The sequence below is a fragment of the Nannizzia gypsea genome, genomic scaffold, assembly GCF_000150975.2.
Source record: "Nannizzia gypsea CBS 118893 supercont1.3 genomic scaffold, whole genome shotgun sequence".
In the NCBI taxonomy this organism is placed as follows: Eukaryota; Fungi; Ascomycota; class Eurotiomycetes; order Onygenales; family Arthrodermataceae; genus Nannizzia; species Nannizzia gypsea.
The window spans coordinates 1-270268 of NW_003345199.1; the positions used below are offsets into that span (position 1 = coordinate 1).

Genomic DNA, 270268 nt, shown 5'->3' on the forward strand with positions numbered 1-270268 from the left:
ATCAATGAGTGAAAAGGAACCTTCCCAGTGGATGACGTTGTTGATATGGCCAAAGTCAAGGCCTGTTCCAAGACCCGACGTGGCAACCACCACTTGAATCTCTCCTTTACCTAGTCCATCGATTATACTCCGACAACGATCAGAGGCAATTCCAGTATGGAAAACAGGGCAGTCGAGTAATGTCCCAATCTCGTCCGCCACGGATTTGTTCATGGTATATACGATAGTGCCCTGGCGAACCAGTGGCAACAAGGCATTCCGTGCGTCGGTTGTTGTTTTGGAAACGATAACAGCCCGCCGAATATTGTCGCGCCGGCAAGACATCCTCAAGATGCTCATATCCGTGTACCTCAAGACATTCTTTAATCTAGGCTCGTCGTTTGGCGGCAGTGAGCCGGATAGCAATAGGAGGGGCGCCCCCAAGACCGACATCCATGCCATTTCCGCAAGCTGCTCACGCCATTTGATATCATAGAGATATACATGAGCTTCGTCTAAAACAACCCGGGCCAAATGACCCTTTGACGCCAAGGCCTTTGCCCATGCCTTAAATGAGAATTGCAGTGCAGCCTCGGGTGTAATAAATATAACACCCGCCCTTGCCGCGTCATGAGGATTAGTCCAAATAGCAGAGGCAATACCAGAGCCCTTTGCGCGAGACAATTGCTCCTGCCGCAGTGCAACAAAGGGGGAGATGACAATAGTAGTCTTCCCGGTATTAAATATTGCACTGACAAAAATGATGACGCTTTTGCCAATGCCCGTTGGCATCACCACCAGGAGACTACCAGTGCCAATAGCATGAATTGTAGCCTCGCGTTGTAATTCACAGCGCCACTCCGCCTTTGGTCCATATAGCCGTTTAAGACCTTCATCAGCCATGTCCGCGGCTGTTACATCACGTGACGTGTCAATATTTATTGGGTCTTGTAAATTTTGTGGTATCACCTCCATGATCCCTTCGCGTGCAGGCGAAATTGGCTGCATCTTGTGATTGTTACTGCTTGGTGTAGGAAGGTTCCAGCCTGGGCTGGAATGAGCGAGGTTTGCAGCGATATCTGAGTGGCTTGAATTGGGTGCAAGAGTGTGTATATCTGGTGTGTGTGCCCGACGTTTACTTGGTGGCGGAGTAGGTGCGGGTCCAGGATTGTGAAATGTTTTTGGACGTGGCCGAGATGGGTTGAGGTCGAAGAAGGTGTGGTAGGTTTGACTGGCCGTTTTGAATTCGGACAGGGACTCGTCGCTTAGGGAAGCAAGAGACTCGAAACTAAGGGCATAGTGGCGGGCTTCAGTGTCTGGGGTATGCCCGGCCTGTAGAATGTGGGATATATCTTTTATATCATTGCGCCGTAGATGCCGTTTGTCGATTGCAATGGCGATATGTCGCCATTGCGATAGTGTAATATTGCCAATGTAGTTGCTGGCCACGTTAGACATAGTCTTGGAGATGGCGGACGTGAAGAGGGGGAGATTTTTTGTTGGTACGTTGAATAGCAGTGCCTCTCTGCCTTCGTATTCGAGGGGGGACGGACCGGATTGTAATGCGCGGATGAAACTGATAAATGGTCGTACCCGGGCGAGGTAATAAATAACCATAGCTCCTAGGGAATGTGGTAGAGTCCGCAGGATAATAACCGGGTGCCCAGAGACACTCTCTGTCTTGTTGTAATCACAAATGACAGCCAGGGTTCCGTCATGGATGAATAGCCCGCGGCTAAGGTTGCCAGTATTTTGAGAGTTAATGGCGGACAGCTCGGTGCCTCTCATTGGCATTCCACAGGTAACGACCATCGCCAGGGCGAGGTGGTTGATAAAGACGTCACATTTATTCAGGTATAAGTCTACCTTCTTTGATTGGATAGTGGTTCCCTCGAAAAGCTCGGCATATGCTTGCTTAATTGTTTTAGCAACGCCATCACACAGGTACCGCCTAGGAATTGAGGTATCCTGCTTGGGACAACAAGCCTCGATAAGTCCATGATCTCTCACCATATATGACCAATTATCAGTATATCGAGTGGGGCAATGGAGGGTTAAGTCCATTGCGAATTGACCTTCATCTTGAAAGCTAACCGCCAATAGCGCGTCTCGACAACGTTCAATGGTATTATGTATGAATCGTTTGATATCGGTGATTGCCATATCCATACCATCAAAGGTTAGGCTCATTGAATCGTCAGCCCACAATACATTAGGCTTATTATAATAACTCTTGGCAAATGTCCGGGCGAGTTGTTTAAGGGAGAGTAACTCTCCAAAGACTGTTGGTTCGTCACACGCCAACCACTTCTTGCATTCTCTCTTTATAACCGCAATACTTTCGTTGCGGGAGAGATCATGGCATCCAGTTAGAGAGGTATAGAGAATAAAAGCCCGTATGGTATACACAAGGGCCGACATTAGTGGTGTAATATGTGAGGGCGGATGCCAGCGCTGAGCCTTAAAGTCCCAGCTTCGTATACCCAATAGCAGTATAATTGGCGACTGTGAAAATTCTGCATCCATCTTAAAGATGCTAGAGAAAAGCACATGGACTGCCTGGGTATCCATGTGGGATATTCCAGCCTGGGCTGGAATGAGGACCGAGTCATGCAAGGAAAGGGTAGGAATGATGTTGGGAATCTTGGCCCATGCCAAAGTTACGCGGATGAGGTCTCGGGCGGCAGAGATATACTTGGCCTTGGTTGCAGCAGAGAGGATTTTCAGGGGCTTTGTTTCCAGTTTTGGTGTTGTGGAATAGACGACACGGCGGATATATACTTCCTGGGTAGCCACCACGGCAAAGACCTGATCTAGGATGGAGTTGACGTATATGTCTGAAGATCCTGGGTCTAGAAAAGGCTGGAGACTTGCCATATTAATACCTTGAAATATCTGGGGCCAGGGGGCGCGTTTATCCCATTCAGTCATGCGATCCATTATTGGCGCAATTGTGATATTTTTGGCTCTATTTGCCTGGTGCTGGTTGTATTGATCCATAAGATACTGGATATTGGGGGATATGGGTGTAGGAGTATGGATGGGGAAGAAGCGCATCCGGGACGGGAAAATATTGCAGATTTTACTCTCAATAATTTTGGTGGTGTTACCAGACCATTGGTGTTTGCTTATATGTTTAAGCATTGTTGTATGTTTAGTACCAGCATAAGTACAGCCGGGAAAGGTGCATCGAAAACCATCCATAATATTTAGAAAAGGGCTTTCGCCCTTTTCCTCAGCTGCTATAATATCATCGAGATTATTACCAATAGCTGGAAATTTAGCAAAGCCTGCGGCTATGATATTGGCTTCTTTAGTATTTAAATTATGGTGTTCTCGTAAATGATTTGCGACAGATGTAGCAATCACACCTGATTTACATTCTTTGCAAATCAGAAGCTTACGTGGCTCATCGAAAAAAATGACCTGATACCATTAGTTGTTGAGAAAAGAAAAAGGAATCCAAGTCCAAAATTTATTTGGACTCACGGATTCCATGTCAAGTGTAGAGAAATAGTCTTGTATATAGCAAGTATATAGTTCACATTAAAACGGCAGTATTATTATAGTATTAAGCTTATGTTGATTCTAGCCTAGGCTGAAATGTATGAAGGTCAACTAGCCTGTAGCGGCTTATGGTATAGCAGGTTATCTAGGGTAGAAGTTTGGTAAGGAGTAAATAATGCAGTATGGAGGAGATTTCAGCCTGGGTTGGAAACCAGTCTAACCGTTTTTAGAAGGAGGGTTGACAAGGTGAGAAGAATAAGAAGATAGAAAGGTGAAAAGGGTCCTTTTATATTAAAACTAGGGAAATGGATCACCCAGATCACCTAGCTTACTCATCACCTAGATCACCCAGATCACTCATCACCCAGATCACTCATCACCCAGATCACTCATCATCCAGATCACTCATTACCCAGATCACTTATCTCCCAGATCACTCACCCAGATCACTCATCACCCAGATTATATAAGCAGTTGGTATAGCTGACGTAATATGAACGGGCCCAATTCTTAAGGCCCCATTCCAAGTGGGTCTTATAAGAGGGGCCACCTCTAAATATGGTAATGATCGACCAAATGATTGGCTGAGAGTGTTCTGGAATTGGGAGCCCAGTCGGGAATAGGGCCCCATTCCCATTTCTATGGGGACAGGAGCTTGGCAGTGCTGATCAATTGATTGGACGAACCATTTAGCTTTCTCCAATGGAAGTAATCATTCGCTTAAAAAGGGCCGCTAAATGCGGATTAATATTGTTATAGATCACGTGATGCATAAAAGGCCGGGGCCGATTAACTCATGCATGCCACTTCCCTGAGGCACAGGACGGAAGCTTAGCACTTTTGCCTAGAGAGCTTATCTCCTCGTCTATGTAAGCTTGTTGATTTTAACGTTCTCCGTACGCAGGTTCTAGAATTTGCTATCCTTTTCCACTAGCTATATATTAGGACGAATTATCCATTTTCATACAACTCATCATTGTCTTGCTCATGTTCCCAGAGGACATGGGGCACATAGGCCTTTTTTGTCCCATGGTTCATGTTCCATTAGGTTTCTCCTGAGCCTCACTTCGTATTATTAGTTTAACTTAACTATGAGTTACACATAACAGGGAGGGTGCCGATCCCGAATCAACCCACATGTTTGACTTCCAGGCGGTTAAATCTTCGACTTAACCGACCTCTTAACAAACGTTTCTTCCTTGATAGGCACTACAGAGTAGTTAGCATATGCTAGGTAGTCACTGGTTAGTTATCAAAGCCACCAAGCCGAGTTCCTTCACTCAACTAACTAACCTAACATCTTATTTTACAAGCACCATCCAAACAGCGTGAAGCGGCCATTATCTAATATCAAAACAGGTTACAAAATCCGCATATTTCTAGTCCTCCAGCCATCTATCACATCGCGAACTCTAGGTTTGAATTGAAAACACTTAACCGAGTTGTCTATACCTTATAGATAAGGGATGCCACATCCGATTGTCATGGATCCTAATATTTCTGAACGCATAGCTATATTGAGACATATTGAGATAAAGGAATGCTCCTGGTTTTGCGAAAGCGAGAGCGAGCGGGCTTGGAAAGAGAAGTTAACACTGTTAAGTCCAGGAAGTCGGCAAAGGTATAGGGTTTAGGGCACTCAGGGGCTAGCCTGCTGCGCGGAGAGCAGGGCCGGGTTTGGTGGTGGAAGCGGGGATTTTACAGCAGTGAGGTGGCTCAACCATTGGTTCCTTCTGAATTGGAAATCGCTCAATTCAGCGTTTGGTTATAATTATGCACGATTGTACTAGTGGTGCGTCCGATCCCTCTCTTCTTCCCCCAGGCGATGAAATTCTATGAAGGTCTACAGGTTGGGACAGAAAGCTATCAACTGGTCGATTTTGCTTTCATTTGCTTTATGCTAGAGCGGCTTCATAAAGATGGAATTTTGCCGTAATGCCTTAGCTTAGCACGTCGTAACGGGCGCTAGTCCCAAGTCTGACAGACGTAAAATTCAGCTCACTAGATCTCATTGATGCAATAAAACGTCGCCGTTTGGAGGTGTGACTTGATCACAATGCCCGAGAGGCGGTGGAAGGTTCAAATAGTTATAATACTCCGAACGCTAACCAGTACGGAGTACAGTCCCACTTTCCGCCTTGCCGCCACGGATGGTTTCCACCAATGCCTCAAACCGCGGCAGCCATTGCAGCATTTACCTATCTGGCTGAATTTATATCCAAGACTCGGGGGCTGTTCGAAGGTTAGCCCACCCAAGGCCCTAACTGTCTTATCAGGCACTACTTAATCAGGCTTCCTCCGCAACGAGTCAGGTAATATTAAAACAATCCATTGCATGCATATGTGCGAGGGCATAATGGGATGACCGCCGTGTGGGGGATTAATGACCTAAACGTACACATATGCGTTCAAATGTACAGGGATCCTTTTGGCCTTGAGGCCGGCGTATGAGCGGAGAATGTCTTGCTTCACAAGTATTTGATCTGATGTAACGGGCCCTAGATTCTCGTTGACCTTATATTTTATGTTTAACAAAAATTGATTGAAATCGGCTGAGGGTCGCCCAAAAATCGAAGATGTTCGGCACTATCCGATATGACAAGGACACGAATAGTCGTGAGCACGTAGAGCTCCAAAGGGCCAGTGGACTTGAGGCCAGAGGCTATACCCCAATTGCCTGTGACCGCTGTCGATCGCGAAAGGTCAGTTGATCTAGTTACACTACTACAACCTCAGTCAATCATTAGTCATGAAAAATTCTATGATTTCTCATCGCAGGAGAATACGGAAGAATAAAGAAGCTGACATATCTCCAGCTAAAATGCAGCGGCGAGAAAGACGGTTGTGAGAAATGCCAAACCGCCTCGGTTACTTGCACGTATCGCGATATCTCGTCAATTAAAGACAGTAGAAGGTTGTCAAAACGGGTGCGCCCTTGCAACAACCAGCTGCCCACTCCGAGCTCATGTCAGGCTTCCTACCGCAGTCAACGACAGCCCTTGGACACAGAGATGGACCAAGAGCCTGCTCAAAGCACATCTGACTCTGAGCCGCTAAATTGGCCAAACTCATCTTCCGAGGAATTCACCGAACTGCCTAATACGTGGGAGAGCTCGATCTTGCCTTTTCAGCCTACCTTCCCTACAATGATGGATGATCATGCAACCCTCGGGCTTGATATATCGAACGGGATGCACGGGGTTCTGGAGAGCAATCAGTCGTCGACAGACCCCGAGAATATATTCGACGCAGTCCTCGATACTCAGGCGGCCTACCACCACACAACCGCCCCATCTCAACCAGCCCGTCCGAACGACAATACTCAAGAGAGACGGACAGGATGGAGCTCTTTACTAGGAGGTAATCTACCAACCACTCATAGCGCTAACAAGAGTGCTTCCCCTCCCTCAAGATGCGATTGTTTGCGTGACGTGGCTCGTTTCTTGGAGGTCATTGGGGTGGAATCAATAGAGACGAGAGCTGATATGCTTCTAAAATGCGTTGATCGAGGAATGCAGGTCTGTAGGGAGGCACTCAGTTGCTCAGGCTGTAGTGTCCGTGGTGACAACGGCATGTTTCTAGCTGTCGTCTTACAGCAGCTCGTCACTCTGACTCGTACCGCATCAGACAAGCTTCTGGCTTGGAACCACGAAAATAGGAACTGCCAAGGGTCTTCTTCCGGGGCCCACATTCCCATCGTCTGCATTGACCAGTATAGAATCGAAGTACCAGATTTCAAGGTATCGCTTATTCTCCACGTGGCGTTGTTGCACTTTTTCGGTTTGCAAGGCCTAGCGAACAGAATTAAGGATAAGCTTAGACCCAACAGTTTCGCAGGGCGGCTAATTACAGATTGCGAAAGAATTATTGTTAATACCATCGAGATGATTCGTGACAAGGCATCACATTCGATGCCTATGAGTTCTGCGTTTTAGATCTATTTGTTACGGGAGAGAAGTTTTAAGAAGAAAAGATACATGATACATTCTCGGTTATCTAACGCTAGAGTAACTAACTATGCCCTCAGGAGTTGAGCGATGCCATTTTTAAATAGTACCTTATTATTAATAACTTACAATATATTCCAAACAAAAGAGCTCAAATAAATATACCGATTATTGTAGCTCTAGAATGGCGCAAGTCATTAGGATATAACCACATCTTTGTGATACGCCTGAGCAAAAAACCGAAGATTATTCGACACGTTGACAACTCTTCGATAACTAGATACATGGGTAACTAGTTAGTTACCTAAGTACTAGTTATTTAGTGTATCGCTACGAGTTTGTTGCCGCCAGCGACGAGGCGATCGAGTACGACCCAGAACTCATCGTGATTTGCCCGGCGAACTTCTATGTACGAAGTATGCGATGGTCGACCTGACCACCGCGATCCTAGTAGGCCTGGATAGTAATTACAGTCTTACGAAGTCCTTATTAAGAGCTGAGCCAACCCTGGCTCGTAGTTGAACCGCATTTGTCGATTAGTCAACTGGAACTAACTAGTTATCATGATATTGACCAGTTATTAGAATACCGCTGGCATCTCATTTTCACCGAGAGTACTGTTGTTTGCAGAATTAAACTATGCTTATTATCCTTTTTGATACGTTATAACATGCTTTCTTCAACAAGTTATACCTTATAGTTTGCAGGTTTGTCATCTCGGCTGGTTTCTTTATAAGCCATCGGGAGGTTTTCGGCTGGTTATGAGTGCTGTAACTAACTAAGGGGGTTCAAACCTAATTTCTCAGATGGCTGCGATCTCACTAGCAGGAGCTGAGCTGCTGAGTGACTGGGCAAGGTGAAGTTGGCTTCTACGCTCATTTGTAATGGTTGTCGGTGCATACCGTATCCATACAGTTGGTGAATTTATATATTAGTATCCGTAGTTAGCCAGGATAACTCACCATATTTGATCATGCTTCATACCTCCATCCCTTCCTTTTCCTTTCCTATAGCTGATCGAGCTTTTTTCCTCTTATTGAATATGGCTTTCAACCCGGATACGACAGCCCCAAAGGGTCCTGACAGTGCTGAAAAGCAAGCAAGCAGTTGTTCGGATACTCACCAAGCGAACGAGAGTGGTAGCCCACGAGATATCCACGGCGCTTTATGGCTGCTTGTGGTCCTCGGCATCTTTAGCTCCACCTTCCTCTTCGGACTTGATAATACCATCGTCGCTAATATCCAGCCCGCTATCGTCAAGTCTTTGGACGGTGTTGAGAAACTAGCCTGGTCGGGCGTGGCCTTTATCATGGCCTCTAGTGCCACGGTACTTACCTGGCTGCAAATCTTCAACCAGTTCAATATCAAGTGGATGTACATCTTCTCTATCACCGTATTCTTGGCTGGTTCTGCTGTTTGTGGAGCTGCCCAGACGATGGATATCCTGATTGGTGGGCGAGTCATCTGTGGTATCGGCGGTGTCGGCCAGTACGTGGGAGTGATGAACTTTCTCCCTCGTCTGACCTCCTTACAAGAACGGCCAATATACGTTAGCGCAATTGGTCTTACCTGGGGTGCAGGTACCGTGTTGGGTCCAATCATTGGTGGAGCCTTTACCGATAGCTCAGCTGGATGGAGATGGTCCTTTTATATCAACCTAGTTGTTGGTGGTCTTTGTATGCCTGTCTATTTATTCCTTCTCCCCTCTCTTCAGCCTCAGCCTGGTTCTGAAATTTCCGTCATGGATAAGCTGAAGAAATTGGATATCGTTGGATCATTGATCCTTGTAGGGGCATTTGTGGCAGGTGTCATTGGCCTCAACTTCGCTGGAGCACTATACCCCTGGAATGTACCCGGTATCATCACTGCGCTCGTTCTAGGGGCTGTCGGCTTTATTGTGTTTGGGATACAGCAGAGTTATTGTATCTTCACCACTGAAGAAACGCGCCTCTTCCCTGTGGAGCTGGTATCGTGGCGTAAACCACTACTCAGCCTACTTTTTCTATGTGGCTGCTGTACCAGTGTCTGCGTGACAGTTCCGGCATATATTATTCCGCTATACTTCCAATTCACGGCGGGGGATAAATCACTGGAGTCTGGGGTTCGGTTACTGCCATTTGTCTGCCTTCTTGTGTTTAGCTGTGTTGGAGGCGGAATCCTTGCTTCCCGCACTGGATACTACCTCCCCTGGTATCTTGCCGGGGGCGCGCTTTGCCTTGTTGGGTCAGCACTGATGTACACAGTAAACTCTGGAACAAGCCCAGGAGCTATATACGGGTTCAGTGCCCTTATTGGCCTAGGCTCGGGAATGTATCTTCAGCTTGGTCATTCCATAGCTCAGGCTAAGGTGAGCCTCGATAAGATACCGGCCGCCATTGCCTTTACGACAACGGCCCAGCTAAATGGGATGACTATTGCGTTGGTTATTGCTCAATGTGTATTTGTTAATATGGCTGCTACGGGTAAGCAGTCATCCCAGCAATCCACCTGATGAAATGTATAACCTGGCTTACCGGCTTAATCAATCTAGGAATCGCGAAGGTACTCCCACATGAGTCCCATTCTACTATCATCGATGCTATCACTGGAACTGGTTCAACATTTGTACACGATTTGGACCCATATACAAAGGCTGCAGTTTTGGCTGCAATTGTATCCGCAATTGATAAAACTTACATATTGTGTATAGTTGCCGGGACTGCTACAGTCCTAGCAGCCTTTGGCATGAAGTGGGAAAAGCTGTTCATCTCTACGGTGGCTGCTTGAAAGCGCGTAGAAAGGATATGAGAGTTAAAGGGAGGCACTCTTCGGCGGTCGGTGAGAAACGTGGCAATTTAACCTTCCGAGGCCAACGGGGAAGCGGAACGGTGTATTGTTTATCCGATACGCCGGCTCCAACCTTCAAGATTGGAAGGCATAAATTGTTGGTATCCTAGCTACTCCGTACTACGTATATTAATAAATATAAGGGGGATATACTCCGTACATAACTACTCTAAGCATTATTCTTACCACAATTGCTTAATTAGTCCCTAACCTTGGTCCACGGCTAGTTAGTTACCTAGTTATTCATCCAAAAGAGCGCTGTTATCAGAACATGGTCGCTTTTGAGGATGTCATGTATTTTATTCATGTATTCTATTAGTAAGCATAATACTTAGTCAGCTCAGAGCATATCTGAGCTGGGTTCCTCGTTTGAACCTAAGAAATACAATTCTCTTATACACACTCTTACAAAGCAGAACTATTGATCTACGATGCATTCCTCATGCTCGCCCTCAGAAGTTTCGAGCTGGGGACGGATGCGTAGAACATGCGATGCCTGCCAGGAATCCAAAGTCAAATGCAGCCAAACGAAGCCATCCTGCCACCGCTGCATTCGACACAGCCAACCGTGTATCTACAGCCCTCACCGTCGTACTGGCCGACCGCGCAAGAGGGCCTGCAGGAGTACTGCAGACGCGGAAGGCCCTGTAGCAGAGCAGGCAACACAGGAAACCAGGACGCTCGGAATTCTTGGTCCTACCAACAGAGTGCAACTGCCCAACACCCCGAATGTTCTGTCGGCCAGGACAGGGGAAGATGGAAATAACCTCAATCATGATGTCTTTCCGTCATTAGATTCCCTCCTGGATATTTCATTATGCGAAAAAGGGTCCTATCAACTAAATAATAGTTGGCAAGAAAGTCAGCAAACTAGCTATCCTCCAGGATCATCTCTCGATACCCTAAACGACGACTTCACCTTGGATCATGATGTCTCCTTTCCTCTGCCTTCCCAGGCTCTAGATATTGATGAGTCTCCGCAATTCAGTACCCGAGCCCCTAGCACCACCAATAGTAATGCAGACAGAGATTGTAGGGGCAGGTGCTACATGATGCTACTTCAGCGGCTATCATTCTTACATCGGTCGCTACCTGAATCCAGCCGGCCTTCTGTCGATGCTATTCTCCTAGTGCAACGCAGTATATCCAGAAATGTCTCAGACAAGCTCCTACAATGCACTACTTGTGTTAGCAACCGCTCAACCATCCTTCTACTATCTACTATCATCGAACGAGTCGTCCTGATGTTTAACTGGATTATTGAGAAGAAGACTTTAATGGACTCCAAGAATGCACGCTTAAGTCGGCTGGCATTATGTTCCTGGGCACTAAATCCGTCAGTGCCACCCCCAGCAGACAGCTTCCAAAGAACTTTCTGCCATGTCCCGCTGATGGTGGGAGACGTGGAACTAGATGCAAAGACCAAACATGCGTTTATGAAACCTTTGATAATTCTTAGGATCAAGAAACTGGCAGTGATGCTACAAGAGTTAAGCCGAATTACCGCAAGCCGCTCCCAGGACTGCCTTTACCGTGCTTCAGGGCTGATATTGGTGGACTGCCAACAACGGTTAGACTATCTTCGAGGCCAGGTTCAGATATGGGAGTGACTATCCTACTATTTCGCCCTTGGGTATTTATCAATGTGTATTCTCTAACGTAAACTAGTCGTAGAGTTTCCCTCAGTCTAAGCTAATTAACCAAGTTACATCTAAAGAAACAAGCGGTGCGACGTTTAGTATCGTATCACCAGTATCCACCATGCGAGGTAGATGTAAAGTTGCGTATGCTTCTACTCAGATGACACCTTGCCCAAGAGCGATAAAATGCTCGAGAGTATGCGACCGACTTGTCCATCCTCGCGGCCACACAAGCTGGGTGAGCCAGATGTCTTATCACGGGAACCCATCTCGCGCAGCAGACTACTCAGATTCGTCAACACCCCACAGATAATCTGTCGAGCTAAGAGACTTTCTTCTTCTCCTTGGAGGGCAAATTTACCCAGCAACATGGGGATTTTAGAACACTTCCAGGATAGAGAAGTGCTACCGTCGTCGTTCGAGCATACCGCCATCGATATTTTGTCATTATCGATACTGGCTGTAACACCGCCCTCGAAGAGGCCGTAGGAGGCACATGCAGCATCGCATAGGGAAAAGATGGTCTCGGATATATGGATAGCAGCAGAGACAAGAGCGTGACTATGGATAGGATGTTTGCAAGCCTCGACAAGCTTCCAGTAATCGTTTAGTGGTTGATTGATAGATGCGAGGATACTGAAGTCGAAGGTGCCTTTAGATGGAAGACAAGATGCAAGAGAACTTGCAGAATTTTCACAACCACAGATGTTTGTGGATGGGCCCGACATGTTCGATGTTGTCCGCCGGATGGCCATACGGAGTTTTCCTTGCTTGAGAAGCAATTGTGGCATGGAAATATAATAACATACGGTTAAGACTCATAAATACCTACACACCGTCAAAGGCGAGAAGTCACGGAAAATATAGAGAGCAAGATACCAATAAAGAGCTGCATGGCACTAGTTACGATCCATGTTAAATCTCAACGATATAACAACTAGGTCACTTCCGTAGCAAGCTTATGCTCAAGCAGTCTTTACCTTGACAGATTAATGTTAGAAGCAAGAATGGCCATATCCGCTGGGTTCAGAATCCCCAACTTGCCATGGGCCTGTGATCCACCATCCCCATCTCGGCTTCTATGAATCGAGTTATTTCGCGCCGCGATCCACGTCTGGTAGTGTTAGCATCTGGAAAGGAAGTGAAAGAGTCTTCTTAAATGGCAACAAAGCTATATAGTCAAAGAATCATCAAATGGCTATTTGGTAAGTTATCGGTTAGTTTATCACAATACAAGTTTTAATCATTTCTGGGTTCATAGCTGTTGACTGACGAACCTGGTCCCCTAGCCGGTGCGCAAGTGAGTTGACGCAGAAGGTTGCTTGTTGGACAAACAACCATCGAAGAATACCAGCATATACCAGGCCGCCAACCCAATCGCCCCAGCCACTGGGAATATAACTCCAAAAATAAGAATGAACTTTCCATAATGACGATGCTATCATGCAACGATAGAGACAGCATTTAGATCAGATATGTCGGCGCGGCTAGTGTTCTTCAGGTTTTGCTTTAGAATCATCCACATAAAACGCGAGTACCAGATCCCCTTGAGAACATTATATGGATCCTTCTCGGTATCCGTCCATCTGTGATGTGCCCTATGCTTGCTGCTCCAGAAACGTATGGAACCTTATACGGCACCACCACCAGCACAAGCAAGGAAAATCTTCAAAGGGAACGTCCTAATAAAGGGCACGTATGTTAGCCGAGTTCTACTAACTAGTGGATAAAATAGATATTCGGAAGATGGCTCGATAGCAACTCACGCCTCATATGACAGATGTGCCCATAGTCTATGGTATCCAGCAGTAATACCTAGACCAGTCCAGAAGTAGTACGTAATGGCCCAGAAGACAGTCTTGATTTGCAGAAGGGTAAAAAAAGCAACAATACAGCCAGATATTGGCACAAGTAATATGAGTATCGTATTGATCCAGTTCACTGATATGCGGACTATTTCTACCCAGTTTTGTATCCATCGCTGATTAACAAGCAACTACTTAAATATGAAGATAGCCGGATATATAACTAGTCGAGATGACATATAAATGAGCAGAGAGGATAAAAAAATAACAATCGAAATTGGACAGATACTTACTACAGGTAGAACTGAAAGTATTCAGTGATCTATTCAATAGAAAATGTTGGATTGTTGGATATGCAAGCACGCCAGGGGTATTTTGATCCTTATACTATTCATGAACCCCTGCACAAAAGTAACCAACATGTAGGTATAGAAGTGCTCAAAGCGGTAAATATGAGACAAAACCAGGAAAGTAATACTAGAATTAGAAGCAGAAATATTACGGCCGTGAATAAGTCGTATTTTCATAGTAACAAACTTGAGGTATACTCTTGTGATAACTATTTTCATACACCTCGTTCGGTGACTGTCCAGCGTCTTTTTGAGACAGGTTCACGGCTCCTCGAATTCCAGAGGCCATGCTGAGATCTCGCGCGTTGTGGCGCGCCATCAGAGGTATTATTGCGCGTACTTGCAGGGTTAGATGCATTGCCAGTACCTCTCAAGCTACCGGCGGATCCTTCGAAGTTAGGCATCATATCGTCAACACGCTCGCTGGCAGGAGTAGAACCCCACAGGCCTGGAGCAGCGTGTCTGTCGCCAGAAAATGACCGTGAGGGGTTATGTAGCTCTCCAGTGGTGCCGTTGAAGCTGGAACTGCGCGACGGGCCAATAGAAAACCCATTCTCCGGGGAGTCAGGAACAGAGGATAGAGACGTAAACCGGTGTCGATACGATGATATCGAGCTTGGGAATACCCTAGGGGACGGTGACTGCGCTGAGCTGTTATTGTTGACGCGAAGGTGCTCCGTTGAGTTCACTAAAATTACTTCGTATTCTTCGGATACCTCACTCGGGCCTAGCTTTCTCAATATAGATGTAGGTTGGGCCGCCGCCTCATCATCCGCCGTAGGACTCTTATGAGCGGCGAGAGTCAAGGACGCCATTCCAACGTCGAGAAGAGCAGGCCGGTTGGTCAAAGCACCAATAATAGCATTGCAACCAGCGCCGTGGGTAATGATTATGAGGACTGTATCCGTGCCGTCACCTTCTTCGTGGTCCTCTGTGGCCTGGGGTTCATTCGATACTAGTTGACATTCCTCTCGGTGCGACAGCCTCCTTTTGCTCTTCCCACAGTCCGCAGTCTTGTACCAGCTAATCATTCTCTCCAAGCCGTTGCGGAATCTGCGGTGCATGGAACTCCACTCCTCGCCATACTCGCCGCCGCTTCCCCAGCCGAGGGGAGCCCTCATGCTGTCCCACTGATAGTCCACGTCAACACAAGCATCCCTCGCATGCGCTACATACCCCGCCGGGATGGGGTCTGAGGGGGAAATAGCATAGGTTGGCGTTGGAGGAATATACTCGGTGTCTGTATGTGGTTCAGGAGCGGTCGACAGTTTCGGTAAACCCTGAAGACTGGCAGGTCTATCAGTTGCAGTGCTTTCAGTACCCGTCTTGTCTCCAGGGGTAGTAGCAGCTGAAGCCGACGCAGATGGGGGAATATTCTCAGCTTTCGCTTGGTCCGGCGCCGCAACACTGGCGGAAGCGAATCCGTTCCAACCTCCGGGAAAGTTTCCACGAGCAGACCGAGTAGATACACCAGAAGGCACAGAGTCCTCCTCACGCAGTAAGCTTGCCTTTGCACCAGCCAGCATCATGACAGACCCAGGCGGCGGGGTAATTTGATCAAAATAATCCGGCGTCAGCCATTCACCTAGCCAAGCGTCCAGGCGTAGCAAGCACAGCTTTTCATCCGGCAAGCTTGTCTTTGGCTGTTGGGCGTTGACTTTACCAGCTGGCACCTGGGGTTCCTGCGACTCTTGAGGCTCCTGAATAGGGGTCAGCTGGGGCGAACCCTGACGCTGTGGCCGTGGGGACGAAGGACGCCAGCGGTGATGACTCTTTGGAGGAGCGGTACTAGACTGGGGCCGCTGGTGAGGTGATGAGTCCGCTGATGTACGCTTCGACTGGCTGATTCCCGCGCTGAGCGATATTCCGGTCTGGACGCAGCGCAAAAACGGGGATGAGTGGATGATGATTCGATGCTTCCGCTGCTCCTGTTCTGGCAGGCCACTGGGAGGCTGGCCACTCTCCTGTGAAGGGTCGGAAGACGACAGGGTGGAAGGGAGGCGCCCATGGAGTTCGCGGTAGTGAAGAAGGGATCCGATGCGAACCCCCAGGGCCCGGGACTGCTTCCAGCCGCCGTATGTTAGTGGGGGGTCATAGGGCGTGGGCGAGGTAAGATGCCACTGTTTATCGGCCGCATCTAGTCGAGCGCCATGCCTAAAGCCGTCAAATCAGTACAGGCAGTCTCGCTAAGGAGATGGGAAGAAGATATGACTCTACCTAACGACGATAATGACGCTTGGCGGTTTTCCCATGATTCCACAGGGTCTGTTGGTCAACTAGACAACTAGACAACAGACAATGAGGTGGCTGGCCGCGCAGGGTAGCGAGGAGCGACGCAAGGACGGCAGACGAGGTCGAGTAGGGCTGGGGTTTCAACGACTGACTTTGAGAGTGTCGAGTACGTATCCGTGAAGTGCTTGCATGGTGCTTTAGTTACTTATAGCAGTTGGTGATTAGAGGTTAATGCAACAGCGCTGCAGGCTGTTCAAGGGCGACCGGGCTGGAGAGTTGTTGTCGTTTGACAAGATGACGGTTGAGGCCAAACATCACACGGCGGGGAGAACGGCGCATATCATGCAGCGGATGGCCGCGATCACCACGCAACCATGGCTTCAAGAGAGGAGGAGGGAAGAGGTGCGCGCTTCTTCGTCCTTCCTGCTTTCTTATTCGTCTTGCTTCTCTTTCTTCCTCTTCTTTTCTTTTCTGCTTCTTCTTCTTCGTCTTCTTCTGCTTGTTTGTCTTGTCTTCGTTTCGTCTTTTCGTTCGTTTTTCCTAGAGTCGCTAACTAAAAAGCATGTGATCATAGTCACGTGTTGTGTTGTATTAATAAGCAATACTTGGAGACTACAGGGACGCTGAAGCAGAGATGAAGCAGAGATAACGAAAAAGAGCTAAAGAAGGGAGGAAAGATCTTAAGGCCAGGAGATGAGGATGCCATTATGTATTATAGTCACCTCAATATAAGCTCTTCGTCGCGGCTGCCAACTGAACCAAGGCTTGCCTTGTTATTTTTATACATCCTTTTTATTAATCACCCAATGGAAATGCGATAAATTACATCCAATAGTATATCTTTCAGTTTGTTGATTATATAAGCCCAGATGAGTCAACTACTTATGTTATTTTTCACTTTAAACATGCATACCTAGGTACGGAGTACTTATATATCTATCTAGGACTGCATCCAACTTCGGCATTCCGTCCCGGACTGTCCTTTCATCTGGCTATACCCTTGAGCTGGCCGGAAAAACTCATACTGAGCAGTCTACTCTCGCCAAGTATGCCAATGTACAGGGGGCCAGCGACCCTGCGGCCTGTCTGAAGCGTTTCCGCCACCCCAGCCTGGTGCCTCTGATACTAAACTCGTTATCTACTGTTCTATGGAGCTATGCGCAAAGCGGTTGAGCGAGAATAAGTCATGCGCACAACGCATTATAGAGACGCGGGGCTAGGGCTGAGGAGTGAAGAAGGTCTATTATGGAGTGAAGGAGCCCGGGACGTTTGTGTGGGAGAGCGAGTGCGCGAGGCTCTTGCTAGAGGCGGGCGTGGAGCTGGGGTAAGTACGTTGCTGGAAGAGGAAATCCTACGAGTTGCGGCAGTTGGACCTTCACAGACAAGTAATTAGTTAGCTTACTAACTAAGTACGGAGTACAGAGTAGTCAAGACAGATAAGCGGAGCTAAACGGGGTGGCTCTCGTTGGCCCCCTGCTTATAATAACCAAGGCTGTGACCATGGATGGCGCGTGTTTGGTACGGAGTATACCACATTGCTACCTTATATACGGAGTACCTATCGCCTTGGTTTCCCAGATGTACCCCAGCTGGTTAATTTGTCAGCTATAACTAGATAGTTAGGTATCTCACCGCTGGCTAAACCAGTAATTTGGCTAATTACTCCGCCCCGTGCAGAGAAATACGTGAGAGAAAGAGTAGTGAAGGTGGCTCACACTTTATCCTCTGAGGTATCGCTTCAGAGAGATATTTGACCCCTTATCTGCTTATTTAAAGCCCTCTTACAGTGTACTTGTTCTACATAATAAGTTAACTACCCATGCCGTCAACCAAGCTTTCACTTGTACGCTGAATTACCGTTCCCCCGGAGCATCGGCGGTGAGCTTGCCGGCTGACCGCAGTCAACGGCAACCATCCTCCTACATGCCATGCACTGCACAGGGGTTGCCACTAGTATAGTCGGTTATTAACTACGCTTCGAACTAGTTAGTTGAGTGGTAATCCATTGAAAGGGCAAGAAGTAGTCAGAGGCATTACAAAATGCCGAGGCCGGCGTATATAGCTCCCTCAGGGGCTGAGCAGCCTATCTAACAAGTAGAGTTAAATAGCTATCACGATCATACTGCGATCGTTTCTCTCCTGGCCCATCTTTTACTATTATCTACACATCCATGGCTCACAAAATGGGTGACATGGATCCGTCTCTGATGCAGCAGTACTCTTTCGAAACCCAGTCAATTCCTATCTTGATACCGACCGTCGAAGACCCAAAGCGGATAAGAAACCGGCTGGCCCAGCGGAAATTCAGATCAAGTAGGTTTCAATAGTTGATTCTTCTGTTAAGTAGCATGCATTAGCAATTTTTCATGGAAGCTGTACTGATGCATAGAAACAGAAAGTAAAAAACGGCCAGCTGCGTCAAAGGAGAGAGACCGGACTCCCTCTGCTGGAGGAACTGAACCGTACGGAGCTTCCAATGTGCAATACGGCAACGGCCATGTATCGAGCTTGGAAGAGAGCAATTTGAGGTACGCCCATTTACCAGATTTTAGTCATGCTCCTACTCCCCCCTGACTAGGCGTGTTATCCAGGCTGACCGCTGCAGTGACAGTATCAACGCGTTACTATTTAGTAACGGCTGGAAATACCCTTCATCGGTGGAATTGCCATCTCCTACTCTTCGCGCTAGTACTGTAGTGATTAGATCCGTGCATAATCTAGCAGGACACCTTGAGCCGATAGCCCTATCACCATTGTTCTCGGATAAGCCAATAAATCACGGAAAAAAAATGCGCAACTAAATCCCTCGTTGTCCCCTTCACAACGACGACCACCGGATTCCTTCGGCTCAAATTCCACTTCCAATCACTGCAGTGAAAATTGGACTCAGCCGTACCATCCAGCTGCCCAGGACAGCGGGGGGCAAGGGGAACATGAATCACAAATAGGAGCCTACTCATCCGACAAAGGCTTTGACTCCTCATTCATGTTGGTTTCGGATACACAGCGGTGGCCCCCAGTTCGACATCTCACTCTAGAACAGCGTATTCGGCATGTGATTGATGCAAAAGAGGAAGTGGGGTTTGAAAGCATTGACGCAGCCGTAACATTATACTACACAGCCAAATTCCCCGAGAACTCATTGCTGCGCTATGCTCAGTCAGCAAGCCGCAGCCATCGCCTAGGGAAGTTCTTGACCAGCCTTCACGAGAGCTCCGATCACTGGGTCGGCCGTGAAGCCCGTGGGTATCATGATGGGCAGATGTCATGTATCGAGCGTACATGCTTGTCTGAATTGGGGGGTTTGCAACAGCGCGACCCCCCACTGGGTATTACGCAGAATAGCAATAAGCGTGCATTTATTACAGATATAATTGGCAGGCTTGTGGCTGAGGAAATAACAGACACGTTGTTACGAAGTGACGGACATTATCTAAAAGAAAAGGTAAAGTTAGCCCTCTCGCGCTGAAAAGACACTTGTATGCCATACGGATGAATGAAGGCCACGAACCTCAAACTGACGCACGGACAGCTTCCTACTCTCTGGTTGCTCCTATCACAGGTCGCTCTTTATGTTAAGACACCAGAACCATATTTTTTCCAGGCTATAGTAGTTTTTCTGTACATGTTGAGACTAATATAAGGAAAATTAACTTAATCCTGTGGCCTTTGTCCACAGCCGGTTGCAAATAACATTATTTCTGGAATCAAGCCTCCGTGGCCAAGATAGTTCGTGCCTTTGGATTCTTAAAGGCTGGATCAAGCAACTACGTTAGTTTAGAGATGTATAGACTACGTAGTTAGGAAATCTCAGGTATTATAGCACTTACAAGATTTAAACACGGATATTTTATGCTATAACAGCCACTAGCTTCCATACGCTAGACACGGGTGAAAAATTCAAATGCGTGTAATATCAGGAATCGAGCCAAGGGCGTTGTTAGAAACCATATTGTAGTTAATGTCAAGTAATGGTCTTCCGTACATACATATACCTCAACCCCCCAAGGGAGTGTCTTCCTCAGGCCGTGATCGACATCGTCTATACCAAGAGTCTAATTGCGCGTATCGGTTAACTCGACCCCATCATCTCACTGATAGATCTGGCGCCACTCAGGTTAATTACCCGTGATCCGCCTCCTAAGAGCATTGCTGAAGCTCCGCGGGCGCCACCAGAAGCCAGGGGTTTGACCCATCCGGGGATCTGCTCATCTTCACGTTCCCGTGCATAGATTGTCTGCCACACGTTCGGGAAACCGGTAGGGAGAGCCCCCTTCAGCCGAGCCCCAGGTATAGCATATCGTGGATTCTTGTGGGTGAGATAGCCTCGCATTAGGTCCTGGGTAAGCAGGGAGGCAAGGACATTCTCCAGCTCTTGCATAAGTGGGGAAGCAGCAAGCTCTACTCCTTTATTCCCGTTAACAGTAGGCTGCGGGTGGTTATCACCATCCTCCGTGATTAAAGTCGAGTACGGATCTGAAATTCTGGTCAAATCTTCGGCCAATCCATCAATGGGAAGATCATTGGAGCCGTTGACATTAACATGCTGCCCGCTGTGGCCAAAATACCATTCAGGATTGTTATAGTCGTCAAAAATAGAATCATCTGCAGGCTCAGGTGAGGGCAAAAAGTCTGGATCCGATGGAAAAGAGGTGATTTGCAGATCAACTTGATCCTGTTGACTTGATGTCGGCAGTCGATGTGAATAGGGTGGTGTGCGGCTGTCGAGCCAGCGAACAGCGGCTTCAAGTTTTTGTAGATATAGAAATGGCGGTGGCCCTCGCTGCGCCTGCATTTTCTGGTCACCGTGGAATCCAGCTAAAATAAACACTTTCCGAGTGAGAGATCGCCAAACGAGAATTTCACATCTATTGCGAAGTGGTAGTAGAAGTCCCTTTTTGGCAAACCATTCTGCGTGCGGTGAGCTGACGGACAGATAATTTCTAAAGAAATGAATTTCTCCTTTAGCAATATACCGGCAGAGAGGTATGAACCTATCTCCTAAACCTTCAGCTTCTGACCTCTGGAGCAGTTTCTGGGATGGGAACCGGCCGAGAATGATGTTGCATGGTATTAAATATGTGAGGATTAGACTTCGATGTTTCAAGGCTTGCCGATGGCACTGGTTATATGCTGCCTCAAGTACAATCATGGCGGGATAGAATAAGTTATTTGAAAAGAGATATCTCCCAAGATAATATAGGTAGGTTACCCTTTGTGAAGCAGGGAAGTATTCGAGTGGTGGTGATTGAGAGTTGATACTAGCAAACATTTGCTCCGCATTGCGCAGTTTTCCGCACTTCCAATGTTAGCAAATAGAAAGCTCAAACAAGTTGTGCTGGGATATATATACCTTAAAAAGGAGCTTTAGACACAGGTTAGCCATCAAGTATATTCCTGCTCTTTTCCCTTCCGGTTTTGCGTGGGTTCCTGAGGTACCGCTTCTATCAGTCAGGCACTTGATAAACGCCTCTCTAACAATATTTGTCGACTTTTCCACCAGCGTGACTTTCTCCCCAGTCCCGCTTTGTCCGGACTCTCCCCCTTCGTCTCTAAGGAGATGTGCAATCAGCTCCGGTTGGCGGTCAAGTCCGATCGCAAGCTTTGAAAGCAGCTTGCTAAGGTAGAAGACGGTTGGCAGGATAACGATACCCATCTGGCTGTCACCAAGAGCAATCACACTCTGGCTGGATTACATTGTCAGAGTATGCTAAAAAAAAAATTAAAAGGAAGAAGAAAAGATAAAAGCCGTAGAGCTAGTAAAAGTGCATTATATAACTTACTTTAGCAAGGCTTTCAGCATGTTGTATGTTTCCAATAGGTTATCCACGTTAACGTCTCGCAAAAAGGTCAAGTATAGGCGCATGAAGGGAGCAAATGCCGGCCAGGGGCTGCCTAGCTGCCCTCCGGACATCTGTTTTTCACATCTAGAGAGCAATTCAGCGTCTTTACCACCGTCGGCCGGGTACGCTCGCTGCAATTCCGTGGTCATCTGGTTGTAAATGGCGGACAGGGGAGGCTCAAGTTGCAGGAAATCCTGGAGCTTTACGCCATCACGGCTCTGCACAAGACCCCCAATACTGTCGAGGAAGTTATTGAGGACGGGTGTGTCGGAAGAGGTGTTATTCCACATTATTGCGGCAGCGTCTGCTTGGTATTCTGGCTTCCAACTTCGTCAAAGATTCTGGTAAGTAGGGAGTGTTATAACTGAGAGTTTTGGGCAGCGCAAATATCATCTTGGGAGTGCCATCGTCTCATCCGCAGCCGTCCGTCCGTTGATCGTTAGTAAATCCAAAGCTGTTGAATGTGTTCTGTAGACTTACTCTTTTGGAATCCAGTGGTGAAGTAATAAATATACAGGGGCATCCAGTTTAGGAATTCATGATCGATCGCGACTTGATTATTCGCTGGGGGACGAATTGATACCAGAGTTGTTGAAATCTGACTAAGCAAAATGGACGGTTTGATTGGCTAAAAGTCTGCAGTCTTTGCCTTAACTAGCAGTCAGCTAATAAAAATGAGTTAATTTTAGCCAACGCTTGATTTCATCCAATCATTCCGGTTTAACATTAAGTGGTCGATTTTACCTTACCACAACGTCTGTCTGCCAACAACACTTCTTCTATTCATGCAACCAGCTGGTGAAGTCCTAGTCAAACAATCTCTTCAAGAAGCCTTTGTTGTTGTCCAACTGCCAGCCTGGCATCTGGTGAAGCGCTCGTCGGTACAGCGAGTCATGTCAATGACCTAGCCCTCGTACAACTCCCTGGCGGTGGCACTCACTCAAATAATCAACACCCTAACTCAGGCGGCCTCGACTCCATTACCCGAAAACCGGTCAGGGTTGAACGGGTAAACCGAATCCCAGCCACCTGTGATCCAGCTGCAGGAACGGGATCGTCAGTGTCATTTCCTTGACGGCAGCTTGAGAAGGTGTATTGCAACTCCATCTTTACTCAACACCTAGCCAAATGGCCCTCAAGACGACTATTGCCAGTATGGATCCCATCTTGAGTCCATTGAGGTACTAATATAGCAATGCTGTCATGGATGCTATGCTGGGCGGCAATGTCTATTGGGCCCGCAAAGGACCAGTAATTTCCTTCCAAGAATATGCAATAAAATTTGTATAAAGAGCTGCTTTCCACTACCAATTACCATGTTGTCAGATCTCCGCTAGACCTGACAGAAAAACAAAGAAGGTATACTTTGATTTTGTAAGATTCTCTTAGACTGATGCCTGGAAATCAATATGTTGCTTCTATACTCACAGTGAACTGACCTAGGGCCGCAGAAGATAAAGCACAAAAAAGATCCATCCCCAAAATGGCCTCAAACGTCTCTAGATGGCCGCAGTATTGTACTCTCACTCGGAATTTGAACCGTAACGAAGCAATGGCCAGAAAACCACTGGGTTACTGAGGTATCCGATCGCGTTGGCGAGAGGACCCACTTCCCGCATGGATTGCGGCTCCCCTCGATCACGGGCCAATTACACGTCAGCAACCACATCTTAAAGCCAGATCCCCATTGGAGTTCTGCAAAGGCAACGCGAGGTATTCGAACGGTGACATTTGAGAAATGAGGCACTGAAAATCGCCCCCTTCATAACGATCCCCTGCGCAATATCCCGAAATGTGAGAGACAACTCATTAGCCGCTAACATCTTATTGGCTAGTTACGGAGCGAGAAACACTTGGTACTCCGTAGAGGGGGCCGAATCCTTCGCTTGGCTTCCCAGCTAAGTCAGTTATTAAAGAGCCAACCCATCCCCTCACCAAACATCGTCTTCGAAACAACCTATAGAGACTGCCATCAAATATCATTGAAAATGTCGCGCATTATCACCATTATTGGCGCAACCGGCAACCAAGGCGGTTCTACTGCTCGCTCACTTCTTCAGAACCCCTCTTTCAAAATTCGTGCAGTTACTCGGAATCCTTCTTCGGACGCCAGCAAGGCATTGGAGTCAGCTGGGGCAGAAGTGGTGCAAGGGAATGGCTTTAACCATGAGGAAATGCTTCGCGCCTTTAATGGTGCATGGGGTCTCTACCTTAACCTAAACTCAGACGATGAGATATGGAGCGACCCTAACGGTCCTACTGAGTTTGACCTTAGTAAATCAATCATCGACGCAGCAGCTCAGGCAGGTGTTGCACATTTGGTTTACAGTTCTGGTCCTCCATGCGTTGAAATGACGGGTGGAGTCGTTAGGATGAAGGCCATGGAGAGTAAGTATAGAACAGAATAGTTTCAGTCCTTCTACACCCTTGCTAGCCAAAGTATTTAGCTAACAGATCCTCTCAGTGAAATATAAGACCGAACAATATGCGAAACAGAGCGGGAAGTTCCAGACTATCACCCCTATTAACGCTGCATGGTACCTTGAGAACTTCCTTGCAAAGGAGATAGCCCCCGCTTTTGGTGGTTTTCCTTTCTTCCCTGATAATGAGGGCTATCTAAGCTACAAGGTTCCTCACTGGGGTGGGGATAATAGGGTTCCATACTTAAGCATTACTGATGACTATGGTGACATCGTTCACGGCATCTTTCTGGACCCTACTCGGTGGAATGGCCAAGTTGTTCAGGCCATGAGCGACATGATTACTTTTGACGAATTGGCAGCTAACTTTGAAGAGAGTGAGTAATTAAACATGCTATTGGCACTTTCTTTGTCTTATAAGAGAAGCGAAGGGCTAATGAGTGATAGTCACCGGTAAAAAATCTAGGTTCCAGCCAGTTCTCCCTTCATGGGAGGCGTATGACACCCACGGCGTGCCTGAATTGGAGGATGTTAAGCTCATGTTTGGTTTTACCCAAATAACTGGAGGCCGTTATTTTGGCCCTGAGCCCTCTGATATAAGGGTATCTACCGAGTTGAAGCGTGCAACCGCTAATGCTCTAGGCAAGCCGGAAGACCAAGGCAAACTGAAGCCTTCGAAGGACTGGTTTCGGTCTCGGTTTACTTGACGGGAAAAGAGAAAGAAAAAGAAGAGGAGATATGGTTGCGCGGAAATGTCAACCATTGCTCTGGTCGTGTATTAAAAACCGTTTTTAATAACCTTTGCCTGCTGTTGACACTTTAATTTACTCCTGCCCCTTCATTGTGATTGACTCCATCCTGGAATCGACATTAACGAGGCAGTCCTGTTAAACAGTCGAAAATCTAACGTTTAGGTGGCCACATCCATCCACCCTCCTAACTTCAAAGCTTCCCAGTTCTGCTGAACCATCACTTCGAACCCATATCTCTTCCATATCTCGGATGATCTTGTCAACGTATGCCCCTGCAGCACCGGGTTCCATGATGCGGGCAATAGTGCGATGTAAAGCGAGCAACTTTGCTGATGGTGGATCTATTGTTCGGTCAGGTGAGAGAAACAGGGTCTGTGTTATTGGAAGGTTGTAAGAGCTCCGGATCAGGCTGCTTGACGAATTGATTACATAGGTATAGTCATCAGAGGTTGTTGAGTCAACAGCTTCAAATGTTACTTCCTTCCATCACCTCTCTACCTTCCTTCTCTCACCAGGCGTTCCTCTTTCTCAAGCTCGATCCCTCCGTGCGACGTCCTGCTTCACGATGGCTTCTGCTAACGCCACCGCTGCTGCTTTACCATGTGTTCACTGTCTTGGTAACGTTTACGCGGCGACCAATCTAGCCAGCGACCGCGTCCTCGAGTTTAACTGTATCCATCAGGAAAGCATCACCTGCGACCGCTGCAGCCGCTTGAACCGCCCGTGTCAGCCTGTGAGTCGACCATCCCTTCCTCCTTTGATGCATTTATTCTAGCTATTCCTTCCTAACGCGTAGAGCAGGCTCAGTGGTCGCGGTAGCAGGCTTAAGGGGGGCGGCAGTGGTGGCTCGACGTGCCAGCCCGCTTCGCTTGTTCCGGAACGACTGCTGAGCAGTCTTAAGCGTCGCGTAGGCCCCCTGGACGATCTCATCCTCGTCCTCGTCGTTGGTAGCCATGGTGTACGCTTGATGGGCTTGAACGAGAGCATTGGCGAGGGGCAAGCGTTACTTGGGCGGTCAATATACAATCCCTAGATTAGATGAACCACACCAGGATCAAACATATTTAAAATTGAAAGGGCAATTTTCTTAGAGGCACTCTAGTAGAATCATTAGCAGAGACCATGAGAATATACGACGTTTGTCAAACTCACCAACTCCGGATTATTGTCCCCAGCCTTCGTTGACATTATGGAACGAGGCATTATGTGAGCAACCTCTATTCGTGTAAGTGGGCCAGTCAGCGGGAGGCCATCATCATCCTTTGGTTCAACATCGCTTTCCTCTCGTTTGATAGCCTCTGTCATGTCGAAATTCCGCGTAGCAACGCACCTGTGGCGGTCCCTTAGGAGACAGTCACGACGTAGTACGGACAGTCGTGTGGGCGTTCAGACGATATTTTCAACTGCGGGGCCGGAAAGATTTGCAGCTGATGTTTGGGGTGTCTTAGACCCCGATGCTTTCACTATATATAACAGGTTAGCTTGAGAAATAGGAAACTAAAGCAGCTGAGCAGGTACACGGGCTGTCACCCAAGCGTAACCCAATCAAGCAAAGACAATTAGAGTCTACGTACTTGGCAGGAAAAGATTCCGGAACAGGTACTCGGCAAAGGAATTCACGGCGCTCATTGCCTCCTGTTTCCGGGTCGGTGAAGAATCAGGGCTGAAGCCCACAAATTGAGTTACTCCGCGGTCAAAGGATGGTTGAAGATCTGAGTTATCTCTAGAATTCTGGAACTTATCAAGGTAAGTAAAAAATTGCAGGAGAAAAGGGTCAACCGAATGGCACTGCTCGTACGTTAACCTCACGAGAGTCACTCGTTTGAATGGCAGAACGTCCTGGTTTGGCTCGCAGTAACTGAGCAGAGCACGTATCATTGTCTGTACTTGTTCCTGTTCTACCGCGGAAAGAGAGCGGCCAGAAAAATCGATGGCTCACTCAAGTGATGCCTGATGCCGGTGATGGGGTAAAGGCCCTTGTCCAGAAGGCTTTGAGAAAGAACGGCCAGCCATGGTATAGGAAGAGGCAGTCCAGTAACTGGGAAAGCAGCGTAGCCAAAGGACTTGTAGCTTGATTAACTTGGTATTAGGTCGCAGAAACTAACTGAAATATTGATGAAGGAATGAATGTCCAAGGGCTTAGATCAAGTGCCTGGGTTGAAGGCTGTTTTGATATCGCGTCTCCGTGGGGCTGAAGTTGTCAGATATATAACTAGGGCACCATAGTTAACAAATTAGTCACCTAGGTACCTAGTTACCTAGACCTACGTATAGAAGGTCGCAGTTAAGGTTGGTTATAACCTATTGGGCCACAATGGTCAAAAAGGCCTAATTCCCCAAGATATCTTTGGGTGATGAGTGCGAGTCGTAGCTAATGGAATATTCCAAGATAACCTCCGCTACAGATAACTCAGTTATATGTAGCTAAGGTACCTACCTAAGGTAGTTAAATAATAAATAATTGGGGTTAACTAACCATATTGGAAATAAGTGAATTAAAAAAACCGTACTCCGTAGAGTCCCAAAATTACGCGTGAAGAACTGTAATTTTGGGACTTGACGGTTTATTTAATTCACTTAACTATTTCCCATTAGGTAACTGGTTACCTAGTTAGCTAACTTAGTAGTTATCTAGGTCCATACCGGAATTCACCATGATTTGAATACCAAAAATAGGCGTAACAACACGGTTGAGCCACTAAATTTGGTAATATTACGGTAATATTACTAATTTTGGTTGCTCAACCGTGTTGTTACGCCCACTTTTGGTATTCAAATCATGGTGAATTCCGGTATGGCCGCGGCCTACCATCCATCCCGGCAATTATCTTCTGTAGAGGAAGACATTCGCCACGGAGAAACCCTATATAACGCCTGTAGGGCTGTCAGACGGATGCAAGGACCACCTGTCTCTCAGCCTTTTGGTGCTGGACGCTGTGCCTGCGATAAAACCGGGTTAACAATCTCCATAAGCAGCCGAACCAACCTTGCTCGCTTGAATGGCGTCATAACATGCCAGGCGATACCAGGTATAATATATTGGCTATAAATGGCCTAGGAGGGACATAAGTGGTAGACAGGTTGCAGCATGACACCTGTCGAACTATCAAACTGCGCAACTGTGCTTCCTGATAGCTGAATAACTGCATGGTATATCCGGGCTAACAAAAGATGACCGTCATAAGCAGTGTTGCCTACTCTGTGGCACATATCTACTCCCAATGCTTTGTTATGCTGTATAGCTTGATGCAAGACATACTGGTTTACGTCTTTGCTTCCAATGCCCCCCCTCCATCTAGTCGTAACAAACGATTACGCCGTCCTCGAATCGCCATCATCGGCTCCGGATTGACTGGTGTTTCGGCGGCGGCTCATTGTGTTGGCCATGGGTTTGACGTGAAGATATTCGAGGCCCGGCCTAAAGACAAAGGCCTAGGTGGTATTTGGAGCGTATGCATTATCCCAAATACCACTTTCTCCCCCCTCCCCGTATCTTTGTGATGTGTACGAATGTTGTTGGTATTAACTGTGCGATTAGAGAGTGAACTCCACATCTTCATTGCAGATACATAGTATCATGTTCAGATTCCACCCTTCAGTTAAGTGGAAAAATGCCTATCCGAAACAACAGCAAATAAAGGACCAGATCGTTGAGCTTTGGGAAGCCTATCATCTAGATGATAAGACTGCCTTTGATACCCCTGTTAAATCGACCCGGAAGAACGACAAAGGAAGATGGGTTATAAACGAGGACGAAGATACCCATGGCACCTTTGACGGTATTATCGCTGCTGTTGGGAGCTGTGGTGACCCAAAGATGCCCACCCTCCCGCATCAAGCTAATTTCACTGGGAAAGTGTGCCATTCCTCCGAAATGGATGGACTGGATGCCAAAGGAAAGCGCGTTATTGTTGTTGGAGGAGGTGCCAGCGCCGTTGAAGCCTTGGAATTTGCCGTTAATGCCGGTGCTGCAAACATAGACGTTCTCTCCCGGTCGGACAAATGGGTCATACCACGGAATGTGGTCGTGGATATCCTCCTTGCCTGCAACATCTTTGGCCAAGAGACTCTTCTATCCTTCATCCCAGAGACATTGTTACGCAAGCTTTTTTATCGGGACTTAGAAGACATCGCTCCATCCGGCAAGGGATTATTTACGGACACTCCCATGGTGAACTCAGACCTTTTTGAATTGATCCGTGCAGGTAAGGCCCGCTGGCTACGCGGAGACATTCTCTCCATCAAAGAGGATGGCATCTCCTTCAATCACCGCGCTCAAGGTGTCCCTAAATCCGGGCCAGGCCACGAAATATTCGTCAAAGCCGATATCATCGTTATGGCAACGGGATTTATCCGACCCTCCCTCTCCTTTCTCCCTCAGGAGATATTTGAACCCCCTTATGATCCGCCAAATTGGTACCTCCAGATCTTCCCACCAGAATACCCGAGCATCTGCACGAATAACAGCACCTTTGTCAATGCGATTGGTACTGTAGGAAATTACCACATCGGAATCTACACTCGTCTTTTGCTCATGTTCTTGATCGACCCACTGAGCCGTCCACGGGAATACATGATGAAAAGATGGATTGACATGACACGAATGATGAAGAGATTCGCACCAACTAGCGCATTCGACTTTTTCACTTACGCTGAATTGCTATATTGGTTTATTTTTGTGATGGTTTTCAACCCTTTCCGCTGGAAGTGGGCCGCCTTTGTGTTCTTTGGGCTTGGAGGAGTGCTCCCAATGGCTGTGGTGGATAAGGAGGATAATGCAAGGGAACTTTTAGGAGCTGATTCACGGTCCTCTATCAGTGATAACTAAACTGCATGCTGCTGTGGTAGTTTACGTTGGTGTATGGCTTTATATTTACAGATTGATAGACTGGAACTTTTTGGTTTATCAAATCGATACTTGCGCATACATACACCCTCAAATAAACTAACGATAGGTTTATATATTGGCTCAATTTGTCTTCGTCTTACCAAGCGTGCTGTCAAATCTAGTAATGTGTAGTATACCATTCTCCTCCGCCCACGCAATCGGCCAAAAGAAATAGGAAGCCAGCACGCAAAATATGGTAGCAAAGGCGTGCCAGAACAGCACAAGGACCTCCCCAATCCCATAGGGCATGATAAATTTTATATACTCGTTCGTTTGGTACAGGTCATTCTGCGAAGCGATGTAGTATAGCGGCTTTGTAGAACTGCATAGCTTGACTGTAGTGCTAGAGTACTCCCCGACTAAAGTCGATGTAGAGGAAGCTAGAAGGTCTGTATTCGAGTTCGTAAGTTCGACAACCGGCACTTTAAGGCGTTGCTGGGTTGGACTATCTTGTTCTGCGCCCTCAATAAGCTGTAGCACCGTGGTGAGAGTTACTGGCGCAGTGTATAAGGGGACAATGAATATGCGGAAAACTTGCGACACGGTGACGTATAACAGCAAATTTTCGCGGTCAAACGCTAGTTATCAAGCATATTAGTCATTGAGCAACTCTCTGTGTATGTACGACAGCAGCGGTGGTGGTATGCTTACCTACTGATTTGACGTGCAGATCAACATGTGGTGACATGATTTTGTAGAAAAGAAATATCCGACTGATCAGCCATCGGCTGCCTTGAAATGAGCCAGAATGTAAAAATGGATGTGTAATTGAAGCGGAGGGTGTGAAGTATTTCTCAATTGTTTGTTGCTGCACCGAGGGAATAGACTGGGTGAGCAGATGGATTACCTGCGGAATTTCGGCGACTATGATTTATCCCAGTTAGAGAGAGAAATTTAGCGTCAGAATAGTGAAGAGAGATGTACCTGGGTTTTCCATCTTGTCTGAAAGGCCAATGGCTTGTCTGTCTGTCTGTCTGTTGTTTACTCCGTTCTCAAAGCTGCTCCTTCATCCAACTTTTATGCCGTTAGCTTCCACTTGACGGCTATGACGTCACTTGCCAACCCCGCTTAGTCAGATGTCAAGGTAGAAAGTTAATTTAAGTATGGAGTACTCCGTAGGATTGAATTTATGTGTAAGTTGTAAGGCAGGCAGAAGCAAACTATCGTTTCCAACCGGCAATTGTCTTTTGCCGCTTCTCAAATTTCTCACCAATATTAAACCCATCACCTCTCGGGCCATCCTCGGTAGCTCTCTTCCGACTTCTCTGTAGCGCACTGCCGGTTCCATCCTTTCTCCTCTGCGTAAGCCGATGGATGCGATCAACTCCTTCGCCGAGACCCTGCCATTCCTCTCCACCATACCCTCCACGACGATTTCCTCCCCTCTTTGCTCTATCTTTTTTGCTCTCCTTAGGTAGTCGAGTCAGGTTGGTCTCTTCGTAGACTCTGCGCTCCTCTTCTCTAGCCCTATCCTGTTGCGTGCTGACGTGTCGTCCGCCTGCGCGGATGGTGCTGCCTATACTAGGCTCGATCATTGGCGCAGTAGACATCTCCGCATTGACGAATTCATCGATCGCTTTAGACTTCTTGGATCGCTGGGCTTCACGTTCTGCGCGGCGGCTGGGCTTGTGCTCAACTAGAGCGGTAGGCTTTATTCTGGGGGGTCGATAGATACCGTCGCTAGTAGTATCTTTCTTTTGTGCGGCGGCTTTTTGTTTCTGCTCCTGGGCTTCTGCTGCGCGAGAGAAGGCAGCTACATTCGGTCGATACGTCAATTCGTCGATATCTTCTTCGTCTTCTTCATTCTTGTCGTCGTCACTATCGCTACCGCTACCGCTCTGATCACTGTCATCCTCATTCCCTGTATCCACATCAGAATCAGCGCTCTTTGCAGACTTGCGCCGCTCAACGCTTTTGGTGGTCTGCGCCTTGGTTCGCTCAAGATCGTCCGCGGCCTTCAGGACTTTATCAATTTGGTATTTGAGTCGCCCTTCAAGTGGTCTGACACCACGTTCAAGGTATACTCGAAGCTCCGTCAGTTTCTTCACTACATCTTCCTGATTTGGGTCGGTAGTCGGTCGTGAGCTGTCTGTCGATGAGGAAGATAGCTGACGAACTTGCAGGAGGACAAGATACACCAGGTTCTGCAAGTAGGATAGGAGAATCTCGCTTTTGGTGTCGAGCAGCGAAATACCATCGGCTGGAGGTAAAATCGAGGCCCCCGTACGGGCTTCAGGCGTGTCGATGGCGGGCAGAGATGATGCCGCGCTCGACAAGGACTGTTGGAGAGACTCAAGCATGGTTTTTATAGGCATCCGAGATATTTCCATCCCGTCGACAGCCATTGCGCCTTGCCTGGTTTATCCCAAATTAATCGACTTTTCTCTCGTATCCTTTTCGCTATTATCTGACCACCCTATGAGTCGTGTCTTATTTTTTGATAACTTTTCGAAATTTTTAGAGTTTCGATACAATTGTCCAATAGATCTGGATTAGTCATTAATTCACGTGTCCTTCATTAACTAACTATTATGATTTGCCAAGCCGGAGCTGGAGCCTTTTTACTTTAAATGCACGCTTAACTACTTTTAGTATATAAAGGTTTGTTTGAGTCACGGCAGATCGACGAGACGAAGATGATGATGATGACATTATTTGATATTTGATAGGAAAGGAAGCATAATATAAGCATAAACCCGTCCGCTACCTACTGCCAATTGGTATAAATTCGCTAATTCCCCGACAGATACCCTACGCCATACATCGTCACAAGAAGAGGGAAAGCAAATGGATGGTAGATCGAAGCATGTAGCCGCGTTAAGTCAGGAACAACATTAAAATAAAAGGAAATAAGTAGAAACAGGAGAAAAGGAAACCACAGTGAGAGAGTATCTAGACAGTCTGTTTCTCCGGGTGGCCGGTGGGAAGGACATCTGCGATGGTCTCGTCGGAGCACTTGAGATCTTCCTCGATGTCGACGTGGTCCTTAATTCTGAGAACCAAAGGAGCAGCAACGACTAGAGAGCCTGCGAGAAGGGCCCAATTGCTGGCGAAGATGGAGAGGAAGGCAATTTTCTTCAGATCAATGGCCCAGGAGACGGCTGCACCAGCGGACTGGATGCCCTTGTAGAAACCGACGTAGTTTGCAGTCTTGCGGCCAGAGTTGGACAGAGCACCCATGTACCTATAGACGTGTGTTAGAAGGTTACAATTAAAGTCAGAAAATTGAATAAAAATTTGAATATAGCGGGGCTTTACCAGTAAGCGGAGGCTTGGAAGGCAGCGTCGTAGAAACCGTAGAACATAAACAGGAACATGGGACCAACGAAGCCGCTGTCACCCCAGTCCTTGCCCTTGTACCCGGCCTCAGGATCGACAGACTCGCGTGTGTATCCCTTGGCGAAGGCGTAACCACCACCCCAGATGGCCATGGTAAGCACGAACATGACTGCGAGGTTGATGCGGGCTCTGAGCGAGCGGCTGACGGCAGTAGAATCAAGACAGACACCAAAGATGCCTGCACCAATGATCTGCGAGGTCCAATAGAGGACGGAGTTGAGGGCCTTGGTGCGGGTAGTGAAGTATGCACCGTTGATGGCATTGAACTGGTATGCAGTGAACCAGTTAGAGGACCAGAAGAGCGGGAAGAGCAGGACGATGTAAGGTTCGCTGCGGATGGTTTCCCACAGACCAATGAACTCTGTCTTGAAGGTAGGGTTCTTCATGATGACAACTCGGCTGCCGTCACGGCGGTAGATGTCACCTGCATTGCAGAGGAGCAGGGCGAGCACAGCTCCGGTAGCCATGAGGACAATGAAGGCGATGTAGGTGCCATCGGTAACGTTGACGTTACCCTTGACATTGATGTTTTCTCCAAGTGGGATCTACATATATTAGTTAGTACAGAGCATAGAATAAGAATCCGTGACAAAGGAAGGGAGAGAAAACTGACCAAAGAGCCGATGACACCGCCGAGGTTGAAGATGGCCCAAAAGACGGCAAAGGCGCGTCCCTTGGCAGACTCACCCGGGTATGAGAGCATGATGGTGCCCTGCGCGGTCCAGAGCAGGCCGGCACAGAGACCAAGGAAGGCACCCGCAAAGATGTTGAACCCAGCTACATGCGTCGAGTGGACAGAAACGAGCAGCGAGATAGCGTAGAGACAGTATCCGATGCCACCAAAGGCAAGTGTCAGGCGGACTCCGAGACGGTTGACGAACGAGCCGCCAAAGAAGCCAAATACAGCAAAGCAGCTGTACAGCGCAATGTTCTAGCAGTATGTCAGCATGACCTTTTCCTACCAATTTGATAAAGAGAGCACTGGAGAAGTGGAGAGAGAGAGAGAGAGAGAGAGAGAGAGAGAGAAGCGTCGTTCGTACCATGTTATCAGCGGTCGTCTTGTCTGTCTTGCCGCCACCACCCAAGCTGCTGAGGGCGTTGAACATGCCCGGACACATGAAGCACACGAAGGAGACGAGAACGAGCTGGAAGCTGGGCGAGGCATACCAGGAGAGGCCGATGCCCCCAATCTTGAGCTCCTTGTACTTCCATCCTTTGGGCCTGTTGAGCTCGGCGACCTGCTGCTGCTCGTGATCGTCGCTGTCACTGACCCGGACGGCGGGCGCAGAGTCGGCTTTCTCGTCAGCCATGGCTCACACTGCAGGTAACGGTGCTTGATGGTGTCCTAGAATCAGAGTAGAGGAGTCGAAGAGGCAGAGAGGCAGAAGAGGAAGAAGCAGAGGAAGAAGAAGAAGAAGTTATATAAAAAAGAGAGCAGTAGCGCGGGCGACAGAAAAGTGCCGGGATGCTGACAAAGCGGGCCAGAGTTGAAGGGTCTTTTCCTCCCTCTTTTTTCACTGACTTTTGTTCGACTCTTTTCTTATATCTCCCAAAAACCCTTGCTGGTTATCTGGTTATCTGGTTATCCCTCGTCTTACTACTGCGCCGTCGACGACGTGATGCGATGCGAGTCTTTATGCTACGAAGCAAAGGCCTGGCGAAATCCCCGAGACACGCCTTTTTCTTTTTTTTTCTTTTCTTTTTCGATGTTTGGTTACATCTCTCTTAGCTTGATGCGACGGTGAAGATACCACACTGTGAGTTTGGCAGAGATGGAGAGACAGACACACAGATACCTAGGTACTCCGTAGAGATGGAGATGTCGGCTATTAATATCCCCAGTGCGACAGCAGACAAAGAGCGACGAGGTGAACTCCAGCTAACAGGTAGGTAACCAACCCATGGCCGACGGCAGACGGCAGACGTACGGCGTAACTTGGACGTAACTACTTGAGTGCGATTTGAGCGACTTTAGGCCACGACGGCTGCTCCGTACTCTCGTAACCAGTTGCTAACTACCTATTTATACGGAGTAAGAGATGGGGTCGTCGTTTGCCAGAGAGAACAGAAAAACAAGGCAAAGAAGAGATGCGACGATGGTGACGGGTAGCATCGACAGTCCAATGCCTCCCTCCATCTCTTTGGCGGCCTGCCATCAACGGTCGTCTTAGCTTAGGCACTCGCTTTCTCTTGGACTTACAGTCAGTCACCTAGTTAACTTGCAGACGGCCTGAGCTGCTGAAACATCGACCGGCCAGCCAGCAAGCCAGTCAACCTATCTCGTCTGGGCTCAGCTTCTTCCCGATCTCTCACGCGACCTTGACCCCATGGGGTTACATGGCCGCCGCCCGCATTTTCGGATTAAAGTTAACACAGCTAAGTACTACTATACGCGCCGTTAGGCGAAGAGAGAGGGTGATATAAAAGTGTCAACAACGGCCTTTACTACCATAGCATTTTCTAGTGAGTTGTTGACTACGAACTAGTTGCTCTGTACTGATATCCTTGTGATGCAAAAGAAGCACCCTCGTCTCCATCTATTAAGTTATTTAACTAACTAGTAGACTGTTTCTGCTGCTTTTGCTCGGCGTGCCCGACATGCCAGCCCAAAAAAAGTTGCTGGGCATGTGGGCGTACCATGGCCGTTGCAGTGGCCTTTCTAGTAATGCATGTTGATGAAAATGGACGGCATGTTTACTAGTCAGCTAAACAAGCCGGTAAATGTCCATTATGTATCCTTATAGAAAATATCGAAGCTCAAGATGGAGAATAAATGAAAAAAGATGAATAAATAGTCCAAGATGACCCGACTCCGGATGTACAAATAGTTACAGCTGGTTAAATGGCCGCAGCGGTAACTAACTTGCGTAGTGTGCCGTATGGAAGTCGGTTGCACTAGTTGTACATGACTGGAGGTCAGTAGGTAAGAAAATAAAGCAAAGAAAGGCAAGCTGATAGAGTAAAAGACGTACGGAGTACCCATAGACGAGCCCAGTGCAGCGGCCTAACCGGTGTATTAAGTGTGGAAGATGTGCCCGCCTCTTTTTTTGCCGTCGATGAGAAGAGTCGTTTCTCTGACCTGGTACTTTTCTTTAAGCCTAAAGTATCCATACCCTGCCACCATGCAGTACTGTACAGTTTCCAGCTTGTCTGCTGGGTGGAGGAGAGTGTCCGTAACTGTCTGGGCAGACTGCACCTCGGGTCGCTCAGACAGGCCGGCATGCTCTTGGATCTTTTCGGGGGTGTCAAGAGATCCCCTCAGCAGTACGGGCTCCAGCCAGGGGCTTTCGGGCAGCGGCCCTCTTTTTCTTGCTTCCTGCCACTGCTTTGGCTTGTATCGGTCGGGCTTCCCTGACTTCAGCCGGGTCATTTCCCGCCTCCATTGCGGGCTGTCAACGGGATACTCAACCGGGTCAAGGTCCATGTTAGGCAGGCAGGCAGGTAGATAACTAACCGCGTAATAGAGTGACGGCAAGGGTTGCTTGAGGACAGGCAATTTTATTAGTTACTCTGCCTAGGCTGTGACTGGTGTGTTTTCTTTGTCTATGATTTGTCGCTAGTTAGGTAAAGTAGTACTCCGTAGTAAGTAACTAGATATAGAAGAGTGATGACTGTCTCTCTGCTTTAAAGGCATGGATGAGCCAGTGATGACATCACTGATTAACTACCTAGTAGTTAAGGTGGTTTACTAATAACTCTTGGGTAACTAGGTAACTAGTTAGCTATCTTGCTAGTTAACTAGTTAGTTGGTTAGTTAGTTATCTGACCAATAGGACAAAAAGCTCCCTTTGCTAAATCAACTATTAACATTTGTTTGCCATCGCTGAGGCTCATTTCATATTTAACCTAATCTCATGAATAAAGAACACATCGCTTTTTTTTAATGTGTTTTGTATTCTTCTAATTTCTATTAATCAATCTATACTCTATAGCAATGTTTAAATCAATTAAATTCTTCAAAGAAAGCTTTCATATTTTGCTTGTGTTTACCCAACGCTATTCATAATGTAGGTAAACACGCACACATCCATGATTGACACAACTTTCTTATATTGCCTTTCTTTGCCCGTCTTATTGTACATACCTGGATAAGTAGATAGCATATTGAATAGAGGAGCTTGATGGATATAAGAAGCCATTACTTACCCGGTCACTGTAGCTACGTACCAACTATTGCCCTCCAGTTATTGCTCTACTATCTCAATTTCAATATCAAGTCACCAAATCATCCAGACATTTGTGATCCTAGACAATGGCATCTTTCGGCATAGAGATGGAGCTATTGATAAAGCCACTGGCTGAAACGTTGCCTTTGGTCACCAAACATGGCTATAGGCCAGAAAATATTCCAAGGCTGAATATGATTGCGGTGCACAAGGCGCTAGTGGAAGTTCTTTTGGAACGGAACTTCCCGGCTGAGCTATACGACGAAGACAGCGGCTATCAAAGTAAATGGCAAGTGGCCGCGGACGCTTCAATTCGGAGCAATGGTGATTTCGGTATGCGCTTCTTTGCCTTCTCCCAATTTGGTCATGCTGAATCGCTAACGGCGAGGATTGATAGTTGGCGTGGAGATAATTAGCAAAATTTTGTACATCAATTCTGAATGGACCACCGAAGTGGACAGATTTTGGGGTATACTCATAGACAACTTCGAAGTCCGGGGTGACTCTTCCTGTGGAACTCATATACATTTTTCACCTAACGGTGGTTTCACACTTCTCCAATTAAAGGCCTTGGCCAAGTTCACGACTATATTCCAACCAGCTGTGACGGCTTTAATCCCTGCCGCTCGACGGGACACAGATTGGTGCCATCCAAATGCTGAAGTCGTGGAGGGGCTTAAGGCCAGATACGCCGCGGGGCGACCTGTACTATTTCCATGGATTGAAAATTTTCCGAGCAAGGAAGTGTGCTCTGGGGTGAAATATCCCCGAGTAAAATAGTGTCCTGGAATTTTAGAAACGCCCGCGAAGGCGGGTGCGGAACGGTCGAGTTCCGCCAGCCACCGGGAGTCGTAAGCAGCGCAGCTACCAAAAAATGGGTGGCCATTGCTCTCTCCTTGTTTTATGCTGGGATTGATCCCTGGATTGCCTTTCCGCTTACTGCTCCAACAGTGCACCGTTTAAAAACCGTGCTCAGCATGAGCGCCGCTGAGATAGGTGTGTCGAGCTTGCTTAATTTTGACGGAGCCACGGAACACACCATCCCCGTCCAAAACTTAACGAATGAGGAGAGAGAATACCTCTCTCTCCTAAAGGCTCAAAAGCCGAGCATTTTTGCGGCGAACCTAGAGCGGCAAGGAAGGCCCAGGGCCTCCTCGTGATAAGGGAACATGAAGGTGTGGGATAGCAGAGTGCTCCAGCCAATCAAACCAGTGATTTCGAATTTGTCAGAGACGAATATAGCCTTGGGTTGGAGATCTGGGTGTCGCATGACAGGACGTGCCAGGGTTGGATCATGGTGTGGTATCAAACGTGGTGCGATTTGCAGGTACTGTCTCAAATTCATCAAGTGATCCAAATGTGAACGGGGCTTATAGTCGTAGATCTCCCTGCGAAGACGCTGGAAAGGTTGAATAGGGTGTCCATACTTTGTCAGATATGAAATCTCCTTTTTTTCGCCTGCATTCAACGCAGCTAAACAATCCTTGTCTTGTAGATGTGTCATTTGTTAACTAAACAGGTTGCTGATACTCTAAGTAGGGATAACAAAATAATCTTTAGAGGAAGATAGCACTTACAGGGACCACGGTCAACGGGCAGCGTGAATCGTTTGCCGAACCACAATCGGAGCGTTGTGTCGGGTCTGATGCAAAAACGACTGTCATCGGACAAATGGTCCGTAGTGGGAACGACGATTCCGGCCTCTTCGCTCTGAATATCGTCACGGTAGTAAAGACTTCCGCTTGCGGGAAACTGCAAAGCAAAGATTCAGGACTCCAATTCCACAATTTTGGAAATAACGGTAATCCTCTGTCTTTCCGACGAGTCAAACCAGACACCTCCCAAATTTCTACCACGCATAAGTTCCATAAAGATGTACTCCATGCCAGCGGGATTCGTTGACGCTGTCGAGTAGCCGTAAACTTTTGGAACAGGTATACCGTGGGAGCGAAGGAAATCCATGGCGGCCACCTCACTCGCGACGAGAAGATCCCCTGGTGCCGTCACTAGATAGGGAATGCGAGCAACCAGCTGAGAGCCATCATGCATGGTTATGAGAAAGGCTCGATTGAAGCCTCCTTCTGCGAGCTTCTCAAACTTGGCAACATCTTCCGTTCGCTGCTGTATCGAGGGGACAGCGAGCCGTTTAAGCTCCGAAATATCGAAGCAGCGCCGTCTCTCAGAGTGTCTTAGGGTATCGTGGTAGTTTGAAGGAAGACAGACGAATCAGCCTCGTACACTTTGCAGTCGGAAGGCATGGATGGTGGTCTCAACACACATCCATCTCCCTGACGAATAGTCGAACAAATCATGGGACTCCTCCCCCACCCTGGTGCGTGCCGAATAATGGGCGACAGTCTTCAACAGTGGCTTTCTAGCTGTTACTCGTGGTAGGAGTCGACAGAGCTCCATATTAAATTCGAGAGCGACGATGAGACCCTAAATTTCTAATATGCCCATTCTAAGCTGTTTCAATGCAAGTAGCCTACAACAGAGTGTCTGACAAGAAAAAGACCATCACAACAAGCGGGCGAGCTAGCTCGACGGGGTATTGAGTACAACGGCGCTCAACGCAACATGCCGTTAGGTATCAGATAAGGTATTATTCTCTGTAAGTGCTCCTTAACAAGTAATATGTCAGTTAAGGATGGGTGTACTCCGTACATTGGCATCACTAATAGCCACCACCAGCCTATGGATAACCTGTGTATCACTTAGGTAGGGGTGAAAAATGAACACACAGATGGTGATAGTAATGTTGAGGACCAGGCGGTGATGGCCAACTATTAAGGTCTCGGAGCATCTTTTATCCATTGGAGACATGGATTACTAATATATTTGGTTACCTAAGCAGTCCATCGACCAAGCAACTCGAAATCAAGTTTCTCTGTTTAACCTGTCCAGCCAGAGAAGCCAAGTTGAAAGAGCCGAAGAGAAGAGAAGAGAAGACGGCTGGCCAGTTGAATGGACTAACTCAAGCTGAAGCTGCTCCCCGAGGAAATGAGTATTCCCGTGCTCCGACATATACGATTGACAGTGGCAAACTCGACCCGCGCAACCGTCGCTGACCGACAGAACGAGAAGAGGCCCATAAAATGGTATTTTATTATTATCCGTACGTACATATGCACTCCGTAAAAAATGTGGCTCGACACTCACCTTTTCTTCTTTTTGATGGGCTGTCAAAAGAAAGAGCTTCTAACCAGCTCTGGTAACTAGCTTGCAGCGTGTGCGCTTGTACTCCCGTATATATGTATAGATATATGCACGCCAGGTGTGCAAGTGAGCTTTAACCGATCGGCCAGAAGGGGTCGAGCACGATCCGAACCTGTCGGACGGACCAGACCAGGCTGGAATTGAGGACTAAGAGAGGCGGGATATGTTCTTTCTCTGTTCTGTATGGAGTACTGGAGGGAGTATTCATGCATGGCGGTGGCACTCTTGCTGTCTTTCGTACCCAGCTTGCTTTTTCCGACACATATATGTATACGGAGTACAAAGAATTCCGATAACTCAGCGGTTACCTGGGTGACGAGGGCGATGACGGCGATGACGGTGACGGTGAGATGCATGCTGGGAGGTTTGTCCGGCCTGACAGCCGACAGCCGACAGGTAGTGAGGACGGAAAACCGACAAGCCCTACCGCTGACACGCTGGACAACAACTGCCGTCAGCCGAGAGCTTCACCGACAGAGATCTCCTCGACCCTCTCAGTTCCCTTCCCCCATCGTCCCCAGCAACGGCCGTTTCAGGTATACAAGTACTCCGTAGCATGGCCGAAGAAGAAGCGAGGGAAAGAATGGCAAATGAGGCGGGTACTGAGAAAAGTGGCTGGTGGGTGAGTGGGCAAGGAAAGCAAAACAAAAAAAAAAAAAAGGAAGAAGAATGGCTGCCTAGGTTGCTTCCTTGGGTGTCGGGATGACTTCATCGCCCAACCCTCAGCCACCGCTGCCTGGCCCTGGTCCTGGCTGGCTAGTTTAGTACGCTGTAAGAGTGAGCCCATGTCCATGCATGCTGATATGCCCATCATCACTCGCCAGCAGCAAACAAACAAACACCGCGAAAAAAAGAACAAAGTAGAGAAATCCACAGGAGAGCACTGAGGGCATGCCTGAGCGGAGCCTTGCTTTGCTCTACCTCCGAAAAATGACGATGACATAATAATAACAGCCAAGTATATACTCCGTATCCTCCGTAGTGATAACAAGAGGCAGTGCCAGTCACTTAACGCCACCCAACTCCACCAACAGTTCAAAGTGTTATTATTATTGCAGGGTCAACTTCCTTTCTTCCCTTTTTTTTATACTTTTCTCTGCTGGCTCCATCTCGCAGCTCTTCTTTATTCTTCTCCTGCGCTATCCATCCCTTTTAACTATGGCTGTCTCTGCATCTTCCCTTCCCGTCGGCTTATCTTCCGCCCTCCCTCATCTTCTGCCTCCGCTTCTTCTGCTTCTCCTTCTTAACTCTCCCTCCTCCTCCCGTCTTTTAAGCCCAAGAAGTACGAGCCGGAGATCGATCAGCTTCCCCAAGCGGCTAGCGTCTTCCGAAGAGATCTTGATTTGACGTCGATCGCTAATCCCGAAAGGGGAAGAAGCCTAAGGGCTAGTCTCCTTCTAGTCTCCTTCTGGCCTAGTCAGGGTTATTTCCAGGGAAAAGAAAAAGGTGGAAGTTTGTACCCCGCAGCAAGAAAAGCCTAACTAACTGCTTGACTCCTGACTCTTTGACTCGCTTGACCTTTAGTTTAGGGAAGAGAAAGTAGGAGAGAAGTAGGAAATAGGAGTAGGAGTAGAAGTAGGGGAGGAATAGGAATGAGGAGTAGACTCTCACCTGTACCCCGTATACGCTGCAACTTCGCTGCATCTACTGCTTTGCTACCTGCAGCTTGCTGTGTGATGGAGTAACGATGGAGCAGACGGTAGGACGGTTGGCAACACAACCAGCGGCTGGACATCTCACAGGCCACTTTCTTTCACTAGTAAACAAGTTGAAAGTCGATGAAGAAAGAAGAATAAGAAAAAAAAAAGGGCCGCTGCGAGGATGCGCTGGCCTTTGCTCACTCACACTCTCTCTTATTTGATTGCTCGTTTTTCTTCCTTTTTTTTTATTATTATTAGTTATCCTACTTATCAACAACACCATCGTCATCGTCATGTTAACATCACTGTCTGCGCTTCTTCTGTCTTCTTCCTTGCTTTTTCTTGCCCCTTTTTTTTGCAAAGTCCAATCAAACAGCTAAACAAGCTAAACAGACTCCTTAACTTACAGTCAGCTAACTCTCTCTCTCTCTTCCTTGTTACCTAGCTTAGCTTGTCCCCCGGTCCACGATGGCAAGTCCCCTGCGCGATCTCTCGATGCTCGACGACTTCACTTTGTTCCATGGGATCCGTCTTAACTTCTTCCTCGTCTTCTCTTTACTTCCCTTTTGCCTCCCGGTTTTTTCTTTTCTTTCCTCGTCCTTTTATTACTTTTTGCTTTTTCCTTCCCTTCTTTTATTATTATTTTGCCTCTTTGCGACCCTGGTCCTGAGCGGCTGGTTGGCTGGCTTGCCTGCTTTTTTGCTGTGCTGCTGTTCGACCCTCTCTTCCCCTATTTCCGCGCACCCTTTATCTAGCTCTTCCTCTCCCACCTTCGTCTCGTCCTTTCTCTCTCTCTTTTCTTCCTCTTCTTCTCCAGACAAGTTCAATTGATATCCCTCCATACTCAATTCCTCTTCAAAAGAGTCGACTTGCTTGTTCACAGCTGTACTTCACTCCCACAAAGTACCTCAAATCTATATACCTCAGTCAACATGAAGGCCGCTCTTGCTCTCTCCGTCGTCCTTGGCGCCTCCATGGGCCTCGCCGCCACCCTGGCAGACCTCCCCCAGTGCTCTGTACGTACTATTGAAATCACCAGGAGACACAAAAGCGCGCGCCTATCATATGTAAAGGATCAATGGCTAACATTTGATACCCGTTGAACAGCAAGCCTGCCTTCAGAGCATGCTCCAGAAGGGCCCTGAGCTCGGATGCAGCCCCGGCGATGCCAACTGCCTCTGCAACCACCCTGACTTCAAGAATGGCCTGCAGGACTGTACCACCGAGGCCTGCCCCGGTGAGAACGTCGGCGCCGTCGTCCAGCAGGGCCTCGACGCCTGCAAGACCATTGGTGGTGGTAACGGCAGCTGTACGTTTTTATAAACCCCCCCCCCCCCCCCCCCCCATCCACATTGATCCCTTTTTCTTATTCTATGCATCAATTGATATGATATACTGACATCGTCTTCTCTCTAGCCACTGGAGCTCCCTCTGGAACTGCTACCTCTGGCTCTGGAACCGCCACTTCCGGCTCTGGCTCTGCTACCGAGACCAACGCTCCCTCCACCAGCGGCTCTGGCTCTCAGACACCAACTGCTGTAAGTTCCAACCCTCCTGTCTACTCGTGCCCTGTTCTATCAATCAGCTGTATTCCATTGATGGCAATGTGTGCTGACGAGAATAAATAGACTGGTGAACAATCTACTCCTTACACCACCATCCCCGCTGGCCCAACCGTGATCACCTCTGGATCCGAGACCATCACCACCACCCGCCCTGCCACCACTCTCTACACCCAGGTCTCTGGCTCTGGCTCCGAGTCCGGCTCTGCTACTCAGACCGGCTCCCCATCTGGCTCCGGCACCGAGTCCGGCTCTCCCACCGAGACTGGCGCTCCATCCACCACCGAGGGCGGTAACGGCGGTGAGACCCAGAGCCCATCCCCAACTGAGGGTGGCAACGGCGGTGAGACCACCGGCAACGGCCCATCCCCAACTCCCTCCCAGGGTGTTGCCCCTGCCAGAGCTACTGGCCTCGGTGTTGCCGGTGCCATCGGTCTCGTCGCCCTCCTCGCCTTGTAAATATCGTCCTGATGGACCTCCCCTGGTGATGAGTGTGATGTCTCCTTTTTTTCTTACTATCTCCTTTGTCTAGTTATGAGTTGATGGATGAGGTAACTAAAGCACGGATATCCTACAAAGCAGTGTAATGTTGTATTAACCCCCTCACATATATGTAATAAACGCTGCGAAAAGCTCATGATAATAATATTAATGCCAACAACAGTTCAGAGTCATGTCTCTTGGTTCTCACTCTTGCTACAATTCCTGTTCGTATAGTCTTTTACTCTCCTTCTCTCTCTACCTAATTCAAATGGCCACGTGGTGATACTTTCAAGTTTGCCCGTATCAGGAATACTCCATCACAACAGCCATCGACAAATAATAATATAATGTAACGATATGAAATAACAAACAACTCCTGCACAATTGTTTTGGTATGGACCGATTAATCCTCCCCCAGGCTCTCACGCACACACTGCCTGACGCGCTTCTTGAACTCCTTTGGGTCTTCCCGCCACAGCCTGGCCGCCTCCACGTTCGCCGGTGACTCGTCGTTTGGACTCGACAGCATGCTAATCACGCTTAGCAGTATCGTCTCTGGCGTCTGCACGGGTGACCACCGCTCGGCCGCTGACTCGTACCCGTACTTGTCTTCCTCTGGCGGATGCAGAATCGATATGCATACCTCGCCGTTAGGATATACTATCGCATAACTCACGGTTAGTCAAATATCACCACCAACCGCAAGAAAGGAAAGGAAAAAACAAGACTATCTAGACCAAAAGTCCTAGCCTGTCTAAAGCAAGGTTGTCTCACTGTTGGGATGGAACATGGGCGTCTCGAACTTCATCTTCGGCGGGAGAAGAGGGTATTCGGGCGGGAACGTGAGCTTTGCGCGAAAGAAGCCTCCTGTTGTTGTCTCGCAGTCAGTATCTCAGGTCAGCTAACTACCTAGCCAGTTAACTTGCTAGTAAGTCTAGGGTGTACGGAGTAGTATGTTACCTCCGTAGAACTTGCAGTCGTCCGATATCATGAGCATCACCTCCCACTCAAACACGTTATTATCGTCCGCCAATCCGCAGCTGATCCCCGGAATGTCCTTGTCCGTCTGCATCTGCTTGAGCTGGCGGCTCAGCAAGCCTCCTGCCGCCGACGCCGCCATCCTCGCTCTGCTTCTTTTGTTCTTTTTTGAGCCGATATCCTTCCTCAGGGATTATTGCCAGGCTGTTTTCCTATTAAAAAAAAAAAAGGGCACTGCGTCTAATGTGCTCGAGTGGAGGGCGGGAACTTGGTGTTTCTGGCACTCTGGCGCGCTGTGGCCGAGAGGACTTTGGTTTCCTTTTCCTCGCTTGATTCTTGCCGAGAGAGACGAGTACACTGTATACTCTGTAGACTGTATGTAGACCCGTACTCCGTAGTCTGGCGTAGATCTCCGGTTGGCCTGGAGAGCAGGAACAAACTGATCTGATCTCTTACGAGGGAACAGGCATAGGTGGGGGTTTTGCAAGTCGATGCTGTGGTGTGGGGGAAGCGGATAACTAGTTGACTACCTGCCTGCTAGCTAGTTTATTTTGGTTGGTGCTGGTGGTTGGTGGGAAGCCACAGAGCGCCATCGACACGGTGACCAGGTGCATACCTAGGTATGTATGCAACTACTCCGTACAAGCCTACTTTTCAACACTGCTGAAGTAGTTACCTAGGTTAGTTACTGGGTACTCCGTGCAGCAGTTGGCACCGCTTGGCCATGGCTTAAACGACGATCTTCTTATTAGGAACGGTCGGTACATTTGTGCTAGTAGCGCCATAAAACGAGCGGGATGAGGTAGTACAAATGTGATACGTGGGTAATACAAGAGGAATATAAAAGATATATAATAACTAGCTGTTTACATCCACCAAAAAAGAGAAAAAAGGGTTTTTTTTGTCGCTGTGGGAGTGGTCGAGCCAACCTGGCTTATCGCTGGGTTATCTTAGCATTCTCGGACATCATAACATCAGACTGCATAGCCCATGGAAGCGAGGAAGGCCTTGGACCCATCAGACGCGAAAATGGCGAAAGCAATGCCAACAACGATACCATAAACCAGACATGCGGCTACGATCAGACCGGTAACCTTGACTAGAGCCATGATCAGACGGCGGTAGGAGGCCCAGCTGAAGGTCTTCCAGGCATCAAGAATACCGACATAGCCAGCTCCATCAGCGTTCATGGAGGTCACTTTGCCGTTAAAGGTTCGGTCGAAGGGGACGATGGTCTCATCGTCGGCAGGCAACAGAGAGGCTGCAACCCGAACCATGATCACGAAGGCAGGAATTTCAAGGGCCAGGCTCAGAACCAGTGACAGGATCACAGCACCCCCGGCATGCAGAAGGTAGATGGGACGGGGCTCAGTCAGAGAATACATGTTGTGCCCATCATAACGGAAGCCACCGAGTGCCACTCCAATGGCAACCGGAATGTGGAAGCTCAGGTAAGAGGCTGCTGTCGACAGGAAAACGGCCGGTGCCATCTTGATCCAGTTGTTACGGATTGGCGGGAAGCGTTGGTACCAGGTCTTGGAGCTGGGTGCAGAGATAACAGCGTGGATCCAGGCGAGAATCATGGTCGAAACAGCAACATCCGCAACCACTGGAGCAAGGCCTCCCATGAAACCCACCAGGCCAGTCAGTATACCGCGGACAAGACTCAGGGCCGAAAAGTAAGAAAAACCGCGTAATCCAGCCCGGGGGCCAGCACGAGAACGAAGATGCTTGATTGTTGAACGGAGCCCGCTAGTGATGGGCTTATAGCTCGTGGGAAGCGCCTCAATCTCAGTCTGGCCGAAGGTCTGCTGCTGCTGCTTCTTATCGATAGTGGCGTCTTCCACCGCATCGCTGTAGCTGGGCAGAGGTGCAGCTGTCTCGGGGTTAGGATCCTCGACGATGGTCAGCGTGGTCACAACTAGACCGTAGGTATATTGGATCTAACAACTGCTGCGTTAGCATGCGCTGGAATAAAAGCAGTCTTGGGCGCTTACCGCGATAATACCGGCGACGCAGAGTACAGTGACTACGGCAAAAGCAGCAAATTCCCAAGTGAAGACCATACGGCCGACATCTACTCGCTTTGCCAGATGATGGGGAGCAGTCTCCAGGCCTCTGCGGACGACTGCACCGATGAGGTGCGAGGAAGACATCATGACAACCTCGGGCGGGAAGTTGTTGGTGAACAGCTACAAAACAAAATATCGTATCCTTTTAAACTAATACACACAAGAGAGACACAATTAAGTAAATGAATGAAAGAAGAGAAATGAGTGAGAGACAGGAAAGGTATACAGTTATATAGAAGCGATGAAGTGGTTGAAGTTGCTGGTTTTGTCCGTGTTCGTCGGCTTCGTCCGCGTCCAAGGTTGGGGAGTTCCAGGCAGCAGCGCGTCACGTGAATACTCAGCCTCGCTCACGATGGATGCAGAGGGCGACAGATGAGACACACCAATATACCCCTTGCGCGAGCATGGATTTCATGCCCTGTCAGCCAACCAGACGATGTTGGAAGCCCAATGAGAATTGAAAGTATTAACTAGCTTGTTATATAGTTCTAGGAGGGGATTATACACTGTAAGTATAATTGTAGTGATAACCTGTTAACCGCTGCAAACAAACAAAAAGGCCCCCAAAACTCCCAGGAATCAGTTCCCCAAAAATAACTAGGCATCCAGAGTTCACTTCGTCCATGCCCAAACCCATGCAAAGAAGGTCTCCCAGTTTCTTCGAGTCGGCCCGTGGTCGGGAAATATCAGTCTTCCCTTCCTGTGGCTTCCACTCGTTGTTTGGACGCAGTTTTGCAGGTCATTCGAGCACTCGGCACCCCAGCATGAGAAGTGAAGCCCGTGTCTCCGTATCTTGTAGCCAACAAGGAGCAGGATGAAGACCGGCAGCTATTTGTCACAAACCCCTGTAGTATCAGCTTTTGATCTGCATGTACACAGTCTCACTATACATGCGTTAGTACGGAGTACGTGCTGGGCGCTTCAACTTACACTAATATATGAAACAATAAAAGCCCGGACGTCAAACGGGTCCTTGAGGAACGCTGGTATCCCGTTGAAAAGGAGCAGTATAAAACATGACACCGTCCCATAGCAGGCCTTCAACCACTGTCCATGCGATTTATATGGATATCGTGGATTTTGGCGATCATATACGCCATTTTGTGACTCGGCGGTGTTACCAAGTGAATTGGCCTCCTGGAGACTGCATTGTGTAAATAAGTCGATCTTTTGTCAGGTCTAAAATCAAGGAAAGGGATTTAACGCTTACGTTTGGTAGAAGCGGAGGTATGTCGCGCATATAATCCCATATACAATGAGAAATGAGACCGTGCAGTTAGATGAAAGCTCACGTAGCCGCTACATGCCATAACGTTAGTCAGAGTACATTCTTGCAGCATCCATCTGGGCGTAGGAGTAGAGGTTTGTGAGTATAGAGAGAATATATGAAGGCACACGTACGTCGCCTGGACCAGTGCCGGGTCCCAGGTACCCCAAAGCCAGTATGGCTACTGTCGCCAGTACAGCTCTCGTTGGTACTCCAGCATGACATTGCTGCAGCCGCTTGGTTATGAACTCAGGCCCCGTTTGATCTCTGAGAGCTAAAGTATGCAACACCCGTGACGCAACATATACAGAGTTTACAGCGCAGGTGAAAGAGGAAAACAGGTACATCCCGTTGAAAAACTCTCCTGCGGCTGGAAGACCTGCTTCAACGACTGCAATCACAAATGGCGACTCGGTTGCTAGTGAGCCCACTTTTCCATTGAGGAACGGATGGTCGTAGGGGACGAGAAAGGAGCATGTCAGCATTGCTAGTACGTATAAAACGATAATTCGGAGTGTTATCTTTCTGGCGGCCATCTTCATGCACTCCGAGTCAGCCAGGGATTTACTTTCTGCTGCCGTCGCCGCAAATATATCCACAGCCACATATGAGTATATGACGTTTACGGATGCATTCCTGGAACAAAAGCAGACAGTACATAGTATAGTTAGCAAACTGGAACAGATAGCTTAGTACGGATTAGGGTACACACCAAACTCCCAGAAACCTCCCCAAACCTCCATCTATGACTCGGACGGAGCCATCTTTGTTTTTTACATGGTATTCTGGGTTGAAGAACGAGTACGGGGAGTCCCAATCTTCCAATTCGCCGTCGTTAGCCCTCATGCATTATATGCAGAATAGAGCAACTGGAATGAACCTACACTTTGTTCCGAGTGGCTTCTGATAGTACGCAGACTTCCTTGCTGTTTGACCGTTAGTATTAGTTGGAGTACGGGACCGCAAATAACCAGTAGTGTAGAAGAGGGGGAAGGTTTAACGTACGACTCATTGCACTGAGAATAACCATCATTACAATGAGAAGGATGATGAATATCATTTTGACGCTCCCAACAACGTACTCGAGCATACCAAAATACTAATTGATTCGAACTATGTGTCAGCCAGTTGAAGCCCCTTTTGTTCATGGTATTGGCTGTTCACCTTAACGGGAAATAGATTTATCAATGCGATAAGAACGATGAAAACGGTGATCCACACTGCAGTATCGACCCTCTCCCCTACTTCCCAAGTGACATTTGTCTTTGCGTCCATATAGCGATATTGGGCTGTTTCTGCAGCACCCACCATATTGTGGGTAGCTACAACCGCATAGGCGAACCTAGATACGATGTCAGAAACGATTCACCAGATACATTTGTTGAACGTATGAATTTGTGAAACATACCAATATGTCCAGCCAACAGCAAAGCCCACCCCACGATCGAGAAACCTCCGTGGGAATTCCATTACCGGTGCATTGACTGGCATCAAGGCGGTCATTTCTCCCAGGCACGATATTACAGCGCCGACCACCGTCCCCATAAGCAAGTATGCAACAACAGCACCGCCTGGCCCAGCAAGAGCTAGAATCATACCACTGCCCAGGAATAGTCCTAAAGCATCCAAGTTAGGAATAGGATCCCAAATTTAATTTCTAAAGATTCTCTCACCATTTCCAATGGTGCTGATATGTGTTCGGCAAAGGTCAGCGGGTGCGGCGTATTTAAGAGTTCAAGGGATAGCATACCCAGAGAAAGCGATCATCTGTCAATAGTTAGCCACACTGTCGGTCGAATATAGAAAAGCTCGTATCATTGATCTCACATTAATTTGAACCTCTGGTAATACCCTCCTATTTGCTGAGTTAGTATGAGAGCCCTGATAGATTTAATGAACCGGTATAGCTGTCCAAGGATATCAATTCCGATGACTGACCATAGGCTGTTCCCTCGAGTCTCAAATACTTCCTCTGTGTATACCGGCTCTGCTAGAAGTAGACCACATTCTGGATGGGAGTCCCGCGGAGTTATGGGCCCTTGGACTATGGTCGTGTTGGAATCTTTAATGCTTGACGCAGAGTTCTCCATGATGGATGCGTCACCCATGCATGGTGCTCAGGAAATGTGAGTACCCGAGCAGTACAGTGATGATGAGCCTTTATACGTGTGAGGATGCAATGTGTATAGTTATAATATTCTATATCGTTAGTTCTGGATGTGCCCAGATAATATATAAGGGGCGACTGTATATTCCCTGCCACGATTGTCGACGGGGGTATGTTTGGAAATAACCACGATAGCAGGCCTTTTAAGAGTGAGAGACTATAATGAGAGGGGGAAATGGACGCGTAAAGTGACAAGAGAACGTCTTTGCCTGTCGATGAGGCTGAAGCCAGGACATTTATATTTTTCCGTATGGGGACCGATAAATGCGCGGAGATCTTCCAGCTGCATTGACCTCGCCCCTTGGACGGGTTACACGGCCGGCCCAGAGAGACAATCCTTGGGCTAGTTATCTTTTGATGAACAGAGATATGCAATCGCGTAATTCACAAACGTGGTTGGTTATCTAGAGTCCTCGTGAGAGCTTCAGAGAGGGAGTGATACACACAGGCTAGGCGAAGCAATCAACCAGGAAGCCGTTACGTCTTCCAATCGAGAAACAACTGCGAAGGCTGATTTTGATTCCGCGCAATGTAACTCCCATGCTGGGCAATCTGTATCCCTGCCACCACCATGTCTTGAGGGAAGGAATTGTTGCAGACATGCATATGACCCCTACACCCCTTCGGTAAGAAAACCTATCCATGTTACAACGCAGCCATTATCGACACAAGAACAAATTCTTGGTTATAGATAAATCTGAATGCTCCAATTTCGAAAGCAGGCCCTCGAGCTTGGTGGACGGAGCACTAACTAAAAGCCACGCATTACTCCATACTCCGTACAATGTAATGCTGGAGGCCATAGCATGTACGCCCGAACCAAGGAATGCGCTTTGTGAAATGAGCTGCTCAACTGTGACAGAGAGGCTAACTTTGTTGTCCAGATTAAAATGTTTAAAATGCTGGGGGCAGACAGCAAGGTAAAGCGTGATTGGGTAGGGGTCCATGTTTCCATTGATCCGGGGAGATGTTTGGCTCTGGGCCCAGATGAGCGGCTGAGGAAACCAAGCCGCGCCTGGCATGGGACGGAATCATGAAGCCATGATGTGTTCTGGAAATGACCTTGAGGACTCGCCGGTACAGAGCGCGGTACGAGGGAAAAGGGGTGGAAGTCGAAGCCACACTTTGTTCTTCCATCAGCCGTTTACCATTCTGTTCGTCTTCCTGTGCTAGGCTGCACCACCGGAGATCCCCTCTGACGCCTCGTCCGCTCGTATATGTAGATCAGCAAAGAAAAAGCAAAAATCAGAGGTTTCTGCTTTGTTTTTCTTGCTCTTGTCTCCTGTCGTTGTTGGTTTAGCATGAGGAGAGAAAAGTTGAGATGTCAAATCCGCGGATGAGTCACGTGTAAAATCGGTCCATAGTTGTTCCATAATAATCACATGACTATGGCTTCTGAACTAATTATGTAATGAATCAACCATGTCAGCCAATAGACGATCTCTATGATGATAAGGTAATGAATTAGTCAGTCGCTTCGCTTTTTGTCGAGCTTGGCTATAATAACACAAAGATGGCCTGACTTTTAGCGATAAAATGGAGGACGAATGTAACTCCGTACACTCTTTTCTCAACCACCAACTATCAACTGGATTCCTGTGATACTCCGTACAGCCAAGCCACCCTACCTTTGCTACAGGTTGTACGGACTATCGTGGGGCTGCATCTGTGCTGAGAGGGCGAATGCTGCTACATATGTGTTTTTACTCCGCGCCAGTGTGGCTTCAAGTATCTCCGCAGCATTACGAATCCTCTGTGATGAGCAACTTTTTGCACTGTGCAACCATGTGGCGCACCCCACAAGCAATAATGATCAACTAGCTACTCCGTACTCTGTTCATAGCTTGCGGACAACCTGGAGAGGATATGAGATAAGCCACAGCTCTACGGAGTAGCCGTTCAGCGCTCCCGCTTGTCAGGTCATAAGCTTTGCGATGGCTTGACAGGGTCGTCCTCCTTCAAGAGAAGCAAGGCTGAAGACATTGTAACCCGCAGACCGCAGTTATGGTCGCAAAGCAGTTTCACTCGTCGGCCATCGGCATCGCGCAGCATCATCTTCTTTACCCCAAATCATAACTAGTGACCCGATGTTACTTTGATGCTCCTTGGGCAATAACTAAAACTCATTATTTTGGGCAGAAAACTACTCCTCCAAGCAGCACTCAGCACACTACAGAGTACTTACATTAACCAATAGCTAGCATCGCGAACTCTGCGAGCTGATGGTGCGTTTTGTTTCATAATTGGTTTGTACTTTGTTTTCAGGGCCTGATCCTCTTCTCCGTATCCTTCGCATTCCTTACCATATAAGGCTTAGCTAAAGGGCTGATCATCAACTTTGCCCAAGAGCCCGTTTCCCTACGAGGAGAGAACCTTTAGCTGACAAGAAAGACACCAGACTCATTAAACCAGAGCTATGCTTTATTTGAACGTGACAAAGAGCCATTGGCTAGTTATGGAGTACTTGCTTGGATGTGGAAGTTACCCAGTAGGTATACACGCTATTTATAGTGAACATCTATCCCACTGCGGTGACTCGCTGTCCTCCAAACAGACAAAGCCATCTCATACCAGATCCTCCATCCTTCAGCCTGCGGAGGCCCACTAATTGGTGTCTGGACCCTTTCCCCCGATTGCTTGTTGTTGCTTGTCTCCAGTTTGCAGCCAGTATGATTGGTCGCATCTTTCCACACGGGCGGCCAAAAACCTTGACGGCCACCAACGTCAGCCTCAGAAGCTATCGCTTCTCGACACAGCCAACATTCACGCCCCCTTTACCTTTCTTTTTTCCCTGACACTTTTGTTATTTGTTGGCTCGCAAGTATTTATACCTGCCTCTCATGCCTCCGTCTTGGACTCTGGTCAAGCTTCTTTGCCAACCCTGCCAAGCCACGAGAAGACGCCCAGAGAGCGCTTGATATTCATCACAATGCAGCTCAAGAATATATTTCGCCGTAACTACACTGACTCAAACTGGAGGAAGCCTCTCCCTTTTATAGCCGATCCGATTGCCTCAGAGGAAGACCTTCAGGAGAAAAGACACCATGGTTCCCATGATGACACTCATCCTAATGCACCTCGTGCCGAAGAGCAGCACCCAACTGCCAACGATGGTCCCGTCCTTAAAAAGAACCATGAAGCGACCACAATGGAGCTATTTTACGATCTCTTCTTCGTAGCAACACTCGCTATCTTCCATGCTACTCACGAAATCAACACTTCTGCAAGTACGGTTTCACCCTGCTTTTTGTTTCGGTTAATGATTCTAACATCACGGCAGGTGTCAAATCATATATTGCGTTCATTACCATCCTATGGTTTTGCTGGTTACAAGCTGCCTTGTTTGACATCAGATTCTACACCGACTCTATTGTTTCCCGAACCTTCAAGGCTCTCCACCTAGGTATCATGACAGGACTTGCAGTTCTATCCGTCAACTTCAGCGTCACTAATATCCTGGAACACCGTGGACGGTTCGCTAGCATGTGCTATCTTCTCACGGTATCTCGATTTATCCTAGTCGGCCAATACATGACAGTGGCTTGGTACCTCAGAGGCCACAAACAGACATTTACTGCTAAAGTCTTGGTGATTGCTACCCTCTTTGCCTCAGCATTGGTATTCCTCGGCCTAGGCCTGAGCGCATACCACATCCAAACACCAAGGGCACACATTGCCTGGTATGTTGTTATTGCCTGCGAGGCCACCTTCATGATTGCCATATCCAGCTTTTGGAAGGTCTTATCCTTTAAAGGAACGCCGATTGTCGAGAGATTCGGGTGTCTTACGTTGATTGTCCTTGGGGAGGGTATCGTTGGAATGACCAAAGCTGTAAGGCTCAGCAATCGGTACTAACTGTGCTTACTAAAATAATAACTAACACTGGTAGTAGATCAAAAGCATTGCGCTCGGCACGTCCACCATATCGGGGACATCTGTTTCCCTGGTCATCTGCCATGTCCTTATCATATACTTTGTCTATATGCTATACTTTGACCAAATCAACGTGAAACGCTTTGGATCTATCCGCCAGCAGATCTGGGCACTTTTCCATTACCCCCTGCATGTCGCTATCCTGGTCACTAGTGAAGGAAGTCGTTCGTTCGTACTGTACGATGTGGCCAAGCGGCTCTACGAGAATGCTCTCCTTGGGCCTCTGAGCAAGGTTGATAGAGTTGAAACTCCCGCTGACTTAGTTCAAGGGCTCCAGGAGATTATTACCGATATCTCCAGTCAACTAAAATCAACTGATGGACGGCCAGACTTCACCTCCGTTTACAAACAGCTGTTGGCCATCAAGGAGTTCTCTATAACCTCGCAGGAAGTTCGCGAGCTCGTGGCAGAGTTTCTGGCAGAAACCCTTATCTGGATTATGCATACTTTCGGTATTGAAGTTCAGGAAGAAACAGAAGGGAAAGTAGGAAAGGCCGGAAAGGAAGGAGGCAAAGCGGCTATTCACGAACTCACCCAGATATATGGCGCTGCCACCATTATCTTCCGCTTCTTCTTCATTGCAGCTGGGCTCACGCTTGTTATCCTTGCTCTTCTACACTGGTTCTCTAAGTCCCATAAGAGTCGTGCCGAGATGCTGAGTATTATCACGACTACCACTATTGGCGTGTTCCTATCATTGTTGGCCGTAATGTCCAACTTTGACAATGACGTTGTGGAAGAGTCAACTCTTGGGAGATATATTGATAGTGCCTGGGTTACTCCAACTGTTACTCTCACTTATCTTGGAGGTACGTACTTCCCCAGCCACCTATGCTCCTTTTCTGCTTTTTTGACCAACCCTTACTAACAAAAATTTAGTGATTGCAATTGATAATGTCATTATCTGGGTGTCTCATATACGTAGACACAAAAGTGAATCTAGAATACAGTATGAACCTGTTTCTTAAACAATAGCTCTGCGGGTTTATATATAGTTTTTTATCTATCAATAGCATGGCGCCTCGGGGCTCTCTACTTTCTTTTATATAATTACTGTCGAAGCAAAGGAGCATTAATTTATCACATATGCAATCCGCACACCGAATGTATTTGACATTTTTATCGAATACCTACACTTAGTCAACCACCATACCTTAGTAACCAGTAACTATAACGACTACCTAATATATCTATTAGTAGTTCCTAGATGTATGGCTTAACTATTGGCTTTGTCTGTCGAGTACCCGTTCTAAGTTTGGAAGGCACAGGAACATCAAGCTCATGCCACGTGATGTTCGCCTAGCCTTCGACAGAAAACAAACCCGCTTCAACTCACGTTCCCTCTTTTTTTCTTCGAATTTGCCAATATTAAATCTTTCTTCATACATCTTGTCTGCTTGGCTACTACACATTCGATACACCTCACAACCCTTTCTGTGACTTGATCTCTCTCCGGTATCATGGAGCAGCCTTCCGTACCATCGCGTCCTGATGTCATCGCGGCATGTGCACTCAGGGGTCCTAAGGCAAACGGCATCCCATATAATAGCGATATCTGGATTAAGTATGGTATATGTGTGACAGAAGCTGAAGCAATATTACAACAATTTATACATGAAAATACAGATCATAGCATCATGTATACGCCAAAAGTTTATGACTACTTTACCGAGCAACGCAAAAACGCTCTACCAATAACATATATCGTTATGGAGCGAATATATGGTGAGGTTCTTACATCAAAAGAGGATAATATAGTCCTTGAGAATATTACTACTGCTATTCGCCATCTCTAGGAGCTTCCATTACCACCACAGGCAACAATTGGACCATTAGCAGGGCAGATACCTCATGACTGGTTTTTCTCAGATTACGGTGCTGGTCGGACTTTTCAATCTATTGAGGATCTCCAAAACTGGATTAATAAGAAGCTAAAGGAAGAGGGATGGCCTGATAGGGTTAACTTACCCTCAGAGCGGTGTATTTGCCACTGTGATCTTTCGCAGTTTAATATCCTCCGTGGTAACCCGGTTATTATTATTGATTGGGGCATGTCAGGAATTTACCCACGTATCTTTGATGAATTTGCCCTATTTCGTCAGTTTAACCTTGAAGGTTCTCGGTTTGCTAAGACTCTTCATAAGAAGCTTTTTGGGGATACAGTACCTAAACACCTACGACCGCTGGCGATTGTATCGAGAATCAATGCTGTTGGCTGGTAGCAAGAGTATATGCAGGTACGTCCTTCTGTATATCTGGTGCTTATCAAACTTGAGCCTCCCTGAAAGTGTAATCTCGCTAACATACACCATAGCTTACCGTGCTAGAATCTCTATCGTTTGATATTCCGCTTTACCCACAGCGTTGCTCTTTTTAATTTCATGGCTGTTGAATGTAAAGCTCCTGATTTTGAAGGCCAGGGCAAGCTTAGGAATGACACCGAGAATCAGCTTAGCGACTATCTTCGCCCAGTTGCCAGAGGGGTTTAAAGGAGGACATTCGGTGCAATTGCTATAGGGAAAGCTGTGCAGTTTTATAAGTGGAACAAAGCGGCGGACAAGATCGAGATACTCTTTCCAGGTGATGGTATATTTTATATTGATCGGCAATGCCAAACAATAACTCAACATCTCGCCTATATTCGTGACAATTACTCTCATGGTTCGGGTTTCATCACATAGAGTTTCCTTAGTTATATACCTAAACCAATCCTATACACGTGATTTTGGCAAAAGGTATATTAGTTATCCTTCACTGAGCCGAGGTCCGAGTTCCCGGCTCGCGCTTCAGAATGCTGATAAGGCGGCAGAAGCATAAGAAGAACATCATCTTGTCTTCCACATGATAATTATTCTTATTTGATCTCCTTTGTAAATGTTCGTCTCCTTAACTTGCTAGTTGCCTTTTCCTTTCTGTTTATATCGCTGTGTCTGTTTTTTCAATATACTGTGGAAAGCCTAGTTACGACGTTATACCTTTGATCATGGCGTCCAAAGTCCCCGCTGCGCCCGTTCCAGCACCAAATGAAGCAGACGTCGCTCCGGCCACGGCCAACACTACACTTGCGCAGCTTCGCTCATTTGTAGCTGGAGGTGTTGGTGGTGTCTGTGCCGTCGTGGTTGGCCATCCATTTGACCTGGTGAAAGTGCGTCTACAGACCGCGGAGCGAGGCGTCTACACTGGTGCCATAGATGTGGTTAAGAAGACCATTGCCCGGGAGGGTGTAGCAAGGGTAAGTGCCATTTTTGCTTGTTTGTACGTTTCAGCCTTGTTCTGGCTACTGATTTTGTCTACTGTCTAGGGATTATACGCCGGTGTCTCTGCTCCTTTAGTTGGAGTTACCCCAATGTGTGCGTATCTTCGGCCCTCCTTCACATGTCACCTCACACATACCATTTTTGCTTGCAGCTAACACCTGACCTTTTCTGAAGTTGCTGTTAGCTTTTGGGTATGCACCCTTCGACGTATTTCATCTCACCCCGAGGTTCTAACGGCGTATAACAGGGCTATGATTTGGGGAAGACCCTTGTCCGCAGCTTTTCTGATGTCCCTGTTCGCAACAACACTCCTCAGTTCTCCATCGCACAGATATCTGCCGCCGGTTTTTTCTCTGCAATTCCTATGACCTTAATTACAGCACCGTTTGAGCGGGTCAAGGTGCTGCTTCAGATCCAAGGACAACACCCACCTCCTGCTGGTCAAAAGCCGAAGTATAGTGGTGGACTTGATGTTGTTCGACAGTTATATAAAGAGGGTGGAGTCCGTAGCGTCTTCCGTGGAAGTGCTATGACGCTCGCTCGTGACGGCCCCGGATCCGCTGCATATTTTGCTATGTATGAATATGTTAAGCGAAGCTTAACCCCTAAGGATGCAGATGGCAATGTCACGGGTGAGCTGTCTCTGCCTGCTATCCTTACTGCGGGAGGAGCTGCTGGAGTCGCTATGTGGATACCCGTTTTCCCCATTGATACGATCAAATCGCGGCTACAGAGTGCTCCCGGAAAACCGACTATCGGCGGTACTATCAGAAGTATCTATGCAAGCGGTGGCTATAAGGCTTTCTTCCCTGGATTTGGTCCTGCTCTTGCAAGAGCAGTCCCTGCCAATGCAGCAACTTTGTAAGAAACCCCATATTCCCGTACTCGGCGTTATTAAATCGCGGAATTTGCTAATTTTTTGGGGTTTCTCAGCTTGGGTGTCGAGTTAGCTCATAAGGCAATGACGAAGATGTTCGATTAATTGCATTGTTCGTGAAAGTTTTGGATTTATATATGACCACAGAGACTGCCAACCTTATACTACGCTTTATCCTGACATGGGAGTGACTGATAAACCTACTATATAATAACCCTTTCGGTGTTCGTTTTTGGCGTTGTTTGGTGTCTTCATTATTGCATGCCTGGAAGACCTGTATTCCGCTGGGCGTATCCCAGTATAGATTTTAGCACCACCCTGGACATAAAAGTGCCTTGTTTTGATTAATATAACATAAATAACTTTGAATCTCGGGTGTTATTTTTAATCACTATACCAGCTCTATCTGTTCATAACTTCCCGTACTCTTACAGAGCTATGAAGAGAAGTATTTATGCCTTGAACTTGCCTCCACAATACGGGCATTCATCAAACCTCTCAAGAATTTTTGCCAGTAGGCCCCTGGTTCCTTCTATACCCAAAGCTTCGCTGGTATTATCCAGACACTCCCTCCCGCATTTACAACATCTCTTTGAAACGGACGGGTCCTGGATGGACAAGAATGTCAACGCACATCGAGCTAAATCACGAATGTCGTTAACATTGGACTTAACTAAAACCATTGCAATGTAGAAAGTAATAAGGACGTTTCACATACCAAATAGGTGACCTTCCGCGCATTGTGATTCTACTGGTGAAAACCATTCAATCCCATCACCGCAGATATTGCACTGCTCGAATATACTTACCCCAGTGCCTTCGAGTTGCTGTCTTGTTTTTGGTGGTATTGTCATAGCACTCCGCCCGTGTGGTACCCCAGAGAGTCCCTGCAAGAAAGTTATTTCCATCCCTAGGTCTGTGTTGGACTCATGGGCCAAAGCTTGCATTACTCCCTGGGCATGAGTGACTATTTCAGAGACCGAATGGAAAATCGCCGCGCAAGCAGCCGCATAGAGTAGCTTTCGTAACCATAGGTCATCGTTGTGTTTCAGTTGATCATTCATCAAAGTGAATGCTATAATCTTGCCTGCGGAGCGGTGTATTCTGTCAGATGTAATAGCTGGCATGTACCATGGCATTCCGTGCTCGGTATGATCAGATTTTTCTAGGCTGGGAGGCGCAAAAAATACTGTTACCCGTTCCTGAGAAAAAGTAGTGTGCTGTACCATATCTGTAGGGTGAAAGGTTGCACAGGTGGCAAGCCATCCGCGATGGCTACATAGGCCCCAGGTCTTTGCCGTAGACATGCCATCCAGGTCATAATCCAAATCGAAGCGATCCCTACAAACTTCAATACCCTTTGTCAAGTATTGGCTTTGTGAAAACTCGTCGTCATCGGTTAATAGTTGTGCCTTGCTTTCCATACTGGGGAACTCAAGGTGATGCAAGGATGATAATGTCAATGTATAGAGACCGCTGCCGTTGCTCGCATCTTCAGCTCGAGAAGCAAAGCCTATGTCTGGTTAAAATGAAACTTTGTAGGAAGAATGGATAGTACCACGTTCTCGTACCTGAGATTGGGTGCCAATTAGCAAATGAAAGGCCGAATTTTTCTTCATGAACACCTGCTCCAATAATGCATTGCGTCCAGATATTCCTAGGAATTGTTAAGATAATAAATCCACTTATTATGCCAACAGCTAGCCCAAGCTTGTGATCGATTTCCTAGACCAACGTGAGTTAGAGATATAGTAATACAACGACCTAAGGAACAAGTACCAAGGGGCTTACTGCTATTTCTATCCAATGCAATGGACCCTTTATATTGAAATCAGTCGATGTATGCTGAAGAGTCCATTCCTGGCTAAGAAGCTCAATTCGATTTATCATAATCTCATTCTTCATGCTAGTAGCCTCCAGCTCCAGTCGCAACATAATCAAGTCTGACCCAAACGTACAGGCGATTAGAGCAGCCCAGATCTGCGAATCTACGGTTTGATGGCCTGCTCGCACCGGCTTTCTCAACCAAGAGCTGGAGGAAACTTGTGTTATTGTAGCCCTTTTTTCCGTATATTCTGCAAATAGAGAGCCTTGTTCTATGGGCCGAGAAAAGCGCGCGCCTGCAGAGGGGGCAGAGTAATGAGTAAGTACAGTCGCACTCACATTCTGTCTATATGAGGGCGCAGTAACCCTGAGGATTACTATATCATTGGTATCATTGCTGACAACGAGGAAATTTATGCCGCTATTTCGGTAACAATCCGGATCGTTGAACTCATCTTGGGTAAAGAAAGTCCAGGTGAATGCTCGAATCCTTTGTTTTCTGCGTAAAAGAGGGTTGTTGTCACCAATGATAGCCTTGAAATACTTCCGGAGTGCGTGATTAACAACAAGCGCCCTGTTCCATTTGGAAGCACCGTCCGCCGCCTGCCATAGAGATAGAGCCAGGTTGCTTGTTAATACTGCTAGCATGCATCTTCCATACACTGCTAGCCGTGGGGCAGACCAGGCTACAGCGACAGCATGGCTTGTAGATTGCTCCTCGCCGACAGAAAAAGTGGCACCGGGCTCTGGGAGTAGGAGAGACAACTCATCCAGCGTAAAAGCATTCGTTTTAAGCTTGTATATGTCCCATTGCGCGCCAGTTGGCCTTTGAGCAGATTGAATCTGCGGTTTCTCCTCTCTACCCGGCTTTGGTGACTGTTTATTATGCCAGTTAGCATTAAAGCGATTTGTTGTCATGAGTATGCGACACAAACCAGAACGTATACAATCTCTCCTCCAGCAACAGCAATTTCGCCATCCGCTGACCACGACAAACAGTTGTAACAGGATGGATACGACCGAAGTTCAAGAGGTTCTAGCATGGTAGGGTTGGGGGATTGGACTTATAAGTATTATTTCCGGGTGTTGTTATGGTTAACTTGCTAGTTAAATAACCAAGTTATCTAACTAACTTAGGTAGTTACCTAGTAATTTACGCTAGTTTAATGAGCTTGGGAGGAACAATGACTAGTTAACCAAGACTCATTAACCGACTATTTATAAATTGAAATGGTTAACTGACTAGGTAGGTAAACATATCTACAAGTGTAATTATAATAATTATAATAAGGATCATAAACATGACAGCCTTAGGAACTGCCTTTGGCTAACAGTATAGAGATCCTGATATGAGTTAAAAGTATAAGTGTTGGGGATAGTATCTAAGCGGGTGTAGTGAACCCAGATTAATTACGGGATGGAGTTGTTAGTACATGTTAGTACATATAGAACTGTTGTATTGATAACCTGGCCAAGTCTCTCCATGCACCGTAAATACCCCAGGTCTCTTAACCCAGAATGTAACTAGGGGCAAGGCTAGGAGATCAGGCCAAGGAATGCCCCGGCGACGGGATCCCATGTCTGATCCCAGCGGTTCTTACTCTCTCTGATCGCACCCTCTCGCAGGGTTTTTAGAGCACTTTCATCATGGCCGAGTAGATTTTTGAGAAGCCTTGAGAGGCTATCAGCGCTATCAAATCCCAGCCCAGATGCTCCCTCAGTAACAAGTTCGGACCAGGCTTCGTACTGGTCCCAGCCAACAACCGGGAGGCCGGCGCCAAACATGTCAACAACCTTCATTGGTAGGTCAACACCACTGCTACTTGTATGTAGGCAAACTCCCAACGTGCCACATGCAAGCAGCCGTGCATAATCTTCAAAAGCGAGCCAAGCTGTTTTTATGGATACACTGAAGAGTTTTCCATCTGCCTTTAACTTGTCAATCTGGGAGAGATACATATCCTTTAAAGGCCCTTTCCCGGTGATGATAACAAGAAGGGAGGCCAAAGCGGGAACGGCAAACTCAGCCGACGCAGAGTATTGGCAAAGAGCATCGAGTAGAAGGGAGAAATCTTCGTCTGGCGTCCAAGACGTTGAGCTGATGAGGAGGCGACACCGACCCTGGATAATCTCCATGGCATCTTGGCTAGTCTCAGGGATCGAAGACAAAACTGCAAGACGCTGCCTCTGATCGAGGATCGGGCTGAAGACCGAGGAAGGCCGATCGTAAAGCACCATAAGGGGGTTTTTAATCTTCCATTGCTCCCGCAAAATCCGCGCCATGGCATTGCTGACGCAAAAATGGGCGGTAGCATAACGAGAGAAAACGTGCTCGTACCACGCCATAAGTCTGACCATAGGATGGGCAGATCCAAGTTTCAATGCCAGGATGGAATACCCGAAATTATGCCAATCAATGATAAGACAACTATTCCGGAGGTAGCAGGCAAGTATCGCGAAGACGAGAGTTGGCGTTGCTGGCGGATTCTACAGCCATTTTGACAATATCAATGAATAAATACTTAGCAAGTTCGTTCCAAGAGTCAAGACTATAATTCATACAGTAATGATAACAAAAAGATATATATGGGCCTTTGTCAGACGGATAGAATGTCTATTACTGTAGAGCGGCTTACCTGTACTAGTATCCAATGAGCAGGCTCTGCACGGTACCCTAACGCAACCCAGAGGTGCCATGTTTGCTGCAAGACTTTAAATATTGCAGCAATAGGAAACAAGGCTTTTTTCTTGGTCTGTAAAAGTGCTGGCGGGGATGGCAGTGCCACAATTGATATAAGAGGATGATCCAACAGCTCTTGATTTGGGGTAGAATCTGTAACACAGTTCAGTGTTGGCGAATAGCAACTCGAATAGGGCAGCCAGATCAAGCATACTGTGGTATCCTATAAGAGAGACACGACCACCATGCCGTGCGATGCTGAGCGCATGGCACTGCATCCGTGGGCTATGCCCGATATCCCCTAGAACCACGATCTGAACTGACACAACATGGTGAGGCTCAAGGGATTTTCTTGCGAGCCGTGTAGGCACTAGCCGGAAGAGGGCCAATGAAGAAACACCAATGGCAATAATAGAGAATACCAGTATTAGAACCATAGTCTTCTATCTAGAATCTTCTCCATCTAGGTATCTTTTTAAATAAGTCGGCTTATTGTTATCGATTTATTGTGTTGTCGCGGGTTGATTCACGCCTACGTACCTGGCTGGTGTATTAAGTAAGCCGTGGCGCACTAACAATAATCCGAGAAGCGGACGCTAACCGTTTTTAGTAAGGCTTTGAGCGGACAGATAAGCTTCTCATGCTGACGTAATCAATTGATAAACCCTAACTCTGCGACCCCAAAAGACCCCTGACCGGAGGAAGTTGATAGTGGCCACTTCGCCTTGCTAGACGACGACGGCGAAGAGTGTGACGGCGAAGAGGAAGTCACTGAACCAGCCTATTTAACCGAGCACTACCCTGGTATTTTGTCTCTGTTGAGAACGGAGATACGCTCCGGCCAACTCACCTGTTCTCATACCAGGACCTGCGAACAAGACACGCCAGTCTTCCTTCTCTCTCGACTATCCATTGAACTACCCCATTGCGCTGGATGCGGCGATGACCTAGATACCTTGACTGAATAAGCTCATGGGATAATGGGGGATGTCGGACGCACTGATTCCACAGGCCATGAATGGTGCCCGTGACGGGAAGTCCCATCGTGGACGAAAGCATAAAAGGAACCACGGCCATTCAGCCAACCATGTTTTGCCGGAGGCCTCGCCGTACACAGGAGCCGGAATACCACTACACGATGCCCAGGAGCCGCTTTACTCTTCTAACTCCGTTAAGAAGGATCCTTTCACTCAATACCTTGATAAACAGAGCCTCGGCTTGAAAAATGGTTCGAACGGAGGCGCCAGCTTGGGCGAATATCATGGCTATGGGAATTCTACCTCCCAGGACACACTTTCTTTTGGAGGCGGAATTGGCAGTGACGCAAACGTGCAGACGCCTCTGAAGCATCATGTACCACATCTCGTTCGGTTAGTCTGCCTAATTCACACCCCAACATCATGTTATCCTCCCTTGTTTTGTCAGTTGAAGCCCGTCTAACTGGTTATATTCACAGGTCCGATGGGCTTAGACAACAGATAATCTCTGGTGCTCTCATTGCTATGCCATTCGTAGCGTCATATCTCCTCACAACCACTGCGACAGCCCCTTTGAGCAATGCCAAAGCTGAAACTCAGAGTAAAAATATGTCGCATTCACCCCAATTAACGAGCACCCCATTACTAGTGTCTTGCGCATACGTATCCGTTGCTCTACTGCTACACGGTTTATACGAGAAGATACGTCAGGGGCGTATGAAGGGCAATGCCGGAATCACTGCAGCTCTCCAGCCAAACCGCTCGAGTCTTTACGACGGGATGAGAACTGCGATATGGATGAGCCTGCCTCTTTATGCTTCGTTTATGATTGGGTTTGATGTCGTGATCGCTGTGTTATTGTTGCATCTCTCCATAGATTCAAGGGTTGACTCTAGAGGGAACATGTTGACTAGAGTAACGCAGATCCTTAAGCACAGGAAGGTGTCAGCGTTATTTATCATCGCAATGGCTGTTTTGGATGTTGCATATATATCCCCTGCTGTCCCTTTGGCGACATGTAAAGGGTACATCGCCATTACCGTTGCTATACTGCTTCCGTCGCCTAGTTCTCCCTCGACACCTGCTGAAGCTGCTGTGGATGAAAAGTTCGCTTCAGGGAAGGATAATATTGATGATACGGCTACCGTGAACCTCGTTATTGGCACAGTTCTCGCGGCCTTAATCGTGTTTGTTGTCTTGTTCTCCGGTGGTTTCTCTGTTACGTCCTTATCGTTTCTCCCTGTTTTCGTTGTTGGTTTATGCACTGCAACATCCTTATTGATCTATGGCGTCGACGCCATTGGTAACTCAAATCTGCCCAGGATTGCCTCAGGTGCCATAATTGCAATCCTGGCGACGTTGGTAACATCTCGACCGGATATCATACCTCTACAAGCTGCTCGGTTTGGGCTCGCTTGCCTCGCATTCTTCGCTGACAGCAAAATGACACATAACCACCACAACCACTCGCACGAAAAAGTAGAAAAGAAACCCTCGAAAATGACTCTGTGGCTTTTAGGAGTGTGTGAACAGTGGCCTTTTATACACGCGATCCTGAAGGAGAGGGATTCGCGGCGTATATTTTATTTCATGAAGTGAGTCGTTCGTCCTCGTTTTCGATAGATTGGAGATGTTATCTTGCTGACATTAGTATATATAGTCTTAACCTAATGTTTATGGTGGTCCAGTTGACATATGGTGTCATGACTGGTTCTCTAGGACTCCTAAGCGACAGTATTCATATGCTGTTTGACTGTTTTGCTCTCGCAGTTGGCCTAGCTGCCGCTGTTATGAGCAAATGGCCTCCAAGCTCTCGTTTTCCATATGGCTACGGCAAAATTGACACGCTTGCAGGTTTTGGAAACGGTGTGTTCTTAATGTAAGTGTTATTGTTTAGAAGAGCGCGTCATGAACAAAGTTGTTGACAATCCTGCAGGATTATAAGCGTTGAAATCATATATGAGGCTGTGGAAAGGTTGATGTCAGGCAGCGAAGTGCACAGAATTGGTGACCTCTTTGTCGTAAGCTCCCTTGGCCTGGTTGTTAATATGGTCGGGATATTTGCATTTGACCATGCACATCATGGCCATGGCCATGCTGCGCACGACCATGACCACGGGCATGGGAACGAAAACATGCACGGTATATTCTTACATATACTTGCTGATGCCCTTGGGTCGGTAGCGGTAGTCTCGTCAACCGTACTGGTACACTTTTTTGGCTGGTCTGGATTCGACCCGATTGCATCATGCCTGATCGCTATTCTAATTTTTGTCTCGGCTATACCGCTTGTTATCAGTACGTCAAAGACTTTGCTTCTCGCATTGCCGGCGGACGTCGAATACAGCCTTCGAGATACCCTCGCCGGAGTTAGTGTCATGCGAGGGGTGGTTGGATATACTGTACCAAAGTTCTGGCTCGACGATACTGTTCATGACCATAATCACAAACATCATGGACATAGTCATAGTCATACTCATGATCATGCTGATCACGGTCATCAGCATACCCGCGGGGGAAGCCATGGCTCTTCGAACCACAGCTACAACTCTCATTCCCACTCTGATCAACACTGCCATACCCATGGTCACAGTCATAGCCACGGACACGGAAATGGACACGGACACGGACACGGACACGGCCATGGTCACAGCCATGACCACTCTCATAGCCACCTGGGCCACGGCCACGGCAATAGCAGGCGTGTCCTCGGCGTCATACACATCATTGCTTCCAAAAATTCAGACCTGTCAGATGTCCATTCTCGTGTGGCTAACTACTTAAGTGAGAAAGGAATGGATGTTCTAATTCAAGTCGAGAGAGAAGGCGATGGCAAATGTTGGTGTGGTGGAAGTAAATAACAGAGCTGTTCTGCGAAACTTTGGACAAATATCCCCTTGCCCTCACTTTTTCTTCTATGCCGCATTCAGTATGTTTGATATTCATGTACACTAAACCGGTTGGTAGTTACGTATCTCATCTGCAAGTGTTACAATTTCCTTTTTTCTCAGCATTATCAGATGAAAGCTACCAATGCTATGCCTAAAGGATGGGCCACTTCGCGGGAGGTGCGGTGTGGTTTGCGTAAAAAGATATAATTGTTAAAAAGGGTATATATTGAGGTCTGCAAGGTCATTGGGTATGTAACATAGAAAGCAATCAACGCCATAACCCCAACGCTGTGCATGGGCGAACAAAAATATTGAAGGAGAAAGAGATAGTGGTGGGTTTGAGAAGTGGTGAATCCTGAAATTATAGGAATGATTGGTCGTATGGCAGCATAAATTAATCAAGAGCCTCGTTCGAAGGCCTAGCGGGAATGATAAGGGTTTAGTCATCCCAGCTCTTCTCAACGGTCTCACGAACACGCTTGGTGTACTCTCGGCGGTTGTCTTTGTACAGATTGGAGGCTTCGACGTTGGCAGGAGACGAGGTGTTGGGGTCGTTCAGTAAGCTATGTGGGCAAGCCGCACAGGTAAGTAAGTTCCTAAGGCCGGGGATGGGGAGGGGTTCTGTCGAAACCCTTACCTCTGAATGCTAGTTAAGATGGCCGCAACATCGTAAGTTGGGCTCCAGCGATTCTGCAGGATGTCCAGACACAGCTCTCCCGTGCCGTAAACGTTTGGATGGAACATCTGGCTGACGAACTTGACACCTGGGGGTTTGTTCGGATACTGCTCCTCAAAATGCATCACCAGCCGGAACGTCCCATCCTCAAACGGGGTGTCGGCTGGCCCGATAATAACAGCATTCCTGGCCACTAGCGTTAGTACCCTTCCATCCATACAGCAACAGTCGTATGACTGGACATAATTTACCAGGTCATGACATTATCGGCGATGGGAGATGCGGAGACGCCAGCAGGAGGGTCGGTTTGCATCCGCTGCACCAAGCGAAGACATTAGTGTCAGCTAAAGCCCCAGTAGCAGACAAGCTGTTTATAGTAATAGCTGCAATAACACACCTTGAAGTCCCTCATGAGGCGACGGCGAGCTGAGGTAGACATGGCGGGGATGGAGATATCGGATGTCGAGATAGAGAGATCGATAGGCTAGACAACCCTGGCGGCTATTGCGATGATGCAGTACCCTGTCTTGCTGGTGGCTCACCTTCTGAGTCAAGCCTAAGGACGGTTATCTCTATCTTGTGGTTTGAGTGACTGTCTTCCTAGTTATCGTAGTACCCACACGAGCTCTTGTCTTCCTTTGTCTACTGTTCTTCTTGACTTTGTCCGGTGTCCTTCGTCTGTTTGCTGGATGTTTTTGTTCTCCTTCTTCCTTTTTCTCTTCTTTTCTTTTTTTCGACGTTCCAAATCTCGCCAAGAAATTGACTTATTATGCTGACTAATTGCGGATAAACGGTTCTCCCGAAAGACCGTTATTCCACGTGACGCTGAGTCATCTTCGGATTTCGGTACCGAATTCCCGATGATTTAACACGTGATCTCGGGTAACCTCGGCTTTTCTTTTTATGTTTTTCTTTTGGGGCCCGTAAAGCAGCAGGGGGAGCTCGGACCAGCAGAAACTCCCGAGTTTCTCCCTCACGGCAAAAAGACCTACAGTACGACAAGCGGAGAAGCAGAACCAGAAATATTTCATCTTGACAGAATCATACCCTGCTCGCCCAAGAGATATATATACTTACAAGACATCCGGGATCAGTGCTGGTTCTTCAGTTTGCTCTTTCGCCATTTCTCTAGGAACAGACAATGATGCGTACTTCCAGACAACTCGCCGGGCTTGCCAGCCGCGGCTCGGCGCTGCGACTTGGGCAGGTGCAAAGACATTTCAGCACATCCGGCGCTCTTCGACGGGAAATCCAGGACGCATATATTCTCGGTGCTGCTAGAACACCAACTGCAAAGGTGAGTCTAGGGCATTTGTGCAAATATACAGTTCTTAGGGCTGCTGGTTGCTGACGGATTGAGGGAACAGTTCAATGGCCCCTTCACCACGGTACCAGCACCGAAACTTGGTGCAGAGGCCATCAAGGCAGCTATCAGCAAATCCAAAGTTCCCGTCGAGAAGATCACCGATGTCTACATGGGTAATGTGCTCCAGGGCTCAGTCGGCCAAGCTCCTGCCCGCCAGGCGTCTATCTTCGCCGGCCTTCCCACGACTGTTGAAGCGGTCACAATCAATAAGGTGTGCGCCTCAGGCATGAAGGCGGTCGTGATGGCAGCACAGAACATCCAGCTCGGCCTTGCTGAGGCTCAGGTTGCCGGTGGAATGGAGAACATGTCCCGCGTGCCTTACTACCTGCCCCGCGCCAGCCAGCAGGCCCCCTTTGGAGACACCAAGCTAGAGGACGGGTTGGTAAAAGATGGACTGTGGGACGTCTACAACCAATTCCACATGGGTGTTTGTGCTGAAAACACGGCCAAGAAGCACAATATCAGCAGGGAGGAACAGGACGCTTATGCTATCCAGTCCTACGAGCGTGCCCAGGCCGCGTGGAAGGAGAATAAGTTTGACGATGAGATCACGCCGGTCACCGTCAAGACAAAGAAGGGAGAAGTCGTTATCTCCCGTGATGAAGGTTTCGAGGACCTACGTGCGGATAAGATCCGCAGCCTGAAGCCTGCCTTTGTCCGTGATGGAACTGGAACTATCACTGCCGGAAACGCCTCAACCTTCAACGACGGTGCATCTGCTCTCGTCATCACGAACGAAGCACTTGCCCGCGAGTACGGATCTGGTAATCGTGTGCTTGCCCGTATTGTTTCTCACGCAGATGCTGCTATTGACCCAGTCGACTTCCCCGTTGCCCCCGCAAAGGCCGTGCCGATTGCCCTAGAGCGGGCTGGTCTTACAAAGGACCAAATCTCCGTCTGGGAGTTCAACGAGGCCTTTGCTGCCGTCATCAAGGCTAATGAGAAGGTTCGTACCATATTCATATCTTTTAATTGCCGCCCATTCAGTTGTCACTTATGACTAACTTTCTTTGACCTTTACAGATCCTCGGCCTTGAGAACGCCTGTGTCAACCCTGTCGGAGGTGCCATCTCCATCGGCCACGCCCTTGGAAGCTCTGGCTCGCGGATCCTGACCACCCTTCTCCACCAGCTGCAGCCGGGCCAGTATGGCCTCGCAGCTATTTGCAACGGAGGCGGTGCCGCTACGGCCGTCGTTGTCCAGAGACTAGAGAAGGTTGAGTAAAGGCAGGGGAGGGCCCGATATGAATCATGTTTTTTGCATCTACCTGTGATATACCGCGGTTTTAGTTGACTAGTTAGAAGCGAGTGTATAAAATATTGCTTTTCTCCGTCCGTTTCGCTGTGTGTGCCAGGAACCCATGGCTCCGCCACCTGGCTCAGGTCCAGGGGTAACTGACGGGTTAAGCCAGGAACCAACCTAGGGTTTATACCACATATTAACCTGCACGTCGGTATCTCCAAGCATAATGGCCGATGATGCTGTCCTTCTAAAACAGTTACCCAGAAGAAGTACACTGCTTGCATGTCGTCGTCTGGCGTCTGAGTTGGCGCTTGTTCGCGTGTGTTGAGGGCGATAAACTCACGTGGGTCCCTCTCCCTCTGCCAACCCCTTGGGCTGCCGCTTCGTTCGAACCTGGAAAATAAATATTGAACCAGTTTCTTCAGCCGGCAAGGAAAACAACGATAAAAACGACACCTGCCCCTTTTTATTACTATTATTTAAAATTGATGTATTTCGGGATCGTCTGCTCTGGCCATATCTTAGCTGTTACTTCTTAAGGCTCCCCGCTGGCGGACAGGGTCGCTGTCTGGCAAGCTCGGTGTCCCTCTCCTGATTAAAGAGCCGCCCGAGGACGCTCCCTCGAAACATTCGCGATCATGGCGTGAGTCAGTCAGAATAAAATTGTGATAAAGACCATAATGAGAGGCTGACAAGCATGTTTTCGGGCGATAAACAGTTCCGGCGCCTCTGGAGGCTTCAACACCATCAAGGGTGTGTGGCTATTATCTTGCCCCCAGGGAACTCTGCTTGCACAGGCTAGCTAACTCATGCGCCATTTGATTCCTATAGTCGTTGCACGGTTTAGGCCACAGAACAAAGTTGAGATTGCCAATGGAGGCGAACCGATCGTGGATTTCGAATCTGAGGAGACATGTAGGATAAACGTACATTTTTCCCTGTTCCCCTGTTGGCGGTGAAGCTTGCTGGTTAAAGGAAGAAGAACAGGAGAGATAAAGACATATGGCTAACCAAACTGGTATTCATGAAATAGTCAAAAGAGGCCTCGAGTCCCTTTACATTCGACCGCATATTTGACATGAACTCGAAACAATCAAATGTGTTCGATTTCTCGATCCGGTCGACTGTTGATGATATTATGAATGGCTACAATGGAACTGTGTTTGCGTACGGCCAGACAGGAGCGGGAAAGTCCTACACCATGATGGGATCCGACATTGATGACCCGGATGGCAAAGGAATCATACCCCGTATTGTTGAGCAGATATTTACCAGTATCCTGACCAGCCCTGGCAACATCGAGTACACCGTGCGTGTCAGCTACATGGAGATATACATGGAACGGATAAGAGATCTGCTGGTACCACAAAACGACAACCTACCTGTTCACGAGGAAAAATCAAGGGGTCTTATGTCAACGGGCTGCTTGAAATTATATGTGTCGAGTGTGCAAGAGTGTTGAAGTGATGAGACGGGGCGACGCTTCGAGGGCAGTTGCAGCAACGAATATGAACCAGGAATCGTCTCGCTCACACTCGATCAACGAGATCACCATTACCCAGAAGAACGTCGAGACCGGGTCGGCCAAGAGCGGTCAGCTTTTCCTCGTTGATCTTGCTGGCAGCGAAAAGGTGGGCAAGACCGGTGCTAGTGGGCAGACACTCGAAGAAGCGAAGAAAATTAACAAGAGTTTGAGTGCCCTGGGAATGGTTATTAATGCTCTCACTGATGGCAAATCTACTCACATCCCTTACCGAGATTCAAAGCTCACTAGGATATTGCAAGAAAGTTTGGGGGGTAACTCCCGAACAACACTGATTATCAACTGCTCTCCAAGTAGCTACAACGATGCGGAGACACTCAGCACTCTTCGGTTCGGTGGACGAGCAAAGGCCATCAAGAACAAGGCGAAGATCAACCAGGAACTGAGCCCAGCGGAGCTCAAGCACCTTCTCAAGAAGGCCCAGAGTCAGGTAACTACTTTTGAAACCTATATCTCTGCTCTGGAGAATGAAGTACAAGTATGGCGAACCGGAGAAAACCCTCCAAAGGAGAAATGGACCACCTTGCGATCAACGGACACAGTAGGAAGCCTCAAGGCGGATGCCCGTGCTCCCCGTCCAGGAACTCCATCCCGACTGCAGTCCGATATATCTCGATCGGAGACACCGAGTCGGCCAGACTCGAGGTTTGGAGACCGTTCAAGCACACCAAGTATTGTGCTGGAACGAGATGAGCGAGAGGAATTTTTGAGGCGAGAAAATGAACTACAGGACCAACTTGCAGAGAAGGAAACATACATTGCCAATGCAGAAAAGGATGTCCAAGAGAAAAAAGAAGAGCTCAAGATCCTTAAGGAGAACACTGTCCGGACTGGTAAGGATAATGAGAAGCTGAATGCGGAGGTCAACGAGCTCCGGATGCAGCTGGAGAAGGTATCATACGAGAGCAAGGAACAATCCATAACCATGGATACGCTGAAGGAAGCGAACTCTGAGCTCACGGCTGAACTAGACGATCTCAAGCAACAGCTTCTTGACGTGCGCATGCGCGCCAAGGAAACGAGTGCAGCCCTGGACGAGAAGGACAAGAAGAAGGCAGAGCGGATGGCTAAGATGATGGCTGGGTTTGACATGAAGGTGGATGTATTCTCTGAGAACGAGCGCAAGATACGACAGTTAATCGAGCGTGTAGATAGCCTGCATGCCACCAGCTCAGCAGGCGAGGCGGTCTCCCCGGAAGAGTTCGTTGAACTAAGAGGAAGCCTGGTGGAAGCTCAAGGGGTTATCAGGCAAGCTGAGCTTGCCATGACCAGCCGTGAAGAAGGCCTTAACGGCGCATTTGATGGCAAGCTGCTGGATAAAATAGCTGCCCTTCAGCAAGAGGTCGATGACCTTCTCGAGCAACACCTTGGCGAGGATGATATCTCAGAAATCAAAGAAAAGCTCAGCCAAGCATGCTCTGATGGGAGCGAGCTGGAAAAGATGGCGATGGAGCATCTGAGGCGTGAGCTTTCCCTCAGAGACGAGGAGCTTAGCCGTCTGAGACAGTCTGTCGCCGACTCTACCGCCCGTCCCCAGACCAATGGATCACCTGTTAATGCAGGGGCCACTACAACCATCAACAGCAAGACCCTACAGCAGCAGATTGCCGATTTCGACATCATGAAGAAATCTCTGATGCGCGACCTGCAGAATCGTTGTGAGCGGGTTGTCGAGCTTGAAATATCTCTAGACGAGACCCGTGAGCAGTACAAACAGGTTCTGCAATCATCCAACAATCGTGCACAGCAGAAAAAGATGGCATTCCTGGAGCGCAATCTCGAGCAATTGACCCATGTACAGCGCCAACTGGTTGAACAGAACGGCAGTCTCAAGCGGGAGGTCGCCATAGCTGAGCGGAAGCTGATAGCCAGAAACGAACGAATCGAGAGCCTGGAGACGCTTCTCCAGGAGAGCCAGGAGAAACTAACTGCTGCCAACCATAGGTACGTTCCAAATAACTGTATAGATATGTTGACTTACGAAGCTTACTCATCTCTTCTTTCTCTACTCACAGGTTCGAAGCACAGCTCACAGCCGTCAAGGAGCGCCTGGAAGCTGCCAAAGCTGGCTCTACCAAAGGCCTTTCCTCAGACTCGACCGGCTTCGGCTTTGGAGGCTCGAGGATAGCGAAACCACTCCGTGGCGGCGGCGGTGCAGATGCCCCATCCAACTCCACCCTGTCCGGCGTGCAGGCACAAGAGTCCTCGACGAGTGCCGGCCCAAAACGTACCAGCTGGTTCTTCGATAGAAGATAAGTTGCCAGTGCTTCTTAGTATTTTATTCTCCCTTACGCCTGTTATGCCCCCTGGTTAGTGTTGGTAGTTTTTGGTATTTTCAATTTTGATATATAAAGTATTTTCTTGTCTTTGGAAGAGGCTACAGCATCCCCAGTTTTCCTACTAGTTAATAAACAAGGGATGACAGCCCAGCCCATCCCCCAGTCTTTTATAAATACCTATCTTTCGACTCCTTTCATCAGCAGCATCAGCCTCATCATCGTTTTCTTCTTCACCTCCAAGGTCCCTCTTTGCTTATTCCGGATTAGTCATCTCCCCGCCCCGGCTCTCCGCATTCTTCCCCGGATGTTGGAGTCCGATGCATATATAAATCGGCTTTTGTCTCCATTTCTCCTCTTTTACTCCCTTCCCCCTGTGGCATGCATTTATATGCATGAATAGTCCGGGTTATTGGCATTTGCACAAGGCAGAAGTCTGCAGTAAACATGGGCTCCAACCAGTCGAAACTGCAACAAGCTCCAGAGCGCAACAAGAAGGCCGCGGCAGCGATGGACATGTCAGGCATAATGCAACTCAGCGACGATGAGTTTGTTCACATCGAGACCGGTGCTCGTAAGTACAGAGCCGCTTGTTCACCTATTATGCTCTGACGCAGGTCCTATGCTGAATGGTTTGCTTTAGCACCGCCTCCCTACTCTTCCACTCGCGAGAGATACGTCAAACTCTCGACCCAACAGGCAGATACATGGGAGAGGGAACTGCTAGCGGACCCCAAGGTATACTGCATATGGTAGCGAGGAAGATCTAGTAGATAATCAGAGACAATTCTGATCTCGTCCGCACTATAGAACCGCCTTGCTATGTCGGCGCTTTCATCTAATCCGGTGTCGTCCATTCTGAACAGTCGTTCCGCAGGAATTTTGGATACCCAAACCTTCAATATCAAAATCCCGTTTGAAGGGAGCCCGATCACGAGTCAGGCGTCTTCTGGCAGGTGCTGGATCTTTGCTGCCACGAATGTGTTCAGGGTTGCCCTCATGAAGAAATACAACTTAGACCAGTTCGAACTTAGCCAGTCATACCTCTTCTACTGGGATAAACTTGAAAAAGCCAACTGGCTTATGGAACAAGTTATTGACACCGCTTCACAGTCTTTGGATAGTAGGCTGGTACAACGGCTACTAGATAGCCCTGCGGAAGACGGTGGCCAGTGGGATATGGCCGCAAACCTTGTTCAAAAATATGGACTGGTGAGATTCCTGAGCCTTAACCCCTCTTCATCTTAAAATACAGGCCATTAACCTCGTCTATGGCAAAGGTCCCTCAATCGCTGTACCCTGACTCCTTCAGCTCAAAAAACAGCAGTGAGTTGGGAAAGATTTTGACGACCAAACTACGGGAGCATGCCTTGATTCTCCGCCGTATGGCCCGTAGTAAAGAGCCATCATGCCATACATCCATTGCAGATGCTAAGGACGGGTTTCTGAAGGAGATTCACTCTATTCTTACAATCATGCTTGGCCCTCCCCCTTCTGCTGACCGGAAATTCGATTGGGAATATTATGACGCCAAGGGGAAGTTCCACAAAGTCTCCATGACTCCTATTCAGTTTGCAGCTGGGCTTTCGGACCGTGAGGGTGTGCGTGCCAACCAAGGAACCGATGTGAACCAACTTTTCAGTTTGGTGAATGATCCGCGGAATGTCTATGAACGTCTCTTGACGGTTGAGCGACTTGGGAATATCGTGGAAGGGCGATCAATCACATACGTGAACGTATCCATGGATGTAAGTGATATTCCATCCCAACGCCCTCGTTCTAATACTGAATGAAAGGATGAATAGGATTTGAAACGAGCAGCCGTTGCTATGCTTCACGCCGGACACCCTGTGTTCTTTAGCTGTGATGTGAACAAATTTTCTGACCGCAAGCGAGGAATCATGGACACAGCTCTGTATGATTATTCTCTGAGCTTTAACATCGAGTTTGGTATGTCAAAGGCGGACAGACTTAGAACTGGCGAGACCGCAATGACGCATGCCATGATCCTAACCGGAGTGCATGTTGAAAACGGCAAACCTGTCCGCTGGCGTGTTCAGAACTCATGGGGGCCAGATGTAGGTGACCACGGCTGGTTTGTCATGACGGACAAGTGGATGGATGAGTTCCTCTTCCAGGTGGTTGTCGACCAGCAGTATGTATCGCCGAAGATACGGAATGTATTAAAGCAAAAACCCATCGTTTTACCCCGTTGGGACCCCATGGGCACTCTCGCATGAATATAGAAGCTCCACAATTACCCCTTGCAGAGGCAGCTGTCGTTAATGACCTCGTTTTTCTGAGCTTCCTCATCGTTGTTAGCGCTTGATGTCTGTCTTGTATATACGTTGTCTAAAGTACAAACAAACTTTAAGTCTCTATTAATAATGCGGGCTGGCAACGTGTTTTAGTTGCGGTCACGTTTGACGTATATCCAGTTGGCAAATAAAAATGCCCGAATTTTAAACTCATCATGACTGTCTCGATATCAGCCCGCAAACACTCGCCACGTGACGCGCCCTCCGCAACTTTTCTCTTGATGTGAACAACCGATAGCTTCATTGCGAGATTCAAATAAGCAAGCAGCCGCTCCCCTTATTTTTATGAGCTGGATACGTCGAGTTGTTAAAATGGCAGAAGAAACCGGTGCAAAGAGACTAAAGTCGCCCCCCCTGATCGGCACCCACAAGTGAGTTCTCGATAACCCTCTAGGTAGTTAACTAAGGCGCGACCATCTGTCTGAACAAATTACCAACACATGCAACTCTCTAGCGGCCACTTCCATGCCGATGAAGCGCTTGCTGTCTATCTTCTCCGCCTGCTACCAGCCTACTCGACATCCCCCCTCATTCGAACCCGCGATCCGGCTCAATTAGCCACCTGTCACACTGTTGTTGACGTGGGAGGGGTGTACGATCCCTCCCAGAACCGATATGACCACCATCAACGATCTTTTGATACAACATTCCCACAGCACCAGACCAAGCTGTCTTCTGCTGGATTAGTATACATGCACTTTGGTAAAGCAATAGTAGCCCAGCATATGGGGCTCTCCACCGACCACCAGGACGTCAACACTATTTACGAGAAGCTTTACGCAGATTTCATTGAAGCACTTGATGCACACGACAATGGAATATCTGTCTACTGCCCCAAGACCATATCCAATGCGGGCCTAGAGAAACGATTCCGAGACGGCGGAATCAACCTTGGTTCGTTAATTGGTGATATGAATCTCTGTGGGCCAGGTGAGAAACTAGACGAAGACACACTTTTCGCTAGGGCCAGCACTTTCATCGGAGAGACCTTTTCGAGGAAGCTTCATGCCGCCAGTAGCAAATGGTTGCCGGCTCGCGCCACGGTCTCACAGTCTTATCACTCTCGCTTGGAAGTTCACCCTTCGGGAAAGATATTACTTTTAGAGAGTTCGGGAATCCCATGGAAAGAACATTTGTACCGCTTGGAGGAAGAGGCCAGCAATTCAGCTACAGAAAATGTGAATAATGAAGTCTTCTATGTCATATACCCAGAGTCAAAGGCCGAGGATACCAACTGGCGCGTTCAGTGTGTTCCAGTTAGTGAGAGCAGTTTCGAATCCAGAAAAGCACTGCCAGAAACATGGCGTGGTGCGCGGGACTCAGAGCTTGATAAGATTATAGCTAAGGAGATGGAAGAAAAACAGCGAGAAGAGATACCTGAGGGAGCTATTTTTGTCCATGCTAGTGGCTTTATTGGAGGACACAAAAACAAGACAGGGGCTCTTGCGATGGCCTTAGAAGGCCTTAACTAGTAACTATATTTCGACTGGTCTCTTTTTAGCACGGCTGGTATGGAGTATATTATTACTGTCTTAATACAAAAAGCCAGGTCAATATTGCTCATTGAACCAGCAACTTTGCCTTGAATACTCCGTAGTCTTTGGCTAAATCGTTATTTTCATTCCCACGTTTAACCTTAGTGACCTGCACTTTCATATTTCTATAAATTCCGACTGAAACCCGAAAGGTATACTGACTACCGGGCTCTATATATACTCGTTATCTTCTAGAATATCAGTCTACCCGAACAATCCTGCCATCCACCACTGGGGCTATGGCCCGAGTCCATGGCGGCAAATGGTCCTTACCACCCTGTTCGACAGTTTTAACTCGGTTTGGATCAACTCCTATCTTTCTTCGCCACTTCCTGAGTACTTTTCTTGCAACCAGTTCTCTGTGGTCAGCATCGTCCGGGGACAACGCATGGGATGTGACATAATTACGGGGACGGAGAAGTGATTCTGAATGGGAATCAGACTCGGAATCCAGGGGTGTGTCAGTCTCTTTTTGGCTCAGAGCAGTGGCGCCAGGCTTCCGATTTACTAATGAAGCCGCTGTCATGGGGTCGGTCGCTTGGGCAACCCGTGGCTGAGATGCATAACGGAAGCTCGTTTCGGAAGGAGTTCCGGCCGTAGGAGCAGCGCGGCTTGGTGGAGGAGTCAGTTCCTCTGACTCGAGCTTTTTGTGGACATCCATCCAGTGCCGGTCCAGGCTGCGACTGAGGCGATTCCATTTTCCCAGGATCTTGTTACTTAGGAAGTACTGCCGGAGCATAGTGCTGAGCAGAAGGCCATCTTCTTCGGACACAATCTCCTCTGCCTCGCCTCCCTCGCTCTTGGTGAGTAGCGAGGCGAAACCATCCTTCCCTCTAGCCATGTAACCTCTCGTTGAGACAGTGTACAACCTACCATCTTCGAGATCCTCATCGTTCACTTTTGCCCATAAGATACGGGAACCGGGCGATTTAGACATAGAGAAGGCGAATTTGATGTTTGATACCTGCGGGAACCGTCCTTCAAGGGCAGGAAGCTCGCTGACGCCGTTTTCCAGCGCCAAACGAAGAGCTTTGCCCGTAATGCGGATAACTACCACAGGATCTTCAAAAGGGAAACAATTGAGTACGTCTTTCACTCTAAGAATCCCAGGTGGATATATTTGGTCTCCGCGAATGGTCCCGGCAGCCATGATTGCGCAGTCCGCGTTGTGGTAGTATCTCATTAGGTCGCATACAAAGTTTCCTAAATTCGATTCTTGGGTGCGGACGGTAGTGAACCGGCCGTCGAGTGGAGTGATCGTGTATCCGATAGGCTTCTGCAATTTCCCCTTAAGGGCTGATGTGAGCTTATCTACAAGCTTAACAGTCTCTGGGTCTTTGGGCAGGCTGCGCGTAACGTCCCGCCGGGTGATGTTGAAATCCCAACCGGAACCAGACTGCCTTTTCCAAGCTTCGATATAGCTTAGCTGTTTGAAATCGGTTCCGGAACGTAAAACATGCGTAGAGTTGATGAAGCTGTGACTGTAATAATGGTCATGGCCGCCTAAAATGATATCCACCAGGCCAGGGGGAATTTTCTCCGCGAGCTTGTTGTCATTTGGCTCTCTCTGATGGGTGACGGCAATGACTATGTCTGCACCTTGTTTGCGGAGGGCAGGAACTAGCTCATTTGCTGTTTCTGACGCAGACTTGTATATAAGATTTGGAGGTAGGTAGTTGATAGTAGCGAGCCTATCGGTGCCTCATCAGTAGGTTGCTTCTGGCAAGGTGCAAAAGGAACCAACATACCACTCCCTTTCACCCAAGCCAATGACTCCGACCTTTATTCCGTTTGAAGAGACGAGCATGCAGGTCTTCTGGCAATTTGCCATGGGTTCCCCTTCGCCCAGGGCCGGGTCGAGCACATTTGCGAGCAGCCACGGGAATTTGCACTGAGATCTGAGATGCCTGAACTGCGCAATTCCAAAGTCGAGATCATGGTTCTATCCTCCTCCGCTAACCGTTTAGCCATTGTCACCTAGTTGCCATGAGGGACAAAACTAGTTATGGCGGGTATTAGAGGGAACGTACACCGACACAGGCAACATCTGTTCCCACATGGTTAAGAAACGGAACCATGTGCTGACCCTTCGTGATGGTGCTCTCGAGACTCGGGTTGAAAGCATCGCCGGAGAAGAAGGTGAGTATCAAGGGCTGCCCGGAGAAGCTGGGGTCGGATCGATAGTGGTTCACCAAGGTCTGGAACCGCGGGGCGCCGCCGCAGGGCTCTGATGAGGAGGCTCTGGACAAGTTGTCAGTACATTCTTCGCATTCAATAGGTACTCTCAGTAGGAGATATATACAAACTGTATAGACTTACTCGACATGATAGACGTCGTTGTAGTGCAGGAGTCGCAGGTCAGGGGGGCCGCGTCTGCCGCCGTCGAAAATCAAGGTGCCTCCGCTGGCCACCGTCTGTGGCGGCTTACTGGTGTCCACTGGCATCTCCTTTATATACAAGGACTGCCCGCTGGATGGATATATTCGCCGGGTGAGTGAGTTGCCTTGCGCTAACTGTGGTGTAGGTGGCCAGTAGTTTGTAGTTGAGTAGTTGTTTGTAGTTGGTCAAATGTCGCTTTGTATTCCCAATTAGACTATAACTAACTAGTTAACGGTAGTTACCAGCTGGGTACTCCGTAACTAGCTAGCAATTCATTGCAAAGTTCCAGCCCGCCACGTCACTTAACTTAGGTAGTTTAATTGCAAGGTTAATTGGCTGCTAATTACTGTACGCCGTATCTATTTATTTATCAACTGGATGCCAAAAAGGCAACATTATGTAATTTTTTAGTTTATCCTAAGCATCTTCATCCTCTTCCTTTGCTAACGAAACTTAACACACTTTGATTCAATAGTTAGTTAACTAAATTAACTACCATTTGGCTATAGTTAAAGTTAACAAAAAATCCCATGTTAATAGGCGGTAGATAATATCTGATGTTCCTCTGGATGTACTCGGCATTCAAACTTCTTGAGTTATTACACCCAGGTTACCTAGGATGACCGGATGATTCTGTATCTAACCATTAGATCTAAGTAACAATTCGCAAAGCAGGCCCACTTACAAGTCGCGCATAAAATCCTGTGATCGGCGAAGATTCTGTACCCTTTACGGTACGAAAGAATCATCAAAATTGCATCTCTGGCGAAAAAGTTGCCTCGCGGCGGTAGTTTGTATGGATCTGGTTGGAAGAAGTTAGAATACCTGGCTACTCTGAGCTGATGGATGTGAAACTTACTCGGATCCCACTGAGTTCACAATACCTTCGACAGTGTATATCAACCTGGTTTATCACTCCCCCCCCTCTCAATTTTGAAGTCAATCTTTAGATCTGCTCTGCTGTCAAACGGTTCCCCGCATCGCAATAGATTATCTGGAAACGGTCCTGCCTCGCCCAACGTATGGACACGGCGGCCGTCGACTTCCGTGTTATATATAAAATCTATACCGCAAAGCCGGTGGTAATCAAATACCCAGGCAGTGATTTGAATGAGCTTTTGAGATGTGAGCCCCCTAATCCACCGAAAAGGAAAGTGGTCAGAGGTGCATATCTGTGAGCTTCACCAGTGGGATTCCGGAACGACGATTCGTTTAAACACAGGCAAGAGTCAGGGACCTCTGGATACCATTGAGAGGTTTCCCTAAGGCCTAGACGGCTGTCATTGGAAAGTTCCTTATTGATTGCTGGCGAGTCACTGCTGGGAGCACCCAAAGACACCATTTTAAATCCCTTCTTATTATCAGCATGGTAGAGACTAGGGTAGGGCGCATTCTATTTTACTTACATCAAACCCGGCTTTCAAGACGAAGTTACTCGAGAACCTGATGAGCAGCCTTGTTTTTAGAATGCCTTCTGGGTGGCCATGCCATAACCCACCCTCGCCGGGCCCAGATTCAGAGCTCGAGAAGAATACTGCTCAGAAACCCCTAGAGTCAACTGCCAAGTAAATGTAGTATTCTCCCGTAAAGTAACTCCCTTTAGGTTCAGCCAAAGCCTCACTCTGAGGGAAAATGTACCCAAGTCTGACATCTTCTCCACTCTCTTGACAAAATTGCAGCCCCGAAATATGTTTGGTATCATTAAAAGTAACAAATGAAATGTAGATTCTTGTGATATTGCTAGAAATTTGCGCAGTACGAGTCCACAGTGCTCGGCACCCCTGTAAAAAGGAACGACTATGCATTTGTAACACGCCACCTGCATAGTTGTACGCCACGCTATCCGCTGGCGCATCGGCTTCAAAAAATGACCTTGATGGCCGGCCGTCAAGAAGCACCCCGGAGAACGCACAAAGTACTGTTTTTAACCGGAGAAGTATATTACATATGCGTTGTCTATTCCCCAAGTAGGGGTCTGTTTGAAGCCATTTCACTTGCAGGTACAGGGACTTCCAGTCGAACTGTTTTTCACGGTATTGTCGAGCTTCAAAGACGTGATCAAACTCGAATCCTTGTTCAAAACGTGAGGCCCAGAAGGCATTGGGTAGGACTAGAGTAGCAAATACAGCTGAAGATAGTTTCAGACTCAAAACATCATAGGATGGCAAAAGAAGGACGATCTCATGCAAGATTTCAATGGGAAGGGAACTGAAGATGTCTGGGCGGCTAGAGGTGCATTCGTGATCCTTGCATGAGGTTTGACTGCCAGGTAGTTTGGTATTATTTCTGGTGCCATTGCACCTATTGAGTGCCTGCTTTAACGGTGGTATACTCAAAGGGCCAGCAAGGTGCAGTCGCTCGTGGGGAAGTTGCATGCCTGGCGCAATTCTTCCGCTAAGAAGAGGCTCCTCGCCAGGGAAGAGAGGCTCGAGAGTCGCAGAGTATTCAAGCAATCCTCCAAAATCATGGCCCCAGTGTAAAATCCCCAACTTAATCGGAAAGGACCTGCATAGACGATTAAGAGTAGAGATATCGACACGATTCGGGTAATGCAGCTCTTCCAACAGCACCTAGCAGGAAGCGTGAACTGGGAAGCCCTAGGCCCACGATGGGGTATCGGGGGGAGGCACGGCAAGACTGCGGGTGCCAAACCGAGACGTGCACAACTCGATATTTCTCAGAGATGTCCCGTTGAGGTTTGGGCCATCATAGCGCATGGTGGGGCTTACTGGCACCATGTCCGGGAAACGTGGCCTTACGCCCACGCCTGAGAGATGGGGGCTATCCCAATCCTCATCTTGAGTGAAGACTAGTTATATCTATCAGTACGACGCGTCTCTTTACCAATTTTCAATGCTGACTTGCCTACTCGCACGGAACTCGTTTTGCCAAGGGGAGTCATCCGGCCCTACAGCGACCCCACAAATGATGCTGTTGGCCTTGGTGAGAGACATTGTAGAGAGTAATCGTTAAATAAACAAAGAAGGCACAATTATGATTCCTGAGGTCGGAAACTGTCTGTTAACGTTGTTGTCGTTGTTGAGCCTGAGCAGCGCTGGAGCCTAAACCTTAATCTAGTAACATGTTATCAAATATATATAGCTTAGTCAGCCTCTATCTGGTGGAGCTTAAAATGGCAAGCGCCAAGGAAAATGAGGTCATTGGTTGGCCCTGTTAACTACCTAGCTGGCTACTACATAGATTATAGAGGCTAGAGAAAGGCGCTTAGGCGGGAAATTTTACATTTCTCCACGCGTAAATTTCAGCTCCTGAGCGACCCCCAATTACCTGGTTGCGAGCATGGGCTTAACCAACAATGTCAAAGTTAACTGTCCTAATAACTAGGTTGTTCTATCGAGAGAGTTAAGCGCTGGGCGGAACGGGCTAAACCTTCCAACCAACAACAACAACCACCACCACTTAGTCTTCCTCTTCGCCCGATTCAAGGTGCCTTGGTGCATACGCCGCTTTTCCGTTGAATCTACTCTCCTCCCCACACCAGCGCTAAGTGAGACGGTTTCTAACTACGGCTGGATTGTCTACAGGCCCTGCATCGATTATCCGGGCCTGCCGAATAATTTCACGCGTTATACCCATTGGGGGCCGCTACCCACCTGGCACCGCGGAGGCTGCTGTTCAGACTAGTTACATTATTATCATCAATCGCAAGGGGAAAAACCCGGAGCACTTGAAACGCTGCTATTCTATGTTGCTCACCCTCCTGGGGTAGAAGTATATCCCTCTTTAAATATGCCTTCACGTCTCCCTGCCCAGGAGCCCGTGGAAGGGACGGTATATAAACCCCTGTGAAAACTTGTGACCCCGCAAGCTGATGTTTGAATCATATAACTAACTAGTACATGGAAAATGAGCATATGCGGTGGTTCATCGAAAACTCGCTTAGGCCTGAGAAATCTGAGTCAAACAGGGGCGTATGGAACACCATTCTCACTTCTTCCTTCCTACCGTGGAAGGATACTAGATGACCTCACAGTCATCGGGACACGTCAGTAGTCGACTGCGTTGTGACTTCCTTGTTACGCGCAGAATAGTCACCCACAGAACTACGATCTACAAGTTCCTGGTCGTTGAATGCAAAGCAGCCACTGGCCTTGAAACTCAGCCTTCAACCTGGCGGGCGGCTGAGACACAGCTGAGTGACTCTCTTGACATGGTTGGCGAAGCGCCTCCAAGGAGGACATTTCGTGTAATTGTCATGGGCAGGATTCGTGCGTTTTTATGAGTGGATCAAGTCACATGTTACCGCGCAGGGACAACTCGTCTCAATCGACCGGGGTACCGGACGCCCTTTTAATCAACCGCCAGTGCCAAACAGTGACTCGATAGCTGACCTATATACGTGAAAATTACCTCTGAAGTTTTTCCACCTTCCTTTTGGCATAGTAAGTTACTAGAATACTCATCTTAATCGATTTTAGCTGATTTTCCCGTTTACTGTCTCTATTCCTTGTTTCCCCTCCCCCCTGTTGGCCATATACTGTACGGGGTACTTTCATCTGAATTGCTCCTTAATTCATTTCCGCCCCCTCTCTTTCTGCCTTTTCTTTTGTTCTGTCCCATTAATCCCTATTCTATAGTTACATCAATGTCAATAATTTCCATTGCTAACTAAAGCCATATACCTATAATTATAGAACTTTTCTAAATAGTAGGTCAATACTATAAGGTACGGCGGACGATAATTAGCATACGCTCAAAATTCGTTTTTAGTAAGATATGCAAAACATAGAGAGAGGAGATTAATAATAAAGGCTTTGATATTTTGTTTAGTATTCAATTAAATAAAATGCTGTTACATAAGTTTATGATATAGAGAAAAATTAAGCTTATGCTAAATATTGTCTATATATAATGGCTTAGTATTCACTAGTTATGTGACAGATTAATAATTAATAATAATAATTAATAATAACTAACAGACTGCCTATTAGTCTCTATACTTAATTAAATTTTATCCAAAGTTGCCTATAAGGTGCTTATATGCCCAAACTACTGGCTCTGCCGACTTTAACCTTGATTATAATTCGGTATTAAAGTTGCAGTGATAAGTAAGTCCAAAATTCAAATACCCAACCGCCAATAATATTGATGGTTAACTAGTAAATATATACATCTGCTTAGCTAGTCCAAGCAGAGAAATATGTAAAGCGAAGTGTAATAATAAATATATACAGTGGAATTTCTCACTCACGAAAGCCACGTTAGGCAATCGTAAAGCCGGCGGCATATCATTTAGCAGTTGACATAGATAGCTATATATAATGTTAGTTAAGGGTGAATACAAACAGGTTGCTTAACATACCGTTGGCAAAAAGGGCGTAGTTGTCAGCATTCTGGACAGCCTTAGCAGCTGGGAGGGAGATACACTGCTGGTAGCCGTAAGCGTAGTCCTGGCAATGTGGGCTAGCAACGGCTGGGTTGTGGGTGAATTCGTGGAGGGTGGTGGTAGCCTGGTCCTGTGCATGGCACTGCTTGGTGAGCGGAGGCAAGTTGTAATAGATCGGGCAGTTGACAACTAGATTACGGGATGGGAGGGTGTAGGCAAGGACGCGAGGCTTGCAGCCACCCATAGTATCAGAGCAGTAGTAGGTGGTGACACCGGCGTTGGCAGAGCTAGATTCGCGGGCAACAGAGTTGAGGCGGGCAATTACTCTCTGTTTAGCGTTAGCATCATTGGTACGGAAGTACTCCTGGAACTTGCGAGGGTTCTGTGAGGCGGCACGGGAGGCAGCCTGGGCAAGGCGGGCAGAGTTTCCAAGAGCATTCATGGTGGCACGGAGGGTGTTCTGGTTGCAAGAGCCGGAAACAATCTTAGTGCGCTTCTCAAGGGCTCTGGCGTGGATAGACTGCATTTCAGGGGTGAAGTTCATGGCCTGCTCGACGGCGGCAGCCTGAACACCATCAACTTCCATATGGAGCTCGTTAGACTCGTATAGAGCGGTGGATGTGATAGTAGTGCTATGCTCCTCGGCAGTTGGGACGGCACCACTGGCACTGATCACATACTTTCCACCAGCACTGAGATCGTGGGTGGCAGCGATGTCGAAAGTGTGCTCAACGCTTGCCTGGGGGGGAAGGGTAGTAAAGAACTCTTCGGTAAGATCGCTCATGAGGTATCGTGGCATCATTCCAGTGAAAGGAACCTCGACACCTATCCCCATGTTATAATGAGCTTTGAATAGAAAAGCAGGTATAGAGGGGACTAACCGTCCTGGAAGACCATGACTTTGCGGGTAGGATTCTCGTCCATGATGGTGTTAAACTGGAGCATGTTCAAAACGGAGTCGCCCTTGTTGGTAATGGTAGCTTTGACCATCGTGTTTCCAACAGCGGTAAGCTGGACGTCGACAAGAGTTTCGTTCATGGGAGCATGAGGGTAGGCAGCAGCTGGGGCCACCAAGGCACCCAAAGCTGCGAGGACAGCAACAAATTGCATTATGGAAAGCTAGTGAAATAAACGAAGATGGAGGAGGGAGATTGAATCAGATGCCTCTTGTTGGTGTTTTCTATGTGCTTTTTCAACCTTTCTTTCGTCCAGAGAAAGTGCATCCCACATACTATATATAAGTATCACCGGCGACGGATTTTCCCGTAGTTGAGGATAATCTCGGCACAAGAATTATAACTCTAAAAAAATCCAGCCATGACCAGTTTAATCCAGCGGCCCGGGAAGGGGGAGGGTTGGGGACGGAAACCAGCTATAAAACAACTCGACTAGCTCGTTTAACCAGACTCCCAGGGGTAGTTTGGGGTTGAATCGGGCCGGCTACACTGGGCGTTTGAGGGGAGGACAAGCTTCCGAGAGCCGGACAGCATACTCAGCATCTAGATGTGGCAGATGTATATGATACTCTGTGGAGTTCCACCCAAAGGTCAGTCCATGCCTTGACCAGGATCCGCTCTGCCGAGGACGGAAGAAACGGGAAGGTTGAAACAAGCATATGACAGGGACTAAGCGCCTTGGGGCCTGCAGAGGAAGTGGAGGAAGGGGTATTGATGTTCATGATAGTCGATGATGTTTGTGGAAGAAACTAGAGGGTCGGCCCAGCGATCGTTCGCTGATCTCGTTAACTAATTACCTAGTTAGCGACTCGCCAAGCGATCGCCTAGGCGGCAAAGAACAGACGATGTCTTGTCTCGTTATCAAGTCGAGCTAGCAAAAGCCACCCTTTACAATTAGACTCCAACTCATCGACCTTGAAGCTGTCGTTCGATTAAATGTCCCAGGGAATCGCCGGTTCGGCCCCGGCTCGTTAGTTAGCGGGCCCGAGAGTAGGCGAGGCTCACGGAGATGAAGCCTGGGGCCAGGTATTCCAGGGTGGGAGGAACCACATTTGGGGTCATTTTAACTATGTATGCACAGCCAATGGAGCCGAGTCCTGTGGAGAGGGCGGTGCTCGGCCTCTGGCAGAGGGCATATCCCGTGGAGATGCTACAGGTCACTATCGTGCGATAGAGGCAGCAGTGATGAGGAGGTGGGGGTGGGGGTGAACAAAGGAGTATGGGTAGGTATCCAGGTCCTGGTTTCTGGCCTCTTTCGGCTCTCGGTCAGGCCAGTCGGTAGTTAGCCGGTTACAGAGTACGAGGTTCTAGTGTCAAGTGTCAGTCTAGTTGTGTCAGGGTTTAACGGAGAAGCATTTTGTACGGAGTAGGGCTATCCATAACCTTCAAGATGCCCACTGAGTTAGCAAAATACCAGCGATTGTCCATCCATAACGATACTTAAGTACTATCTCTGATTCCATAACTAGCAGATTTGCCTTTAAGTCCGTACAAAAGCTTTAAAGTAGCAACTATACGATCTTCTGTCCTACGGGTCTTCCTTTTTGCCTGTTACTGTAAGAAAATTGAGGGACATCACATCTTACAGATCAGAAAGGTATTCCGCTCTATAACCCACTGTAATCAAATGGTTATTAGTTGTGGTTTCATTATTTATATATAGTTGCAGAGGGTGTGACATTTGATGTAAGGGAGGTAACTATAGGGGGCACACACCTGTATTCTCTCAACAGCTTTTCAGCCGATGAGAACACTACAAAATGGAAGGTACATCGTCATCCTTGCAACACCTAGATATCCTTGTATGACCGCTTGCACTCGAGCCGAAACTCAAGGTCAGTCAATGGCCAATTCCCATGTGCTCCTGTAGAAGATCCAACGATGACCGCTAACCAGCTAATAAGCTGCATCTTCGCCCCTGTGCTGTTTAGGCGAGTTAGCAGTAGGAAAACTACGGATTACATTTCCGGTTCCCGGGGCTCTCAGCTTCTGCATGATGTTTAGTGCAATCTAGATGGAGGTTAGCATTCATTCTGAGGAGTCGACTGGTGTCTGTAATAGAGTAGTATAACTAGTATATCTAAGCAGCTCTTCGGTGGGGGAGGTGGGGACTTATGACCATCAGCCAGTCGAAAGCAGCAGAGGAGCAGGGCGTAGTACTGATCGAAAATCACAGCCGCAGGACTGAGATTCAGGAAGAAGACAAGAATACGGAGTATATGAAGACGAGGAACAAGGTTGAGTAAACTAGTTTGATGTTTCAAAACATGTCACAAAATCGGACGTTTGAAGTTGAAAAAGCTTAAGGCTGAGGCGGAAAATGATATAAACAGCTGACTCATCATGACTTATATAATCAATAAAGAGAAAAATATGCTATTGGATGTAACTCATCGCATTTCTATTGGGTGATTATAAAAGGGGCGTAAATGACTAAGCAGATGGGCAAGCTATGATACATGGTAGCATCGTTTCCTGGCTGCAATGTCCTTCCTCGCTGCTTCACCGTCCTTGTCGCTCCATCAAACGATTCAAATCTCTAGGCCGCGGCATCTCCCAGGTTCTGCATCTGCACCATACGATAATACGCCCCTTTTCTTGCAATCAGCTCGTTGTGTGTTCCAATCTCCTCCATTCCGTTCTCGCCAGCTACAAAAATGACATCTGCATTTCGCACTGTGCTTAGCCGATGCGCAACGGCGATAGTTGTTCGGCCCTGTACCGCTTTGTCCAGCGCTTCCTGGACTATTTTCTCTGCATTCGCGTCGAGCGCCGAAGTCGCTTCGTCCAGAAGCAGAATTTGCGGATTACGAAGCAGGGCGCGAGCAATCGCTATGCGCTGGCGCTGACCGCCGCTAAGGAGCTGACCACGGCTGCCGACGGTGGTCTCAAGCCCATCCCTGAAGACAACTCAGTACTTGCTATTTTTTTTTTTCGTTGCAGGGGCTCGGATGAAGAGCAAGAACAGAGTCACTTACGGTAATGAAAGAATAAAATCACTAATATTAGCGTCGCGACATGCCTCCATCAGCTGCTCGTCAGTGACCTCTGTTCGCAGCCCCATAGTGAGATTGTCACGAATTGTGGTGCTATATAGCACTGAATCCTGCCCTACTAGCGATATAGAGTAACGATACTCGTCTAGGTTGAGCATAGCGATGTTAGCTCCATTCAACGTAATATAACCATCGCTGGGACAGAAGAAGCGCTCAATCAAACTTAAGATTGTGCTTTTACCGCAGCCACTTGGTCCAACAATGGCAGCAAATTGGCCAGGCTGGATGGTAAAGCTTAGGTTGTCAAAGATCTGCCTTTGAGGCCGAGATGGATAATGGAATGACACGCCATGGAACCCAATCACCCCGCTCTTCTCCGACTGTGATGATTTAGTAACCTGATGCTGCTTAAATGGCTCATGGGTTCCGTCTCCAATCAATGGCATAAGTGTGTCGCATGCATTTCTGGCTTTACCAATATCTGGCGCATAGGAAAAGACATAGCCTGCCGATTGTGATCCAGAAATAAGTGCAGCGAAGCAGATGAAAAATTGCAGTAAGTTATACTCGTATGCACCAAGCAAACGCCCCCCATACCAAAAACCTAGCGCTGCACATAAGAAGGCAAACGACTGTGAAGCTGAGTAGTAAACCGATGCTTTGATGATAGGTTGAGTTGACCGTTCAATGTGGCCAACCAATATATCATTGTATTTGGACAAGACATGGTTTTCAAGGCCGAATGCAGCAATTGTACGCGCCTCACTGACTGCTTCTGCAGCGCAGCTTGCAGAACTGATATGCGCTTCTTTCATCTTTGAACTGAATACCCCAAGTGTTTTGACTCGAGCCCACCCGCAGAAGAGAATTATGGGAATAGTGGCACAGCAAACAAGGGCTAGTTTCCATGCAAGGATGTTTGACAGTACTATACCTCCAACCAGCGTGGACAGCATTGTGAATATGCTCCCAAGAACGGCGCCGCTGAGACCCGTCATACTGGTGATTTCGGTCGACAAAAGGTTTGCTAATGAACCCGTCGAATAGCGAGTATGGTCGAAGAAGCTTAACTCCTGACGAAGGAGATTGCGGAAAAGCTGCTCACGACAGCGCCGGATTAGCTTCTCGGAAGCATACGCAAAACATGCACCTTGTGTGAGCCATGCTAGAAAGCCACTGGCGGCAATAACCACATACATCGTCGACCACCATGACATTGTATGAAGAAGATACGATGCTGGGCTAAGGGAGAGTGTGTTGACAGATTTCGCAAAAATGACGGATGATCTTCAGATTTGGGTTAGTCAAGGCAACTGACGTGCAAGGGACGGAGTTGCTCTCTCAGGGCTACTTACGCTGGGACCACACAGCCTGCCTGCCAGTATGCAGCCTAACACGCCGATAATCATATATAGGGCCTCGCGGCGGTTTAAGCGAGCAACATATGCGGAATTTCCCAGAAATGATCTTTTTTGCGGCTGTATCTCAGTCACATCGTTTCCCTTCACTTCAGTGGTTTGCGCGCTCAACTCCGAAATATCTTCCTTGTCAACAATAACCAGGAGACATAGGCACTATTTTCGGCGGGATGAATACTTTACAAGGAGAGATTGTTGCAAAGGTTGGTTGTGTTGAATGTATGATCTAGCTGAGCTCCTTCTGCCGTCGTAATGATCAGATCTAAACCTTTCGTGGATTTAATAAACATATTTCGGTCTTAGATTACTTCAATGCCAGTTACAAGCTACACAATCCTGCTAAACACCAAGTCTGGCAGCTCGCTACTCTAGACTTGAACTTGAAGAAACCCAGCTCCCCAGTCAGCATCAGTCAGCATCAGTCAAGCTAGTGTCCAATTTTCGTTCGATGGCAATACAGATATCAACCTGAGAAACTTCCCCGCCGTTTCAATTTTTTCTCAGGAACTTTACTTCATGTCTCAGACACTCGAGCTCTTTGTTTGGGTTTTATAATTCCATGTGCTGTTGGAAAAATCGCAAGAGCGGACATTGTCAGCTTACGCTTGGTTGATTTGCCAGGTATAAAGTCAGTGAGCACATTTGCTGACCCTGGTCAATCATTTGACTTTGAATCAATCAAACGAACAGCCGGCTCCGATGAGTTTCAGTTCTTCCCTGAGATTTTGAAAGTAGCAGCTGCTGGGTTTACCATCAACCCTGATGTCGACATTGCTACTCTCACCAGTGAGCTCGTTCAGCGCTTGTCAATGGCTTGGATCCTACCATCATCCCATCCAGATCGCCGCCGGACTTTGGCTCTAGTGGATGGTCGTTATGATCCCCATGTGGGGGAGCCTTTGTACTCTGCTGCAAAATCACTTGCTATTGACCTGGTAGTGGTGGAACGACCCGGTCATTGGATTGGCCAAGCACAGTACCGGTCTTGGTATAAAGACCTACTCATCATTGACATGATGGTTGATGAGGGCCTATCGGACCGTATCGTTGAGGCAATTCAGGTCTCAGGACATAAAATAGACGGAATTATTACCAGGTTTGATCCGCGAGCTGCAGCAACGGCGAAAGCTGCGGAGAGACTCGGTATTGCGCTTGCACCAGCAGAGGCCTTCGAGGTTGCCACAGACAAGTTTCGGACAAGTTTACTAGATGGCCATTCAGCTTATAGGGTATCGAGTTTGTATGCAGCAAAGTCCATCATCGATGAAGGTAAAGCTTTCTTCCCACTCATTCTGAAGCCAGTCGCAGGGTTTCTGTCTGAAGGCGTTTTTTTGGTGCAGAATCTCTACGACCTGGAAAATGCAATTCACGCTATCATCACAGTCCGTGGAAATGATGCTTTGATGGAGCCATATTGTGACGGGCTAGAAGTTGATGCCAACTTTGTTCTTGCTGACGGAGAGGTCCTTTTCTTTGAGGCCTCTGATGACTTCCCTACATCAGCTGAAGAAGGGCCCAACGGAACCTTTCTAGAGCAGGCAAATGTCTTGCCATCTAGTCTTCCCCAGCAGGAATTGCAGATAATTGAGAAATCGTTGCACCAGCGGCTCCTGCAACTGGGCTTCAGAGATAGAATCTTTCATTTGGAGGCTCGAATGCAACATTCCACAATGGAATATGTCAAAGTCAATGGCACTCTTGATCTTGAGTACCGTCCTATCCAGTCGTTAGCTTCAAATGGGGCACCTCAGCCAAGTGCTTGGTTAATTGAGATCAACCCTCGGCCACCGGGAATCCAGTCCTTCCAGGCAACTGCCCTCACGTATGGTGTCGACTATATCGGTCTCAGCCTCCTCCTAGCCGTTGGTGATCGAGAGCGAGCTAGGATCCTCGCCCAGCCGTTTTTACAACGACATCAATACTGGAGTCAGATCTTGTTTATTCCAACTCCGAAGGGAGGAATATTCAACTCTGACGATGTATGCGCTGAGCTGAAGCGGCGATGCCCCAATTTGGCTTCGCATATATCAATCTCCTTCTATCATTGGAATAGAGGAGACGTCGTTCCCGATCCGCTAAAGTCAGGCAAATTAACTTGGATTGCATACTATCTAATGAATTCGAGGGTGAGCAGGAGGCATCTCTGGAAGTCTGCGAAAGGGTGAGGATGGAGACGCGTTTCACCATTATTTAAGTTAGCTATAACTAGTTAGTTAACTACTCCGTACCGTTGGTATTCCTATGATTAACTACCTAGGTAAGTACCTAGGTAGTTAGTTTGTGTCACACTAAAAAGCAATGTTAACTAGTTCAATCGTATCTACCAATTTCACTCTAAACTCTGCACTATTTGACTCTACCTTCTATCTAGCTAACTTTGAATACTCTACCAGGTAAACTATGGTTGGTTCAACCACATCAAATGCGTTTAAGGTTAAATGAGCCTTGGCTTGTAACTAATTTGTGGCTAACGAACTAACTTACTGAGCGTTGAGGCGGAATCGGACGCGGCCCGAGCCGCCGCTAGTTAACCAGTGAGTTTAAATGACTTCCAATACTTAGTTACACTGGAACTTCAGCCGCAACTTTGCTCCCCAACAAGAATTCCACGTTTTCTCTTAATAGTTCAAAAATTATGACTCTTAGACAGTCGCGCACATGCCGCTGCAAAATCAACATCAGGATCAAAATTTGTTAACCATGAGGTACCCTTTACCTTTTCCCTTCTCTCATCTTCCTGCGTTGCTTCGTCTTTCATCATGCCGCTGTAACTCAGGTCCTCCCTCTCCAGTAATCTGAATACCTTTCGTAGGTGGGAGCGTCGTGCTTCATCATACAAATCCACTAGTTAGTGGGCATAATTAGTTTTAATTAGTTACCGTCTCAGTGATTCGACCAATTGTGAGACTTACAAGCAAACCTGACAGTTTTTGGGGACCACCGCTTAGCCACAGTATGAGCGTAGCTAAGTGAAAGGCCAAGTGTTTTTGAGTCCTCAAATGCAAAGCTGCATCCAGCACCCAATGCTGCACCCGTAGCTATATCCATGTAATAACATCAGCTGGATGGCTTTATGTTGGAGAGAGTATAACAACGTACGATGAGCCGAGTCGCCGACAAAACAAACACTTCCTTGGGTTATCAAAGACTCTAGCCAAATTTCCCGCGAAATTGCTAGTTAACTCATTAGCAAGTATTACTATATTTTTTTACTGTGAAGACTCACGGAAGACGCCCATATTCTTAGAATGGTCGAGAACTTGGAGGTAACTACTTGGTCCTAACAAGCGCTTAATAGTGGAATATCTACGGGAAATGTATAAGGTATGTATTAACTAACGACTTAGACAATGGGAAGCTAATGCTTGTACTAGTACTGGAATCCCTTTATCCCAGTCCTTCCTTCACTCAAGGCAATGGTAACTTACACCTTCTAGCCCCTGCTCCTTCAGCCCAGCCTCAGCATCCAGCCTCGTTAGGGTCAGTTGGTAAGCATAGGATAAGACCCGCGCGATTCTGGCCCTAGATGACCCCATCAACTTAGTTATTAGAAAATTACTTACAGTGAAGTGGGTAATTTTTTAGCTGGTGATATAGTTAATAGTTACCATATCGCCAACAAATGCTAGCATATCACCATTGATGAAATGGGTCACACCATCGGATAAATTTGGGATAGCCGCTATCAAATCTGCTTTGTCAAACGTTTCGATATACTGAAGACAGGGGCTATGAACAACTAACAAGTTAGTAACTATAATAATTCGCGCACAGCTTAAGAACCCGCCACGGATCTTGATCAAAAACAAACTTACAGATGCCTTGGTTTGATATCGGGATAAATCTTTGCACGAAGTTTCTTCATGTGATCAATTATGCGCAACTAATCAGCCCCGGAATCATCACTGGTTTAGTTAACAATATGAGCTGGAAGACCTTACAGAATTTATTCCGTCAGAAACAATCAACAGATCAGCCTCAACTGGGCCGTTATCCTCAAAGAGCACCGTTACTTTGCCATCGTGCACAGAAAAGTCGACGGCCTTCATTCCCATATGGATCTGCTCCCTCGGAATTTCATCAAGGAGAATCCGATGCACGTCTTGACGAACAGTGTTGGCCGTGGCCCGCAGCCTTTGCTTCTCTGTTTTGGTAAGACTGTCTGGCACCGGCTCTGGTTGGAAAAGTATTTCACCGGTTCTCCAATGCCTCTTGACAGGCTTTCCATATGTGCGGGCACAAATGGATTCCACACTGTCTTCACCACAAATTTGTTCCAGGAGATTTTGTGCTGTAGGTGTCAAGCCCAGCCACCTAGTAATGGTTGATTGCTTAGTTTTATGGACAGTAACCGCTGAGGCCAGGAGTGAGATGTGATGTGTCAAGACTTACGCCCCAATTTTCCTATGCACCTTGGATCTCTCATATAGCTGTACTTCAATATTCGGGACGCTGCCGTAACTAATCAGCTTGCCAATAATAGTAACTAGTGATAGAGAGACAATAAGAGACATACGACTTCAAGAAAAATGCAGCAGCCGCACCAGCCAGGCCAACACCAACAATTGCAATTTTCAGCGTATGATTCCGGCTGAAATCGCCTCCCGGTTCCATCATTTGGGATTGCTTTAGGAATTTGCTGGCTGTGGCGGTTATGCGCCGTAGTTAGTAACTATTAGATTTGTCTTCCCGATCAACTGCCCAATATGAATGCTGTCAATCTTCTTGATAGATGTTCTATGTGGCAGGTTGTTTCATCGTGATATAATAAACACGTTACTTTCTACACGGGGAGCTATATCGCTATGCGTCCTGGTTATTGCCGTAGAGTTATATTGCATAACTAGTTAGTGGTAGAGGAAGTACCACATGGTTAACAAGTAGCTTTGAAGCAGTGTAATTTGGACACTGCATGGCCCTGGTAACCAACTGGTTGATAGTAAACTGGACATTTGTCCAGCCCATGTACTCCGTAATACTAGATTCCAACTCCGTACATAGTTGTGGAATTGGCGCAGATGTGTTGGCTCACGAATTACCTTGCATGCAGCTCTAGTTACCCTGCATACGGTGACGCCTTATATTGCATAACTGCTCTAGACTAACAAGCGACGGCTTTTAATTCTGTTAATTGGTTGAACGGACGAGCTAGCTAATCGTAGGAGCTTGATCGTTTCAATTTAATCGATTATAGAGTGTCCTCTATAAGCAGCTAGTTGATTTATAAATTCTCGTCGTTGGGTTAAGCTAAAACCTGCACATGAGCTTCTCCTATTGAATCATAATCAGCTTATACCTTCACAAGATGGCCCTCGAGATACACCAACGACCAGAAGCAGCCAATGGCCGAACTATCTCTGAGCCGTGCTTGGCAAAGTTGGCCCTTCAGATCGCAGCTAGTCACACTTGGAACAAGGAAACGCCGCGAGAACACCTCTATACTGTCCACGAACTTATCAAGGAGCGTACCTTACGGCAGCCACTAGCGGATGCAGTCAACTCCTGGGATGGCAACTTGACCTACCGGGAGTTAGACGAACTTTCTGATTCGCTGGTTCCTAAACTCCACAAAGCGACGGTCAAGGCAGGGACGGTCGTGCCGATGTGTTTCGAGAAATCCAAGTGGACGATTGTGGCTATTCTGGCAGTAATGAAAATTGGTGCGGCCTTTCTCTTGCTTGACCCGTCGCATCCAGCTGCTCGGCTTGAATATATGATCAAAACTGTCAATGCGAGTGTTGTACTCTCTTCACCCCAGCATTCTCAACATGAAGCATTGAAGGAGCTCAGAGGCATCGTCGTTGATGAGTCGAGCATTGATATCGCAAACAGACATGGTTCAGACGGGAGTTACCCCAAAGGAGATGCTCGTGCAGCGCTGTATGTCATGTTCACCTCCGGCACAACGGATGCCCCAAAGGGCTTCACCATAGAGCACCGGGCGTTTTGCTCAAGTGCGTTAGCACGAGCGAGCATCATTCAGCGTGATGAAAGGTCGCGTGTTTTCCAGTTTGCAGCCTTCACATTTGACCCTTGCATGGAAGACATGTTAACAACGCTAATGGTCGGCGGTTGCATATGCATACCAAACGAGAATCAGAGAATTAACGACCTTGCGAAGTGCATCAGAGACTTAGACGCCAATTTTCTCAATGTTACACCTGGAGTTTCGGATCTTTTAGAACCTCAAGAGGTACCCGGTTTGAAGATTCTCCTCTTGTCGGGGGAGTCAATGAAAGCACGTCACATCGAAAAATGGTCTCCTCATTTGCAGCTAATCAATGGCTACGATCCGAGCGAATGCTGTCTCAAATGTGCGATAAACCCTGGGATGGTTCCCGGTATGAAGCCAACTAATATCGGTTTCCCCGTTGGCAGCTCGCTTTGGGTCGTCAATCCATCGAACATTGAAGATATTTTGCCAGTCGGAGAAGAAGGGGAGTTGTTGATAGAAGGTCCCACGCTAGCCAGAGGATACCTCCAGGATAATGCGACGAAATCGTTTGTGGAAGCACCGTCTTGGCTGAAGTTGTTTCGTAATGATCCAGCGGCACGAATCTATAAGACTGGTGATTTGGCGATGTACCGGGAGGATGGAAGCATCGATTTCATCGGCCGAAGGGATACTCAGGCAAAGATCAATGGACAACGCATCGAGTTTGGTGAAATCGAGTCTTTGATATCGAAAGTTACCAGCCAGGAATACCAAGCTATTGTGGAATTCATTCCTCTGAAGGACGAAGAACGACCGACCTTGGTTGCGTCTGTATATCACGCTGAAGCACCGAAAAGCACAGGTGCCCGATCGATAAGGGGTAATTATGTTGGCCGGTTCACACCAGAATTTGCCGAATTGGCAGCAAACTTGTCACGAGAGCTTGCGGCCTGGCTTCCTCGCTATATGATTCCTTCTCTCTTTCTCCCAATTCAAGCTGCCCCTCTGACGGTTCATGGGAAGACAGATCGTAGAGTCTTAAAATGTGAGCTTTTGCAGATTGAGAGGAAGTTAATCATTCCTGCCACACAAGGCGCAGACGATGCAGCCGAGGATTGCCTTGATCCTCAAGAGTGGACATTGCTACAATTATGGGATGGGGTCTTGGGGAATGCGCTTCAAAACAAAGAAGGGACTTGAATTTCTTCAAGCGCGGTGGTGATTCATTTGCAGCAATTAGACTAGTGGCCGCAGCGCGTCAATCCAATTTGCACATCACAGTAGCAGATATTTTCCAATACCCATGTTTATCTGACCAGGCAGTGGTAGCAACTCCATTTAAGAGCAAGCACGGAGCAGATTCAATTGCGCAATTCTCATTGTTGGATGGAGGAGAATTGAAGGGTGTATTGAACATAGCATTGGAACAAGCATCTCTCACTAGCTCAGAAATCGAGGATATTTACCCTTGCACCCCTCTCCAATCTTACTGGGCTGAGTACGCCTTGGCTCACCCTGGTGAGCTCCAGGCACTGTGGATTTATTCTGTCCCGCCAAAAATTGAGATAACCAAGCTACAAAACGCCTGGGAGAAAGTCATGGCGGAGATTCCAACTCTTGGGGCAAGGGTGATCAAATTACCAGGTAGGAGATTCATTCAGGTGATCTCCAACGACAAGCGAGTATGCGAAAAATGGACGTCACTTCAGGGCTTCATGGAGAACAAAACGCCATTGGGTTTTCGTCTCGGGCAGCCCCTTACTAGTGCTGCAGTTATCCTAGACTGTGATTCGAATCAACAATATTTTGGTGTAATCTCGCACCATTCAGCATGGGACGGGTGGTCCAAGAAGCTCCTGTTTGCGCGTCTGGGAGAGATATATCTAGCACCAGAATCGCCGTCCCCTGAGTGGACACCGTTTACCCGTTTGATTGAGCAGATCCAAACCACAAGTACTGATAGGTATCATGAGTTCTGGAAAACAGAGCTGTCCGGGGTAACTCAAACGGCTCTCTTTTTCCGGAAGCAAGTCGACGAGCCCGCAAGAGCTAAATCGTACAGTTTTGAAATCTCCTTCCCGGCGACAGATCGTATGAACTCAATCACCTTGTCCACTATCGTCCAGGCAGCTTGGGCTCTTGCGATCCATCAGGAATCAGCGTCGAACGCCGTCATCTTGACTGTTCTTTAATCTGGACGTGAATTCCTACTAGTAGGAATCGAGGACATAGTTGCGCCGACGGCTGCTCAGGTTCCCCTCCGAATACTTATCAAGAAGGAGCAGGCAGTCACCAGTTGGCTTGAAGGTATTCAGAATCAGCTCGTCAAAAGCATCCCGTATATGCATGCTGATTGGGATATCTTCCGCTCACAGTTGGGTGAGGATGTACATCAGGCGTGGGAATCATCGCCTCTCCTTGTCATACATCCGGTGGCAAGTCGCAAGGTGGATGAAGACTGTTTGCCCTTGGGGATGAAGCAGGTTGAGCGGCTGTTCGCACGTAAAATCCCATTCACTGTTGAGTGTTATGTGAGCTCTGAGACTATTAAGACGGATATATTCTATGATGAAACAATCTTTAGTCCGTCTGTGGTGTCGGCCCTATGTTAGCAGTTTGAATCGTTCTTCCGAAGTATTTTGGTTCATGGCGACAGTGCCGTGGGCAGGCTGTTGAGTTAGTAGCCAGCCTGATGATTAAGTCAAGATTCCTGCCATGAATAACTTTGAGTAACTAATATCAATATAGATTAACCCAGTTTATCATCTAAAACATTATTAGTCCATATGAGTACATACATACGAATGGACCCTGAATTGTCCGTCTAAGCCATCACCGTCGTTGTCATCTCGTCGTCATCAACGTCATAGTAAGAAAGGAAATCATAACATAATGGCACAGGCCAGTACAACCACCGGCGCAATCAAAGAGCGTCCCAACTGCACCGTCTGGCTGCCAGCATTTGGTGGTGCAGTTGGGTTTTTCCCTGGCGCGGTCACGGTGACAGTGGCCGGCCCAGCCGTTGTGCCCGGTACGACAGTTTCCTGGACGGTGGTACCAGGGACGATGACGCCTTCACTGTTCGTGCTGGCAGGGATGGTAGTGGCCGGGATCGTCGAGGCAGCGCGAGTTGTGCCTTGACTGACGGTGACGCTGGGGGTATACGTAGCCGCGCCTCCAAGCTCGCTCCCTGGGATTGCCGTGCCAACTCCCTTGCTGGTGAACTGGGTAGGGATCGGGAGTGTGCTGAGGTTTGGGCTGGGGTTTCCTTCACCGTAGAGGTTGCCCTTCTCGCCGTTGGAGCGTGTATAGTTGCCCATGATCAGGTTGACCGAGTCGCCGTTTGCCAGGTGGTATTCGCCCGTCGTCACGCTGCCGTAGGATCCGTCCGCAAAGTAGTAGTTGGTGGTAAATCGGTCCTACAGATGGATATCAGTATGTCTATTTTTCGTAGATAACTGCCCAATATGAGTATCGTAGCGCGAGCTCACCCAGCAGAATGATATCTTGACCCCCTTCAGCAGCAGGCATCGTATACCGGTCGACGGCTCCATGCCTTTTCCCACAGGTCAGTCAGTCGCAAGCATAAAAAGTGAATATAATAATATGAAGAGGACTCACAGCAGAGATTCGCCTGGTCGTTATCTCGCGCAAAGACGCCGTGTCTCTCGTTCAGCGACCTCCTCTCCGGCCGTGACCCCGACCCAGGGCCGTTCGCCGAGTTGACCACGTCCGCGTAGAGACCTATCATGTCTGGGCCGATGGAGGGAGGGCTTCCTGAGCCCGCGCCCTGGGCCTCGCATGGCACGTATCCGCGGTTGCATGTAGCTGCTGAGAGCGGCGCAGCAGTCGCCAGCCAGACGAGCAGAGACGGCGAGAAACGCATATTCAACTAGTCACAGGCGGGTTTTGGTTGCTTAACCGGTTGTTTATTTGTTCTGTAGCGACTGACTGGAGCTGGTGTTTCGTGGTTATTATTGTATCTTATATCGCCGTGTCTCTTCCCCTCACTCCCACGGTCCGATAGTTATATAATAAAGACAAGGGAAAAGTCTTTGAAGAGCAGCCGAGGGGCCTTTGGGCCTTTCGAGTGCTATTTATATATTCATGTCTAAGACACAAGCACGAAGCGCCACAGGGATGCGGACAGGTGCGTCGTTAGTCGAATATTTATTTATTTAGCTAGGTAGGTTCCGATGGTTATCGCGGTACACCCGTCCTTCGCAGAAGCTATGTGATGGAAAGCAACAAAATCCAGCACCGGGGCCACGACGGGTTTTGTATTAATATCCTCCAGTTGTGATTGTCATCACTATTTGGGGTGTTGAGTTCGCTGACTTTGGGGCACTAGCAAAAGCACGAAGCTAGGATAGTTATGATTCTCAGCGGATGCGAAGTCGTTTCCCGCCAGTTGGTGCGCAACCTGCAGCAAGTCATCCAGCAGCAACAGCCATGCGGTGTCGACCTCACTCTACGCCAAATTTCCAATTGGGCTTCAGCGGCCACGATTGACGACGATAATAGTAATCGTGAGGCGGCCAAAACTTCTTGCCTAGTTACCATTTGACAACGCCAGCCACACGATTAACTAGTTATTTAACTACACTCCAGCCAAAGGCCTAACTACCTGGTCGATTTCAATGAAACAGTTCAAAATCCGCAAAATTGCATAGCAAGCGTCTTTCCTAGGTCGTCCCTATGGCGGCCAGGAGTTAGTATCAATGCCGGCGTGGTCGATGCTGGATATGAAGGTGCAGTGGGGGCTTTGCTGGTAGTGATGAACCCCAATGGAATTGTTCTTCATACAAACGCCAAGCTCGCGCAGATTGTATTCGAGGAAATGGGATACAATACAGCGGCGTCTACCAGTTCTCAACAAGTAGCGTTGGACGCGACGGGGTAAAAATATATACTCAGAGGATTGCCTGGCCCTGCAACCAGAAAAGGGAAGTATTTCTCCAAGAGAACAGCATACGAAAGCACCAAAGCAAGCAATGACTACTCCGGGTTAAAGCATGGATGAGTCGTGGATGTCCCCAAACGATCCGTACTTGGGCAAACAGTCGACAGCAGCGTCCGCTAGATCGTCACAATTCCATATCCACAGTCCCCATGTACCGGTAGATCCTGTAACTTCCAGAAAATGCCCATCCATCCCGCCAACACACCATCCGAATAGTCAAATCCCGCCCCTGCACTGTATAAAACAGGCGCATTACGAAAGCGATATATAAGCCTTTGAAGCCAGAGTACTGCTTCCTCGACCGCGCACATAATTTTCCCAGTCATCCTGCTTCGGTTGCTTCTGTTAATACATAGTTATTGGTCCAACAGAGATGTCATCTCCTACCAATGTCGGCGTCCTCCAAACACACCAACTCATCGATAATCATAGCATCTTGATCCGAGATGAAATTTACGGAGAGGAACTGGTCCATGAGCCAGTTCTCGTAGAGCTTCTTCAAAGCTCGGAGGTGCAGCGACTGCAAGGCATCTACCAGCATGGAGTCACTGGGTTCTTGGGCCTCACACCGGGAGTCACACGGCTCGAACATTCGGTCGGTGCATTTATACTCGTGCGAAGAGTTGGTGCCACGATTGAAGAACAAGTCGCCGCTCTTCTCCATGACATCTCTCATACCAACCTCAGTCACGTCATCGATTATGCTCTCTCCAAGCCTGGAGAAGGAAGCTATCACGAGGTATACAAGACACGATATCTTAAGACGACGCGGCTGCCGGATACCCTCGCCAGACACGGGATCAACCAGAAGGTCTTCGAAGAAGAACTGTTCCCTTTAGTAGAGATGCCATCGCCTCAACTGTGTGCTGATCGCCTAGACTATGCTTTACGCGACGCCGTCAGCTTCGGAAAGCTTGCCATAGAAGAAGCTAGAAGGGTTGTCGGCTCACTGAAGGTGTTTCCTAGTGCTACAGCGACCCGCCGTCTGCTAGTTCTAGACGAACCCCATGTAGCGCTGATTCTTTCTCGAGCATACATCACTACCGACAAAGATGTCTGGTCAAGTCCAGCCCACATCGACATGTGTCAGCGGACGGGCCGGGTGATAGGCGAACTGGTAGAGGCAGGGTATATGGATGATAAGGTATTGTGGCGAGTGTCCGACGCAGAATTTTGGACCCTGCTTCGTCAAACAGCGAATCCTGAGCAGCTTCGCGCTATAGAGAGACTAGAAGAGGAAGGGATTCCAGAGGACAACGGACTCCGACTGCCACGTTGTGCTAAAATTCGTACTCTCGATCCAGATGTTTGGCAAGGAGGAGAAAAGCAACCCGCACCGTTGTCGATAGTACTGCCAATATGGGGATCAGAGCGACAGCAGTACATTCTCAGTCGTAATCAGAATCGACAATGACTATTGACCTCCGTTACCTTCTACAATCTTTCTAATCTAGCGGTCAGAAGTCCATTTCATACTACGTATAATTGAATGTGATGCCAAAAATTGGACATTCTATATATCGATATGTAGATGTAAAGTTCCCTTTAATACCGCCCCCATCAGTTGTGGTATGGGGTTAACTATATCCCCTAACCCTATAGAAGCCTGTTATAATACTACCTAAGTTACAGCCAATGGTCGTCACCTACCGTATTTATATAGCAGTTACCTGGGTATGTAGCTAGGTAGTGATCGAGCGGCCTGAAGCAGCTGTTTACCGGCCTTTCTTGCCGCGAGGAAGCCTCTATTTATGTCGAAGTAACAACACCTGAACAAAAATTCAACTCTCTCTCTAGCTACTCATATGCGACATGCGACAAACCAGGGATAAACTACGTCGGTCAACTAGTTAATTATCTCGCATCAAGCCTTGTATGCAGGTCGTGGCCGATGCTTCGAGTTCATTGACTACTCCGTAGTTATCAGGCAAACGGTTAACCGGGAGGAAATGGATATTTTGATGATCGATCTGCAGCAGTCAAGGACAGAAACCAGTTAAATATTTACAGCAAAAGAAAGCCCTTCTCACGGTGATACCTAGAGATCGAACTCATCACACGACGGCAGAGCTATTCGCCTGTTGTGATACAGCCCATTCCAGGCAGGGCAGCCGGCTTTGATGTAACCACCTACGGAGTACTCGTTACTTGTTGGTTAGCTAGTTAGTTATATCACACAGGCGCCCACTGCATAAAAACGTCTTTAACGCTATGCATCATGGCCGATCACATCCCCGTTAATTACCTGGCTGGCAGGTAACTATACGGAGTAGGCCTCCGTAGAGTTGATACCCCATGGATGGATGCTCAGTTCCAAGCGGCGGCTTGGTTTCTATACTAGCTAGGTAGTTTCTCAAGAGACTAGCCGGGCTGGAATTCTGGACCGTTGTTAATCTGACTATATGGATGACCATGATTCTTGCCTTGAACGGCTTGCAGGCGATAGTGCTAGCCACAGGCCCCGTTGGTCTTCAATGCAATACTTGAGATGAACGATGGACAGATTGGAGGCTTGCCTGGAGATTAGATTCCGCACAGAGATAAAAGGAGGAACGCTCGCCGCTGGCAAGTATGTTTATGTGCTGATAGTTCTCTAGGACCATTGCCTTGACACATACCTGCGATAGAACCGATAATTGTGACCTGGTCGCTTTCCAAAAATATATATATATATATATACATATATAATATACTTCCTACCTTCATCGCCAGCCTAGACGACCGCCCTTTTTTACCAATACAATGAAGATTCTCACCTCATCTGTCCTCATACTGTTGAGCGCTACCACAATCCTCGCCCGACGGTGTGGCTGGGTGAACAGAGAAGGAGACGGTGCATCTGAGGGTCACAATCTAGGGGGCTGCATCAAGGGCACCGTCTGCATCAACCATAAATGCGTTATGCTTGCGAGAATCGGGGAGGCTTGCTCGGTTGACCAGCCCTGTAAAATGGAGTATAAGTGCGGCGAGAACGGCGTTTGCATCGAGGGAAAAGCAAGCGTGGGCGCTTCATGCAATTCGAATGATCAGTGCGAAAGCGACATCTGTATCCGACAAGTGTGCCGCGATGACTGGGCTTGCGGCGACGACACCGACTGCGCAGAAGGGGGGGTCTGCCGCTTCACTCTCGCGACTCCCAACTTCAGCGACCTCGGGAAGACGGTGCGAGTGTGCGCAAAACCAGACCAGTCCAGGTTTGGACAGTTCTGCGACTCGAACAAGGACTGCGGCGTGCTTGAGGACACAACAGAAGATCCCCTTTCTGCATCCTTAAAGGCCTTGCTGTCTCCGCCCCAGCAGGTGTCTCCCCGGTTCGTTGGGCCCAGATCGCAAGACCGTAGGCGACAGCTCATTGGTACCTCCAAAGTCCTCAGGGATAAGCTCGAATGTCGCGCCAAAACGTGCTTGCTATCTAGTACGACCATGCATAGCGACAAGGCCTTCGATGGATGGCCATGCCGTGATGGGAATGACTGCCGCTCCGGGAACTGCGTAGCGAACACATTCAAGCAGGGCAATCTCACGATCAAGATGTGCGAGCCGAACAAGCCGAAGAACTGAAGAAACGGGATGGTTAATCTCCCCTTTTTAACCCCCTTTTGATCCGGCGGTCTAGGAATTGAACCCCTAATTATCTAATAATTAGTGATTATTTTTAACAGTAGTAATAATAATAATATAAAATTTCAAAATCAAGAAGAAGATGAAGAGGGAGAAGATGTGGAAAAAAGGAGACTGTTCATATAACCAACATATGTACGGAGTCTACATTATTGTTGAAAGTTGTAGATATCAAGTTTGCTGCCGATTTTAATAAACGGAGCTTGTCGGTAGCTTGGATGACTAAGCTGGTTCTTCCTTTTTCCCCGAAACACCAAGTCAAAGTCGACAAGAAGACAGCAAGACATCAAATACCAACACCGCAGGAGGAAGAGAGAGCGAACGAGAGAGTGTGTGTGTGCGAGAACTGACAAATATATAACACTTAGTTACGGAGCACGCCCTTCCAACTGAGAGAAGAGCTTCGCCGCCGTTTCTCGCCCCCTGGCTCGCATGCGGCCTGGGCCAAAGCCTATACATCAGCTTACGACCTAACACCACCAACCTACCACGATGCGGCCTCCAAGCAAGTCGCAAGTGTTGCTCTCGCTGCTTGCCCCGAGCGTCTCTTCGGCCTTCTATCTACCTGGTGTAGCTCCCACCTCCTACGACGTCGGTCAGAAAGTCCCTCTTCATGTCAATCATCTTACGCCAACGGTGGCCCAGGATGCCCAAGTCCACTCTGTCTTCTCCTACGACTACTACCACCCGGCATTCCACTTCTGCCAGCCAAAGGACGGGCCGCAGGATGTTCGGGAGTCCCTCGGTAGCATTATTTTCGGCGACCGTATCCTCACCTCGCCGTTCGAGCTACACATGGCCAAGAACGAGTCCTGCAAGCTGCTCTGTCCAGAGGTCAAGTTCGACGGACTCAGCAGCCAATTCGTGAACCACAGGATATGGCAGGGCTATAACATCAACTGGCTCATCGACGGCCTCCCCGCAGCTCAGATAAACACCGACGATCAGACAAACGAGCAGTTCTACAGCCCGGGCTTTCTCCTGGGAGATATCAACAGCGATGGACAATCCTTCCTTCACAACCACTACGATATCGACATCGAATACCACCGTGTTGCTGGGCTCGGGACCAAGGAGAAGTACCGTGTTGTCGGGGTCCTCGTCACCCCCTCCTCCCGGAAGACGAAGGTGTCTAGAGACAAGGCTGACTGCTCCAGCAAGGACATTGTACTTCTGGACGGTACCGCGGAGACTTCCGTTGCTTGGACGTATAGTGTTACGTGGCGCGAGTCCTCTACCGCCTGGGCAACGAGATGGGATAAATATCTACATGTCTACGACCCCAGTGTTCATTGGTACTGGCTTATCTATTCCGCCGTATTCGTCATCTTGCTTGTTACCCTAGTGAGCAGCATCCTACTTCGGGCCTTACGGAAGGATATTGCACGGTACAATCGCCTGAGCATGATCAACATGGATGACTTCAACGACAACGGTGACTCGGTCGAAGATGGGATACAGGAGGACTCTGGCTGGAAGCTAGTCCATGGGGATGTGTTCCGCACCCCAAACCACCCACTTTTGCTCAGTTTGCTGGTAGGAAATGGTGCTCAGCTCTTCGTCATGACCGGTATCACTGTTGGTAAGTTTCAATGCTTCCCCAGGCACGTTTTACTTCGGCGGTCTAATTTAATTTGCTAGTATTTGCACTTTTTGGCCTCCTTTCACCCTCGAATAGAGGTTTCTTGGGGACGGTTATTCTAATACTATATACTCTACTTGGCTTCGTTGGCGGCTATGTCGCTGCAAGAACCTACAAGTCATTTGGAGGTGAATCCTGGAAACGGCTAATCATCCTCACCCCTGTACTCGTCCCAGCCATCGCATTCTCTACCTTCTTCTTGCTCAATCTTTTTGTTTGGGCTAAAGGATCAAGCGGTGCTGTTCCGTTTACCACCATGATTCTCACTGTTATCATCTGGTTTGTTATCAGTGTGCCACTTAGTGTTGCTGGCAGCTGGATCGGACTTAAGCTACCCGTAAGCTCGCCGTATCCTGACTCAAATACTTGTGTTTTGATACTAACATTTTTATAGGGCTTTGAAGGACCTACCAGGACCAACCAGATCCCTCGCCAGATCCCCCCATCAGTCTGGTCTCTCCGTCCTCTACCATCAACACTGGTAACTGGCATGCTTCCATTCGCCACTATTTTTGTGGAACTATACTTCATCATGACTTCCCTTTGGACAAACAAAATCTATTACATGTTTGGATTCCTCTTCCTATGCTACGGACTTATGATTATGACTTCTGCGACCACCACCGTTCTCCTAGTCTATTTCTTGCTCTGTGCAGAAGACTACCGCTGGCACTGGAGGGCATTTATCGGCGCTGGCATGACCGGTGGATACGTCTTCCTTAACGCGCTTATCTTCTGGGCAACCCGTGTCAGCTTCGGCGGTGTGACTGGCGCTGTTCTGTATCTCGGCTATTCTGCGCTTTTGGCTTTCCTAGTCTTTGTATTAACTGGTAAGCCCTACCTTGGAATCAGATACCTTATATTTGCAGACTGCACGCTAATACTCTCTAAAACAAATTCAGGTACCATTGGCTTGTTTGCCAGCTGGGCCTTTGTCCATAGAATTTATGGCTCCATCAAGGTCGACTAACTCATTCATCTTTAACCCCCTTTTCCTTCGTCAACGTTGTGATTCTTGTCCCTATTCTTATTCCCTGGGATTATTCCCGTTCACTTTTCCATCCTAGACTGGATTTTAAGTCTCTGTATTACTATCCCCCCGTTCGCCCGCTTAATGACTGAAACCGGCAGGTTGGCTTTAGATCTACGATAGCTATTTTTGACGAAATTAAAATTTTGAATACACCTCCTTTTTTCCACGCCTGCATCTCCGTTTCTGATATCTCAGAGATTGACCAAACAGCGTAGTTACACAGACAAGAGGAGTTATAGCACAACAGGACAAGCGGGAAAGGATATAAGGTAATAAGTATCAAGCATACACAAGCATGGAATCATCGAACGGCATCAGCGAGATGTGGACCGTCTAGTAAAGTAAATAAGCGGAAACAAAATATTGACAGCATGACATAGGATAGTTGGTTGACTGTGACGATAACGCAGTGGGAAAATAGAGCAATAATGATAATAATAGAATAAACAGCCGCCATGGCATAGACACACCCTATACCAAGCCATCGTACAAGGACAGAGCACTGACTATAGTCTCGTCTCGCTTACTTCCTTCCTTGAACTCGCTGATATCCAAACTGCCATTCTCATCTTTGTCCATCATCCGGAATATTTTCTGTACTCGTTTTTCAGGAGTGTCTTCGTCCTCGGGGAGCTTGACCATGGACCCAACCTAAGAAATGGTCAGTATACACACTACCAAGTCAAACTAGTCAGGTAACATACCATTTTATAGATAGCCTCAACGATAGCAAGCATCTCTTCGTAGCTGATCTTGCCATCTCCGTCGATATCGTATAACTGGAACGCCCAGTCGAGCTTATCCTCCATCTTACCCCTTGAAGTGACGGAGAGTGCACAGATAAACTCCTTAAAATCGATCATACCGCTTCCATCTGCGTCAAACACACGGAAAACATAATTGGCGAATGATGACGGGTCACCAAAGGGGAAGAACTGCCGGTATATCTTCTGGAATTCTTCTTTGGTGAGGGTGCCAGATGGGCAATCTTTCAGGAAGCCTACCAAGTTGTCCGTTCAGCAGGAATGTCTCAACTATGGAAAGGTTTAATTTATGTACTCCAGCAGACCAACCTTTATACCACTGCTGCAGTTCCTTCTTGTCGAAATGTGTTGATCTCTGAAGTTCTTCGAGCTGGCTCGGCGATAGTTTAGACTGTCTGCAGGGATAAAAGAGACACTGTCAGCAGGCAACTTTCACGGACATATGGAAAATAGAGGTGTTCATGGGCTTAATCAAGGGCCCGAATATCATATAGCTCTTCACGTTGAGTAGATACATGTGTATCCTGCCCAGCTGCCTAGGGCCAGCAGGAGAGACTTGGTATTTACGATCGACCTCTCCCCGCAGAATGTCGAACGCGGGGAGGTGATCGATTGTGAGGGCGCTTGAAGGGGTCCAGGAGACGGCTCACGATTTACCCATGCTGTCCTAGCTCCTTGCGCAGGGCTTACTAGCCGATATAACTTGTATTATTATGGTGAGAAAGCGTGCGCTCGACGCCGGGTGAAGGGTAGGGTGGTCCGCGGGGCTGTAACTAGATACTGGCTGAGGGAGGTCGGAGCGATGCGAGGAGGGTTAAATGAAATAGAGGCGTGGATAAGGTGAAGGGTCAGAAAGGCGTGTAGGTAGCTGTATCTGTTGAATAGTTGTATAAGGCAGAGGCTTGAAGAGTTTTATGTTGTTATCCTGTAGGAGATTGAAGGACCCTTGAGATGGAGCGAGATGAGGCTCGGCGGGAGAAAGATAACAAAATTTCCGTACGATTGCCTGAACCCACAGCGTTGGCAGCATATGCACTACAGAGATCACTCAAGCTGGATGAATGACATAGTCAGATTCTCTCTCTTTATATATCTTTATACTCACTTATATTGTTCTTCTCCTGTCTTTATTGCCTTCTCTACTCCTTGTTTGCTTCGTCGATATAAAGTAGTAGTTAATTACGTAAGCACATGTTGAATGACATCTTTCGAACAAGCGCAGAAGAAGAACAGCGACACGATGAGACGCTGTGAGATACCATGAATGCAGAGATACTGGCGCCTCTCACCTCCCTGGAGGCCCGGCTTAATGCCCTGCTGACGTCCATCACGTCGACTCCCACAGCTTCGGGGGCGCCAGCGGCAACAGTCTCTCTTCTTGAAGCTGACGACGCGCTTAGCAACGCGCTGCAGACACTGAGAACACACCAGGCGAACTACTCTAAGATCCTTCGACTACGTGCTGAAGCCCTCAGCCTTGAGGAGCGAGTGCGGGAGACAGTTCGGCAGGTTGGGGAGCTTGGAGACGAGATATCTGCGGCTGCAGGAGAGGATGATGACTCGGATGAAGACAGTGACGATGGGGCAGGAAGCGATGTTGAAATGGGCGAAAAGGACAAGGATAAGATACGGAAGGGTGAGGTAGACTACCGATTGCTGCTTGGATTTGCCAGACGGATAAGCAAGTACAACAACGAGGCCGCTGCCGATGCCTCCAGCACAACGATGTTGTCAAAGGAGCCGCCAAATGCTGACACGGCAGCAGAGGCGAACGGCGAGATAGCAAAGAAGGATGGGATGGCTGTGGGCCATGGGCAGACGACGGGCGTTGGTATCGCTGCTTTACCTCAGGACACCGTCTCCTGGCTGGATGAGACCGCCAACTGGACTCGACTCATGTCTGCGCTCCCGTACCCCAGCGAGGACCGTATCCGTATGGGTCTTATGGCCCATCTCCACGCAACTGCCGCTGCAGAGGGGAAGGATATTGGAAAAGAAGTCGAGCACATCCTGCAAGCTGCAATGCAGAAAGATATGACAAATGAAGAAACTCAATCGGCAGGGCAAGGATATCAACCACAACCTGATGCGGGTGTTGGCCACCCTGCAGAGACGGGTACTGCATCTCTAAACCACCAAGCTGGGAATAGTGCCAGCCATACAGCAGAACCAGCGAAAGTGAAGCCGAAGCTCGACCTTGATCTTTATGACCCAGACGACGACGACATGTAATATACAGTTTCAGCAGTGCTTATACCAAGTCTCCCATTGCGGCAGCATGTTTACCTTCCTCGGCCACTCGTATTTCTTCGAGAGTAGGCGCATTCTGATACCCTCCCTCTGGGCCTTCTCTTTCTAGGTCTTGCTCTTTCCATCACTCAATAGGCATCTACCACGGAGAAGGCGCAACCGATTTTTGTTGTTTACACTGATGTCATGGCACTTCCCTCTTCTCCAATTTTTCCTTATTCTCCCTTTTTCCTTCCCTCTTCAGCCTCGTCTTGTCATCTGCTCCAGACATGTATCTGATGCTGCGCACCATATCGGTTTTCCATCCCCAGGGACAACCGGTGTTTAACATACATATATATTCTTTCAGGGTTATAGCTGTATTGGTTATCATCATGACTGGCCAAAGATATACTGCCGTTAGGATCGACATCAGCAGAAACCGCCGTTCAGATAGCTCAGCTGATGAAGATACAGCCAGCCTGCCCACAGCCCATGAAAAGGCATTACCTGTTGAGACAGTTTCTTCCGGAAGCACTGCTGTCACCAATGTCCCACCAACTGATGGGTCTAGTGGGGATGGTGAGAAATTGTCGACGCTTAAGGCCAGTCGAATCGAGATACAAGAGTCAGAAAACTACCAGCAGCTCCCGTTTTCATACCCCTGGTGGAAGAAATGGACTATCCTCGTTATCATCTTTTTTGTGCAGGTCTCCATGAATTTTAACACGAGCATCTATGCCAACGCTATTGCGCCCATGGCTAGCCACTTTTCAATCACCGAAGCCACCGCCAGACTGGGCCAGATGTCCTTCCTGATTGCATATGCGTTCGGCAGTGAACTTTGGGCACCGTGGAGTGAAGAGCTTGGTCGATGGCCTGTCATGCAGCTCAGTTTGCTTTTGGTCAACATATGGCAAGTTCTCTGCGCCCTCGCTCCCAAGTTCTCTTACATCGTCGCCGGCCGCACCCTCGGAGGCCTATCTTCGGCTGGAGGTTCTGTCACTATGGGAATGATAGCAGATATGTGGGAACCGGATCAGCAGCAGTATGCAGTTGCCTTTATCGTTTTGTCTTCCGTTGCGGGCTCCGTCGTCGGTCCTATTGCTGGAGGATTTATGGAAGTTCGCCTTCACTGGCGATGGAATTTCTGGATCCAACTAATTCTTGGAGCCGTGGTCCAGCTTGCTCACTTTCTCCTTGTACCAGAAACACGCTCAACTATTGTGCTAAATAATTTGGCAAAAAAGCAACGGAAGTCAGGTATCGCGAATGTTTATGGTCCTCTCGAGCTTCGTGGATCCAGCCTCACACTTAAGGAAGTTGTAACAATCTGGGTCCGCCCCTTCAGTATGTTTGTCCGCGAACCGATTGTTCTATTTCTTTCTCTCCTCAGCGGATTTAGTGATGCCCTCATTTTCACTTTTCTTGAGTCATTCCGCCCGGTGTATAGCCGTTGGGGTTTTGGTACCATTCAGATCGGTCTTGCCTTTATTCCGTATGTTTTTGCCCCTGTAACATGCCTTTGATAAACTGCTGACCTCCTGTCATATAGAATCATGATTGGCTACTTCCTTGCCTACTTTTCATTTTTCCCAGTGATTATGAAAGATAAAAGAGCCATGTCTAGAAATCCTGATGGTCTCGACCCTGAGTCGCGGCTCTGGTGGCTTCTGTTCAGTCAGTAACCCTTCCCTATCCAATTTTTTATGACATAGGCTAACCCATCTTTAAAGCCGCTCCTTTGGAAACGATTGGCCTCTTTGGATTTGCCTGGACAAGCATGGGGCCTCCTGCAGTGCATTGGTTCGCACCGATGTTTTTTTCAATGCTAATTGCGATTGCAAATGTTAGTATCCTGAACGTCCTGCATGACAAATTATACTGTACCAGTCCAGGGGTAAATGGCTAATATGGTGTGTCCTTAGTACTGCATTTATATGGCAACCATCGACTACATGGTCGCAAGTTACGGCCCATACTCTGCTTCAGCAACTGGTGGCAATGCTTTAGCAAGAGATTTCTTGGCTGGCATTGCGGCTCTATACTCCACGCCCAGTAGGTAGTCCCTGATCTTTTCAAGCATTGGCGCACCGCATATGATTTAACCGTCTGTCCTGCTACCAGTGTATCAAAACATTAAACATAAGTACCGGCTCGAGATACCCTCAACCATTCTGGGGTGCATATCCTTTCTTGTCACCGTACCCATCTATATTTTCTACTGGAAAGGCCCTGAAATTCGTGCAAGATCCAAGTTTGCACAGGGTGTGGCTCGCAACAGGAACGAACTTAAGCATCGCCGTGCTATCCATGAAAGGAGCTCAGTAGATGCTGGGAAATCAACTTATGTCTAGCCACCGTTTGATATTATGAAACAACAAAAGTGAACTAGGGTTTCTTAGGCTCGCTCGACATTTCCTTCATCAGTACAATGGTTGACTGCCTTGGGCCCAGTGACGATATGCATGAGCATACTCGAACAGTGGTTATCGTCATTTTATATGCTTTGTTTCACTGTCCCTGTTTTTATTACTGTGTATAATATCCGGCGCCTGTTTCTGTTTTTAATGCACCGTCTCTACTCCGTACGTTTACTTATATGGATTAAACAGTCACCTGAGCCGAGGACATGATGTTTGTAGCCCTGATAAATTCTTTTGTTTGAGTCATAACCTTCCAGAGCCTTTGTTTGGCCAAAAATTGAGCTACGCCTAAAAAATGTTATTGAACGAAAGAATACAGCAATGTTTTCGTGTAGTGATTACTCCTTCACATGTAACTATCACCGCGAAAACAACTTTTAAGAACAAAGAATGCTCCCGATTCCAACATTACTGGTGACGTCCTCCGGAAATACTCTGCCCGAACTTTACCCAGTCTTCACAAAGCCCAGGGGCCCCCTCGGCACCTCCGTTCTACCAGGAAATGATGTCAGATATGAAGTTCTAGTTGAAAAGGCCAGAAGTTTTGGATACTTACATGGCAAAAGCAATTTCTGCCAAACCGGGTACAATTCTCCTGGTGTGTACAAGGAGTGTTCATGGGGCATACTGCTTGCTATATCACAGAAGAATCTCAATGTTAGTTTCGAATTATGTATATGGAATATATTGACTGCCAATCTGGCAATGGGGGGAATAAGCACCTGAGCAACGACGGTGCTAGGAGTCTGGCTCGTGGGCAAAGCAGTAGTCACGCTCACAAGGCCCAGAGCGAGGATCAAGAAAGACTTCATCTCGAACTACTAATTTCAGTCTTTCGTGTTGGATTGGTTGGAGCAGTCCAGCTAGGGCACAAAGTAGATTGTTAACAGTTGATTGAGTGGTGATTGAAGTTGATTTTGAGGCATGGCCACAGCGCATATATATATACATTGAGGTTGCTATTCATATCCTTTAACCCCCTAGCCATTCTGTTATTGGATAACTGAGTCCGCAATGGCATCAGTCCTAGTATCTTCCACTCTCCCCTAGAGCCGTTCTCTACCCTTGTCTGCAACCAGATTCATTCACACATCACATGGTGGCAAGCCCCTGAGCGGTAGTTCCACGGTCTAAAAAAAGCACCAACCAGTTAACTAGTTAGCCAACTAGTTAACCCACTAGTTGATGAAAGAGTACATAGCGCTAGTTGATGCAGTACTACCTGTCATTGACGCCCGTTTGACGTTTAGTATGTGTAAACAAGCCTACCGAATTCTATGGGCTTGCCTCTGCGGCTTTGTTTCAGGAGCTGTGCCTTAAGCGCCGTGCTTACAAGGATGCCAAAACAGGACATACTCTGTACCCAATAACCAATGAATTCCCATTGCCAGTTCGCGCTGGAACTATTTTTAATACACCACACAAAAGGTAAAGGTTATATATAGATAACAAAAAAGGGCAGATAGATACATAGGCTGGACCATTACTGTTTGGGGTAAATGCATAATTAAGAGATTGGCCAAGATCAAAAGAATAAAGCAATGCCAGGAGAAAGAATGAAAAAACGAAGGCATGATTGAATGGGGTATTTATACAGGCTGACACCAAAAGTAGTGTGTGGTATATTGTGTGATCGCTATGCTGGCAAGGATGCAGTGGTTTCCCCCGAAGAGGGTAACTAGATGTTAAAGAAAGTAAACAGCTCAAAATAGTCCTCCAATGGCAGTATGCCATGTAAAATTAAAAGAACAGTTTGAAACTCCGTCAAGTAGATAAATATTAGCTTCAAGACCAATTTTTTTCCTTATTAGTATGTCAAAATATGAAGCTTTTGTTTGAACTTTTGTTTGAACGCAAGAAATTCGCATCCTGGAAACAAAAGAGCCAAAAGCGAAGAAGCCAGGCTGCGAGCCTCGCGTCTTTTCCTTGTATAGTGATATGCTTCACTTGGAGTCGGGTATGACAGCGTTAGTGGTAGATGCCGTGCGCCTAGTCCATCCGCTAAAGAAGCCGACTGAAGGGGATGAGTTTTGCGACTTGGGCGCGGCGGTTGCATCCGGGGTTGCTTTAGATGCAGTGACCAGGATGCTGGGGCTGGAGTCGCCGGGAGTGGAGGCAGGTGATGTTGCACCGGTAGAGCGACTCATGAGTCGCTTAAGGGTGTCCAATTTGACCTTCATCTCTTCTAGCTCCTGTCGTGCGATCGCCTCAGAGGTCTTCGCGTTGACAAGCTCTAGGAGTAGGCCTTCATCATCACCAACAAGGGACTTGGGGGCTCCCAGGCTGCTCGTCCGTTTCGAGAACGTTGACGTTTTGGGAGAGCTGGCTTTCCCAAGCTTGAATTCTCGCAGGCCATTGGCAGACTTGTCGTCCTCCGACCCAATTGATTCGGGGCGATCGGTTTGCAGTTTCGATAGGGGTGGCTTTTTCGTTCGAAGCTCTTGTATTGTACGTTCAAGCCGCTGCTTTTCTTTATGTGCGTCCTGAACTCTACTTCGAGCTTCCTTAAGCTGTTCTTTTAGTTGGGCATTCTGCTGCTCGTGCTCATCAATGGTTCGGCCCATTCCCAGACACCTAGTAGATTCGAGTTCGTATTTGCTCTTCCACATTTCAACATCGTCGAGTAGCTGCTGTTTGGTTTGCAGCATCGACAAGCGCCGTGGCTCTGTCGAAGCGAATCTTTCTTCTGCCTTGAGGATAAGTTCAGCATCAGGCTGCTCAGCTGGGTTCTCTTTGATACGAGAAAGTAGCTGAGCAGCAACCAGCTGATCCTCTTCGCGTTCTTCCCGTTCTTGCTGCAATTGCTTAGCTAGGGCAGCCTGCTCTCGCTGCATGTCTGAAAGGGCGAGAAGAAGATCTTCTATCTGCGAGTGCAGATCCTTGTCGCTGGTTTGCAAGCGATGAGCCTTTGGCTTCGGCGTCGCATTGTCGATGTTTGAACCTGATGAGGTGGATGCCTCGGTCGGCGCCGTGCTGGCTTCTGAGGCCGATGACTCCAAAGAGTTAAGGGTTGAAGCCATGCTCTGTTTCGACGGGGTTCGAGTAACACCCATGGAAGGACTCGATCCTGGGGTGGGAATGCTGGGGTTTTGAGCAACGGATTTTACAGAGCTGTGGGAGCTTGAGCCTGCCCAGAGTCTACCTAGGAATCGGGAAGCGATGGCTTGAAGCTGAGGCAGTGACACACTTTGTGCATTGCCTTGTGTTTCCTGGTACTTCAATTCTAGAGCGTGCAAGCTTTCGTGAGTGACCAGGGAGGTGAGTGACACAAAGTCCGTAACAAGGTCATCAGCATTGCAGGCATACCTAGAGTGAATACAGCTTCAGCAAAGCGCGCAGGTACCACTAGCATCAAGGGGGAGTACTTACGGATCCCATAAGCTTCTCGATAACAACAGCTGCATGGCGTCTTCGAATTCGGTGCACGCCATGATCCTGTGCTGGTTCCGCTGCATAAGGGACAATGCAACACGCATTAAGGTCTCGCAGGCTCCTTCGAGCAAAAGAACGTCGTAAATCCGCAAAAGCATGGGAAGAGGACAGGTGACAGCAAAGAACGACAAGAACCATTGTGATACATACACTGGTTCTATTTTGAGTGTATCAAGATGAGCAAATAGCTCTGGTGCATGATGCGAGAGTAACGATTGGAATTGATAGATACGGAGATGGAGCCCTGATAAAGTAGGCAGGAAACACGATCGCAAGTCATAATGGTCCATCAGTCTGTGTCGGATACGTGTCAGTAAGTAGAGATCAATCAAAGAGAGGTAGTAAGGGGAGACGGACCTGACAAGGACGCTGAAGGCCTCGGCTTCGCTCATATGCATTAATAAGGGTCCAACGACGAAGCCTAGGCCCTGGCAATACCCAATCTTGCTGTCATAGAGACTAAAGCACTTGAGTACCCTTCCTAGCATCTGCTGGCCTTCCCCAAGCGGATCTCGAAACATCTCTACGTTGGGGAAGCTTCTTCCGATATCCTTGCCGATAAGGCCTTCGTAGGGACTTGTCTCGCCGCACAGCTTCTCGTACTCATCATGGAGGTGAGAATCTCGAGCTCCGGCAATGCTCGGCCACACAACACCTCGAAGCGGAGGCGGGACACCCCCTCGGATCTTATGAGACGTGAGAGTAGGGAGCCGCTGAGCGGTACGAGGATAGTCGGCCACAAGCGCAGCCCAGAACTCGAGTTCGGTCATTTGGGGAGCGGGCAGTTGGGAGTACCGGAGCGAAGATCGAGAGTCATTGACGAGATCTTTAAGTTGTTGGATAGATGGGGGCCTCGAGCTGCGGAAGGATGTCTTTTTCGCTGAAGCAGACTTTGGATCGGTTGCTAGAGCGTTGTTTTCCTGCTCTAGTCGTGCTAGGAGCAATGTCGTTGACTGTTCAATTTCCTGGTCAGAAAGATAGCCATTACATCTTAAACGCTCTTCGACACAGCCTTCGGGGGTTTCTTCGTCTTCTATTATTCATTCAAGAAGACCAAAAGACTCACCACATCGTCTCCAGATGCCTTTGACTGGTTGACTTCTGTTTCCTCTAGCCCAGCCCAGTCAACGCTTCGACTGTCATCCATGTCCGATTTATTGTTTCCACCAACACTTTCAGCCTTTCTTGAAGATGCAATTGACGGAGCCCTTGAGGGTGCCTCGTCGGCTTGTGATTCTGAAGCTGGCTCGAGCTCTTTGGCAGCCTCTTCTCGGTCATCTTGTGTTTCATCTGGACTTTCCAGCCCAAGACCGACAGTGTCGGCGGTGTCTGGACAGTATACGGCATCCGGCAATATAGGTCCATCTCCTGATATCCCAGATCCCCTCTGTATGTCTGAAAGCGGCACGGTCACCATCGAATCGGTTGGTAAAGGGTTGCGTTCCTCGTCGTTCTGGGGGACTGGCGGGGGGTCAGGGGAAGCTGGTCCCTGCGAAACCTCCATCTCGACCGGCCCTTGGGCCATTTCTGGCTTATCATCTGCCATTTTCTATCCTTTTTCAGCCCCTTTTATAGACTCCCGCCGGTTGTGAGAGAATGAGCGTCCAACGGTCGAGCTAGGGGCGGATGATCTATACAGGAAACCGTTGCGTTAAACGGGTAGCTGTGCTGCCATGAGGGCTACCTTCCGCGTAGCTTGTGGAACGAGAGTATGCCAGCCGTAGCCAGCGGCAGCTTCAGCTCGACGACAAGTGTGCAAATGAGCGTTGGGAGCGAGTGTGAAACAAGATATCAAGTCATCTCATCGTCTGTCCGTCCGTCTTGTCTTCTTCGTCGATGCTTTTTTTTATGTCGATAAGGGGGCATGCTGACTAAGACGCCACAGTCACGTGGTTCTCAGGGGGCGAGACACGCCGCAGTTGAAGAAGACGAAGCAGGAGAAGCGATGCACAAAAGATGTTTATAGATGGGCAGAGTAGACGGACAGACGGAGAAGACGCAGTAGAAAGAGGAGGGGGAGCCCTGGGCTGACATAGAAGTGGTGGTTTTCGTGTGAGAAATACGGGTGAGAGGCCATGGCAACGAGACGGCTTCAAGGGGCCCCCTGCTTCTGATAGATAGATAACTAGCCTGTTAACTAGTTAGAGAGAGATGAGCAGGGCGAGCATCACACGGGAGCCCTTCAAAGCGGCCTAGCGAAGCCGTGGTCGTACTCTGGCATGGCTTCGTAGGCTTCCCTAAATAAGCGCCGAGACGCTCGTCAACCGGCTGATAATCCGATAACCAGTTAAATGGTTAACTTGTTCGCCGTATCCTTGATAGCCTCGGGCCAATTTCGAGGCAAAGCTGGCTCATCCGACTAGCTTCTGCCGTCGAAAGTGCTGATCTGCATGGCTCTTTAGTTATAGCCAGTTATATAACTATATAGCCAGATCAACCGTCGTGCGAGTGATATTGTGCATTTGCAGCCGGCTAATTATCCCGAAGCTAACAGTCAAATTGCCGAAGTGCCGCTCGTACACAAGCCAGCGAAGAAAAAGGAAGAGATATCTATCCCAGCTGATGACTAGTTCGTCCGCTTTGATAGCACAGTGGCAGACATGACAGTGGGTTGGCGGGCGCTATCTTGGGCCAGCAGACGATGGCTGAGCTATCGGGCGAGGATACAGACATGGTCAAGCCAGAGACGCCCGTTCTCCGTCTCACAGCCCAGCCAGATCATGGACCTCAGCTGTTTTTCTCCTGAGCAGCTGATGGTGCGCGAGTCGATCAACAAGATCTGTTCTGCTTTCCCAGATGTAACTATGGATCCGTTCCTTAACACTCCGTACATTACATACACAACTTGCCGGCAAGTTGGTTAATGAGATTGGTGATTGACAGGAATACTGGGCCGAACATGATCGGACGGAGGAGTACCCGCACGAGCTCCATGCGGCCCTGTCAAAAGACGGCTGGATAGGCATTGCCTTGCCGGAGGATCTGGGTGGTGCTGGCCTGGGCATATCGGAGGCCACCATGATGCTGCAGACGATTTCCCAGTAAGGATACAACCTAGCCACTCTACAGAGTTAATCGTCAAAGTATTTTCTGTGTCAAGGGAGAAAAATGTGTTGATAGATATGTTTGCAGGAGCGGAGCAGGGCTTGCTGGTGCTCAGTCGATCCATGCAAATGTTTATGCTACACAGGTGTGTTGAAGGTTGCCATTAAAAGAGTAGTTATTTGGAACCGCATTTCTGATACCTAGAGCTGGTTGATAACTATAGCCGGTTGCAAAGTTCGCCTCCGAAGAGCAGCGGAAGAGGATGCTACCTCGACTGATTGCCGGAGAATGGAGGGCCTGCTTTGGAGTGTATGTTCGTTCGGTTGGCCACAGTTGAGTATTGAGTATGCTTGCTAACCAAGGTGTAGAACCGAGCCGAACACAGGTCTGGAGACACTGAAGCTTCGGACGGTTGCTGTGAAAGATGGGGACTCGTACCGGGTCTCCGGCCAGAAGATGCAAGTCCCTGAAAGCAAGTCTCCTTGTTCGAGTAAGAAGTAGCAGCTAACCGGCAAGTATAGTTGGATCTCATCGGCGCAGGTTGCCCAGAAGATGATTCTTCTGGCTCGAACAACGCCGATTGAAGAAGTAAAGAAACCGTCAGAGGGCCTCTCACTTTTCTTCATCGACTTCGACAAGTCGGCCGCCGGCCTAGACCTACGGAAGATTAAGAAGATGGGCGGCCGAAGCGTGGATGCCAACGAAGTCTTCTTCGATGACTACAGAATACCAGCAGACAGTTTGATTGGTGAAGAGGGCGAAGGGTTCAAGATCGTAGGTGTTTCCATCCGTCTCTCCCTCACAGTACTGCACGGTACGGCACCGCGATTAAAGGCAGGCCACTGCTCGAATTGACACCCCCCTTAGGTCCTTCATGGGATGAACGCAGAGAGATGCTTGCTTGCCGGCGAAGCACTCGGCCTGGGATACGTTGCCCTGGAGAAGGCAGCCAAATATGCCCAAGAGCGAGTCGTCTTTGGCCGTCCCATCGGCCAGAACCAGGGCATTGCTCATCCTCTCGCTGCGGCATACATGAATCTTGAGGCCGCAAAACTGGCAACGTACCATGCCACCAGGCTCTACGATGAGAGCAGAAACGGTGCATCCATCACACAGCAGTCTGTCGGCGTAGCCTGCAACTCAGCCAAGTATCTCGCCGCCGAAGCCGCCTTTGCTGCCTGCGAGAGAGCAGTAAGTTATCTCCTAGCGTGCAGAAAGGCAGCGGACCAGGACACAGCCGACTGATCCAATACTATGCATAAACAGGTCCTCACTCTTGGAGGAATGGGATACGCCCAGGAGTATCATGTCGAACGGTATCTGCGAGAGTGTTTCGTCCCCCGAATCGCACCTGTCAGCCGTGTAAGTCTCTTCCTTCCCTGTCTCTTCTGTCGATTTAGATGTATGAAGCTGAGTGGTTATCCCATCCTTGAGCAGGAGATGATCATGAATTTCATCAGCGAAAAGGCCCTTGGGCTCCCTCGAAGCTATTAGAGTAGAAGTCCCTTCCGAATAGTACTTGGTGATTAGTCCTTGTAGTTAGCTATAGCTTCGTCTCAGGGTAGTTAGATGAATCGATGTAGCTTCTGATAACTACCTAAGCTCTAGTTACAAGCATGATCTCACATCCAGGGGGCTAACTAAGCTCTCAAGGGGGGTTAACCAGTTGGTTAAACAGAACAGATAACCAACTGCATCGACGTAATATATATCCACGGCAGCCGTAGCCATTCCACCCTCGCCACGGCCTCAACTGTCCTGTTTGATGCCCAACTGCCTTGCCCAGTGACGTTATTTCAGATCTAACCGGGTTCTCGCCTGAGAATCCCTGCTTTGCGACTCGGCTTGCTGGGATCTAGAGAGTTTCTCCCGCCGCTGATGTACATGGACGAGCAGTCCAGATCAACTTGGCTGCACGCGAGCAGCCGGTCAGGCAGCAACAGAAGCAGCTGAAGACGAAGCTGGAGAAACCATCGGTCTAACAGTTATAATAACAGCAGCTAAACTATCAACCCTGAAGCTGTAAGAAAGTGCATGCGTTAGAGATAAGTAGGAAAAGGGCAACGATAGTAACCATTACATCACATGTTCCGAAACATCGACCTTGGATGCTTTTTATTTTTTTCTATTTTTCCTTTTTCTTTTCCTGTTTCTTCCACTGCTTCAGCTTCTACCAACTTAGCTACACGCAAGCGAAAAACCACAGCAGACACAGAGACAACCACAGACCGAGACAGCGAGCGACCGGAACACCCGCTTCGTGCATCGAGAACTGCTGTCGACCTCTGGCTGCCGAAGCTGCTTTTTGCTAGACTCCCGGCTGGTGTTTTCACAGCTTGAAGAACAGGTCGCAGGCCTCCGATCTATACAAAAATGGCCACCACCAACGGGGCTCACCACCCACAGTCAAACGGTAACCAGAACACCCCTCCTCGCTCTACTATCTCACCCTATTTTCTGTGCAGCGATCGATGGGATATCTCAGTCTATACGTCTCAGCGGATTGCTTGAAAGGGCCTCCTCTTGGGCGTCATGTCATGGTCGAGCTGTGGCGATACGAGTAAGGTAAGGCTCCTTCCCAGAGCTTCTCCCACCAGACAGACATCCTGGGCTTCACTGACTCCGGAGCTTTCTCTGCTGTCTAGTTTACTGCTCCTCGCCCTCAATCTCTATTTATGGATAAAAGGACACCAAGTTCTCATACGTGGACGCTAGGATTCCATTGGTTTTGATCTGTGATGGAGCTATGTCTGACATTTGGTACGCCTAACCCCCTTTACTACTCAAAGGCAAACCTCTATGCTAATATTGATATGATCATCACTAGATATCGAATATAGGGACGACCAAGCATACCACCAATGGCACCCATTCCTCTCCCCCTTCTCTTCCTCAGACATCCCAGCCTCTGACCCGTACGTTCCAGCTCCGAACTATACTCCTTACCCCTTTATACAGCCATAGAAACTAAACAGCCTTTTCCATCGGCAGATTATCACTCGAAATTATACAGCCTCTTGAGCGTGAGCAATCTCCCTTCCCCGATCGACCATAAAAGAAACGAACACAAATTGCCGATAGCTTCAGTTATTGATAGCTAAGAATAATATATATAGTGGGAACGGCCAAGTGCTACCGCTAGCTCCTTTGTTACCGTTGTTCTCTTCATAGTTGCCAGCAGATACCTGCCCCTACTCCGATGGACATTGAAGTTCCTTTATCTCGCCCTGGGAGGTACGCTTATATTCTTCTAGACGTTACATGAACGCAGTACATCTGACAGTATACTAATCATGGCCCTGTCTACGATAGTGACTGCTTCGGCTGAAATTGGTGGCCGTTTTATCTTCTCCCGTGGGCTAACTAGCTCCACGCGTCCTCGAAAGTACTATACCATTCCCAAAGATACTATGGACAGCTTCTTGGAGGACCTTGATAACCTGGTCGAATTCTTCATCATCGAATTCCAGCGGATTCTCTTTGTCGAGAACTTAACCTACACTGTTTCTGTACGTATCTGCACTAGAACAACCTACACGAAGTTGATTCAGCGGCTATACTAACCTCCTAATAGGCGTTTATTACAGCCTTGGTTTCATACTGGCTGGTAATGTTCCTACCCCTGTGGGGATTGGCCTTGATTGCTACCTGCGCTGCCTACTTGGCTCCGCTGGTTTATATCACCAACAAGGAATTCATCGACAACCAGCTTGGAAATGCACAGGAAATTGTTGCCACCCAGGCTTCCCATGTGAAAGAGATGGCTGAAACTCAAACCGCACAAGCCACCCACATCGTCAAACAGTATGTTGGAGACTATCGAGCTAAGGCCAACGGTTACATTGGATCCACCAATGGTGCTGTTGCAGCTCTCACGGCACCTAAGTCCGAATCCGAGGCCAGCCCCAAGGCCACCCAGGTACCTACTCAGGAATCTACCCAGGAATCAAACCACGAACAGCCCCAGGCACCAACCCGCGAGACTGTCGAGGAGACTGTCGAAGAAAATTTCCGCCAATCGACCCCTGAACCTGCCCTGGAATCGCTCCCGGATATCCCAAAGACAGAGGCCCTCCCTGATTTGCAACAAGTCACCCATGCAGATTTCCCTGAGGCCCCTACCGGTGAGCCTTCTGGTGAAGTCAAGGAGGCTGACACAGTACCCGAATTGGCCCAGACCTCCTAAACCGACATCTTTCTACCCGTTATGTTTCTCAACAGGCTGTGCCTTGGCGAAACAGTGTCTGTCATGACACATTTACCCCTTCATACTAGCCGCATCAGCCAGGCTCCTATAAAAGTCCCTCCCTTACTTTCTATTCTCTTCACCACCCTCTACTACTTGCATTTGCACCAACAGGTTACTCTTACTACCTATTGGGCCGATTTCCAAACATTAACATTGAGCAGCCAGCTCTATCCTTTACCCACATTAATTTTCTTATTGTCAAACAATTATCCACTTCTACTTCCGTTTCCCTACGTGTTTAAGTATTTTGTTTTCTATCCATTCCATTCATTTTCCACAAGTTGTCAAAACTGAACCTTTTTCTTTTATCCTGCATTTTTGTTTTTCTTGCTTTTCCCTTTATTACTATTCTACTTTACTTTCTTGTACCAACCTGTCTTTTAAATCTCTCTTTACCCAAATTATTAATGAGTCAGTGTAGTTAGTCAAAAGCATATGGGTGAATGAACCATAAACCCCGTAACCCCCTGGATAGTGACCTTCTGACACTCGAATGAATTACCCCTATAACTAAGTTAGGTAAATTCATCAATGATTATCCCAGAATTGTTACTTGATGCATGGTTGCCCAGTTTTATATGGATAATCAATGCGTAATCAAAGTTGGACAGTTATTATTAAAAAAAAACGTAAAATATTAATAAGGTAAATTAACAATCTAATGGAAGACAACCCCTTTTTCCATCCTTTCGTTTAGCCAAATTTTTATGCATCTGAGGAAACAGCTGGTCCCCTCTGAAGACAAATAGAAACAAAATTAAATATGAAATTAGGAAACAAACAGAAGAAATTGGACAAAGTCGAGAAGCAAGCTCACCACCCATTGTAAACCCAGGGTAACGCCTTTTCCTGTTCTATGCTGATGCACGTCTTTTCTTCCTAGCTGAATCCTCATCTTTTGATGCAGCGCTGTTGCCCACCGCCTCCTGCATATGCAATTTCATCAACATATACGCTGCTCTGGCATCGTTTGTCAATGGGAGAGGTGACTGTCTCCCTTCGAGTTTTGTCTCGACTTCTACCTCACCCTTTTCACTTTCTTTTCCCTTTTCCAGTTCAATACCTGATACCACTAATTGTTTTGGGGTAGGGAGTCCAGTGTTATTCCCGACGTTGGAATGAGTGCACTCAGGAGATGCTTGGGGGGTCAAGCATACAGGAGTGTTGCTGTCAGGCATCAGTGCATCTTCTTGGTCCGCTTCACCCTCGGCCTCAGAGTCGAAGCTGCGATCCACCTTGGACCATTGGGTAGGTCCATTGTTTCCGGCCTCGTCTTCAGACGTCGACGCGCCCGTGCTCTCGTCGTCATCGCCGTCATCTTCAACATCGTTAAAGGCTCGGCATGTTCCATTAGTGCGAGCCAAAGTTTTATTATTGTTCATCCGAGAAAGTGACTCAATGATATCCTTTGGAGATGGCAGAATTGTCTCATTTCTGTTATTCAAGGGACATCCGAAAGGCTGGGAGGTACGTGGTGTATTAGCTGGCGTCCACCCGGAATTTGGTAGCAACGATGGTGAGTACGCTTGGTGGTCATAATAGGAGGAGCCCCTATGCGAACTTTGATCCCTGTTATCAAAAATAGCGGCTTTTTCGTCATCGAGAGAACTGTCCTGAGATTTACATCGCAAACTTTTGACGCTGAAATGTTCTGGCCTAGATTTCAAGGGTAAATAGGACATGTTCGAACTAGAAAGGCGATTGTGAGATGTCTTCTGGAGCTCAAGATTGCGGTGATGGTGTGCTGTAATGGTTGCAGCTCGAATAACAGCAGGATCAATGATCATACGTCCGAACATCTCATCAGTCGGCTTAATACACTCTGAGAGAAAGTCAACTCCAAATAAAGGGGTTAAAGCATATCGTATCTTCCAGCAAAACGTAGCAGCAACGGCTTTAGCTGCCTCAAATGGCATCCAATACCCTATAATCATCAGTAAATCAGCGTATTTATTAGGACCAAGGACTGCTTACCTTGGGCTGCCAGTGCTCCACCAGTTATGCTGTGGCAGATTTCCCTAAGGCCAGGGTTGGCATTCAACATTTTCGCAGGGGCAGTCTAAGGAACAAATTTTGGCTCAATAATTTGCAAGAATTGGAGGGTAGGTCGATAAAAATCATACCTTTGAATAATTATTGCATCGAAATAGCGAAGTTGTCCTAACCAAGCCAATGTTGTAATCCCACATTACAGTGTATACTTTATCGTCACCGGGGATTTTGAATTCGTATTGAAACACTGGTTACTCTGTTAGCTTCTAGGACTTTTAACACATATATACTGGAGGCCTTACCTTCAAAACTTTCCCTTCCAGTTTTCTCAAGGAAGGACTTTTTCTCACTGTTGTATGGAATATGTCTAGGGAAATCCGTAATGTGGCCCATTGGGTGAATCTCAAAAAGCTTGTGCGCCTCGGCCAACTTTTCATCCTGCCATTCGCAAGGGGGGTACTTGAGGGAGCCTCTTATTCTACCCCTCGTGAATACAGCAGCATCTTTTGAGACCTTTTGCTTCTTTGCGGGGGGAGAAGACTGGCACCCCCTTCCGCCCCCAGACGAGTCGGGAACTAGAACTTTTTGGTTCTTGTTTGTAGAGTCCTGCTCCGGGTTGAGCAGAGAGGCGATGGATGCCATCTCAAATGAGAAACTTTCCCAACGTCGGTCTTCCTGATCTTGGCCCCCTATGAAATGGGTCGTTGTCTGAGATCAATATCAATCCAACCGTGGAATTGTACAAGGCGGAGGAGTTAAGAAAGTGTCACAGCAGATGGCGCAGTTTCGACAAAAATATAGTTGCCAAACAAGGAAAAGGTAGAGTAACAGGATATCGTATCCTAAGATCTAGCTTCAGCAATCGGGAACAGCTGATAATGGGAGAGAAAGGCTTGAGACAGGCTTGAAAGATAAAGAAAAAGCGCGAAGGGTGAAAAAGAGGCCAGTGCGATAATGGTAGTAAAAGGAGGCATAGGCCAGATGCAGGACATTGCATCTAGCGGGAAAATGGCATTGCGGTTATTGACAGGTAGAATAGAAGTATAATAATAATCCCAGTTGAGGAGGCGCCCAATGATACCAGTTGAAAGATATCTTTTTAAAAATGATATCGGTTTCTCCGCAGGTCTCTAAGCCAGTGGTCTTGTAAGAAAGAGCAAGCCGTTCTGGGCGAGCGAAGTACAGTACGCCAGGTACTGTTTGTTTGTATCGTGAAAAGAACCACCGATACTTGATACATATCATCGAGGCAACCTACCACAGTTGGGCAAGCGGTGAAGAGAAAGGGTGAAATAGGAAGCTGTGGAGTTTGGCTGGTGCAGGTCTCACTAAGGAAGATGCAAAATATTGTTTGGCTGTGGTCAATGCTATGAAAGCATCAATGACCATTTTGCAAGATGGGATTCATTCTATCACCCAGACGGCTATGATAGATACATCCTTAGGATTATTTTTGCAGATACCCCCGTTCCGATCCCGATACAGGGAGTCTGCGACATGGTTCCGATGGGGTGTTCCCTCTCCCCTTTGCTTTATCGGAAAGAGGAGCGTCTATGCGCAGTGATGTGCCTAGCAATAGCCTTCAAACAAAAAAAAAAAGGGCTGCGTAGAGTGTGAAATGCAAGGGTATATTCTGCTCGGGATATGGAAAACATTCCAACACTCTAAGAGGTGGCGGATGGGTGTGCTTCATCGAGGAGAGGAGCGTTTCAGTCAACAGATGCAGATACCCGAAGACGGCTGGGTGGGCAACACAGGTTCCTTGGGCATTTGGAAATAGGGCGTTTTTTTCGCAGGCGCCTCATCTAACGTTCTTACATTTGGGTACTGACTGTCAGTTTCTTTTGTCGCTAGTTTATTTACCCCTAGAGGCTTTTCGTCCCGAAGAAACAGGTTTCCCCTATCCCTGGGCACTATAGTGCCATTCACGTATGACAAAATGGTAACAGAGCTATCTTTCAAGATCCCCACCAATTCAAGAAGTGACTTAGGCTCTTTGGTTAAAGGACATGTTGATAAGGTAAATTTATGTTTTGCTCCTCTTGTTCCATTGTTAGCATAGTGTCCAACCCGTCTATGGCCGGCCCATTGAACCGGTCATACATGGGGAATACTGCCATGGAAGCTAACTCTGTCTAGGCAGCGGTTTAAAGTGGGTCAGAATCCGGTGGGTATGTCAGGAGGCTGCATGTATGGCAAGCGTTGAATCTTGATACACTTGATCTGGTTAAGATGTAGAAAGGAAAAAAATAAAAAATAACGATTGCCTGATCCGTGGGCGTGTTGTGGGAAGCCGCATATATTGAAAGCTCGTGTGACGGCTAAGTGCTTGCCAGCCCCCACAGTTTCGACTCAACCAGGTCTGAAATGGATTACTAGCAAAGGATGTTGAAAATGGCAAACATGGGCCGACCTGATTATGGGATCTAGCAAATCATAGGGCATCTATGGCATGGAGCTAGACCACCTGACTTACAGTCTTTGATGCTCCATCTAAATGGGAGGGTTTGAGATGGCGGTACTCAGAAGTTTTCAGAGAGCTGGTGGTGAAGCAAATTCCACAACCCCAGGGCCTTCACTGTAGCTGTGCAACTCCGCGAACACTCGAAAGAAATCTCCGCTTGCCCTGCGTCTAACATTAACATTAATCAGAAACCCGGGGTAGAATATACAAGAACCTGTAAGTTATTAAATCCCATAATATTTTTCACGGTATCAAGCATATCATAAAAAGCTCACTCTCCCGTATTTCTAGGTACTTTGGAATCAGCAATACCTCCAGCTTCGACACACCAAAGGGCAAAGTAGCTTACCCTCCCCAGCATCCTAGACATGAAACACCTATATATAAAACCAAACAGAATATAATAGGATATATACCTAGTTAGTTACCCGCAGTTCCGTCTCTAGGGGCCCATCACCTTCAAGGGTTGCGGGAAGACTGAAGCTCGGTTGGACGGTGTTTTCATGGCTCTCGTCTCGCGCTTCTAGTTAACAACCAAGATACCCGTACCGCCGCTGAGATATGTCTGGCAGTAGCACTTTGTTCCATCTTATCTCACCATTGGAATGCCGTTGTTGTTGTTGTTGTTGTTGGTCTTTGGTGCTGAGGTTATCGTCGTGTGAAGTTGGGACGAGATCGAAAAAGCTGTCAGCATCCCAAAAAGGAAAAAAAGACGACAAGCCGTACAACCGCAAAGCGCGGCAGTTTTTATCGTCTTTTGCTGCGACAAAACATAACCCCTTAATTTAAGAGCCTCCCTTCGGCGAGAAGAGTTTCAAATGAAAGCAACAGTTCTAGATCTACCCTGGGTTATCCCTCCCCTCATGCTAATAGCTAAAGTTGCAGGACACAAGGCCGCCAAAAGGGACTGGGAGCCGCCCTCCGAGTAACGACGTAACTATCGCACAAATAAACGTTGTACATAGAACGGATGGTGTCTTGTGCCTGGTCGCGAGAGGCCTTTGATGACAAGGCCATGGACGTGGAGGCGGATGGGGAGATAGAGACGACATGAAATAGGGAGAAATAACTATAGCAGTGGAATATTAACAGTTCAACAAGATATCAAATGCATTTATACAATCATGTAAGAAAAGATGCAGAAAATAGAGAGAGTGATAGTTTAATTGAACTCCGCCCCCGAACACCAACCAGCGACTCTCTCCCTTCACTCCGTAAGGTAGACTCCGTGAATACTCCAGCAAATCAACCGCCCCTACCCATTGAACTACCGCCTGATTAATCCGAGAAATCATCACTAGAGACCGCCGCATCTCCATCTTCCTCGCTGCTGTCATCGTCATCGACGGCGTACACAGGCTTTTTGGCAGTTGTTGCTGCACGACGTGAAGGTCTCGCCCTAGACGATGGTTTGGCAGCTTCCTCGGGCTCCGAGTCAAGAATATCATTAGCCATGGCATCAATATCATCGTCGGACATATCGTCCACAATTTTCTTGGCTTTGGCCTTTTTGGAAGCATAGGCCTTTGCTGCTGGTGAGAGCTGAAGAGACTTCTTGGCTTTCTCGGGTGCAGCGGCCGCTGCCTTTTTTGGCCGGCCTCGGGCAGGGGCTGTCGAAGACTTTGCCGCAGGTTTTGTCGTTGATTTAGAGCTGGAAGCTTTAGCTTTAGCAGGCTTAGCAGCGGGTTTAGGCTCATCTTCAATGTCATCCTCTGCATCTGAAAATACTTTACTCTCCTTTGGCTTCACAAGTAGAGAGCGCCTTGGAGAATTTTGTGGGATAAGTTTTGAGTAGTCAGTTTCATCTGCATCGAACTCCATTGCATCCCTTGTCGGTTTGGCTGTAAGTTTCGCGCTTCCACCAGGCGGACGAGAAGGCTCAGAAAACAGGGTTGGACCAGTGGAGACTGTATTCGGTTTTTTCTTGTCTATCCCCTTGACCATGGCGCTGACGTCGAAGTCATCATCCTCTTCATCCTCAGATGTACTGAAGCCATGGTACTTCTTAGGTTGCTGTTTGGCTCGAGCGCTGCGCTGCGTTGGCTTAGGGACCACCTCGATGTCCGAGTCGTCATCGGCACTCTTTAGTTTCTCTATAGGAGAAGCTTCCTTCGGTTTCTCCGTTCCCATTGAGTCAATATCCATGAAGTCTGCATCACTCAGATCCTTGACTACAGGCACAGGTTTAGTTTTAGCTTCCTTAGCTGCCCCTCGAGATTTCGGCTTCGGCATGACCTCATCCTCGAAATCATCCGAATCATCTGCACCATCGACATGAGATGTCGTTTTTGGCTTGGGCTTCGATTTACCAAGGTAATCGAGTAGCCCGCCCTTGGGTTGAACACGATTGACTGTCGCCTTCTTCCCCTTTGGAACATCGAAATCACTGTCATCACCTGAGCCCGCCTTGCGCTTTTTAGCAGCAGTAGCTCGACTGCCAGTTTTGACCTTGGACGACAAGCGTCTCCCACGACCAGCAATTTTCTTGCGACGATTTTCTTCGTCCTCAAGCTGAAATCTCCATTCAGTAATGAATTCTTCAAGGTCCTTCTTCCATAGATCTTCCTTTGTGAGTTTGATCAGCGCATCAACTTCCATCTCCTTATCTCCGATTTGACGTCGCAATTTTTCAACACGTTCTTGAGTCAAAGACCATAGAGGCATCTGTAACGCCGGGTGTTAGATTCAAACTGTAACTAGGTGGGCATAACGCAACTTACACTAAGGAGATAATCATATGCATCAGAAGAGAGAGCTGCAGTTGCAGTCTCTTCCTCGTCTTCCTCATCTTCAACATCGCCGGCTTCTCCTGGTTCCGGAGTATCGACGACCTTTGGGAATGGCTTGAACCCCTTCTCCTGGAGCTCCTGGATGAGGAGGGCCTTTTTCTTTTTTGAGATGACCAATTTTCCATCGATAATCATCTGTACGAAACGGGCTTGGTTGCTTAGCTTATCAAGTTGCGTTTGAAGCTCTGACAGGAGATGTTGCTGTAACCAATATTAGACATATAGACAACAAATATGATAGTGATATATATGGTGCATACCTTTCGTTTCTCATAAAGTTTGATACGGACTGCATAAAACGCCCGCAAGATGTCTTCTGGCGTTTCGTAGCGGGTAATGCGGCCTTCAGCATCAAAGGCAACCATGTTCGAAGTTGCTATTGGTTTAACAAGTTTGAACTTTTCCTCAAGGCCTTCCTCAACGGCCTTTTTCATATGTTTTTCTTCCATCTGAATAATGAAGTGGACGTTGGTGTGGGTATTGTAGTCTTTGTAATCTTTGATGAATGAAGGGACCTTTTCGGCCTTGATGATTTCCTCGAGCTTGTCCTTGAAATCTTGTGTCCAAGTACGGATAGGTAATTCACTGATTTCCACCTCATTGTCTCCGGTTTGTTTGATGATACCACTAAACTTGTAGCGATCTCCAGACCCAGTAACCTCACCCTTAAAGCCGCGGAACCATGGCTTCATTGGAACGAGCTCGTCACCTGCCATCAGCCGCTTGAGGTTGTCGACCACATCCTCGGGGTTATAATTTGGGATTGAGGTGCTCCAGCCCGTACCAATACCGTCAGCGCCGTTAATGAGAATGAGCGGAACAACAGGTACGTAGGTTTCTGGCTCAATCACTTTTCCGTCATCCACATTGTTCGCTAATAGTGGTTCATCGGCTTGATGGAATAATCGCCGTGCAAATGGTGAGAGTCGTGTGTAAATGTAACGAGCACTGGCACTGTCAGAACCTCCTTGGAGACGACTTCCAAAATTACCGCTGGGTTCCAAACAATTGATGTTGTTTGATCCGACGAAAGTTTGGGCAAGACCAACAATAGTTGTATGCAACGAGTTATCACCATGTTGATAGGCTGTCATACCCGAAACATAACCAGCAAGTTCGACTACCTTGATGTCCTTTTTGACATTGCGTTTGAACATGGTGTACAAAACTTTTCGCTGACCAGGTTTCAGACCATCAACCACCGAAGGGATGGACCGAATATTGTCAGCCATACTGAAAAGAATTAGCTCCTTATTGATGAAATCTGTATATGTGATCTGGTCCATAGAATGGTCAAGATATGTCCCCGGCTTAAATTGACGAAGCCACTCCTTTCGTTCATCAGCTTTCTTCTTAGAAAAGGCAAGCTCGATCAGCTCTGCTTCCTTGTCTTGCAGCGTGTGAAATTGTTTCAAATGCCTATCCAAATCTTGGAAGTAAACCTGGGCGTCCTCTGTCGAACTGGTACCCAAACCTTTGTAGTACTTCTTTTGCCATTTCTTATCATGTGCGTGAGCTTCTTTCCACTCTTCATATTCGGGAAGGGTGAAGAAGGACTTGGAATGAGTTGGGTTCTTAGGATCTCCCTTCCAAACTTTGACAATAGGTGTGATGAATTCTATTAGGAAGCCGGGGATTTTCAACAACGTTGGGAATGCAACCTGAAGATAGTTGATGAGCAAGCCCTTAATATGACTACCGTCATGATCCTGATCAGTCATGATCATAAGATGACCATACCGGAGGCCTCGAGTATCAGTATACTCCTTTTTATGTTGCAGCCCAATGAAATTTTTGATATTCTGGATTTCAGCATTCTTGGAGATTTGGTCTACCGAGGCATCTCGAACGTTGAGGAGCTTTCCTCGAAGTGGAAAGACTCCGAAGAGGTCAGGCCCAACGACTGCCCGGCCAGCCATAGCCAAACCTTTGGCGGAATCACCCTCAGTTAGGATGAGGGTACAATGATGCCCTTCCTTAGTACCAGCCTTGTTTGCATCTGTAAGCTTCGGGTTATTCATACGAGAGCGGCGGTTGCCATCAGTTTTCTTCAGAATTTGATCAGCTTTCTTTTCCGCAAAGTGCAGAATATCATCCATGACCCGGGTCTTCATGACTTTTTTCAAAAAGTCGTCGGATACAATACATTTGCTTCCGAATTGGCTTGACCTGGTAGTCAACTGCTCTTTGGTTTGTGAGGTGAAGGCAGGATTGACGATCTGGGAATTAACAAAGAGGAAAATGTGGTTCTTGATCTGTGCAGCTTTGAGCGTCGCTCCAGTCTTGTTCTTCTTTTTCAAGGCGTCGGCAAGCTTGTTACAAATTTGGTCGCTGATGTAGTTAACGTGCGTTCCACCAGATGTTGTTGCGATTGAATTAACAAAAGAAACCTGCTGAAAGGAGCCATCTGAAACGGTGAATCCAATTTCCCAGCGTCGGTCAGGGCTTTCCGTAATTATATCATTTTTGTCAGAAGTCGGGTCCTCTCCTCGCTCGGTCTTGATTGCTTTGGTGTACATCTCCATGTACTTTTTGAAGGACTTGACAGGGATTCTTGTGCCGTTTAATTTCACCGTTGTACCACAGGTGCCAGCCATGTCGTAGACCCGTCTTTTAACCAACGCTTCGAAATCATCATCCATGCCGTCCATGCCAAATTTTGCAAAGTCAGGCTTGAATGTGACCTTGGTATAGTCGTCACCCTTGCTTTCGGTAATCTTTGCCTTGCCCATAGTTGACATATTTTTCGTCCATGTAAGCTTGAACTTCTTTTTGTTGCTGGAGTCGGCAGTTTCCACTGTAAATTCATTACTGAAAATATTACAGAGTTTCGCTCCGTAACCATTTCGTCCACCAGTTACTTTCTCCTGCATGTCATTGTAGTTTGATGAGGTCAATAGATGGCCAAAAATTAGTTCGGGGATGTAGATGTGCTCTTTCTGTGAGGAAATTAGCATTGCGTCTGTAAAAAATTCGTTATCATCAGGGAGGCGGTATATACCTTGTGAATTTCTACTGGAATACCACGACCATTATTCCAGACACTGATTTCACCTGCTTCTTTATCTAATGTAACTCTGATCTCACTCATGCTTGGGTCATTTTGCTTGTTATCCGCCGCGTTAACTAGGATTTCATCGAAGATCTTGTATAGGCCGGGAACGAAAGACACTTCTCTATACTCCATCAATTCGGTTGTCGAGTTGTAAACCCACATGTGTTTCTCGGTTCGTTCAACAGAGCCGATGTAAGTATCTGGACGTTTTAGAATATGTTCTAATTGGGTGATCTAGAGTAGATATTTAGTAAAGAATCCGTGTAATAGGGAAGTTAAATGATGTTCACCTTTTGATACTTGTCGGACGAGCCACCTCCCTCCGCTGTTTCTGTAGTGAAAGATCCGTTTTCCACGCTAGCAAGAGGCTTTGAAGCAGCCTTCTTTGGAGCGGCTTTCGGCTTCTTCGACGCGTTAGGGGGAGTGCTGTCAAGAGCATCCGCATCATCGGCATGTGCTTCCTCCATTACCGAGTCCAGCTCATCTTCAGGGTCAGGTCGAGCAGTCTTCTTGGAAGATGAAGATTTTGATGTAGCCTTGGGCTTGAGAGTAGTTTGGGTTAGTTTCTTGGGGGCGGCTTTTGGTTTGGACGCAGCGGCAGCTTTCTTTGGGACAGCTTTTGCCTTTGGTTTCTGGTATAGCCATCATCAGCACTAGTATGAAGCAATCAACCAGCGAACTGAATACTCACAGGAGCAAAGTCCGAGCTGAAACCGTCGCCCTCAAAGTCGCTTTCACTCGACATCGCGTTGGTCCCGTCTCGTCTCACAGTTTCTCAGGGGAACGTTTGGGGAGGGGTGTAGCTATCTCAAGTGTTGAACAGCGCAAGCCTGAGCTATCGACCTCAGACTGATTCACTCTGCATATCGGTCCAGGTAGTAAACGAGTGACAATGATTGTGGATATCGAGGAGCAAGATCATTCACTGTCCCTTTTTTTAGTTTTAATATACTGTTTTAAGGGCGGTTGTTGTTCGTCTTTCGGGGGTTTGAAATTTGGACGGATGAATGTCGGACCGCGGCGTCTTTACCCGAATAGGAAATATATAAACACTCGATGCTTTTATCGATAAACAACGGAGTTTTCTCGCTCTTCTCTTCCTGCAAAACGCATGACACCGGAAGGCGAAGAGAGATCCACGCTCAGCCACTGCTACAGATATCCGAAGACACACGGCTCGCCGCATTACTCTTGTTATTGTTGACTTCCCTCTCCGGTCGCGTTAACTTTCACGTGATATTTTTCTCCGGAATAACTATAATACGTATGACTAAGCAAATCGCGTTGTTTTGATCCAACTTTCCGCTTTCGGAGGTGGAAAAACACATCGAAACATCCAAACGATCCAACTTCGACCTCGACTTCAACATCAACTCACAGACAGTCAGACACACAGCCAGCCTGGACACGCTCGGTACAGCACATCTCAAGCTGCAGTCGACCTTCATGGAGTGTTGCGCACCTCAACACAGCTGAGTAATCTGTGTTCTTGACGCTCTCCGCCACGAAGCGTGGTCTGTTTACCTTCTTCGACCGTCCATCTACCGCATATTATCGACCGTAACGACACTACCAATCACCGTAGACCAGCCATGGCGAGCACGGTAGCAAGGGCGCGTAAGCCCGTCGGCTCGAAGGAATGGATTGCCGAAGAAAAGGAGAACTGCATGCAATTAGTACAACAGGAATTGGACGAGGTCGAGTTCCCGGTTCGCCATGAGATGGACTGGCTCAACGAGCATATGGCGGAGATATTCGCCCGTGACCAGTTGTATGGCCTATCCTTATATCCATCTTTTTCATACCCCTCTATGTCCCGTCTCCCCTCTCTGACTAGTTGAATAGCAGCGTTACCGAACTCTTTAAAACTCCTGGTAAAATGCGCGGCAAGACTCCCAGGACAGCACGAAAGATTCTCAAGACACCACGGGAAGCGCGAGTAGTAAGTTGTCCTGCAAACAATGTCTAGCAATATACATCGATACCATCATTTGAAGCGACCTGTGTTTCTGACATTGTTATAGCCTTTGAGCGACATATTTTCATCCGGACACAATGCTAGACACAGCTCTGGGCCGACTAACCGATTTACGAACGAGATCGCAAAACTTATTACTAGCGCTGAAAAGACCCGGTCGCCTCTTCCTAGCACACAGAACTCAAATCCGAATTACAACACTGACTCTGGCTACCATGGAATGCCGGATTCCCTCCCGACAGACACCAACGAACTGGACCATCAAACGGAGGTTGAGACTGCTACGCAGGTCATTGATGGCTCAACAATTCTACCCGGTGAGGGCGCTGCTATAAGCCCTCTCAACCCCCGTCGTATTACCGAAGACTCGTTCCATTCCGCGAGAGAAGTTGCACCAAGCAAGGAAAATACAGTGGAGCCAATGGATTTTGAATATTCCCGCTATATCCCAAAGAATACAGCTTTGCCTAAGCAACAGCCTCTTAGGAACTCTCCTCGCCTAGAAAGGCAGAACAACAACCAGAGTCGGTCTCAGCACTCGGCCGCTTCTCACCAACCGGAAGTTAAGGAGGACTTGGGCGACCCCAGTTTCGATGACATAGGCTCGCCTTCGGATGGTCCGACCCCGGTTCGAGCACCAATTCGAAAAAGTAGCCTTTCATTTGCTTCCTTGCCAGCAAGAGAACCACTCACTACAAAACGAAGCATGGGGGGACGAATGTCGAGGACCAGTCATATTGATCCGCCTAAGATGAGCATGAGCATAGTTGGCCAACCCGGCTACTTTGGAAGGCAGACTGGAGGGAATCGATTGACGCAAATGCTCTTAGACAACGAGAAAAATAAGCCTCTGGAAACCACTGACAAGACCGGAACCGATGATTCCGCTGAAAATGACAATGATTCTGACGCAGAAAATAAAGCTCCAAAACGATTGAACAAGTCATCAACACAGCTTTTACACGAGAAAATCAATATGCTAGGGAAATCTCAAGTTCCCCGTACCACCAAATCTATTGCTCCTGCTCCATCCCTGGGTGCACAGCAGATCAGCTACCCCGACCTTCCACCACCTACTACTGCTCCTTCAAACGATATCCAGGATACCACTTCTATTCCTGGAACTTCGCCCACTCCAGAAATAACAGGCGCTCGTGGCTCTCCTCAGCGATTACCACCAACTCCTAATCACTTTACTTTCCCCGCTGATAAGTTTAATCCAGAATCGCATATTTACAGGGACACTCCCAGCCCTATTTCAAGAGCACCATCAGCTCATCCAGTTTCCCCTGAAAGACGCTCACCAGGCCCAAAACCATTCCGGCCTGCGGGATTTTTCCATAGTAAATCTTCATCTGTGCCTTCATTCCCTATCTCTCCACGACCTGGAACCGCTGGCTCTACCCAAAAGGCACCATCCGTTGTTGACACCCCTGGTGAGTCCACTACGCCGGCTGGTTCTCCTAAACGCTTCGACGGCCCATTGAGTGCATCCAAATCAAAGCTTCAATCTTTAATGAAAAGTGCTCGAGGTCTGTTTGGTAGCAGTGCGAGCGTCTCCGCTACTGCCAAGTTGGAGACTCTTTCACCTACTTCACAGCGCACTCAGGCCAGCGTCCATTCCAACACAAATTGTGTCGCTCCACAAAACCAACCTCAGACAACAGCTATTCTTCCCCCAAGTCCACCTAGGGCGCCTCGAACTCGTGGCTCAATTGAGAGGGAACATAGACGAAAAGAGCAAGAATTAAGAGATCGCCAACAGATGAATGAGCAACTTGAGCGCTTTCGGGAACACGAGAGGCAGGAAGCAGAGCCCCCCAAGCCCATAAATAATCTCTCCAAGCCTCAGGTCCTGGATAAAGTAGAGATACCACAGCATTCCTCGGAAAACGTCCCTACTCGAAGGATAGAGCCAGTGTCCAAGGTACCTGCACGTCGTGAGCCTGAGCCTAGCCCAGAAGAAGAACAGAGACCAAGCACTATTGCTGTATCACAATCCCAGTCGCTGCATAACGAAGGTCGTAGACCTGCAAAAGCCATCAGGGAAGTGCGGAAGCCAAAACCACAGCCTGTCAGTATCCGTGTCGGAACTCTGTCTTCGCAGCGAATAAGAGCAGAATCAGCAACTCCAGCACCCACTTCAGCCCGTGAACCGGCACCCCGGCAAACTTCTGTCTCCAAAAAGGCGAGCAATGCGTCTCTTCTCACCACCGCATCCTCGAGTGGTAGTCTGAAGAGCTCCGCATCTTCTGCCTCATCAAAATCCAGAGCTCTGCTAGCCGTGGAAAGAAAGAAGGAACAGGTAAATCATTCAATTATCATATTACTTTTATCTCATTTGATACTTACTCTTGCGACAGGAACAGCGAGAAGCACAGCGCAAACTAGATCAGCGCCGTGAAGCGGATCGCAAGAGACTTGTTCAACAAGAGGAGGCAAGCCGACAGCAACTGCAAGAGAAATCTCGACTTGAGCGCCAGGAGCGGGAGCAATCCGTTACTGATGACCCAAAGACGCTTGCAAAGAAACAGGCGATTGAAAAGAGGCGACTCGAGAATGCCAAAAGATTGGAGCAGCAGCGTGGTCGACAACAAACCCCATCGAATGATACCGTATGTCCACTCATAAAGTCAGAGCCTATGTATATGTTGTATACTTAACTCACCTTGTCTTAGAGCTCCGTCATACATAGCGAACGTTCCATTCTCAGTGAGTCTCAGGGGCCAGCACGACCCGGTTCAAGGCTAGGCAGTGTTCAACCTCCCAGCAGGCCACATAATTACCCGCCACCAAACCCAGCAAAACCTCCCAAGCGCGTGCACGAGGAGCAAAACACTGTTCGACCTCCTGCTACAAAAGCAGGTAGTGTTCATCAGTCTGATGGCAAGCGAAGAAAAACCGAAGAAGACATAGTTGTGCCCGAACCCCCAGCCGTTCGACCAGCCATGGCTCCTCCGATTCGCCAGTCCAATGCGTCGAAACTTAACAACTTCCCTAGTGGCTCCAAGTACCCAACCGCTCCTCCGGTGAACTCAATGCAGGGCTGTCCACCGATATTCAAGAACTCCGTTGGTGCACAAAAATCGTTTCAAGCACTTCCTCATCAATCCCAGGGTAACCGACCGGCACATCCCTTGGAGATGGCAAAATACGCCAATGGAAAGATTCCCTTTGCTGAGCCTAATAACGTGCCACCCCAATCAAACTCCACTCATCTCAAAACACCAGGTCATAGCCACAAACATGGTATACTCAAATCTTCTCCAGCCTATCCAAATGGCGAAAACATCAAACTTCCAGACATTCCAACCGACAGTGAAGACGAAGACTCTGATGCTGAGCCATGTCATGTCCCAGACTGGGCCAAGGAAGAGAACCTCCATAACATTCTGGTCCAGCAAGAAGGCCAGGATGGAGAAATGGTCTTCGGTCCATCTGCTCCTCTACGTATGGAGGAAATTTTCAAAGGCAATAAGGAGAGATTACGCAAGTTTCGTGACCGTACTAGTAGTGCTAACTGGAATGGCCCAGATGGATTGACACAAGATGAGATCAAGTGGGACATGGCAGAAAGAGAGAAACTGAAGAACAACGGTGGTTGGGTGTTTAGCCCTCACTGAAATACCTTCATCCTATTCCTCTATGGATGACTATTTACATATTTCCATTTTCGGGGTAACAATATCAACACACTGTTGGACGACAATCACGCTGCGTTCTTGTCTCGTGTTGGTACGACGCTTTTTGAGTATAGGATACTCCTTAATTGTTTTTGTTATATTGCTAATACATGGCAGAAGAGCTTTGACTCTACTTCTATACCTATAAGTGTTTTGTCTGCTTTCTTGAATGTCTGGAGTTTAGATTTTGATTGCATACATGTATGGTCTTTACTACATATTAACCTGTGTGCGGAGTTTGTGGTTTAATAGCATGGCAGATGGATGATTTTTTGTCTTCGTGGAAATATGGTTACAGGCTAGTTGCATTGACTAGAGTTTAGTATATCTATGGTAACTTACCTATAAAAGTCCCAATTCCTACTGGTATCAAGGCACAGAAGCCAAAAGAGCTTCGCCAGACTCTAATATATAAGGACGGCCGACAAACCAACATCCAATTGCTCTTGTACACTTTACATACCCCGGGATCCAAGTGAAAAAACATAATGTAAAACCCAAGTGAAAACAAAGAAAGAAAAACGCTTTTAAGGAATAATGTTACAGGATTCTCACTCGTCCTCCGGCTCTACGTCAGCTATTTCAACATCTCTATCTTCCATCATAGCATCAGCATTGGGGTTATTCGTATCGTACGTGTCGCGGCGTTTTCCGTCTGGAGTATGGCTGATTGTCCTCCACCCCAAGGGGGAAGAAGGATCTTTGACATATTCGGACATCGGGAACTAGATATTCCGAGTGTCAGCACTATTTTGAGATTCGTCTCAAAGCCAGATGTAAATATGGAGTTGACCTACGTAGTGGTCGTTTTTCTTCATGGTGACAACCCATGGCACGTTATCAAACGTCACGGCACGCAGGCGGAAGTACGTATTATTGGGAATCACTTTGACTTGTTGAATGAACGAGTCCAGATCGGGCGTCTTTACACCGTTAACAGCTGTGATGAAATTGGTTGGAGACAAGCCATATTGGTAAGCAGGTGATCCGCGGCTCTATGTGTAGGTACAGAGATTAGTTGGTATTCAAACACGGAAAAATATAGGAAAAGAAGCCATACCCTTGCGCTGACGTATACGTCGGAGTGCAGCTTAGATATCTGTTGTCTGACAGCATGGTGAGGTTTCTGCAAGACTGCTCCGCAGAAAATAAGTGCTCTATCAGTCTCAAGGTCCTCTGTGGGGACGGTTTTGATCTGCATCTTCATCTCCTCGCCGTTACGCACGATCAAAGCGTCTAGCGACTCTTTATCGTACATAGTATCAAAGTCGGAGACGCGAGTGACAAGCTTGTCATTTAGCGTGAGAATAATGTCTCCCTCCTCTAGCGGCCTCGAGTCTGTAGACGAAGGAGAAGCACAGTCTACTTTTCGCACCATGAACAACTCATGTCGTGCTGGGTTGGCGATGGCAACCTTACGAATCCATTCTTCAGAGACGCCCATGACACGAGCCTGACTCATTTGAATAACGTATGTTTCCATGTCGAGGATTCGAAGCTTGGGGATGGCGCCGCTTTGGATTTGAGAGAGAACTGGGAGAAGGGACGGTGTAGCTAGTCCGAGATGATACTCAACGTCCTTGTGGGAGCTTTCAGTTCGTTCACCTAAATAGTTGAGCCAAAGCGCCTCGACAGCGCCGTCTTCTCCTAATAGAACACCACTGGTGCATTGTGTACTTAGTCCGGTATCGACCGTGATGGCATCCAGGTTGATAGCACGATATCGTGGAGCAGAAGAATTTGGAGGAATCGCAACGGTGGTGATATCCGTGACAGTTGTAGCCGTTACAGCAATGCGGAAGTTCTGGTTGAAACCAACGAACAGGGTTCCGGCACCTTGCTGCATGTACTCTGTGCTTAATTTCGCGGATTTGACGGGAGCCTGCACCAGGCTGGGATCATACTGGATGACAGTGTAGTTCTGAAGCGGGTGCATGAAAACAACTTTGCCTCGGACGATGATAGAGTCGGCAACTGTGATGTTAATATCACAAAGGTCAAATGGAATGATGGCTCGAGAAATAATGACAAGCCCCTTTTCGGCATCGATAACCAGACCGAAACCATGAGTCCGGGCCTGTGGGAAACCATCAAGCCTGACGGGCATGGTGCAGGATACACGGACAAAGCTGCGAACAATATCGTTGGCAGCAGCATGCTTGACACCATTGAGATGGATGAAGTCCGCCTTCCTAGGCACAGGAGGTTCTGCAGGGAGAGGATCAGCCAGGTCAGTGAAATCCCAGAGACCAGTAGCATCATTTCTCTGAGCAAGCCTCATCTGGGGGTGCCAGTGACGGTCTATATGCACGACACTGGTTCCTCTGGTGTGCAGATCACGGATATGCTTGTATGATAGAACCACTCTCGCACGGTCTAAATAAAGTCAGTAAGAATGTAGAGGAAGGAATAAGAGCTGAGTGCAATAAGTATAACATACCTGGTATGGTCTTCATGACTTCAATGAATTCATCTAAGTTCTTGGTCGGCCTCTTATCAACGGCATCTATAATCCAGCCGGAGAAAGCGTTTTCCAGCTTAAACGAGCCGGCGGCTTCGCAGACGTAGACTCCACGGCAAGGAATGGAGTACAGTCTTGCCTGTTGGTACGATAGGTCATGGAAGATAGCACCAGCCACGCTGACATACCGTGAGGGGGTAATGCCATGAAGATCCTGTACCCGACACTTGACCTGGAGATCCTCGCCGCCTCTCTGTACCAGTAGAGTGACATCCTGTCCTATGGAAGAGTCCAAGATATCATCTAGCCTGACGAACTGGGTGAGAAGGCCTCCATTGACCTTGACCAGGACATCGCCTTCTTGGAGTTTGCCGTCTCCGGGCCCCTCCGGAAGCACAATCTCAGCAACAAGCATGCCGGTCTCCTTGGGCGCCGCCGACCTTACCGCAGCCTCCCATTCCGGAGACAGGCCAAGTCTTCGACACTCATCAAACGGCTTAATGATCCACTGAGTCTGTATGGTACCTCGAGTCACTGGCTGACCATTTTGGATACATTGCAATGCACGAAGGGGCCGGTCGAGAGGGAGGAAATAATCCGTGGCAGCCCCGTCTGCACGTCCGCCAGCTTGTAGGGCGATAGCGTAGCCATCGATATTGACAACCGGACTGCCTGAACTTCCACCACTGGCTGCAGCCGCTGCTTGGATGTAGTTCGTGTTGAAATCACTGTAACCCTCTCCATACTCTGGGGCGTTTCGGTCGAGTCGACTGATAACGCCGGACAGAATGCTCAGCTTCTCTCCTGCGTCGTTTCCTACCACTCTAATCTCCACACCAACTTTAGCCGAGTCAGGCTGTAGCTTCAGCTCGGTCAAGGGCATATATTTGATGGCGGCAGGGTCAAATTTGAGTATACCAAAGTCGTGGACGGGGTCTCGATATATCGGCTTCACATCGCACTGCAAAAAAAAAAAAAACATTATTAGCACTCTTCCACCACCAAGAGCCAAAGGATTAACTATAACGGAAATAAGGGAGGCCTACCTCTTCATGGTTATCGAAGATACAGTATCCCCAGAAAGGTCCTGCACAGACAACATGTCTGTTGGTCATGATGTATCCGTTCTTCGCATCGACCACAAACCCCGTCGCCTGGCTGGCCATGGACAAGTCCGTATCAAACGAAGCCGTCTGGCAAAAGTGGATAGAGACCACGCACCGGACGACCTTCTCGATGGTCTCCTGCCACTCTGCCGAGTCCGTCTGCACCTGGCTGACGGGCAGCATGGCTCTGGCCGCGGCTTCAGGGTCTGCCTCTGCCCCGTCGTAGGCGTACATGGCCACGTCCCCGGACGGCTGGCGATCTTCGGAGGGAGTATGGCTTCCAGCAGCAGCAGCAGCAGTAGCAGCAGCGGCGGCGGTATCTGGTCTGAAGTGTTTTGCGGATGGTAGAGACATGGCGCTGCCGGAGTGCTTTCGTTTGGCGGTGCCGTTCATCTCCATGGCGGCGGTCGTAGGTGGTGACAGCGTAGCTTAGAAACAAGGCCCTCTTCGTCGTCTTCCTTCCCCTACTATCTCTTTTATTACTCCTGTGTTTTATTCCTCTTCTTCTGTCTTTTGAAGGGTAGGAGTCTGATCGGCGGTTCGTGGTATAGGTAGCTTTTTTTGGTCCTTTGCGGCGAGCTCGATGGCAAGCAGGCTGAGCACAAACAAGCCCCCCGGCGGTTTGCTGCGAGGGTTAGACAGATGATAAAAAACAAGTCAATAGGAAAGCAGAGCAAAAGGAAGAAGAGAAACGAAAGGCTGCTGAAGCGAATGCGAGGGAGAAGTCCGTTCTCGACCGTGTGAAGGTTGTCGTTATTTATGCGGTTCTGCTTATCAGGCTCGTTCAGCTGGCGATAGATAAAATTATATTTTTAACTCCTTAGTCAAGCAAATCCAAAGCTGCAGCGAGTCATCTGCGCCGAGTCAGGCGATGTCTTTCTGTCCACCGCATACGTATTTACTTTATATTAATCTGGCACATTTACCGTGTTGATTGACAATAACCAGGGGTGCCATGCTGGTTGTTTTGGTGGTTGTGTTGCTACTGTGACTAGCATTGATAGAACGTTACTTGTGTATAACCATTCAAATATTCCTCATGGGAGAGGTGGAGTCTTCTATAGTACGGAGATTATATCCCAAGTTCATATGTTTTATTCCGTTCTCTCTAGTTATACATAACCAACACGTTCCAGGCTGAAGTCAAGGCCGTCTGTAGAGCCATGGATGCTTGTATATAAAAATACACCGTTGCAGTCAAATACGTTACTATTTCCCCCAGTGTCTTTTAGTCAATCAGTTGTATTCCGGACGGTTCATGGCGTTGCGTAATTGGCACTATGCCTGCTCTTTAGGCGGAGTAAGGTCCTCAAGCAGGGAGAGTCTGTATAGAGACTCCCACTGGAGACCCAGACATGCCATATAGGTGTATGGGGATTACATTGTCCCCCGCGGTGCAGTCCTCGGAGTCTGCTCTGATGCGACACAAGGTCGCGTTATAAGACATGGGATAAGAGTGAGTCTGTGAACATTTCATTCCGGACCTAGTAGGGCATTTCATCCGGCTGCGGATCCAGGGTATGAAAAGTCCGGTTGTTGGATCATCTGCATCTGCATCTGCACCTGGCCCTGGCGTTGTCGATAGAGCTGTTGTTGTTGATGTTGCTGTTGCTGCTGGGGAGTCATTGGACTACCTATGCCAGATTGCGGCATTGGCGTCGGGACAGAAACAGTAGTCGTAGTAGCAACGGTAACGGGTGTGGTGGCGGTGGTGAAAAGCTCATTGAGAGAAGTGTAAAGATGGTTGACCGAGGGAAGATGCGGTGGGGGTGTCATGATGGCCGGAGTCTGAGGGCCGGTGGCACCAGTCTTCTTTGCGCGGTCTGCCACAGTTGCGAGGTAGGCGAGATTTGCCTGGAGCCGGCGCATGCAATCGACGTACTCCTGCGTAGGTTTCCCCGCGGGAGCAGCGGCCTTTGCGGTATCCGACCCGTTACTTGGCTTTTGGGTATCCTGAGGCGACGACGGCGAGCCCGTGGCACTGGGTTGATTTGAAGCAGGTCCGGCCTTGCCATTTGCCTGCAAGTTGACCACTTCCTGCAACAGAGCCGAGTTGATGTCCAGCAGAATAGTGACCCGGGCTCGCTCGCGGGCAGCTGCTTGTGGTGAAATGGTGCTGCTGGGTGTCTGGTAGACGGGTGAAGCCTGGGATTGCGCCTGCATCTGGGCCTGTGCCTGTGATGTGGGGCGGTTGGGGGTCGAGTATATGGCCTTGGACGAAGGCATGGCCGTCGTCATGCCGCCCTGAGCCTGAGGGTCAGCAGATGGTGAACGAGTGGATATATCGTCCACGACAGGCTGAGGATGTGCCGACTGTGGTAGAGAGCTGGGTATAACCGAGTTTGTGAATGGCTGAGTGGTAAAGGGAACTAGACACAAATTAGCCCTCGGCATAGACAACAACAAAAATAATAATAATAAAATCAAGGGCCTGGATATAAGGAGAGGTGATAATGAAGGCGACAGGGGGGTGGTAAGTTCATGGCACTCGAGGAGAATACCCCGGGATATGTCCTTGCCTGCCCTCCACACATCCCTAACCACACACACACAGAGACCAAACCCAGCACTCACTGGTCGGACAAGACACACGACCACGGGGAGGATCTGCTTGGGACAGCAGGGTTGGGTGTGGATCAGGGCCACCAATAGTGGACAGCTCAAAGGCAGACAGAAGATATAAGAGGGAAGAGGGAAAAATAAAAGCAAAAAGGATAGGAAATTATTCTCTGGGGAACAGGAGCGTCGAAAGCTGCCTACAACATACCGTGAGAGATGGGAGCCGCAGAGGCCATCATGGGGGCTACACTTCCGGCAATAAGGTGCTGGGGGACGACCTGAGGCTGCTGTGGAAGATGCCCTGGTTGTTGTTGCGGCTGAAGCTGCGGCTGTTGCTGCTGCTGCTGCTGTTGTTGTTGTTGCTGTTGCTGCTGCTGCTGCTGGAGGTGTTGATGGAGCTGGGGATGCTGCAGCGGTTGCTGCTGCGGTTGGAAGGACGCGGGAGGTTGAGGATAGACGCTTGGGTTCTGGTAATACGGCGGCATATGGTGAGCAGAGCCAGGCAGGGGCTGCTGGTGCTGCTGGTGCTGCGGGTGCTGGTGCTGCTGGGAGGCCTGGAAGTAGGCGGCAGACGCGTGGGGGCCGACGACCGACGAGGAGACGGGAAGCTGCTGCGCCTGGAGCTGCTGCTGGTGAAGCTGCTGCTGGAGATGCTGTTGCTGCGCGTGCTGCTGCTGCTGCTGCTGCTGGAGCGGGTGGTGGTATGCCATGGGCGGCTGGTTCATCATGGCTGACCGTCGAGGCTCGCGCTGGCCGGCGAGTCCACGGCAGCGTCAGGCTAGCTGGCGAGAGGACAGAGTAAGGTTCGAGGGGGGAGGCCGACGGAAGGGAAAACGTCTGTCTCGCGATGCGCGTTAACGAGAGTGTCGAGCAGGCAGCGCTTCTGCAGGGCTGGCAGGACTTGACTGGGCGAGGCTTGACTGCTCGAGGTTCCCCCTGGGGTCGTCGCCGTCTCACTCGCTCGAGGGTGTGGACTTTTCTCGGGCTGGGGCGTATCAGGAGCTCCCAATCATCGCGGGCGGGCTTAGCGACTTCGACGGGCGATCAGCTGTGGCCTTCGTCCTTTTTGTTTCTTCTCCTGTTCTCTTTCGCTTTCTCTTCGTCGTCTCTTCTCCGTCCTGATTGCCTCCGTATCTTCGCGTCTTCTTCGCGTCTTCTTCTCGTCTCTTCGTCCTTTTTGTTTCTTCGTCTTTTTTTTTCGCCGATTTTCGACTTTTTTTTCCTCTTTTTTTCTTTTTTTCTCTTTCCCTTTTCGGGCGCAGGCCAAGTCACGTGTTAATATTGATACGTGATTTAAGCTGACTAACTATAAACTTAGACATGGTCATGTGATAACTGTTTAGTCATGGATCACGTGAGTATAAGTTCTTGTGTGAAGTTCAAATAAACGCGGGAATAAAGTTACGCCTTTGCCCTCTTTGTCGTTTCTCTCCACTTACAGTTTGGCGTTTCCCACCCCTCGACAGGCTACAGCTATCGAAGTTTATAGAACTGTATACGGCAGGAGAGCGTCCACGGGGTTGGGCGCCATCCTTAGCTGGATCCTGCCGACTTCTTATGGCGTGGTTAGGCCTTGCGAGAACTAACTAATCCGTGGCACTTCTTAAGGGATAAGAAGCGTTGGTAGTGAAGCCGTCGTCAGACTGGGCAGTTTAACCGTGAGGCAAAACCAGACATCCTAGACACATTGCATCCAGGCAAAAAAAAAAGAAATTTGGAATTTACTCTGGCCTGTTACTTATTGAGACCCTTGGGTCAAGCAGTAACTGCTGTTGTAGGTGTGATTACGAAGAAACTATACACATGACCTGCCCACCGATGACATAGCCTTGGCTGTGGAGGAGATCGCCCAGCAGTTTAGCCCTTGGAGCTATCTATCGTGTATGCAGAGCGAACAGGGCACTGAAACTCGATTCGATACCGAACACTCCGTAACTGGAGAGGAAATGCCTCGACGTGCATATAGAGGAGCTCCTGTAGCCAAGCTACCATGGTGAAAGACAGCCGCCATGTCAGGCTCTAGCTATTGGGGATATATATTTATTTATAGAGATTCCAGAAACTGAGACAACCAATTTTCTTGATTAAAAGGAACGGGGACAATTGGCCAGCTGCATGCAAAGTCACAGCCATACAACTATATACAAGGCCTAAGTTAGAGTTCCGCTAACCCACAAGTTAAAACAAAACAAACACAGTAACTAGCTCGAGAAAGTTAGCTTACTCCAGTCGCGCAGGTAGGAAGCTCCACTGGAAGCAGGAGAGCATGAGAGGGCGAGTTGCTGGTGTTCGCACGTTAGATAATGGAGCTGGTAAGCTTGGTTACTCCGTACTTGGCTCGCTATTTATGGCACTCAGTCACAATCTTGCGTCTGCGGAAGGAAAACAGTTAGTTACAGGGAGTCGACGTAAGGCACATGGCGGATACATCCGATATGACTGCTGGTTGGCAGCCAGCCCAACATAGTTCCTCACACAGACCCGGCCTGCCCAGCTCACACAGAGTAATTATTGTCACTGTTACGCTGATGTCAAAAAACTTCATTCAGTATAGATTGTAGTTCCCCTACAAGACTGAGCACTGCTCATCTAGCCAGCCATGATATATATTATTTACCCCATCTTCTTCTTAGATTCATCAATTAGTCGAGAGTTGAGGAGCTGGCTGGCTATATCTGAGTAGTATTTTCCATTGGAACACGAATGCGTACCAGCAAAGCGGCGGTTCAACCACGCATGTCCGGAGTATTTGAAACAAGCACAACCAGCCTTGAGTCGCTATCAAGAGAGGTAAACTTCCAATGAAGGTATCTCCGCGCTTGGAGGAAAAGGGGTAAATCTCCGAGTCGACAGTCATGTAGTTCGTAGATCCTTATAACCATGCAAAGAGGCGAAGCCTCTCTCCTTCCTTGGCATATCTTCCACCCCCGGCTGTCATCGATGGCTGAGTCGAGATGCCATGCATAACCAGTCGTCTAGCGCGATAGATTTGATGCCTGGGCAGGGGTACCTGCATGGAGATACATGCATTGTTAAATATATCTCTTTGTCCCAATATAATCCCTGGACGAAATCTGGAGCGTGGGTACGGCGTTTTGTTACCCAGAAATAGGCTGTTTCAACCCATATTGTCATTTTCAGCTGAACAGGCTCATATGCAGGTCTTACCTTTCATTATTGGCATGGGCACTCAGGCGAGGCGCAATGTCAGTTAACACCGATGGTAGCACTTTTCCCGTAGACTTATATAATGTAGTGCGATGCATCTCTCAGGAACAGTTACATTCAAATCTATATACCAAGTATTCGGTACTGATGATTCGGTGTTTTCAGATCATATTCAGCCTTCAACTCAGTTAAGAAAACATGGATGGAAACAATCATGTTCACAAGGAGGAGCCAGCACAGCGTGAACACGGCCACGACAAGAAATCGCCCCCGGTTTTGAGTGAGTCCGAGAAGGAGATCGTTAACCTTCAACTGAATGGTCTCGCGGCGGAACTCGACACTCAAAGTCTCTGGTCATATACCACGACATGGGACAAGGCTATCATTGTGATAAGTGTAGTCGCCGCCATCCTCGGCGGTGCCTCGAACCCGTTGCTCACAGTAAGCCACCATGATTGCAATTGCTTATATATTGTGAAATCAACAACATCTGACAAGAGCTTAGGTAGTTTATGGTTTGGCCGTCGGTTCCTTCGCAGATAGATCTAACGGGGTAACATCCATCTCCGAATTGTCTGCAGAAGTGGCTAAGGTTTGCCTTTATTGGATATATCTTGGTATTGCGATGTTCTTCTTCATTTACATCACCACCGTTGGATTTTACTACGTCGGCGAACGCATCGTGATGCGCCTACGCTATGCTTATCTCCGGACAATTCTCCGGCAAAACATAGCATTCTTCGACACACTCGGCGCCGGCGATGTCACAACCTGTATCACCTCGGATATGAATCTCATCCAAGAAGGAATTACCAGCAAAGTGTCTATGGGTCTCACCGCAGTAGCGACTTTCTTCTCGGCTTATACCATCACATATATTCAGTACTGGAGGCTCGGCCTTATTATGACGTCGACCGTGGTGGTGATGCTGCTCACCGGAACAGCTGGAGGCATTCTGGCTGTGAGATATTCAAAGTCAAGTATGACGCTATATAATAGCGGCTCCAATCTGGCCGAAGAGAGTATCGGATCTATCAGACATGTGACGGCATTTGGTATCCAAAATACTCTTGCAAACAAGTATCTAGGATTCCTGAGGCAGGGAGAGAAGCCTGGTATTAAGGCAAGGCTGGCTATATCTTTCATGATTTCTTTCATGAATGGACTGCCTTTCCTCTCCTACAGTCTCTGCTTCTGGCAAAGTGGAAGGTATATTATATCAGGGCACATGAGCCCCGGAGCTGCCGTGACTGCTACGATGGCCATTGTTATCGGAGGATTCGCCATCGGAAAGGTCGCACCAAGTCTCCAGTCTTTCATGGCTAGTACCGCAAGCGCTAGTATGATCATTCGTTCCATGCAAAGGGCATCTCCCGAGGACCCCATGTCCAATGATGGCAGAAAACTCGAAGAAATAAAAGGAGAGGTCTCCTTCAATGATATTAGTCTGGTCTATCCATCAAGACAAGACGTTGTTGTCCTTAAACGTGTAACCCTAACAATGCCGGCTGGGAAAATAACGGCGATTGTGGGCCCAACTGGATCTGGAAAAAGCAGTATTATCGGCCTGGTTGAGCGCTTTTACAGACCAACTGGGGGTCACATCACACTCGATGGACACAATATTCAGGATTTGAACTTACGGTGGCTGCGCAGCCGACTGGCGTACGTAGGTCAGGAGCCAATTTTGTTCAATACCACCATACTAGAGAATATTGGTCATGGATTGGCTTATCTTGAGGATGCCACTCGCTCATCCCAGGGTATCAAAGATGCCGTCATCAAGGCGGCGAAGGATGCAAACGCACATGATTTCATTATGGCACTGCCTAAAGGTTATGATACGGTTGTTGGTGAAAAGGGCCTGCAGTTGTCTGGAGGACAGCGGCAACGAATTGCTATTGCGCGGGCCTTGATTCGTGACCCGACTATACTCATCCTTGATGAAGCCACATCAGCCCTTGACAGCCGAGCTGAGAAATTAGTGCAAAAGGCACTAACAAAGGCCGCTAAAGGCAGAACTACTATAGTTATTGCCCACCGGCTATCGACTATACGTTCAGCAGATAATATCGTCGTCTTGTCTGCGGGTGAGATTGCAGAGCAGGGAGATCATGATAGCCTGATGGCAAGACAGGGGTTGTATGCAAACCTTGTTAACGGACAACAACTGACAGAGGAGAAAACGGAAGAAGACGACGATGATGCGCTAATTGAGAATGCAAGTGCTTCCTCATGGCTCATGGACGAGAAGGCCACTACCAAAGTACAGCCGGAGATTGTTGTGGAGAAAAAGTCCGATTCGAAGAAGTTCGATAAACGGCTATCCTTCTGGGATCTTCTTCGCCTGATGGATAAGCTCAACCGCCCCGAGCGCATGCTGATTCTTTTGGGCTTTATCGGCTGTGTATTCGCGGGGCTAGGAACGCCAGTGTGCGTATCCCATAAACCTCCCCCCTTATCGTGCATGTTTCGATCAACTGCTAACATGAAGGATATAATTCTAGGCAGGCGATCTTCTTTGCAAAGCTTATTGAGGCAGTATCCGTTCCCGCGTCTCAATATAATAAGCTTCGCTCCGAAACCAGCTTCTGGGCCTCGATGTACCTTATGCTTGGAATCGTTGCTATTATCTCATGGTTTGGCCAGGGTGCCTGCTTTGCCTTCTCGTCAGAGCGCCTCATCCGCAGAGCTAAGGACACAACTTTCCGATCCATTCTACGCCAGGAGGTCTCCTTCTTCGATGAACGGCCAACAGGCGACCTAACAACGATGCTGTCGCAGGATACCACTCATCTGGGTGGGCTGGACGGTGCCGTGCTGGGCTCCATGATCACTTTCACGGTTACCATCATTGGTGGTCTTGCACTCTCTGTTGCAATAGGCTGGAAGCTGGGGCTTGTGTGTGCTGCCTTGATCCCCATTACGGTGGGTAGTGGCTATATCCGGTTGATAATTCTGAGCCTATTTGACCGTAAAGTACGACAGACACAAGCCGAGTCTGCGGCTTACGCTAACGAAGCTGTGAGAGCTATCCGCACCGTGGCAAGCTTGGGCCTTGAGAATGAGGTGCTACAGCGTTATCGTGCTATTCTAGAACGTGATGCAGCGGCGTCACTCCGCTCCATTTTGTGGGCATCGGTGCTGTTTGCCCTTTCTCAGTCTCTACTTATGCCAACAGGTGCCTTGGTTTTCTGGTATAGCAGTACACTGCTGGCAACTGGGGAATACACGTTAACCCAGTGCTTTATTTGCTTTTCTGCACTGGTCACTGGCGCGCAGACTGCGGGTGCGGTATTCAATTTTGCACCAGATATGAGCAAGGCGATGCAGGCTGGACGACACCTTCGTAACTTATTTGAGCGAGTACCCCCGATTGACAGCTACAGCTCAGAGGGCCGGTTGCTGCCGGCAGAGACATGTCGTGGTGCTATTGAAATCCAGGACGTGAGTTATCGCTACCCGCAGCGTCCAGAGCGCGTCGTTCTAGCAAATTTCTCCCTCTCAATCAAATCAGGACAGTTCGTTGCCCTCGTAGGGCCAAGTGGATGCGGCAAATCAACGGTTCTAGCTCTCCTCGAGCGCTTTTTCGACCCGGATATCGGACACATCCGCGTTGATGGGTCTAATATCACAGAGTTAAACATCTCCCAGTATAGAAGCCGTATTGCAATGGTCGGACAGGAACCGGTGGTGTACTCTGGCACTATCCGTGAAAACCTGGTGTTAGGTGCCTCAGGAAATGTGACAGAGGAAGCTATTGCCCAGGCCTGTAAGGATGCAAATATATATGAGTTCATCAAATCACTCCCGTAAGTGACCATCTTTAATTTCCCTGGCTTCCCCGTCCTCTGCCCACTTGGTCTAACCGAAGATTTCAAATGTATAGGGATGGATTTGCAACTGTCGTCGGTGCACAGGGCAGCATGTTGAGTGGAGGCCAAAAACAGCGAGTGGCCATTGCGCGAGCACTCCTTCGCAACCCCAAGATGCTACTGTTGGATGAGGCGACGTCAGCACTGGATTCGCAATCAGAACGAATAGTGCAGGAAGCCTTAGATAGGGCAGCAAAAGGCCGCACCACTATCTCAGTCGCCCACAGGCTGAGTACTATCAAGCGAGCCGACCTGATCTGCGTCATGGACCAGGGCAAACTGGTCGAAAAGGGGACCCATGAGCAGTTGATGGCAAAGCGAGAGATGTATTACGATCTTGTCCAGGCGCAGAATCTTGACACTGGTCCTTGATTCAGTACGCATGGCTCCGTCCTAGGTATACCTACTGTTATAATATCTTCTTCTGTCGCTCACTTCCATATAATTATTCCTTTGCTTTTTTATAAGAAGATCTCAATGCGAATCCAACTCTCATCAACCGGGGTATCAAATCAGATGAATGCGGCGTAACTATAGAATAATAGATATGATATGGTGCATCACTGTATCTATCCGCTTCGATTCGCCTTGCCTTAATCACCAGTTGCTCGTCTTTGTTGCGAAAATACAAGTTAAAGCTCAGACCAGTGACGTGGTTTAATATTATTCCATTCCGAGATTTCACCTCAGTATTCGTTCTGATCCAATGAAAATTAAGAATGATTTGAGTTACAGTCGATTTATTGGCTGATTAAATGGTAGTTTTAAGCATATCAGCCAATAAGAGCTAGTTAACTTCCATCACGTTGCCGGGTTTCTTTATAACTTGAGAAGAGACTCTGGATAGATGGGCAGATTTGCAAACATGTGTGAACGAAATATGAAAAAGCTCATCTAGTTGGTAGTTACTGCATAGATGCCGCATGGTTAACTAGCGAATACAACGTAATGCAAGTTTTGTTACATTCCTAGCCCCGTGGGGCCGGACATCCAACATCTTCATTATCTAAAGCTGTTGGATCGGGCTGAACTGGCTGACCAGGGGGTATTCCATCGTGCGGCTGGCATATTCTGCTTTTCATATAAATATGTCTGTCCCAGCTATCATATTAATCTAGTCATGTCTATAATCCATCAATCTGCATATAATAATGCGTTATTTACCTCCGCATCTCCTTGACCAGCTGGGAATCGTCCTTCAGACATACCTACTCCATACATCCCGACGGGTGCGAACTCGGAGTTACACTGCAGCCAACTAACATCGCAGAGTATGCTGGAACTTGATACCCGCGCTGAACAACCGGTCGTGATTATTCGTCGGAGTGGCCAATATGCACATAAATATATATATCTCCTGCAGCCATGCAGTCAAACATCACGACGCCCGATTCTTTGACGTTTCGCACTCCAAGAAACGGTGAGAGCCGCTTGCTATACCTTAGCTAATCGCGACAGGGACAGGGAGAGTGTTTGATCGAAGGACCAGTACTGAGGATGGTTCGGATGAGGTGTCGGTACCACCTGGTTAGCTATAATGACTCGATTATTGCCTCCTTTATGGCCCAAGACGTTTTCTCGATTAGTTACTACGGTGCTCTCTCTTGGTTGGCTCTCGGTGGGCTGTGGGAAGACCAAGACCAGGGAGCCAGTGTTGATATGAAGACATAAAGTAGCATATACGAGGATTTGGACAGGGCTATGGGTTGTTGAGTGAGTTTACTGCCAACCGAAACCGCGAAATCTTTTGCTGGCAGTCGGATGCTGGAAACAAAGCTCCGTGAAGATTTCTCCCTGGCTTCAGATCCATGCTTTGAATGATGTACCACGACGAATAAAACGAAGGATCTGACGCAAACAACAATCCGAACCATGGTTCCTGGCTGGAGAAGCCTAAAAACGGATATATTCACGGTGTCAAACGCCTCTTTGACAACAAAGTCATGATTTGCTTGGTGGCTCGGTGGCCTTGAAGGTTGAAACGATAGCTCTGATCATGACTCTGATGCCAACTCACATTCTTCATCTCCGGGACAATGCATTTCTTTTACGGAGTGGCGTTATTCTTGAAGAGCCCTGTCGCGATGCAACGCAGCCCATGCGAGCGCCGACGGGAGCCCAAAGACCCGTAGCCGACCTATCGACTGGGGTGTTTATCATACCCAGTCCAGGGCGCTGGTCTCCTTTCCCGCCCGGTGTGCCGTTACTAGTTGGTTTTTGGGGCTCGCTTGCAAGAGAGTTGCAATGCAGAGTGGAGGGCAGCCAAAAAAGCCTTGATGATGGGTTCCCGGAACGAGCGCCATCCGAGCAACCCAAGCCAGCCAGCTGACCTCTCATATTGCGAGCCAACCCCCTAGCACTTTGCCTCCATGGGCAAGTTCTTGGTTTTTACGACAAGCCAATGGACGAGCGAATGAGCTGGCAGCCATTACTAGGTTATATTTATGAACGACCAGTCAGTCAGCATCAGGGGAACCAAGAGGCCATCACATCATATACATACAATAATAATATAAATGAAATGAAAGGCAAAATAGTTTGTGGTTGCAACGATTCGGGACAGCACGGCACAGGCTCTTGCGATTGATGGATTCAGTTAGGTCGTTTCACCGACATGAGCGCGGGAGATGCACCATCCGATCCCCTTTTGAATTCGGACTATGGTACTTTATTTATACGGATTACCTACATGCAAGTTCAGCGTTAACCTAACTTGTCTAAGTGGCACATCCCCGTTTAGCTATACGACGTACCTATCCGGGGGAAGCGTCTATCTATATTACGCCCATGATAAATATCATATAAAGCATGCTCACTCCCTCCACCGGGCCATTTCATCAGCTGCTGTTTCGATCCGTACATCCACGCAACTTTCTTCTCTGTAACGGAACTGTCGTATAGTTTGTTGATTATTCACCATGTTGGAAGCGCTCGTCCAAGCCAGCAGTGGCTATCGGGTCGACCTGGCCCTCTCCTTCGTCGTCCTGCTGGTCGTTTCATACATTGCTCGACTCGTCAGCCATCGCCAGAGATATTCGAAATTCCCCTTGCACGCTGACAAGTCCAACCCGAAGCAGATGCTATTGTCTGGCTTTGCCAAGGTGAGTTGCTGCCAGAATTATACTTTCTCCTTAATATCGTTCGACGCTTTCGTTGTTTTTCCAAGTTAAATAAAGCTGACGGTGGATGTACCTCCAAGTATAAAAATGCCTTCCATATCGACACTGCCATTGGCAAGGATATCATTCTCTCAGCAGATTATGCCAACGAACTCAAGAGCGACCCTCATCTCGACTTCGCCAAAGCCATCCTTCCTGTAGCTACTCATTTAGATCCCTTTCCCCCTTCTCATACGTTGATTGGTCCTGACTAACCTCCTGCTTAGACCCTCCTTACCCATCTCTCAACCTTCCATCACATCGAAGAAGCTGGTAAGAACCAGGTATTGACCGAGACTATTCGAAGCAAGCTTTCGCGTTTACCAGGTATGACATGAGATATGGAGCCCATAGTTGAATCACACCGTCTCCCCCTTTGCTGATTATAGACCATGTATAGTGCATCTGAAGCAGGCCGTGTCCAACGAGGCAAGAGAAGTTATTCGTAATAAGTTTACTGACGACGAAGGTATTTAACACAAGCAATGATAACCCTTTTCTAAACGGCCGATTGACAAAAGACTAATATTGCTGAGGTTAGAATGGCATGAAATCCCCATCAAGGAGACTATCGTGAAGATTGTGGCCCGGGTGTCATCCAGGGTTTTCCTTGGAGAGGAACTTTGCCGCAATGAGGAATGGCTGAGAATTACCTCTGAATATACAGTCAACCTGTTCATTGCCATCAACGAGCTTACGACTTGGCCAGCATCTGTCCGCCCAATTGTCCAGTGGTTCCTCCCTACATGCCAGCGACTACGTCAACAGGTCGCAGATGCCCGGCGACTGATTCAACCAGTTATCGATGGACGGCATGCGGAAAACGATGAACTCCGACGTCAAGGCAAGCCTCTAAAGCAGCATGAGGACGCTATCGCGTGGCTCGATGAGAAGGCCGGCGGCCGATCGTTCGATGCCGCGATTGCCCAGCTCAGTCTATCCTTTGTATCCATACATACTACCACAGACCTTTGTACTCAAGCTATCTACGACATCTGCGCCAACCCAGAGCTCATACAACCCCTTCGGGAGGAGATAATCAGCGTTCTTGGAAGCCGTGAGTTGGATACTACCGCCCTGTACCAGATGAAGCTGTTGGATAGTGTGATCAAGGAGAGTCAAAGGCTCAAGCCCGCCGGCCTCCGTAAGTCGATGTCTCTTTTCCCTTTACTTCCCTTGGGTTATCCCATGATATCTCTAACGCAGCTTCGCTTAGTATCCATGAAGCGATACGCAACGCAAGACGTCACTCTTTCGGATGGTCTTGTTGTCCCCAAGGGAACAAGCATATCTGTATCTAGCCATGTTCACTGGGATGAGTCTGTGTACCCGGAGCCCAACAAGTTTGATGGATACCGTTTCCTCAAAATGAAAGGAGATCGCGAGAAGGATCGAATGGCCAACCTGGTCGCTACCAGCCCAGAGCATCTTGGATTTGGACACGGCATCCACGCCTGCCCTGGCCGATTCTTCGCCGCAGATGAAATCAAGATTCTCCTCTGCCACATTTTGCTTAAGTACGACTTTAAGCTGCCTGAGAAGAGCAATACCACCCCTTACATACTACCGGGTGGAGCTTATATGTCCGCCAGTGCACAACTTGACATCAGGCGAAGAAAGGAGGAAATCACCCTATGATGTCGATGACGGAAGACGTTGGAGTGGTATATTTTTTAGTATACTCTTATTATTGTTGTTGTTATTGGCTTTTAACTCCGCACATCAGCGACTGCATTTCTCTATACCCACTCCCTTCAAAAGCGACTGGCAGGCCCAAATTTTTGAAGCAAACTGACCAGAGTCTAACGATGGGCTGCTCTATTAAGTTGTTCTGGAAATTCCTGTTATATACTTCACAAAAATTCAACATAGTTTTTTTAAAGATAAAAATACGCCACGAGATTAGCCCACATAAAACCATACCGTTCGGCAAGATGCTGTCGTTTTTAGTTCTATAGATGCCATACGTCATCATGGTCAGCTAGCGGCTGAATAGGGGTAAAGCCTGTGCTTTCGGTGATCTACTTTTAGACATTAACAATGTCAAAGCATGAAATATCCCGAATGCACCATCTACATAATAAAAGTATTACGCCATTATTTGAAGATATGGGGATGTTTCAAGGCTCTTTAAGCCTAGTTCTAAAATTTGCTAGTAAGCCAGGGAGAGCCGTCGCTTATTTGGGTCCGATTATATTGTTTATATTTGTGTCATCGTCAAAGCTCACCCTGTTGCTATAACTTATCAGGGAAACCAAGAATTTGAAAACGATGTATATAACATGGGGGTGTACCATCCGTGAGTGTTGCCCAAGGTATATCCATAATTCGGATGTGCAGCAAATTGGCTATTAAGACAAGCTTTTTAGTGAAGCAAAACTGGATAATAAGTTACTTGACATAAATTCACACGATAGCATCAATGCTTAGGTGTTGACTCTAGCGAGTGACTTACTCCGTGGTCTGGTGGCTAGTAGCTGAACAAGGGTCCTTTCCCACCGGATGTAAGGAGTGAATTCTGCAAAACACCCTGGCCCGGGGTCCACTGCCGGCCGTACGGTATCTAATAAGAGCTGAGCTAAATATGGGCCTTCTATGAGTGCCACAGATCAAATCGGTACGCACCTGACTAAGGAAGTTCGGGTTTGTCTTCTGTCGAAAGAAGAAGCTCTTCTTTGTTTTTAAGCTTAAAAATGGGCAGCTGGCCAGGCTGGTCTTGGCCATCTTATCAGATCTTGCAGCGAAAAAGCATCTTTGAAACCCCAACAGCCAAAGTCTTAGCTCGTTGGCCAGCCTATAAGAGGGACAAGGAGAAAAAGAAAGCCACGCATGGGGGGAGCCAGCCCGATTGTAAACAACCAACAGAGCAGCGTGCTTATTGGTTTGTGGTTTGATGCATGTTTTCCTTTCCAGATCTCGAAGCCCGATGAAAAATTCTATCGTTGCCCCGCCGTTCGTGCGTTTTATCTGATCGGCCAACAAATGCTCCTTCGTACAAAATACAGAACACTCCAGTGAGGCGACCGTGGGGCAGCCAGAGAAGGAGATCGGACTGGGAAAAATGTGCAACTAGAGGAACGCTTCGCAGAAACCGGGGAGAAATAAAGCTCACGATGGAAGTGTGTCTCTTGGCCTTTCTGAGATCTTTGCGCCGCCGGCGCGGCAGCGTATATATAGTAACTTAAGAACGTAATTAGGGACGGCCGGCAAGTAGTGGCGAAAACGGGCACATGCACAAAGCGATAGTTAGATATTCGCTTTCTTGCAGCTCATACTTCAATATGGCGTTTGTCGCCGACTGGCCCTGGGAGCGCTCAAAAAAGGAAAGAAAGGAAAGGCTGTTAGATGATTTAGTTATAGGAGGAGGTACTGTTAACTAGTTAGCCAGGCCAACGGAGAACTCCACGAACTAGGTACCGTCTACTCCGTACGCGCTGTTTACGTTTGATCCCTGGACAGGGGCTGTAACAGGAGGCAGGCAGGGTCCTTAACCTTGTTGCCGCCCTCACTCACCCCCTAATCCCTCCCTCACTTCATTGCTCCCTCCCAAAACACCGGCGACTGCGGCGACTGCGGCGACGAACGACGAAAACGGCGAAGCATGGAACGTGGTCGAATGTCAAACGCGTCAAGATTTCATGAATATCAAACTCGCCTGGTTCTTCTTCTTCCTTTTTTCTCCACCAACCACTGGGACCGAATACGAAACAGTGACTAAGCATTCTGACTAAGCATTCCCAAAGGGGAAGTTCTTTACTTCTTTACTTCGACGTCAAACGAACAAACAAACGAACAGCTTCACAACTTCGCATCGTCCAGGCGAAAAGCAAAGGCAGCACGCAGCGACCAGCGCAAACGAGGCCGCAAAAAGCGGGTAGCTGAGAAAGGCCATCACACCGACGAACCCTTGTACAAGGCTGGCTGACAAGCCACAGATTGGTGTACGTCTCACGTGATATATTTGCCTCCAGGGCTCCAGCTCCCTGCGCCAGCCAGCGAGCGAGCGAGCGAGGGTGGCGAGACTAGAAGCGCAGAAGCGAATAATCGTCCCGAGCCGATCGAAGGAAAAGCGACAGAAAGAAAAGCATAAAAGGGGACGACGGGAGATAACTACATTAGCGGCCATGTCCTTTGGTGTCTTCTTAAGCAGAGACGAATACGAGATCGTCTAGGGTCAATCTCACAACCCTTGATCAGTCAGCAGGGCCTGTTGAACCCTTCTGGCATCCCGTCGGTCCATCGGTCTCTCCCACTCTCGAAAGACGAGGCGCAGAGTCCACCCGGAGCTGCTTGTTGGTCATGGACAGCGTTGATCATACGATTTCGCGCATGGAACCACGCCATAGATGATGGGGAAGCCATCGCAGAAGTGAGTTCTCCCCAAGAAAAGAAGCCTTGCCTTATTGACTACCCGTTCGTCGTACCTTTTTTGCCAACTGACAAATCGAGTGATATGCAATGCAGCTTGCTTCCAGCGTTTCCTGCAACCGACGCTGAGCCTTCGGACGACGCTCTCGAACCTGTTAATCCTGGTGTCAAAAAACTGAAGAAGACGCCGGCCAAGCGTCGCGCGCTCAGCTGTCTGCCATGCCGAAGGCACAAGCTGAAGTGCAACCGCCATGTCCCGTGCCATTCGTGTATCCGTTACCGGAGAGAGGAGCAATGTCGTCTCAATCCGCCGCCTTCCTCTGTCATGAGAGGCAGCGTGCCCCTACATTCACAGGGCCATGTTCCTCCAGACCATACCTCCGTGACCGCGCATGCACCAGTGCCCGCGCCTGCGCCCGCGCCAGTACCTGCATCGCTCTCTTTTCAACCGCTCCATACCCAAGTGGCATCTGCTACACCTTTACAAAGCAAACCTCAACAACCATATATACCTCACACCCGCGAACCAGACCGTATAGAAACTATCGTATCTAAGAGTGCTCGGAATACATTATTGGAAACTCCGCTGGCTCAAAGCTTGGCTAGCCTGCCGCAGAATATCCTTGGAGTCTCAACTCTCCCGCCATTCATACCACTCCTGCTGGCTGAACAATTTCAACGGCCCGTGGACGAAAATGAGGTTACCATCTTTTGGTGCGCACAGCTCGTTTCCATGCTCCCCTTGCGCCACCAATGCGACCTTATTGTCAATTACTATATCAACGAGCTCAACTACGTTTACCACTCCGTACACGCTCCATCGTTTCGAGAAGACTATGCTGCCTTTTGGAATAAGGATATCAAAGATACTGATATAATCTGGCTGTCATTTCTATACTCGATCCTCTCCACCAGTGCCGTTTTCATTCCGTTCCCTGATGTAAAAGCCGTCGGGCTGGATCCCGACACAATACGCAAAAAGGCTCATCTATGGCATTGGGCTTCTAGGCAGGCACTAAGTGCCGGTCATTATGAATCACGGCCTTGTTTAACGCAATTAGAAACATTCCTCGTGACGCAGCTATATTGGTTATCTACCAAGAATGTTGAGGCTCTGAACTCGTAAGTTTATGCACAATCCCGCTGTTCTATGGTCTTTTCACTGATGTTATATAATAGAGCACTCGGACAGGCGGTTCGGAACGGACAAGCGTTGAACTTGGATAGGGATGTTTCGGGATATAGCCCTCTCGAAACAGAAAAGCGACGGCGTATCTGGTGGGAGCTGTTTTGCTGCGATACGTATGTGAATTCCTAGACAATCATTTCAATATTGATGCATGGATGGGAGCTAACAGCAACAGCTTCCAATCAATGTGTATGAGTCGGACACCACTCATTCATTGTCCCGCCCCAAAAATCCCATTACCCGCGAACTGTAATGATGTGGATATTACCGACTCGTTCACTGAAGGACGGCCAATTGATGAACCAACAGAAACCAGTGCAAGTATTCTCCGAGCAGAAGTATTTTTGATCATGCGCAAACTCTTCGATAGCGGTTTTGAATATCTGTCGTCTTACGAGTATGTACGATCAGTTGATACAGAGCTCGCAAATCTCACCCGTAACTTCCCGTGGTACTTCCAGCTCGATGAGAATGGTGAATGTGCGAACCTCCCTGAGCACCAGGATTACATAGTGTGGCAATTCCACCTGCTCCATAGCTGCATTTGCATGCAGCGCATACGCATGAACCGTCCCTTTATTCACACACGCGCTGGTGACTCGTGGGCTGTCTGTGCCAAAGCTGCCAATGAGGTTTTGGCTGTTTACCAAAGCATGCGTAACCCAGACGTGGAGGAGTTTCGCAAATCGCATAAGCTATCTGTGCAATCATACCAGATATTTTCCGCTGCTGTGGCACTGGCAGGTTTTCTGCTTGTTGAACGTTCCTTCCCGGCAGATAATATTCGCCCTCTTATTGAAATGGTGATATCTGATTTAGAACTGTGTACGGAGGATGCTTCGATTGCTGTAAACGGCAGGAATACTCTGATTAAAATGTTGGATATGTATGATCGTCGCCAACAAAGGGAGCCTGTTGAAGCGGAGTCCCTTGTACCAGAAATATCGGTAGTCTTTGGTGGCGAGCAAACCACACGGAAATACCTGAAGCGGTGCGAAATCGGCTACGTTCTCAATGAAGATGGACATGCTACCCCTAGCTCGGCTAATCCTAGGGCGAGTGTGACCACTCCCAACGCGAACACATACGGCACCAACACTCCGACATCCTACACCTACAATCAAGTTAACCAGTCAGCGGCAGAAGTAAGTGACGTGCCTCAAGGAACTCAATACACAGTTCCCAACCCACCATTCTCCGAGTTTGATCCCTCAAGGGTGCAATCGAAAGCCTATATCCCACATCCTATCCCTGCCAATTCAATCCTGGTAAACACCAATAATACCCAGGCTCTCACGAATCCCGATATTAGCCAACACCTGCCAAACACCAGCATCAGCCCAAACGGAGACCTGGAACTACTTAATTGCTTCTATAGCAACCCAATTCCTCTCGATATGAGTTTTGATGGACCTTGGGACTTTTTGCTCACTGACTTACCGTACCAACCCTGAGGCTTGCCCTTAAGGATTTTTTTTAACCTGGTTGTCAGTTCATTTTACTATACCCTTATATCTTGATATTTCTACTTCTTTCATATCCAGGATTAGGATCATTGGAGGCGCTAGAGTATGCATATTTCTTTTTTCTTTTATCCCATTCAGTTTTGGAACATGGGCATATATATCTGGTGTCGATTTTTCTATTTCCTTGGTCTCCTGTTTTGTATAAACATACATATAAAGTGGTGGGACGGGTTTTCCTTGTGGAACTGGCTTGTGCGAGTCGAATACGCCCTTCGAGCTGTTATGAAAATCATCGCCTAGAGGCCGAGCTTTGGTTTGTCTTGTTCTTTCTTCTCTTCTTTGCATTCACTTATGAACCCCACGAATCTAGATGCGTGGAAGCATATTTGATATATCTCCGGTAGTCCAATCTGCTACCTCTGAGGAAAACATGCTCAGTCCCGTTGTAATATGGCAATGTCTTCATTCATCCAAGTAACATATATATGCTTGTCATGCATGACCCCAGCGACGCCCCATTACAAGCTTATATGGTAGGTATGCGACATTGGTCCAGGAGGCTGTAGCAGCGCGGAAAATCCCAACGAGCAACAGAGGTAATTTTTCCGCTATGTATCCGTCGGTCCATCACGAGGCATTTTTCCGCGTCTTCATTTCCGCAATCCATTTAGCTGCCATCTTAGTAGGTACGACATTGATCCGCACCAGACCATCAACGACCTCGACTTTTCCTCCGCCCAAAATAGCGAGCAGCGAAACTTTCTTTCCAGGCTTGATCATCCCGCCTGCAGCAGTCTCCATGTAACAGTCCACGGAGCTGATGTTATATTCATGAGTGGTGTCCCAGGGGAGTGGGAAGATGTACTCAAGGTGTTGGGCGATGTTGTCTGTCTCGGCAAACTCTTTGATAAAGTCGGACTGCGCGTGCATGGGGTAGAGCAAAACGCAGGGAAAGACAAGGGTGCTCTCTGGCGATAAAGGATCAGGCGAGAGTTTCATGGCTGCATCCTCCATGTCTGGTGGCTGGGCGGTTTCCCTAACGGAAATCTCGCGTGCTGCTAGAGCTGTGCTGAGCGTGAGTCGGATCTTCTCTTCTCGCTCTTGTTCCTTTCTCTTCCGCGCCGCGATCTTATCCAATTCCGCCTTTCTCGCTTCTATCTTCTTTGAAAGGGCTTGCAGAGGCTGGTTTTTCTTATCATGGTGGAGGCCTCTCACACACGCATCATCCGCCTCCACAACTTTATCGAGAGCAAGGAGGGCAGAAGCTGAGCGGTAGAACGCTTTGATATTCTTCGGGTTGAGTTTTAACGTAGACGCGCAGTCTAAAGTGGTGGATCTGTAATTTTCTGTTTGACTTCGTCAGTTTCAGTCTTCTTATTATCGGGTTCGATCGGTGCAGTGGTACTCAGTTCCAAGTTGCATAATGCTCTATTGATGTAGCAAGCCTCTTCGATTTCACGCAACCTTCGCGCTTCTTCTTTGGGATCTTCGGGCTCCTCCCAGCTATTATCTTTCATGGTCAAAATAGATATCCCCTTGGTATAGCACTCCTTTGCATCCTTCCATCGCTTCATTTTCGCAAAATCGTTTCCATTTTCGCGGAACCGTTGCGCGTTGTCCGCCCGTGTGCCTTCGTTTTGCAGTGCTCGGATAGCGTCCAGATATGGATTATCACCTTCTGTTGACCAATGTAATCAGTAAGTATTTGATTCCTGTTTCATTTCTTGGATTTGCTTGCTTTTGATAGGATTACAAACCAGCCTGTAGTGCCTTCTCGGCGTCTGTCATAAAGAGCGGGGTCTGGTTCATGAGCTCTATTATCTCGTCTGCGGTATGAGACCTGACAGACTCCATTGCTGGTGGCATAGCTGGAAAAGCCTCACTTCCCTTAGGGAAGACATCTTTCTTTATCCCAAAGGGAGTTTCGCCTGATGGGAGGAAGGATGGCTCTTTTGCGGTAGGCGGCGGGGTGAAGACGGGCGCCTTGTTGAGGTCTAGAGACTCATCGAAATCATCCGGGAGCTCTTCAATACGACCCATCGTTGTTTGTCTTCTTGTCCGTCTTGTTGATGATTGTCCTGTTTCTTTATGATATCTTCCCTAACAGTTGTTCTTTATTAGATAATGTGATGTTCAAACGATCCGTCTTCTTCAACATATGACGATTTTATTGTTCGCTTTTTCTTCTTTTTCTGGCGTTTTTTCTCTTTCTTTGAGCCGCAAAAGCAAACAAGACAAACATTCTTATCAGATTGATTATGTCATCGCTAAATAAGATAAGATCGAAAGTTTAAACAAATGACATATGAACACGTGATATTAATTACATAATCCCGTCTTTGTCGTTTGTGATGAAGAAAAAGAGAAGCAACAGTAATAGGAGACATAAAGACGGGATTGTCTACGGTTTATGGGGAGACAAGGCTGTCTGGTTGGGAGATGAGATGAGATGGATGCCGGTTTGGGAGAGAAGCCGGACAAAGGCAAATGTCCCGCTATACAAGGTATAAACAGCCCATGGCTTCTCCCAAGCCGTTGCTATGTCTGTCTACTCAGCACCCAGAATCAACTTACGGTTTTACTTGACAATTGGGCGCGATGTTTGAGAAATACAAGCCTCCTCGCAGCTACGGCAGCAGCGGCGGCGCCCTGAGCCTCACCGGGCTGGAGAGCATGTCCCCGGCCGAACAGACAGCCCGTATCCTTGCCGTGGCGAACGACATGGCAGCGTCGATAATATATATCGCCAAACAAGCTGAAGCCGGCAACCTAACCAACAGCCAGACCATCCCAATCTATAACTTCATCGACAGCATCCTGGGCCTCGAACGCAGCCAGAAGAAAAGTCTGATGAGGGAGCTGGAGATGCAAGGGTCGCAGATCGCGCTGATGGAGAAACAACACCGCAGGGACATCGAGGAGCTGACCAAGTGCGCGATAGAGACAATCACGCAGATGAATGCGAAGATTGAGCAGCTACAGAAGGACAATTCTGCATAGCCATTTAGTTATCTAGTCGACGGCCTGTTGGAACCAAGGTTGGAGGACTGTCACATGACACCGAGAATGAGATCCGCTTCTAGGAGGAAGACGAATGAAGAAGAAGAAGAAGAAGAAGAAGAAGAAGAAGAAGAGATGGAAGACGAAAGAAAGGAGAGAAACATCGGCGAGAAGGAAAAGCTGCTGGTAGTTGATAAATGGAAGATGCTGGTTGGTGCAGAAAAGTAAAAGAGCCTTACCTCGGCATCTCGAACCAGCCGGCGCCCCAGAAGGCAAAACAGCAAGCGTCGGGAGGCAGAGGAAGAGATGGTGGAACCAGGTTGAATTATTTATTCCAATCAACCCCGTAAAAGCTATAGGCTTGCCCGTAGAACCCATGCCATGTGAATCTTGTCTGTCCTGGGCGTATAAATAGGAATCGGAAGGGCTTTTTTCGTCTTTGATAGCAAGATATCTTCCTTTTGTTTCTGGCGTAACCGTTTCTCTCCCTTGGACCAGCAATTTACAACTCATCCAGCTTTCTCGTGCCTCAATATTCCATATAACCGACGAAATGAGTAATAAGGGGGACTTCGCCGCTGTCAGGCGTGATATCATTGCCCAGATGAAGCAGCCTGGGTATGATGATGGAAGCGCAGGCCCTGTTTTTGTTCGACTCGCATGGTAAGTCCTTGTATCTTTGGCATCCGTTTGGCTCCCTTTTCAGCCTGTTTTCACATTTGACTGACATCTTCCAGGCATTCCGCAGGTACATACGACGTTAAGAGCGACACGGGAGGCTCCAATGGCGCCGGCATGCGCTATGAGGCCGAGGGAGGCGACCCAGCCAACGCCGGCCTGCAGCATGGCCGCGCATTCCTCGAGCCCATCAAGGCCAAACACCCCTGGATCACATACTCCGACCTCTGGACGCTCGCCGGCGTCGTCGCCATCAAGGAGATGGGTGGCCCCGAGATAAGCTGGCTGCCCGGCCGGACAGACTTCGTCGATGACTCCAAGGTACCTCCTCGCGGCCGTCTTCCCGATGCCACCAAGGGCAGCGACCACATCCGACACATCTTCTACCGCATGGGCTTCAACGACCAGGAGATCGTAGCCCTCTCCGGCGCACACAACCTCGGCCGCACACACATGGACCGCAGCGGCTTCGAAGGTCCCTGGGTTAACAACCCTATCCGCTTCTCAAACCAGTACTTCCGGCTGCTTAAGAAGCTCGATTGGAAGCCTCGCACACTCTCAAACGGGACGAAGCAGTTCAACTACGTCGACGAGGACGTGCCGGAGGAGGAGCGCGAGGAGCCGCTCATGATGCTGCCAACGGACATGGCCCTGCTCTCGGACCCAGAGTTCGCGATGTGGGTGGACAAGTACGCCGAGGACAAGGAGCTCTTCTTCGACCACTTCTCCAAGGCCTTCCACAAGCTGATGGAGCTGGGCATCAAGCGAAATGCGCAGGGCGAGGTCATCAACACTGACAACGTCCGTGGCGGATATATCTCTGCGCCCAAGAAGAGTGACCGGCCAACCGCTCCAGACCAGGCTCCCAGGGCCCATCTCTAGTGTCTTGCCTTCTCTTTGTCTCCTTCATAGTCTTAGTCTTCCTTCTTGGTTCTCTGGAGTTCATGTTTGGTTTGTTTAGAGAAAGGTTGAGTATAGAAAGTTCGACAACTAGAGCGGTAGATGTTAGACACGGTCGGTATGTGTATATAGAAGTTTACTAGTAATGAGAAAAAAGTCCTTGCAGCCTCTCCCAGCCTCTCCCAACCGGCTCTCTTTATACAACTACTATCCATTTCAAATCGAATTAAAGAAGTGTGATAAATAACTAACACTTGGACACGGGATGCAAAGTTGGCCGCCAAGTTCGTATAACCAGTTATCGAATGCATGTGAATTTGTTGACGCTTGAGATCTATCTGTTTTGTACATCCACGTACTCCGTATGTACAGTTTCGATATCTATCTATGAATCAATATCAAACCTATTGTAGCACTCCTCATTTATTTCGTGAAAGGAGTGACAACCTACTGTTCACTCTCGGACTCATCTCTCTTCCTCTTCAGACTATTGCTGCCAGCGGCATCAGTTCCCGTCGAGGGCTCTGGGGCTGTATCTTCGGTTAGGCTTGTCTCGCATGCACCCGTACTCGTGCTGGTGATACCCCACTGGGCCAGCCATTCATTGTCCGCTAAGGCAGTCTCCATGTTTGCTGCTGTACATTGCCCTGGTCCGATACTGTTGACCTGGCCTGAGAAGTCAAGGAAATTGTCTGAAGGCGGAAGTGGATGTATGGGTGAATCTGCATATGGAAGCGCTAGGTTAGAAGAGTACAGGCTATCATTGTGGTGTATGAAGTCATCAAACGGCAGGTTAGCTGTCCCAAGGTCTCCCTGAACGAGTCCTTCTATTAAAGTTGTATCTGCATTACCGTCTTCTGCCACCTGTGCTTCGACAGGTACCTCCGGGCGTAGTCCTACATCATCAGCAGTAATCGCAGGGTCGAAGAGTAAGTCATGGGGGTTTATCGTGAGAAAATTGGGTTGTCCTTCGGCACTAGAAGCAATATGTGGGTTTCCGGCTTCCGTTGGGTTCTGCTCAGGGGGTGTGTCAACAATGATCGGACTGTTCACGCCTTGGTGGGTAGTGGTTCGGTCATTGCTTGGAGTCCCTGAACTAGACACATAGTTTGCCAGGTGTTGAATGTTGGCGATATCGAATGTAGTTACTTCCGAACACGGATCGTGAACCGGTTCATATGTGTTAGCTTGGTAGCTTCCAGCTAGCTCTGGACCTGACCCATGAACATTGGGAGTAAGCTGGACAGCAGAAGCATTGAACGCGGGTATCACTGCATTAGGGATATTAGGGATATCTTGATGGGCGTTAACCTGGTGGTACCCGTCTGGAACCGCACCCGGCCTATAGTTTGGGTGCATATAAGTTATCGTAGCTATCCTAGGGGTTGGTCCAACAGTTGAATTCGTGTTACCGTTAGTGGATGTACCAGCATGAACTGACGATGAACTATCAGGGCAGATAGATGCCTCCACTGTAGGAGTAGTAGCCGAACCCCGGATTGAAAGTGGTGAACCTTCATCGTTAGCGTTGTAGGGGGCTACAACGAGGTTAGATGCAGCTGGATCGGTTTCAAATTGATCTCTCTTCTTTGGTCGGCTAGTAGGCTTAGGTTTTCGTCGAGCTGAAGAGACGAGAGTCTTTCGTCTATCCAGTGCCCCTATCCCTATTGCATGGACAGGCGGCTTTGGCTGCTTCTCCTTCGACGGCGAGAGTGTTTTGTTACTAGGAGAATCGCCGTTGTTCTTTGATTCGCGAATGGAGATTATAGTTCCATTGCTAGGATGTCCTGGAGAAAGGTTAGGATACTGGGATGGCTGTGAGGCCCTCGACGGAGGAGCTAATGTTTCTTTTGGTGGGTGTATAATGTTTTCGAAAAATAGTAGTACCGGAAAGCCATCAACCCACCATGAGCTTGGTGCAATCTCACATTGATCTTGCGGCTTTATACCTCCCGGAATCATGCCCGATATCTGCCCTGCGTCATAGATTTGTGTCCGCCGATCGCCATTAGCTTCCTGGTCTTTGTCAACCCATCGCAATCTGTGACGCGTGTCACCGTTGTTCCGCATCTCATGTATGCCTCCAATGAACTTATACTGTTCGTTTACTACCTCGCCGGTAGTTCTGGTTAGCCGTACTGTTATCGCGGGAGAGCAAGAGTTGCGGATCTTTGTTTGCTGATGGGGCCGAATAACAAGACGAAGAGGGGCGGATTCAAATGTCCGGTGATAATTTCTTGAGCATGAATTATCACATTGAGCACAAGTAATGATTGTACCACCTTGGAAGACGCGCTGCAAGAGAACAGAAAGGTCTACACCGTCATTATCATTTAGTTGATAACACAGACTGGCAACACATTCTCGATGTAGTACACTGTTTACTGATCCACCGTGGTGACCACAAGGCTGTTGATGGTCGGTATAACAGAGATGAAATTGTCGGAAAGACTTGGTGAGAGCTGTCCAGATATTGGCTGGGTCCATCACTAATCTACCAACCGAGTGAGGATCTAGTTTGTAGTGCTGGGCATAGACATCCCACAGCCTCTCTTTAACTGTTGAAACTACCTCATCGGATAACTGACTGTTTAAACAATCGCCCATAGCACTTATAAACGCCTTCTCAGGTGGAGTTAATACTGCCAGTCGTTCACGGCTGGCTCTCTTATCGACTGTAGTGGATCCAGCGTTGGTCAACAGCCCTGAAACAATAATGCAGTCGAATATATCCGAACTCCCATTACAGGACATAGGGCCACGGCATCTGAGGGGATATAACTCTCCACCAGCATCGAAGGAGAGTCGGGTTTGGTCCTCGGATACCCTTAGTCTTAGAAATGATAGCGTTGTTGCCCCTATGATTGGGCCAGTTATAGAGGGTTTGGTGTAGTGAAGCTGTGCTAGCGGAGTTTGCTTGGGAGAATGATTGTTCAAAAGGCCGTAAGCGCTATGCGAGGTGCTCCATCTGGGTGGACTACCAGTTTGACCTGGCATAAATTGTGGTGCGCCGTCTATCCGATTATGACTTGGTGTTTGATATCTCTGGTAGTATTCATCACCCCATTGTTTGCCTGCTCGTCCAGGGTTAGGGAAACCGTTTGGGACACCATACCCTGGGCTTTGTCTTAATCTAGTCGGGCTTTGAGCCATCATGTTGAATTGAGCGGGCATATAGCTCGGGCGAGAAGGAAAGTTTGTACCGGGATGATGTCTATGAAAGACAGGGTCTCTAGGGGGCGTTGACCATTGAGGAGGAACCTGTGGTGTTTCGGGCGGAAGTGCAAACTCCCAGTTCGGGTCTCCCCTGGGCATCCTTCTACTAAACAATGGCGGGTTGTACGATGGGCGTAAAAGTCTGGGCCCAGCGTCACAGTCTCGGCTGACAAAATGATGCCAATCGCTACGAAGCCGGGGATCCTGGTTGTATGAAATTCGCTTTAAAACCTGAAGTAAATCTTCTTTCGTTTTCCGTGGTATCTGGGGCTTCTGTGGTTTCCCGGGTTTGCTTTTCTTCTCTTGTTCCTTTTTCTTCTTTTTCCCTTCTTGCTTTTCAGGCTTTTTTGTGGGGAGTGAGAAACCCCATGTATGATGGTTTACCAGCTTCTTGAGCGTGTCTATGTCAAGAGCACGGTTGCGTAAATGTGTGGTGTCCGGGAAACGATACAATTCATAGCCTGGTGGTGGAATAGCGAGTTTCTCGAAACCAAAATCGGGGAAGTATTCGTTCACTTCCGGGTAGTCAGCGTTGGGAGAACCCAGCCCAGGCATGACGTTTGAATTGTATTAGAGGATACTGAAAATCGAACGTGGGATGGAAGTGGACGTCACTTATGTCATAACAATGGTTTTGAATATATCCAAGAGCCTCATAAGCAGCGAAAGATCAGAGATTAAATAGGTCGAAAATACAAGGCAGAGAAGGTATGTGTCGAAGGTAGGCCCCTTCAGTCCCTCACAGTAGTAGGCACATAGTCATTGTTGAGCAGAGATCAACAATGGACTGACAACGAAAGCCAGTGAGCCGAAATATGGGCAAACTGGCGGCAACTTGGGATAAAGGGGAAGAGCAGCCATCCAGACTGATCTATTATTCTCCGATGCTAAGCCACATAGAAATTCAGTCGCTTTTATACCATTATGAGGACCAATTGTGCCCTTTGTTTGGTCTCAAAAAGCGAGGGAAACAATGCAGAACTTTGGGAATACGGGGCAAACCAAGATAGCAATAAGATAAACGTCAATACAACAAAATTCGAACTTTCCGAGCATGATCTTCATCAAACCCAGCGGTAGGATATTGAGCCCAGAAAACAACCTCCTATTTGGTATCTGGGTATCATAGTGTCGGGTACCACCTGTCGAGTTCATGGGGTGGTGGTTTTAGCCGGATGGCGTAGTTTATTGTCCTTCTTTCCCTCGTCTATGGTGCTCTACGGAGGCATCCTAGCTATTTCTTGAGGGTGTTTGGAAAGAGCCAAACAAGTCCGGTATATAAGGATGCCACTTTACCTTCAATATTCTTATCCTTAGCTGCATGTAATCTCTTGCAGGCGTCCCAGGTAAGAGTTGGGTTTTTTAACGGCCGGCGCCATTACCCCCACAAGCTTAAGTTGTCGACTTGACTGAAGGGACTTCCAAGTGCTGAAACCCTTAAATAGCTATGTCTATCACGGCGTATCTTATGCAACCAACTGTTGTTGAAAGTAGGAATCCTCTCTCCTGCTTCCTGGCCCGAGGGCGCCATATAGGTCTGGATGTCGCTGTTCCATGACCTTTTTTAGCTATTGTTTCAGCGGCAGTAAAGCAACGCACGAGGGACATCTGTCCGAGAGTCCTAGTTAGTTATATCCTATTACTTCGGCCCTACCACTGATATCTTGCCGAAGTGAGAAACGAAGCGACGGTGAAAAAAATCGATGAGTTCAAACATTTTTCATTTCTTCGCTGCTCAGGCTGGGCCAAGAACAGGTCACATGTTTCGTTTAGGGGCCCATACGGGAATCATGCACGATTTTTCTACTGTAATACGACTAAGACTTAGTAATAGTACAGTTGCGTTACTAAAATTTGGTAACAGTAACGTTACTATTACCAAATTTTGGTAATAGAGCTGTACTATTACTAAGTTTTCTTAGTGTCATGGTAGGATAATTATCCACGATTCCGCTATGGGCGATCCATCACTAAGAATGCAGAATAGCAAAGGAGATGAATGATAGGTGGTTGGTATAGAAAGGGGTTTTTTACTCCGCTGAATAGCAGATTTGTGTATTGGGAATAATAATAAGCGAACGGACTAGGTAAGTAACATGAACATGGAAGATAATGTCCAAACGACGTAGTTATCTAGTTACACGTTCAACTTCAAGCCTCTAGATAGCCCCCTTGTTTGGTAACGTCTAGAAGGACCCTTTGCCAGACATCACAGGTGCTCTTCAAGACTTGATCATCAGCTATGAGGCGATATCCTGTGTCCACCACGTCTAAGGTGTTCTCAAGCTTCTCGGCATTAGTGTCACCAACTTTCGGCCAGGGAATGGTTGGTGGATCGATATCACGATCTCGCAGGGAGTTAGGGTTGCCAGTGATAGCATGACTGAGAAGGTAGGACTGGTACCCGCTAAATAGAGGGATAGAAACGTTCCATAGCTTAGGGGAATACCAGACGGCCACAACATCTTGGCCATGGGTCGCTGCTTTGGGAGAGTACTGCATGAGATAAGACTTCTTTGGATATTTCCGGACTATATCACGTATGTTGCAAGTGAATATAGCGTCACGGACCATTTTTGAGCCAATAGTAGTCACGGATTCATTGGACGCGTTCTTCAGGTGGTAGTAGTCCTCAAGAGTAGAGATCGCTTTGGTAGCGTACGTTGGGAAAAGTGACTTAAGTAGATCAGAAAGGGACTCTAGAGTCTTATAATTGGTCACAAAGGGGCCACCCTCATTATAAACATGGGAGATAATGAGCGAGTCAAGATGTCTCCAGTAATTTCCTAGAACGTGGAAAGATCGTCAGTACACATTATTAGAACTGTATGGAGATCTCTCACCTCTAGCTATGTCCACTGAGAATACATGCTTAAGCACACGTCCGTCTGGCGCTGGCCCTACCGAGCCTAGACCCTTATAGCTAGCCTGAATCAATTGCGAAACATTGGCTGCTCGCAGGCACGACAGCCCTTGCCCAGCACAGCCCGCTCGTGAAGAGAAGTTCTGGAACTGATCCTCGACCATTCCTTTGCGGTCGATAGGGAAGCTAAGGCCGGGGCTCAAGACAACGGCACGTTGAAAGAGAGGGTCAACGATGCCCTGGTTGGCGGTAATATGGCTTAGTATAGAGCCCCCGCCTGCAGACTCTCCCCAGGCGCTGACTTTGTCCCTGTTTCCGCCTAGTAGATGGACATAGTCCCTAACCCATTCAAAAACGGCACGCTGGTCGTGCAGACCGGCATTTGGTAATCCTTCATTTTCCATCGTGGTTCCAGCTAACCAGCCGAATACACTCAGCTTCTCAGAGTGTTAGTATTTTGGAATCCATGATCCTGGAGCGAGAAAGATTGTCCTTACTCGGTAATTGAAGGTGATGACAATGGCATTTCCAGCAGCATGCTGTACAAGGCTAGTACCGTCATAGATTCCTTCTTCAATTGTTTGATCTTTGGAGCCGATCGAGTAGCTTTTTACGGTCATTAGCACAGGTAACCTATAGTTAGCTGAAAAAGAGATAATGACGTACCCTCCACCATATATCCAAACAATGACAGGTAGCTTTTCATGCTCACGGTTCCTCAGTACTTTCCCAGGAACATAGGCGTCAAGAAATAGGCAATCTACGTACATCAGAAACGGCTCGAAGGTCAAGGAGTACTCAAAAAATGTAAGGCAAACCTTCACGAGAAATCTTTTGCTGTTCCCCGTACCACGGGGTCTCAAACCCAGGGGCATCGGGCCCAGGAATGCAGGGTGGGCCGTAAGAACCGTCCTGGATATCAGGCTCTCGAACCCTTGGTCTTACTGGCCTTGCCCAACGCAATGGACCGGTAGGTGGAACCGCATAGCGAATGTTGCGGAATGTGTAGACCTAGACTAGAATATAAGCATAATGTATCTCCCGTGCTATGGGCTTCATGTCTCTTACATCTGCGGCTTCATCGTACTGAGCTGCTCGCCACCTTCCATAAGGCAAATCGAGAATCGGAAGTTCTTGAGAGGCGAAGACTCCATGGAGAGTGCATGCGGCCATCAAGCCGTACGTCAACAGTCGGGTAAACATGTTCAACCAGCTGATATTCCAATGGTCAATTATAATTGTGAACTTGGTGTGTGAAGGTGTAGCTATCAGGGGCGTTGAGCGAGGACTTTATATCTCACGACTTCGAAGCTGGCCGCTGCCGTTAGGCTCAATTGAATTCGTCATTCTCTCCCATGCGCACTCCGTACTGCTGTCCATCTTATTCCCCTCTTCTTCCCCATCGTAGTACATGTATTCTAGACACACCCGGGAGTCTACAGCGTCCCTCCATGCCCGATATAGACAGGGGGCGTCTTCACTGGCTGACTGCACCTTGACCGGTTCCGATTTAGCCGGCGCATCTCAGCTTGCTTCGCCATAATAAACCAAACACGAATCCCTTGGCAAAGTTGTCTCTTCTGGATAAGTTTGTGTTGAAGATCCAGAAGTTTTATTTTGCATTTCGGCTCTGGGTGCAGAAAGGCTCCCAGAATACGTACTTCTGCGCCCTCCTCGTGTTCCCGAGGGAGCCGGCGATAAAAAGCCACCATTTAATATGGCCATACCAGTAGATACAGCATCATGCGGGCCCGCTGAAGCTGTCATCCGTAGTAGTTAAGTGGAGTGAAGCTGGCGATCAAAATGATGTTGAGGCTGAGCCGTCTCAGCAAGAATATTTCACGAGCGTTGGCGCTGATTTGCTGCGGCTCAAAGACAGGAGGAATACGAGCAACCTTCCATCTTCCGCTAGACCAGCTATTTATTCCCACCAAGCTCCCTGCTCGAGGTACTCTGTACGGTGGACTGATATTATGAGGAGAGAACCAGCTAGTTATGGGGCTGCAGAGAGTAACTGAGGATTAGAGTGTATCACTAGGCAGTCATGACTTCGGAGAGCTCGTCCAGAACGTCCTTGTCGCCACCAAACGACGCCCGCAAGTGGCAGACTGTCTTCAGGGTCAGGCTGAACCCGCAGGCAGCTCCCAGCCAAACTCGCAGGCCAGTGCCAGAGAAGAGGAAAGCCAGCAGATTTCGCCATCGCCGATCACACCGCAAATCAAAAGCCGGCTGTCTTGTATGCAAGAGACGCAGAGTCAAGGTAGCTACCCACCAGCCGATAATTGCCTAGTTACATACTCCGTAGTTACCAAATAAGCTGACACATCTCCTACAGTGTGATGAAATGAGGCCTGGCTGCCGGAACTGCTCCAATTATGGTGTTACATGCAGCTATCCTACAGATCCCAGTGGTGGTACCGAGATGGGAACCGTTGGCCCCCTGGGTGATCCCAGCATGGTAATGTTTTCCATGTCTCTCGACAACTTGGCCACCAACATCGAGGAGACGTTGAGCATGCACTCGGTTTTAGGCTACCATATGGCCAGAATGCCAGGGTCTGATCGGCCCATAGAAGTTCTGGCACTCCGGCACTTTGTCGACTGCACCGTAGAAACAATATCAACCCCATCAATCCGTAAGCTTATGCGGACAGAGGCGGTTCGTGTTGCCTTCTCCGTAAGTTAACTATATCTGCTTCTTTCCCCCCTATGATAGTGCCAAAATTTGTATTTTATTTATACCCTCCTGACACGTCCTACATTTTAGAACCCGCATGTTATGCATACCATCATTGGTGTAGCACTGCTTCATCTCAACCGCATACTCCCGTTTTGCAATGTCAGGGAGGTGGCAGAAGCCCACCATTGGCAAAAAGCGATCCAATTCTATCGGAAAGCTCTCTCTCACGAAGTTAGCGCGGAAAACATAGATGCTCTTTTGACCACTTGCATGCTCATGGCGGTTAACTGCATGTGTCCTGAGAATTTCACCCCAAAAGACTCCTGGGTCCTGAATTCTGATCCGTCAGCTATGAACTGGATCTACCTCCAAAATGGTCTACCATACCTTTTGGAGATTGGCAGCCCCTTTATTCCTCTAAGCATCTGGGGTCCTGCCTTTGAAGCTGCAGAAAAAGCTCACAACGAGTTGCTGAACGATTGTCCGCAGGGAAGACAAGGCATGCACCCAAGATTGGCGGATTTCTGTGGAATAACAGATTTAACCACAGATGAGACTAGCCCTTATTTTAAACCTCTGCAAGTTGTAAGCTCGATGTTGGATATGGAAAAGAGTGCTTCAACTGCTGGTTACTTTTCATCCTTCCTCGGCCATTTGGACCCTCGATTCCTCGAGCTTCTAAGAGCCAAAGACACAAGAGCGCTCGTTGTGATAGCCCATTGGATGGGCATCATGTGTCTGATATCCCACTGGGAGCCCTGGGTGGAGGGAAGGATCAGATCTGAATGCCTTGCAATATGCATCCACCTTACTCCCAAAGCAGACACCCAACTTCTGGAGCTACTTAGGTTTCCGTCTATCGCCTCTGGATTTACAGATAGCTAACGAATAAGCTTGAGCCATCATCGGTTAGTAACATAACAATTATTGAATTTCTGCATAAGTATGAATCAATATTCAAATATATTCATTTTTCATAAAGCCGAAAAGTTGATCTGCAATTATAGCTAACCGTGTCTAGCTATATTGATAGATACGAAAGACTACGAAACTTCACTGCCTTGTGTCTAGCAAATGGCATGTGTCTTTCCAGTCTTTCCCTGGAGAGAGTGATCCTCTCCCTCATATGCCTTGGTGGACTGATCGTACTTTCCAATACTCGTGGCTCTCTTACGAGCGTATCTAAATAAGGACGGTCAATTAATCACGTCAAGCAGCAAAAATTCAGCAAAAAGAATACTCACTCTCGGTACTTCTCCAGTGTTTTCTTGTCCATCTCTTCTAGCTGCTTTAGAGCGAGCTTGAAGTCGTTGACCAAGCTGTCACAACGGCTACGGCTAAAGTCCTCTCGAACAACAATGCGCATGAGTTTCAGCTTCTCGCTATGAGGCGCCATTGTATACGCCGGCACAACCCAGCCACGTTCACGCAACTGATGGGCGATAGCAAACTCATCATACTTTTCAGCTGTCTCTGGTGGAAGACGGAAGGCCACAAGTGGTAGACCACGACCTTTGCCATCGCTCATTATGATGAATCCAAGCTCCTTGAGGGAGGCTGCCAGGTAGTCCGCGGTGCGAGTCAGATTGAGCATGATAGCACGGTATCCTCGCTTTCCGAGCCGGATCATCTGGTAGTACTGGCCGATAACCTGCGAAGCACCCTTGGAGAAGTTAAGGGTGAAGCTCGCCTGGTTGGCCCCGAGGTAGTTAATGTTAAAGACTAGCTCCTGCGGGAGATACTCGGTTGATCGCCAGACTATCCATCCTACGCCAGGGTAGACCTACACCACACGTAGAGGTTAGTATTTCGCTCCCCAAGGCATCCTGCAGCAATTAGAAAGAAAACTAACCAAGCCATATTTGTGTCCAGAAACATTAATGGACACGACCTTCTCAAGGCGGAAATCCCATTCAAGGCCTGGGTTCACAAAGGGGGCCACAAAGCCACCACTAGCAGCATCAACATGGATAGGACAGTCGATTTTCTTCTGGACAAGGAGGTCATTGACAGCCTTGATATCCTCGTACTGGCCGGTATAGGTGGTTCCTAGAATCACACAGATGCCAATGGTGTTTTCATCAATTAGATTTACTGCCTCTTCAGGGTCAAGCACATATCTCTCGTTAGTACAGTAGACGAACTTCTCCTCGATATCGAAGTATCTGGCAGCCTTCTCCCAGCAAACTTGGACGGCGCTGCTCATAATGATATTGGGGCGAGAGGCGTCTTTTCCCTCTGCCTTGCGGCGGTTCTGCCAGCGTTTTTTCATGGCAAGCGTTCCCAACATAATGGCTTCGGAAGATCCAATGCAAGAAGTTCCCATGGCATGATCATTCTCATCCTTACCGTCATCGACGGGGGCATGGAAAAGGCGTGCGATCATGTTGACACAACGATTCTGGATATCGGCTGATTGGGGGTATTCTTCATAGTCAATGAAGTTCTTGCTGAACGACTCGGTCATGAGCTTTTCAGCTTCGTCTTCCTTCAAGGTCCCAGAAGGCGTTAATTTACGGTAATATCAACGATAGCTACCTGAGTTTCAATCTTACCATATATGTGGTAACGAAACTCGCCAGACTATAAGTATGATCTAAGTCAGCCACGGGAACGCAGTATAAGAATAGCAAATCGGCAGCCAAGGCGTACTTCAACATGGGGTTACCGTCCAAGCTGAGCTCATCCTTGATCATTCGGTAGGCAACTTCCTTAGGCATCTCCTTCTCCGGCATCTCATCGGTAGGGAGATCTTCTGCTGCAAACCGAGAGCCATAGACACTGGAGTAGAAGTCATGGTCCTGAGGCTCATCAAGATCTAGGGTGTCGACACGTTTGAGGAACTTTGGGGGGAACGCATCCGAGTCCTTGCGGACCCTGGATATATGAACCATGCTGGCGGCTAGGAGGTGAAAAGTTCAGATTTCTACCTGTCTACTCCTTAACAGCAGGAGTAAAACTACACAGGGACAAAGACAGGAGACATGCAGCAACACGAAATAAGAGAGCAAGAATGCCAGAATGCAAGACTGTCCGAGCAATTAGGCCTATATATATATATATATATACGTCTGACCAGCCAGCCAGGTTCCATGACTCGTCACCCCTCGCTGCTACTCTCCACCAAATCGCCTTGCCTAACCCCACAGGCCGCCTGTGCTTCACTCCTAGGATCTCCTCTAACCTTCCGAGGCGACCATATAATAACCATGTCAAGGAGGGGTAAAAGCAGAGCTAGACAATTGTGGCGGTGTTAAGCATAGGCAGTTACAGGGATTCACTCATGATTCTTATACATGGATGGTGGAACTGGCTTCCGGACTGGACGATGTGTATATGCACGACCATAACACATACATACATATGTACGCCGAACATGGGCATTGATATAGTCGCATATTGAACTAGCTACGTGGAAGCGGGGAGCATTTTCCATCCTCCTCCGCCCATCTTTTAACAGCTGGCTCTCTAATAAGACAGGTTCAAGATAGTTGTGATTGCGTCCCTCATGAACGCAGGCCTAGCCGATGGATCCCAGGTTTGATTGGCAAAAGCTTGTGCTGTGGCTGCAAAGCTTGGTCAAGGAGCTGAGCTCGCTTGCAGGGGGTAGAGGGGGCGATGGGGCGAGAGGGTCGATTCTCGGCCACGCATCTTCTCACAGTAACAGTCATCTCTCTACGATTGGCTACTATGTCTCTTGCTGCCATATACAAAGGAAACCATGCATATTATATTCAAGACCAGCAGGATATAACTGGGTAGTTATCCTACCAATTGACTACTTAGTATACAGGCCAAATTACTCTGCATGCGCAGGACTTGAAACATCAAGGAGACGCGGAAGACATGAACCACAGGAGTATAACTACCAGCCTTAGGAATAATAGGGCCGCATCATCACCTTTTTTAACTTAAGAGTCTCGCTATGCGGTTCATGACCCTATCCCTTAAGCGGAGTCGCTTTGTTCCTCCATCGCCCGGCGGCAGATAAGAATCCGACCCCTTTCTCAAATGTTTTTGACCTTTCCTAAACTCCTTATCTCGAGCCTTTTGTTCTTTAGCCTGTTGCTTAGCCCGGGCTTTTTCTTCTTTTTCTACGTCGTGCCTCTGCCGACTAGTGAGCTGAGATATTTGAGCCTCGTTATGTTTCTGAACAATCTGCTTGTTGGTTTGGGGCTTGATAGTGCTTGAGGTTTCTACAGCCGCTTTCACCTGTTCGTCCGAAGATGCCAGCGCCGGAACTTTGCCCGGGATGACGGGTTCGGTAGAAATAAGTCTGTCGGGGGCTTTTGCTGGGACTACTGGCGCCTGAAACCCTAACTCTTCGGCCGTAGGCACCTCATGTGTTGTGGGAACTGGCCCCTGGGTTGCCGTTGCCGTTGTGGTTGTTGGAGGTTCTTCTTCCTTTTCTGGGAACTCCGCCTGGTTTGCCTTCTCTGCGGTGGCATGTTCCTCGTGCTTCATCAAAGGTACCGGAATAGGGGCAGGGATAGGAACCGGAGCGGTAGCGGGGCCTGAAACTCGGACCGTTGAAGCTGCAAATTCATCTGTCACAGTGGAAGGTTGAGTTTGAACCGGGGCCTCATGGGCAACAGTAGCAATGGGAGCAGGAGACGGCTCTGACGGCTTTGCGGCCATGGCGGCATAGGTAGGCTTCGGCGCAGCTGGCTGTGATACCTGTTCTGCCTTTTGTACCTCTGAAGTCGTTGTTTCAACCAGTTTCTCGATGATCTCTTTCTCTACGGTGTCCTTTTCGATAATCCGCTCAATATGCTTCCCAGGAGCACCTGCTACCGCCGTTTGTGGCACATACTCAGTCACCTCAGAATGTCTTCGAGTGGTATGTGCCGTGCGCCCGGGACCCTCTTCGGTTTCTTCCTTGATCCATTCATTCTCCTCCTTTATTCCGGAGACGGCCTGCTGGTTTGAGCTCGAGTTCACCTCAATAACACTGTCGGCAGCATGTTCCTCGAATGTGTTTTCGGGATTATTATATCCTTTCTCTTCCTCTTCCTCAACAGCCTCGTTATCTATACCCTCACCTAAAGCTTCAACAGTGGCTTCAGCCTCTCCATCGCCTGGAAAAGCGCCAATAATAGGCATCTCCGTGCGATGGGCAGTGCCCAGCGTCGAGGAGTCTCTTCGGGGCGTCTCTGCGGCTCGCATGCTAGACAGTGGGCGCTGTGACTGTGTCTCTTCCATATGTGAATTTCTCTTGCCAAAGAAAGCTGCACTGGCGGCCGCTTTGGAGGCTGCGTTATGGTCATTGTGAACTCCAACCTTGGAATCTTCCGCAGACCAAGCCGGAGATGGAGGACCGTGGGTTCCTTGCGTGGGATTTGTGCTTGCGCGCGAAACACTCGTCAGGTCTGTAGGGCCCTTTGCATGGATAGTACTGCCGGTTGCCGCATCTCCAGTACCTGGATTTTCATAGAGTAAGTATTGGCACATATTTTCATTAGCCATGTACACGCAAAAAGCGCGCACACAGAACAAACGAAATCCTAGGGAGGCAAGTATCAACCTTTTGAGAATGACAGTGGACGAGGTTTCTCAACAGAGACCTTCTCCTCGCCATGTGCACGAGCATTTGCAATCGCAGACACCACCTGTGGCCTGCTCTCATCGACTGCAGCTGGTTTGGAAGCTGCAGGCGCCAAACGATGTCTTCCTCTGCTCTTCTTCTTTTTCTTCCCAGCGTTCGCCTGCGTGAAATGCGATCCCTGTCCCGATATCATATTTGCTGTTGGCAGCCGCACCTGGCGAGTCAGGTCCCCTTCAGCCTGACGGATATGCTGAATGAATAGAAAGATATGATTTTGGAGAAAAGGAGGGTAAATTGAGTAATAAAATGAAAAATAAAATAGAGGATCAAAATGTAACTAGATTAACTAGGAGCCTTGACTTACTACTGACAGCAACACCTGGCCTGGCGAAGTGACGGTACCATCCGATATTTGCAACAGATTAGGGGGTATATGGTATGTGTAGTTGCTGCCCACCCCTAGGCCTATATACCTTTTCATGTCTTTGTGTGCTGACCGATAACCAAAGAAAAGGCCTAGAAACAGCAGGAAGGGGGCCGAAGCCGTCGTCGCAGCGTAGCTCATGTGGCGGCAAATGGTTTGGTAGAGATGAGGTCATAAAAAATCCAATATGGTTCTTCAAATTGCCGTAGTTCTTTCCATATAAATTCTCTACACACTTGATAGAAGCGCATTTCAGAAGAGAAACGCCCTCTTCTATGTATGCATGCAAAGGCCGTCCACATGCTCCAAACGGGGAGGGGGGAAAAAGAAAGCAGGACGACCGACATGGCCATTATGTACTGCTGCCACGAAGGCTCGCCGGTAAGGCCCGAAAAAATGCAGGCCTATGTTCGTAAAGCAACATCACAATTTTTGGCTGCAGAAGCTTTGGTCGACTAGGATCCGTCAGCTCTGGTCTCTGCCAATTAGAAGGACTGCGAGAGCCGCTGGACAACGCTGTCAACTGACTACCTGCCCGTTGTCGTAAGTGGTGGGCTGATGTCGGCAATCTTATACGTTTGTTTAATAATCGACGCAAGCACGGCGTAGCTTTTTTTATAGCCTTGTCCCGATAACTAGAGCCCTACCATCCCCAGGCAGCATCAAATCGTCGATAGCCCAACGACCCTGGTAACTAATTAGTTAGGTTAAGCTCGTTGGTTAGCTCACTCCCAGCCATCTCGCGAGATGCGCCACCAAACAAAATGCCGCAGGAAGGAAAAAGGAAAGAAAAAAAGAACCGGACATGTCATGCCAGAGCCATCCACTATGGCCAGCGTCACCGCCAGCTCAGCCAACCATTTAGCATTCGCCTTTGGCTGCGAGTTTTCCCCTTGGCCGGTGGCGGGCTTGAGGACCCATCATAACCAGGAGATGGAAGGCCTAGAAGGAAAAAATGTGACGGAGAAAGGTTTCAACCCTCGAATAGTAGTAATGGGTCGATGGATAATAATTTCCCGACCCTATGATTAAAAAAATACTGGGGAAGAAGTGAGTGTAAGGAACTTTGGCTGTCTCCTTTTGCTCTTCTTTTTTCTCTTCTTCTGTTTCTGCTTCACGTTCTTCATTCGGCCGTTAATTAATTGAAGTAATTGAGGGACGGTAGGAAGAACGGCCCCTGTGTTTCGTTTGTCAGGATCCCGCCTGTTGTAGCTGTTTCGCAGTGCTCACACGGCCCTGAGTGATCGGTTTCTCTGTCGGAGAGGAATGGAAGGCAGGCCGTCTTGAGATATTTCTTTCGATTTCCCTTTATTTCTGTGCATTTTCCTTTTTATTTTTTTATCATTGCGTTGGGAGTTGGCTCGTCGTTCCGTTGCATGATATCTCTGCCGTTCTTGGTTATATCTCGATTCAGGGTCTCGCTGTGTCTCGCTCGACAGCATGGGACGAGGGCTTCGAGAGAGGATGAAGAGAGCGATCTTCAGCTCTCGCCCTCGCCTATCGAGCCATACTTCGCCCAGGCTGGCGGAACGTCTCGAGGAGGCAAAGCAGCACACCACTTCCTGTCCATTACCGCATAAACCTCAGCACCAGCATCAGCAGAACCACCACCAGTATCAACCCCAGATGCACCAACCGGCCCCTCCAGCAACGAAGAAGTCGTTCCGCATAAGCATCATCAAGACATTGTCTCGACGGACATCGAACCGGAAAAGCAGGATAGAGGAACCCTGGCCGAAGATCGAGCTATACAAGCCTCACGAGATCCCCCGTCCAAAGTACCGCGGGCCGGTCGACAAGAAGCATCTAGCAGTGCTCGAGGCGTACTCGATCGTAAAGGCAACGGAGAGCCACAGGCGACAGTCCATTGACTCGTCCGTCTGTCCGCTGGCGACCGGTTTGCCATCGAGACAAGACAGCGTCACAAGCATCAGCGAAACGGTGATAGTGAGACGTCCTGGCGATGTCGAGGATGAAGCTGGTAAAGGTGAAGTTGAGGTGGAGGTTGACCGCGAGCGAGAAGATGTAAACATCAGCAACGCCAACTGCGACTCCTTGCAAGACGAGGAGGACTCGAACACCACGTCGATAGCGAGCTCTGACGAAGGTGCAAATGTCAGCTCCTCTACTCTTCTTACATCGAATACCGAGGACGAGCATCTACTGCATCTTCAGCTGCATCTGAACCAGCGGCAGCGTTCGTCAGTGACGAGACTGAAGCGGACGACGGCGTTTACAGCAGCAGACCTGCACCACGCATTGAATTACATTTGATACATGAATTTACGACCTACGGACGGCCTATTAGTTATTATTGTTGTTGTTTATTATACAGAACCACGGAGTAAAGGCATGGGCATCTAAATAGAACGCGGCGCTGGCGGACGGGATATCTTACACCGGTTAGCATAGACTTATATAATAGAGATCATGATATATTTTATATTCCTTTTGTTTCCCCTCACTAGATATATAGAAACATTCATTCATTAGTCGTATAGATAGATCCAGCAAACAAAGACAAGGTTACTCTTCGTGAGTTACAGCCATGTCCATCACTTCGACCCTACCCTTGCCCTTGGTCTCTCCGCCGATGAACTCACCCAGCCCCTTGAAGGCCCCGGGTTCAGCAAAGCCCAAGACTTCCCATTCGTCGCCGCCTATCACCTCCTGCGACTCAATCTGTTCCAGATAACTAAGGATCCGGTCCTTGACTGTCCCGGCTGCGGCTGGGGTAGATGTAGTAGCAGCAGCACCTTTACTCTGGTCATCCTCTTCTTCGTCGTCAGCGGCCTTCTTACCTTTCTTGCCCTTACTTTTTTCCTTCTTCGACGATGAGGGCGCGTTGCTTGAATTGCCGGGTGCAGCGGCCGACGATGTTACTGTGCGGACCGGCTGTTTCAGTATAGATGTTGGGCAGGTAATACGGAGACGCATCCTGGCTCGCATGACGGGTATAGGCTGCCAAGCGATTAGGGCCTTCATTGCATCCAGGGCTTGGATCTTTGCCGACTTTGAAGTCGTGACGCCTGTCCACAGAGGTTTTCGCGGGGTGAGCGCCAGCTCTGCAGTCTTCTTCGATATCTCCTCGTCACCATCTACCTCTGCCTCTGCGACTTCATGTTGGTGTTGTTGCTGTTGCTGCTGCTGCTGCTGCTGCCCGCTGGCAGCACTCAACTGGTCCAACGCTTTACCAATCATCCCTGTGGTGTAGACGCGTTTCGATACGGGGTCAACCAGCCTAGCAGACACTATCTCCAACACCTCCTTCTCAACTCGATCGAGGATATCCCGTCTCTCCTTCTCACCCACTTGTACCTCACCCTTGCGTAAAATCTCCTGGATGACATCCTCTGTCTTGTAATCCTTCCCAAACGACTTGGCTAGCTCCGCCGTTGGTGCAGTGTGGCCACGAGATACTGAGAGAAAGACCGTGGGGATCTGAAGGACGTTGTCCAGGTCTGTCTCAGCGCCAGATCGGTACTCCAGTAGCTTATTCTTATAACAGGCTAGTTCATATCTCTTCTTGCCTGAAACCCGAGTTAGCCATCTCGTCTATCTCACTCCTCTTTGCTCGATACTCACCTTTCTTTAACCTCACAATCGACACATTCGTGAATTTTATCTGATTCGACGGTTGCATTATCATCGGCATTTTGGCGGTGTTACTCTGTCGAGTTCAAGTCTTATTAATCTATTTACGTCTTCCTTTTCTTTCCTCAAACTAGCTGGTCGACGTCTTTAAATATCAACTTCATCTTCGCCTTCGTCTTTCTTCGAAGCAAAGAAAAAGCTGCGATAAGACTAGTCACGTGTAGATAAACATTAGTCATGATGACTAATTAGAGGGTATAATGACTAAGCTGAACTTAGTGTGAGGCGAAAAATAGCCGAAGAAGGAAACGCCAATACAATCACTCTTAATTAATCGTTGGCCGTACAAGGCGATCGTGGGAAGCAGAGAAGATGCAACACTTCTTGCTCTTGAAAGGATGCCCAACTGCTATTCTGCAAACTTATGTACCTATATTCCGAAGATGACGGTTATAAAATCCGCTATTCACCAAAATGCCGGGTATTCAACACTTGACCTCCACTGCCCGTCTGGTTCCAAAAACATTCAGTCAGCTTCAGCTTCTTACGTCCTCTCACAACTAACAATAACATGAAGCAGCATGCATTCAACCAGCCCAGGATGCTTACAATTCAAGAGAGCCAACTAACCTACGTGGATGAAGTCGTCCTAAGCCTCCACGCCTACAAGCACGGGAGTTCGGGATTGCATCTTAAATGATACCTAGAAGGATAAAAATTTAATTGCCTGCAAAGCTACGGAAATTATCAACATCGCTAAGCAACGAAAGGATATGTCCAATTACAGTGTGAACATGCCGGCACCTATCCTGTACAAGCTTAACGAAGGCTGAACCAGGATATGCCCAACCTTCAATTGTGCGGTATTGCATATGATATGCAACAGAATCCGTGTCGAGGAAGGTCATAGCATCAGAATTTCCCAGCCGAAAAACTTGCTACAGCCGCCCCAGATTAATTAGGGAATGGAAGAAGAGGTATGGGATAAAAGATCGCATGCTAAGACTGGCGAGCAGTATAAGCAAAGTGGAAATGGAGTACGATACGTGCGCGTGGCATCAATATGAATTTAATAGAAAGCCAAACGACGCCCGGCTAAGGAATATATACTATTCTCTCGGCCAACAACAGCTGATGCGACAGGATGATTCCAAGTGCTCCTCCTATAACGGTGGCGGCTCAACTCTTGGCACCACTTGATCACTTGATAGAGGAACTTATTGTCTTCATTGCATTCATAGGACGACAATGTGGGCAAAAGCCTAGAGGACCAGGTTGTGGCCTCTCGAAAAGCGCAGAAGCGGAAGGGAAGGAGAGATATACCACGTGAATGAGCGGTATGTATAAGCCATGCATAACGCTAATAGTAACCAAAGTGTGGCCACCCGTCTGCGAGCCATGTGCCCTAAAGAGATACCGGGAGAGTTCAAGTTGCACCATTACTGTTGCCTCAGTCTGAGGGCCGTCTCGCGGCGCAAGAAAGAGCGCATACGTACCTCCAAGGGGGGAAGGTGAGTTTAGTTATAGGCGCAGGTGGTGGTGGTGCCTATGCTATTCATTTGGCCACATGAACCAGCTCCAAGGATGTCTATAGATTTAACCGTTGACATCATAGGTAGGATGTTATCTATATAAATATCCATTTCTTCCCCTCCTCATCACCTTTCTCCTCTTCCTTTTTCTTCAACGATTATCAGCTGAACATATCATTGACTTATAATAACTATTGATTAGTTCAGTGTCAAACCAATGATATATTCGAATTTTGTGGATACAACGCGTCTGAACTGGTCATTGCAACCAATAAGAATCGTGTAATTTTTTGGCAAGCGAGTAACAAACGCGGGCTTCGACGTCAACATCGAGATCAACCACGGCTCGACACCAAACGGACTACAAACAAGGAGAAAAATACAGTCATGAACCAAGATTTCACGCCTTGCTATACGCCTTACGCCTGTGGCTCACATCTTGGCCTACGTCTAGTTACAACTAATTGGTTTTTGGATGCTTCTCTGGGGAAAACAAGCCTTGCAAGATCATAGCAAGAGTTTTTGTTCTCTGCCTACTGAGCTCGACAACAATAGTGGCTATATTTCCAGACAAGATACCCTCGGAATCACTGTGTGGTACGCAATAAGTTGCACGGATCCATACTGCTTCTGCATGGTACTTTTCGTTGAAGAGATACCGTTATGATTAGTATGTTATCGTGAAGATACGTTTCAAGTGACATGAACCTATGGCAAAAGCCGATGTTCACAACTAACAAACAGATGCCGGTTTTCCCGGTTGCGCCACTGCGTTCCAGTATTTGGACAGAATGACCAGCCCGAAGTAATAGGGAAAGAGAGATACAGAAATCCTCTTGATATGCATTAGGCTGACGCGTCAGCTATGAGACGCATGACGCTTCATTTGTCCGGATATTGGAAAAGTCAGAAGAAACAGGAGTTTAAAAGGAAGGTGCTATCCCATGTTTCCAATACAATCCCAATACTATCATCGGAAAGAGCAATGAGTCACAGAGAATCCATGGTAACCCGATTACTGCCACTGCATTGCTCCTACCTGATGATGATATCGTAGCTGGGCAACCGCCATCCAGATTTTGAGCAGAGGAAGGTGCCAGATAATGGCCTATAGCCAGAGCAATTTCCTGGTGAACAGAAGGCGCTCCCACGTCATGGCTACGTCCACATGACCCTCATTGAGCCATTTCTGACGAAAGTGCTATCCACGAGTTACATTTGAAGGCGAAATAGTTTCTAGGATATATACGTAATGTCCTGGAGGGCCTGTCTATTTAAACTCGCTCCTTCTCCCTCTCTCACATCTTCTTTCCTCTTCTCTTTCTCATCTATACAGCCATCTATACCAATCTATACCAATCTATACCCATCTCCTACTATCTCTGCCATCTATACCTATCTCTGCTATCTCTGCTATCTATACTATCTCTCCTATCTCTGCCATCTCTGCCGTCTATATCTATCTCTGCTATCTCTGCTATCTCTGCTATCTCTGTCATTTCCGCTATCTATACCTATCTCTGCCATCTATATCATATATGCCATCTTTGCTATCTCTGCTATATATACTATCTCTGCCATCTCTGTCATTTCTGCTATCTATACCCATCTCTGCCATCCATTGCTATCTATGCCATATCTGCCATATGTTGCCATATATGTAATGACGGCCTCCAAGGCCCCTCCCCTCCCCCTTCTCCCCCTTCCCCCCTTCCCCCCTTCTTCCGCTATCACTCTAGTTAAAGGTTTGTTCCACTGCAAAAACCAAGGCTGACTTTCCTCTTTCGTGTACCATAGCCCTTTGTCCTAGCTACAATCCGAGGCACTCCGAGCCTTATCATGGTGGGTCTTGGGCTACTTCACCATTTAAGATGACTTATATACTAACAACTACCACCAGATTCTTTTTTTTCTTCGACAGTATAGGGGCCATGCCCCTCCCCGTAAGTGAAACGGCATGACATACATATACAATGTGAGATCCAACGCTGACTTCCCTCCATTCCACTATCTGCAAATCTACAGTCAGTTGCTACACTTGTAGCCTGAGAGGCTCTCGAGCCGCTATCCCACCGTAGGTCCCTTTTTTGGTATCCCTCTCATGGTGACCTGCATACTAACTTATCGTCGAAACCCGCGTTGCCGAAAATAAAAGGGGCAAACGTCCCCCTGTGAGTGGAGTATTCCCTGTACGGTACCAGATGCACTGCTGACACTCTTCTATAACATGGTCAATGGTCCATATGTGAAATAGTCTATCAACTCGCAACCACCCGCTTGCTCTAGCTACAAGGCAAGCTCGTCTTCACCCCCCAGGTAACACATGGTCTGAACTTTCTCCAGCTCAGTCAGCAATTGTACAGGATGTGCTGACAGCATACGGAATCCCTTTTGGCCGTCCAGGCCAGCAGACCAGTTCATATGCATCAAACCATGCATATCAACTTGAACAAAAGTTGGGTGGCTCTGCTAATACTTTAGAAGGCTATGATGAAATCAAAGCAATACGAGAAAGGATCGGTTTCTGGGCGTATGAATGTCTTTGATAGAAGGAAAGTGGTGCAAGAGATCGAGTATGGACATAAGGAAAGCCTAGTTTACGGTGGCTCTGGAGACTTGAGTAAACTGCTTATTTTTTAGATGCTTGTATGCCTTCGATTATGATGGATTTACTTTTAGCTATCAATCGTCTCTTCATACCATGTGACTAGCAAGGCGCTTAGCAGCCATGCCAACTACCAAAGCCATGAAACCAAAACGGAGCGATGGTATTAATATTCGTTAACAATGGTTAAACATGACTTGAGCCAGATGGATATGTCTAGTTATCCTGGCACTCGACGGTTCTCCTGCTTAAACGACTTGAATACTCCTAAGCTGGGCAAACCGACGGAGCACTGCAACCGGATATATAGCCCGTGGTTATGTCAAGACACTGGCCGACAGGGTGAATGAGACAAAGACCTCACTACCTACCCAGGTTGATTAGTTAGTTAGTGGTTTCAGCTTGAATAACTAAAATACAGGATGCCTCAAGAGCGATCTTTTTACTTCTGCTCCCGTGCCGACTCGACTCTCTCCCGCCAGCAACTCCTCCAGGCAACAGTTTGATATAACTATCGAACTTGACAAGCCTTTATGCATGCTCAAAACCGCGAGAAATGAAGGATTTAAGGTTCGGTTCCTTCGGCTTGGAAAGTGCTTGTTTTTTTTCCCGTTTAACTAGTTGGTATATACATATGTATTCATTTTGTGTTTGCTTCTTCTCGTTGACTTTTCTCGTGTTTTAAGGACGCAAGATGTCAGTTATATTGTCAGTGGTCGACAACGCATGCTAAAGATGGCTATAGAAAGACAACATATAGTCACCGTTCGTTTCTCTGTACTCCGGCCCACAGGAGGAGCCAGCCTCCCACACATGGCGGCCTCTCTGCGCGCCCTTTGGCTCGAGGCCCGGTCAAACAGGGAGTCAGGGGGAAGAGGCAAACAAACCACTGCGAGACGGCACCGCGACTCCATCGAGATGGAGCACTACCAGATCTCTCAGCCACTAATTTATTCTTAGTTAGTTATAACTCTAGCCCCTTTTTCCTAGCCCGAAAGACTGACCTCTCTGCTTTAGTTACATTAGCGAGCGATGTCACAGGCTGACGAGGCGCGACCATTCGCCGCTGTGGAGAGACAGCGATGCAGTCGGGCAGAGAGTAAATATGCTCCCCCCTTCTCCAAGCCAACGTCTCTCGATACTTTTGGTCTGACATCTGCAGGAGGCTCTCCTGATGGCGGCGGCAGACGCCTGTCTTTGTCTCTTCGCCCTGCGGTTCTCGATAACGATGTCTTCTACACCGTTGACGCCGGCCAAGCTGTGGTAATCTCGTCGTGCATTCATCTCCCCCCGGCCCCGTCAGCGTCCATTATCTTCCCGTCTCTCCTCTTATTGTCCCTGTCTACTTTTCTTCTCTGTTTCTTTTGCTTCTTGACTCTCATCTCTTCTGCTCGTTTCCCCTCCCCTCCCCTTGCGTTTGCGCTGGTTCACCATGACGAAATGCCGGCTCCGTCATCTCATGATCCTTACGGGATCCGTACTGGCCTGTGTATGGTTCTTCCTCGGTGGTGAACTACGAGCCATTGCGGACCAGTACAACGTCCGAGACTATCTCAGAGACTCTCTCGACCCGACCAGGCAGCCCATCAGGCCATCCAATGCCACTGCTGTGGGCGACAAGGCCATTGTTATGGCGGCCCTGGAGGAGGAAGACACCCAGTGGGTTGAGGAATATCTCCCGGAGTATGCTGGCCCCTAGCTCTTCCACCAGGTTTAACACCGATATGCTAAAGTATATTTACAGCTGGCAGCGGGCGATCTACACCGTCAACCCATCGCCAGAAACCCGAAGAGACCCAAACCGCCTTAAAACGCCGGCGAACAAGGGCCATGAAGCAATGGCGTACCTTACCTATGTCATAGAACACTACGATTCTCTCCCTTCTGTCGTCGCCTTCTTACACTCTCACCGCAACGGCTTTCTCAGGGCGTGGCATGTCGATGCTCCGCTGCACGATAACGCTATAGCTATGCAGTCCCTGCAGACGGACTATATCAGGGAAAACGGCTATGCTAACCTTCGATGTATGCGCAACCTGGGTTGCACATCGCCCGGCAGACACCCGCTTATTACACCTGAAGTGTGGGGCGAACTATTTAACGGCACAGCGCAGGGGAGAGCTGCAGCTGCTGCCAACGGAGACAGGACAAGTGTTCAAACCGTTATACCAGTGCCGGATGTGGTGATGGTTGCATGCTGTGCGCAGTTTGCTGTCTCAAGGGACCAGATTCGACTTCGACCGTTGGAGGATTACATACACTTCCGGCAGTGGTTGTTTGATACCTCGCTCAATGACGCCACTAGCGGCCGTATATTCGAGTATATCTGGCATATAATCTTCGGCAAGGATGCTATCTAGTAACTATCCCCTGACCATTTTCTTATTCCCCCGTATCACGGCTGTCACTACATGGTTACTAACGAACCTATTTATAGCTGTCCTGAGGAAGATACATGCTACTGCAAGGTCTATGGCCGCTGCTAGTATCGTCCTCCTAGTCCTTTCCCCATTTGACGTCCCCCGCATTTTCTGCTCTTTAAACCCGTCTCTCTTTGCATAAAGATAAGGGCTCAAAGAAAAAAGCTTATAGAATTTTGTTGGTGAAAAGTGCTAGTATACCCCTTTTTGATAGCACTTTTGTTATGTTGTACACGCGGTTTTTGTTCATATTTTCGTGGTATTGTGACCGTCATTATATAGAATTAGATACCAACCTCCTGTATCCTGCTCCAGGAGTTTTGGAAATTGGATAATATCGATAGATATAGCTTTTCCAGACCATCCAGGGCTAACGGATTTCGATTGTAGGCGCCGACGAAGGCAGTAAAGGGCGAGTTGCTTGAACTTGCCCCCAGCATTCTCATTGGATGCTTTTAATTTGTAAATATGTTCATCGGGCATGGATAGGTAGACATCGATGCACTGAATATCTCTAACTCAGTATTCAGGAGTGACCAAAGGCCGGAGGCTATGAGGCATTTGAAGCGCCTCAAAATCTGATTCTCTCCCCGGTAGAGGCCTCCGGTGTCATTGAGCATTGTGATGATGATATCCCGCCGGGCTCGTGACTCTGCGGCGGTGCAGTTCGGTAGCGTAGATGGTCCTATGCGGCTACAGCCTATCTTCGGATTCGTGGTCACGTCTACAGTCTAGGAGCATACTGCAGCTCATGATAGTATTAGTCAAAAGGCTGATTAATCATATATTCTCTTTGCGTTTCCCAGCAGGTCGATCATTTTTCTTGACTGTCGGTTTCATAGTTGCAATACAGCTCCGCACCTAGCATACACGACAGGGAATGTTGCCATAGGGTGTCCCTGTGTGCTTGCATCCTAGTTAGATATTGGATAATTTGAACGAGGTAACTTGGAGACTAACAGAAGATTGCTCAATTTTCTCCGGAACGAAGGATAGTGTGTAGTAGAGGCTCTTTTTTTGTGGTTTCTTTCACAATGTAGGCTTCCAGCTGCCTAGCTGCGAATTCACAGGGTTCTCTAACCATTGTTTCGAGGATGAGTGTGCCGTCTTGAATGTTGAGTGTTATTTTTTAGTTTTTTTGGGCCTTTGCATAGATAAATGTACCTAGGTATGTATGGGGGAGAGAGGTATCAAATTGCCATAGTATATATATATACTGAAGGGTCCCCCAATTAGAGATAGAGAAACGGGGGAGGAAGTTGGAGAGAGAAGACACAGTCCTGGGGACGAGGAACGGGTATTTATATTCGATTGCCTCGCCTTTTCTGCAGTGAACGTAAAATGTGACTGTCTCAAGTTAATACCTGCAGTCACTGCGGTCAGCAGCCGCCTGCATGTGCTGGTGAAGGGGTTCCAGATATTTCAGGCAAACGGAGTAAGACCATGTAAAGTGCATCCTGCGTGTCACCGCTGGCCGACAGGGAACCATGGGTATCAGTAAATGGATGTCCGTTTGTTGCTAGGTCGGGCGAATACTGTCAGCAGCATTGGCGTAAAGAAGAGAAAAAGCCCAACACCGGCCTGGTGCAGAAGCAGAATTTTTGCTTCTGCTGAGATGTTTATCTTAAGATGTGACGTGGACTAGGATGTTTCAAACTACGCATTTTGCAGCCTCGTAAGTACAAGCCACAGCATAAAAATAGGTAACTGACTCGTCAATGAGATACATTAGGTAGATAACTAGTTAAACAGATAAGATAAGACGGCATAGATAAGCAATTGAGTAGATACGTTCATTTCATAGGCGATAATCGAGATGAGTATTTAGAAGTAGGAGAGTCGTCACATCATAATCCGAAGGATAGCAGAGTCAGGTACAAAGATATCGAAAGAAAAATATCGAAAGAAAACCGAATAATATCCAGCACGCGCCGGGCCTCCCGCCATCCAGGGAGTACTGTCTGGTTCATTGTCCATGTCCTTCAGGACATCATCCCTACATGAGAGGGCGTAAATCAATCAAAGCAGATAACACGTAGGTCTAGAGTGCTGACAACAAGAGCAAAAATGGAAAAGGGAAGTATTAAAAGAAAAAAAAAATAAGAAATAAAAAAAAAGAAAATCAATAAGTAAAAAGGCGACGAGAACGAAGGCCAACCTGTATCATGGCCGCCAGCTCTCATCTATCCGCCCTCTAACCATCCGCCGTCCCCGTCTGAGGCCAACGTTGCCTTCCCCGACAAGGGCTTTCCATCGCTTGCCGACGGAATCGTTGTTCTTGCCCATCCGCCTGGCACAATCGTTCCAGTCACGTTTGGACAGTTTCAGCTTCTCCAGTACGAGCTCAACTAGTCTTCCATCGTCTTCGCTTGTCCATTCTGTGCTCGGGTGGGGAGGTGAGGAGAATATCGAAGAGTCTATGGCGTTGTTCAAGGAGTTGTGCGTGGCCGTAGTAACAGCAAAAGATGGAAAGGAAGGGGTGGAATCTGGAGGTGTAATACTACTGGCGGGTATTTCATTCATATCATCGCCTTGTCGGTTCCATTGTCGCCGGGTGCATGGGGACTGGGTGGGTGACCGTTGCGACCTGGATGGAGTGTCCAGTGATCGGAAATCTCCGGTTTCGAGACCAAGCGGAAGCTCTGGAGGTGCACGTCTCTGCCTTTTCGGTGTGGAGAACTTGTCTTCATGCTCCCTGTTCTTGCTGCCGTGCTGGAAGTCGATTGGGTCCTCGTAGGCGTCTCTCCTTCTCTTGTTGGCACCACGAGGATACTTTGCAGCAGGCTTGACAACTCTCTTAACAGTGCGCATAGACGATAAAGACCCCGTAAAAGATGAAGTAGATGAATCAGAGGCGGTTCGGTTCTGAATATATGGCGTGGGTTTCACTTGTAGAGGACTCTGGAGGCGTTCTGGCTTGGGTGCTCGAGTGCGCACCCGACTGGGTGATGCGGCGGGGGATGCGTTCAGCAGCGACTGAAGCGCTCGGCATGTTCCCAATAGACCATTGCCAGATCTAATGCCGTCGTCGGAAGGCGGCGGAGTGGATGGAAAGAGATGGGAGGTTGCGAAGCGAGGTCGAGAGGAATATTGTTGCTGCCGTGACTCGCACGACAGGGCAGATGGAAGAAGCATCCTGCTCGGAGTGATCTGTACGCTGCGTATGCAGAAGCGCAAGCCTGTGTCAGGTGTTGGCGACTGAGCAGATGTGAGGGCGAATTATGTATTCAAAAGAGGGAGCGTTGTTTGCGCGGTGCTGGTCGCTGCCTGATTTTCTGCGCTGCGAGTTATGCGCCGGGCGAGTTTCCTTGAGAACGCGAGGCGGTATGAAGATGCGGTAAGCTGGAAGCGAATCTACCAAGTGATGCGCTTCAGGCGCTGCGACGTAGCGGTCTTTGCGACGGTGCGTGGGTGGTTAAACGGTGATGCGGCGGGTGCGGGCTGCCTGCTTGTAAGGAGTTGGGAACCTGGGGGGGAGGAGGTTGGGAGGGAAAATCAACATAAATCGCACGATCGGGAGGACAGAAAGGCAAAAAACGGGCTCTGACAGGCTAGCGGCACAAGCGGCTTGGCGCGTTCAAGGCTAATTTGGCGCTGCAGGAAAAAGTAAAGCCGCGAGGTGGAAAGTCGCAGCAACGCCGGCTAAATAATGAGGAGGCCAGCATGGAGAGTGAAGAGACCTCAAGAGATTGTGCTAAGAGAGCGCTAAGTGTAGGCGTATGGAGCCGTCCTGCGAGCCAAAGAGCGGTCCATCCATCCTCAGGGCAGGGGGGAAAGAAATGCTCCGTCAGGACTAGTTTCCCGTCCGTCATCTGCGGTGAAGAGGCCGGCATGAGGACCGAGACAAGACCCCAAGGGACCCGGGCTGATAGGAGCTAGAGCGTGGGCGGAAAAAGGAAGACGATAATGTGATGGCCCCAGAGGTCTACCAAGCGAGGGAGGCACCATCCTGCCTGCCTGTGTGGTGCGGTTGAACATCTAACCGCCCACCCCTGGGGCTTTGTTTGTTTGTTTCTGTCTAGTTATTCTTTTCATAGTTCTTCGTAGCATAGCAACGGACGGAGAAAGGGCAGGGAGTTTGCTCAGCCGGAAGCTCCTCCGGCCAGCATTGATTTTCTGCTTTCTCTTCTCCCCACCCGTCCTGCAGAAGAAACATCTACACCAAGCCTTCCTTTATCCCACACGGTTTCTGCTGTTCTTTCAACAGCCCTTCCAGGCCGGAACACAACATGTCAACCACAGCAAGCTGCTGACAGACGCCTGCGATATTTTTGACTGCGAGTACGGAGTAATCTCCAGTTTCCTACGGAGTGCACCTGTCTTGAACCGGTGGAAGACCTCCCTTGACAATAACCGCCTCTCTGTCTGATCGACTCATACAGAGTATAGGCTGTGACCCTCGAAGTTGTCCTCTGTACCACCGAAGTTCCCGAAAAGAAGTGCGTCGCTGTGTCACAAACTGCGACCACCTGCTCCTTCGATTGGCCAGCCGATCACCCATCCTTGCAAGGTAGTCGAGACGATCATAAGAAAATGTCCACTGTCCACGACTCGGCTTTAATGGGTAGCAGAATAAAGTTGGGGGCGAAGGTACCAGGGGTGTTGAAGGTTTTGAAGGCTGCGGTCCGTCCCATCAAATAATTCCATCGCCTGACTTGGGCCTTGCCCACTCGATATCACCATGACGACGGGTGCGTGCTAGCCTGCCAGGAGTTCATCTTCACAGAGCCCAAAGTATAGCCACCCCAGTTAACCATAATAAACGATTCGAAGAGTCAGCTGAAGAGAAAGAGAAAAAGTTCTCTCTCTTTAAAAATAGGCCCCCTGGTTATCCCATGTCTCAGTGTGGCCGGATTCGCGCAAGTACCGGCTGTGTCGCTAGGCAAATCAGCCTTCCTTCTGGCCACCAATATTTTTTCTGAAGGCTCGCCACTCCTCAAATTGACTTTGATACTCTGCATATTCGATATCCTTTTTGTCGAACTATCTTCGCTTTTTTTCTTCTCGTTTGCCACACAAGCGAAAAGCCATCAAAGTCAGACGCGCTGCACGCGCGCTAACGCGTCTGTCGTGCTTTTTCGCGTTTCGTGTACCTGCAGAGTAAAACTTTAACTTAGCCAATGAAATGTGGTTGGTAGTCACTGGAAATTAGTCATCTATTCCTTCATGCAGGGCAAGAACGATAACCTCCAAGGGAAGAAACATAACAACCTGACCGAAGGAGTGGAAGAGAGGACAAAGAAAGAGCACGTTGCGGGCTGTTTGCCACGGGCTATCAAGATAGCTATACTCCGCACGCAGTGGCTTCTAACTTCGGCGACCCTTTTTTTGAAAATAAAATGAAAATGAAATGAAATCAAAGATGCATGACCGCGGCGGCCATATGACAGATACCTCCCTGTCAACGCGTCGGTATAACGACGTTCTAATGCTCACCATATCTGACTGCACGACACTTCCCAGTCAGAGGGTCAAGTACCTCTTCAAACACCTCGTCCTCCTCCAAAAGGGATCTATCACCATTGGTGTTGCGCTTTGGCCAAGAGCGTACACCATTGAAATGAACCCTATGGGTATGAAGGGCAGTAGCCGTCTCCAACCTAGGAGCGATAGCATCTTTCCGTTTTCGTTTTGTGACCGGTGAGGGGTCTCTGACATTTCCTGCCACATTAAGATCCCATTCGCCTTCAGTTGCGACCTCTGGTTGCTCGTGCTCCGTATTATCACCCACACTCGTGTTGGACTGCGTTCCTTTCGGCCGTTGAACTGGTTCGTGATCACTCTTGTCCCATGCTTCGGGACTAAACGGGTTCCTGATACGCGGCTTGGCCTGGTGGTCAGCTGCATCATCATGGCTGGTCGCTTCAAAGCGGACTCTAGCCCTTTTTAGGACTGTTAATGTACCATCCCGCTTTTGAGCCGTTGACCCTTGTGGAGAGTGAGGGAAAGGAGTATCCGTGCTACTATGTAGTATGTCAGGGGTCTTTTTGTTTCCTGGGTCTGAGAGCGTTATTGATATGTTTCGCCCGAACCCCGTTCCAACAGCATTCCGGCGCGAGATAGAGAAGTACGACGACTCTCCGACCTCATCCTCAGAGGACGTACTCTTTAGATTGTGCCCCTGGCTTCCTGGAGAAAGCCGAATTGCACTCCTACCTTGCCAGAAGCTGTACTCGCCCATAGACCCCTGTACATACTGCAGGTCATATAAAACCCTCTCTTTTTCGTCTCGTGGCTCCCATCCCTGGATTGCACGCAGGTAGAGCTCGTTGAAAGCTTGGCTGTGCGCACTGTTGGTGAACCAATCATGGTTCAATGCTTCCTCGGCCGTCATTCGCTGCTCGTCGTCAAGGACGAGAAGGCCACGGACAAACTGTTTTGCACGGCCACCTACATTCTTCCAGTCTTCATCCTGCTCGAGAACACCGAGGTTACATTGTTTGGCGAGTTTTCCACAATATTTACCAGTCACTGGATCACTGAACGGTGAACCACCTGTCAGAAGGACAACTGTGAGACAGCCTAGAGACCACAGGTCAACAGATTTAGTATACCCTTTAGTTGGCTTGTGGCACCCTTGACCCATCTCTCTATTATAACACATATTAGTAGACACATTGTGCTGGTTTATAGTCAGGCATTCTTACGGTGCTGTATACTCCAGGGTTCCCATCACGGAGGCCATACGTGACTTCTTGGGGTTCAGGTACCGAGCACACCCAAAGTCAGTTAATATCACCCGGGCTCCATTGGACAAGGATGTCATTAGCACGTTATCCGGTTTCAAGTCCCGATGGACAACATTCTGATCATGTAGGTATACTAATGCAATCACAACTTGTCGGATTATCACAGCTGCCTCCACATCTAGAAGCTTTCCGTTCTTGAACTCAAGGAAGGAGAATAAGTCGCCTGCCGTGACAAGATCTTGGAATATATACCTGTTTACCTCTCAGACACTTGGTCATAGTTTAGTCAACGAATGAATACTCACATAGTATTCTCTGTCTTGAAAACCTTTTCAATATTGATGATGTTGGGCTAGCTGACTTGTTAGTTGTGGTTGCAAATGACTATGCATGATTATCCCACTTACATGTCGTAGCTTCTGCAAAATTTCCACCTCCCGGTCGTACATCCGAAGTTTGGCCTGTACCCTATATGTGAGGCGCTTAGATGTCTTACGTGCTTCCGAAGCAGCTATTGGAGGAATTTTTCCCATCTCAACCTGTCGAAGCCTGGCTTTCAGGTCTCCTAGGTTTACTATTTTGCACGCCAGCTGTCGTTTCTTCTTCTTGTCAATGGACATGTGTACTCGCCCATATGCTCCACAGCCTAACGTACGGTTCGTTATGGCGTACAGCTTATCGAAGTGTTTCATCTCCTGCGTCTGGACTCGGTCAAAAGGCGTCTGAAGCACTTTCGCACCCCTGTACTCTATCACGACGTTGCTGCAAATTTTCACCATATCCCCGTCACTTAAGAGGAACCCTCCGCTCCCTTTTCCTATTTTAAGTTCATTCCAGAAGGCTCCATTGAGGGATAGGTCCTGGACATACACGAGAGGTGCAACCTGTAAAGGGTTCTCTTGGTCAAATATGATTGAGTAGATACGAAGATGTATGTTGGAAACCATAGGGTCGTCAATGACCAAATGACTAGAAGAGTCAGCTATGAGCTTCCGGAATTGCTTTTGATTATTGGAAATGAGAAGAACACTTACCATGAGCTTGAGTTCCTGCCCACTATGAGTTCTTCGTTGGCGAATAACTTCCACTCTATAAGCCTTTAGGTTAACACAATCGTTCGTGCCTTGATATCTAAAATATTGCCTCTGTGGAACTGAATATACAATCAGTTGGCTTCATTAACATACCGTCACAGGACTTGCTCTTCGCGTTATGGACATACAGAGTCCCAACGTGGTCCGGTGAGCACGGCTGGAATACGCCATTCTCATCTTTAGGGTGCTGACTAGGCATCGTGGAACAGGAGCGGACGATACGTGAAGTTATGTAATATCTGGAGTAGTAAATGCGAATGCCTGCTCTAGTAGCCAGAGATGAAGCTGTCGACGAAAGGTTGAAGTGACGTTGAAGAGACGAGGTCCAGATATACCCGATTGGGAAAAAAGAACGCACGGACTAAGTAACTATGAGCCCTTTGAAGCTCTACCGGGCTTCACTAGATTCTCTTGCGCTCCATCCTATATTTGAATATGATAGTCTAGGATGATCCCACTTATGCGTCGCTCAAACTACACTTTCAACGGTCTTGCATAGATATTATTCATGCTTCCTACATATGTCACGGGCTAAACAAAATTCTTATCCGACGCTATTTCAACCTTGGTATGGTTAAGAACTCTGGATATCAGAGTTAGATTTTGCATCAAATAGCTTGGAAAAATTAACCGATAAACGATACGTAGGTATTTGTCGCCTGGCACGACGCATTATTTAGTTTCGTGATGACACCCAAAATACGGAGTAACGATGATTGAGGCTGAGACCCCTGCCAAGGCAGCCCCGGAGACTGAACTAAAGAGCACCTATTTTTAACTCACGTCAATCTTTTCTCAACATGAACCTCAATTTGTGAGCAGGCATTACTACATCCGATTTCCTCTAGCATTGCGCCGTTGCAATGTCGAACGCTTCTCCCGCAGATATCATTACCTATATTGGCGTTCCCCTTGCTGTGATCGGTGTGCTCCCAATACTTTACACATGTGCGCGCGCACTCCTTGTCCTTCGCTCGATTCGCAAAGTCCTAGCGCAAAATGGACACTCCAACTCAGCAGTTACAAGAGGGAGCATGATGTCTGGGATCGTTGAGGTTGAATTGCCTCGCTATACTATAACACCTCTTGACCGGGAAGAAGACGAGGAATATTGGAAACTTAATTTAAACCGGTCTAGCCTTCTAGGAGGCTCATGGTCGTACTTTCACTGGAACTGCCTAGTAACGGGCAAAAAGTTATATCGAATCCAATATAAAGACGAGCTACTTGTCCCTCAAGCAGAAATAGATTTCGATGAGTTGGTTGGATTCCTGCTAGATCGTGGAGCCATACCCGATGAAAATGGCTGGAACATGCTGAGAACGAGTGGACTGTGGGCCCCGGCCGGAACTGTCCTGCTACGGTCGCCCCTGAACGGATTTGGTGCTGTTTTGAGAACGAGTGTGCCTGATGATTCAGATGGTGTTCTGAGCCTCAAGGTCCATTGGCAATGCGATTGGGACAAACGCGATAAACATTGCCTACCACCCTTTTGGATGCGCATCCATCAACCCAGGCTGTTCGGCGGTGGAACATCCCCAAGCCCTGGATCTATTTCAAGGGAAGTAATTGGAAATATTAATGATAAAGATGGCGCAGACCTCCCATCCGGTGCCAGCGAACCTGCAAATCTAGCTACAGTGCCAACACTACTGGCCCATCTCGAGGAAAAACGTGCTTCGCTTGACAGCACCGATGCCCTTAGCGACAGTATACGTTTCCGTATCGAAAGTGATACCATTGAGAAAATTTACTTCGAGCAGGGCCATTCGCTCACCGGACGAACGACAGAGATGGGTTATTCGGGAGACGCAATCACCCAATGGTTCGTTTACACTGCCTCGTCACTAGGCCACATTGAAAAAGCAGGAACCTGGAGCTTTGCATTGCCACAAAATATTTTACTGGCCGTAAATAGGGAAGCGGTCCCATGTGGTGTGATGGAGTTGCTAGATATCATGCAAGGAGACGAATTGCCGCACTGGGCATCTCCACGGCCACAGTTTAACGACCATATGAAATTCCATAACCGGTTCCTTGAAGATATGAGAGCAAGAGAAGTTGAAAAAACGATGCCACCAGCACAAGCTGAGGCTTCTCGTCGGGCCAGAGAACAGGCCAAATGGGCGGCAATGCGGAATGATCAAACCGAAGAAATCAGACTCATGCGTGAGTATGAAGAGAAGCGTGGGATGGAGGCATTGACGTCCCCAAAGTTGAATAACAAGGACATTGCGGATGCATGCTTGAGGTGGTTGGTGAGCAACAATCACGTTCCTAAAACGTATCAGATCAAGGATTTGGCCAAGGCAGTGTTATACCTGATGGTTCTAGATTCCAACCAAGCCAAGTTAATTGCCCAGGTGTGTGATCGTTGGACGATCTGGCATCAGTCACCAGGCATGAATCGGTCGGAGATAGAATTCTTACGAGGGAATACGGCTAATTTCTGTTATGCCTCTTCTATAATATATACTATCCAAATAGCGGCACGGTCAGAGGCTCAGGTGTCTACTGATATGCAAGAATGCCTCAAGGTCTGGAAGAAAGTCCGGCTCGGTTGACTGGTATATTTAGAATCAGAGCCCAAGTTTTCATGTCCTGTTTCAAGCACCGGAGCCACTTTGCATTTTTCGGAATCTTTCCTCAGCGGCCCTAGCACGCCGTTCTCGTTCCAATTTCATCCTCATCTCCGGTGTCATTCCTCTTGTTTCCTCTTCTCGTTTCTCAGCACCGGTCTTCTGCTGAATAGCTGCAATTGTTTGGCGTGACGCCCGGTTCTTCCCTCCTATTGAAGGAGTTTCCTCTTTCCTGAGACGTTCAACTTCTTCTGTTCGTCTCTTATCCTCGACTTCTTTTGCCGCTTTTCTCTCCGCTTCTTCTCGGTTTTCACTCTCTTGCTTGGACATTGCAGAGGGTATATGGGCAGCTTCCCAATCCCAAGCCTCTTCACCAAGCTCAAGTCGAGCAACTCGGAATGCGTCCCGAGTTATGCGGTTTCCAGCGAGGTCGAATGGTGGTTTCCCATCGTCGTTCAGCTGTGTCGGATCCACCCGAACTTTTATCATCAATGCACTGACTACAGCTGGTGAATTGGAACTTGCGGCAAGGTGGAGGGGTGTCGACGCATGGTAGTTCTGCGACGAGTTGGGAGGGTAGAAACGGAAGTCATGTGGTATAGAATTACTCGCAATATATGATAAAAGTGCGGGAACCTTTGAGCGCCGGATAAGAGCTTGAATCTGAGATGTATGGAGCATCGCAGCTTCGTCTTCTTTGGATATTTTAGGTTTCTGAGGTTGGATTTGCGCGACAGACTTTGGAGATTTAGAGGCAGCCTCCCGCTCCGCTTCTTCTGCAGCAAGAGCAGCCTCGTCGATATGGCTGACCTTGACACGAGTGAGTTCTGTGAATACTCTCATGAGCTCTGCCTGGGTGGCTCGGCGTGTGCTGAACGGGAACACTCTTATTCTTGGGTCAGAATGTTTCAGAACCTGTCCCTCGTACGGACCATACAATATTCTGCGGTTAGTAGATCCAACCGCTCGAATAAAGAGTAACTGTGCATCATCAATCATATCCTTCCAGCTCTTCAACAACTGTCTGATCTCGTTTTCCAAGGCTGCTTCATTATATCGCCGCAATGTAGCGCCAGCAGAGTGGGCAGCCCCTCCCGCAGCATCATGAGCTGCCTGACCACCTCCTTGTTTTCGTCTTGTGGTGTATCGATGGAATGTTTTATGGGCAAGTACCCGTGCCTGTCTTTCTTCGATTCCAGATCGTTTCTGAACTTCAGGCGCGAGCGCTACTACCATGGCTGCAAAATGGCCGCCACCTATCATACACAGAAATATATGTTCAGGGGATGAGTCCGCTGTGGCCTTGGATGCATTTGAAGCTGACTCTGAAGTATCTTGGGCCCGGTGAATAATATGGGGTTTCTTTTGTTTGGCCTTAAGAGAATCAACTAGGTAATTGGGTTCCGCTTGTTCTTCGTTTGTAAATAAAGCCCGATATATCCCTAACGAGGTATTTATGTCGAGCAGGGGGCTTGCAAACCATAACAACGGCGCTCTCCCTCCGCGGCCCTTTTTACTTGAGTCTGAGCTTTCATCAAAAGGCACTGGTGAGCTTATCTTTGCCTGTTTTTTCAATAGCGCTGTCAGGGTGGTATCAGGTGTTTGCTGTCCGCTCTCCTCCTCGTCATTCGATTCAGAGTCTGAACCAGATATAGATTCATCAAGGTCGCCAATAGCCTTGTTAAACTCTGTCTCATTGAGTGTAGCAGTTCCACGTAGCCTAGCTTTCAAATTATACCGGTGGTGATCCGATTTGACGTGCTCCCGTTGTTCTCTGACCTCCTGGAAGGTTACTTGGCAAAGGGCACAGGACTTGGAGCCTGGAGAGCTTGAGTCATCCTCGCTATCCCTTGCTCCAGCCTGGGACTCGTTTGACTCCGTTGGCAATACTCTGCTGCCGTTTGCTGATTTGGTGGTTAGGGACTCGAGCAGCTCGGCGGGGAGAGAGTACACTGTTCCGCCATTAGTTACGTTAGCCTCGTTTATTTAACTAACGCAGCAGGAATGACATCTCAAGCTCACCGTATAATGGGCGCTTCAGCAGCGCTTCACCCTGTGGAGTACCGCCCGCCATCCTAACTGGTATATGCCTTGACGGACGTTGACAAGGCGGGCTGGTCGATGAAGAACGAAATGTTTCAGCGTGGGGGCTGTCAAACAAAATTCACGCCAAGGCTCCTTCTTCTGCCTTTAACCAGCTTAAAGCTATCGAACGCTGTTTGCTTCCAACAACTGCTTCTTCCCGCCGGCTGTTAATATTTTATATACTTAGTAGCAAAAGCAAACCCCGTATTTGCTTGACTGGGCGTGACTCACCCTGGCGATGTCCCGCAGTGGATCAAAGAGTCAAGAGTCGAAGAGTCACAGCCATCGACAAGCATCGCTCGGTCTCTTCGCCCCCTGGCTGCATTAATTAACTGCCTAGTTATATTTACGTATGTATGGACGACGCAGCCGAAAGTACCTAAACCCGATTAACTCCGGCGCGCCCCCTGCACGTCTCTCTATTCCCGCGCTGCTCGCTGCGCCAGACACGGAAGACGCCTCGTATCCAGCTTCTGTAGTCCACCGACTCGCCCGCCCATCCTTCCGCCAGCCCCAGCAGGTGTCCCAGTGCTGCCTGCACCAAGCTTGCAAGCTGCCAAAGCTGTCGGTTTCGCTGTCTTCCTTGCTTTTTCTTCTGCTGGAAAGACGAGGAAAAGCTGTATTTGTAAGCTCCTGGCTTATATAATCACTAGTTAGCTACTTCTGCTTTATTTTCGAACTATTAAATAACCGACCAGCTTCGCTCGACGTCAACATCCTGTTTCCACCCTGAAGTCTTCCCTCCCTCCCCAGAAGCCCATCTCTGGTTGCTATCCATCATACGGCTGGGATCATGGCGGGAATTGATGGAGAGCAGGCGGTCCTCGCCATGTCCTCTAGTGGCATCGCCGATGTCGTTGCCGGACCCCTAGCTTACGCCCGGCATTTCTGCGGCGATGCGGAGGGCTGGGGACCGATCAGCTCTATCAGATATGGCCTCACTCCTTGCTTTTTAGACGTGTTCATCTGTTTCGTAGCCGTGTTCGGCTTGGTGGGCTCTGCTGGAGCTCTGTGGCTGCTCTTGAGACATAGAACAGCGGAAAACATTCCACGGAACTGGCACTTCTATGCGAAATTGGTATGTGAGAGATAAACACGCACAGATAGAGAAAGATGCAACTTGACAATGATGTACCGAGTATAATTACTGACGTGGTTGTAGTCATTAATATGGGCCCTCGTTGTCGTTGTCGGACTCCAGGCATCTCTACAAATCGAAAACCTCACGCATATTTGGGCTAGTGACTTTAGGTTCTGGACCACTATCCTCCTCCTTCTTTCCCTCGTCTGCATATATGCAGTTCAGTACCACGAACACTGGAGGAGTCGTCAGCCAAACGGAGTGGTTCTCTTTTACTGGCTCTTTTTCCTTATCGCGCATGGTGTCAAGCTTCAGTCACTCGTGTCACGCCAGTTCTATCGAGACCACTTGCCGTACTTTATCACCTTCGTTGTCGGCCTAGGCATTGCGCTCCTGGAGTTCATCCTTGAATATTTCGTTAAGAAGAAGCAGAGTGTTTATCACGCATTGGGTGATGAGGACGAATGCCCCTTCGAATATGCCGATATATTCTCCATCCTGACCTTCTCATGGATGACACCACTCATGAAACACGGTTACAAGAACTTCCTTACCCAGGATGATATGTGGAATCTGAGAGACCGAGATACCACGCGTGTCACTGGTGAATTACTGCAAGCTGCTTGGGAAGACGAGCTCAGGAAGAAGAAGAAAAAACCATCCCTTTGGATAGCTCTGTTCAGAGCATTCAGTGCCCCTTATTTCCGTGGTGCTCTGATCAAGTGTTTGAGTGATATCCTAGCATTTGTTCAGCCGCAGCTTCTCCGTCTGCTTATCAGCTTCGTTGATTCCTATAAAACTGAAAACCCGCAGCCAGCTATCCGCGGAGTTGCCATTGCACTGGCTATGTTCCTCGTTTCGGTTGTCCAGACTACATGTCTACACCAGTACTTCCAAAGAGCCTTTGAAACTGGTATGCGTGTCAAATCTTCTTTGACTGCAATGATCTATACCAAGTCCTTGAAACTGTCAAATGAGGGCCGTGCCACTAAGTCAACAGGAGATATTGTCAACCACATGGCTGTGGATCAGCAACGACTGTCTGATCTGGCTCAATTTGGTACACAGTTGTGGTCAGCTCCATTCCAGATTACTCTGTGCATGATTTCTCTCTACGACCTCATTGGATGGAGTATGTGGGCAGGAATTGCTGCTATGGTACTTATGATTCCGCTCAACGGCTTCATTGCCAATATCATGAAGACATTACAGGTCAAACAGATGAAGAATAAGGATCAACGTACGAGACTGATGACTGAAATCTTAAACAACATGAAGAGTATTAAGCTCTACGCCTGGAACACCGCCTTCATGGGCAAGTTGAACCACGTTCGGAATGACCTGGAACTGAACACTCTACGCAAGATTGGAGCTACCCAGGCCATTGCCAACTTCACCTGGTCATCCACACCTTTCTTGGTTTCTTGCTCCACTTTTGCTGTCTTTGTATGGATCACGGATAAACCTCTTACCACTGATATTGTGTTCCCAGCATTGACTCTTTTCAACTTGCTTACCTTCCCACTTGCTATCTTACCAATGGTCATTACTTCCATTATTGAGTCCTCCGTTGCCGTCTCACGCTTGACGGCATATCTAACCTCCGAAGAATTGCAAGAAAATGCTGTCCAGTATGAAAATGCTGTTACCCACACCGGAGACGAGGCAGTATCTATTCGCGATGCCACATTCACCTGGAACAAACACGAGAGTGGAAATGAATTGGAGAACCTCAACTTTAGTGCCCGAAAGGGTGAGTTGAGCTGCATTGTCGGCCGTGTTGGTGCTGGAAAGTCGTCTCTCCTTCAGACCCTACTCGGTGACCTATATAAAGTCAGCGGAGAAGTTGTTGTCAAGGGCCGCATCGCCTATGTTGCTCAACAGTCATGGATCATGAACGCTAGTGTCAGAGATAACATTGTATTCGGGCATAGATGGGATCCCCATTTCTATGAGCTGACAGTAGCTGCTTGTGCTTTGCTAGATGATTTCAAGACTTTGCCCGATGGTGATCAAACTGAAGTTGGAGAACGTGGAATCTCCCTGTCTGGCGGTCAAAAAGCCCGAGTCAGCTTGGCCAGAGCCGTATATGCGCGTGCTGATGTTTATCTCCTAGATGACTGTCTATCTGCTGTGGATCAACATGTTGGGAGACACCTTATCAACCGTGTTTTGGGCAAGAATGGAATTCTATCTACCAAAACCAGAATTCTCGCGACCAATGCCATCACCGTCCTAAAGGAGGCCGATTTCATTGCTCTACTTCGAAACCGCACAATTATTGAAAATGGAACATATGAGCAACTTCTGGCAATGAAAGGAGAAGTAGCAAACCTGGTCCGCACGGCTATCACTGAAGATGACTCTAGATCCAGTGGAAGCAGCAAAGATGACGGCCTTGGAGGCTCAGAATCATCCTCCACAATTATTGACCCTGAAGACGATAGCCCTAACGCCTCGGACAACGAGGAGGCCCAGGAGCGATTTGCACCCCTTGCGCCTATTCGAAGTGTTGGCGGGGGAAAGCCACGCCGTGAAAGCACGACCACACTCCGCCGTGCAAGTACCGTCAGCCGACCAAACTTCAGGGGAAAAGTTGGCGATGAAGAGGAAGTCATCAAATCCAAACAGACCAAGGAAGCCATGGAGCAAGGAAAGGTGAAGTGGAGCGTGTATGGGGAGTACGCTCGGACTAGCAACCTCTATGCTGTTACTGCTTATTTACTTATCCTCGTTATGGCACATGGCACACAGGTAGCCGGTAACTTCTGGCTGAAGCAATGGTCAGAGGAAAATGAGAAGAAGGGTAGGAATGCTGAGATTGGGAAATACCTTGGAATCTATTTTGCTTTTGGAATTGGCTCATCTGCACTTGTCATTTTGCAGACTTTGATCCTCTGGATTCTTTGCTCTATTGAGGTATGGAACTACCCTTCCAATTTTGACCAGTTTAATACTAATATTTCACTAGGCATCACGAAAACTGCATGAGAGGATGGCCTTTGCGATCTTTAGGTCTCCTATGAGTTTCTTCGAAACAACTCCTGCTGGACGTATTCTTAACCGCTTTTCCAGGTACGTTAACGGCTCCATAATTGCTACAGGCCAAGTAAATGCTAATATTATATTTGCAGTGATATGTATCGTGTAGACGAAATGCTAGCACGAACATTCAATATGGTACGCTCATTCCAGTTCGTTCCATTTTGTAGAATGTTAACTAACGTAATATTTTTTAGCTGTTTTCCAATTCCGCCCGCGCTATCTTTACTGTAGTGGTCATTGGCATCTCTACACCTTGGTTCCTTTTACTTGTCTTCCCACTTGGATATGTTTACCTCAGATACCAGAAGTACTATTTGAGAACGTCACGAGAGCTCAAGCGTCTTGATAGTGTCAGCAAGAGTCCCATCTTTGCGCACTTCCAAGAGAGTCTTGGTGGAATCTCCACCATCAGAGCATTCAGACAACAAAAGCGGTTTGCTCTAGAGAATGAATGGCGTATGGATGCCAATATCAGGGCATACTTTCCATCGATTAGTGCCAATAGATGGCTTGCAGTACGACTTGAGTTCCTTGGATCTATCATTATCCTTGCATCTGCTATTTTGGCGACCATAGCTGTCACCACTCATACCGGCATTACTGCCGGCATGGTTGGTCTTGCGATGTCCTATGCATTGATGATAACCCAATCTCTTAATTGGATTGTGCGACAGACAGTCGAGGTGGAGACGAATATTGTTTCTGTTGAGCGTGTGCTAGAATACGCAAATCTCCCAAGCGAGGCCCCCGATGTTATTTTCAAAAATCGACCAACATTAGGCTGGCCCTCACAGGGAGCTGTAACATTTAACAATTATAGCACGAGATACCGCCCCGGATTGGATCTTGTGCTAAAGGGAATCAACTTGAGCATCAAGCCGCATGAGAAGATTGGAGTTGTGGGAAGAACCGGAGCGGGCAAAAGTTCGTTGACGCTGTCTTTGTTCCGTATTATTGAGGCAGCTGAAGGTCAAATCAGGTAAGTTGATATCATAATATAACTGTTGGATGTGGACGGGTGAACCAAATCGTCGGGAAGGATGCAGCTAACCAAGCTTTCGTTTACCAAAAACAATAGTATCGATGGATTGGATATCAGCAAGATTGGGTTGCAGGACCTGCGTGGCCGTCTTGCCATTATCCCACAGGACGCGGCTTTGTTTGAAGGGACGGTTCGAGATAACCTTGACCCTCGTCATGTACACGATGACACCGAACTGTGGAGCGTCCTTGGTATGTCAACGTCGCATTCTATTGAAAGGTATTATCAAGCATCATGCAGACTACTGACAGCCATCACTCCCAGAACACGCACGCCTTAAAGACCATGTCTCTAGCTTACCCGGACAGCTGGATGCTCAGATACATGAAGCAGGTACGTTGGTTCGGGTTGTCTATTAGAATTTTAGGATTGATTCCGATTCGTGTGCATGGAGGCTAATGCATACCGCGTAGGATCCAACTTGAGTCAGGGACAACGACAGCTCATCTCGATGGCTAGAGCACTATTGACTCCCAGCAACATCTTGGTGCTTGATGAAGCAACCGTAAGTGACCGGATTAGTTCATTCCATCCTGATTCCAAATGCTGCGTGTGCAGCGATGAGATGAACCGGCCTTGGCTAACCGTAATGTGAACGATCAACTTTTGTAGGCTGCTGTTGATGTTGAAACCGATGCCCTCCTGCAACAGATGTTGCGCAGTAGTATCTTTGAGAACCGCACGATCATAACGATCGCCCATCGTATCAACACCATTCTAGACAGTGATCGGATTGTTGTGCTTGATCGCGGTACTGTAGCAGAGTTCGACACTCCAGCCGAACTCATTCGGCAAGGAGGGCAGTTCTACACTCTCGTCAAGGAGGCAGGGCTGCTTGAAACCGGCACTTCTTCCCCGGCAACCCTGGATAAATAAGGGATTGCCGAATTAGGCAAACCACAGCATGGATTGGAGTAGCCTGGAGAAACGGTGGGGGGGGGGCAAGAGCAGTGCCTCAACAGGGGAAAAAAATGCCTCCTGGAGCCGTTCGTTTCATTATCGGCAAGCAGTATGACTATCATCGCCAGCACAGCCATCGTCGCCCTTATTTTCTTCCCTTTGGCTACCTCTGCCCCGTTTCCTTTTCCTTTTCTTTCATCAAACTGTTATAGAGCAGGGGGAGGGTCGTCGAACCAGGCCGTGACTCGACGGGCCGGCGGATACACGGGCGGGTTCAGCACTGTCCATCCAACCCAGCCCATCGTTGCCTGTTCGCTTGTTCGCTTCTGTTGTTCCGCCTCGCTTCACAGAGGGGTGGGTATATTTTCATTATTCTGCTTGCCTGGTCCGGTCTTGACCTGTCCCTGCCTCTCCCGAGTCCACGGTTTGACTCGATGCAGCCAACATCCAGCCTTCTTCTCCTTTTTGCGGTTTGGCTCTCTCTTTCAGCCCCGGGGAATGTTTGGCTTCCGCACCGTCGGGCCCATTATCCTAGCAACCTCACACATTAACATCGAGTTCCGGGACAAAGGGAAGGGTGGTGTGGAGCAAATCGACTCCATCGCTGGGAGATTTCGGCTTTGGCAGGCGACGATACGGGTTTGCCCAGAGAGTTGAATCGTACTTTTGTTCCATGATTGTACGAAAAGGGGAGTCGAGGGTGCAAAATAGTCAGACATTATCATACAACCCGCTGTATATATGTGGCCTGTTATTATACTAAATCGGCAACCAAAAATGTTAATAGTTTTTTGCTGTTTATCCATGGACAACTTATGTACATTTTGAGATAGCCTTGCAGCAGTGAATCTGCCTTAAACACAACATCCATGTACGTTATTCCGTCAGGCTATACCCAACCCAACCTCCTTTCTCCCGCCCTAAGCGGGCCCCCATGTCCTTGAATGATTCAGTGCATGTTGGTGTGTATGTGGATAATAATAATGCCCCTTGAAAACTCATCGTGATGATGATACCCCTCGGAAGAACACTAGAATACGAAGGATAATGCCTGGCACAAATGGCCAGGGCAGCTATATCAGGACATCGATCATCGTCAGATACCACCAGCCAACTTGAAAAATATCACGACTCCATATAACTGCGTAACTATAAGTATTATTCTTATTTTACCTTCTTCACATTTTTTCTGATATAAGTATTTCATTATTGGCATCTCCGCTTCTCCGGCGCATCGCGTGGACATCTCTGTCGCCTCGATTGGCCTTCCTGGCGGGAGAGATGTAAGTGTTTCTGCTTGCTTCCTTTGCTTGCTTGCATCGACGATGGATCCCCCTTTTTTTCTATTTTGCACCCACAGTGCCTCCTCCACATCTCGTCCCTCGCAGGAGGACAACAAGCCCGCTCGTTTCGACTCCTATCCACGCCTGTCGACCTGCAGATTTGCATTGGCGGGCGCTGCTGTCGATTACAGCTCTGGAGCGTGGAGCAGGAGCAGGAAGCGTCCATCCTTAATCCACTTCCGCTGGCTTTGTGGGAGAGATATGGTAGGCCTAAGCTGATGGCCACCCGGAGTTAGCTTACGCATTCCCTCCTGCTCCCCCCTCCTCCCTTTTGCTTCTTCTTCTTCTTGGTCTTGACTACTCCGTAAGTAACTATGCTTCCCCCCTCTTCCCCTGATAGTCGGAGTGTACGGAGTAGGTTATGAAGTCATCGAATCTGCGAGGGGTGGAATCTTGAATCTTGAATCTTGAAATCTGGATCTTGAATCTTGCTTTGGGCTTGGTCGTGCCGTCATGGGCGTTTTTCATGCATAACTATGTAAGTCAATCTATAGTCGCTCTTCGCTGCGGGAGATGGAGATCCCTTGACTGCCCGTCTAGTTAAGTGAATCAATGGCCGAGAACATGTCATGGGACAGACGGAGAAAGGGGGAGAGTCCACTTCCTTTCCCCGGATCTGAGCAGCGGAGGGCACGCCTCAACGCCTCGAAAACTATATGGACGGTGTCAGCACAGGTACAGAGTACAGACAGGAGGACATCAAGATGCCACCTGAGGGGAAGTCAAGGACGCCGGCAAAAGCATATCCAGAGCGCGGGTGGACTTACTGCCTATAGTTCCCCCGTATAGTTTTAGCTATAGGTTTTTGGTAGGTTGTAGCTATACGTAGTAGTTCGCTCCCTTGGGCGAATTGCAACAACGGGCCGCTCCTCCCGTTCTCCAGATTAACTGGATACACTCCGGTCGCACTCCGTAGTATCCAACTATCTCTTACTTCAAGCGTACTAAGGACATACTCCGTACCCGAGGTAATGGAGATGATCACCGCCTGGTGGAGGTGCGGAGATTGAAAGGTGTCCATCTATTGCGTCTGTTGATGTCTCTTTTGCCTTCCTGCTCATCCTCCCACGGTTCCCTTCGATCATCGTCTGTCCCGTCCGTCTGGGTGAGAGATACGTGTGTACGGAGTATGTATGTATGTATATATGTATGTATGTACATAACTCCGCCGGTAGGTTCTGATGGCCTGAAGCTTACTCTATGGCAAGAGTATGTCTGCCGTGTATAGTTGTCTCCCCCTGAAAGCAAAGTCGCCTCCTGGTGGTGTGGAATGTGGAACCGATGCTCTCTCGCTGCTGCGAGTGCGGATATACCCACTGCAACCTGCACTGCCTGAGGGGGAGGCGCCGTCTCTGGCGTCACCATCGTTGCCATCGAACGGCATACCCCGAGGGCCCCGTATGTATGTACGTATGTATGTATGTTGTTGTAGAATGGCCTACGGAGAGCCCGTGCAAGGAGAGACATCAGGACGGCACCGCAGCATGAGGCGTTGGCTGTGCTTTCAATATAACCCTCTAGTTCCAGTGCACTGATAGCCATCTCGCCCGCAAAGACAAGACGCTGCAGGGCAGGCCAAGGGGACCACGATCGCAGCATGAGCATCGCATGTCCATGACTCGCCTGTTCTCTGAACCAGGGAAGCGATACGAGCCACTATCGAAACGCTAACTAAGTAACTAAGCATGCGCGGATCGCCAGACGACTGGGACCATCGGCCGTTTGATCTAGAGCATCCCCCTCACCGGAGACTTGGGACGGACATCGAGGAGAAGATGGTGTGCTGGCTGGTCTGGTTTCTTTTTGGCCGCCGTCGCCGTCGCCGTCGAATATCAATAATGTCAATGTCGATGTACCCGAGCAGCTATACGGAGTACCAGCTACGACTGAGTGGCTCCCCCGAAGAAATAATAAAAAACAACGACGCTTAACCAGCGGTTCGGACATCGAAATAGCATCATGTTTCCTTTTTGATACCTCTTGCTCTGCGATTCTATTGGAGAATCTGCCTGAGACGAGGGCGTGCGTCTGTTTCTGATTCCGCTTCATTCGCCAATCACCAGCCAGAGGTGCTCTTTTCCATCGAATAGTGGCTGGCGATCGGCTTTCTCGCTGTAGGCCAGCCAGCCCTGGAGCCATCGACAAGGAAAAAGGAATTGGAGGTAAAAGCCATCCGCGAAGGGACTTGCAGCAATCTGACAGGCTGCGAGATCGAGTTCTACGCGAACACTAGAACCGTCTTGTCGCCGTCGTTTCTCCTCCCGCTTGTTCTTGATGGTTCTCTCTCTCCCCCCGTCCGCCTGTCCCAGATGACTCGACTGACTGACGACCTAGACCTCGACCGTGGATGCATATTTCTTGTGCTTAACGGGGCTCCGCACGGCTGGGCGAGACAGGGCAAGGCAAGGAGAGCCTAAGTCTGATCCTACCGTTCCGTCCAGACGGCATGTGCCCGCGTCCCGAGACGGATGGGAAGAGCTGGAGTCAGGTCCGGAGCCAGAGCTCGGGAAGAAGAAGCAGTGCAGCAGCAGAGGAGAGATGCCTGGTGCTGTGCAACACCTGCCTCTGCCTCTGCGGCTTCATCTTCAATCCCATCCCTCCTGTCCAGATGGCTTGACGGGGCCCAGCCCAGGGGGAAAGACAAACCGAGCAAGTCTCCTCCGTAAAAGCAACGAAATACTCAGCCATCCATCGCTCTCCTCCGCGCCACTGTGTGACCTGGTAGTTCGATGACCGCCACTGAAAAGGACCCTTTTTCCACAATATGCTCCAATTTCATTTTTTTTTATCTCCTCTCCGCTCTCTCCTTCGTCCCATTTTTCTTTTTGGCTTTGCTTCCATCTTCCCCGGATGCTGGAGGGTGCTGACGTTTTTGCCATGGGGTCTCATTGTTTTTTCTTGTCCTGCACAAACGAACAGCATATAGTTATTGGTTTTTTGGTACTCTGTATGTATACGGAGTTACTCTATGTACCTCTGGAAAGGTACCTGGAAAATATGCTTCTCCGTGCCTCCTTCGGCATAGCGCGATCCGATATGCTCTCTTGTCTAGAGAAGAAAATGACCTATACCATTATGCGGCAGGCTTGAGATGCCGCTGCGGAGGGAGAGAGCCAGTCAATCAAAGGGGTGGGTACCCCGTACATATAAATATAAATATATATTTATATATATATAGTACCAGTTCGACTGCCTGTGCTCTCTCTGCCCCATCTCCTCTCGCCAGGTCCGCTTAATTATACATAAGATGGCAAAGGAAGCCGTCAATTGAAGCCCGGCCTGTTTGTGGCGGGAAAAGCAGGTTCGCATGCGCGAAGCATGTTAACGGACTGCAGGGTGGTAGTAGTGTTCTCCATCGTACTCCATAGTGTAGGATGAGAAAGAAAGAAGGAAAGAAACGTTGGTTTCTTCTTGGAGGATGGGGGGAGGCGAGGGCTATCAAACTGGACCAAGAATTGGACATACACTATACTCGATATGAGTGCATTGTTATATAGCCATGCCATAGCTAAAGTCCGCCCTTTTGATAGTCAACCAACCGATTTTATGCCTGTACACGCAGGGTTCATTCATTCATTCATTGATTCATTCATTGCAAGGGCATGAATTAAGCTCAATCAAAATTTGATATCCTCTCTGTGTGAGAAGCAAATGGGAATATCGCCAGCTGCCCTCCGTATTCCTGCGTGCATTAGAAGAACGCTGAGAGAGGCAAGGGAACCGGATGCCTGCAACTGCACTGCAGCACTCAATTCTTGGTCCTTTCCTTGAGATGCCAATTCGTTATTTAGTAGTTATTCCTTTTTCTTCTTCTTCTCTTTTTTCTGAAAATTTTCTGCCTCGTTTCTTTTCTTCTTCCTTGCGCAAAAATAGCTCGGGTGACCCGTAGGCAATCTGTGGAGTGGCAGGAGGAAGAAGAAGAAGAAGAAGAGCCCAGTGAAGTATAAGCGAAACTCTGCATCGGGTCGAGAAGAGAGGCGCAGAAGATAAATTGATAAGTCGAGATAAGACACAGGCCGAGAGAGAGAAAGACGAGAGGCTGGTACGTAAAAAAGCTTTGATCGAGCCGTGGTCGTCTGGGTCCCCCGTTCTCGAGCTGATCAAAGGACCAGAAACCCACGAAGACAGGACCCAAGGCCTCCGTCCGTCCGGCTGGCAAGGTTAAGTAAGAATATCTCCCGAGTCCCAGGGCCCAGGGTGCTGGATGCCGGATTTCGATGCCATCATCAGCGGCAGCTTCGGGTCAATCAATCAAATCCATCCGTCAATCATCGTCCATCTTCGTCGTCGTCGTCGTCACATCGCACCAAGGCGTGAATTTTTAGCATGAGGCAAGGCAAGATGATCGCTGTCCAGGTCCAGGGGTGTTCTCTCCAAGTTACCGGTCTCTAACCCCCCCTTGCTTCAAGGCAAAAGGAAATATGTACATATACATATACATACAGCAGCACGGAAAAAGGAACGCCGGGGTTTTGTTGACGTTGTCCTTCGGCTCGCTATGAACATGATCGGCTTGGCTCGAGCGGTTGAATTGACCAGCAACGGGTTTTCGGCCTGGTTGGCGATGGTTGATGCTGAAAATATTGGCTGGCGTTGAGAGTGTAGCGATTGTGAATGTATCCGGGCACATACTTAAGAATAATACGGGAAGAGGATCTCTCCAACCCCTGCCCTGCTGCAGCGCGTACAAATTAGCCATATCCTATGCAAATATGATAACTAGATAAAAATATGAAATAATATCCTGCTAGAGCGAGCTGCTGGAGCTGCCTGCTCGAGGAACCAGAACCAGCCTCCTGTGCATAATATATGCAATATCAAACAGGGGAAGGGAGAGGGTTCCGATTATTATTACTCTTAAATCCTTACTATTATTATTAGCATTTCTCGCTCCTGCAACCTGCAAAAAAAAATAAGAAAGGAAACTTATGCATTATGCAGCATAGCTGGGCTCGTCTTCCTTTTCTTTTCTTTTAAATCTTCTTCCCAGTCTTGGGTTGTTGCAGGTACGATCGCAAGAGGAGGACCCTCGCCCCCCTATCCCCCCAGACCCCTGCTTGAGCCTTGCTTCATGCTTCCGGGGAACAGGGGAGGGTACAATCCGTGGCTTGGGATGGCGCCCCTAGGCCTGTTTGAACGCGAACGGCCTGCGAATTCGAGCTTCCTGCTGGCTCGAGCTGCTGTTTTGGCAACGCCTTGTCAACGACATAGGCGACCGAGAGGGTCCATCAATCCACCCATTAATCCATCCATGACCATGACCATGATCATGACCGTAGCCGTGATGATGACGATGACGATGTCCGTGGACTGAACTGAGCCTAACCAGCTAACTAGCGTGAAGAGTCCGGGCGGCTCGAGTCAGCAAAGTACGTATATGTATAACGGTTGATGAAGTGCGTAACGAAGCACAAAAAGGGCGATCAAAGATCCAATGTTGTACGACTGAGTTATGAACAGCCTTCATTCTTTCCTTCGAAAAAAAAAAGAGACCATTGCTTTTTGTCTATTGGTAATTTTCTGCATTTTGACGGGCTGGCTGGAAGGCCTTAATTCGAATATCTCTCGACGTCATTTGTCCTTCACACTGTTTTCTTGCCACTTTGACTGGCCCGCCACTAGAAGAACTCTGTATATATTGGCCTTTTGGTAGCACGCTGTTTGCTTGCAGCCTGTCCTCCTGACAGCTCGAGACAGCGAATAAGAGGCTCTGCTGGGCTTTTATTATTCTCTTATTCGCTATGGACATGTGTATATAAACTCGTCCCTCCATCCACACGAGCCGCCTGGGGCGATGGATGAGAGGGCTTAAGCGGGCTCTGGGGCGTCTCCTGGGGTCTGATAGACAGATATTCGACTGCCCGAGAAGGGAAATATGCTGCTATCAACCGCCATGATGACGACGATGGGGCACCAGTTTCATCATTGCCGTCTTCGTCTCCAGTTCTATCTCTATCGACAGAAACAGGCCGGCAGATTCTCTCTCCCCCACGCAGCCTCACTTTCTGATTCATGGTTTATTTTTCTCCTCGGTAGATTTAAGCATTGGACCCTGTGCACTTCTCGTCTTCCTTCTTCTCTTCTCTTCTTCGACGTGGCGGGTTTTTCCCGTGTTATTTGGATCTTCCCCCCTGAATTCACAGTTACATGAGTTGCATGCCACGGAGCTCAACACCTTTAAGCAGACGAACCAAGAGAAGGAAAGAGAAGCAAAAGGAACAGGAGGAAGAAGAAGAGAAAAAAGAAAGCAAGCCGATTCTCCTCCAGATCTTGGAACGAGCGTTGGCACCAAACCGGCTTCAGAGTCGCACATCTATCAAAGCACGGCGGCTTGCTTGCTACATCGCGGCAAGCCAAGTTCTAGTCAAAGCAACGCTGCCGTCAGGGGAGAGTCGAGGTCGAGGCCAGAGTCGAAGTAGCAGCAAAAGATGAGTCAAAGATGAGTAGAAGAAGAAGAGAAGAGAAGTGAAGAGGAAGAAGAAGCAAAAGGAGGCGAAGAAGGTTTGTTTCTAGGGGCAGATCTCGCATGCTCGAGTCAGGGTGCAACCTGCCTGTGGTATCAGAATCAAACCTCAGTAAACAACTTTACTAAACAAATCGACGAGGACTCGGTCGATAACCAGCAGGCTAGAAGAGATGAAGAAACACACTCTCTCCATAGAGGTCTGTCTTGTCTGTCTCTACTTCATGATCCATGGAGCGGGCGAGCGGCAGCGGCAGCGGCAGCGGTGCGTACCGCCCTTGAATCATGGAGACGGAAACATATTAATACACTTATTACTCCTGACTTACAAAAAGGAAGATTAAATTTTCAGTGGAACTGGTTATTTGAGACTCTTTTTTTTTTTTCAAACAAGATGATCGGAAGTGGTTCGATGTACAGGGGAAGAAAAGTCTGCACTGCTGTCCACGCAGAGGAAATGTATATACTTCTACATGCAGCAGCTTAGTTATATACGCATACGCAGTGCAGGTAACTACTGGTGTACGTCTGCCAGGGGATGGATGCTCTCTGCAGCCTCTTTATACGGAGTATATCTGTTCAAATTCAAGTCTGTGTCCGCCTGCCGATGGGATGTGATCTGTGCGGTCCTGCTCGTTTTTCTTCCCTTCTTGCATGAGAAAATAAAGGGACTTGCACACGGTTAGACGGTGAGACAGAAGCACTGCAGCTGTAATTAGCTGGCTTGCCTGGCTGGTTATGTTGGCTATAATGTCGCTTGTGTGCGGTTGAGGCGTGTGTTAGAGCCCATGTGTGCATATATACAACATGGCCTGTACCATACATATAGCTGGACGTCGTTAAGGTAGGCGAGCTAGCTACATACCTTAATGATAATAATAGCAATACCTATAACACCGCCGCTAAGGACCTGGAGACGATGCTTGGCCTTGTTTGAGCCTTTCGTCGTGCGACTCTTTTCTCCCAGGGGAGTGTAAATGGATATGTACGATGCGATGGGCCAGGGGTGGGAGGGAGGGTGTGTGGTTAAAGGGGGGAGGGATAGGGATAGGGATAAGGATAGGGGGGAGCAGGAAATGAGCCTATAGACGATCAGATCGTTTTCAGTATCAGGAGAAGAGTTAATTTCATTCTCGAATATCTGCGTCCTGTTGTCCCATGGACCATTCGGGTGGTTCTTGCAGCTGGAGATGCAGCACAGCCGATGTTATATACACAGGGGATATTTGGATATATACATCCATCCCATCCCTCCTTTTGTCCAGGGACAGCCCTCCGGTGCAGCTAAGCAACAGGTTCCCTTCAATCTCGGAATCGGAACCCAGGCAACAAACATCTTTCTGCAAGGGTCAAATCGGTATGCCAGCTCATTATCATACGTGTCGATATAACCAAGGTTGGCATGTGTGTCGGTATGTATTCTGCGGGAGAAGGTTAGAGTATAAAAAATGAGACTCACTTTTGCCTCGTATGTAAGTACTCAAGAGTATACGGAGTAACTTGGACAGTTTCAAGGAGTCTTGAAAATGGGGACACTTTTTGAGCCAAAAAAAAGCTGTTCCTTGCACCTGCATTCGATGCTGCAGCAGATGATGCACGATTCGATTCAGCTCGATATTCCGAGTGGTCAACAGGCTCTCGTTACAGTTTTGCCCAAGTTGCATCTCTCGCTCTTGTCTGTGGGGCGATAGACGAAGGCTCACGCAGATAGACGGAGTAGGCAGCGAGCGTGTGTGTGTCTGAAGAGCTGAGATTGCTGCCCTGTTCCGGACGATGGCGATGGGTATCTCTTAATAATAATAAGATAATAATCCAGCTACCATGACAAGCTCGATCAGACCCTTTCAGGAGCAACCAATTTGCCTCCCGAATCCATACTCAATTGAGATCCCCGAAGGAAAAGCCAGCCAGTCACCCGAGAAGCGTAGATTGTGCAAAAAAAGGCGAAGAGGGTGTGCGCAGGTTCGTCTGTTGAATGTTTAACTAACGAATCAGCTAATCATAGGGCTTTAGGCTTTTGGTAAGGGGGGCCAGCGGGATTTGGTCGTAGTAATAGTCGCAAGCGAAGGAGAGGTAGGTCCCTTGGCGGAAGATATCGCAACACCTAGGACAGGCACTATTTCTGGCCTCCTTCTAGTACGCCGTAGATTTCATCAGCAGAGTTGAGTAGAGTTGATACTCTGTGCTTGAGTTGAGTTGGATTGAATGTAACTCGGCGAAGGCGAGAGTAGCCATGGAGAAAGAAGGACATCTCGCCTTGCCACCCCCTTGCTTGACAAGTATCAAGATAGCACAGCTTAAAACAGTCTGGAGATGGGACTCCTTGCTGGCGTGTGCCTTGTGCCTGTGCCTGCGTCTGCGAGGAGGAAGAAAGAAGCAGCAGAGGCGGCCAAAATAACTAAACTCCACTGTCCCTGATCCTGATAGTTAACTATGTGTGAGGTTTTTGGTTAGCGTTCGTTACATAGTAGTAACTAGCAGATGCACTCCCTAGCTGCCGACAGTAAACATCGCCTGTTCCCCTCTCCATTAATGGGTCAGATCCCCCCCTTGGTGCTGTTGTAAGGAGGTTATCCCAAAGCCCTGGAAGGTTGTCTGTCAGCTCTCGCTCCACCAGGAAGAAAGAAAGGGTCCTTCGTCGTATCGTCTCTGGCCGTCTTGTCTTGTCTCCCTTCTGGATGCTCCACCAAGCCCGTCTGATCACCTCTGAAAAAGAACAGATGCTGGGCCCTCCCTCTCTCCCCGTGCCGTCTGATACCTGCTTATGTACTCCGTATGGGTGTCGATATTCCCTTTTCTGATTCTGGAACGCCTGGCTTTTCAACGGCGGGACGAGCCGTGCACTCTTCGAATAGAATAACTCCGTGCCAGCAGCCTCACGCTCCGCCAGGTATCTCCACGATGTACATCTCTTGTACCACCGTATAGGCGACTCCGAGTCTGCTCAGCCATAGTTAGTTTACATAACTAAGTAAGTAGCCTGGCCCGCGCCACAGCGATGGAATCATCGTACATATACATATACATAATCCTTATAGGCATTAAACCTCCTGCCAGCAAACAGGTACGGATATATGTAAATATGAAAAATAAAATATGTATAATATGTCGAGATATAGGCCTGCTCGTATAGTTATAGTTAGTAGTTACCCATGTCGTCCTAGGAAAGCAAAGCAGGTATAGTTAGCTACCTAACTCTACTTACATATATATATGTAGATACAGTTACGCTGATGACGGAGTTTGCAAAAAGGACCAAAGCCTCCCTGTCCATGCAAAAGTAAGCAAGAAGTAAGTAGTTCGAGTTTAACTAGTCAGTCAGTGAGCTACTTTGCATCCCCAGGACCTCGCGGAGAGGGAGGCTCGATACTCGTCACATCCCGCCGGCGCCCAGCGCTGATTGGACCCTGGCTCGGCATCATGTTAGCAAACTATCAATCAGCTTAGGGGCAAAAGAAGAGAGTCAGTCAGTCAGGCAGTTAAACTCGCAAAAAAAAGTAGCTAACTAACTTACACATTAGCCAGCAAAAAGAAACCAGGGCCAGGGGAAAAAGAAAGGAGACGAGAAGACAAGAATTTAAACCAGTTCGGTTAAGAGGGCGTCCACAGCCCAGGAGCATGCACCACTAAGAGGCCGGCGGCTCAGGGACCCCAGATTCCGCGATCTCAACCTTGCAGCCAAATGTTCCCGTCCAGTTGGTTCATCATCGAGATTCCGCGCATCCCTGACTGAGCCTGCTGGACTGTCCAGGTTGGGTCAAGACGAGAGACAAATCGCAGGCAGCGTCGCCAGCACCAGCACCAGCACCAGCGCTTGCTTTTTTGTTTGCATGCTTGCTTTTGCCCCTTTTGCTTCCCTTTCTGCGTCTTTCCTCGTCGTCTTCGTCTCTTTTCGTCTCTGGATGTCGCATTCTCAGGGTTTAGGGCAAGCAGGCAAACATGCTCCGTAGACCAGGACAAGAGAGGCCAGGAAAAGCCAATCTCTTTCTTCCTTCTCCCGGGCCTGCGGCTTGAGAATCCGTCCCTTTATTGATCCAGACTGACGGGTGCTCGCCAGTGTATGTATACACGGGAGCATCTTGCTGCAGGTTACCAGCTTTGCCTGGATGCCTCCCCCTTGCCACAGCTGAACTGAATCCTGGATACAGGCATGACGAACACAAGAGCAGAGAAAAATATACGGAGTATGGCTATTCAGACTGCAGAGAGACTCTTTTTTGCCCTGCAGGGCCATGGTTCGCTTTGCCGCCTCCCGATCGAGGGGATGTTGACGTTTGACCGGACCACCGGCGGACGGGGGGTGCAGACGACGTCCCAACGCTCGAGTCAGCGTCTCCATCGATGGGGTAACCCGAATATTTGCTTGTCTGGAGAATCTATGGTTCTCTCTCTCCCTTTCTCTCAAGATAACTAGCTAGCTATACTCCGTGTGTTGCTTTGTGAACCGGATGCAGCCTATCAATCTGCTCCTGGTCGACTGCTGGCCGCTTCGTCTGCTACTTCCATCTGTTTCTCCCCATCGTCAGTTACTCCCTCTCTCTCTCTGTCCTCTATCTCTCTGCTTTTTCCTCGATCCTTTGCTTTTTTTTCCTCTCTCTTTCTTCTTCTTCCTCGTCTTTTCTTTTTTCTCCTTTTTTGCATCTTGTTTTCTTTTTATCCCTATTTTGCAACCCTTCGTCTCCCCTTTTTAGCAAAGGCTCTTCAAGGCGAATAACTATATAAAATATACGCACAGACACGGGGTGGGCCATCCGCTGGCCTAAAGCCAGTAGAAGTCCGAAGGGACTCTTTGTGTAAGACGTAAGTGTGTGTCTCTCAGTCAGTCCGTCAGTCAGTGTCTCTCTCTCTCTCTCACTAACAGTCCGTGTGTATGTGGTCTGCCTGTATATCTGGCATCCCTCCCCCCCTTTAATCGCCCTGGCAGCCCGTCTGTATATCTCTTCAGGCCCCCCTAAGTTTGGGGCAAAACGTATGGTGGAACGCACATCAAAAAGCACCAGCCCGCCTTCATCTTTGATCGACATATTGGCTCCATGTGATTGAATTACTTACTACTCGGATAACCCTGTTTAGCTCACTTACTTTTACTCTTTAGGTACAGGTGCAAGAGTAAGTATGTATCATTATGCTGGGTCGAAGCATCAAGCACCAGCAGCAGCACGCAGACCCAGCACCACCCAAAACCGCCAGAAAAGCAAAGAGAAAACGCAAGCTAACTAAGTAGGTAAAAATACAAAAGGAAGAAGCGCAAGCCACCACAGGATGGCCCTTGGTGACTGTGGGGTATTCAGTTTTATGCACAGTCTGCAAGAAGTTGTAAATTTTCGAGGGGGCCCTGCAGTGCGTTGGGTGGTCTGTAACACTATTTATGTACGTCTGTGGATCAGTTAGTTATCAAAAAAGAAACGGTACTTCTGCTTCTTCTTATTCTCTTAATATTCTCTTAGCATGCTTCTTCCTCTTCTCTGATACCGACTCTCCTTTGCTTCTTCTTCATCTGCTTCCTTTTTTTTGCATTTTTCTTTTTTGCGTAGGCTGAGTGCTTTCTTTTTTGAACTCGCCATCCGCATGTTCGAAGAACCAATATTTTTACCCTATGCCTTTAAAGACGGCATTATCTTCTGATCCGATCGTATCTTGATTTCCTCTGCATCCAGCCAGAAGAACCCCTCCAAACGAAAGGCACTGTCCTTTTCTTTTTTGGCTTCATAGTCTGATACTTCGTCCATATATATCCTGCCAGCCAGCCCTCTCCCTCTCCTCTTAGCCTATTACCATCCTCTCCAACCCGAGGGAGAACATCTTCACTGATATCTATATACATACATACACTCATACACTCATATACATACGTACTCTTGGATATCCCATCAGCATCACCGTCATCAGTTGATATCTCTCGTTGTTGACCATACATCGTCAACATCCAATCCTTCCTTATCAATTCAACTACGACGGCGTCTTTTTGATATCCACCATTTCAATATCACCATCGTTCCCTCTTGCTCTATATATACGGTGCTTCAGCAGTATAGGTCCTGATAATCACTAGTCTCTCCTTTTTTCCCTTTTCTTTCCTTCCTTGCTCTTCAAATCTTTCTCTGGGCAAGGGAACGGAGCAAGATTCAGTCAGACCTATTTCATCCACTTTCTCTCTCTGCACACCGCATAACCAGCAAAGGGTAATCTGAGCGGTTCACCTAGAGTGAGCCCCTTTTTCAGACTACTCAAAATGGTAGTCAACACCGAGGCCGGCCGTCCCCGTGTCAATATGAAGGGGATGGACCAATATTCTCCTATGCACTGCCAGGCTCAGGGAGTCGACGAGTATCCTTCATGGAACACAATGCCGGTAGGTGAACAGTCTGATATAAAATTCTGGTGTGACCTTAGAATTTCGTTCATTCGGCTGACATTGGTGGACTCGACAAGCCCATGATGGCCGGTACGCCTGCAGCCACTACCACCACCAACGCTCTCAAGGTGCCATATCCTCACTTTGCTCTGGTTGGTATCGACTGGTCGGGACAGCTCAAGTTCCATTCTTCTCTCCTCGAAAAGTTCAATGGCCCTGTCTTCACTTCGGAATTCAAACAGTGGTTTGAAAGGGCTACTGGTGTCAAGGCTCTTGATAGATCACCCATCTTTGCCGGTTGGTAGCTGCCTATCAAGTGCATTTTTTCTCTCCTTATACTTATCATGTCTTGATTAGGAGACGACTCATATCAAGGAAGATCATGGTCTATGGGCCAGGAGGTGGATGTCTTCCCCAACCCAGCTTACCCCAAGAAGCGCCGTCGAGAGATGATTCACCACCAGGCTCCCATAGAACCAGAGGAGCCCCAAGTCAACGAGATGGAGGCTGTGGAGATGGTGCCACTAGAGATTGGAAACGAAGAGAAGATCGAGGCATACTACGAGTCAGCATTTAGGGCCTTCCAACAGATCAACTGTCGCCAGGTGGCAAAGGCATATATCAAGATCATCGAGCCACGCAAGCAGGTCAAGCATCCATACAACGGTGGACGAGGAGCTCCAGGAGAAAAGGGTGACCCAGAGAAGACCAAGCCAGATTGGTGGCCAACCGGTGTCATCCATAGGGAACCAGACCACTTGAAGAAGCCAGAACGGATACGCCTGCTCGTCCACATCTTCCGCAAGCTAGGAAAGACACATGGTATCACTGCTGACAAGCTAGAAGAGGCCGGACGAGATGCACAGAGACAGATAAAACCCCGTGAGAGACTTGATATCCTCGATGAGATTTACAAGGTCCGAAGGGCGGAGGAGTGTTACGAAAGGGGTGAAGCAGGTATGCAGATACACACCCCATATACCTACCGTTGATATCACAATATCTAACCCCGAAGTATAGATGCAAATGCCGTGGTATATGTTGTCAACAGAGATGCAAACACCAAAGCCGAACGAGAGTCCGAAGCAATGAGTGATGCTGGCCAGAACTCAGTCCTTGCAGAAGAATCCAGAAAGGCAATGGAAACCAAATACTCGGCCCTCTCACCCTCCCACGCACCGAAGAGACATTCCATCGTCCGTGACCACAAGCCGCCTCACCTCTACCGCACGCCCAACCTGGCCGATTTCAGCGGCATGGAAAGCAAGCCCCCAACCGACCAAACAATCGAGTACTTCTCCCAGCCCGAGTTCGCCACCTCCCCCGTCGATGAGCACATCAGCAGCACCATGAGAGATAGTCATCACTGGTCCTCCTTCCAACAACCCCTATACAGCCCCGTGGAATACACTACAAATCATCTCGTCCCTCAACAACTACTTGCTCCCCCTTCCATGGTCACCTCCGAACCCCCAAACTCTGCTCTCCAGCCGACTCATGGCCTTCCCATTCCTGAACCGCATGGTTCAAGACATCAGTCCTTCGACTACATATCCATGGACAGCAATCCTTTCAACGCCGGACCAATGACACATCCTCTACTACCGCAAAATAGCCAGGAATCCGACCCGGTTGCACGATATAAATGAATGATCAAAGATGAACGATGATCAACGACAGTTCAATTCTCAACTCTGATCCCCCCGGATCGCCATCCCACTGTGAAAGGCACGGGGGATCCAGCCCTTCCAGCCGGCCGAGCTTATCACATTTTACTTTCATCGCCCGGTTCAATTTTACTTGTATTTTCCTTTTTTTTTCTCTTCTGCTTTGCTTTTTTTTGTCCCTATTTACTTTACTCGCCCAAGTGAGGTGTATGTATGTATGGCTTGAGCTCTTTCGGCTCGCTTTTTTTCATGGTTTGCTTTGCTTTCTTGGATATCTTGACTCTCGCACCCATGAGTTACTTAATTGATCTCGTGCGCTATTTCACTTTTTTTTTTATCTCTTCTATCCAGGAAATCTTCTTTCTTGTTTCCTCGTGGTTCATATTTTCGTTACTGTCTTGCGATGCATCGTCATCATCATCATCGTTGTTGGCTGACAAAAAATTGGATTGAAAAAGGGAGGCTGGCGGATATCTATCTATCTACGTTGTGTGTTCTTTTTTTGCGAGCGAGCTTATCAGAAAGGAGGTGGCGAAAACGAGAAACGTTCTGGAGAGAGCATAATAACCACAGTCTTTTTATGCTGAACGGGTTAACTGACTGTTGATTGCTACGGTGTTCTCTGGCGGGAGAAAGGGAGGGTAGCCGGGAAGGATAGGGAAAGGGAAGGCGAGGAAGTGGTTCATTTTCTTTATCTATTGGAGTGGTGTATTTACCGGTGGCCTGGTTTTGGTACTTTTTGACATTGCTCATACTATTCATCAATCGATTTGGTTATATCAATCATTTCTTCCTTTTGCCCCTTTTTTCACTGCAGAGCAAAGCAGGTACCGTCTACATGTTTCGAAAGACCAGTGCCTTGGATATTCTCCGCCCGGTACATTGTACGTTGGTACTCTCTTCCCCCTTGTGTATATCTCCCTCACCCGTTAGACGGCATATGAGTTTTCTCTCCTTAATACAAGGCTAATTCGTTCTTCGCCTGCCCCAGCGGGTGCACAGAAACGGTATCAAAGGGGGCAAATATCTTGATAGGCGCCTGCACACGTAACCAAGTCAATACCCTTGAAGTTCATGAAACAGCTTGAGGGCATGTATGGCCGTGGATTTTCGGAAAGGTACCTGGTACCCTTCACAGTTTTTTTCACTGCCAACTCATCGAGGCAAAAGAAAATTTCCCATTGAAACAAGAGGGTCCAGGCTGCTTGGGGGTAAAGTAGCGGAGAACATGATAGAATGGTGATAGAGACGGCGTACTCCGAGGTATTAGAGATGGCCTGACTGCGTTAAGGCAAAATATTACCTAGATCCCGATACGAACTGCCACTATGGCTCTCTGATATTGCATATTCATTCTCATATTGACGTTGGTGGGGGCGAATGCTGCAGCAGCAAATCTGCCCAGCCGCCTTTCGCCTACGCAGTAAATTTCCAGTTCTTGCTGTGGGCCAAAAAGCCTCGCTGCCAGGGGGGTATGTGTGAGAGAATATGTACATATGTGTACATATCAACCCACATATCCTTCTTTTGATCAGGGTACATTCATTATCGACGGGCATTCTTTTTTTTTTTTTTTTTTTTTTTTTTGCTCTTTCCAACGGGGAAGGCGAAAAGAGATGGAAGTCAGAGGCGGGAGAGTGGAGGGGAGGAGAGGGGTTTGTGGCTCATTGAAAGGAAGCCAGCCTTGACTTCCGTGAGCCCACAATGGTGAAAGGCTTAACCGGATCAACCGAGATCGCCCACCGGGGAAGGTCTGATATTTCCATGCCCTGCTGCTTCCCACGGGTGAGTGTGCCGCGATAGATCAAGTTTGCTGCAAATGCGTGTGTATATGTGCATGTCAGGGATGTTGTTTTAAACTTTTATGCGCTTGCAGTGGACAGCACCTTCAAGCCAGGAAGAAAAAAATTGGCTGGTGCATCTACCTATCATGAGGCCAGGTATTACTTGCATTGTCAATGCAAGTTGAGATAAAGAAGCGGATCAAAAGCTGTTCGTTAACGAGGGAAAGAGAGGGTTGATGCAGTTAGGTAGTCTAGGTCAAGCCAATGGAACGCCCAACGTTAGCTAGCTCCCCAGAGCTGTACCAGCCTCGATGCATCGACAACCCGCGTGTTCCTTGGTATCTGTGTGGTACGGATAGTGGTGTAACTGGAAACGCATGTAGCAGTCGTGTAGCGAGCCTCTTTCATCCCCCGTGATGTCCCCATTCCTGGAGCCAGTGATCAAGAATAGAGGGGAACAACCCGGAGACAGGCGTAAAAAAAGGCAGAAAGGGCAGTAAAGTGATGAAGGGGAGGGGGAAACGATTGAATAGAAGGCCGTAAAGAATGGGGGAAAAATGAAAACTGCTTCAGTGGCTGGTCTTTTTTTGATATCCCGCCAATGATCGTGCCAGTTAAATTTTTTGGGCGTGTTGGCGACCGGGTTGATGCAGTGTCCAAATCGAGCAAGTCGAAAACGCACAGACAGCTCAAAAAGAACCCGAGGGACTGGCAGAGGTCCGGATGGGAACCGATTATTGCAGAGAAGTCTTGCATGGACGTCTTTCTACCTAGGACAGAGTGGCTCGACGCACACCGGAATCCAGCACGTCTTTCTTGCAGTTGTTGCAATAACCCACGGCAGGGCAGAAAAAAGAATAACATAACAGAAGGTGTATGTATAGAGGAGCTCTTTTTGCAGAGCATCTGTATCCAGACTGACTTGAATGCTATTTTGTTTTTCAAATATATATAAAAAAAATGTCCCGTTGAAAAACCGCGGGATGAGGTCGCACTGCATGCTCAGACTCCCGTGTTAGGAGAGCTCCGGCCAAAACATAGCGTCATATGATGGACGCGGGAGAGTTGGGGCAGCAGGATTATTTAATAGTAAAACCATGGCCCTGCAGCCTCGTTAGCAAGCCCAGCTCTTCAGTTACCCGTAGTTGGTTGCATCTTGGAGACGCATCTTCCTTGGACTGTAGGCCGTTCCTGTGCCGTTGGGAGAGGGAATCAGGACAAAATGCAATTGCAGGTTATCGACAGCAAACGGATAGGGTCGAGACGGGGCTGTGAACGCTCTGACGGCGGCTCTAGATTATTTCTCGAGTAACCAGCTCGCGGGATGAGGTTGAAGTCGAGGTTGCGGGTTGAGGGTTGGACGAGGTCGAGCTGGAGCCTGCAGGAAAAAGTACATCTTGCGGTGGAGCGAGCCAAAAAGGAGCAGCAACACAGGATATCGGCCCGAACCGACCTTTTGAACCGACGATGTCGCCCCCAGATCTCCCGCCGTTGCTGCTACACTTACTTACACATGCCGTTCTCGCCCCAACAGATGGCTTGGCCGTGTGTAGCGAGAGTGAAGTCTGTCTGTCTGTCTGTCTTGTCCGAGGTGCAAATGCCGAGGGGGAGGAGAGGAAGAAACGTGGGACTTCGACGTCGTCGTCAACGTGACCCTCCGGCGTCTATTTTGCAGTAGGCGCTTGTCGCTCGACTGCAACGTCCATCTTTACTTACTACTCACTTGTTTACTTACTTAGTTACTTACTACTTGCAGCTCCACCACACAGCTCTTGACGTCTGAAGAAGATAGCTAGCTGTCGATGTCACGGCCCTTCGGCGCGGGCTCTCCCTTTCCATCCAGATTGGAGGTGATGGATGGGCATCTCGGTATTACGCCCCGCCGATGCTTTGCTGAGCAAGAGAATCCAGAACTGCGGAGACTTGAGATAGGGGTCCTTGCCAGGCTACGTTGTCCTGAGGATGTGGCTCTTTGACAGCCAACGAGGAATGGAGAGGCCCCAGCACTTCTTGATGACGATGATGATGGCGTCAGGCCTACTTACATGCTCTGCCCGTCTGGTGATCTCTAAGTTGTATGGGTTTCCCCTTTGCTCTCAAGGCCCCCTGGACCAAAGCTACCAAGGTCTCCTCCCATGGACCTTGCTCGTTGCCTTGACTAAAGCTTAGTTGCCTGTCGCGTGCTGGTTGGCGGACGAGGACTGACTGTCGTCTTAAGTACTCCGTATCTCGCAGGATATCGCTTGCCTTAACGAAGCAGAGACCAAGAGCGGTTTTTTCGTCGGCTTTCCGTCATGAGACAGGAGAAGCGGCCAAGGGGTGCTATATTTACTCGTCTTCGCGTCCATGGCCCAGACCAAGACGAAAACACCTTGATGGTCAGAAAAGCCCCAACTCTGAAACTTCCGTATGGCCAATCATCCCCACGGACGGAACCGGAACCCGTATCCTTGCCAAGAGCATTTCCCGGAAACACTACTCTGGCGAAGTTGAAGCTTTTGGGATTGGATACGGGGTGGAATGGCAGGGCTCAAGGGGCAGAAATTTTGTCGTCAGATGAGGAGTGAGTTGGTAGTTATCGCCCTGTTCTTCCGGACTCTCTCCACAAACCCCCTCATTCCTGTCTATGTGTATATATATCTCTTGACATCTTGGTCGTCTTTTCGCCGTCGAGTTCAGCCAGGCCAAGCCCAAGGAGGAAGGAAAACGAAAAAAGGAAAACGGCCACTGCCCCAAAGAAACACACGATGAACTGCCCTTCACGTACAGACGAGGACCTCGTCCACCCCGACTGGAACCAGAATCCTCCCTTGTTACCCTCGGATTTGACCAAGAGGGAAGACCTCAACGGCCGTGTCAATGATAGGCAACATCGAGACGGGCGAGACTTGTCGTCCTCGTCCCTTGCCAGCCCTGGAGGAGCGTTTGAGTCGTGTGAGGTGACCGTTGACACGACACCGTCACTGGCCAACCTCCCCTTGGCAGATGCAAAACTCGCTCGTTATCGAGATGGTAAGTTATCCTTTCCACGTAGCCCATAGTTAACTAGCATTCTGTGCATAAATATCTGATTCTTTTTGACAGAATTTTGCTCTGCTACCAAAGAGACTCCGTCTACTGTCCATGGCTTAACTGCCTCCTGGATTCACCCAATTAAGCAGTGGTTCATGCTCTACCAAGGCCACATTTGGTGGATGATGGCTACTGTTGCTGCTACATTTGTAGTGTACCGCGTTGCGGCCATGTTTCGAACACCAGGTAAGTCTACTCCCTCTTCTTTTAAACGTACGGAGTAGTCGAGTCGAACTCGTTCTCACCAGCTTATGACGCAGCCTCTTCGAAACTACCCATGCAAAAATCAAAAAGAGGCTCGACATGCGAAAGCGGCGGTGTAAATAGAGCAGAGTATAACTTACCTCTCCATGTTATCGCTCTTTTCATCATCTTCTTTGTATCCTCGTTCGCTTGTGGCTTTCCTATGTTGGCCCTCAAGTTCCCGCGACTACATATCCCGCAGTCCTTTTTATTCGCTGTCAGGCATTTTGGAACTGGTGTTTTGATCGCCACAGCATTTGTCCATTTACTGCCCACGGCATTCATTTCTCTAGGAAACCCTTGCCTCTCCGGTTTCTGGACGAGTGACTACCCTGCTATGCCGGGTGCTATTGCCCTTGCTGCTGTATTCTTTGTGGCCGTTATAGAAATGGTATTCAGCCCGGCTCAGCACGTTTGTAGCGGCAATAAGGATATGGAAAGAATCGTTTGCCGCGATGTTCCATCAAACGAGCAAAAAGCGACCAGCGATGATTCAAAACTCATGAATACCCCAGATGAAATATCTCGAAGCTTGAGCCGTCATAATAAGGAGCCGCAGGTAGAAGGGGGCCCCGAGACAAGGGTCCAGCTGGATCGCACGCTCCCACAACACGCAGCTGATGTCGAGCATGCTGAGGAAGGATCTGATGGCACATTCACCCCAATCGTTCTAAGCCCAGAACAAAAACGCCAAAAGGCATTTATGCAATGCATCCTCCTTGAGATTGGTATTTTGTTCCACAGCGTCTTTATTGGAATGGCACTAAGCGTTACTGTTGGGAACACATTCATCGTCCTCCTGATTGCAATTGCTTTTCACCGTAAGTTTCCCAAACCTTTGGAATTTTAATATGGCTTGGTCCGATATTTATTAACTATATATCTATTCAGAAAGCTTCGAAGGGCTGGCTCTCGGTTCTCGCATTGCGGCTTTGGACTGGGAACAAGGTGCCATACAACCCTGGCTTATGGCTATGGCATACGGCTGCACGTGAGTTACCATCTCGTCTTTGTCCAAAAAATTACCTGACCTGACTAACAATATCCGTTTGAAATAGGACTCCAATCGGTCAGGCACTTGGTTTGGCTACCCATACCTTGTACTCTCCTGACTCCGAGGTTGGCCTGATCATGGTTGGCACAATGAATGCCTTATCTTCAGGGCTTCTCGTATATGCTTCTCTGGTTGAGCTCTTGGCCGAAGATTTCCTTAGTGACGAGAGCTGGCGTACCCTTCACGGAAAACGCCGTGTCTATGCCTGCATCCTTGTATTCCTTGGTGCCTTCGGTATGAGCTTGGTCGGAGCCTGGGCCTGAGCTTGACTGTCCTGCACCATCCTGTAGCTATAGTATAACAATCCCTGTCCAGTAGTTAGCAATTCCATCTAGATTTTTCCCATTATAACGTTAGTTAAATCAGTCAATCACTCCACGCGCATCAACGAGCTGCTGCGTTGTCCCTGTACTGCGTCTAAAATGGACACTGCGGCTGTTAATAAACGCCAACCACGTGACCTTAACGCGCTTGAATAAAGCAGAAAAAGCAGCAACACCTGATTTTATCGCCTTTTCAACCGCCGCAGCCTGGAGCATTCACGGTTGCTTGCTCGCAGTCGTGCAAACACTACTTCACCGAACGACGGCTGCACCCCTCTCGCTTGAAATATTCCGTGCCCTTGCTCGTACAAGACACGCGAGCTTCCCCGTCGGCTATTCCTTCGCTTCAAGCGGCCTACAAGCTCCAGTTCGAAATCAACATCTCCGCTTCGCGCCAGGTTTACGAGACCCGAGTACGTAATTATCATATTCTCCAGGCTTCAGCAAGCTCCCTGTGCACTACGCATTCGTCTGTTTACGTGATATTTTCGCCCTGTTCGGTCGCCATTGGTAATGGCTCATCCCAAAGCTCCCCGCGCAACAATGGAGCTACAGCCCATGGCCGGCATACTTTATTGGGAGATACGGGGGATATATTCTGGAAATGGGAGCTGCAAACGACTTACGCTATCCTCTCGATCGAAGATTAGAACCCAGCTAAGTATGCGATAAGCTAATGGGTTTGGTTTTACAGGTATAATCTACTTCTTTCACCACTCGTTCAGCTCGGCTTCACGGTACCTTGGAGCTACGATCACCCAACCTAATTCCCCAACCTGGCATGTTTGTCTAGACCAGATTTCTCCCTTTGCACGTAAAGGGGAGGAGGCCGCTCCCAGAACGACGTGCTGAAGATGTCCAGCTTATACAAGTCTGTTCTTACGAACTCTGCGGGCTCGAAGCGCGGATCAGGCACACCCTTCCGTGGCCGTTCAACGAGAGGAGGACACCGTTTATCGGACTCAGCTGTCCCTGCTATTGCCGGTAACAACAATGTATCGAACCAAGGTCATCCTGTGAGCGCCAGAGGTCGCGGCAGAGGCACCGGTCCGTCACCCTTTGGCACCTCGTCACACGGAAACGCCAAAGTTGGAGACGGTAATACCAGAGGCGGGTTTACTGGTAATACCAATCTACGCATACAAGGTCTTCTTTATATCGCGTATACTAATCTTGTTGTTAGGCTTTCGGAAAGGACCTTCTCCGCCTGTCGCTCAGACAAATGGCCAACAATCGTTTAACCCGTTTGGGCCGAATTCGAATGCACCGGTTAACTCCCCATTTGGTCCAGCTGCTCGAGGCAGAGGAAATCATCATGCCAATTCTGGACAATCCCGTGGAGGACGTGGAGGTACCCGCGGCTTTGGAGCGATTGACCGATCCAGGGATCCAAGACGACGAAACGACGCCCCCGCCGCGGTCGTCAAGCAGGCGGATAATATTGAGGACTATAACGCTCGTTATGAACAGGTAAGCCTCCTTCATCATTTCTGCAGAATCTGTGCCCAGGCTAACTCTATAGTAGCTAAAACAAGATCGCGCAAGCCAACGAATACAAGCTATTAAAGCTGGAATTATGCCTGACCCAGACCAGCCAACTACTCTGAAACAGGCAATCACTCCGACCGGCAACTGCACGGAAATGTGTCCTGAGTTTGAACGCGTCGAAAGAATTGTCCAAAAAATGGTGGATAAGTGTGAAAAGGTTTGTGTAACATTTTACAATTCCATGGCACGGAAAAGAGCTAATTGCGATTTTATGTAGTATGTTGACCTAGATTCGGGGGTCTCTAGCAACATAGAAGGGAAAATGATAAAACGATTCAGACGATCAGCTGCTGGTAAAGACGAGCAGCTGCCATCAGATATTCGTACCCCTAAAACTTTGCTGCAAACCATCAACTATATGCTTCGATATGTTACCACCAGTGATGATAGTCTTGGTTCGAGACATAAGTTCGTCTGGGACAGAACGCGTTCCGTACGAAACGATTTATCCATCCAACAGGTTAGCCAGAAGCAAGATATCGAGATAGCCGTCAAATGCTTCGAAAGGATTGCTCGTTTTCATATCCTCTCGCTCCACCTGTTATCGAGCCCAACAAACCAAGAACAGTTCGACCATCATCAAGAGCGAGAGCAATTGAACAATACCCTCCTGTCACTCCTTTATTACTACGATGATAACCGTGGAAGACTCACTTTTCCAAATGAGGCCGAGTTTAGAGCGTATTACATCTTGTTTTCCATCCACGACCAGCGTCCAGATCTTGAAGCTCGAGTCCAGAAATGGCCTCGTGAACTAAGGGAGTCTCCTCGGGTCCAGGTAGCCATGGAAATGTTTGCAGCGGCAGGTAATACCTGGGAATATCAAGGTACATTAGACGCGAAGCGGCCCAATCCGCTTGCCCAGGGTCTCTACTCTCGGTTCTTCAAACTTGTCAAATCGAAGAGCGTGTCTTACCTCATGGCTTGCGTGGCCGAGGTGTACTTCAGCCAGGTTCGCCAAACAGCAATTAGGTCGATTTGGAAAGCATACTGCCGGCAACCTGCCTCCCAGCAGCATAAAAACCAAGAGTGGACCATTGAGGAGCTCACTACTGCCCTGGCATTCGACAATGATGAGCAGACAATTGCCTTCTGCGAGGAGCAAGACCTCCAGTTTGCAACCAATAGTGAGGGCCAACTTTATCTGAACTGGGCTAACCGCCCGCTCGACTCAATTGGTACGTTTACCTTCTTCGATATAAGCTATTTGATGTTAATAAAATGCCATGTTGATGTGATTCTAACGATTTGTAAATAGTATTCCAGCCATCTTCCCGACAGACTTTCTCCTACCAGCTCGTCGAGCAAAAACGCTGCGGTAGATCACTGGCTGCTGTCATTCTCGGGATGAGTGTTTCCCAAGCCATTAGGTACAAAATGATTGACGTTTCTCTCCTTCAAAATGAATCATCCGTTCAATCGATGCAGGAAGATGAAGAGGGACTATTCGTTAGCGATGAGGAAGACCAACCAAAGCCCGCTCAGACTGTTCAGCAGTTACCATTCGAAACAGTTAATAAGCCAGCTACAGCCTTTGGTACATCCTCACCAGGCGCCTCTACGTCTCCTTTTGGTCAAAGCTCTCCGTTTGGTCCTCCTTCGAACTCCCAGTTGTCTCCCGCCGCATCTCACTTCTACCCTCAAAATTCCAATACCAAGGTATGTGGTCGATTCTTGATATTTGATCATTTGGCTTCGAGTGTATACGTACGCTGATTACACATTCATTCTATACAGCCAACCATCCAGTTTGGACAGCCAAGCCCGGCTCAAACCCCAACATCCTTATCTCCATCGTCAACGCCGCCTACAATACAAAATTCAAGTGAAGTTCCGGCTCCAGCTACTTCTAACCCACCCACATTCTCGTCAACATTTCCTACAACTGCCGTTTCCGGCTTTGGATCCCCATCCTTTTCGTCACCCAGCAGCAGTGGGCTTTTCAAGGGAGAGCAATCCACCCAGGCCGCTCCAGCTTTCGGTTCTACTTCTACTGCACTTACCAACACAGCTAAGCCAACTGGAATGATGCCTGCTGTTCCTGGAGACCGGCAGCCTCTATTTGGAACTCCTTCGCCTTTTGGTCCACCGGCCGAGCCTAAACCTTCTGCCACTAAATCACCTAGCTCCCTCTTTGGGAACACCCAGCAAATATCCTCACCCCCGCAAGGTTAGCATTAAGATTGATGTAATACTCGACCGAATTTGGGTAATGATTTCTAACTGAATACAGATGAAACTTCAAAGAAACAGCTTCAGCCTTTATTTACTCCTTTTCCTGGAGGTACTACCGGCAATAAATCTTCCATGTTTGGACAGGGTAGGTGTAACACCTCTTGTTGAGATGGCGTTTCTCTATACTAATTCAATTTAGACTCGAGCTTTGCATCACAAACACCGGCACAGCCGACCGAACAAACATCAAATGAAGGCGGTACCCTTGAAACAACCAAACACTCGTCTCCATTTGCTGTATTCCAGCCAACTCCATCTATCAATTTGACTGGAAATGATGAGGCCGTGAAGCCCGTGTTCCCTTCATCCACGAAGTTCTCATTCCCGTCCTCTCCCTTTGAACTGAACGGTAATATTACCACTTTCCAACAGACCCTTAAGATGTTCTTAGCACTGAGACCGTTACCATTTAGATTCTGAGCCAGGAGCACCTAATCCTCAAGATTCACACCCGTTTCAAACGGAACCAAGTATCAACACACAACCTGGCCCTTCTCCGGAACAATTGAGAGAAGCAGAAGAAGAAAAGTTAAGAGAAAAGGAAGAAGCAGAAGCGAAAAAGGCGGAACAGGAAGAAAGGAGGAAAATAGAAGCGCTTAAGTTAGAGCAAGAAAGAGAGCGACAAAGGCGCGAGGAAGAGGAAGTTAAGAAACAAGAATTGGAAAGACGGGAGGCTGCTGCACGTGAGGCGGCCAGGGAGGCGCTACGAAAGCAAAAAGAGGCGCAAGAGGAAGCCAGACGTCAGGCAGAAGAGGAAGAAGCACGAGCCAAGCGTGAGATTGAGCGTCAACGCGAACTTGCCCTTGAACTCCGGGCAGCTCAGCGAGAAATTGCAAAGAGAGAAGCAGCTGAAAAGAAGGCAGCACGAAAAGAAGCTGCTAGGAGAGCCTCAATAGAAGCCGATATCATGAAGCGAAAAGCCGACGCGCTTATTGAGGAACTCGATGTTCACCATAAGAGAGGCTCCAAAGTAGCCAGGCTGACTCCAGAAGATGAGCTTTCGGTGGAGGAGCTGATGAGTAGTAACCGGCCTAGGCACAAGAAACCTCCAACGTCAACTCCACAGCCTTCGAAACCTGCCATAGACGAAGACGAGCTCCTTCTCTCTGCAGCTAGGCTGGCTGCCCATACCTTGTCTCAGGGAGCTCGACTTTGGGACGAAGTACCAGACTTTAGCCGTTCAGTTTCTTCCCCATCCAGCTCCTTTTTTGGGAGGTCAAGTATTGGATCTCAACCGAGCTTTGACAGATCCCGTGCAACTGTGAACGGGTACGATGTTGCCCTGGCCCCTTCCTCGCCGCTTGGCTTGGGTAGGACTCTATCGCGGACTGAACAAAGGATAAGGGCCACTGGAGCCAAAGGCCTTGCAACTAAACCGATCCCACCTTCTCACGGGCTGAAGAGAAATAGCGATAAAGGGAGAAAACCACAGTTCTAATCTTTTTGGCGTTGAACTTAGCATCCTTCGACCTACCAGTTTGTTTTCATACACGGCCTATAACATACCTTTTTTTTTAGGATCTTTAGCATTTGGGCGTTTAGCATAAGGGCTACTCTACTGGTGTTCTTTTGGTATGGTTTATATTGGGAGAAACGGAGTTGGTTGCAAGTGAGATATCTTGTGCGTATGTTATTTGTTGGGGCTCCCTTTGCTTATATTGTACTATTTGAATCTATTTACATCCCCCATGGATCAGGCATGAAGAGTTTAAATGTTCAAATCCACTTTATACCCTATGAGACGAACCTCACGAAGAAACTTGATTGAGTTCCGTCCTTTGATTGAGAGGCAGGGCGATTGTGTCATGCAAAGGTATACCCATATCTCCACTGTCCATGGTATAGGCTCTATACGTCGGAGCAGAGCGAGTGGCCCATGGCCTTTACTTCGAGGAAGGCCCGGTGTTTGCCTTTTGGTACAGCCGTTCGGCGATGGGAAGCTCGCGGGAGCTGGTTTCGTAGATATAGCGAGTTAACATAGGCAGTTGGAGATTAGTTGTCTCCTTGCTATTAAGTGATCAAATATCAGTTTCCCGATGACTGTGCAAGTATCATGTGTTATCCCATACCTAGAGGAAGACATTGAAGCCAGTACTAAACGGCTTGACTTTTTGTTACCAGCAAGAGTCGATTTGGTAGGCGTGGTACCGGCCATGGTTGAGTATTTGATTTCTTGAACAAGACAGAGATATGAGACTGAATGTGACTGTGGACTGGGTCGAGTATGTTGAAGCTTCGTATTATCGAAGCCTACCGGTTGGGGTCGAGCTGATTTATATAGGTAGTCATATAACTAAACGGCAGATGCGCTTCTTAATCTCTTGCTGGTGTTGGCCTATACTGGCTACAAAAGTTCCATACAAAAGATCTATACTAGGTTCCATAGCTACGAAAGTTCCATAGAACCAAAAGTTCCATACAAAAGTCCTACACGAAAGTTTAATTTTGCCAAAAGTTCCATGCAGCATGCATATTACAGCTTCGGAATCCAGAGGCTTGCTCATAGGCTCAGGACAAAAGTTCTCGGCGAAGATCTCTTGAGGACATGCACCTTTTTTCTCCTGCCCCAGGCAGGGGTGCTAGGTTTGACCAATTGGGTAACTTGGTTATTCGACTGGCAATCTCCACACCAGGCCAACTCGAGATCTGGCAGCCTTTCGCGGCCCAGGAGACATTTACTGCGATCCCCTTGCCTCAACTCAGCCCGTACAATGTAACGGACGGTGTAGAAATAGGTGACCAGTCACGGTCGGACCCTTGTTCGTCCAGGCACTTTTTCGTGATGTCGCACACTCGGCAGCAGAAAGAGCTTCTCAATGTCTTGGGTTAACGGTAGTTACTCTGTAATCATAACAATAACCACTGACCTGACTACCTACGTTAACTACCTTTTGAAGCCGTCTAGAAGACGTGAAGATGCCTTCACCAGAAAGCTTCCCTCTTCCTCGTCTCCCTTCTCCTCTTCCTCTTCCTCGTCATCTTCCAGAATGGACCTCCGTCAAGGAGACGATCCGCCACCTTTACGTCGAAAACGGTCTCTCTATCAAAGAGCTGATGCAGACCATGGAAGCGGAGCACTCTTTCAGAGCAACGTACGGAGATTATGCCTCCTTTTGACCCGGCGCCAGAACTATGGCAGCTATCAGTTTTATTCACTTGAGCTAGCCTCAACTTTTGCCTTAATCACTGGGCTAATGAATTGTGTATGCCAGTCGGAAGCAGTACCTGAGCAGACTCGTCAAATGGGGCTTCAACCGCAACATCAAGGCTGAGACCATGACCAAAATTGCCCTTATTCGAGAGCGAAGAAGACGATTGGACGGGATGCCTACCGTCTTTACATACAACGGGCTGATAGTCGACGACCGGAAAATTGAACGTTTCATCCGAGAAAAAATTGGAAGAAGTCAACTTGAACGCATGAACGTCGATGATGGTCACTAAATATTCACTTACCTCAATCCCCTTACCCTGAGATGAACAGGACGTATTATAACTAACAAGATTCATCAGTGTCGACACCCACTGGCGTCACGTATGAAACCCCTCGTGCCATGGCCAACGAGGATGTTGGCGAGAACGTGGACGAGGAGCCACTTAATGGGGAACGCCAGAAGACTGAGATGCCGCGTGCAATAACATGGGCACTTGGTGCACTGAGGCCTCTACGATACGAAGAACTCGCAACAGCCTGTGGTATCATGGGTGATAAGAAGAAAGAGATTAATTCAGAAAGTAATATCCCTTCCTGGACTCGCGGTGTCTTCGAGACAGGTGAAGATGGCTTCATAAGGCAAACGTCCCGTGCTCCCGATATATTAGCCCAGTTCACCCCCACCGATGCCGCCGATAACTTAATATTGGAAACCATTCTTAAGGGGATCACTGATGACAAGAAGAATTTCAGACTTCTGTATGAGTGTGGAATCGTCTTTGAAAGATTTAAATCCGAAGCCCCGGAAGCCCTAACATCCGAGCCCTGGTGGTACTTCATGGAATACCAAACACTCTACTGGCCATCGCATTTATGTAGACTCAGCCACGAATTAAAGCCCACGGAAGAATCAGCATTAAATGATTTGATAAGAGCCCCTATTTGTGTAGGATGGATTGAAGCTCTTGCTTTGTTTACCAAGGAAAGTTTTGGAGTTGTTCTTAGCCGGATACTACATATTGTACTGGCTTTCTGCAATGGAAACGGGCCCTCTCACCTCAAGCCTAGCACTATTTCTGCATTGCGAGCCTGGGCAAAGTCTTGCCAACATCTTGTTCATGACTGGAGGGAGATACTCTCAAAATGGCCTGGTGAAATCCACTACATCCAATCTGCGTTTTTACCAAAGGACAACATCTTCCAGAATCACAAAAACAGCAGCCTTCAGTACGTTTTGCCCGATTACAATCTGCCTAAGCCTAATATGGAAATGTCATTCTTTGAGAAAATGAGTGTGGAAAGCTCATTGTTGGAGGAAATAGGTGCGTGGGGTATATTGATGGAGGAAATGAGTGAGTGGAGTGCATTGATTGAGGTTGATTATTCTGCTCGACGCATTTATTATGCATACCCGCATTATGGTATGGTATCTCTGTCAGAGCGCCCGTGGAAAATCTGTTGTATCTCCATGGATACCGGGTTAACGATCGCAGAATACCGAGGAAAGACTACTTTTGGGGACCAAAGGAATGAAAGGAGTTCTACGGAGGCCATCAAAGCCCAACTAGCCATCAGTCCCGACGGCAGATACCTAGCCTATGAGGAACTGGTTGACTGTCGCCCAAGTATGACCGATGTTCGAGTCTTTACATACTTTTGGAATATACAGCCTACAGTTACTCTAGATGGTGACGTCTTTGGCCAGTGTTTTCAGTTAAATAGGGGCGCCCGCGGCCCCTCCTTTTACTTTGGAAGAACACTTGGCTTCGATAAGGATGCCAATCTGGTTCATGCCTGTGGGGTTTATAGCGTGAAGACCCGGGCCAGCGTTCACTCTCTATTCACTACGGATTTCTTGCTGGAGATAAAGTCCGCAATAATCTCAAGAGACCGGACTGTAACAGCGTTTGCACTATTCAAGGATTCAGAGCGCAAGAAGATTAATATTTGGATCCGCGATAATTTCCGGACTGATGTCCAGATGCATTGCGTGTATAATGGGATTGCGTGCCTTCTAGATATAAGTACTTCCGGCCGTTTATTAGCGTTGTTAGAGTCGCCAGAAGCGTTCGACGAGGATGAAGAGTCCACATACAATCTAGTTGTGCTAGAAATCACATCCGGTAATAGAAATATCCTACACTCGTTTACGATCCCGACCCATATCCCGAAATCCAAAAATAACCATAATGCTCTGTTTAAAGCCTTCTTTGGGGACAACGAAAAAGAGCCCGTGCTATTTGTGTCTGATAAAGTTGAGAGCGTGGGTCGAGTGTGGCGGAAATCACGCTGGGGCTGGAAGCGCATTGGAGATCCTCGCGTTAAAGGTGCGCGAGTTGAACCTGCTTTTCAGCCTCTGAAGTTCAGTGATGATGGCACTGAAGTCGTTGGGATTCACAAATGGGGCGTTTGCTCGATTGATGCCCACAATCATTATAAGATCCCTCTGTCCATGGAAGAGGTGGATGATGACTTGGAAGTAGTCAACGTTATGGAAAGCTCTTGGGGGGGTCACTATTTGTATTGTGTCGATACGGAGAAGCGCTGTGAGGAGACTTTTAAGGTAATAAATATCCTTAGCTTGACTTATATATGCCACAGTATTTTTGTTGCTAATGATGAGGCAAAAGATTGCGGGTTGGCAGTTAGATCTGAACTCGAATCCCCCTATAAAGGAAGACTTTTATTTCTTTTCTCCAACATCCCTACTGTCAATTTCATTACCATGGATACCCACGCCAGGAAAATATATAAATTACCGCACAAGGGGTGCTGATATGGCATATTCCTCGCAGATTGTTTTCAATAATGATCCGGATAATACCTCAGAGCACGATCTTGAATATCGCTTTACGAATAGATGCATAGTTTGTGTGTCTGCGGATGGACGATATAAACTCGCATACTTCCCGGAATCGAGTGATAACCTGGTACAGTTTGATATACTTGGAGATGGAGAATCAAATAATTGCCTTCGATCATATATATTCCACTGTCAATACGATACTAAACTAAACGGCGGCGGGTTCTATAATCCTCCATCATTACGCCTTCAAGGCTCGTTCCACCCAACCCTTCCCATTGTATTGTGGACAATTCCACTCTTGGGACTAGGGTTTTGGATTTCTGACCTTCGAAGCGATAGCAGGCCGATATTTATCGATGGTAAATGGCTGCTTTTCCTTTCTCTACCTACTTTACGGTGTGAATTAAGTGGCCTGACTTCTATACTAGACGTTGCTTTTGCAGCTAAAAAGCCGTCATTTTCTCAATGCGGCCGCTACCTTTTGGCTTTTTATGATGAATCCTCTTGCAGCCGAAGCCCTCCAGCCCCTGGGAAGCCAGAAATGGGTGTTTTTGTCGTCGATTTCAAGGAAGGGGTAAAATGCAAATATCTATGGCCTCCTGGGATAATGAATTACCACAGCGCCTATGCCTTTTCTCATAATGATGAGGTCTTTGTCGTTGGATTCAATAACGATACACTTCTCATTTCCCTGAGGCTAGCAGTATCTGAGGACAACATACCTCGGCTGCAATACCTCATGGCCTTTCCATCTTCGCATTCCCGCCTTGAAAGAGTACGGCGGTGTGGCATCATACATGGCGGTTTCAATGTTATAATAACAGATATTTGTGAAAAAGAGGCAAGTGCAGCTCTCTTGGATTTTTCACCTCAAGAACTCCACCCCAATGATGCCCAAATTAACCCCAATATCCCACAGGCTGTTGTCATCCGTACTTCCCATGATGACTGGAAAGATACCAACTTTAGGATTAGTGGGATCAGTAGGGTCTGTCAACGCGGGGGGCCAATCATAGAAGCAAATGAACCGCTCCGGGCTCCTCCTTTCGCGAATCCACGGAGCGACAAAATGGCATGGGTGCTAAAGCCTTCGGCGATGAAGCACCTAATCCAACGCTGGCAACTGATGGATAACGAACGGCACGTTCTCTTAGAGAGGGAGTACTATGACATATAGATACCTAGGTAACCATGCAGTTCCGACATAGCATTTGTATAACTAGTTAGTTATGGCAGAGATTGCTTTGAAGGAGAGTCTAGATAACTATGTTTTCCCATGCTTCGAGGATATCAAATCGACCTCGCTGTATAACTATTGGGTATTTATAAGTAACGACCCAGTCCTCCAGACCTGGTTAGCCATCCTTTTACCATGGTATTACGACGGACCAGCTAACTAAAGCTGATTGGCCGGGCGGAAAGGTAACTACCATATGGGAAATAAGTGAAATGAAAAAACCGTGATGTCCCAAAAATTACGCGTGAAGAACCGTAAATTTCAGATTTCTACGTTATTCTCCTCTATAATAACTACAAAATCTAAAATCTACGCGTGAAGAAACGTAATTTTGGGACTCGACGGTTTTTTCAATTCACTTATTTCCCATATGGTAACTAGTTAACTAGCGCTAGCTAGAATGCCTCGCGTGGGCGCAGGCAGATATCATTGCACCAGGAGAGCGCGTTGCCCGAAACAAGAGCTTCATTGAGGCGTCGAACGGCTTGGACAGTTTGGGCTGCAACGTCGCGCCGACTCAGGAACAGTTCGCTTAGTGATGAACGTCATTGACGTAGTTGCATCGTCGCAACTGACTGATGACACAATCATCGCCACTAAGCGGTGATATTTATTCAGCCTCCATCACAAGAGAAGGAAAGAAAAGCACATTCGACATTGAGGCCACAAACTGGTCCTAAATACATGGATGTACCGACACTTCGTCCCACGAGGTCCAACCAAGCTCAGCCATGCTGTCTGTGGTGAGGTTGAGTGCAATGTCTTGTAGTTATACCAGGCTGCTGTAGCCAACCCCTTAACAAGGAGTACATCCCCCCCTCGAGTGAAACGGTTTATCTAACAAACATTATTGGCGATCTGTCTACACTATTCGCAATGACTACCTAGTTACTGAAACGGCCCATTCCATGCGACTTAGGGGAGTATCTCAGCGTATATATGGCGGAGAATGATGAATCAACTGAACAGACAACGCTAAACATCAACAGCATCGGCAGGCCAAGTGACAGAATACTACGTTGTTATGCCGCCACTTTAATCATACACTTGTGTATGTGAGTGAGAGAGTGTGCTTGGTTAATAGGTTGCCTGGTTCATTGACTACCTGACCCAGTGTCCAGCCCATTACCTTACCCTATTTGATACCCACGCGTCGTCTGCTTTACACTCTATCATCACCATAACCTCACTGATATTATGCAATGTCCCCAATGATGACTTGGATTCTGAGGGGCTATATTGATTGAGTACCTAGAAAGGATTGTCGGACTAATGGCCGGCATCACGTTACCACAGGGGTCTCATCATTGCCAGAGGGGTTTAGAGCTGGTGTACACCAATCACTTGCCTTTTATATCCTGCCGGTTCCCAATGATGATCTGGATTCTGAGGGATAGCATATTTCATCGGTTCCTAGACGCAAGAAAGGGCTGTCAGCCTAATGGCTGGCATCATAGTTACCACAAGGGCCTCATCATTGCCAGAGCTCAGAGTTGTTGTACACTAATCACTTGCCTTTAATATCCTGCAAATATCCTCAATATCCCCTGTGATGACATGAATTCTGAGGGGTATATTAGAGCCAGAAGCAAAAAAAGTGAATCGAGAGCACTTAATGCAATACTCCCGGCTTTAAATCCTTGAATGATGACCAATATTGAGTGATGATAGTCGAGGACATGGACAACAGTATAGATTATTTCGACCACGAATCTTGTTATATGAATTTGTTAATATTACAGAGCAGGAGAAAAGATTCAGAAAAGAAGAAGACTACGAAAAATAAGAGATAGCTTTGTTTATTTACAAGCTTCTCACAGTGCTCCTGCCATTATAATACATGGTGCTCTTAAGGAAGGAAGTATTCAGTAAGATACCAAGATTGTGGTTACTAGTTCTGGGTCGCGGTTGATCTAGCATCGCCTTCCGCTTTAACACGAGCAGGCTTATCTCTAATTACTTCGGGTTCGACTTTAACTATAGGAAGGCGTCAGTATTCATATTTCGAACCGTCAATTTTCTGGTTGAAGAAATCTATTAATCAAGATGGATTCTACCAAGGTATAACTACTTGTTGGACCTGCATTCTAACTACAGCCATACTGATCTTTGTGCGTGTAGAACTGAGAATACGTAGATATACACTACTTGCACGCTAGGTCAATTGGACCATCTCGAGGCTGCGCACAGGTAGTTAGGTGCTCATTGGCTAACCAGTGATGCTTATTTAACTACAGAGGAAGGAGGTTAGCTAGGCACCCAGTTAATAACTGAAAGGCACCTCGAGGATGACGGCGACGGCGTATTGCTTATCCGATAACTAGTTACGCTAGGGGTCGAACTGTGGCTCCAACACTAACTGTCATCTTTACAGACACAGGAGTCTTTAGAAAGCATTGACGTATAGAGTTACCGTTTGGTATTGATCAGGGCACTCTTCTCTATACTTCTTGTTCGAGGAGTGGCTCAAATAATTCCAATCTTTACTTTTTACTACCGTTCTATAACGATGAGGATCGCGACCTTACAGTTACGCTCCCGACTGGCGGATGTCGAGGGAAATATCCGAAAAGCTGATGCACTGGTTGGAAAGCTAGATACAATGCTCCAAGGTAAAGGCAAGAGGAAAAGCCTCGACCTACTAGTTTTACCAGAGATGGCGTTCAGTGGTGAGTGGTACACGCCGTAGCCTGTGAACATGGATGCCATACTCCGTTTTCACGTACGTATCAAATGACTTTACTCATGCTCTATCCATAGGATATAACTTTCCATCCCTGAAGGCTGTACGACCGTATCTTGAACCGTCAGAGGCCGGGCCATCGGCTCACTGGGCACGCACTGTTGCGCAGAAGTTAGGTTCCGTTGTAGCCGTGGGATACCCCGAGATCTGTCCTTCTGTGCTGCAAGATAACCTATCTATACAAGCTAAAACAGGGGAAGAAGATGTGCAAGGCGAACGCAGATTCAACTCGCTTATTGTGGTCAAAGAATCTGGTGAGACGTTGGTAAACTATAGAAAACACCATCTTTATTACACCGATGATCCGTGGGCTCACGAAGGAGAATCGCATGAAAGCGGGTTCTTCTCAATGCCCTTGTCTACTACTACGTTACAACAAAAGATACCCAAAGATGACGGTGGTTCCATCTGTTCTAATTCCTCCCGAAAGAACGAGATACCCACCACGGTAGGAATATGTATGGACATCAACCCGTATAAGTTCATCGCGTCCTACAGTGCCTGTGAATTTGCAACCCATGCTCGAACAAGCGGAGCAAAGTTGGTGGTTGTATCTATGGCATGGCTGACGCTATTGGGCTCCGAAGAGCTATCTACGATGAGCGACAAGCCTGACATGGATACATTCCAATACTGGATATCCCGGTTTGCGCCCCTTTTCTTGCCCGACGAAGAGGGTGTGGAGGGCTCACCTGGCGAAGTGGCTGAGCCGCAGGTCATCATTGTGTTTGCCAACCGGGCCGGGGAAGAAGAGGGACAGGAAGGCAAGGATACTGCGAGGTATGCTGGGTCGAGTTGTGTGGTCGGCATCCGACGGTGTCCACGCAAAGTGGGATGTGAGGATGAAGATAGTGTCGAGATTCTGATATGGGATATGCTTGGGGCAGCGGAAGAGGGAATCTGCCTTGTCGACACTGACTCAACGCCTAGAATGGTCGGATCTGTAAAGATATGATATAACCTGTTTGTGTTGTAGGAGATGATTTGAGACGGTGAGAGAGAGACGTATAGCTATTTAGACACAACCACCACAACCAGCTTTGCCCCATCCACATCACATTTTAGACACAACCGCCCAAAGAGTGGTTAATGTGTCAGGTTGGGCAAAATCCACCCTCCTTGTTGCCTTGATCTTCGAGAGTTTTTCGAGCGCTTCGTCTGTTCTCTCGGGGGCCATTTTTGATATCACCTGAGCCCATGTGAGCCCATGTGACTGAGGCGTGACAGTTCCGGTTAGGGCTTCAACCTCGCACGTAAAAACAACTTCATCTCTTTTTCTTCTTCTTCGTCTTCTCTGAACCTCCCGAGTCATATCCCCCGGGCTGTTCATGCAGGGTAAGGAGTTGACCGTGGGATGGGATGTGGAGAGGAGGAGAGAGAAGACCCAGTCAAAAGCGCAGAACAGCAAAGATAGCAGACCCCGAATTGAGGTCGCCGGTGGTGAAGATGATAATAACTAGGTAGTCAAACAAGTAAGTTGGCCTCGTCTCCGGCATCATTATTACTACAATTGGCTGTCCGAGAACTCATTGATCGATGTAAATTATAATAGTGACAAACCAAAAAAGCAACTTTTAGTTAGCCGGCGTCAACTTTCTACCACATGTATTAAGTGGCCGGTGGTAGCTAAGAGGCTGCTGGAATGTCGATGGTTAGTGGCTTGTGGTACGGTGACGGGGGGAAATGACAACACCTGCCCGGCCGTCTAGCCAGCTATTCGACCGGTCAAAAGGAACAAGCAGCCCGCAAGACAAGAAGAAGAGAGAACATGCCCTTCTCTCATAATGCACACATTTTTTCTGTTTCCTTGTACAAGGGGCAGCGGTTTGTGGTTTGAGTCCATCATTTCTGGGAGAAGGAAGAGGGAAAAAGCAAACATCTTGCGGGTAAGTTAAAGGATGACCGCAAACTCGCGCTACCAACCATACCAGTGGGTACCCTGTCATGAGCAGGTGATGGATGTGAGGCGATGGAGGGAGATGGCTCTTCGTCTCGTCTCACCCTCTCTGGGTTACCAGTTGACGGGGGGTTTTGCTGTCCGAATACGCGGCCATAAACACAGCTTCCCTCCTCCCTCCTATTCGAGAAAACCGGAGTTTCTTCCTGGACCGGATCGGAGGAGTCACCTGAATGGCAGCGGGAATGATAAGGGCATCCATCCTCTATCTTCCCCGTACCCATCCATGCAGGGTAAAAAGAAAAAGGCCAAAAAAAAACAAAAGCCATGATCCATGGGGAGATCTGAGGCGGATCAATAGCCTTTGGATGTCTTACGGGAAAGAGCAGGACAGATATGAACGATGTACGGCGACCGTTGCAGCTGAGAATAACTAGGTTGCCAGTCTGCCAGCCTGAGCTAAGCTTATTGTTGACGACAACAGCAAACAAACGGACCAGTTTAGGCCATCGTGTCTCAGCAAAGGCCTTGATTTCCTGTGTCTGGCCTTTCCTTTTGCGAGCATAACTATTCCTGACGAACTTACTATGTATGTATGGTGGGAGGCTCAGTCCCTTCGAGAACCAAACAAGGTTCTGCGGCAAGAGGACCATGCGCAAACACTCCTGCAGCCTTCTGTCCTATCGACTCGTCCAGCGCCCGTCGGCAAAGACCCATGGCCCTTGGTCCTTGATCCCTGGTGGGATGTGTGGAAGGGGGAGGGCAGATAACAAACTTATGGCCCGTCGAAGCCATCTCCCGTGCACACCACCCTATGGACAATGGGCAGACCGAAGGGCAGATGGGCCAGCCAATGGGAAGCGAAAGCAGGGCCGTGGAGCCTGATTCGTCAGCAGCGAGCAAGGCACGGGACCGGGGCACATGACCGGCGATAGGAGATCAGATATGGATGAGAAGAGAGAGTGAGGAGTGAGAGTGAGTGAGAGGACGAGTAAGTAGCGAAGAGGCAGCGAGGCCGAAGAGAGGCAGAAGGGGCAGAGACAAGAAGGGCAGCAAGGACGAGGAAACGGAGGCAAAGGAGGATAACTAGTCGAGCATCACCATCCTCGACCAGTAGCTACTCGGCTTTCTACTTCACCAGCCAACACTCTAACGAGACTCCAGACCACGTCTGCGGCCTCAGTCTGACAGCAGATGCAGGAAGTCATCTCTGCATAACCTTCATCATCTTCATCTTCATCTTCATCACCATCATCACCATCACCTATCACTTCTGCCTGTCCTGTCCTGTCCAAAAGTGCGCAAGTGGCGTGTGCAGCGTGCCCTAGCCTCGCCACGTGAGTTTTCCCTTCGCTCTCTCTCTCTCGCTCTCTTCGTCTTCCGCTTCTTCTCGCTCTCTCGCTATATCTGCAATTCTGGCATCGCCTTTTCAGCTTCGTCTCTTCCCAACTCCGTCGACGGCTTCTGCTCATCGTCCAGCTGCGTCTCTCTATCCAGACATCCGCCAGGCCGGTCTCTCTGGCCTCCCGTCCCCTTGCTGCACCCGGCCTCGTCGCGATCTATATATCGCAAGCCCTCGAACAGGTGACTTCTCGTCACCTGATAGATCATCAAGGTATGCAAGGCCATTTCATCATCATCTTCTGCTTCTTCTGCTTCTTCTTTTCCTCTTCTTCTTCTGCTTCATCGCTGGTTATCGCGAGCTTCGTTTACAGCTTTCGTTGCATTAATCTGTCCTCATTCTCCTGTCTCTTGCTCTCCTTGCTGTTATTTTTTCCCTATCGCGTTTCTTCTCTTTCTCTTCCTCTGAACAGCCATCGCCTAAACCCCGCTCTGCACTGTATTTGTCTTGTTATTCTTTGCTCTAGAGTCGCGTCCCAGCGCGATATTCTCTTCCTATAGGATATTTGTCTGTTCTATCGCGTTCTTATTGACTGAAAATAATCTTGTCTACTCTTGTTTCTTCTGCATTGCGTGCTGTGGTCGCTGGTTTGCCTGCGACAAACTTATCCTCCCGACGCGACAAAGTGTTATTATCCCCCATCTTTATATCTATCTCTCTTGGGAACACCTGTGAATACATTACAGGAATAGCTTGTTGTCTCCAGTTTATCTGTGTGGACTTCACTAACATGGACTTGACGCGACTAGAAACTTCATTTCCACTAGAAGTAAAAAAGAAGTGAGACAAACAAGATGTCAGAGCCTGCTATGAACACTATGGAACACGGCTCTACCGACCCCAACGTCTCCTCTGGTAAACGCAAGCGAGAAGTCATGGATACTGGCGACGTCCAGCGTCTTCGCTCTGCACATGGTGGCCCGAATAATTTCGATGTCAACATCCAGGCCACCGAAAACTACGGCTACGATGCTCACGGCATGCCCAGCAACACCACTGACCTGAGCCATATCGATCAGCAGCTTCTCCAGGCCGTGGGCAACCAGAATGGCGTCTCTGATGACAATGCCATGACCGCCAAAGCAGCACTTGCTGCCCACCAGCCCGAGTCCAAGTACCCGCCTCCGGAGCCGTCCTTCGACAACAATGGTCTCGGAAACAACCTCTCCTTCGGTCAGGATGTCGGCCAGGTTTCCATGGGGCCCGTCCAGGGCCACACCTCTACTGCTGCTGCCGTGTATGCTGCTCGCGAAGCCCAGGCACAGGCTGCCCAGCAGATCAGTCCCAAGCCTACTGTCGGATCCGCCGAGTGGCACCAGGTTCGCAAGAACAACCACAAAGAAGGTGCGTTCCTTTTTTCCCTTTATTTTATTCTCTTCGCTTTCACGGGTTGGTACATGACTAACATGCATTCAGTCGAGCGCCGTCGCCGTGAGACTATCAACGAAGGCATCAACGAGATCGCCAAAATGGTTCCTGGCTGCGAGAAGGCCAAGGGCTCGATTCTCCAGCGCGCCATCCAGTACATCGCCAAGCTCCAGGAAGACTCCAAGGAAATGGCTGCTCGATTCGACACTACCAACATGACCACAAACCAAGCCATCACCGAGATCAGTGCTCAGAATGCCAAGCTCAAGAACGAGGTCAACCTCCGTAGTGACATCGCTTCCAAATGGATCCAGCGTTGCCGTGATGCCGGTCTCAACTTCGACGACTATGACGATGAAAAGAGCCTGGGCAAACTTCCAGTCGACGAGTCTCATAACATTTAAACTGCTGCCACGACGTCATGATACCTCTTCACACTGACTGTTCCTGTCTGCCTACTTTCTCAACGTTCCTGCTTGCTTCTAGCTCTTCGCCCGTGGTCTTTCCTTTTACGCAGTCGAAGTCACAGACAGTAGTCACAGTACACAGTCTCAATTTGTCCCCCCCTTTCACCTTCCTCTCTTTCCTCTGCTGCTTTCGTGCTCTGGCTTTCTTACATGGCGTACACGGCTCATTATCTCTTTCTTACCACTTCTTTCGCCCACGGCCACACCAGGCCAAACCTTGCATTCCACAAAAAATGGGCGGTTGCCTCACTTGTCTATCTGCCAACCTGCATACATGCTTTATTATGGGGTGCTCACTCTTTCTATTCCAAGGGTTCAAGGGAAAAAAACGTTCCATAGGTTGTTGGAACCGCATGGGACACACGGAGCACTACGGAGCAGATTAGGTTACCAGGCCTTGTCCATATGTTTTCTCTTACTTCTTCTTTCCTTTTCTCCAACCCCCTTTTTACATCATTTTGTGTTCTCTAATGAATTTTCTCTTTTTTCTCTTTCCCATTCTCACGGAGGCGTCGCTGGCTTGGGCTGATCTAGGGTGATGTTCAGCCTTAATGTTTCTTATCCATCCCAGTGAAGTGGTTGCGATGCAAGAGGGAGCTTGGTCTGTCTGTTAATTACAGTAAATAGCGCATGTTATCCATCCGTTCTTCCTTCCTTCTCCTACCGTGCATTATATATAATTTTCATACGTGAGTGCTACACCAACGGGCTTTTGTATGGTGAGACGCTTTGGCGCGGCCTCGGGTAGCTGACTAAGCACACTCGAGCCAACTTCGACGTCTTGCCTTTTCATCCCAGCTCGAGTCCAACAACTTCGTCAAAACAAAACGTCACTAACACATTACATTTAGTCCCCAGCGTCTCTCTTAGCCATGTGCTCTGATCGGCGATACTTGTATTGCCTCACTTCCTCGCCATAATGGCACCAGGGCGCCTCTTCCACTTCTCACACCAGCTCCGCCTGCCCTTTCTCGACCTCAACGTGCTTCAAGCTCGCCCACGCTCCATGCCATTCTACGTCTTTCGACCTACTACGGTCTCTACCGGTGTATACCCGTGAAAATGCATCCTTTGGATCAGTTCAGCAGGCAATCGACTCCATATTTGTCCGCAATAAATCCTGAGCCGGTTTATCGGCAGTTCGAAATATACCATTCTGGGATGTGAATACAGCGTATGTTGTATTTATATGACTATGATACGAGCATGTTTTGAGAGGCTATGCTGCATAGCTTTAGCTAGCAGACCGTCATCCCGGCTCTTCATGCTCATATCTAGGTATTCCGTATGGCTTACTTTTGTTTGTGAGCTGATCAATTGACGCAACGTGAACACATCCCCTTTTTTCCTATTACAGACCGCGAGGAATAGGCTGTATAGCTTGAGGGGTTATCGAGTCTGCTTCTTTACGACGCCCTTGCACAACGCCCCAAAAGCACCAGTATATAGAATGGTTCTGTCCATCAACAGTTTATTTTCCCTAAACTGTTCATCAATACCATGCGGAGAAGTTAGTGATATCATTATCCGCCGGTTTGGAGCCTGGAAAGGAGAATAGGACTCTTGTCTTATTTCTATGTTTTCTGCATTGAAAGGATACCCACAAGGATAAGTGCGACTTTGACAAATATTCGGCTGTTCAATTACTGGGTATTTCTCAGGGACTGTTGTGGAAAATTTTCCGCAACCCCGTAGCACCCCACCTGAAATATTAGCTTCCTTCAGGGAACATCACGATGCAGCCACATTGCCTCCCTGCAATCCTCTTACAAAATTATGATACCCGCCTATTATTATCTCCTCGAACAGGCTCTAATGACAAGTTTAACACTAAGCTCACTTCAAGTTTCTATATCCAACACCCCATTCAACTATGAGGCCTACGAGTTTAGAGCTTTTGCGGCAATCTTTAAGAATGTGTTCTTGTCAATTTCCCGCTGCCTTTTCCTTCAACCCTGTTACATCACATCTAGTTATCCTTAATATCCCACTATTTCCATCAAACTCCTCCGACATGTTAGGAAATTAAACCCAGTGTTGCTTCTGATTCTGCTCTTGTGCCGCAGTTCCTCCTAATCTGGATGCAGGTGTCGTTCGCCGTCTGCTGCGCGGTGTCAAAGAGGTCCAAGAATTTCCTTACTGCGTACATATTCAATGAAGGCAGCTCTGCGGGTGGGCTGTTAGCTTCAGCTTGAACATAACTAGGGCCATAGGGCCTAACTTACCCGTCGTCTGTCATCCATTCGCTGTGGAAATTTTGCTCTGTTTTCACTTTGCGCCATAATGGTAGGCGTTCAATATCATAGTTGATGGGGTTACCGATTTGCGCATTATGACACTGGCGTCCACACTTCGCTGGGTCTCCTCGGTGCACATCTATTTCACGTGGGCAGATGTATGTCTTAGTTTCTTTGGTGCCAGCTTGCAGAAGGCGCATATCCCTCACATTGCCAGCTCCTGTCGCAGTTGCCTCTCCCTCCCCAGCTACCTCTGCGGAGGCATACCAGGTCACACATTTATGATAACATTGGTCCTGGAGCCAAGTCACTAGATGGTGGCACTGGAAGTATGTAGCTTCCTGGAGGATACTGGTGTATAGGTGGTAGTCGTGTCCTTTTGCTGTGTCATATGCCAAAGGGAAAACACCACGTCGAAGATACCGAAGGACATGTTCAAACGCCGTGCTATCGGCATCGATAAAAATGGATCCATCTTCCATTGTTGGTATTGTCCATTTTCCCGAGAAGTAAGCCTTGAAATAGTCGCTTCTCTCTGTCAAGGTTTCAACAGTGGTGTGAAATTTTCGCTCACCAACTTGGAGCACCACAACTTTCGAGTTATTCGTGACGCTCATGTTTCGATCATGAGTAGTGCTATCAAGTCTGCAAATTGGTGTGGTGATCATGCAGGCTGGTATAACCTGCGTGAAGGATAATAATATCTCAAAATCAACAGTCTTGACACGTCTATTAAATATGGTCGCGCGTGGCTAATAATAGCATCTTAAAGTTAAACTGGGCGCTTCGGATAAGGGTGGGGCCGGCCGCGCTCCCCAAAATTCAAATCACTCTCTAAGCGCCCGCTGTCCACGCACGGCCGTTCCCAGCGATAAGTCATTACAATGGCCCCCTGCATTTTAATAGACGGCAGTGACCACGCGATAGCAATGAATGTAAAAATAACGGCAACGCTTTTTGTTGCGTTTGAGGTGACTTGTATCAAACCGATAGCGCCTGGGGCTCAATATGGCATCGGAAATTCACTCCAGCCATGCCACAACTTCGAACCCGCTTGATCGCGAAGGTCTACGTCTCCTATCCTTTGACGGCGGAGGAGTTCGTGGATTATCGTCGCTTTATATCCTAAAGGCAATCATGGATCGCTTGAATGCTGAAAGGGGTGATTCACACAAACTGAAACCGTGTGAAGTGTTTGATATGATTGGTGGAACGAGTACTGGCGGGTAGTGTGGCTTCTCTCTTCCTTGTCAGGACTTGAAACTAATCTGATACTATAGGATTATTGCAATTATGCTTGGGCGGCTCGAAATGGATGTGGATGAATGTATCGATGTATATGGTACACTTTCCCGCGAAGTATTTGGTCAAAAGAAACATTTAATTCCTATGAAAATCAATAGCAAGATTCGGCCGCGATTTGACTCAGATAAGTTGGAGAAGATAATCAAGAAGGTAATGTCCAGCAAAGGGATTTCTGAGGATGAGTTACTTAACAATGGTGAGAAGCGAGGATGCCATGTGTACGTGACTCCACATCCCCCAATAAAATGGAATTTTTACTCTAACTATCTTAGTTTCGTATGCGCCACTGATTGCAACTCGAAGACAGTCACTCGACTTCGGAGTTATAAGCTCCTTGATCAATCAAATGTCCCCGCAACGATATGCCAGGCGGCTCTCGCAACTTCTGCCGCAACAACATTCTTCAAACCAGTCACCATTGGCGGCAGAACCTTTGCCGATGGAGCCTTCGGAGCAAATAACCCGGCAAGCGAAGTAGAAGCTGAAGCATCTAATATCTGGTGCAATGATACCGCCGATTTGTCACCACTAGTGAAGTGTTTCATCTCAATAGGCACTGGAAATCCTGGAATGAGACCTTTTGAGAAGAATTTTCTAAAGACTATAGGGAAGTCTCTTGCACAGCTTGTTACTGACACAGAGAACAAAGAAGCAAAATTCATTGATCGCTGGAGGGGACATTACGATACCAAACGCTATTTCCGCTTTAACGTGGAGCAGGGGCTGCAGAATGTTCGTCTGCATGAATATGCCAAGATAGGCATGATTCTATCGGCTACAGACAATTATCTTAATCATAGGGCTCGCATATCCCAAGTTCGGGACTGTGTTCTGAGTATGCAGCTGAAAGAGAGTGCGTATATTGAGAACTTTTCCTAGCCCATGGTTTAGCGCTCTAACTAATAACCCATGCAGACGATAGTGGAACAAATGGAGTATACAGTGGCTGTAAGCAGAACTCAATTCCCCTTTTTTCAAATGCTATACTAACCGAAAATACAAGTACAAGTACAAGGAATAACCAGCCGCCTTGAAACCCATGCAGGTATAATTTACCCTGGATGTGCCAAAATTCCCATTTCAATGAACAACTAATGATTCCCTGGGCTTTCAAGTGCATACTAGGAATGAACATTGGTGTGTAGAGCGTTCCAGTAATACGCTCTTCACCGGCCGCCGTGAGATTATAAACCAAATAAAAAGGGCTATAACCTTAGGGGAAATCAACCAAACCCAGAGACGGTTCGTTATCACCGGCATGGGTGGGGTTGGAAAAAGCGAAATCTGCCTGAAGGTTGCCCAAGAGATGAGAGAAAAGTATACAGACCCCCCAGCTAGCATGAAAACTATTACTATTTAGGGAATAAGTGCTAACCTCTCTAGGTTCTGGGGCGTCTTCTGGGTTGACGTATGCAACAATGAAACTGCAGAAGCCGGGTTCAATACCATTGCGGAGACACTCGGGTCCTCTACCAAAACCATTGACGGTACTAGACGGTTGCTCGCCAATGCAAAGGATGACTGGTTGCTGATATTGGATAATGCCGACGATGTTACCATGGATTACGGCCGTTACATCCCATCTGGATTGCGAGGTGCCCTTCTTCTTACATCTCGTAATGATGATTGTGGTCAATTGAATACTGTGGGATCTCTAACACTGGGGAGTCTAGGGAGCAGTGACTGCGTAGAGCTTTTGCTGAGAGCAGCCGGATTAGAGCTGTCAGCTGGATACGAAGAACCTGCCATGCGCATAGTATCCACCCTTGGCTCCCATACTCTGGCGCTCTTACAGGCAGGTGGATATATCAAAAAATTTTGCTCCATTGAAGAATACCCTGCGATGTATGAGAAAGAGCCAAAGCAAGTACTGAATTTTGCTCTAACTCAAGCACAATCTCGGTACTGCAATATTTTTGCTACCTTTGAAACCTCTATTCAGGACTTAGTATCCTCGGGGAAGGAGGAAAGCCTAGATGCCCTGAACATGCTACATATTCTTGCAATGCTACATCATGGTAGTGTGCCTCTAGAGCTATTCAGAGACGCTTGGAGGGGCGCTCAGCGTGCTCAAAAGCCACTCAGCGATCCCGCCAACATTGCTCAACTTACATCATGGCATGCTTTGCGGCTTCCGTCCTTTATCCAGTGGCAGGAAAGTACGTGGGAGCCATCCTGGTGGCGCCTACGAAATGCCTTGAACCTGCTTAAAAGCTTAGCTTTGATTCAAGAGGGAGAAGAGCTCGGCCACCCAGATATTTCGTTACACCCTATTGTACACAAATGGGCCTATCTCCGTCAGACCGACAAACAGCGCAACGAGTCATGGATATCTGCTGGATGTACAGTGGCACTGTCATGCTATCCAGACCCAGAATGGCGGCCATACTATCCCCTCTTATCGCTCCACCTGCAGTCATTCCTTGACAACGAGGAGGAAGTATATTTCCCTCAGCACGAGTTATCTTTGTCCAACCTCTTTGATTTTCCACCTAACTTGACGGAAACTTGGAAGATGTGCCAATTTCTTTTTAGGTGTTGTTGGCTAATGCAGGAGCAAGACATGCACACTGCAGCCAATCAATTGGTAACCACGTTATTTAAGCGGCTGAAACTTCAGCCTAAGAGTACTTGGAGGATCCCAATACCTCTCGACACCCTTGCTACAGAAATCCAGCAGAGTTTGGGGAAATATAACGAGTCGGTAGAGCATTGCAAAGGGGTACTCGATTTTAGGACTATTGGCCACCCCAAGCGACATACCTCTCGGTTCAACCTTACCACAGCCTACCGAAAAAGCGGCCAGGCGAGAAAAACAAAGCAGATAATGGAGGGCCTGGTAGAAACAGAGAAAGGACTTGGTGGAACTAGCTGGAACTCCCTCTCATCGCTACACGAACTTGCCGCATCTTATTTGACTGATGGGCAAGCCGACAGAGCAATTTCATTTTATAAGCAAGGATCCGAGGTGCGAGGGAGAACATCAGCCAAAGGATGCCCAGACCTACTGGTACTACAAGCCAGCCTTTCTTGCGCTTATATCATCAACAACCAACTAAAGGAGGCTATCCCCCTCCTTGAGGATGTTGTGCGGCTCTTGGAAACTTGGCCAAAAGACAGTCTCGATCGGTTATATTTCCAATATCTTCTTGCCAGAGCCTACCTAGAAAATAGTCAAACGCAGGAGGGTGCAGAACTCCTCAAAAATACTGCGAGAGAGCTGAGGAAAACAAATCTATCGGATAAAATGGTGCTAGATTTTAGGCTGCCCAAGACCTACCGTCGCAGCGGCCAAATAAGGAAGAAATACAACGCCTCAGGGAATTCGCACAGCAGGCGCTTGCCGACCCCGAAAATTGGTCGTGCTATGAGCACAACAGCCGTGGCTAGCGAATAGCATCAAGTGGTCTTGGTAATATATTATATATTGGCGGCACAGCCTGCAGGTTACTGTATAGATTAAGGCAGTGTCGTCTTCCCCCTTTTTTTCGCTTTTTATAGAAAACTTTTTCCTCCGTCGAAAAACTGCGAGTTTCGCCAAGCTTACTCATCATGATTATTAATAAAGTTATGCTATATATAATGATTATTCATTGGTCAGGTTCTTAACTTCTTTTCCCTCGCTTCTATTGGTCAGTCATCCAACCAAACGCATCATGACATAACTACCAACACAACAACCTTGGGAACAGACAATTAGGAGAGCGAACAACTTCAACGGTTTTTAGTTTTATCCCTGGATAACACAGGTTTCTTTTCGCAACGGCGGGATAAGTCGGTGTGAGAAATAAGATTCGAACTCTTCAGATAACTAATCACAGTCTCTCGCGCATTTTTGGGATATTTAACTATATTATCAAAAGGCTAGCCTAGCTGTTGCCTTCAGCCCCCAACTTCGGCCCGACTAGTCCAACAGGCAGCGAGATATCCACTGAAGAGCGATCTTAACTAGTTAGTTAACGGGGCTGCCTGATCAGCTGAAGATTTATAGACACACACATATATATACCACACTTTCCCGCTGATGCTATTTTTCAAGACAATATCATGTCAAATAGGGTAGCTCCCAATCTTATACCCCCGCGCACAAGTTCAACAGGTGTCACCAAGCCCGTCGCTGAAGAAGAGTGGCTTGCCTCTTCTGCTAGAAAGTCTTGTCCTGGGCCAACCAGATACCAGCGAGGAAAGCCTGCCGAAGCCATGTGGACAGAAACAAAGGAGAATATCGTGCTGGGGCCGTACAGCTATATGGTCAACCAGCCCGGTAAGGATATCCGAGGACAACTGATCGCTGCGTATAATCGATGGCTGCAGGTCCCAGAGGAAAGCCTTACGGTCATTACCAAAGTCGTGGTGATGCTTCACACCGCTTCGTTACTGTAAGTTATGAGTTATCTGATGGCGGGCAGTTAGGAAATAGGAGAGCAGCAGAGAGTACTTTTCGCTAACGTACCACTCCCAGTATTGATGACGTGGAGGACTCTTCCCACCTTCGCAGAGGAGCTCCAGTCGCACATAACATCTTTGGCATTCCGCAGACTATTAACTCTGCTAACTATGTGTATTTCCTGGCCTTGGAGGAGATTCAGAAGCTGAAAAACCCTGAAGCTATCAATATCTTCGTCAATGAGCTTATGAATTTGCACCGTGGCCAAGGCTTGGACCTCTACTGGAGAGACACCCTGACCTGTCCCACTGAAGAAGACTACCTGGAAATGGTCGGCAACAAGACCGGCGGTCTGTTCAGACTGGCTATCAAGCTCATGCAAGCGGAAAGCAGCGTTCCTATGTAGGTTATCAATACTTTACTACCCCTCCTCTGCTTGCCTATTCACACCTTCGATTGCTAACAACGTCATGAAGAGATTGTGTTCCCCTTGTTGACCTGATGGGGCTGATGTTTCAGGTCTGCGATGACTATCTCAACCTTTCCAACCCAACCTATAGCAAGAACAAAGGCCTTTGCGAAGATTTGACGGAGGGAAAGTTTTCTTTCCCCGTCATTCATAGCATTCGATCGCAACCTGAAAACCGCCAACTTATCAACATTCTCAAGCAAAAGACCAATGATAACGAGGTCAAGCAGTACGCTGTGAAATACATGGAGAACACCGGGAGCTTCGAGTATACCCGCAAAGTGGCAGTCGAGCTCCGTGACAAGGCTTTTGTCCTCATCGATGAGCTAGAACGTACCTTTTCACTGATACCCGGTCAGGGAGAAGCAAATGCAGAGGCTGCAAGTGGCAGCTTGGTGCGCGCTATTCTTAATCGAATCATTGATCCAGTCCTGATGGACCACGGAGATAAATGAGCATATTCCGACAGCTAGGCTATCTAAGTTGGTTATAATGATTTAATGGTAATTTTTTATAATGATTCTCCTAATCTGTGGTGAAATTTATGTATCTAGATGTCCTAGCCGTGGCTGGGGAGCCCGTCCGCTGTACTTTCAGGGCCAATATTTACAAATAGCTCATAAGTTTAATTATAACTTCTAAGCGCGCTAAGCCAGGGTCTCGGGATTTGCAAATATGTAAAAGAAGGTGTTAAAAGCGATCCAATCCACACCCAACCAACCTGGTGAATAATTATATACCAGTAGTTGGTTGCATTTACAAAGCGCAACACAACATTATTCCATCAAAATTGAAACATGAAGAAAGAAATCATAACAATCATATATCCAAAATCCAAAATCCAAAGTCTAATAAACAAAATCTATCCATAACCGTCTACATGACAATACAGCAAGCTTTCTCCAATTTTCTGAGGATAATTGGCAGGGCCTTTCGAGCAATTTTCTCGGCAGGAGTTTCCTCTTGATGGCCAGGTTGGTGCTGGGGTTGACCATGTGGCTGGCCGTGATGCTGCTGGCCGTAGTGTGGCTGTCCATGCTGAGGCTGTCCATGCTGAGGTTGACCGTGATGAGGTTGGTTGTGGCCCTGGTTAGGATGTGATGAATGGGGTGGCATGTTGGCAGGCCCTCCAGTGAGGTTAACATATATCCGCCCCGCATTCTCTTCAGTGGCATACTGGAGGCCAAGATCACGGCAGACTTGTTCGACGCGAGGTTTGATCTTCTGGACGTGGTTCACGGAGTGGTTTCCCTTGCCGACGATCCTATTTTACAACGTCATGTCAGTCCTAGCATAGGTCTAGGGGGGGAGAGGGTTCGTGAATCCCAACGTACACATGAAGGTGATCCTGTCCATGCTGTCTTGCATATTTAATGCGCTCTTCCAGAATATCTTCTGCTTCCTCGACGAATTGGCCGTGCAAATCGATGGTGTCCGCAGCAACACGACCCTCGGCGTTGTTCTCTCTGAAGATGAACTCCGAGGCTTGTTTGTTGTACTGTTCCATCTTCCGGCCATGCTCCTTGCCCTCCTCGGATAGCTCTTTAGCCCGTTGGCCATCGCCGTTCTCGTACGCCTGGCGGGACTATACAGATCATAGAAGCGGTTAGCAGGGTGGTTTGTGGATAATGTCGATGCGCTGGAGGGAGGATGTTCGTACCCGGTCAAAGCAAGAACCGCGGAGTTCGGCCTCGTGTCTAGCTAATCCTCGCAGTCTATCATACTCCTCCTCTGTATCAGAGTGCTGTTCATGGTTGAACGCTTCATCGGTCGGCTGTTAGCACTTGATTCCCCTTACGCCTTCACTAACAGACTACGCGCCGTCCGCCTGGGGCAATCAGGACTCACCGCGAGCGCCAATAAAGGAAGCAGACATGGCGGTAAAGCGATATGTTATTAGGATAACAATGTATATTGACTTGCGACCCTGATAGACGATGTTCGTTATCCGTATTGAATCGCAGTCTCGGTGTTGCGATTAAATGTCGAGGTTTGGACCTTCTTTCGCATCAAACTCGAGCGCCAGGCACAAAACTTAAAATCCGATAGAGCGAACGAACCATGGATACATACCAAAGCCCTTAGGCCAGAGAACTACCAGACTCCGTTAATCAGGATCGTTCGCCAGGTAGTCGATACATTTACACAGTATAGAATAATACCTAGATAATGTGTATCTTTTAGCTAACTCCGATTATTAGATCTGAGAAGATACGGATCCCCTATACATCCATCTGTTATACAACCCTCAAGCAGTGATAGATTTAGTGAGAAAAAGCAATCTTATGTGACTTGGGAGTAACTCTCAAGAATTACCCAAGTTCATTCTCTTTGTAGAGGTAAGTTAGGCATTTGCTAGAGAGTGAGTAGAAGTTCACAGATTTCCCTTTTGCTTCTGCTATATAAAAGATAGACTTACTTCCGAAAATACTCACCGGCGTGCATTGTCTTGATTCGGCCACCAATATCCCCCATGTGTGTCCACCGCGCTCAAAATCACTTCCGCAGACATAGGCATATCAAAGCACCTGCGTCCCTGTACTCCACACCTGGTCATTACCAAAACCAGCTCCCCGAAGAATCGGCTTTTGTTAGATTAGATCAGAATCCCCAGTACCTTAGTACGGCTAAGTATGGCATTTAAAGCCCCAATATCGAGTTTTTTCAGCAAATACGGCTCGGGCTCGCCAGAGCGAAGAAGGACGCAGCTGGGATGGCAATATGACGGATATGACCTGCTTTGGGACGGCGGCCTGTGTTGGTATCTATGCCGTTACCATCTTCGTGGTTGTTTCTTCTACTGTAGCGGTTGCTTTGGCGCTGAGCGGGAAGCTGGGGCGATGGCAGAGCTCTCGCTTATGAAACGGACTACCTGTCGCCACTGACAAACCTTTCATATGCGGGCCGTGGTTGAAATATAACCTGGTGATGCTCCTGAAAGTATGCCCAAACGTTGGTTAATGTCCCGCCGAAGGTCATCTGCACCAGTGGCCAGCAAATAAGAAACCCTCTTCGTCGAGGTCAAGAAATTATTAAATCGCCCCCGCCATTTTGGCCCAACGTCTTGCCTCCAGTCGCAAATGTGTAAGCGATCGACCGTCCGTAGTTATATTCCGGCACAGTGCGTCCATCGTCGCTGGTAAATGGGGTGTCTTTTCTATTCATGTTTGACTGTCTCCCCGTTGCTAATTTGTTGTTGTTGTTGCTGTCATCGTTTAAAGGAAGAAAAAGAAGCCGAGGCTTGGAAGGGCTTGGCCTTTCTTGGCAGTAAATGTCATGTGGCGTGATCTTATCTGATCCTACTCTTAAACCTTATCTTGATCTGATAAGCACCGGGATCCCCCGTCTCGGTACTTAAATACTAGGGACTCTTCAACGTCACTTCTTTCTCTTGCTCGTCCGTTTCTGTCCGGCTAGCAAACACACAAGTGGAACAAGCAAACAACAACCCAAGAAACATATCTTTGCTATAAATCGAATCCCTGCTCTCTCTCATTTATACCACTCCTTTCTTCTACTAGTTCACTCTGATATTTACAGACCAAGCTTTGTTTACGACCTTACACCTCGCCGGCAAGATGCGGTCGTTCCTTGCCGTACCCTTTCTTTTAAGCTCCCTGGGATCATCCTCACCTATTGACATCAGATCCGCTTCACAGAACGATATCAGAGCTCCAGAACAAACACGCGTTGGCTACTTCGATGGAGATACCTTCTACTCCCCGCCCTTTGCTCCTCCTCGTTGGGCAGGCGACAACGAGGTATATGAAGACAACGATAGCCCCATTTCTGATAAAACCTTCCCAGACTGGCCCACGACCCATCTCCTAGCACGACGCCTGCTTGCTGTTTCCTCCACCGCTGTTCTTTCTACCGTCTATCCAAAAGGCTATAGAGACAGTACTCTTGAGGGAACGCCTATTGGTCTACCCGACTATATCGCCGACTGCTCTGCCCATGATAACAACGTTGCCCTAAGGAACATTCTTGGGCGAGGAAACCCTCTTTTACTTGCCTTGAATGTTGGTACAACGTTTAGAAACGCAAAGGCCGGGTCTAAGGTTTCTCTGTCAGTGGACTGGTGGCAACATTCCCGTATTCCTCCGAAAGGAGGAGACCCTCTAGATCGTGTGCCAGCTGGACTTCCTCGTCTTTCACTGATCGGCCGTATCGAAGAGATTCCACTCGATTCGCTATCGAAAGGGGATCGGCAAGCAGTTGAACAATGCTTCCTACAACACCATTCAGACGCAAAGTACTGGCTTCCGGGGTCTCCCAAATCTCCACATAGTGGCTACTGGGCACGGTTGGTTGTTGAAAAGGCATTCTGGGTGGGAGGGTTTGGTGATAGAGCGAGAATAGGCTGGCTTGACATGGATACTTGGAAGGCCATCCCTGAGAACAGTAAGGATGGGAAGAAGGGGTGGGCCGATATTAAATTGCCAGGAGAGTGAGACGTTACTTTTTTCTTTAGCGGCATAATTTTCTTCAGAGTAGCCACTGTTGCATCAATCTAAGAATTAACTAAGCTTTGCTGATCGGGCCTATGCACGTTTCACAAGATACAACAGATGTCGTTGTACAAGGGAAATACCAGTGAAAATTTGTCAGGTGTTTCTCCGCTTAGCTTGACAGTTAGAGTAACTATTGAAGCGAAGAACTCAAGTAGCTTTGGAGGAAAGGGGCGTGTTAATTTGCAACAAACGGCTCCTAAAGGATGGCATCCAAACCGCAAGGCAAACAACAAGTGACCCAAGCCTATTTGTTGTCCGAGAAAGCAAAATTAAATGAAACAATAGGTCAAAAAGGGGTAGCGGATTTATTGAAGCTGATAACCTTGGGTATAATGGATTCCTGGTACCATTTAGCCTATGGGTCGTTTGGTAAGAGACTGCCAATATGGACCACACTCGAATTCCCACAGCTCTTTGAGTTCGCCGATGACATCGTCAGAAACATCTATCCATGGTTTCCCAGCTGGGCTACCCCTAATCATCCGAGATTTGGTCTCAGCGACTATTTCGCGGTCATGATTCTTCCACTGTACAAGTTCGAATCGGTGTCCAGCCCATATACCCCGGTGTATTGGGGCTTCGTCATTGATTTGAAGCCCTGCGGGAGGCTTGCTGGCCCAAGATGTTCTCAAGAGGATAATGTCACCAAATCCGAGCCCCTTGCCCGGGTCGTGAACATACTCTTTAGTGGTAAGGTTTCGAAGCACCCATTTAGCACCTGGTGGATAATAGTCACCCTCGGTTGGACAGAGTAATTCAATCATCTGGCTAATAACGGTAATGGGAAGCTTATAAAACTCATCGTCAAACCATTTCGAATGGAGAAAGCCACAGTTCGAAGGTGTACGCAGTCCATGTGGGAGGAGAGGGCCACATTCACGTAAAAATTCAATCAGGGTTGGATGATCAGTGTCGGCTAGTTTGTTCAGGTGTGGAGCGAAGATCTTTCTAAGGTGAGGGTCGTCGAACAGTACGGGTGGAAAGTCGTTTTGATCAGTCACACCTCCAAGGCATATAATGCTCTCTCCTGCCCATTGTCCCAAGTTGGCGGTAATGTTTGACCGAAGATGTTTTGCCAGAAGCCTAAGAAAGCATCGCGATGTAAGGCCAAGGTGAATGATATCCAGCAAATCCAGCTCTTCGAAGATTTTTTCATAAACCTCGACAGGGAGACGCCCGAGTTGCGGCTTATAGGTTTTATGACTATCCGACGAGAGCGATTGGAGACTTAGGACGTCATCCTCGCTGCGCTTAGAAATTTTCAAAGGCCGTCCGTCATTCGAGCTGTCGTCAGAGGAGCTTTCTTCATCCCGCTTGCGTTTTGGGTGTTCGTCCTTGGCTGGAGAAAAGATAGCTGCTGCTTGTGCGTCATGTATCGTTCCCTGCTGACGTAGTTCACCATCATGTTTGTATCCTAAAATATTAAACGCGGTGTCTGGACTTGCTTCCCGCATATCATCTGTGGCAGCTAGTGATGCCGGGCGCAGCGGGGAGGTTAACCTCGCCCAGTTGCTAGACGAATTTGATTGCCCCGAGGTATCCGGAGAAGACGCAGCTGAAGTCGAAACTGGCTCAGTGGCTTCCATAAAGGCATCTGACCTGAAATGCAGAAACCATCAGCGATGTAACAGCTGGGTGAAAAGACACGCCATGGTACCTACAATGGACGGATATTCGGGACTGCAACATGGAACATAACATCATTGGCAGACCTATTCAGAAGCAGCCTCCTCAATCTGTAAGGGCCACAAAGCTTTTCACAGGTAGATAATGAAATGACATGGAACCACATTTTGACTGGAGTCTCCTGTTTTTGTTTCGGCTCTTCTGGCAGCATTTTGACTGCCACCGGCGGGTCTCGTTTGAACAGAGATGGCTTTCTGAATCCAAGGTCACCCATTATGAATAAAAGGGGTAGAAATGTTGTGGAATAACGAGCTGCTAAAATTGGGAAATCGTATCATATGAATATAAAGCAAGGGGTAAGAGAATAAACTAGGTCCTTGACGGCAAATTTCAAATGTAGCACGTCTATATAGAAGAGAGAAAGAAAAGAGAAAGAGAAGAAGAAGAGAAGAAGCAAATGTGAAGCTTTGTTTGTGGTTTCCTAGCAACAAGCTATATCGTCAAAACATAGAGCAGGAGCTACTTTGTAATCACCAATGTCAGAAATTTGGACCTTCAGGGGAAAAGAAGAGGGCTTTGGTAGGCTCACCTATTTACATTATAGCAGATTGGTAGTGATTGTTACATTAGAGCATGTGAAGCTCTAAATATTCCTTCTCTCCTTTGTCGATAGATAACGGATAACAGATCTATGGCTAGGGAATCAAAGAGTAACTCTCCATATAGGACATTTTCAGTAAAGAGAGAGGGAGACATGGAAATAGAGTGTATTTCTAGAGAAGCATCATGTCTCTTGACGGATCGCTCGCAAAACACAGGTCGAGGTACCCGTGATAGGATAACTGTATAGTCTCCTATAGTCCTTACGCCCTTACATGGAAGGATATGTGGGATATATGTTATTCGTGCTTTGGCAAGGGTAAAATGTCGCCGGCAGTAGCCTACCTTGTACTGTGCCAGTATATCGCTATTATCCAGAGGGACTAAAAACTTGACAGTGATGGTATATCTAAATTGTCCCTCCTAAATCTCCGGTACTGGTTCATTCCCGCTCTTACGAGAAGGGACATCCCTGACGGTAGCTAGGTGTTATCCAGATTAATGGTATTGGAAGGGTAACATTCTCATGCACAGGGCCATCAAACCGTTCAAGAACTTTGACACAGGGCAGTTCCAGAATGTCTATGCTCACGGGATAGACAAGTTGCATTCCCTAAGTACTTTTCTGGCTCCGGCGGAAACTCGACCAATTTCACCCCCATCCTGTCGGGCAGCATCAAGTCCACGTTGAACCGGAAGGTGAAAATTCTGCGTAAAAACTCTTAATCGGTCTTCACGAGATTCATACATGTCCCCTTCCTCGTTTTTAATACTGCCGAATAGGTCGAGGTAGGCGAACGGAGACGGCTTTGTCGGTAGAAGGTGATATTGAACATGGCGGAGTGGGAAACAAGCTTGGCTATCATTTACCCCTTGCCCCTCCGCTAATAGGCTCTGCGCATCAGGCCTGCCAATCCCTGCCTGCAGGAACTCGGCAAATATTTGTAGGGCCCTCGCCGTTAGTTTTCCTTCGCTCCCAGACTTCCCAAATGAGGTCTTATTGGAAGACCACTTTGTCGAGGCTTCGGTGTGCCATCCCAGAAGTGAAAGGAAGCAATTAAGCGTTTTAACCCAGCCTCCTGCAGCAGATACTAGTTCCTGTCCAGCAATAGAGAGCAACCAAGAGAGAATTTCCACTGATGATAGCCTGATATCTGCCGCCAAATGTGTCATTCCCGCTCGAAGATAAGGTAAAAATGCAGCTGCATGGCCTTCCAGGTCGGTTTGAGGGAACACCTTCAACAGCTTAAGTAGTTGTGTTCGCACTCCATTATTCCCGTCCAGAATTAAGGGGAATAGGAGCGGTAGGATAACTCCTACTGGTCGTGGAAGCGGTGAATCCACCGGCCTCGATGCAACAGCGGTGGTGAGATGGGACAAGGATTCCTTGCGCTGGGTATCCGTCTTAGAGCCTAGTAGGGACAGCGAATGGGTGAATTGAGACGATTCGGATGGTGCACTGGTCGAAAGCGACTGTTGATTTAAAACGATTGCTGAAAAGTCATAGTAGGTTAGCAATGCCCATCTGTCCTCCGAACTAAAGCGCAAGACTAGGTCTTTAAGCAAGCTTACCTTTCGATTTGAAGCTTGTATTCGTAAAATTCGAAGGGGCTGCCTTCTTCTTTCCAACCTTGAGCTTCGTTTTCTATAACCTGTCAATTATTCGAACGCTGTAGAATGTCTCTTCTCCCCTTCCTAGCCCTGCGCATAGTTACCTGGAAGTCCTTCTTCTTTTCGTTTTTCTTTTTCTGACTGGAGCCCATTGCTGCCCGACTAT

The 270268-nt window shown here is 48.2% G+C and overlaps 96 protein-coding genes across 96 annotated transcripts; 52 read left to right on the forward strand and 44 right to left on the reverse strand.

Moving 5' to 3' along the window:
- MGYG_03430 (hypothetical protein) lies at nt 1-3477 on the reverse strand (the record flags this gene model as incomplete). The annotated part of the gene is made up of 3 exons (XM_003173208.1): nt 1-3275; nt 3384-3405; nt 3469-3477. Coding segments are annotated over 3 exons (3306 nt in total), but the record flags the coding sequence as incomplete, so codon positions are not given.
- Nucleotides 3478-6062: 2585 nt separating this feature from the next.
- MGYG_03431 (hypothetical protein) lies at nt 6063-7421 on the forward strand (the record flags this gene model as incomplete). The annotated part of the gene is made up of 2 exons (XM_003173209.1): nt 6063-6188; nt 6303-7421. 2 exons carry the CDS (start codon nt 6063-6065, stop codon nt 7419-7421), a joined length of 1245 nt encoding a protein of 414 aa, XP_003173257.1.
- Nucleotides 7422-8475: 1054 nt separating this feature from the next.
- MGYG_03432 (MFS transporter) lies at nt 8476-10199 on the forward strand (the record flags this gene model as incomplete). The annotated part of the gene is made up of 2 exons (XM_003173210.1): nt 8476-9895; nt 9964-10199. The coding sequence occupies 2 exons, from the start codon at nt 8476-8478 to the stop codon at nt 10197-10199; spliced, it is 1656 nt and encodes a 551-aa protein (XP_003173258.1).
- A 491-nt stretch (nt 10200-10690) lies between these two features.
- MGYG_03433 (hypothetical protein) lies at nt 10691-11869 on the forward strand (the record flags this gene model as incomplete). Its single annotated transcript, XM_003173211.1, has 1 exon — nt 10691-11869. One exon carries the CDS (start codon nt 10691-10693, stop codon nt 11867-11869), a length of 1179 nt encoding a protein of 392 aa, XP_003173259.1.
- A 182-nt stretch (nt 11870-12051) lies between these two features.
- MGYG_03434 (hypothetical protein) lies at nt 12052-12627 on the reverse strand (the record flags this gene model as incomplete). Its single annotated transcript, XM_003173212.1, has 1 exon — nt 12052-12627. The coding sequence occupies one exon, from the start codon at nt 12625-12627 to the stop codon at nt 12052-12054; it is 576 nt and encodes a 191-aa protein (XP_003173260.1).
- Nucleotides 12628-14269: 1642 nt separating this feature from the next.
- MGYG_03435 (phosphoglycerate mutase) lies at nt 14270-16306 on the reverse strand (the record flags this gene model as incomplete). Its single annotated transcript, XM_003173213.1, has 2 exons — nt 14270-16208; nt 16272-16306. 2 exons carry the CDS (start codon nt 16304-16306, stop codon nt 14270-14272), a joined length of 1974 nt encoding a protein of 657 aa, XP_003173261.1.
- A 1166-nt stretch (nt 16307-17472) lies between these two features.
- On the forward strand, nt 17473-18040 carry MGYG_09018 (hypothetical protein; the record flags this gene model as incomplete). Its single annotated transcript, XM_003173214.1, has 3 exons — nt 17473-17610; nt 17714-17804; nt 17964-18040. The coding sequence occupies 3 exons, from the start codon at nt 17473-17475 to the stop codon at nt 18038-18040; spliced, it is 306 nt and encodes a 101-aa protein (XP_003173262.1).
- A 429-nt stretch (nt 18041-18469) lies between these two features.
- Nucleotides 18470-19755, forward strand: MGYG_03436 (hypothetical protein; the record flags this gene model as incomplete). Its single annotated transcript, XM_003173215.1, has 3 exons — nt 18470-18599; nt 18682-18814; nt 19161-19755. 3 exons carry the CDS (start codon nt 18470-18472, stop codon nt 19753-19755), a joined length of 858 nt encoding a protein of 285 aa, XP_003173263.1.
- A 603-nt stretch (nt 19756-20358) lies between these two features.
- On the reverse strand, nt 20359-22419 carry MGYG_03437 (COP9 signalosome complex subunit 12; the record flags this gene model as incomplete). Its single annotated transcript, XM_003173216.1, has 3 exons — nt 20359-21585; nt 21640-21973; nt 22070-22419. The coding sequence occupies 3 exons, from the start codon at nt 22417-22419 to the stop codon at nt 20359-20361; spliced, it is 1911 nt and encodes a 636-aa protein (XP_003173264.1).
- A 1698-nt stretch (nt 22420-24117) lies between these two features.
- On the forward strand, nt 24118-25256 carry MGYG_03438 (NmrA family protein; the record flags this gene model as incomplete). Its single annotated transcript, XM_003173217.1, has 3 exons — nt 24118-24517; nt 24594-24926; nt 24997-25256. 3 exons carry the CDS (start codon nt 24118-24120, stop codon nt 25254-25256), a joined length of 993 nt encoding a protein of 330 aa, XP_003173265.1.
- A 180-nt stretch (nt 25257-25436) lies between these two features.
- MGYG_03439 (hypothetical protein) lies at nt 25437-26256 on the reverse strand (the record flags this gene model as incomplete). The annotated part of the gene is made up of 2 exons (XM_003173218.1): nt 25437-25781; nt 26092-26256. 2 exons carry the CDS (start codon nt 26254-26256, stop codon nt 25437-25439), a joined length of 510 nt encoding a protein of 169 aa, XP_003173266.1.
- Nucleotides 26257-26330: 74 nt separating this feature from the next.
- On the reverse strand, nt 26331-27179 carry MGYG_03440 (hypothetical protein; the record flags this gene model as incomplete). Its single annotated transcript, XM_003173219.1, has 4 exons — nt 26331-26399; nt 26454-26597; nt 26694-26764; nt 26876-27179. 4 exons carry the CDS (start codon nt 27177-27179, stop codon nt 26331-26333), a joined length of 588 nt encoding a protein of 195 aa, XP_003173267.1.
- A 1293-nt stretch (nt 27180-28472) lies between these two features.
- MGYG_03441 (hypothetical protein) lies at nt 28473-30129 on the forward strand (the record flags this gene model as incomplete). Its single annotated transcript, XM_003173220.1, has 2 exons — nt 28473-28751; nt 28840-30129. 2 exons carry the CDS (start codon nt 28473-28475, stop codon nt 30127-30129), a joined length of 1569 nt encoding a protein of 522 aa, XP_003173268.1.
- Nucleotides 30130-30270: 141 nt separating this feature from the next.
- On the reverse strand, nt 30271-31126 carry MGYG_03442 (hypothetical protein; the record flags this gene model as incomplete). The annotated part of the gene is made up of 3 exons (XM_003173221.1): nt 30271-30767; nt 30841-31053; nt 31114-31126. 3 exons carry the CDS (start codon nt 31124-31126, stop codon nt 30271-30273), a joined length of 723 nt encoding a protein of 240 aa, XP_003173269.1.
- A 223-nt stretch (nt 31127-31349) lies between these two features.
- MGYG_03443 (hypothetical protein) lies at nt 31350-32534 on the reverse strand (the record flags this gene model as incomplete). The annotated part of the gene is made up of 1 exon (XM_003173222.1): nt 31350-32534. One exon carries the CDS (start codon nt 32532-32534, stop codon nt 31350-31352), a length of 1185 nt encoding a protein of 394 aa, XP_003173270.1.
- A 547-nt stretch (nt 32535-33081) lies between these two features.
- On the reverse strand, nt 33082-34838 carry MGYG_03444 (DUF895 domain membrane protein; the record flags this gene model as incomplete). Its single annotated transcript, XM_003173223.1, has 4 exons — nt 33082-33373; nt 33448-34073; nt 34142-34459; nt 34569-34838. 4 exons carry the CDS (start codon nt 34836-34838, stop codon nt 33082-33084), a joined length of 1506 nt encoding a protein of 501 aa, XP_003173271.1.
- Nucleotides 34839-35347: 509 nt separating this feature from the next.
- On the forward strand, nt 35348-35952 carry MGYG_09019 (hypothetical protein; the record flags this gene model as incomplete). Its single annotated transcript, XM_003173224.1, has 3 exons — nt 35348-35414; nt 35568-35634; nt 35754-35952. The coding sequence occupies 3 exons, from the start codon at nt 35348-35350 to the stop codon at nt 35950-35952; spliced, it is 333 nt and encodes a 110-aa protein (XP_003173272.1).
- A 592-nt stretch (nt 35953-36544) lies between these two features.
- On the reverse strand, nt 36545-36952 carry MGYG_03445 (hypothetical protein; the record flags this gene model as incomplete). The annotated part of the gene is made up of 1 exon (XM_003173225.1): nt 36545-36952. One exon carries the CDS (start codon nt 36950-36952, stop codon nt 36545-36547), a length of 408 nt encoding a protein of 135 aa, XP_003173273.1.
- Nucleotides 36953-37780: 828 nt separating this feature from the next.
- On the forward strand, nt 37781-38474 carry MGYG_03446 (hypothetical protein; the record flags this gene model as incomplete). The annotated part of the gene is made up of 2 exons (XM_003173226.1): nt 37781-38027; nt 38092-38474. 2 exons carry the CDS (start codon nt 37781-37783, stop codon nt 38472-38474), a joined length of 630 nt encoding a protein of 209 aa, XP_003173274.1.
- A 316-nt stretch (nt 38475-38790) lies between these two features.
- On the reverse strand, nt 38791-40106 carry MGYG_03447 (protein kinase subdomain-containing protein; the record flags this gene model as incomplete). The annotated part of the gene is made up of 4 exons (XM_003173227.1): nt 38791-39182; nt 39272-39446; nt 39495-39872; nt 39933-40106. 4 exons carry the CDS (start codon nt 40104-40106, stop codon nt 38791-38793), a joined length of 1119 nt encoding a protein of 372 aa, XP_003173275.1.
- Nucleotides 40107-43482: 3376 nt separating this feature from the next.
- Nucleotides 43483-44571, forward strand: MGYG_03448 (hypothetical protein; the record flags this gene model as incomplete). The annotated part of the gene is made up of 4 exons (XM_003173228.1): nt 43483-43566; nt 43658-43859; nt 43967-44088; nt 44179-44571. The coding sequence occupies 4 exons, from the start codon at nt 43483-43485 to the stop codon at nt 44569-44571; spliced, it is 801 nt and encodes a 266-aa protein (XP_003173276.1).
- Nucleotides 44572-44998: 427 nt separating this feature from the next.
- MGYG_03449 (ubiquitin-conjugating enzyme E2 15) lies at nt 44999-45715 on the reverse strand (the record flags this gene model as incomplete). Its single annotated transcript, XM_003173229.1, has 3 exons — nt 44999-45255; nt 45370-45462; nt 45556-45715. The coding sequence occupies 3 exons, from the start codon at nt 45713-45715 to the stop codon at nt 44999-45001; spliced, it is 510 nt and encodes a 169-aa protein (XP_003173277.1).
- An 832-nt stretch (nt 45716-46547) lies between these two features.
- On the reverse strand, nt 46548-47732 carry MGYG_03450 (hypothetical protein; the record flags this gene model as incomplete). Its single annotated transcript, XM_003173230.1, has 2 exons — nt 46548-47516; nt 47571-47732. 2 exons carry the CDS (start codon nt 47730-47732, stop codon nt 46548-46550), a joined length of 1131 nt encoding a protein of 376 aa, XP_003173278.1.
- A 599-nt stretch (nt 47733-48331) lies between these two features.
- On the reverse strand, nt 48332-51002 carry MGYG_03451 (proline-specific permease; the record flags this gene model as incomplete). The annotated part of the gene is made up of 11 exons (XM_003173231.1): nt 48332-48490; nt 48576-48789; nt 48856-48944; nt 49047-49548; nt 49625-49730; nt 49797-49838; nt 49918-50011; nt 50077-50254; nt 50321-50528; nt 50586-50599; nt 50851-51002. The coding sequence occupies 11 exons, from the start codon at nt 51000-51002 to the stop codon at nt 48332-48334; spliced, it is 1758 nt and encodes a 585-aa protein (XP_003173279.1).
- Nucleotides 51003-54008: 3006 nt separating this feature from the next.
- On the forward strand, nt 54009-55980 carry MGYG_03452 (hypothetical protein; the record flags this gene model as incomplete). Its single annotated transcript, XM_003173232.1, has 4 exons — nt 54009-54306; nt 54360-54910; nt 54972-55821; nt 55892-55980. 4 exons carry the CDS (start codon nt 54009-54011, stop codon nt 55978-55980), a joined length of 1788 nt encoding a protein of 595 aa, XP_003173280.1.
- A 492-nt stretch (nt 55981-56472) lies between these two features.
- On the forward strand, nt 56473-57234 carry MGYG_03453 (hypothetical protein; the record flags this gene model as incomplete). The annotated part of the gene is made up of 2 exons (XM_003173233.1): nt 56473-56742; nt 56809-57234. The coding sequence occupies 2 exons, from the start codon at nt 56473-56475 to the stop codon at nt 57232-57234; spliced, it is 696 nt and encodes a 231-aa protein (XP_003173281.1).
- A 761-nt stretch (nt 57235-57995) lies between these two features.
- Nucleotides 57996-59251, forward strand: MGYG_03454 (mitochondrial carnitine carrier; the record flags this gene model as incomplete). Its single annotated transcript, XM_003173234.1, has 5 exons — nt 57996-58244; nt 58314-58362; nt 58444-58460; nt 58517-59130; nt 59203-59251. The coding sequence occupies 5 exons, from the start codon at nt 57996-57998 to the stop codon at nt 59249-59251; spliced, it is 978 nt and encodes a 325-aa protein (XP_003173282.1).
- Nucleotides 59252-59598: 347 nt separating this feature from the next.
- MGYG_03455 (hypothetical protein) lies at nt 59599-62013 on the reverse strand (the record flags this gene model as incomplete). Its single annotated transcript, XM_003173235.1, has 5 exons — nt 59599-59786; nt 59865-60659; nt 60718-60871; nt 60938-61846; nt 61906-62013. 5 exons carry the CDS (start codon nt 62011-62013, stop codon nt 59599-59601), a joined length of 2154 nt encoding a protein of 717 aa, XP_003173283.1.
- Nucleotides 62014-62506: 493 nt separating this feature from the next.
- Nucleotides 62507-64087, reverse strand: MGYG_03456 (chitobiosyldiphosphodolichol beta-mannosyltransferase; the record flags this gene model as incomplete). Its single annotated transcript, XM_003173236.1, has 3 exons — nt 62507-63457; nt 63607-63803; nt 63865-64087. The coding sequence occupies 3 exons, from the start codon at nt 64085-64087 to the stop codon at nt 62507-62509; spliced, it is 1371 nt and encodes a 456-aa protein (XP_003173284.1).
- Nucleotides 64088-64637: 550 nt separating this feature from the next.
- MGYG_03457 (zinc transporter zitB) lies at nt 64638-67488 on the forward strand (the record flags this gene model as incomplete). Its single annotated transcript, XM_003173237.1, has 4 exons — nt 64638-65020; nt 65107-66222; nt 66288-66506; nt 66564-67488. The coding sequence occupies 4 exons, from the start codon at nt 64638-64640 to the stop codon at nt 67486-67488; spliced, it is 2643 nt and encodes an 880-aa protein (XP_003173285.1).
- Nucleotides 67489-67957: 469 nt separating this feature from the next.
- On the reverse strand, nt 67958-68633 carry MGYG_03458 (ubiquitin-conjugating enzyme family protein; the record flags this gene model as incomplete). Its single annotated transcript, XM_003173238.1, has 4 exons — nt 67958-68081; nt 68156-68380; nt 68446-68510; nt 68592-68633. 4 exons carry the CDS (start codon nt 68631-68633, stop codon nt 67958-67960), a joined length of 456 nt encoding a protein of 151 aa, XP_003173286.1.
- Nucleotides 68634-69335: 702 nt separating this feature from the next.
- On the forward strand, nt 69336-70784 carry MGYG_03459 (acetyl-CoA acetyltransferase; the record flags this gene model as incomplete). The annotated part of the gene is made up of 3 exons (XM_003173239.1): nt 69336-69491; nt 69562-70506; nt 70584-70784. 3 exons carry the CDS (start codon nt 69336-69338, stop codon nt 70782-70784), a joined length of 1302 nt encoding a protein of 433 aa, XP_003173287.1.
- Nucleotides 70785-71440: 656 nt separating this feature from the next.
- MGYG_03460 (kinesin heavy chain) lies at nt 71441-74601 on the forward strand (the record flags this gene model as incomplete). Its single annotated transcript, XM_003173240.1, has 6 exons — nt 71441-71445; nt 71521-71555; nt 71634-71728; nt 71836-72208; nt 72249-74289; nt 74361-74601. The coding sequence occupies 6 exons, from the start codon at nt 71441-71443 to the stop codon at nt 74599-74601; spliced, it is 2790 nt and encodes a 929-aa protein (XP_003173288.1).
- A 467-nt stretch (nt 74602-75068) lies between these two features.
- Nucleotides 75069-76861, forward strand: MGYG_03461 (hypothetical protein; the record flags this gene model as incomplete). Its single annotated transcript, XM_003173241.1, has 5 exons — nt 75069-75195; nt 75265-75359; nt 75432-75833; nt 75902-76369; nt 76427-76861. The coding sequence occupies 5 exons, from the start codon at nt 75069-75071 to the stop codon at nt 76859-76861; spliced, it is 1527 nt and encodes a 508-aa protein (XP_003173289.1).
- A 390-nt stretch (nt 76862-77251) lies between these two features.
- On the forward strand, nt 77252-78411 carry MGYG_03462 (hypothetical protein; the record flags this gene model as incomplete). Its single annotated transcript, XM_003173242.1, has 2 exons — nt 77252-77310; nt 77394-78411. The coding sequence occupies 2 exons, from the start codon at nt 77252-77254 to the stop codon at nt 78409-78411; spliced, it is 1077 nt and encodes a 358-aa protein (XP_003173290.1).
- Nucleotides 78412-78673: 262 nt separating this feature from the next.
- On the reverse strand, nt 78674-80918 carry MGYG_03463 (5'-nucleotidase; the record flags this gene model as incomplete). The annotated part of the gene is made up of 4 exons (XM_003173243.1): nt 78674-80165; nt 80223-80416; nt 80505-80715; nt 80794-80918. The coding sequence occupies 4 exons, from the start codon at nt 80916-80918 to the stop codon at nt 78674-78676; spliced, it is 2022 nt and encodes a 673-aa protein (XP_003173291.1).
- A 998-nt stretch (nt 80919-81916) lies between these two features.
- On the reverse strand, nt 81917-83807 carry MGYG_03464 (hypothetical protein; the record flags this gene model as incomplete). Its single annotated transcript, XM_003173244.1, has 5 exons — nt 81917-82204; nt 82260-82387; nt 82475-83423; nt 83484-83662; nt 83723-83807. The coding sequence occupies 5 exons, from the start codon at nt 83805-83807 to the stop codon at nt 81917-81919; spliced, it is 1629 nt and encodes a 542-aa protein (XP_003173292.1).
- Nucleotides 83808-86138: 2331 nt separating this feature from the next.
- MGYG_03465 (metalloproteinase) lies at nt 86139-87310 on the reverse strand (the record flags this gene model as incomplete). Its single annotated transcript, XM_003173245.1, has 2 exons — nt 86139-87025; nt 87082-87310. 2 exons carry the CDS (start codon nt 87308-87310, stop codon nt 86139-86141), a joined length of 1116 nt encoding a protein of 371 aa, XP_003173293.1.
- Nucleotides 87311-89695: 2385 nt separating this feature from the next.
- On the reverse strand, nt 89696-91369 carry MGYG_03466 (leptomycin B resistance protein pmd1; the record flags this gene model as incomplete). Its single annotated transcript, XM_003173246.1, has 2 exons — nt 89696-90056; nt 90135-91369. The coding sequence occupies 2 exons, from the start codon at nt 91367-91369 to the stop codon at nt 89696-89698; spliced, it is 1596 nt and encodes a 531-aa protein (XP_003173294.1).
- A 371-nt stretch (nt 91370-91740) lies between these two features.
- MGYG_03467 (hypothetical protein) lies at nt 91741-93735 on the forward strand (the record flags this gene model as incomplete). Its single annotated transcript, XM_003173247.1, has 3 exons — nt 91741-91789; nt 91874-91981; nt 92096-93735. The coding sequence occupies 3 exons, from the start codon at nt 91741-91743 to the stop codon at nt 93733-93735; spliced, it is 1797 nt and encodes a 598-aa protein (XP_003173295.1).
- A 461-nt stretch (nt 93736-94196) lies between these two features.
- On the reverse strand, nt 94197-96184 carry MGYG_03468 (hypothetical protein; the record flags this gene model as incomplete). The annotated part of the gene is made up of 10 exons (XM_003173248.1): nt 94197-94414; nt 94483-94608; nt 94670-94744; nt 94797-94860; nt 94999-95109; nt 95179-95299; nt 95386-95453; nt 95512-95884; nt 95963-96022; nt 96087-96184. 10 exons carry the CDS (start codon nt 96182-96184, stop codon nt 94197-94199), a joined length of 1314 nt encoding a protein of 437 aa, XP_003173296.1.
- Nucleotides 96185-96875: 691 nt separating this feature from the next.
- On the forward strand, nt 96876-100117 carry MGYG_03469 (hypothetical protein; the record flags this gene model as incomplete). The annotated part of the gene is made up of 3 exons (XM_003173249.1): nt 96876-98666; nt 98825-99596; nt 99720-100117. 3 exons carry the CDS (start codon nt 96876-96878, stop codon nt 100115-100117), a joined length of 2961 nt encoding a protein of 986 aa, XP_003173297.1.
- A 270-nt stretch (nt 100118-100387) lies between these two features.
- MGYG_03470 (hypothetical protein) lies at nt 100388-101391 on the reverse strand (the record flags this gene model as incomplete). Its single annotated transcript, XM_003173250.1, has 3 exons — nt 100388-100924; nt 100997-101061; nt 101127-101391. 3 exons carry the CDS (start codon nt 101389-101391, stop codon nt 100388-100390), a joined length of 867 nt encoding a protein of 288 aa, XP_003173298.1.
- A 489-nt stretch (nt 101392-101880) lies between these two features.
- Nucleotides 101881-102408, forward strand: MGYG_03471 (deoxyUTP pyrophosphatase; the record flags this gene model as incomplete). Its single annotated transcript, XM_003173251.1, has 2 exons — nt 101881-102034; nt 102155-102408. The coding sequence occupies 2 exons, from the start codon at nt 101881-101883 to the stop codon at nt 102406-102408; spliced, it is 408 nt and encodes a 135-aa protein (XP_003173299.1).
- A 433-nt stretch (nt 102409-102841) lies between these two features.
- On the forward strand, nt 102842-103882 carry MGYG_03472 (metal dependent phosphohydrolase; the record flags this gene model as incomplete). Its single annotated transcript, XM_003173252.1, has 1 exon — nt 102842-103882. One exon carries the CDS (start codon nt 102842-102844, stop codon nt 103880-103882), a length of 1041 nt encoding a protein of 346 aa, XP_003173300.1.
- Nucleotides 103883-105210: 1328 nt separating this feature from the next.
- MGYG_03473 (hypothetical protein) lies at nt 105211-106029 on the forward strand (the record flags this gene model as incomplete). Its single annotated transcript, XM_003173253.1, has 2 exons — nt 105211-105869; nt 105900-106029. 2 exons carry the CDS (start codon nt 105211-105213, stop codon nt 106027-106029), a joined length of 789 nt encoding a protein of 262 aa, XP_003173301.1.
- Nucleotides 106030-106581: 552 nt separating this feature from the next.
- MGYG_03474 (endomembrane protein EMP70) lies at nt 106582-108701 on the forward strand (the record flags this gene model as incomplete). Its single annotated transcript, XM_003173254.1, has 4 exons — nt 106582-107671; nt 107731-108068; nt 108126-108561; nt 108634-108701. 4 exons carry the CDS (start codon nt 106582-106584, stop codon nt 108699-108701), a joined length of 1932 nt encoding a protein of 643 aa, XP_003173302.1.
- A 534-nt stretch (nt 108702-109235) lies between these two features.
- On the reverse strand, nt 109236-109991 carry MGYG_03475 (neuronal calcium sensor 1; the record flags this gene model as incomplete). Its single annotated transcript, XM_003173255.1, has 4 exons — nt 109236-109415; nt 109469-109764; nt 109838-109923; nt 109969-109991. 4 exons carry the CDS (start codon nt 109989-109991, stop codon nt 109236-109238), a joined length of 585 nt encoding a protein of 194 aa, XP_003173303.1.
- Nucleotides 109992-110788: 797 nt separating this feature from the next.
- On the forward strand, nt 110789-111760 carry MGYG_03476 (hypothetical protein; the record flags this gene model as incomplete). The annotated part of the gene is made up of 1 exon (XM_003173256.1): nt 110789-111760. One exon carries the CDS (start codon nt 110789-110791, stop codon nt 111758-111760), a length of 972 nt encoding a protein of 323 aa, XP_003173304.1.
- Nucleotides 111761-112152: 392 nt separating this feature from the next.
- MGYG_03477 (polyamine transporter 4) lies at nt 112153-114114 on the forward strand (the record flags this gene model as incomplete). Its single annotated transcript, XM_003173257.1, has 5 exons — nt 112153-113255; nt 113313-113437; nt 113494-113606; nt 113686-113815; nt 113885-114114. The coding sequence occupies 5 exons, from the start codon at nt 112153-112155 to the stop codon at nt 114112-114114; spliced, it is 1701 nt and encodes a 566-aa protein (XP_003173305.1).
- A 477-nt stretch (nt 114115-114591) lies between these two features.
- Nucleotides 114592-114995, reverse strand: MGYG_03478 (hypothetical protein; the record flags this gene model as incomplete). Its single annotated transcript, XM_003173258.1, has 3 exons — nt 114592-114675; nt 114740-114817; nt 114906-114995. The coding sequence occupies 3 exons, from the start codon at nt 114993-114995 to the stop codon at nt 114592-114594; spliced, it is 252 nt and encodes an 83-aa protein (XP_003173306.1).
- A 1131-nt stretch (nt 114996-116126) lies between these two features.
- On the reverse strand, nt 116127-119161 carry MGYG_03479 (TBC1 domain family member 1; the record flags this gene model as incomplete). The annotated part of the gene is made up of 4 exons (XM_003173259.1): nt 116127-117489; nt 117553-117909; nt 117973-118568; nt 118682-119161. The coding sequence occupies 4 exons, from the start codon at nt 119159-119161 to the stop codon at nt 116127-116129; spliced, it is 2796 nt and encodes a 931-aa protein (XP_003173307.1).
- Nucleotides 119162-120335: 1174 nt separating this feature from the next.
- MGYG_03480 (acyl-CoA dehydrogenase fadE12) lies at nt 120336-122154 on the forward strand (the record flags this gene model as incomplete). The annotated part of the gene is made up of 9 exons (XM_003173260.1): nt 120336-120413; nt 120499-120656; nt 120748-120805; nt 120884-120969; nt 121029-121122; nt 121177-121434; nt 121528-121851; nt 121927-122022; nt 122098-122154. 9 exons carry the CDS (start codon nt 120336-120338, stop codon nt 122152-122154), a joined length of 1209 nt encoding a protein of 402 aa, XP_003173308.1.
- A 1038-nt stretch (nt 122155-123192) lies between these two features.
- Nucleotides 123193-124846, forward strand: MGYG_03481 (cwl1; the record flags this gene model as incomplete). Its single annotated transcript, XM_003173261.1, has 6 exons — nt 123193-123225; nt 123488-123575; nt 123652-123683; nt 123777-123894; nt 123973-124169; nt 124235-124846. The coding sequence occupies 6 exons, from the start codon at nt 123193-123195 to the stop codon at nt 124844-124846; spliced, it is 1080 nt and encodes a 359-aa protein (XP_003173309.1).
- A 917-nt stretch (nt 124847-125763) lies between these two features.
- Nucleotides 125764-127543, reverse strand: MGYG_03482 (hypothetical protein; the record flags this gene model as incomplete). The annotated part of the gene is made up of 4 exons (XM_003173262.1): nt 125764-126833; nt 126884-126968; nt 127033-127148; nt 127204-127543. 4 exons carry the CDS (start codon nt 127541-127543, stop codon nt 125764-125766), a joined length of 1611 nt encoding a protein of 536 aa, XP_003173310.1.
- Nucleotides 127544-130643: 3100 nt separating this feature from the next.
- MGYG_03483 (hypothetical protein) lies at nt 130644-135954 on the reverse strand (the record flags this gene model as incomplete). Its single annotated transcript, XM_003173263.1, has 6 exons — nt 130644-132029; nt 132086-132355; nt 132415-135093; nt 135156-135443; nt 135500-135841; nt 135901-135954. 6 exons carry the CDS (start codon nt 135952-135954, stop codon nt 130644-130646), a joined length of 5019 nt encoding a protein of 1672 aa, XP_003173311.1.
- Nucleotides 135955-136801: 847 nt separating this feature from the next.
- On the forward strand, nt 136802-140810 carry MGYG_03484 (inner centromere protein; the record flags this gene model as incomplete). Its single annotated transcript, XM_003173264.1, has 5 exons — nt 136802-136980; nt 137055-137151; nt 137234-139492; nt 139551-139802; nt 139866-140810. 5 exons carry the CDS (start codon nt 136802-136804, stop codon nt 140808-140810), a joined length of 3732 nt encoding a protein of 1243 aa, XP_003173312.1.
- Nucleotides 140811-141421: 611 nt separating this feature from the next.
- Nucleotides 141422-144836, reverse strand: MGYG_03485 (PDZ domain-containing protein; the record flags this gene model as incomplete). Its single annotated transcript, XM_003173265.1, has 5 exons — nt 141422-141595; nt 141668-141865; nt 141931-143246; nt 143311-144292; nt 144378-144836. 5 exons carry the CDS (start codon nt 144834-144836, stop codon nt 141422-141424), a joined length of 3129 nt encoding a protein of 1042 aa, XP_003173313.1.
- A 1098-nt stretch (nt 144837-145934) lies between these two features.
- MGYG_03486 (hypothetical protein) lies at nt 145935-147724 on the reverse strand (the record flags this gene model as incomplete). Its single annotated transcript, XM_003173266.1, has 2 exons — nt 145935-146806; nt 147205-147724. The coding sequence occupies 2 exons, from the start codon at nt 147722-147724 to the stop codon at nt 145935-145937; spliced, it is 1392 nt and encodes a 463-aa protein (XP_003173314.1).
- Nucleotides 147725-150362: 2638 nt separating this feature from the next.
- On the forward strand, nt 150363-154411 carry MGYG_03487 (leptomycin B resistance protein pmd1; the record flags this gene model as incomplete). The annotated part of the gene is made up of 4 exons (XM_003173267.1): nt 150363-150605; nt 150670-152597; nt 152672-153976; nt 154054-154411. The coding sequence occupies 4 exons, from the start codon at nt 150363-150365 to the stop codon at nt 154409-154411; spliced, it is 3834 nt and encodes a 1277-aa protein (XP_003173315.1).
- A 2546-nt stretch (nt 154412-156957) lies between these two features.
- Nucleotides 156958-158835, forward strand: MGYG_03488 (ent-kaurene oxidase; the record flags this gene model as incomplete). Its single annotated transcript, XM_003173268.1, has 6 exons — nt 156958-157140; nt 157239-157355; nt 157425-157524; nt 157598-157666; nt 157739-158341; nt 158414-158835. 6 exons carry the CDS (start codon nt 156958-156960, stop codon nt 158833-158835), a joined length of 1494 nt encoding a protein of 497 aa, XP_003173316.1.
- Nucleotides 158836-161546: 2711 nt separating this feature from the next.
- MGYG_03489 (hypothetical protein) lies at nt 161547-164208 on the forward strand (the record flags this gene model as incomplete). Its single annotated transcript, XM_003173269.1, has 4 exons — nt 161547-161566; nt 161662-162687; nt 162745-162867; nt 162930-164208. The coding sequence occupies 4 exons, from the start codon at nt 161547-161549 to the stop codon at nt 164206-164208; spliced, it is 2448 nt and encodes an 815-aa protein (XP_003173317.1).
- A 639-nt stretch (nt 164209-164847) lies between these two features.
- MGYG_03490 (tetratricopeptide repeat domain-containing protein) lies at nt 164848-166260 on the reverse strand (the record flags this gene model as incomplete). The annotated part of the gene is made up of 3 exons (XM_003173270.1): nt 164848-165566; nt 165626-165898; nt 165978-166260. The coding sequence occupies 3 exons, from the start codon at nt 166258-166260 to the stop codon at nt 164848-164850; spliced, it is 1275 nt and encodes a 424-aa protein (XP_003173318.1).
- A 558-nt stretch (nt 166261-166818) lies between these two features.
- Nucleotides 166819-167220, forward strand: MGYG_03491 (hypothetical protein; the record flags this gene model as incomplete). Its single annotated transcript, XM_003173271.1, has 1 exon — nt 166819-167220. The coding sequence occupies one exon, from the start codon at nt 166819-166821 to the stop codon at nt 167218-167220; it is 402 nt and encodes a 133-aa protein (XP_003173319.1).
- Nucleotides 167221-167773: 553 nt separating this feature from the next.
- On the forward strand, nt 167774-168780 carry MGYG_03492 (hypothetical protein; the record flags this gene model as incomplete). Its single annotated transcript, XM_003173272.1, has 2 exons — nt 167774-167883; nt 167958-168780. 2 exons carry the CDS (start codon nt 167774-167776, stop codon nt 168778-168780), a joined length of 933 nt encoding a protein of 310 aa, XP_003173320.1.
- Nucleotides 168781-169245: 465 nt separating this feature from the next.
- MGYG_03493 (hypothetical protein) lies at nt 169246-172569 on the reverse strand (the record flags this gene model as incomplete). The annotated part of the gene is made up of 1 exon (XM_003173273.1): nt 169246-172569. The coding sequence occupies one exon, from the start codon at nt 172567-172569 to the stop codon at nt 169246-169248; it is 3324 nt and encodes a 1107-aa protein (XP_003173321.1).
- A 1596-nt stretch (nt 172570-174165) lies between these two features.
- MGYG_03494 (carboxylesterase) lies at nt 174166-176080 on the reverse strand (the record flags this gene model as incomplete). Its single annotated transcript, XM_003173274.1, has 6 exons — nt 174166-174800; nt 174858-175314; nt 175375-175483; nt 175544-175637; nt 175696-175888; nt 175946-176080. 6 exons carry the CDS (start codon nt 176078-176080, stop codon nt 174166-174168), a joined length of 1623 nt encoding a protein of 540 aa, XP_003173322.1.
- An 841-nt stretch (nt 176081-176921) lies between these two features.
- On the forward strand, nt 176922-178442 carry MGYG_03495 (C6 zinc finger domain-containing protein; the record flags this gene model as incomplete). Its single annotated transcript, XM_003173275.1, has 3 exons — nt 176922-177137; nt 177213-177554; nt 177645-178442. The coding sequence occupies 3 exons, from the start codon at nt 176922-176924 to the stop codon at nt 178440-178442; spliced, it is 1356 nt and encodes a 451-aa protein (XP_003173323.1).
- A 182-nt stretch (nt 178443-178624) lies between these two features.
- MGYG_03496 (glutamate decarboxylase) lies at nt 178625-180451 on the reverse strand (the record flags this gene model as incomplete). Its single annotated transcript, XM_003173276.1, has 5 exons — nt 178625-178739; nt 178802-179340; nt 179410-180045; nt 180113-180140; nt 180210-180451. The coding sequence occupies 5 exons, from the start codon at nt 180449-180451 to the stop codon at nt 178625-178627; spliced, it is 1560 nt and encodes a 519-aa protein (XP_003173324.1).
- A 1012-nt stretch (nt 180452-181463) lies between these two features.
- MGYG_03497 (hypothetical protein) lies at nt 181464-183295 on the reverse strand (the record flags this gene model as incomplete). Its single annotated transcript, XM_003173277.1, has 2 exons — nt 181464-182977; nt 183082-183295. 2 exons carry the CDS (start codon nt 183293-183295, stop codon nt 181464-181466), a joined length of 1728 nt encoding a protein of 575 aa, XP_003173325.1.
- Nucleotides 183296-184966: 1671 nt separating this feature from the next.
- On the forward strand, nt 184967-185800 carry MGYG_03498 (hypothetical protein; the record flags this gene model as incomplete). The annotated part of the gene is made up of 1 exon (XM_003173278.1): nt 184967-185800. The coding sequence occupies one exon, from the start codon at nt 184967-184969 to the stop codon at nt 185798-185800; it is 834 nt and encodes a 277-aa protein (XP_003173326.1).
- Nucleotides 185801-186052: 252 nt separating this feature from the next.
- Nucleotides 186053-187181, reverse strand: MGYG_03499 (hypothetical protein; the record flags this gene model as incomplete). Its single annotated transcript, XM_003173279.1, has 2 exons — nt 186053-187056; nt 187112-187181. The coding sequence occupies 2 exons, from the start codon at nt 187179-187181 to the stop codon at nt 186053-186055; spliced, it is 1074 nt and encodes a 357-aa protein (XP_003173327.1).
- A 3134-nt stretch (nt 187182-190315) lies between these two features.
- Nucleotides 190316-190730, forward strand: MGYG_03500 (hypothetical protein; the record flags this gene model as incomplete). Its single annotated transcript, XM_003173280.1, has 4 exons — nt 190316-190397; nt 190463-190494; nt 190574-190595; nt 190678-190730. The coding sequence occupies 4 exons, from the start codon at nt 190316-190318 to the stop codon at nt 190728-190730; spliced, it is 189 nt and encodes a 62-aa protein (XP_003173328.1).
- A 1959-nt stretch (nt 190731-192689) lies between these two features.
- MGYG_03501 (hypothetical protein) lies at nt 192690-193743 on the forward strand (the record flags this gene model as incomplete). The annotated part of the gene is made up of 3 exons (XM_003173281.1): nt 192690-192940; nt 193002-193616; nt 193695-193743. The coding sequence occupies 3 exons, from the start codon at nt 192690-192692 to the stop codon at nt 193741-193743; spliced, it is 915 nt and encodes a 304-aa protein (XP_003173329.1).
- A 2097-nt stretch (nt 193744-195840) lies between these two features.
- Nucleotides 195841-196812, reverse strand: MGYG_03502 (hypothetical protein; the record flags this gene model as incomplete). Its single annotated transcript, XM_003173282.1, has 1 exon — nt 195841-196812. The coding sequence occupies one exon, from the start codon at nt 196810-196812 to the stop codon at nt 195841-195843; it is 972 nt and encodes a 323-aa protein (XP_003173330.1).
- Nucleotides 196813-199102: 2290 nt separating this feature from the next.
- MGYG_03503 (CAMK protein kinase) lies at nt 199103-201659 on the reverse strand (the record flags this gene model as incomplete). Its single annotated transcript, XM_003173283.1, has 6 exons — nt 199103-200267; nt 200325-200618; nt 200672-200718; nt 200774-201335; nt 201401-201455; nt 201554-201659. 6 exons carry the CDS (start codon nt 201657-201659, stop codon nt 199103-199105), a joined length of 2229 nt encoding a protein of 742 aa, XP_003173331.1.
- A 664-nt stretch (nt 201660-202323) lies between these two features.
- On the forward strand, nt 202324-204024 carry MGYG_03504 (hypothetical protein; the record flags this gene model as incomplete). Its single annotated transcript, XM_003173284.1, has 1 exon — nt 202324-204024. The coding sequence occupies one exon, from the start codon at nt 202324-202326 to the stop codon at nt 204022-204024; it is 1701 nt and encodes a 566-aa protein (XP_003173332.1).
- A 42-nt stretch (nt 204025-204066) lies between these two features.
- MGYG_03505 (ankyrin repeat and zinc finger domain-containing protein 1) lies at nt 204067-206113 on the reverse strand (the record flags this gene model as incomplete). The annotated part of the gene is made up of 2 exons (XM_003173285.1): nt 204067-205991; nt 206062-206113. The coding sequence occupies 2 exons, from the start codon at nt 206111-206113 to the stop codon at nt 204067-204069; spliced, it is 1977 nt and encodes a 658-aa protein (XP_003173333.1).
- Nucleotides 206114-206917: 804 nt separating this feature from the next.
- MGYG_03506 (metal resistance protein YCF1) lies at nt 206918-212168 on the forward strand (the record flags this gene model as incomplete). Its single annotated transcript, XM_003173286.1, has 9 exons — nt 206918-207202; nt 207287-210124; nt 210177-210280; nt 210340-210385; nt 210445-211229; nt 211329-211483; nt 211557-211625; nt 211706-211797; nt 211905-212168. 9 exons carry the CDS (start codon nt 206918-206920, stop codon nt 212166-212168), a joined length of 4638 nt encoding a protein of 1545 aa, XP_003173334.1.
- Nucleotides 212169-213126: 958 nt separating this feature from the next.
- MGYG_03507 (hypothetical protein) lies at nt 213127-215206 on the forward strand (the record flags this gene model as incomplete). The annotated part of the gene is made up of 8 exons (XM_003173287.1): nt 213127-213158; nt 213392-213475; nt 213553-213739; nt 214076-214210; nt 214337-214343; nt 214504-214738; nt 214764-214941; nt 215063-215206. The coding sequence occupies 8 exons, from the start codon at nt 213127-213129 to the stop codon at nt 215204-215206; spliced, it is 1002 nt and encodes a 333-aa protein (XP_003173335.1).
- A 6613-nt stretch (nt 215207-221819) lies between these two features.
- MGYG_03509 (hypothetical protein) lies at nt 221820-222396 on the forward strand (the record flags this gene model as incomplete). The annotated part of the gene is made up of 3 exons (XM_003173288.1): nt 221820-221960; nt 222012-222071; nt 222190-222396. 3 exons carry the CDS (start codon nt 221820-221822, stop codon nt 222394-222396), a joined length of 408 nt encoding a protein of 135 aa, XP_003173336.1.
- Nucleotides 222397-222996: 600 nt separating this feature from the next.
- Nucleotides 222997-223593, forward strand: MGYG_03510 (hypothetical protein; the record flags this gene model as incomplete). Its single annotated transcript, XM_003173289.1, has 4 exons — nt 222997-223007; nt 223218-223289; nt 223426-223460; nt 223520-223593. The coding sequence occupies 4 exons, from the start codon at nt 222997-222999 to the stop codon at nt 223591-223593; spliced, it is 192 nt and encodes a 63-aa protein (XP_003173337.1).
- Nucleotides 223594-226230: 2637 nt separating this feature from the next.
- On the forward strand, nt 226231-228002 carry MGYG_03511 (hypothetical protein; the record flags this gene model as incomplete). The annotated part of the gene is made up of 4 exons (XM_003173290.1): nt 226231-226350; nt 226431-226650; nt 226711-227310; nt 227374-228002. The coding sequence occupies 4 exons, from the start codon at nt 226231-226233 to the stop codon at nt 228000-228002; spliced, it is 1569 nt and encodes a 522-aa protein (XP_003173338.1).
- Nucleotides 228003-232551: 4549 nt separating this feature from the next.
- MGYG_03512 (zinc-regulated transporter 1) lies at nt 232552-234436 on the forward strand (the record flags this gene model as incomplete). The annotated part of the gene is made up of 5 exons (XM_003173291.1): nt 232552-232816; nt 232889-233062; nt 233137-233940; nt 234011-234110; nt 234178-234436. 5 exons carry the CDS (start codon nt 232552-232554, stop codon nt 234434-234436), a joined length of 1602 nt encoding a protein of 533 aa, XP_003173339.1.
- Nucleotides 234437-235350: 914 nt separating this feature from the next.
- On the forward strand, nt 235351-239717 carry MGYG_03513 (MCM3-associated protein; the record flags this gene model as incomplete). The annotated part of the gene is made up of 9 exons (XM_003173292.1): nt 235351-235618; nt 235680-235966; nt 236022-236201; nt 236262-237222; nt 237303-237703; nt 237782-238214; nt 238278-238364; nt 238419-238628; nt 238693-239717. The coding sequence occupies 9 exons, from the start codon at nt 235351-235353 to the stop codon at nt 239715-239717; spliced, it is 3852 nt and encodes a 1283-aa protein (XP_003173340.1).
- Nucleotides 239718-241195: 1478 nt separating this feature from the next.
- MGYG_03515 (hypothetical protein) lies at nt 241196-245416 on the forward strand (the record flags this gene model as incomplete). The annotated part of the gene is made up of 5 exons (XM_003173293.1): nt 241196-241371; nt 241492-241715; nt 241793-243996; nt 244064-244598; nt 244668-245416. 5 exons carry the CDS (start codon nt 241196-241198, stop codon nt 245414-245416), a joined length of 3888 nt encoding a protein of 1295 aa, XP_003173341.1.
- Nucleotides 245417-247985: 2569 nt separating this feature from the next.
- Nucleotides 247986-249174, forward strand: MGYG_03516 (N-terminal amidase; the record flags this gene model as incomplete). Its single annotated transcript, XM_003173294.1, has 2 exons — nt 247986-248145; nt 248237-249174. 2 exons carry the CDS (start codon nt 247986-247988, stop codon nt 249172-249174), a joined length of 1098 nt encoding a protein of 365 aa, XP_003173342.1.
- Nucleotides 249175-251213: 2039 nt separating this feature from the next.
- On the reverse strand, nt 251214-251745 carry MGYG_03517 (hypothetical protein; the record flags this gene model as incomplete). Its single annotated transcript, XM_003173295.1, has 2 exons — nt 251214-251517; nt 251567-251745. 2 exons carry the CDS (start codon nt 251743-251745, stop codon nt 251214-251216), a joined length of 483 nt encoding a protein of 160 aa, XP_003173343.1.
- A 567-nt stretch (nt 251746-252312) lies between these two features.
- On the forward strand, nt 252313-253290 carry MGYG_03518 (PENR2 protein; the record flags this gene model as incomplete). Its single annotated transcript, XM_003173296.1, has 2 exons — nt 252313-252862; nt 252935-253290. 2 exons carry the CDS (start codon nt 252313-252315, stop codon nt 253288-253290), a joined length of 906 nt encoding a protein of 301 aa, XP_003173344.1.
- Nucleotides 253291-255467: 2177 nt separating this feature from the next.
- On the reverse strand, nt 255468-256207 carry MGYG_03519 (hypothetical protein; the record flags this gene model as incomplete). Its single annotated transcript, XM_003173297.1, has 2 exons — nt 255468-255519; nt 255579-256207. 2 exons carry the CDS (start codon nt 256205-256207, stop codon nt 255468-255470), a joined length of 681 nt encoding a protein of 226 aa, XP_003173345.1.
- A 391-nt stretch (nt 256208-256598) lies between these two features.
- On the forward strand, nt 256599-260292 carry MGYG_03520 (protein kinase subdomain-containing protein; the record flags this gene model as incomplete). The annotated part of the gene is made up of 6 exons (XM_003173298.1): nt 256599-256816; nt 256871-257113; nt 257168-257752; nt 257818-257903; nt 258011-258212; nt 258279-260292. The coding sequence occupies 6 exons, from the start codon at nt 256599-256601 to the stop codon at nt 260290-260292; spliced, it is 3348 nt and encodes a 1115-aa protein (XP_003173346.1).
- A 650-nt stretch (nt 260293-260942) lies between these two features.
- Nucleotides 260943-262206, forward strand: MGYG_03521 (geranylgeranyl pyrophosphate synthetase; the record flags this gene model as incomplete). The annotated part of the gene is made up of 3 exons (XM_003173299.1): nt 260943-261274; nt 261358-261684; nt 261759-262206. 3 exons carry the CDS (start codon nt 260943-260945, stop codon nt 262204-262206), a joined length of 1107 nt encoding a protein of 368 aa, XP_003173347.1.
- A 421-nt stretch (nt 262207-262627) lies between these two features.
- On the reverse strand, nt 262628-263627 carry MGYG_03522 (smr domain-containing protein; the record flags this gene model as incomplete). Its single annotated transcript, XM_003173300.1, has 4 exons — nt 262628-263015; nt 263086-263336; nt 263412-263512; nt 263600-263627. 4 exons carry the CDS (start codon nt 263625-263627, stop codon nt 262628-262630), a joined length of 768 nt encoding a protein of 255 aa, XP_003173348.1.
- A 1702-nt stretch (nt 263628-265329) lies between these two features.
- On the forward strand, nt 265330-266205 carry MGYG_03523 (hypothetical protein; the record flags this gene model as incomplete). Its single annotated transcript, XM_003173301.1, has 1 exon — nt 265330-266205. One exon carries the CDS (start codon nt 265330-265332, stop codon nt 266203-266205), a length of 876 nt encoding a protein of 291 aa, XP_003173349.1.
- Nucleotides 266206-266615: 410 nt separating this feature from the next.
- Nucleotides 266616-268165, reverse strand: MGYG_03524 (hypothetical protein; the record flags this gene model as incomplete). The annotated part of the gene is made up of 2 exons (XM_003173302.1): nt 266616-267864; nt 267927-268165. 2 exons carry the CDS (start codon nt 268163-268165, stop codon nt 266616-266618), a joined length of 1488 nt encoding a protein of 495 aa, XP_003173350.1.
- A 914-nt stretch (nt 268166-269079) lies between these two features.
- MGYG_03525 (pre-rRNA-processing protein ipi1) lies at nt 269080-270254 on the reverse strand (the record flags this gene model as incomplete). The annotated part of the gene is made up of 3 exons (XM_003173303.1): nt 269080-269984; nt 270064-270136; nt 270207-270254. The coding sequence occupies 3 exons, from the start codon at nt 270252-270254 to the stop codon at nt 269080-269082; spliced, it is 1026 nt and encodes a 341-aa protein (XP_003173351.1).
- Between the last annotated feature and the right edge of the window lie 14 nt (nt 270255-270268).